Source organism: Lutra lutra, chromosome 9 (genome assembly GCF_902655055.1).
Source record: "Lutra lutra chromosome 9, mLutLut1.2, whole genome shotgun sequence".
Lineage (NCBI taxonomy): Eukaryota > Metazoa > Chordata > Mammalia > Carnivora > Mustelidae > Lutra > Lutra lutra.
Window position 1 is genome coordinate 101009360 of NC_062286.1, and position 243793 is coordinate 101253152.

General features: G+C 47.8%; 4 protein-coding genes and 1 pseudogene across 5 annotated transcripts; 3 read left to right on the forward strand and 2 right to left on the reverse strand.

The window, feature by feature from the left end:
* Window positions 1-80745: 80745 nt before the first annotated feature.
* On the reverse strand, window positions 80746-114711 carry BANF2 (BANF family member 2). The gene is made up of 3 exons (XM_047746492.1): window positions 114602-114711; window positions 88479-88607; window positions 80746-81109 (listed from the first exon to the last, which is right to left on the reverse strand). The coding sequence occupies exons 2-3, from the start codon at window positions 88602-88604 to the stop codon at window positions 80963-80965; spliced, it is 273 nt and encodes a 90-aa protein (XP_047602448.1). The 5' UTR covers window positions 88605-88607; window positions 114602-114711; the 3' UTR covers window positions 80746-80962.
* A 15156-nt stretch (window positions 114712-129867) lies between these two features.
* Window positions 129868-194755, forward strand: RRBP1 (ribosome binding protein 1). The gene is made up of 24 exons (XM_047744087.1): window positions 129868-129996; window positions 154592-156434; window positions 169362-169510; window positions 170767-170889; window positions 174047-174199; window positions 175024-175142; window positions 177463-177616; window positions 179414-179552; window positions 181372-181550; window positions 181695-181720; window positions 184400-184490; window positions 185245-185337; window positions 187344-187436; window positions 187515-187598; window positions 187746-187835; window positions 188497-188589; window positions 189005-189076; window positions 189629-189724; window positions 190245-190328; window positions 191918-192013; window positions 192762-192845; window positions 193034-193132; window positions 193548-193691; window positions 194180-194755. Exons 2-24 carry the CDS (start codon window positions 154613-154615, stop codon window positions 194216-194218), a joined length of 4122 nt encoding a protein of 1373 aa, XP_047600043.1. The 5' UTR covers window positions 129868-129996; window positions 154592-154612; the 3' UTR covers window positions 194219-194755.
* On the forward strand, window positions 130523-130978 carry LOC125109866 (collagen alpha-1(I) chain-like). Its single transcript, XM_047746966.1, has one exon. The coding sequence runs from the start codon at window positions 130523-130525 to the stop codon at window positions 130976-130978; it is 456 nt and encodes a 151-aa protein (XP_047602922.1).
* Window positions 194756-200015: 5260 nt separating the features above from the next.
* DSTN (destrin, actin depolymerizing factor) lies at window positions 200016-242143 on the reverse strand. 2 transcript variants are annotated; one of them, XM_047744089.1, is made up of 5 exons: window positions 241763-242143; window positions 230523-230614; window positions 207564-207871; window positions 203581-203657; window positions 200016-201267 (listed from the first exon to the last, which is right to left on the reverse strand). In XM_047744089.1, the coding sequence occupies exons 3-5, from the start codon at window positions 207821-207823 to the stop codon at window positions 201158-201160; spliced, it is 447 nt and encodes a 148-aa protein (XP_047600045.1). In that variant the 5' UTR covers window positions 207824-207871; window positions 230523-230614; window positions 241763-242143; the 3' UTR covers window positions 200016-201157. The 2 variants fall into 2 exon arrangements, with proteins under 2 accessions (XP_047600045.1, XP_047600044.1); XM_047744088.1 differs by lacking the exon at window positions 230523-230614 and having other exon boundaries at window positions 241763-242142.
* Window positions 228273-228429, forward strand: LOC125108371 (putative 60S ribosomal protein L39-like 5; annotated as a pseudogene).
* Window positions 242144-243793: the final 1650 nt, after the last annotated feature.

Genomic DNA, 243793 nt, shown 5'->3' on the forward strand with positions numbered 1-243793 from the left:
GGGTTGAGGCGGTATAAGCTTTTAGGAAGGTTTCTTCAGGACATTGCAAGGAAATTAAACCTCAGAAAATATGCTTGACATTTTTTTTTCTTTCTTTCTAAAAAGAAAGTCTGCCGGTCCGGCTTCGTTATGGTCACGGGAGCACGAACAACGGAGTTAGAGCCAAAAACCTCATTTCTCAAGCCGCCACCAGCTGCAACCCCAGCCAACAAGTGATTTATCTCCAGCTGCACTGGTGACCTTCTCAGGGTTTCCATCCTCAGCTGAACTTGTTCAGGGAGGCCCCAGACTTGTAGGCTCAAAGGGATCTGAGAAATCATCTAGACCGGGGCTTCTCAGAGGATACCATGCATGCGCATCCCCTGGGGCGATCTTACCAGTTCAGTGCTCAGGCCAGAGCCCAGGTTCCTTAATTCCGGATCTGGATCTCCGGAGGTGGGACCCAAGTGTCCCTATTTAATACAAAACTCTCGATGAATCCAGTTGGATTCACAGTGAAGCAGAGTAGTGCTTCTTTCCTGACAGGAGCTGATGGGTAAACACCTCAGCTCCTTTCCCCTTGATCGGACTAACTCTGAGGCCTGTGACCCTCTCCTGTGGGTCATCTCCATCCCTCCTTGCCCAGGTGCCCACGGCAGTAACTGGCGTGATAAAACACCCTTGATTCGTTACCTTCCCCTCCTGGGAAGTACCAGGAGGCTTTTGGTTGCAAGCAACAGAAATCACATTTGGGCTCTGGCTTCCTTTCCCTTCAGCGTGCTCCTCTGCCTTCTTCTGTAGATCAGCTTTATTCTCAGCAGCTTCCTTCATGTTCCAGGCCTGCACATTGTCTAGATTGTATCTGCGTTCCAGAATTTCCAGCTGCAAGGTAACTGGATCACCTCTGCAGCACTCTGGGCAACTTTGCACAGGAATTCCTTTGGCTAGGGGATGGGCGGCCTGAATTCCTGGTACCAGTCGCTAGGCAAGGGGATAAGGATTTACCCAAACTGGCTGATACTGGTCAGGTCCCACTCTGGTTCTAGGGCAGGGTCAGGCACACAATATCTGGGCAGTTGTCCTGTGGTGGGGGAGGCAGGATGTTTGGGACCAACCACAAGTCTAAAGGAAGGGTGAGAAGCAAAGAAAGGGGTGGGGTGGGAGAGCAGAGAAGCTGTAGGAGGGGCCCCAGCATCCTAAGTTAATTCTCTGACGAGATGATCTCTTCTTACAGAGAACCTCTGAGGCCCCCAACCTGTTGTATCAACCCCTGGCTAGGGTATTCTTTTTGCACTGCAAGAGGAGTGTCCATTGACCTTGGCTGTGTCTAATGAATGGGTGGGGGGTGGTGTTGTCCAGAATTAGATCCTGGGACAAGGATCTAATTTATTGGTTTATTTATTGGTTTATTTATTGGTTATCTATTTATTGGTTTATTTGAGGTGGGGGCAGAGGGAGAAGGAGAGAAGCAGACTCCCCACTGAGTGTAGAGCCCCATGAAACTTGGGACTCGAACCCATGACCTAGTGATCATAACCTGAGCCGATATCAAGAGCCTCCGTGCTTACCCGACCGAGCCACCCAGGCACCGCTGCTCAGTTATCTTGACCCAGGACAAGAGAGCTGGACTCCTATACTCCCACTGCCATAACTCCTTCACCTCAGTCCATGGGTATGGGAGGAGACTATAACATTTTGGGCACTTCTGGCTCACTCTGTCTGGCAAGGAGACTCCAATGGCTGAGGGAAGCCCTTCAAGGAGTGGCCCCAGGTACCCACTCGGGGAAGCAAAAGCACAGCAGAGCTGGGAGGGGTCAGGGGCCGATGTTGCCCATGCCAGCTGCCACGGTCCAGGGTCCACACGTCTGCCCCCACCCATAAACCAGAGGTCTCAACTCCACCCACAGACTCATTCTGCTCAGCCCACACTCTGCTGACTCTCCAGGGTCTTACATCTTCTGAATTAGTAAATCTCAGGCTGTTTTTTATACAGAAATTGAGATCTCTAGGTCAGATGTGTTGTTGGAGGCCCATGTCACCACACGGCCTCCACTGGTGGATGTCATAGAGTCTGCCCAACCTGAGCGATTTTACCCAATGGCCTTGATGCCATAGTCCCCCACCATTCTCTATTGTCTCTCCAACATTGGCGATGTTATATTTCTTATTGGAGAGCTAAGAGGAAAGAGAAATATTTTTGTACCCACAACTCTGAAGTGGAGGAAAATACGTGGGGATGACTCATGTGGACACAAGATGTGTCTGTGTCTGAAGAAGGCAGCCCGGGATGCCATGGGAAGTCTCTTTCATGGCGCCCGCTGGGCATTGGAGTTTGCCCTCACGCTCTGAGCTTCATGCCCCCTCCAGACTCTTGCTCTTCCACCAAGATCCAGTGGCTCTGCTTCCCCTCCCCCATCCCGTTTTGTTAAAAGCAGCTGTTTTTCCCCTTCCAGGTCTCCAAGTGCTGATTTCATTTCTTTCCCGACAAAAGTTTGAAGCCAGGAGGGAAATGGTTTGGCAGGAAATCAACGAGCAAGGGGAGGAAACAGGCAGCATGGAGGCTGCAGATGCTGTGTCGCGGTCTGAGGTGGGGTGTTGGAACCGAGACTGGACCCAGGCTCTGAGGACCCCAAGAGGCGGGAAGCCCTTTGGAGGCCTGGTGGGATGGCAGCCCTGGGGGTGTTTCCTCAGGGTCCTCAGAGTTTTCTCTCAACAACTGTGGCTGGGCTGGATTCCAGAGAGTTCTTCCTCCCGTTCTGTCTGGTATAGGTAGATAGAGGTGGGGACCAGCCCGGGAGAAATGGAGGGGAGTCGACAGAAGCCTCAGCTCCTGTCCACCCAGCTTTATGGGGGAGACTTTTGGGTGTCTATGTTGCATGGCCCTGGGGGGCGGGGAAGGACATCTGACAGATGACGAGATGTGTAGCCCATGACCAATGATGAAAGCTGGTCAGCAGGCAAACCCGGCTCAGGGCCCATGGGTCCAGGTCAGGAGGAGCCCTGTCCCACATCCCGGGTTCTCACATGGGCCCCTGCCACCACCCCAGCCACCACAGCCCCCCTGGCTCTTCTCATTGAGATCACCCTCCCCTCCCAACCCTGCTACGTCAGCATCTTTGAGTTCTGGAAAAATTCCTTTCTCCTTAACTATGCCAAGAAGACTGAAAATTTCCAAGAGGAACACTTCACTGAGGCCCAGAGAGGAAAACACAGGGGCAGAGGAACGGTGAGTTTCCAGAGTGCAGACAATCTGACCACACGTCTGGTGGAAGATCACTTGGTGGGCACGGTGGACAAGGTGTCTGTGCCCCAGAATTCCTTGATTCATCGGGACCTGGCAGGGAGGCTTGCTTTCAGCCTGGCGGGGACGTCCGTCGTCCCAGTGAACTGGGATCTTTTGAATGATCTATCTATCCTCCATGGATATGAATTATGAAACTTCTTTCTTTAGCGTCTATTTAGCAGGGAGGCCGAGGTGGGGCAGCGGGGTGGGCTGCTGGCACTGCCTGAGCCTCAGCTCTGTTTTCTCGAATAGTTCAGTTCAGGATCCAAACTTGCAAATTCCGCTCAGGGAAGCAGAAACTCTGCGGTTCATGAGGCTTCTCTCCTGGGATCGTAGCTTGGTGAAGCCCGTCACTGCTCAGTGCCCCCTTCCTGGTGCGACAGCCCGCTGTCCCCCAGGCTCTGTCCCTCTGGGGATGTGGTTTGTTCCATCTGTCCATGCTTCTGGGTTGCCTCCCTAGTCCATGACCCTGATCCACTCTGACCAGAGCCCCAGGGGCTACCCCTTGTGGGATTCCCACTGGATGCTCATCTATCCTGAGGATTTGAGAGGGCCCGTCTCATTCCGTCATCAGATCACACTTTGCAGTGGGTTCTCACACTACCCATTTTAGGGAGGAAGAAAATGAGACTTGGAGAGATTAGCCCACTTGTGGATAGCAGGATTTGAACCCAGCTCTCACTCCAGAGCCTGAGCTCTTAGTTACTTAGGACGCTGTGATCAGAGAGTTGGAAGCCTCAGGGCTCCAAAATGCTCCGGCGGCACAGAGGGAGGTCTAGGTGGTCCTGAGTGAGTGGGGTCAAGATCAAGAGTGTTGTCTTTGGCATCCCCAGTTCTCCACAGCACATTGCACATTTGGGGATTCCCTGCTGCATGCCCGGCCCCGCCTACCAGGATCCCATGCCTCGGGGTTCTCATTGTACCATTCAAACTCTCCAGAGACCCACGCCAACCGGGCCCCCTCACTGCTGGGTGACAATGGATGATAATGAATTTTATCTACCACTATCTCCAGCTTTGATAGTATGGGCAACACAGTGGCCAGTCTGGGCTCTGGGTTTACTGGTGACATGGTGCACTGCCTGCATTCGCGGCAAGGGACATCGCTGGGGTCCCTCTGCCCCACGCCCTCCTGCACCACAGTGCTGTGAATTCCCAGAACAACACTCACTCTCTAAAGGCCACCTGGATAATTGGTTTCTTTTTCTAAATCTGAGCTTATTCAAAGAAAAATGACTTTGGCTTGGCACAGGAAAAAGGTCAGGACGTTATGCTGTTGGAAATGTTTATGAACTTAAAAAGAACAGAGAATCCTTTTGGTAGGTGCCGTCCTCAGCCCCTTCACTGTGAGGAGTTTCACCCATTTTGTGGCATCAGAACACTTTTGTGGCAAGTGTTTTAAAGAAGGGGGCTGGAAGCGTGAGTGTTTTCACTGGTGCTACCACCTAGAGGAATGGCGAGAGGTCAGTTGGTCACCACCGCAAAGGGGAGGGACGGGTTTTGATCGAAATGTGAAAGCTACAAAGACCATTCGGTGTTGTTATTGTTTTTAAAGATTTCATTTACTCATTTGAGAGAGAGTGTGAGTGAGAGAGCACAAGCAGGGTAAGCAGCAGAGGGAGAGGGTGGAAACAGACTCCCTGCTGAGCAGAGAGCCGATTCCCAAGACTCTGGGATCTCTGGGATCGTAATTTGAGCTGAAGGCAGATGCTTAACCCACTGAGCCACTCAGACACTCCTGATGTTGTTTTTTAAAATAAGCGATCATTTGAACATCTATCTATCTATCTATCTATCTATCTATCTATCTATCTATCTATCTATCATCTATCTATTTTAGAGAAGAGGGAGAGGGAGAGAGAGAATCTCATGCATGCTCCACACCCAGTGAGGAGTCCGACACGGGGCTCGATCTCATGACCCTGAGATCATGACCTGAGCTGGAACCAAGAGCCAACTGAGCCACCAGGGTGCCCCAAACATATTTTTAATTTTATGTTAACCTTAATTTTCCTGACTTTTCTTTTTTCTTTTTCTTAAAAGATTTTATTAATTATTTGACAGAGAGAGATACAGCGAGAGAGGGAACACAAGCAGGGGGAGTGGGAAAGGGAGAAGCAGGCTTCCCGTTGAGTAGGGAGCCAGATGCAGGGTTCAATCCCAGAACCTTGGGATCATGACCTGAGCTGAAGACAGACATTGAAGGACTGAGCCACCCAGGTGCCCCTAATTTTCCTGACTTTTCATTAGAAAAATTTTAAACCCTAGAACCCTGCAAGAATAATAGCTATGAGATTCACTGACCGGTTAACATTTTGTCACATTTGCTTCCTCTCTCTCTTTCTAGAAACAGGTGCATTGGTCCAAAACAAGTATCAATATTTCTTTCTTTCCTCCCTTACTTCTTTTTTTTTCCTGAAATATTTGAGAATATGTTATAGGTATCCCGATATTTTACCCAGATATTTCTGCATATGTCCGCTAAGACGGTGAACATTCTCCTTCATACAAACAAAACCATTCCCACACCCAGTGAATTTAACATAGATGCCAATCCTGTCTCTCTCTCTGGTCTGTCTTCAAATGTTTCCAGCTATCCTGATTATGTCCTTTCTTGCTTTGATCGTGAACCCGACCGAGGCCCATCCCCTTGCGTTGGGTCTCCCCAGTCTCCTCTGATCTGGAAACTTCTTCCAGCCTGCGTGTCTTTCATGACACTGATACCTATTCATTCCTTTGGCAGAATGTCCCCCCCCCCTCCGCCCGGTGTGGATTTGACTGATGGCTCCTCATGAAGAGATTCCAGTTTGGAACAGGGGGAGAGGGGTGGGATTAATTTTTATTCTCTTTTTGAAGAGCTGATACACTGATGTGAATACAACCCAGAAGGTATGAAATTGTACATACAGCAAAGTGTCACTCTTTCCCCGGTCACCAGACAGCCAGTTCCCTTTCTCGGAGGCAAACCATGTTCTTGCTGTGTCTCTATCAGAGCTAACACAAGGGAGATGGCTCGTGATGGCTCCCACACCTTGGACTGGGTGTTTCAATGGGCATGTGTCTGTCTGTCTGATTGTGTTACTCACTTGCCTAGAAACCTTGGAAGGTTCCTAGAAGGCCGACAGGACCTTATATGGCCACAGGATCAGGTTTATGGACAGTGCCCCTCTCAGCTCACTCCACTCTCGTCTGGAGGGGCCTCCCTTCCACTCCTCCTGTCTGCCACGTGCTAGTCCCCCTCTCTAGAACATGCCTGCCCCTTTTCACCCAAGCAGTTTCCCATCACCCTGCTTGTCTTGTCCACCAGCCCCTTCCTCCAAAAAGCCATCCCTAAATCCCGGGCTGTATGACAGTCTGACATCTCCTGGTAAGGCCTTCTCGGGACACCCTGTTCCCTCTCCTTGCTCTAGAAGGGAGGAACCCATTCTAATTTGGGCACCAGGCTAAGTGCCTCACACACTAAATATTTGTGGAGTGTGGATGTGACCGTCAATCTTTCATATCTTGCAGGATGCATCAGAGCCCGGCTTGGGGCAGGAGTGGAGGGCTTCCAGGGCTGGTCCAACCCAGGGCCAAGCTAAAGAAGTCACATATCCAAGGGGTGCCCCGTGGTCAGTGATGAGGTCAGCAGGTAATGGGCTCCCGCTCCACCAGTCCTGAGGCTAGGAGTTGCTGGGAGAAGCAAGCAAATTCCCAGGGGCCCAACTTGGATCCAGAATCAATTACCAGAAGGCCCGGGCCTTGGGCAAGGCTGGGTGTTCTAGAGGATTATTGAATGCATCTGTGAAGGCTCAGGGACCGTGCAGGACTCTACTTCCACCCTGGCGGGAGCCATCACAAACAAGATATGCTGGCCTCACAGAAGGCCAAGGAGCCTTAGAAGTTAATAAAAGCCTCCTCCAAAGTCTGGAGCAGAAGACTCACCGTGTGACTTTTGACCCCCAAATTCTCTAGATTCTCTTGGGCTAGGAAAGAGGAAAGGAGGAGCTGAAAAATCTCTGGGAAGAGGTTTCACACTTGGCCCGAGGCCAGGGAAACAGTAAAGCTCACAAGCAAGACATCGCTCTCCTTCCCCGCTTGGCCTTTGAAGAGAGAAGCAGGATGCAGCTAAGACCAAACTTTAATGCCCCATTCGACTCCTCGGGGAAATACATTCATAGAAGAAAGAGAAATCGCAGCCAGATAATAGTGCACCTACGGGGATTGTTTTGTTTTGTGTTTTAGTCTTTTCTGTGACTTGCGAATTTTTTCTGCAAGGAATTCCAATGATTATGTCCTTTTACAAAAATAAAGAGGAAAGCCTTTCAAAGATTCTGTACACATTCCTTGAGAGCGCTGGTTCTAAACCTCGGCTGTTCATTGGACTCACGGAGGACTCTTCAGAAATGTTGAACTCTGGGCCCCACTCCAAAGTGATTCAGAGCTCATTGGCTGGGGTGTGGCCTACCCAGGTGATTATAATGTACAGCCCGATGGAAGCCCCTGACCTCAAAGGACTATGCACTAGAAAGGTCCAATGAAAGATGCACCGTCACTGACCATCCATATCTGGAGAGGCCAGGCTCAGGCGTTTGAGCTGCATTTCCTATAACTTCAGGGGACACGTTTTACACAGCCTAAGTGTGAATGGGGCCTCCCCGAATTTATACAAGGCAGGAGCCTTGTAAATATGGGCGTATAATTATATGTTCATAGACACATCATTTAAACACTGATTGCATTTGTTGACTACAACCCTGCAGGGGGAGCAAAGTGACTTGGGCTAAGTTGCACAGAGCATTTTAACTGACTTAGTGTGTGCCTTCTGGGAGTGTGAAATCTGAAGGCCAACATAGCAATAAGAGTCAAGAGCCATGGTGACCAACCACATCAGTCTGGCTCCATGGGTTGTCCCACACACAAGACTGAGAGGGCATGCCCAAGAGAGCTGGGACGTGTGCAGAAGCACAGAAGCAGGGAGGAAGTCATCAGCAGACGGTCAAGGTGTAGTTGGTGCCCTGTTAGGGAATGAGTGCAGCGGTCCTATGGGGGTCCTCAGCCTTTGCCATGAAGCTTTTTTGTTTCTGCCTGTTGGGGTGACCACGATTCTTTGACAGGGTATAATTCCGTGCCCTTGAGACTGGGCTGGACTTGGAGTTGTTTAGAGAATTGCAAGGCAGGGAGTAAGGCTATGTAAGTCTTGAGGCTGCAAAGATGTGCAGTTTCTGCCTTTGCCTCTTGAGTCGCTGCTTCTTGGAGCCTAACCGACCTTGCATTGGGGAAGCTCAAGTAGCCAAGTGGAGAGGTCCACACAGAGAGTGACGGAGCTGCTGGCAGTCAGTCCCGCCGAGCCACATAAGGGAGGCAATCAGTCTCTTCCAGCCATTCCCAAGTCCCAGCTGACACCACGCCATGTAGAAAATCCACCTGGTTGACCCACAGAATTATGAGAAATACATCTTTGTTGTTTTGAGTCACCAAGGTTTGGGGATTTTTGTGATACAGAAATAGGTGGGCTGAGACAGGGCCTTTTCTGCTTTGCAGGTGGTAGCGGGCCAGGCTACTGCAAGTCATGTGGGCTGATGGGCTTCTGGGGCCTCAGAGGCATAGAGAGAAAGGCAGATTCCAATAAAACAAGGTGGTTGTTTCTTTAAATATTTATATTCATCAGGGCGCCTGGGTGGCTCAGTTGGTTAAGCGACTGCCTTCAGCTCAGGTCATGATCCTGGAGTCACGGGATTGAGTCCCGCATCAGGCTCCCAGCTCCACGGGGAGTCTGCTTCTCCCTCTGACCTTCTCCTCGCTCATGCTCTCTCTCATGTCTCTCTCTCTCTCAAATAAATAAATAAAATATTTTTTAAAATATTTATATTCATCAACTTAATAGTACATGGCAATAACCTGCTGGCAATAACTCAGATATGTCAGAAAAGCCTTCAGTGAAAGCAATTGCATCTTACCCATCTTACTTACCCCTACTTACCTCTAGTCCCAATAGCTCCCCAAGGGCGACATCTTCTAGCAGATCCCATTGATGGTTTTTCTCCAGACTCCGAATCACAAACTTACACCTCCACTCCTCAGTGGCCGTCTTTAGACACCAGCTGTTCACTCTATGATGGCTAAGGTAAGGGGTTCACTTCACTCCTCCCTGCATTTCAACTCTGTTACTATTTCTGGTTCCTCCCCCAAACAACTCCTACTCCTACAGCAGTTGCTGATTCCCAGCTTTGGGAATCTCTCTATTCCCAACTTTGTAAGACAAGTAGATGGGCACCCTTTCTATTCTGTATGCTTTCTCCTCCCTCCAATAGCCCATGGCTCTACTGTGACCACTTCACAACACTGCATAGTTTAAGCTGGGTTGCAGTCCCTCCCTGGGGGAACATCCGTGAAGTCCTCAAAATGAGGTGCAAAATATGTTCCATTTCCTGGGGAAGTTCAGAACTTTCGTCAGATTCTGGAAGGGGTAGAGTGTTGGACCCCACACTGGGTGTCTTCCATCTGTTGCCCAGACCCACCTCACCATTGTTGCTCCTTGTGCCCTAGGGGGCTGACCCACGCATCATGTGCATCTCCAGCATTTACCCAGGTGGCTGTGGGCTGGGCTCAGCTGGTAGGGAGCACTCACAGGAGTCAGGAAAAAGGAGGAGCCTGAAGAAATGTGTTATGGCTCCCTTCTAACAGGGCCATCTTGGACTATTTGTGTCTCATTGAAAGACCAGCTCCATTCAGAGTGGCTTCTTCCAACCACCCTTCTCTTTGATTCCAGGAACTACCTGCCTCTTGGGACTTATGGTACAGGGATGATAACAACTTAGTTGCTCCTAGCCTCAGGTCTCTAGGTTGTCCCTTGTGGTCCCACCACACCCGCCCCCTACACCTTTGTAACTAGTCCCTTTCATCACCCACCTGCATGATCTTTTTTTTTTTTTTAAGATTTTTATTTATTTGAGAGAGAGAGAAAGAGAGTGAGCACAAGCAGAGGGAGGGGGAGAAGCAGGATCCCCACTGAGCAGGGAGCCCAATGCGGGGCTCCATCCCAGGACCCTGGGATCATGACCTGAGCTGAAGGCAACACTTAATTGACTGAGCTGCTCAGGTATCCCCACCTGAATGATCTTAATCTGACCATGGTATTTGTTTCCAATTGAGCCTCTATTATTGATCAGGTTTCTCAGACACAGACTGGGAGACGGGGTTTGTGCGAAGAGGTTTTGGAGGAGAGCTTTGGACATAGGGAGAAGTTGAACTTTGATGTTGTAAGGGGTCGGTGGGGGTGGTTTGAGCTGCCCAGGGCAGAGGCCTGAAGTGGGACTCCTGAATCCAGTCAAGGGGCCAGGCCTGGAATCACATCCCCAGATGACCAGGAGCTTGATGTAGGATGGGGTGTAAACTTGTGGTGAGGGCAATTCCCAGGAAGGACCCAGAGGCATCAGGTCCCACCCCCCTCTAGGACCATGACACCCCCGGTCTTCAAGGGGTCGGGTAGCATGTGTATGGAGCCCTCAGCACACCTGGCCCCAGTCCCACCTTCTGGACTGGGTCCTTTGTTCCCTGCATCCCAGCTCCTAAAAGTCTGGTAGGTAGTGGGGGCACAGTAAGTGCTGAATGAATGACTTGAGTAGCAAGCCTCTTTGAGAGACTAAAATTTGTAACCTCAGTGCTTTTTGTCCTACTGTATTTTTCTCAAAACTTTTTGTTTTGAAATACTTTCATAGAAAACTTAAAAAACAGGAGCAAACTCATCCAGGTTTCCCAGTTGCTAACATTTCACCCTCTGCTCTTTCTCTCCATATGTGTAACATATACCACATGCACACATACATATACACTCGTTCTATCGTTAACTTTTTTTTTTTTTTTAAGAATTTATTTATTTGTTTGACAGAAAAAGAGCAGGAGAGCACAGGCAGGGGGAGCAGAAGAGGGAGAGGGAGAGGGAGGAGTGGGTTCCCCGCTGAGCAGGGAGCCCTATGTGGGGCTCGATCCCAGGGCCCTGACCTGGGATTATGACCTGAGCCAGAGGTAGTTGCTCAGCTGACTGAGCCCCAGGTGCTCCTGTTATTAAGTTCTGAAACATTTGCAGGAGTTGGAGACCTCCTGCTGCTGTGCTCCTGACTCCTTAAGTGTGACTGTCCCCCACACGAGGCCATTTTCTACTCCCTCCATACACTTGATCAAATTCAAGAGATACGACATTGACTCAAAGCTATTATTGAATGCAGGATCTGTGCACACAAGCTGCAGTTGTCCCTCTAATGTCCTTTTAGAGACCCCCGTCAGCACCCCCACCCTGTGACGGGTCCCAGATCGCACACTGCATTCGCTTGTCACATGTCCCTTACCTTCCTGTCTTTGTCCACTATGATGTTGACGTTTTTGAGGACCACAGACTGGTTGTTTGAGGAATTGTTCTCCAGGTTGGGTCTGCCCATTTCCTCCTGACGAGATTCAGGCTGTGCCTTTTCTCAAGACTAGGATCCTGCCTGTCACTCTTCCTTTCCAGACCTAGCAGGCTCAAAGTTCACAGCTTCTGTCAGCCCTCAGGGTGGAGCCGCTCTACCCGGATTCCACCCTTATGTTAAGGTCCAAAAGGTAAGTGACCTACCCAGGTCTCACCCATAATGAGTGACAGAGTCGAGACAATGTCCAGGTAGCCTCAGCTGCCCCTAAGTGTCGTATTGTCCATAGTTCCCGGTAAAGTAAGTGACATGGACAAACCCATTTTTTCCCCCACCTTTTCCCATGGGCTTGTCAGGGCCTCCGGAACCTGAACCTTTGTTGTGTTAATTGAAGTCACGGGTGGGGCGGTGACCGGAAGATGCTACAGACCAGGGACTCTAAATTGATTTTCAAAAGGAGGCACTTGGAGCACCTCTGAGAAGGAAAACCTCTTGGAGAGGGTGTGTAGGACGGGAGTGCGGAGAAGGAAGAGAGCTTGACGGCGAGTGGAGGAAGGCGGGGCAAGTGCCGGGGTGTGGGACTTTGAGGGAGGGTAAAGGGGTTTTCAGAAACTTCATGATGGGTTTGGAATATGGCGCCCCCCCCACTCCTTCCTCTTCTCTGGTGTTTGCCTCTTCAAAAGACCTCAGGGGGGAAAATAAATCAAGGCTTTTCAAGAGGGCTGTGTTTTCTTTGAATTCCCTTCCGTGTTCAGAGGGGCCTCCAGGTGACCCAGTTATATTCTGGTTACATACGAATGGAGGTGATTTCATCTGGGTCAACGGGAAGGGCTGCTTTTGTGCCATCCACCCAGGCGTCCGGAGAGGGCTCCCGAAGGGCTCTGTCACACCCGGGCTCATCGCGGAGGCTGAGTAGGAGAACGCAGAAGGCACTTCTCTTTATTTCCTTCTGATTATTTCACGAGTGCAAGTTCGGTGTCTCCACATCAGCTGGACATTCCAAGGCAAAAGTGGTGGCTCGACGGCATACTGCCCGTGAAGTCCCTCGTCTCTCTTGGCCTCTGCTTTCCCACCTGTAAAATGGGGCTATACACGGTGACTCACAGCAAAGATGTGTGTGATGATTAAACAGGAGAAAGCATCTAAAAGTACTCGATGGGCGACAGAGGGTGACGTGTCTGTCTGGGGCCCATATTCCTTTAGCGGCTCTGTGTCCTGCCCTCTTCCAAGAGGCCATGGGGGTTGACTGAGCACTGCAGGGTGAAGGCATGAACTGCTGATCTGATGGCTCCAGGCATCTCAGGGTCAGAACACACTCTTGGCATTCCCTGTCCTGGTTTCTCTGTGTCCCTGTGGAGACAGGTGACCAAGAGACTGGAGGCCTCAGAGGGCCTGTGAAGGACGCTGGGCCCTGAGCATTCTTATTGGGTGCTGTTAACTGGGAGCACCTGCTCAGGAGGTGAGCCCTGCTCAGGATCTTGTCTGGTGTGCGCCCCTCCCCATAAGGTGAGGAATCTGGGGGCTGTGTGATGGGTCCGCTCAGAGCTGGTGAGAACTTTCTGTACCAAACCCCATGGAACTGGGGCCCTGGATTTCCTGCCCAAATGGCAGGAGGCCTCCTTCCAGGACTCACCCAGGGTTCTCTCCTGTGTTGTCCCTGAAAGGCAACCTGCCACCAGAGCCTGCAGGCTCTTGGGGGGACCCCAGGGGCAGCTTTTTGTGGAAGTGTGGGTGGGACTTAGACTCCGGGCAGGTGACAGTGCGCATGTGCAAGAGCCCTTCTGGGTCCCAGAGGAAGTCGCTGCAGCCCCAGGCAGCGGGCCGTGTCTGGGCCTGGGTCCATTCTCCCTAACCTGCCACCTTCGGGCATGGAACCCTGCGGAGCTCTAGAATTCTGAATTCAAAGCCGGTCTTCCAGGTCTTAAGAAAGCAGAGCGTCAAGGTAGGAGCATGGAGCCCATTTTACTGAACAGCTCCTTTGCTGGATTTATGGCATTTAAATATTCCGAGACATGGGACGTGGGCCTTCTTCTGGCCCCAGGACTCAGGCCTGCAGGTGTGAGCGGCAGGCCTGCCTGCAGAGCTGACGGTGCCCAAGCCCGGGCAGGAACCAGGACTGCCATGTGGCCTCCCTCTGAGGGATCGGCCACAGGAGAGCGGAGGTGGTGGGGAGGGGCACGCTCAGAGGAGAGGCAGAATGCTGGTGCTTCTAAGAGTACAGCTAATAGCATCAGGCCATCTTAAACTCATTCCCAGTTTGTTAATCTGCACTGGGCCAGTTGCCAGGATGCTGGATTTAGGGAATTCGATTCCTCCAGGAGCAGGTGGCAGGACCTTTTGGGAGGGAAAGGAAGTGCCTTCGGAGTACCATCCTGACCTTTCACCAGAAGCTAAGGCTGAGCCCCATCTGTGTGTCAGTCCCCTCCTGGCCTGTCCCACCCAAGGACCAAAGCCCTCACTGCCAGTGGAAGCTTCCCCTCCACACTTTGGAGTGTGGGGGGGTGTCTCATTGCCCAGGGGCCCAGATAGCACTGGCTGTGGCCCAGGCCAGCGGGGCGGGTGTTGCTGGGCTCGGGTCAGAGAAGCACTTGTCCCTTGGCCAAAGGAAAAAATTCAAAAGATACTTGGTTATGGATTGAAAGAAAGAAGCCAAGCGAGACAGAAACCCTGGAGGTGGGATATTTGTTTCAAAAGCCATTTTTCAGGGAGGGGTGTGAATTTGGAGCTCCCGCGTTTTTCAGGTCTCTGGGGAGACACGTGGCGGTGAGTCTTGTGTTCCTCACAGACCGTTGCCTCTCTCTGGCCAGAGATGATGTCCACCCCCCCACCAAAGATGGATTTGAGATCTTTTTTTTTCCCCCCCTTCTCTTCATAGGAAATTCTGAGCACATGAGGTAAACTGTGTCTGGGAGAGAAGGAATTCGTGGAGTGGAGTTGCTAGAACATCTTCTCTTCCAGGGAGGTTTGTGGAGGAGCCTGTGGCTCGCACACGTGTCTGCTGACTCAGCCTCCTCCCAGGAGAAGAGAGAGCGGACATTCTCAAGAGGTTTTGAGTTCATTCTTCCTGATTAGCTGGTCACCGTGACTCAATCTGACATGGGGGCTGGGACCTCTCCTAATCTCGGGGGGAATGATAGCGAGGCTGAATAAGCACAGGAAACACCAATTCCACACCAGCTGAGCTGTAGAGACCCTAATCCACGTGCCCAGAGGGCAGAGCCTAGACTGGATGGTGGGGGAGACTGGCTGTTGGCAACATCAAAGAGCAGCTGGAAAGAATCTCCTTTCTGTTTCTCAACCTTGGAGACAAGCTTCTGTTTGACTCGAACCAGCAAAGGCAGGGTCAGGCATCTGGGGAAAAGCCACGCAGGGGCAACCCCAGTTCCCTGCATGGAAGATAGCCCTTGGCTTTCATTTGGGTTGGATGGGCCAACTGAGCTAAACCTTCACCCCATGGTGACTGTGCAGGAATTCTGTGCAGTCTGTCGCTCCTTTTCCTAGGGGAGCTCCAGAGCCCACCCAGGGCGTGTGGCCCCAGCAACTGCAGCCTGGGCCTCCTGGGGGTCTGGGAGGCCATGTGGCAGCTGCTCAGAGGTAGGAATCGTGCTCCCGGCTGGTTTTCCACCAGCCACAGGAAAGTCGAGTCGAGTGACTTGGAGGAGGCTGGGGTGAGGGCTTGTCATAGAGGGACAACTGCATCACTATTGTTGGGACTGGCTTGGGTTCAACAAGACCTATGAGATGTGGGTCAAAGATTTTCCTAGAGTATGGTCACCTTCAAATCGCCTGCTCCTCCTCCTTCCTGTTTCCAGCTGACATTTCTGGAGGGTGTGTTTGTTACCCAGGGCTTCTGTAGCAAGTGCAGCAAACTGGGTGGCTTACGACAAGGGAAACTCATTTTCTCACAGTTCTGGAGACCAGAAGTTCAAAATCTAGGAGGGCCCTCTTTGAAGGCTCCAGGGGAGAACCCCTCCAGGCCTTTTCCAGCTTCTGGTGGCTCTAGGCATTCCTTGGTCTTGGGCTGCGTCCATCTGTTCTCTGCCTCTGTGTTCCTCTGGCCTCATCTCATTTCTCTGTCTCTCCTCTGTGAGGCTCTCGCAAGGACACTGGTTGCTGGATTTAGGGCCCACCTGGAAAATCTAGGATGATCTCATCCTGATATCCTTAACGTAATTACAGCTGCGAAGACCTTTTCCAAATAACGTCACCTTCACAGATTCCAGAGATTAGGATGTGATCATCTTTCTGGAGATCACCATCGGCCCATGACAGAGAGTTTCTACAAACCAAGTCCTTTTACCCATTTTTTTTTTTTAAGTAAACTCCGCACCCAGTGTGGGCTTGCACTCACAACCCCGTGATCAAGACTTGTATACTGCGCCACCTGAGCCAGCCAGGCACCCCTTACCCATTTTTAAGCAGCTTCAAGCACACTCACATTGTTGTGCAATCATCAGAGATGAAACAGAAGTCTCATTTCCAGGCCCCTGGGCCTCAAGGCATCGTTCATGGGTGCAGCTTCTTACAGGAGATGCGTTTGCCACGCACACCGCCATTTATCATTTGTGCTTCTTTATGGAGCTATGAGGAACAGGGTCCTAGGAGGGGAGGCAGACAGGACCAAGACCAGGGATGACCCCATGGCGACTGTCCAGGATCAGTGGGACCTGGAGACTCAAATGACCAGCCACTGCAGAGTCTACCTTCCTTGTGGTCACGCCCATCCACTTTCTGCACGTCCATGTTGGCTTTTTCCCTCTAGACCAATGATTGTCCAAGGGTGGTCCCTGGACTAGGAGCATCACCTGGGAACTTGTTAGAAATGCAAATTCCGAGTCTCCATGCCACATTGCCCGAGTCACGAACTAGAGGTGGTCTCAGCTTCTGTGGTTTCGTAAGCCCTCCAGGTGATTCTGAGTCCATGCTAATGCATGAGAAGCAGCCTTCTGGATTTTCAGAGACAATCCTGATTTGAAAGAACTTCGCACCTCCTCTACAAAGCGACAACTTTTATTACTAGAAGCTTCATGAATAAAGAAAACCAGGGAGCTGACAGATTCAGCAAGATCCCATGAGTCAAAGATTTCGAATGGGTTGCCAAGAGGGCACCTGGTATTCTTGGATTTGTTTGGGTTGGATATATTTTTAACCATCTCGTTAGTTGCCAGCATTAAAGAAATGGAATATTTCACATAGAAATTCACATTTCAATATTTCATTTTTAAAATTTTAAAAAAAGTTCCATTTATTTATTTGATAGAGATTGAGAGAGCACAAGCAAGGACAGTGGCAGGTAGAGGGAGAGGGAGAAGCAGATTCCCTGCCGAGCAGGGAAGCTGATGTGGGGCTTGATCCCAGGACTCTGGGATCGTGACCTGAGCTGAAGGCAGACGCTCAACTGGCTGAGCCATCCAGGCGCCCCGTCATTTCAATATTTCTTGAAAAAATTGGCGTGTCTCTGCATTCCTGCTACACCGTGTTCCTGTGTCAGTGGATTGGGGCCAAACTTGGGCCACCTGTTTCATTGAGACGTGGGCTCTCTAGTTAAGCACAGTCCCTGCTCCTCCTCAAGGTCAGGAGGTGAGCCCCACCTGAGAAGCCCCCTCACTTCTGTCACTGCACTGGTTGCTGTGGGGATTTTGACTTTTTGGAACCTATATGTGAACAGAGGCCTCAAACTAGAGCCCACTCTGGTGGTTAATTTTATGTATCAACTTGGTGAGACGATGGAACCCCAAATATTTGGTCAAACACTAGTCTAGATGTCATTGTTATTTTTATGACGACATTAACATTTAAATTGGTAGAGTTTGGGTGCCTGGGTGGCTCAGTCGGTTAAGCGTCTGCCTTTGGCTCAGGCCATGATCCCAGGGTCCTGGGATCAAGGCCCAAATCGGGCTCCCTGCTCAGCAGGGAGTCTGCTTTTTCCTCTGTCCCTCCCTCTGCTCATTCGCTCTCTCTCTCTCAAATAAAAAATATATAAATAAATCTTTAAAAAAACAAATCCGTAGACTTTGGGTAAGGCAAACTGCCTTCTACAGTGTGGGTAGGCCTCGTCCAATCAGTTGAAGGCCTTAAGAGAAAAATACTGTCTCCCCTGAGAAAGAGGGAATTCAGCACTTCAGTCTACCTTTGGATTCCAGCTACAGCATCCACCCTTCTGGGTCTCCAGCCTGCTGGCCTATCCTGCAGATTTGGATCTTGCTAGCCTCATAATCATGTGAGCCCATTCCTTAAAATAATTCTCTCATACCCATCCTGTGAGTATTGTTATATGTTGATGACCCCAGGACCTTTCAGGAACAAAGAGGCATAGAAATTCTATTTGCTGGAAGCTCCTGGGGATACATTCTCACTCAAACCCTGCCTCAAAGATGGAGGCTACAAAACAAATCAGCAGTGTTATAATATTAAAAATAATTAGTGAGGGGCACCTGGGTGGCTCAGTGGGTTAAGCCGCTGCCTTCGGCTCAGGTCATGATCCCAGGTCCTGGGTTCGAGCCCCACATCGGGCTTTCTGCTCAGCAGGGAGCCTGCTTCCTCCTCTCTCTCTGCCTGCCTCTCTGCTTACTTGTGATTTCTCTCTGTCAAATAAATAAATAAAATCTTAAAAAAAAAATAAAAAATAATTAGTGAATAATAAAAATTAATGATGTATCAACAATAACAATATTTTTTTAATAGTAACAACATATGTTTTTATTATATGCCAGACACCATGCTAAAGGCCTTCTTGTAATCAAATTGCATTTAACTTTTGGCATAGCTTCATGGGACAGGTACCATAATCATCACACCATTTTACCATTGGGACAGTCACAGTAAGGAAGTAACTTGCCACAGGTTACTTAGCCCATGAGTGGCAAGAACAAGATTTGAACTTGGAGTAAGATTTCAAAGCTTATGGGCATATCCACTAACCATACTGCCATGCTGCAATATGGATTTCACCCTGAGTTTCCCAAATGAGATTACAATAGAATAACTTGGAGTAAAGAAATCTGACATGTTGAATTGTGATTCCTTGGATCACAGATTGCCATGTCCAGCTGCACAGACTGTGCACTGTACAACTCAATGCTTGTTGTGTCCTGTACTCACTGCTCCCAGAACAAATATTGCTGCAAGCAACAAAGAAGGAGACACCTGCTGTTTCCCACCTCTCCTAGAGGTAGAAAGAGGTGGTATCATATTCATATAATGGAACACTCTATAGCAATGAAATAGAACAAGTAATACATGCAATAATACAGATGAATCCCAAAAACTTCAGATAGAGAAGGGGAATAAAACCAAACACCAAGAGTATATATTCTAGAATTCCATTTATAGTGGAGAAACCTGGAAGACACCTAGTGAGCCAAGTGATCAAGGTTAACATCACCAGTAATAAGACATACTGACATCATAAACCCTTTGATATGCAGAGGACACAACATAATTTTAATGGGATTCTTGCCAAAAATGCTAACCTCACTCCGATAGGAGAAAACGTGGAACAAACCCAGATTGAGGGACTTTATACAAAATCACTGACCAGGACTCTTCAAACCTGTCCAGGTCATAAGACAAGGAAAGACTAAGGAACTATCGCAGAACAGAGGAGACCGAGAAGAAATACCGCTAAATACAGTGTGGGACATGGATAAAATTCTGCAACAGAAAAAGGACAGTATGGCCAAAACTGATGAAACAGTTAACGAATGTTAGCTTAAATTCACCGATGCTACTTTTCTGTTCTTGAAAATTGTGCTGTGATTATATAAGACATTAACATGAGGGGAGGCGGGATGACAAATATAAGGGGACCCTCTGTATTACTTTTGCAACTTTTCTAAGACTAAAATTAGTTTAAAATTACATGTGAAAAACCAAGATGGCACAGTCAGCTAGGCAGTGAGCTGCCGGGGCCATTGACCTGGCTGTCTCTGTCAGGCTGCTCTGTAATGGGTGGTGTAGGCCGTCTGGAAACATCTACTAGGAATCTGTTAGGTTCTGCTGCAAGAGGAAACCCTTGGTTTGCTGATTCAAGGATGGATCGGATGGAAATGCCAATGAGGGCGTTTTTAGGTACTTACTTTTCCATTAGAGGATGGGTGCTCATCCACAGCCATGGATGTGCTGGTGGCCTTTCTTTGAGTCACCAGCCTGGTGTTCTGTGGGGTGCAGAAAATGGGGAGATGGGGGCTCTGACTGAGCCCGGGGAGGATGTCAGCCTGCTGGGCAGGGGGAGAAGGCAGCAAGGGGCATCTCTCTGTGGCAAGGAGGTCTGCTGACCCCTCCTGCCTGAGGATGAGAGGCAGGACTTGGCCTTTTGTGCCCCCCCCCCCCCCCGCCGTGACACAACTGCTCCCAGGCCCACGTAGTCTTCATTTGGCCCCCAACCCCTTGTGGTTTCCAGTTAACTCTGGGTGTTCACTGAGGTCTTGAGTGACTGTTGAGATCAAGACTCCTGTGGGCTGGGTCTCTGCCGGGGATCTGGGCAACGTGGGTGAGGACGTTGAGAATGATTTTCCACAGTGTTTAAATGATGTGCCCCTTTCTCACTCACTCAATCCCCAGATTTTTACTGGATGAAGCGTGGGCAGGTTCCATGGCACAGTTTTCAGTCTGAGTGTCCAGAATTATATATTTGAATCTCAGGGATCTCTTCACTGAGGATCTTCTTCACTGAGAAACTGCTCAAAATCTTCAGGGATTTTGAAAGATGTCCCTTCTCCATCTCAATCACACATTTCTCACTTGATTCTAGGACTTTCTTGTGCTGCATTTGAATCACGTGGGAATTTATTTAGTCTTTAATTTAGGTTGGCTTCCCTTAGGAGCAAACCCTGAAACAAGCATTTTGAGGGTACATAGTTTATTTGGGGGTGATCCTAGGAAATACTGGTGGGGATATGGGGAAGGACACAGGGTGGGGAGGGAGGAACCAAGGGGTGGGGTTCATGGGGCATGCTGGGGCCTCTGGGACAGAGCCTTGGAGTGTCTCCCTAAGGGACAAGGAGTGGGAGTCTCTGTACCATGGTACACTGTTGAACCCTGCTGGTGCACTTCTGGATGGTTCTGCCTGCATGTGGGTGAAGGGGGGTTCCGATAGCCACTGGGGCTGGCTGGAGGACCGAGCTGTGGCAAGGCCTGAGGATGCCAGCAACACATGCACATCCCCGAGGGAGGAACAAAACCTAACTGAGGTCAGGATGGGTTGTTTAAACTGTTTCATGAGGGAGGAAGCCAGGGCCACGTAGAAGTCAAGATTCCCGAAGATCACCTAGAGAAGCTTGGCGAAGCAAGGTGGGATCCATCCTGCCAAGACAGGTCATCCTGCCAGCCAGGTGAGCCGTGGCCTGTCCTGGGGGCTGCTGAGAACCTGAGGCCAGAGCTGACAGAATGTGGAGACCCAGGGAGGATCTGCGGAGTCCTGAGTCTGTCTTGAACCCCCCAAAGCTGTCCTGGGGCTCCAGAGGTCCTCACTGCTGAAGGCTCTCCTTTCTCTTTCCATCCTGTGAATAGCACCAAGCTGTTTTGAAGCCAGACTTCCCTAAAGTAGTTCTGTTTTAAAAAACAAAAAGTACCACTTCTTTATTGGCTATTTTTCTTTAAGAGCAGATAACCAGTGAGCAGAAGCCTCTTTCACCTCAGGGTCTGATGCCTGCAGAGCCCAGCAGACCTCACCCACCCAGGGGTCTGCTTTCTCATAGGCACATCCCCCAAGTACGCCCAATAGCAGATCTAGATAGTATTTTTGTAGATTTTTGTTTTTAAGGAGGAAAGATGTTATTACAGAAATGAGATGATGCTTTTGTAAGTGGCCACCAGAATTCGTCAATGTCCAGAGCTGTCCTCTGGAGTCCCACGGAGCCTCTAGAACAGTGCCATCTGATAGAACCTTTGGGGATGATGGCAAGGTCCCGAGCCTGCCCTGTCCACATGTGGCGACCAAGCACTTAAGATGCGATTAGCACCACTGATGAACTGAATTTTATTTTATTTATTTTTTATTTATTTTTATTTTATTTTTATTTTTTTTAAGATTTTATTTATTTATTTGACAGAGAGAAATCACAAGTAGGCAGAGAGGCAGGCAGAGAGAGAGGAGGAGGAAGCAGGCTCCCTGCTGAGCAGAAAGCCCGATGCGGGGCTTGAACCCAGGACCTGGGATCATGACCTGAGCCGAAGGCAGCGGCTTAACCCACTGAGCCACCCAGGCGCCCCTGAACTGAATTTTAAATTTCACTTAAATCTGATTAATTTAAATAGTTCCATGTAGCCACATGTGGCTACCAGATTGGATGGTGAAGATCTAGAAGCAAAGGAAGTCCTGAACCTGGGCAGTGTTTGGGGCCGCCTGTGGGCTGGGGCTGAGGCTGGATGATGGGTAGGCGCAAAGGTAGAACACATCTGATGGCTTCTTCCCAACTCATGTCTTCTTGAGGAGTGGAAAAGGCTATCGCTATGTCGCATTCATGCCCAGCCCTTTGCCGGTGATCGTGACTGTGACCAGGGTGGTCAGAACAGGCAGGAGGAGCTAACATCGCAGAGCCTGCCTATGTCAGAAACTTTCATTGTGGTCTCATTCTTCACGAGGTCCTGCGCATGGCAGGGTAGTGGTAATGGGGGGCAGGGGTTGCACTTATCCCCATCATCCTGGTGGGGGAGGGGGCCGTGGATAGGAAATGAAGCTCAATAAAATGTGTGCCTGAGCTCACAGCAAAAAAGTAGCCAAGTCAGGATTTGAACCCAGGTCCACCGGAAGCCCATGATCCCCGGGCACTTGGAATGGTATCTTGTTTTTGTTTTTGTTTTCTTCCCTAGAAAGAGGTGGTGTTGCCTTGAACTTTGTTCCGCATTCTTCCTGGGAGTTCCTGAGTGACCAGGACACTCGCTGAGGGGAGTCCAGTGAAGGTCGCAAAGCTGAGACTGTCTATGCAGGAGTGTTCTGCTCCCTTGGGGCTGGTGGTGGTGGACTTGTGGCTCATGGCAGCATTTCCAGCCTTGACCCGCCCTGTCCCACCGTCCTCCCCCTCCCCTCCCCCCGCCTGCCATGAGCCTCATGTTAAAAATAACAAAGAATGACCAGAACCAAGGGACAGCACATGCTTTTCATTTTCTTTTTTCTTTTCCCTGATTCTCTAGAAGTGGATTAAAGATTAAAAAAAAAAAAAAAAAAAACTTCCTGACTGAAGGGTTATGAGACACTGGGAAGGGTTGTCCTACGGAGAAACTACTCTTTTGAGAATCTCTTTATTTTTATTTTATTTTATTTTATTTTTAAATTTACTTTTGAGAATCTCTTTAAAGCTGCTTCTTGTTTTAAAAAAATTTTTTAGAAAGGACCCTCCATTATAAAATTCACACATGTTCCTTAGAGAAAACTAGGAGAACAAATAAAAAGAAAAAAAAAATGCATCATCACTGTACTTAAAGGGGGTCTTCACTAAACATTTAGTTATATTTGAGTTCTTTTTTCTATGCATCTTTGGTTTTGTTTGCTGTAGTTATGACTGTAGGGGGATCGTGGGTTATGGTTGTAGCATTTGGCTCCTCCCAGGGTCAGGGGAATAATTCAGATTACTGCTTTTCAAAACTTCTGGGATGAGGGGCCTGTTTTTAAGCTTTCCTCCCCATCACTGACCGCACCTGGTCCTTCCATGCACGGCTAGGATGTAGCGTGGTTTCCATGTCCAGGCAATGCCCCGTCGTCCCACCTGGGCTGTGCCAACTCAGCTTCCCATTGTGCTTGGATGTTCCAGCACTGACCGAGTCCCCTGAGAGTTTCTAAGCACTTACTCCGCACTTCTACACTTATTTCTTCATAGTAGCTCTGGTCTAGAGCAGGAGTCTGCAAACTATGGCCTTTGGGCCAAGCCCTGCCCCCCACTTGATTTGAGCTAAACATGGTTTTTCTGTCTTAAATGGCTGGGGAAGGGGAAGCGAGACATCAAACGGAGAATAATATTTTGTGACATGTAAAAATTCTATGAAATGCATATTTCAGAGTCCTTAAATGAAGTTTTCCTGAAACATCCCTGTTTTCATTCATTAATGCATCACTTATGGCTGCCTTTTTTTTTTTTAAGGTTTCTTTATTTATTAGAGAGAGCGAGAGAGAGCACTTGTGCATGTGTATGGGGAGGGGCAAGGGAAGAGAGAGAGAATCTCCAGCAGATTCCCAGCTGAGCACAGAGTGGGGCTTGATTTCATGACCTGAGCTGAAATCAAGAGTCAGACACCCAACAGCCTGAACCACCCAGACGCCCCATCTGTGCCTGCTTTTGTGATAAAGTGCCCATGAAGTAAGTCGTTACAAAGGAGATTGGTTGCCCCATGAAGTTTACTAATAGTAATAGTTAGGGTCTGGCACTTTAGTGAAAAAACATCTGATGACTTTTCTAAGTTTGCTGCCTCTTAGGATCCCTAAGGAACTTAAATTAAAAAAAAAAAAAAAAATATATATATATATATATATATATATATAGCTTGCCAGGCCTTCCTCCAGCCCTATGGAATCGTCTGCCGAATGGGACCTGGGACTCTAATTTTTTGAATCTGCACCCCCACCAGATGCCCCCAGATGGTTCTGAGGATCAATGGTTCTGGAAGCACCCGCCAGGAGATAGGCTTCTCTGAGCCCATGGGCTGAGTCCCCAGGACACGTCTTGCGTCTCTGCTCAGAGCCTTCTCTGGGACAAAAACCTCTTGTGTCTGGAGCTGCTGGAGGTGTGGGCCTCGCAGCCACATTCCTGGCTGGCCCGGCCTTTCCCAGGCACACAGCCAGGATCGTCCCTCCTGCCACTGTTCAGCCTTCCCCTGCCTCCTCCTCCTGCTGCCCACAGGCTTTCCTGATGTCACCCCAGTCTGGGCCCCCCAGGCTTCCCCAGGGTGTCTAGAATTCTTGTCCTGCCTCGGGGCCGCCTAGGGGAGTGACGTGGCCTTGTGTCCCAAGCATTGGGTAGCCAAGCTCACCTCAGCTGGGCCCCATGCCTCTCCCGCCCTCTGGTTTATGTTTTTGGCACCAGAACTGGAGTCCCAGGCCAAGTGCACACATGGCCTGAGCTAGTTCTACAGGGGAGTAGAGAGCTGGAAGGGAGACTGACCACGAAGCAGGCCTCTCCCTTGCCTGGTCTCTTCTCTCTGCCTGAACTTCCTCATGACACCTATCTTTGTACTCTGGACCCCTTTCCCAGCCTGTTTGCCTCACCTCTGCCTTCTCTCTATTTTCCTCCTGACCCCACCTCCTCTCTCTTTCCTTCCTTCTTTCCCCCCACACCCTACCTCTGTTTTGTCTCATTCCCTGACATTCTTTCCCCCATGCCTTGAATTTTCTAGTCAGACCACTGCTTCTGGCAGAGTTGGGCCACCCCCCACAGAGAGCCGGCCCCTTCGCCAGCATGAGATGCATTGGACCAGCTCCTCTGCGAGCAGTGGCTCAGGCCTGTGGGCTGGACATGTATATAGAGTTTACTCTGGGAAAATGTATTCAGGCCCTGTCCTCAGGGAGCTCACAGTTTGTGGGAGAGTTGGTCAAGACACAGGCAATTTTTGACAGTGTCTGAAAGGACAACCTGGGGGTCAGGACAAGGGCACTGTGTAGGGCAGTTCCCAGTAAGACACTGAGCCTGATTGTGGGAGGTTGGGGATAGTGTTTGAGGGGATGTCCCCAGCTCCACACAGCAGGAGCTGGAGCTGAGTTGGATTCAAGGTGGAGAGGTGTCCCCAGGAAAAGGAATGACATACACATACAAAATATCTGGCGCTTGGGGTTTGGATGTGAGGCATGAAGAAGAGGCGAGAGTGAAGGTTGATGTTCAAGTTTCTAGCAAGGCCATTTAAATGACTGAATGTGTGGTGTATCAGTCAGTTTGTGATGATGCTACATAAAAAACAATCCCACAATCAACTCTTTATTTCATACTGATGAGGCAGGAGGTCTGTTGTAGCTGGCTGATTTTGAGTGGGCTTGGCTGGGCTTGGCTGGGCCAGCTTCTGGTTGGGTTCACAATGCTCCATTTGACTTCATTCCAGAGCCTAAGCCAAGGACAAGTTCTTGTATGGAAAATCTCAAGAATGCAGATCATGCCAACATCTTTAAATTCTTCATTAGTATCACACCAAGTGCAGAAGTAAACTGAAGGTCACCAGGGGCGACAGGAGGTAAAGCCCCTGGGGACTGAGGGCTGGGGCTGATCTTCCCTGGAAAATGTAGTTGAGTCTCTGCTCTCCCTAGATGAATAAAGGTCACTCTTGTGATGTATTTCTCAAGTCCTTAAAAGGATGTTAGGGAATAGACGTGTGGTAACCAGAAATGGATATGACTGGTGTCTACAAAAGTCTTTATCCACACAACAGCTATCTATTACACATCTGATTTATGGAAGATTCACCATTCCCTCCTATGGGGTACACATGCCTGCTAGACTCACAGCCTTAGTTTAAAGCCAATGTCCCCCTAGCATGGAAAATAGGCTTTTGGTGTCCTGATGGGTAGTTGTACCATCAAACTGTAACTTCAGTTAGAATTTCAGGATAGTCAGTTATGTGAACTTAATGAATTTAAAATTGCTGTTGACTATTGGCTATAACAGAGACCTGAAAAATAGTGACTTAAATACCTAGGCATTTATTCTTTGCCTTATTAAGAAGTTTAGAAGTAGGCAATCCAGGGCAGAACCCACACTTGTTACATCTTTCTGCTCCATTGCTTGCAGTAAGTAGTTTCTACCCTTAGAATGTCCTCATGATGCAATATGGCTACTAGAGCTCCAGCCATTGTATGAACTGCAGTCTGGAAGAAGGAGGAAAGGCAAAAGGTGCCTTTGAGACAGGTGCCTTTGAAGCAGGTTTCCTGGAAGCACCACCAACATTGAGGCTTACATCCCACTTAGTCACATGTCCACACCTCACTACAAGAGGGACTGGGAAATGTAGGTTTAGCTGAATATAACCCTCTCTGGATAAAGTCAGGGTTGTGTTATCAAGTCAGAGAGTGAGAGTATATATTAAGTAGCATATAGCATTTTCTCATATACTCTTTAATCTTCTTTTTCCCCCAAGTGGAGAAGCAGTGGAGTATAGCAGAAAAAAAAAAGCCCTGGTTTGGACTTGACTGGAATTGATCCCAATTTCAGTTCTTACCGACTGTGGCATCTGGGCCAATGCACATAACCTGTCTGAGCTTTCTGGTCCCTCTTCTCCAAAATGAACTGTTGACCATATTTGCCTCCCAGCATCCAGGTGGGACCAGGAAGTCAATGAATTACAACACACTATACAAAAATTAATAATATAGAAACATTGAAAATAGAGCAAACACCTCTTTCCACTGTAAGGGAACACCTGATAGTAGCTTCTCCCTAGACAGAGGGCATTCCCCTTTGCTCCCATTGCTGCCCTGCCTGCCAGGCTGTCATGCTTCTAACAGGCATAGCAGGGGGTGGGGGTGAGGCAGGACTCAGAGCGGATGGAGCTGGGCCCTGTGGATGCACCTGGTGTCCCCATGCCCTGGGAACAGTAGGTACTTGATCCAGTGCTTCTTGGCTGTTCCCCTGGGCTATCGACTTGACCCCACCTTCACTGGATCTCTCAATGTGGCTTGGGCTTCTCTTGGCATGGCAGCTGGGCTCCTAGTGGGAACATCCCAAGAACAAATGGGTGTGACTATATTTAAAAGGTCTGGAGGTATTCTAATGCACAGCAAGGTTGAAAACCATTGGCTTAATCCAATGCTGGAAAAAAAAAAAAAGAAAAAAGAAAAGAAAAAGAAAAAAAAAGCAAACCACAAAAGACCCAGGGAGGGAAAGAGCCCAAAGCTTGGTCCATGAGGCCTGGGAGGGTCCTCAGCAGACTTTAGGAGGCTCCGCTTCACCCCCCCCCCCCCCCCCCGCCCCAATTTGGTTTCCATAGGACCTTCTGCATGTAGCTGCCCTTATGGTGGGGAAATATAAGAAGAACATGGAAGCCAAGGTGGGAAGCCAAGTGGGGATAGGACCAGTAGAGTTTATAAAACTAGCCAGGAGCCTCATTGATCCCCAGACTTCTGATCTGAAATTGGTAGGTTAGCTAGTTTTTTGTTTTTTGTTTCTTTTCCATTGTCTTCGCCAGGAATTAACTTGTGGCAGAACACGGTGCAAGCTCTAATGAAAATGTCAGAAATCCCATTTTGAGAGCATTTTGGGTCAACCTACTAATAGTTAACATACCTTTCCCCCAATTGACAGTACTTTAAAAGACGGTTCCCAGCACCTTCATTTCAGGACGGAGAGGCAGGGAGCGCGCTCATGAATATTCATGGCTCTGCTTATGGCCTCGCGCGTTCGAAAATACTCTATTCCTAAGGCTAACGAGCTCTTAAATTTCTCTTGTGCTAGAGAAAGAGGTTTTATTTTTCTGGATAATTTATTTTGATGCCCGTCCATTTTCTGAAAGGGATCTTTCCTTTAAGACCCTGGGCACATTTCAAGAGCTGAGAGGAGTTTTACATACCCCCCCACCACACACACACAGAGAAGCCCACGAGCCTAGAGATAACATTGAAGAAGGCGGTGCACAGAGGCTGGGAGGCAGTAGGGATGAGAAGTTCGCTGTGAGCCCAGTTCCCAGGGAGATCAATGTCTAACGTCAATGTCCACATAATGAACACCCTCGTGAAGTGCATAAAACCACTCAACAGAAGACGTGGAATCGTGAATGTGGACAATACATAATTGGAATCGGAGACTTCTGTGCCTTACACAAGGGACCTTGTGTAAGACATTTTGTCCAATGACCTGTGAGACACTGGAGTCCCCATTCTATTGTTGCTGAAGCAGCACAGAAGAGGTTGGTTGTGTTCTCTCTCTCCCTCTCTCTCTGCTCAGTTGTCCAGTTCTGGCTGTTAGACAGGCTCTCCTTACGTCTATTCACACATTCTCTCTGCACCTTCCACTTGCTCTGCGAATCGCCCATTTGCTCTTGTTCAGTTCCTGTTCTCCGCACTCTGTTCCTTGTCAAAGGGGCTGGAACCCCGCGAGTGGCATTTCTCAGACACTCTTGCCTGCACACAAGCCCTGTTCACAGGGCAGAAATCCCAGGCATTTCCGATCCCAGACGCACCCTCCCAGTTTATAATCTCAGTTTAGAAACCTTCTCAACAGTCTCTCCCAGGATCCCACATCCATCTCAGGGAGGACTCTGATTGGACTTGCCTGAGCCAATCACAGGGTCCCAGATGATGGCATATTCTGATTGGCTAGCCTGGGTCACAAGCCCACTGTGGCGGTGTGAGGTTGGGGTTGGGGTTGGGTGTTATGGTTGTCAGCCTCACCAGGACCATGTCCTGAATGGGAGCTCCCAGAGAAACCAGCCGAAGGGAAGTAGGAAAGCATGCTGAACAGACAGATGCCAAGGCCGCTCCTGGCCACTTCAGTTTCTTACTCCTCACTGATAGCTCCATTGACGCCCAGAGGTCGTAACCCTCTCATACACTTCCCTGGTGTTGGGAGGTGGGAAACACACATATTCTCCTGCCAGCTCGGGCATCATTGTGTCTCAGTTTGGGCTGCCCCTGAGACCAGGACTTGGGTATGTGTTGTTTATTTGAGAGATGACCCTAGATGCACTGGAAAGGAGGGAGTAAGAAAGACAAGGAAAAGAAGATAACCAATAATGGGTGTGTTAATGAGAGGAGGAAATGGGATTTGGGTGCCCTCAGGGACCTTTTGAGAGATTGTATAGTTTTATCACTGCAAACAATCCTCAGAATTGTGCATAGGGGGATAAGAATGAAGGAATTCTTCACACCACTTGGCATCGTGGCTTGATCACTGCTCCTGGGACCAATCTCTCTCTCGTTTTTCTGGCCAGACTTGCTGTGTGTATGTGTGTGCAGACAGGAGGGAGCGAATAAAGGACACTCTCAGGCAGAGGGACACAGATGCTCAAGGGAGGAAGCCCTTGGCCTGGCCCAGAACTGTCCACTGAGGCTATGAGTGTCTTTCAGAGTGGGTTCTGATGCAATCTGTTACTTTGACCGTTGCAATGGCCCCATGAGGGTAGGATTACTCCATTTGCTAGCCAAGGACATTGAGGTTCAAACAATTTCAAAGCTCGGATACTGGAGATGCTCTAATAGCAGGCAATCTGATTTTTAAAATAGAATGACCTAGTTTACAGAGTTCAGGGTTTTAAAAGTTTCTTCCACAAGATTGACCTGCATCCTGTTTTGAATGTTTGTTATTACAGCTGCTTATTAATTGGCATTAATAAAGACCCTGGCAGTTATTATCTGAGAGTGATAAGCATTTCAAAATTTAGGAAATAGACACACGGGTGAGAAATAGTGGGGCTTCATGCTTCAGAATGTTGATGTGGGCTTGAGATTGGCTTTAGCCCTCCAGGGTTCATGAGATAGTGGGCCATGGTGCTTGTGAAGCATTTCCTGCTACAAAAGGAAACCGTGGCTTATCTCTGGGGCCACTTCATGCCCCACCGTGAACAAGGTTCTGGCAGGCGGCACTCCCTGTGAGTCAGCCTCATTTTTCAGACATCATAAATGTAATATGTTTTTATGGTGGTTTTGAAAGCCCCCCTTAAACATCAATTCTCACAAATCAAGGACCAGATGGGTCCTGGACTCCATCACTTTGCTCTTGAGATCCTAGACCTGGAAACTTGGCACAAAGGGAGCACAGGGATCTCTTTGGCTTAGATGTGGTAATAAGACAATAGGATAAATGTAACTTTCCATTTTGGCTTGGTAACATGAAGAAGCCAGTTGACGAGCTCCCTGACCATAGCTGTGTGGCATTGGGCGAGTCATGTAACCTCTCTGGAATCGAGCTAGTCCTATAGAAAATGAAGGAGTTTGGTTAATCAAGTAGCTAGTATGAAGCCCTGGTGCTGTACCACCCTTTCCCTGTCCATGGCATGGGGTGCTAGTCCGTTATGGCACTGACTAGGTGTTGGCCTCAGAATCCTTCTGAACACAGTAAGCCAGGGACCAACTTCTGAGTGATCAGGTGGGTTGAAACCCATGTGCCATTCCCGGACAGGACGCTCTCTAAAGTCCCTCCTCACTCTAGGTCATTGGATTCTGCGGACATATCAGCAACCTATGCCTGTAGACCCAAGGCAGCTCTCCTAGAACACACTCCACCTCTCTGTGGATTGTCCATGGCTGCTTTTCTGCTACAGCAGCAAAACTGGGTACTTGTGATGGAGACCATGTGACCTGCGAAGTCTAACCTGTTCGCTCTCAGCTCCTCCACAGAAAAAGTCCCCCATCCTCTGATTTGAACCTCTCTCCTTCCTTCCCATCTTGTCTTCTGTGGGTGAGGCTCCTCTTTATCCCCGAGGGTCCTGTATGGCTGAGCGATAATCCAAATGCCCGAGGCCTTTGGCATCCCTAAGTCCAGAGAGAAGGGGACAAGCAGGTGGAAAGGGAGAGGGAATGGAATCTTACAGTGCGGTGGCTGGAGACGGAGTTAGCAAGAGAAAAGATAAAGGTGGATCCAGACAAGAGGAGCAGAGCCTACTCTGTGCTGTGCCTGAAGGGCCGCTCTGCTCAGCCTGCCCGGCATCCAGATTGGAGGCCGAGCCAGCGGCTATAGCTCTGTCCGCCAAGAACCCTGGCATGGCCCACTGCCCACTGGCTTCCATGAGCAGTTTGGCATGCAAAGTGCAGGCTTGGGCCCTTGTATTGTTTCCTGAAGGGAAACAACCACCTTTTTCTGGTCTGTGGACAACCACCCCTGCCCGCCTGCATGTTGGGAGGAGTGTTAAACTCAGGAGCTGGGAGCTGGGAGATGCTTCTACAGCTGGGTAGGGTGGGCTGCCGTGTCTGTGTTCAGTCCATAGGCTCAAAATCCATCACCCAAGATCCTACACCATTCTTGGTGGGTAGGGCAAACTCTATATATTCTCTTCTCTTCTTTCCCTCCCTGGTTGGTTGGAATCCCCTTTCCAACTTCCACACGCTTTGCTGCTAGTAGTTCCCATCTGGGGCCTTTGCGCTGGGCTTTTGCTCACACCAAGAGCCTGAAGTGCTTGGATGTCTAAGTCTTCCTTCGGGGGAGCCTGTAGCCAGTGACTGTTGGCAGAGAAGAGACCCCAGCCCCTTTGCTTCCAGGTGTAATTCCTGCCCCAGCTCCTTGTGGGGTCAGCCCGAGGCTGGGACACTGCAAAGCTTACGCACCTTCAGGTAAGGCGGACAGCAGGCCCTGACTGATCGGGCTAAGGAAGGCAGACAAACCACTTTTAGATTCCGACAGTTAATTATTCACATAGACAGTGAAAGGAAGCATAAGCCAAAGGCTCCAGCTTCCCAGATCCTTGCCTCACGCACCAAAGAAGGATGATACCAACATGAAGGGGACCAGATGACTACAAGGCAACATGGGATTACACCATTGCTGAGGAGCCAATTCTAGGAAGCAGCTTTCGGGGGGCAGGGCAGGAAACCCCATCCCTTGCCAGAAACCTGGAGGCAAGGAGAAGCTGCCTGCGAATAAACTCTAGGGGGATAGAGGGGACAGCCTCCCACCCTCTCCTGCTCCAGGACGATCAAGGTGTTCCTCCAGTGCTCAGTGTGTTCCTCCAGTGCTCAGTGTGTCCCTCCAGTGCTCCAGCAACTTCCTGTTGCTGTTGTGATCCACCACAAACCTGGGGGCTTAAGCAATACCAATCTCTGGTATAGCTCTGGAGGCCAGAAGTCTGAAATGGGTTTCTCCTCAGTGGCTAGAGCTGATGTGTAGCCGGGCCACACTCCTGCCACAGGCTGTAGGGGAGAATCACTCTCCTTCCCTTTTCCAGCTGCTAGAGGCCTGCTTCCCTTGGCTCATGGCCCGGGACAGCCATCACCCCAGCCCAGCCTCTGCTTTCATGCTCACGTCTTTCTTCCTCTGACCACAACCCTTGTGATTATGCTGGGCCAATGCAGGTAATCCAGGATAACCTCCCCATCTCTAGATCCTTGACTTAATCCCATCTTCGAAGTCCTCCTCGCCGCAGAAGTGGGACTAGTCACAGGTTCCATGGATAAGGAGGCGGCCATCTTTCCGGGCTGTTACTCTCACTGCTATATTCAGCTTAGCTATGCTTCAAGCCTCCGCACCCCTGGTCTGGATCCATGCCAGATGCCCAGGGAGTCGTGGTGGGCTAGCCTTGCCTGGCTCCCTCCCTTTCTCCATCCGACCCTGCTCATGCCTTGCTAGTTCTCCCTGGGAACACACCGTTAATAAATTGCTTATTCCAGATCTTTGGCACAGGGGAAGCAGCCTTAAGACGGTGACCCCGTCACTCCCTGTGTGCAGAGGAGCACTTGGTAGGGTAGTGGGACTTGCTTCCTTTATTCCTGTGCAAGATTATAGACCAGGGACCCAGCTTCTCAGTTAATTAAGGAAAAGCTGGCTGGAATTTCTGAGGGATTATATAAGCCTGACTGACCTCCCAAGGGAGGGAAGGTTGGACGGGAGTGTCCTAGACCCTGTGGTTCAGGAAGGTTCAGCAAGGCCTTGGGGGAGCCCTGGAGCCAAGGTTGCTCATGAGAAAGCCCTGTGTCCCCAGGAATGGGCCGCACTACTGCATGTGCTATGCCCTGTCATGGGCTGGGGACAGCTGGTGGGAAGCATGGCCTCCCATGCGACAAGTGACCACAGCTTCACAACCCAGCAGCTGGGACCCTCTGTCAATTTTCCGTGTGTTTGCCACCCTCCACACTTAGCATCTCCTGGCCTCCATAGAAGGGCCTGGCCAACTAGATATAGAATTTGAACTTCATTCCAGGCACAGTGGGGAAACGTTTGCAATGATTTCAGCCAGGAGAGTGACACAGACTAGCTGACATTTTTGAATGGTCACTCTGGCTGCCAAGTAGAGAAGGGCTGGTTGGGGGGCGGGAGGGGCGGGGGAGGGGGGGTGCAGGGCAGCCAGCAGGGAGGCTGTCCTCTTGTCCAGGGAAAGATGGCGTGTTTCATCTACTCACTCCAGTCCTCAGGGGCACTCGAAACAAGGCAAAGTGGACCTCAGCTCCATTTCCTGCCTCATCTCAGCAAAGAGAATACCTCCTCACCTTCAGGCTGCTCAAGTCGCATGGGGTCTGCGCTTTCTGCCCCACTCACCCCCTTCCAACTCTGCCTTCTGCCTGTCGCCAGACTCTGTGTTTCACCTCAGGCATGGTCTTCCCCTGCTTCTCCCAGCTCCATCCTTATCTCTGTCCCCTGCACTCCTCGGGCCAGATCTCTGCCCCTAGGAAAACCTGTACCCCATCTCCTGGGAGTCTCCAGCACCCCAGTAAGAAGTGCGGATTCTAGAGCCCTGCCATGGACTTGCTCAGTGGGAAACTCGGCCCAGAAATCTGTGTTCTAACAAGTCTTCTAGGTTAGGTGGTGCTGCTCCCTTGGGAGCACTGGTGCACACATGTAGGAATCACCTTGGGAATTATTAAAACCATCCCCATCCCTGACCAATCAGGATCTCTCAGGGCAGGGGTGGGGAGGGGAACCTGACTTCAGCACCTTTTTAAGCTGCTCTGGTGATTCTGATGTGCAGCCAAGAGTTGAGAACGGCCATGTGCATGTGTGCGTGTGTGCGTGTGTGTGTGTGTGTGTGTGTGTGTGTACGTGTTCACACGTGTGTGGTGCACGTGCAGTTCACTCAGCACACATTCATTGGGCCCCAGCAACACACCCTGCACGCTATTATGTGATCCCTGAGACTCAAGGGCTGGCATCTTACAGGGTTATGGCATGGAAACAAGGAGATGCAGTTTTGTGTGCCCATTCCCATGGGTGCGGAGGGGAGAAAGGATTAGGGAGGGTGGAAAAAAAACAAGACTTGGGGTAAAAAACAAGACCCAGGACCAGTTTTTTAAAGAAAGCATTAGGTGTTGGGGGAAATGGCTGCTTTTGTGAAGTCAGTACCCTCCCATCTTGACCCCCTCTGCCAGTCTGACCCTCTGGCAAGGGGCACAGTAAAAATCAGGACTACCCCAAACCATGAAGCTGGGTATGGCTCTCTGATTCCTTTCTTAGAAATTATTTTATTTATTTATTTGAGAGAGGGAAATAGAGCAGGAGTGGGGGTGGGTCGCAGAGAGAGAAACAGGCTCCCTGCTTAGCAGAGAGTCTGATGTGTTCGATCCTGGGACTCTGGGATCATGACCTGAGCCGAAGGCAGATGCTTAGCCGACAGAGCCCCCCAGGTGCACCATGGCTCTCTGATTCCTAACCCACAGTCACACTGTGCCTGGCAGCTTGCAGGAAGGGGCTGTGGTCAGGAAAATGGCAGCCTTCAAAGAGTGGTGTGGTAGGAGCTGGGAGCCAGGAGGTGGGTCGGGATTCTGCTGGTATGCTTGGGAGTGGTCAGGGGAACCCCTGGGCAGACAGGGAGCGCAGCGGCCATGGGAAGCTAGCAGAGCCTGCAGATGATTTGAAGCTGGGGTGACTCATATTTCCAGGCTGTCGAGACTCTTCTGGTTCTTGGAGGTGGAGTTCAGGGTAGTCTCTTGTCCAAGCCCGCCTACTAGGGAAGTTCATCTGTACCTCTAAGTTACAAATGAGAGTAAGTCATATTCTGGGGCAAATAGGCAGGTTCCTTGGCACTTGTCCTTTCCCCAGTTCCTCCTGCAGGGACACTGTCTATCTGGGTGAGGTCTGCCCAAGGAGGGCACTGAGTGGAGAAAGACATGGCTGCTGGAGAGCCATAGTTCTATGGGGAGGCTCAGCTGCCCGTGTTCTTGGAAAATGAAGTAGCTCAAAGCAGAATTCTTGTTTGGGTTTCAGCTACATTAGTACAAACACAGGAGATTTGCTTTCTCTCTTGCTGCTACGTTCAGAGCAGGGGTAACATCCACTCCTCTTTGTCTCCAGGTTGGATATCGGGTCAGCGGGAGCCATGACCTGGTTTGGGCCATGTGGTCCTGGGCCTGGGTTTGCAGTGACTGAAGAGAGGGGAGCTGATGGGGAGAGGAAGGCCCTTGCTAAGAATGCTGAGGAGTGTCTTGGCTGGGTTCCCCCGGAGCAGAGCTGAACAAGGACTTGGTGCGGTGGCTTCTTTGGTGGTGATGCTATCAGGCAGGGGTGCAACGAGCTGAATTGAGCAGCTCTGTACAGTGGGCACTCGGGATCAGTGCACTGAGGAACCCTTCAGTATTCACTTCAACGTAAACTCCTGGAAGAGCGTTACCTCCCAGAGTTGTGGCCATGTTTGAACTTAGCTGCCTCTCACGGCTTCAAGAAAGAGCCTTGAGATGGCAACGTGGGGAGACACTCCAGCACAACTAAGAAGGGATGCTGTCAACATGCATGGACAGTCCACTCTAGCCACTCCGGAATCAAAGTGGCTGAGGAGAGGTGGCCCAGGCATTGCAGGCATTGCCCACAATGGTTAGGAGCGCTAGTTCTCAGATATGCCCCACATCGAATCACAGTGCTGCCATTTGTTATCTGTGTGGCTTTGGGCAACCTCAGTTTCCCCAACTGCAAAATGGAGTTGATAACACTGCTTCTTTCATGAGGTTAATATGAGGAGTCAAATAGAGCACCTAGGCAGCTATGTATTGACCTGGAAAAGAAAGAAGTTGGATCCCTACCTCACACCATGCCCACAAAACTTACTCAAAGTGAACCAACCATAAGACAGAAGAAGAGACAGGGGTAGATCTTCATGACCTCAAATCCGGCAGCAGATTCTTAGGTATGACACCAAAAGCATGTGCAACAAAAGAGAAACTAGATAAATCGAGCTTTATCAAAATTAAAAACTTTTGTGCATCAAAGGTCATTATCAAGAAAGTGAAAAGACAGCCTACAGAATGGGAGAAAGTATTTGCAAATCATACATCTGGTAAGGATTTAGTATCTCAAATATATAAAAAACACCTTTACAACTCAACAACAAAAAGACAGACAGCTCCATTAAAGAAAGAACTTGAACAAAGCACACAAATGGACATCTCTCCAAAGACATCCAGATGGCCAAGAAGCACATAAAAAGATGCTCAGCATCAGTAGTCATCAGGGAAATGCAAATCAAATCACAATGAGATACCACTTCACACCCCCTAGAATGGCTATCATAAAAAACAAGACAAAACAAAATAACAAGTGTTGACAAGAATGTCAAGAAATTGGACCCGTTGGATATTGCTGGTGGGAATGCAAACTGGTCCAACCTCAGTGGGGAAAAATTGCCAAGACAATCCAGTGATTCCTCTCCTAGGTGTATATCCAAAAGAATTTTGAAAACTGGCTCTCCGACACATATAGGTATACACACGTTCACAGCAACATTCTTTTCAATAGCCAGTGGAAACAGCCCAAATGCCCATCAGTGGATAAAGAGATAAATAGATTGTGGTCTATCCATACAATGGAATATTATTCAGCCACAGAAAGAACGAATCGGTAGATACATGCTGCAGCCTGGAGGAACCTCAGAAACATTATGTTAAGTGAAAGAAGCCATTCAACAAAGGTCACATATTGTCTCATTCCATTTATACCAAATATCCATACAGACAGAATGCAGAAGGGTGGTTGCGAGGGACTGGGGAAGGTGGGGGTGGGGAATGACTGCTTAGTTGGTATGGGGTTCCTTCCTGGGGTGATGAAAATATTTCAGAATCAGACATAGGTGCTGGTTGCACAACACTGTCAGTGTACTAAATGCTGCTGAATTGTTCACTTTTTTTTTTTTTTTAAGTAGGCTCCATGCCGCTTGTGGAGCCCCATGTGGGGCTTGAACTCACCACCCTGAAATCAAGACCTGAGCTGAGAGCAAGAGTTGGGTACTTAACTAAGTGAGCCACCCAGGTGCCCCCTGAATTGTTCACTTTTTTTTTTAAGATTTTATTTATTTATTTGACAGACAGAGATCACAAGTAGGCAGAGAGGCAGGCAGAGAGAGAGAGGTGGAGGCAGGCTCCCTGCGGAGCAGAGAGCCCGATGTGGGGCTCGATCCCAGGACACTGGGATCATGACCTGAGCTGAAGGCAGAGGCCCAACCCACTGAGCCACCCAGGTGCCCCTGTTCACTTTTTTTTTTAAATTTTTCACTTTAAAGTGGTTGATTTTATGTTATGTGAATTTCATCTCAGTTAAAAAGAAAAAAACGTTTTAAAAAGAGAGAACACAGGTAGATGCTGGTACCATAGTGTTGTGCTCGCTAAGGTCTTGGTGTGACAGCTGGTAGCTGTCAATATTCCTGTCCCTGTAACTGGAATCCGTGTGATCCTAACACTGTTCTTGTCTCCTTGGACCCATCCCATGCACTCCACCAGGCCAGTTCTTCCCCAGCCCCAGGAAGGAAACTCTGTCTCTTCTCATTTGTTCAGTAATAAAATGTCCTCAGATAGTTTAATTCCTGATATTCCCAGTTCAGTGTAATCACCCAAACTCTGGATATGACAGTCCTGCCCAGATCAGGCTTTCTCCCTGGGCCGTGGACAAGTGGGTGGGATAAGCTGTCTTGCTCTTTCTCTGACTTAGGCTCCTACCACTCCTTGACATTCACCAGTGACTCTTCTTGGGGTAAAGTTGAGAGGGAATGGTGAGGTTCAGGAAAGGGCCAAGTCCTAACAACTTGAAATGGTTTTGGTGCCACCCTCTCTCAACCTTGTCTTGTACCCGACAAGCCCACAGGTGCCCTTGCTCTGCCATCGCCATCCATGGGGGCCTGGCTGGCTCCAGCACAGCCTATCGCACCCATACCTCCCTCCTCAGGTTGATGACCACAGCCTCTGGCCTTCAGATACCTAGACTCCTAAACTGAGGTGTTTCATTGATTTCCTTTGCTCCAGGTTGAGCAGGTCGAGGGGAGGCGACAGCATTCCCACCCCGTTCCTAGGAGGGTGGGCCTCACACCCACTGACCACTTTCCTCAAAGAAATCTGGTGGCTTTGGGTTCAGCCCTTGGTAACCTTTTGGTGGTCAAGAGTGTCACATGTCTGGTTTCTGAGCATCTCCTTTGGAAATCTGGCCTGCGTTCCCTTCAGCACGCTGAGGTTGTCCCTTCATTTGCACATTCTTGGCCTTTGGGCCTCAGTAAAAATTAAGATGGGAAGAGTCTCTTTTAAAAAATCCTGTTACATTTTTGGGGCACCTGGGTGGCTCAGTGGGTTAAGCCTCTGCCTTCAGCTCAGGTCATGATCTCAGGGTCCTGGGATCAAGCCCCAAATTGGGCTCTCTGCTCGGCAGGGAGCCTGCTTCCCCCTCTCTCTCTGCCTACATGCTTGTGATCTCTTTCTCTCTCTCTGTCAAATAAATTTAATCTTTTTAAAAAAATTACATGAAGAAAATTTAAAATCTAATATTCCTGTAACTATGAAAGAAACATCCATAATTTCAAATTCTCCCTCAAAGGAAACTCTGGATTAAGGCAATTATTCTGAATAAATAAATAAGTAACACCAATGTTTCATGACTATTACAGAGAATAAAACTTTAACACAAACTTTAAAAAATAAATAAATAAATAAATAATCCTGTTACATTTTTATGTCATTGTATGCATTCATTTCTGGAACTGTTGTGACAAATTACCATAAACTATTGACTTAAAACAATGGAAATATTTTGCCTCACAAATCTTCCAGCTGGAGGTCCTAAATCAAGATGTTGCCTTGTTGTGCTGTGCTCCCTCCAGAGACTCTGTGGGAGAATCCATCCTTGCTCTTCTCTAGGCATTCCTTGGCTGGTGGCTGCATAACTCCATCTTTGCCTCTTCCTTGAATAACCCCCTTCTTCCTCCCACCTGTTCTCCTCTCCTGTCACCTCATCTCCCTCTGCCTCTCTCTTAAAAGGTCACCTGCATGCAGTTAGGGCCTATTCATTTAATCCAGGATGATCTCATCTTAAAGGCCCTTATGTTAATTTCCTTGGTGAAGATCCTTATTCCAAATAAGGTCACATGCATATGTTCTTGAGTCGGACATGTTGAATGGAGCCACCATTCAACATAGAATTTCTTTAAAAAAAAAAAAGATTTTGTTTATTAATTTGACAGAGTGATACAGCACAAATAGGCAGAGTGGCAGGCAGAAGGAGAGGGAGAAGCAGGCTCTCCACTGAGCAGGGAGCCTGATGGGGGGCTCGATCCCAGGACCCCAGGATCATAAACTGAGCTGAAGGCAGCCACTTAACTGACTGAGCCATCCAGGAGCCCCTCAACATAGAATTTCTTACCCATTTATTTCATTTTAGCTTCATTCTCTGCTCCTATATCCCTTCCCTACCACAGTCGACAGAAGTTTTTAAATGACCACAAATTCTTTGAAACTTCTCCCATAAAGAAGCAAAGTCTACATCCCTCTCCTTGAATTTGAGTGGGCTTGTGACTGCTTCCACCAGTGTGGTGGGATTGATGCCTTGTGACTTCCATGCAGCGTTCTCCTTGCTCGCTGGTACTCTGAGCTTCTGTGTAAGAACTCCCAACTACCCTTAGACTGCCATGCTAATGTTAGAGGCACTCTGGTTGACAGTCCCAGCTGAGCCTCTGCCAAAATGCCAGACATGTCAACAAGATGCCTTGAGCCCTGTGGACCAGCTCAGCTTCCCACAGATACCTCCTAGTGACCCCAAACCAATGCCATGTGGAGCTCAAGTATCTCCTGGAAAATCTATCCAAGGTCCTGACCTATGGAATCCATGCAATAGTATAGAATGTTTAAGTCATTAAGTTTTGGGATAATCTGTCACAGAGCCATAGTAACTGGAATAGCACCATTCTGTCTATGCCTTTGCTTAAAAATATGTTTCATTATTTTGTATGCATGGCTTTAAGCTTATATAAATGCTATCATGTTATAGATCTCATTCTGCTCCCCCCCCCATTCAGTACTGTTATAAAGCTCCCTCACTACCGTGATACCAATATGTGCTATCTATTTTGTTGCTTCAAACTGTGGCTGGATCTCCCAGCTGCACATGGTGTGCATAATTTCTCCACTCCAAGTGGAGGACATTTACCTTGCTTTTGGCTCCTGTCATCACCACCACCAACGTGACATACACCCCTACCATCTTGTGAGAGCAAATTTGGGGGTTTACTCAGGGTCAGAATATTTGGGTCACAGGATGAGTGACTTCTTTTCAGAGTAAGAAGTGTGTTGATGATGCCAGTTCACACTTATGTGTACCGGTAGAGTGGAAGGTCCTTCTATTCCAAATCATTATCTTGTTGTTATTTTAATTTTCAATTTGTGTGATTACTAGCAGCTTTTAGTATTTCTTTAAATCGTTGTTAGCTTTTAGGTTTCCTTTTATGTTGATTGCCTGTTCATGCCCTTTGCCCATTTTTGGACTGTGTTTACTTTTTTTTCTCATTGATTTGCCAAAGGTATGCAAATATTTTACATACTAATTTGTCAGTTTTAGACATTGCAAATATATTCCCTCATTTTGGTGTCTGCCTGTGAACTTTGGGGAATAGAGATACTTAGTTTTGATAAAACCAATTTACCAATATTTTACCTTATTGTTTGTGCACTTAAAGGTGTATTTAATTTTCTATCCTTGGGCCATAAAGTTGTTCCCCTAACATGTTTTCTCTTGGCAGTTAGCATCCTATTTTAGGTCTTTAACCCAGCTAGAGTTCACCTTTATATGAAGTGATAGGTGGGGATCCAATTTAATTTTTCTTCATCTGTTTCCCCAGCACCATTTACTAAACAGCCTGTTGTTTTCTAGTTGATTGTGGTGACATGGGCCTTTCTCAGCAGGGTACTCTGTTCTCAGCCTTGCCTGCACCACATAGATTGTAAACTCCTTAAAGACAGAGGTGTCCTCTGCTTCTCTTCTTCTTCCTCGTCCGTTTTCTCCTTCTTGCAGCCCAGTGCCTGGCATGGTCCTATGCATGGAATGGCTGCTCATCTGGTTAATTGGAGTCTCCAAGCTTCATTTCATTATAACAAACCCTATATTGCCAGGAAGGCACATAGAATTGTAAGTCCAATGAGCCCTGTGAAAAAGGGAGGGGACATGGTGGATGGAGAGGTTCTGAGTTAGGTGACTTTCAGGGTAGCATCCCAGAGAGGCAGCATCCCACCTACCAGGTTGGCAACTCCCACCATTCTGGGGCCTTGTTTTCTCCAGAGAGTAAAGAACATAGAAACTAACAAGTAACTTTCACATTAGATCTTAGGGATTGGGAGATTCCATAATGTCACCATTATTATGGAATCACAACATAATTCCATAACATCACCATTAGTGGGGGGAAGGGGAGAGGAGCTATGCTTTTTTGAGCTCCTACTATGTGCCCAACACTGTGTGTTAGGCAACAGGCCATCAGAAGTCCTGTCCCTGACTTTAAGAAGTTTCTTGGAGGAGGATGAAATCCAAACAGAAAAGAAAAGTGTGCTTAGTGCATCGATGGAGATGACCCAGAGGCATTGGATGAGGAGGGGACTGACAAGAGGACAAGTATTAGCAAAGGAGTGCAGTTGGTTAAGGTGCCTGTGAGGGGTGAAACAGAATGAAGAGGATTCTGGAAACAGATGGAAAGGGTGTGGTAACAGGGCAGGAGGAGAATCACAGGAGTGAGCTGTCGTGGAGGCCAAGTCTAGAAGACATACTGGTGTCCTCCACGTCATCCCTCAGTCCACAGTCCCTGTGCATGCAGATGGTTTCCCCACCTTGAGCATCCACCATGGCTTTCTGCTGTCTTGCCTTAGGGAGTTAATGCCCTTGGTGAGTGACCGTCAACCAGTGGGTGCCAACAGTCCAGCTAAATGCTCTTGCTCTTCATCCTTGGCAGAAACAATTCTAAGGTGCATCCTCTGTAGTTCCTCAGAGGACCCAAGAGTGATGGTGCCCAGTGGCCCACAACAGGAGTCTGAAAACATGCTCTTTCCTTGTCCCATTTTCCCTGTGTCTCAATTCTGCTTCCTGGGACTACCTCCTAAATAGACTCTTTGTACCCAAGTTCTTGTCTTAGATTCCACTTTGAGTGAACCTAAACAGTTTTTAAAAAGAGAGTGAAGGATTGTTCCAAACGGGATGACGTGTAGTGATATTAGTTAGGAAGATTGGCTATTGGATTAGCAAGGAACAGCACTGACGTCCTTGGTGCTAATTTAGTGTCATGATGGGGACGTGGTACTGGGGAACTGGGCATGCAGGGACAGCAAGGACTGCTCTGAGTTTAGAAGAGAGGGAAGAGATGGTCCCTTCAATATTCAGCTGTCCCTTTCCCCTACTCCCACCCAATTCCCATCACATTCTGCCTTCTCCCCTCCACAGAGTTCCCTAGCCTCCTTTGAGGGATGGTGTTGCTTTGTAAACATTTTTTCTGGAACTTTCCATGATGTATGCTCTAGCACCCCAGGGTCTGTTATCTATGGAAACAGGGTCTCTGTCCCCGTCTCAGTGGTATGGAACCATGTCCATGTACCAGTCCTGTGTTTGGAGCTATTGTTGTCTGTTTTTTTGAGGCTGCCTCAGACATCCACCCAGCCACCCCCAGCAATGAGGTAAGTGGCAGCTGATGGCAGAAAAATAGGCACAGACAAAACATAACCATCTGTCCAAGGTCAGCCAGGAAGCCTGCGGCAGCCTCGAGTCTGGAACACAGAAAACAGATCTCCCAGACCTAGCCCCAGTGTGATGAACTAAGCCCACATGCTTCCAAGGGAGGAGGAGGAGGTGGAGGAAAAGGAAGTTCTCATTCCTTTCTGTCTTCAGGGAAATAACCCGTGGATGCTGGCAGCATGGGAAGGGCCACTGCAAGGAGTCCCATGTCACGAGAGGGTGGGGAATGTCTGCTTGGCCAGGTCTGGGCCCCAGTGTCAACAGCAGACCCTGGCCAGCTTCTTTGCTGAGTCCCAGGGCACAAATGCACTTTTGAGTGGGCTACAAGGGCTGACTTACTCCTCCCCATTGCCCAAGTTCAAATCCAAGTCAGAGAAGGCTTTGGGTTTAGAAGAACAACAGGGCAGCACCTAGCCAGGGAGGAGTGCACACACACGCGTGCCTCTGTGTGTGTGTGTGTGTGTGTGTGTGTATGACATGTAAAAAATCCACAGGATTACCAACATGCATCTTCCTAAATAAAGGAAAATAAAAGTTTAGCTGTTTTCAAGTATGCGAGAAAACAGGAAGCACGGATACATTTGGGTATAGAATGTGAAAGTGTGAATTTTAAAATGACAATAGGAGACTTCAGTGAGATGTTTGAGAAACACTTGCTTAGTTCAGGAGTGTGCTGGTAAGTGTTTAACAACCAGCTCTAGAACAGCAAGAGCGAACAGTCCCGTTTACAGCATTTGCCAGCTTCCGTGGTGTGGATACTCCCTCAATGGCCAATTTCAGCCTACTAGTATGACACCACTGAACGTGGAGCTAGCAAGAGATGCCCACAATCTACTCCCACACGCTGGTGTGAGCTGGCTGCAGCCTACCGCCTATTCTAGTACAACCTCCTCATTTCATAGCAAACAAAACAGAGGCCCAGAGAGAGAAAATGACCCCCTCAAGGTCATGTGGGGGAATTAGTGACAAAGCTGGACTCCTAACCAATGCCCTTCCCTTTATTCCATACTATCATTTACTATTAGTTTTAGTTGCTTGTCTCTAGAATAAGGGAGGTTTCCACTAACCTGGGTCTCCCTTTTCTATTTTGAGAATTATTTGTGTGTGTCTATGTCTTTTTAAGCTATTTTATTTGGCCATTACCTCTGTCAGGAATATACTTTCTCACTTGCTCAAAGATGGCATCTTTTTTATCCTTCAGGTTTCAAATGTCACCTGCTTAGGGAGGGCTTCCTTGACCTCCACGTTACATCTAGTCCCTTCCCTAGCACAGAGCCTTGCTCATTTTCTTCACGTCGGTTAGTGTCTAAAATCATCTTCTTATTGTTGCTATCTCCTTCCTAAAGAGCAGTTTGTATATGAGCAGGAACTGCATCTTCTTCACTGTTCTGTCAGCTCCAGGAATGGGCCTGGAATCTATTCTTTTATTTGCCAAATATTTATTGAGCACCTACTATGGACAGGGCACCACTTTGGCACCTGGCTTTCAGAGAAGGGCGGGTCCTGCTGCTCTAGAAAGCAGTGTGTTCAGAGTTTCTTTCTGTGGCTGTGTCTGGAGGCTTGGACCCACAATGCCTTATTTAGGAACAAAGCAGAACAGAGAGGCAGCAGATCTGGGATGGAGGGAGCGAGTGCTGACTGTGGAGATGCCTTGGGCTGGTTACCCGGTGTTCCAATTATCTATTTCTGCATAGCAAATCACCTCCCAAACCAAGTAGCTAGAAACACAGCATATTACTATTTTGCTTATTTTTTTTTTCTACATGATCTCTTGCTGTTCTGGAAAATGCAATCTGCCACAATTAGCCTGTTGAGTTCCACCTTCTCTCTAGAATTATTGGGAGGATAATACATAGATACAACTTTGAATTTTAAGAAGTGAACTGAAACGACCCACGGATTACCTAACATGCAGAAGGCCCTCAGTGGGGGGTCATCCCCTTTCTTATCCTTCAGATTCCTTTAGCTTCATTTTTTCACTTGTTCATGAGGACGTTAGAATGAAAGATTTCTCGGGCAGGGATCTCCAAGGTTTTTGTTTGCTTGTTTGTTTGTTTTTAAGTCAGGTTTATTGAGATATTGTTTACGTATGGTAGAATTCACCGTCTTTAGCGCACAGGTCTATGACTTCTGACAAATGCGTATAGTGTGCGACACCACCGCTATCAGGATGTGGACCGTTCCCATGAACCCAAAACCCCTGTGACCGTCTACAGTCAGCCCTGCCTTCCCCAGCTCCTAACAATCCCTGATCTGTTTTCTGTCCCCACTCTATCTTTTCTAGGATGTCATATAGGTGGAATGATACCACAGGCGACCTTTTGAATGTGCGGCTCCTTTCAGCCGGTGTAATGCACTTGAGAGACTTCTATGCCGGTCGAGGTATCAGTAGTTCATGCCTTTGTGATGCCAAGCTGTATGGACTGACTGTACCACACTTCGTCTTTTCTGTTTGAAGCCTGTGTTTGAGATCAAGGATTCTTGAAGTCTGGTGTGGGAGCTCCAAGTACAGAAGAGGTGAGAACTGAGATCTTAGGGTGCAGTCCAGGTGGTAGGGGTGGGGTGGGCATCCCTGGCCCTGTGTCATAGCACCAGAAGCCTCTACAAGGCATCCGGGGGGTTCCTGGGAACACAGTTTGAAGACCGTTGGTTGAGACGCTTATAAATGAACCTGTTTTCTGGCCTCTCTCAAGTTTAGAAGATGGAGTTGGGTTTTATTTTCCTGGAAGCTGTTTTCCATTGTTCCAAGGAGGTGGACCTCAGCAAGACAGGGAATATGGGGTGGCAGTGGTGGTGGCGGGGGGCGGGGACATGGGGTTACAAGTCAGCTCTGTCTTGACCTTAGCAAAATCTTGGGCAGAATCCGGCCCCCTTCTGGTGGGTCTCTATCTTCTCATCTGAAAAATGGGAACTGAATTAAAATGGAGGCATGAGGGGCATCCTGGTAGGGAATGGAGAGAGGGTAAGGTTCTGGCTCTTGACCCCAGGGTTGCGGACCTTGCTCCATTCTCTTTCCTCTGTCCCAGCCAAGAGGAGGGCTCCCCTCCAGAGCCACCATCCTGTCGAGCAATACTGGTCTAAACAGAAGACAGAGGTGAGCAGCAAACAGCATGGAGGGGATGGGCCGCAGGACGGGAGGAGAGTCTGTGTCTGCCTTCTCTGCCGAGAAATGGAACCGCGTCTTGGCCCTGCCCCTTCTGGCCAGGACAACTGGAGCCTAGGAATCAAGATTCTTTCAGTGTGGCCAACACGACACCACTCTGATGTTGCCTGTGGGGACGCCGGGCTTTCTGGCTTTCTCTTATTTGCCTTGGCCAGAGAAGTGCGGTTAATACACTATGTGGGCATCTCATAAGAGTGATGGTGTTCTTACTGGAATAAATAATTAATGGTGACACCGTATAATTTTAACATCTAGGAGTATCACTCTCTGCAAAGCTCAGGGATGGTCAGAGTCACACCCTGTTCTCAGAGAAGGCTATTTAACTTGATCTCAGACTCTTCTAGGGATGTGTTCCCAAATACTCCCCATGCTATGCTTGACACACCTGGGTCTAGACTGCCTTAAACAAATGATCTTCACCTCTTTTCACCCGCTTGCTGACAGGGGCACAGTTGTCATTATACCTACATGTCAGTAAGATGTAAGTGGTGCATTCTGGGCAAGCGAAACGTTCCCTCTCTCTCTGACTTCCGTCCCTGGCCAGGCCCTCCTGTAGAGTCAAAGCAGCCTGTTGGGGGGTGGTCTTCTGCTTGTCCACCCTGGACTCCCAGAATCCGTGGGACCAGCTGCTCTGGACTGTGCTTGGTGGGGGAAAATCTCTGACCTCCTGCTGTACCAGGCTTCCCACGGTGGCTGAGTTGTCCACTCGTGCAGAGCAACCCCAGATGAGTCTTCTAAGGGCTCTTCTGGAGGGGCCTTGGGGATGAGGCTCACAAAGAGGTGAGAAGAAAACATTCACCTTCTTTCCCCCCAGAGAGAGAAAGAGAGTGTGCATGGGGCAGGGGGGTGGGGGTGGAGGGAGAGAATCTTAAGCAAGCTCCATGCCCAGTGCAGAATCTGACATGGGGCTCAATCTCATGACTCTGAGATCATGACCTGAGCTGAAATCAAGAACCGGAGGCTTAACTGACTGAGCCACCCAGTCACCCCAAGAAGAGACCATTCAAAACAAGTGCCAAGAACCCACCTGGAAGGAGCCTCGTTTCCGCCTCGATTACGGCTAGTGCCTTCACACAATTGTTTTATACCAGGTATTCCCTATGCCTGGTGCATGCTTCCTGCAGATAGCAGCCATTTCTTCCCTCTCAGCTCCTTCATGTTGTTGCTGAAGTCTTGCCTTCTTTGTGAGGCTGACCCTGATCCTCTAATACCATGCAAACACCCTCATCTCCTATTGTACCCCCACCCCTTTACCCTGTCCTACTTACTCCCTCATAGCATTTAACTCAGACATAATAAATAGTTTCCATATTCATTATGTTTGTTATTTAATGCCTGTCTCTCCCTGCTACAACGTAAGCACAAGGAGGCAGGGATCTTGCTTTATTCCTTAATCTGTCTCCACTGAGTGCCTAGAACAGTGTCTGGCAAATTGTAGGTGCTCAGTTGTGCTTAGGATGGACAAATGTGTTCTCTGGTTCTCTCTGGAGAGAGAGTGAGATCTGCAGACAGGTGTCTGTTACTTAGGAGCTCTGGCAACTTTGCTCACATTGTCTGGCTCCTTCCGGCCTCAGTTTTCTCATCTGGAAAATGGAAACAATAACAGTCTGCTTTACAAGATTCTGGTTGACACCTGTAAAGAAATAGAAAGAGATGCATTTGTTTCCTATGGGTGCTGGTAACAAAGTAGCAGACACTGGGTGGCTCAAAACAATAGAAAAGTATTGTCTCACAGTTCTGGAGGCCAGAAGTCCAAGATCAAGGTGTGGACAGGGCTGTGCTCCCTCTGATACCTGTAAGGGGGAATCCTTGCCTCTTCCAGCTACCAGTGTTTGCCAGCGATCCTTGGTGTTCCTTGGCTTGTAGACACATCACTACATCTCTTCCCTTCTTGTAAGGGAATCATCACCAATCATGAACAATCATCACCAGTCATATCGGATTACTACTCCAGTTGGACCTTAATTGATTACATCCGCACCCCTATTTCCAAATAAGATAACGTTCTATGGTTAGGACCCCAACATGTTTTGTGGGGAGGGGGGACACAAACCTATAAGAAAGTGAGATTAATTTTTTTTAAAGGAAAGTGAGATTAATTTTAATAATATATTTTATTTGACCCAATATATAAAAACATTATCATTTGAACATGTAATCAATATAAAATGTTACTAATGAAACATTTTATGGTTTTTTCCTTGAAATCAGCCTTTTTCTTGAGATTGGTGCCTGCTCGATGCTGATGGCACGTGTCAGTTAGACTAACTGTGTTTTTGGTGCTCGGTTGGCAGGTTTGGGTAGAGACTACCATATTGGATAGTGCAGGTATAGACAGAGTCAGTACGGCCGCGCATATAGGGATAAGCCTAAGTGTAGTTAGCATCAGCCCAAGGAGTTAACTCAAAAGACAGGTTTCATATCTTAGGCTCTAGGTGCCCTTGTCCTGCTCTTGACAAAGATTCTCTGCCCACTGCTACCCAACACCCAAGCATTTCTTTTTGTGTCCTAAGCAGTGTAAATGTCCTTTCATTACATGAGACCTGTAGTTAGTGTTTTGGAAACATATTTGGAAACCCAGCTGAAGGAGGGGCCATCTTAGGACTCAACATGGAACACTGAACAGGGTTGTATGGACCACACCCAGGCCTCCTCAGGCCTAGTTAAGGTTGAGTCCAATTTTCTATGGGTGCAAGGAGGACATGCTGTGCTCACAGCAACATCAATGCATTCCAGATGCCCAGCTTCCCTTCCCAGTGCCCACTGCTCCATGCATTGTGTCCATATCTTGTCCTTGTCAGCCAGATGTGCCAGTCCCATTCTCCTCTGAAGCCAGACCAGGGAGCCATCTTTAACTCAGGATCCCGGATGTGCAATCTTAAGACCACCAAGGGACCTTAGTTGCACCCTCAAAAGGGAACTGTGGGCCCCACGTGGTCAGAGACATGGACCCCCCAGCAGGGGACCTGGGAATGTGCATTCAGAGTCCCCTTTATCCCTTAGGCATCTCTGCCAAGTCAAACAGAGCTCCTGGCACCATCCAGACTTGAGTGCATGCTTTATGCTTGTCGTTGTGGAGCTCCTGGGCCTTCCAGGGCTGGAACAGGATGTGGCGAACAAGCTTCTGCTGCGTTTCATAAGTTTGAGCAGCAAGCTTCCCTCCCCCTACCACTGCCACCCTCTTCACAAGCCAGAATGGGGTGGGGGGGATTCCAGTCCCCCTCCAGACATCTGGCACAGTTCTGTTGAGGGCTTTTCATTTCCAATCTTAATTTCTGCTTTTGTCACTCTTTACTGTGTCCCCGTGGCCTCATATTTCCCTTTACCCCTGGAATCCTGGCTGCTTCTTTCAATTTGGCAGTCACAGCCCTTCTGTTTGCGAATCCTTGCCGGCTCTGTCCTTTCTGACACCCTCCCGCTGTGTGCTCTGTGGACGTCTGGGCACAGGTCCAGGGCCTGGCGTTGGAGGCCCAAATTCAGCTTTATGCAGCATTGGATGCTGCATGTCTCAGAGAAGTCACGTTATTGGAAGCCAAGACAAGGATTTAAAGGTAAGTCATTTATTTGGGACAGGCCCCATGAGACCCTAGGGAGGCCTGGGGGACTGGACAGGGAAGGGAAGGAGTCACAACAGGTATGTCACAGAGCAGGTTACGACTGTAGGCAACCAGAGCTCAATGGTGTAGGGAAACTGGAGGGCGGGCAGGGTAGTGCCCGCTCATCAGGATGACCCACCCCTGGAGAGAGGGAAGGGTGGTATTTATACACCAATTCCCATCAGCCATTGCCTGAGGCTTGCTGGGGGTAGGATTAAATCCCCTGACTCTTCCAGCCTGCCCTGCTCACAGGCAGGCTTCCATGAAAGCTTTTGGGTAAAGAGAGGCAGGCACTGGCAGATGGAATTGGTAAAGCCCTACAGTCATGGGCCAGGCATCCAAGTTTCCTACAACTCCCTTCCAGATAGGTCAGTCCCTCCCTCCATCCATCCATCACATGTTGCTGGGCATCTATTTGTGTCAGATCAAGTGCTGGTGGTTGGGAATAAATGCTGAGCAAGTGAATGGAGGAAGGAACGAGTCGTGGGGATCAGTATAGGGTGGAAGGGGTGTCGGGGACCAGTGGGATGGTGCTGGCCTTCCAGCTGCACTTTGGCCAGCATGGCTGCTGGGCTGAGATGTGAGTTTGAAGACAGACTGGAGGCCCATCTGGGCAGCTACAGCACCAATTGCCCCTACAGCCCAGCTCCAGGCCCATGTGATATCTTGACCAACACATAGGACTTGGCCACCTTGGGGAACTCATGTGTCTTGAGGACATTCACCTCTTTGGGAGGTTCATCCAACTTGAAAGTCTCAACCACCTTGGGAGTGTTTCCCACCCCCCTCAATACAGTTTCTTGAAGTCAGGGTATTCCAAGATAATTGGCTTGGCTATGTGTTTTCAGAAGAACATCTAAGAACCCAGACAGGGGGAGGAGAGACAGAAGAGAGGGGCAGAGCAGAAACAAGGGTCACCAGAAAGGAAGGCACCAAGGAGATGGGGAAGTGACTGCCCTGGCCTCCTCCCCAGCTTCCTTAGCCCTCACCTCCTCCCTCCCAGTCTTATTTGGTTGCAAGACATCAGCAGGGGAGGGGGGCTAAAGGTCCCAGACCAGTACCTCCTATCCCAGCATGTCATGAGGAAGGGGCAGTCTCTGAAACTCATCCAGTAAGTAATCTTTTGCCCAATCCAAGAGAAGAACCTCAGGAGCACAGCCATTTCCCCCAATGTGATGCACCCCAAAGAGTGAGCAGAGTCAGCATTTGGTACAGTGGTGAGGGTGAGGGACATGCTAAAGGCCAGGGCTCACCACCTAAAGGGGCTTATGGGAGCTTCCAGCACAGCAAAGAAGGAAATAAAAATCTTCCCAAAGATCCCCCCAATGACTCATTCCAGGTGTTTGCTCCCCTCCCTGGGACAAGGAGTCGAAGGGATGAGGATACAAAGGGAGGGAGACTTCCAGCCCACTGTGCAAGTATGCTTGGCCCTGGCCCCAGCCCCCAAGGTCCTTCCAGGATCCCCAGAGCCAATCCCTATACCCTCAGCCCTTCCTCAACCCTATCCCTCCACCCCCTGATTCAGTGATGGGAAACTAATATTTATCGAGTGCCCGGTACTCACTAGTTATTTCCCATGCGCAATGGCATATAATCCCAGCATTCCTTCAAGATAGGGCCCTACCCTACTGGGGCTCCATCTGACAGGAGACAGAGACCCCTGAACAGGTGGTTGTACACTGCTGCAATGAACAGCAGACAGAACAAATGCTGTGACCCCAGGAGGGGTCAGGATGGCTCCTCAGAGGACAAGAGGGACACCCGGGTACTTGCTGAGGCTGGTAGAGCACTGGGAATGTGAGGGAGAGCTCATGTGACCCAGCTAGGGACCTGACGTGGCTTCTGTTGGGGAGAGGGAGGTGGGATAGGAGGAGGGGCTACAGTCGAACCTGGAAGGGCCAGGAAGCCCTATTAAGGAGTTGGGGTTTTATCCTAAGGACAAAGGCAAGTCATTGAGGAGAGTCAACCATAGGAGTGGCCTGCCCAGGTTCATGTTTTACAGAGACATCCCACCATCCCTATACCCCATTTCCCTCACCCCTCCAGAGCCCATTTCAGGTCTAGGTAGGTCAGGTGTGATCTCTGATGGCTGTCAGCAGTTGGGGGTGGGGGGGTGCCAAGGGGACAATGGAGGGATCTCCTAGGGGCCGGAGGTGGTTGTGGCCAGGCTGGGCTGGTGCAAAGGGTGGAGAGAAAAGGATCCTCACCTCTTTAAGGGTTTTAGGGAGTCCCTAATAGGACAAGAAAAGCAGGCAGCTATGGGCTACCTTTTTCCCCCTTTCCAGCCTTTATTTTCTTGTTTTTACTCTTTATTTTGTGGTTAGTCTTTTTTTGTTGGCACATAATGTGTAGACAGGAAGTACAGGAATGGAAGTGGGCTGCTTGCTGATTGTTGTCTGTGTACACAGTTGTATGGCCCAGATCAAAGTACGGGGCACCCCCAGCTCCCAGAGCTTCCCTCCCGCTCCTTTAAGTCAGCCATTCCCCCAAATCAGGGGCCACTTTGACCTCTGTCACCACTGGGTTGTTTTGCCTGCTCTTGACCTTCACATAAACGGAGTCACGTGCTCAGCATTACGAGTCTCCATCTCATCCACGCGGCCCTGCGTTGCAGTGGTTTAGTCTTTTTCTTACCGAGTTGTGTTCTGTTGTGTGAACATATGCACGTTATTTATACATCCTCCTGCTGGTGGGAGTTTGGTTCTAGTTTGGGGCTCTTGTGAACAGCGTTGCTATGAATACGCCTGCACACGCCTTCAGGTGCTCGTACGCCATGGGAGCACTCATTTCTTCGGGGCCTTTCCCCAGCTGTAGAGTTTCCAGGCAACATTTTTAGGAAGTCCCCTTGTACCTGCCCACCCCCATCCCCCACCCCCAGCTCCCGCCATCCTTCAGCAAAGGGAAAGATTTTAAGCGCAGTGGGAGGAGGGCCTTCCTTGCCCTGAATGGATTCCCACAGATGGGTGGCTACCCTGACCCCAGGGCCCTTGTCTGTCCTGTGAGCTCAGTTGTTTCCCCCCACTGAACAAAGTGAGGCAGCTTTTCTTATTTCCATGAATCTCCAAGAGCAATCCCTGTACATCCCTTTACTCCCAGTGGATTATTCTGCAGGATGAGTGACCTGAAGACCCCACACTGGGAAAGTCTGTGGAAAGGGATATTCAGGATGAAGTATTCTTGGAATATATATTTTTGTTTTGGTCCCCAGAGATTGTTTTCTCAAATCCAGGCCTAAGGCAGAGGTCAGTCCTGGCGGGGCATCTGTCTCTCTTGGGATGGCCCCAGGAGAACACCAACCACAGCCCTCCATCCTCTCTGGCTATTGGTTCCACCCAACTCTGAGTATAGGGGTTGACTTGTCCATTTCCATTCCAGTCATATGCATATAAACCAGGGGAAGATGGAACCAGGCTTCTGGGGAGTTCCCTGGGGGCTCCAGGGCACATAGACCCTCACACAAATGAGGGAGGGCTTCGTTCCTTCTGAAGCCTCTCAAGTCTTTTTTTTTTTTTTTTTTTTTTTATTCATTTGACAGAGAGAGACACAGAGAGAGAGGGAACACAAGCAGGGGGAGTGGGAGAGGGACAAGCAGGCTCCCCACTAAGCAGGGAACCCGATGCTGCTCTTCCCCCTCCTTAGCTACACTGTCTCTGTCATTCACTGAACTTGTGCATCATCTATCCCCCCTCCTCCTCGTACCCTGTGAGGGCATGGATTTTTATCTATCTTGTTCTGCTGTAACCCCAGAGCCTAGGACATTGGCTGACACACTGTAGGTGCTTAGCGAATAGGTCCCGAATGAATGAAGGTGTCTGCTGCGTTCTTATTAGAATTCTTTCTTGTCACTTTTGTTCTGCCTGGAGGAGGCAGTTAGCAGTCTTCTTTCAAGACGCAGGGGGGCCACACATAGGACCACACTGGCTTTATTCAAGAGGGACCGACTGGTTATTTGCTTTGGGCCAGACACCCGGCAGAAAGCCGACGTAAGATTCTGAAAACCATCATGCTCACCATGTTTAGTGGATTCAGACTAGGGAACAGGGCTCTTTTCTCTTGGTTTTTACTGATGGTGCATTAAGTGTGTGTGTGTGTACACAGACACACACCCATATGTATGTATCATGCAAAGTGAAGTTTCTATTCTACCTCCATCCCCTCTGTCCCACTTCTGAGAGGCAGACCCTGCTGACTGGTTCCTGTTTATCCTACCAGAGACATTACATGCATTTACAAGCATTTTTTCCACAAGTGGTAGTACACAACGCACACTCTTGTTTCACTTAACAATATGTCTTGGAGGTACTTCCCCTCAGAGCATTAAGCTCCCTCTGAAAAGGCCACGGAGTATTCCATTAGGTGGAGAGAACATAATGGAATTAACCCTCTTGCACCCACAGACGCAAAAGTCAGTTCCGGTCTTTGCCTATCACAGGCAATGGCATCTGTGTATGACTTGTGCCAAGAGATAGAGGGAAGGAAGGCAGGAAAGAAGAAAGGAATAGAGGGAGGGAGGAAGGGAGGCACCAGAAAGAGAGGGAGGGAGGGAAGAAAAGAAGGAAGGAAAAGTAATACACTTATATGGCTATAGAGTGTTATTGACAAACATTTACTGGTGCGTATTTTAAGCTTCGGACATACTGTTAAACCCCACGACTCTCTCGCCCTTGGAGCCAGTCTGACAATGAATCTCAACGCCCTGTCATTTTTACTTTCCCATTAGAAATCCCCTGGCTTCTCAGAGGGTGGGTGGGGAAAAGGGAGAGCAGGGAAGAGGGCTGTGCTGCACTTTGAACTTCACATCGCTGGCTGGGTTTTACTTGGAGGCATTCAACCATGGAGCTCAGGGCTCCAGCGACTCACAAAGATGCATTTGGGTGGCGGGAGGGTTGTGAGTTTGTCGTGATATATTTAGAATGAGCCCTTTAGTGGTGCCCTGGGCCAGAGAGTAAACAGCTGCTTGCACGGGCATTTAAAGCGAGCAGAGAAAGAGGTTGTAATTGCAAAGCTCGGGGGAAGGCTGTACTTGAGAGCTTTTCTGAAATGACATGCTATTTGACCCAATATTTTTCCGAATGCAGAGGCCACTTTGATCTCTGAGGCAAGCCGTCCTTGCACAATGACTGGTTTGTGGGGTTGCTCAGGGCTCCAAGGAACAGGCCCAACAGGGCTAGAGTCTGATAAACTGGGAGGACTGGGCTGGAAGTTAGTGGAATGTGTCTTGGATTGAATTCTCCCACACTGGACAAGGACTCAGTGCAAGCAGATGATTTGCAAGACGATTCCTGGAAGCAGGAAGAGGGGAGTGGGGAAGGGAGAGAGAGGCAAGGGAAGGAAGCCCAGTCAGAGTGTACTGGGGTGGGTACAACTGGGGCTCCAGCAGCCTGAGGACTGGGAAGCAGGCACAGAACATGCTGCAGAGTTGCCCACCTGAGGGTGAGAAAGCTGGGGTATTTATTCCACTAACACCTGTCCATCACTGGCTCCCTGGGAGAGATGGGGGTTCCAGTCCCCAGCCTGCCACGCATGAGGCTATGTTGAAAAGCTGTTGGGTTGGCCTCCAAGAGATTTTTATGGAAAGCCTCCCAATTGATAAGTATTGGCAAAGGATCCCCCACACCTTTTAAATAAATGTTACAAGAGCCAGACAAAACGAGCTGAACTCCTGGATGCGGTTTGTGGACCTCCCGAATGTCACAGCTGTTGGGAGGAGGGCAGGACTCCACTGCCCTCCCTCCAAGTGACTGCCTCCTTGGTATCCAGGCTGGGAGAGAGACCTCCAGAGACACTAGAGTCAGAAGAACCAGAGACTTCTGAGCAGCTGGAGGTTTTCCCACGGCTTCTAACTTCGCAGTATTCATCGGCCCCTTTCCACCCCCATCTGAAAAAATTCTAATGAACCAATCTGAACTGGAATAAGATCTATATACTTGAGACTTACGGGTCTGGGACAAAGTTGGAGCATTCTTTGGATCGAACTCAAATATCCTTTTATGAGAGCCTCTGAAGGAGGGTAGTGACAAGAGTGACCTTGTAAGCAGTTGAGACATTAGTTGTTTTAGGTTGTAATTGAGGTACCATCAACAGCTCAGCATCCCCCAAAACTTCACTCTCACCTCCCCATGGGGGAAATAATTCACAAGATGCCAGCATCATAGCGCCCTTCTTCAGCCTACGGCCCAGTGAAAAATGCCACCAAGTCAGAGCAGGCTGACAGTTTAGACCATCCTCAGTTACTTACACCTCTGTTTAAATGAGCTTTCCAGATTAAAATGGTATTGCTTTTTATTAACATCTTTACAGATGAATTTTATGATGTGTGGGATTTGTTTCCAAGTGATAGAGGAAAGGAGGTAGAGAATGGGTCAGGTATAGATGCAACGAGACTGGTCATGAGCTGATCATAATTGAAGTCGGGTCACAAGGGTCATATCCTAGTTTGGCATATGTTTACCATTTCCAATATGAGATTTGGGGGGAAAACTTTAAAAGTTATTATATTGTCAGAGAGTGGAGTAAATGTGAACACGACAGAATAAGCTGAAGGTAGACAACACCCCACAGCAGGTCTTATGAATGAAGTCAACCAACACTTCTTCCACTCGCCCCACCCCCACCCCCACCCTGCACATTTCACCCTGGAGCCTAAAGTAACTTTAACTTTGATTTTGGAACTAGCTCTAACTTCTAGACGAGAATTTAGTTTCCCGTATTGGATTCTAACCAAATAGTCTTGAGTGACCATTGGTGAAACCTCGCCTCAAAGAAAATTCTGACATGGCTCTAGAATCCCCCGGGAAACACAACGTCCTCTAAGCTGGTGGGTTGCCGCAGCCGGCTCATGTTAGCACTCGGGAGCTGACTGTGTGCATCCCTTCCCAGTTCTATTTTCAGAGACTTCCGTTTGGAAGGTTGAGACTGACTGTCGCGGGAGAATTTATGCTATGGTGGTTGGCAGATTGGGACCTTTCTATTTGGAGAGCTGGGCTGTTAGATGTGTACCAACACACCAGTCTGTTGCATCCCCTTCCCTATCAACTTTCCCTTTGCCTAAGCTGAGAAGAGTTGACATCAGTCTATCTCCGGAAAGTCTCCACGGACATCTAAGATGGTAGCTCTCTGGGGAGCAAACTGCTTTCATTTAACAAACTGTTGTGTTCAAATGAGCCCAGCAGGATCAGAGACGTGGGGCAGGTTCTGAGAAAGTGATATATTTGAAAAGGATGGTGCTTAGTTTCATCTGGAGCTCTGTGTCATGAAGGACTCTTAGGCTGGTCTGGGCTCAAGAGAGACGGTAACAGTCATCTCTTAACATTTGCCACCCTTGACCTACCGCTATGTGCCAGGTCCTCAGCTAGATTTTTGCTCTCAAGTAGCTTAAAATCTTGTGACCAGTAAATATTTGCTCCTGTGTGCATTTGTTTGTTCTTCCATCCATCCACCCATCCATCCATCCATCCATCTTCCATCCATCCATCCACTCTTCCCAGGCTACCTAGAATGAGTGTATCAGCAGCTTTCCTGAATATAGGCATTTGAAGCAATGAGGTACAGCTTTAAAATCTTTTTGGGGTTGTTCATTATCTACTTCTTCTTTTTCTGTAAATAGCATCCACTTTTCATTGGGGGGACCCTCTCCTTCCCTCTGAGTACACCCTCTGACTCCAGGGTGGCCAATCAGCACATTGGTGCTCTTGGTTACAGTGATTGGTTCAAGTCGAACACCTGACCCAGGTTAGTCTAAAGGAAACCAACCCTGAAAACTACATTGGTAAAGAGGCCCTCTTTTTTGGCTGAGATTAATAAACAGGACATATGCTTCTTCTATTGGTGGCCATGTTTTTCTAGCAAATGGAGAGAGCTAGCTTGAAAGTGTAGACAACAGAGAGAAAAGCAAAGATGAAAAATGAGGAGAGTAGGAGCCTTACGATATTTTTGAGCACCTGGAGCCTGCTATTCCTGAAGCCAGTATCTCTAGACTTCTCAGGTGCATATATCAATGAATTTGTTGTGCTGCTGTTAAAACTAGTTGGAAATGGATTTCTGGATCTATCTCAAAGAGTCCTAGTGATACCCTTCACTGACATTCCCAGAGGATCCGAAACCATGTAAAGAGTCATTACCCCTACCTACTGAGTAATAAAGGTGATTCATTTCCAATTAGCAGGCTGTCCAGATAGTAGAACAATTTTCACTAGTCCCTATAGGAAACCCATGCACTGTGGCATTTCCTGGCTCTGATTTTTGTAGGTGAAGGAGGCCTGCCATGCCCATACTCAATGCTGGCCAAGTATGGGTGCAACACTAACAACCACCACTGGCTGCCCAAAGGGGCCAAGTGAGCTAGCTTCCCAGTCTGTACCATGTGTCCCTGGGTTAGAGTGTGGACAGGGCTTGAGAAAGCTCTGGGTGTTTGCTATTGGGGTTCCACCCCAGAGAGAAACCAAGGAAGAACCAAGGAGATGGGGTTTTGGGGAATTAATAAATAAATAAATGTGCAAAAACAACATGATTTCAAGTGACTTCCAGGCTGAGAGGGAAGGCAAGTTGTCCCCAGCAGTTCTATTTATTTTCTCTGATGGTTCCCATACCAGCTTCATTAGCCTTTGGGGCCACAGGATGCATAGTTCAAAGAGTTTTGGAGAGGGAGCAGGGCCCCGAGCCGAGAGAGACTCGGCTGGGCTGAGTTGGAATCTCTGGGTTCAAGGACTGACACTGTGCTCTGCTGTGTGGCCTTGGGCAGCGAGCTCACAGTGTCCTTCTCATTGAAATGGGATGACGTCTTCTTCATTCCCCTGGCTACCAGTCACACCTGTAGCTCATCCTTGCTTCTCTGGATCATTCCATCACCTTCTAACTGGTCTCCTCCCCTTCTCTCTGACACCTTCGAGCTCCTCACCTCACTGCAGCTGACCTGCTTTGTCATACATGTACTGCAGATTGTGCAGGCTCCCATTTGAGGCCCTCCATCCAACTCTCAAACCACTTTGAAGAACTCTTTGATAGGACCTACTAAGGGCAACATAGATCTATCCTTGTGACTCAGCAGTTCCACTCCTGAGCACACACCCAACTACACACCCAACAGAGATGGGCACCCAGGACCACTGCTAGACTTAGCTAAGAGTATTCATGCTGCTTCCTTCCTAATAGCCCTCAAATGGAACAGCCCAACTGTCCATCCACAAGAGAATGGATAAACATATTACGATAAATTTACACAGTAGAATACTACATGGCAACAAACAAGTAAGACCTGCCACTACATGTGGCCCAATAGGAGCATCTCACAGATAGAATATTGAGTGAAGGAAGTCAGACAGAAATGAGTACATAGCTATATGGTTTCATGTGTTGAAGATCAGAATCAGGCAAAGCAGTCTTTGGTGATTAAGTCAGAACAGTGGTTATCTTTGAGGGGGGCTATTGAGTGGGAGGGGCCACAGCAGAGCTCTCTAGGACCCTGGAAATACCCTATGTCTTGCACTGGTAGTGTTTTCATGAATGTATGCATTTGTAAAATTTATCGACTTGTACACTTAAGATGGTGCATTTTAGTTAGTATGTGTCAATTATACTTCAATAGGGAAGAAATTAAAAAATCCCTCTTGTGGGTCCTCTGGGCCTGAGCATAAAACCTTCATTTCTCTGCATGGTCTGCCCTGCTCACTTCCCTCTGCTCCAGGCACGTTGGTCTGCTTTCTTTAAACTCCATCCTGCCTTTCTCCACAGTGCTCTTCCCTAGGTCTTTGTACAGCTAGCACTCAGGGTGCTTTCTCTCCTCTCCCCTCCCCAGTAGCTCCTACCCCAATTAATACGATCAGTTTTGCCATTCAAACTAGGTGAACGGAAGCCCTGCCTGCCCTCAGCCTTCCCTATTCATGCCCTTCCCCACAGGGCAGATGGAGGTGGGGGGGAGAGCGGGGAGGGGGAGAGGGGGCGCAAAGGGATGGCACTCACCCAGAGCCCAGGGCCGTATACAACTCTGAACAGATAGCCCTTCTCCCTGCTGACACAGCTACACAGGGCTCTTTTCTCTGGGTGTCTTTTCCTGCACCTGCAGAGAGGAGGGGGTGGAGGGCCATGTGGCCCTGGGTTGTCCACATGTGGGAAGGCCCCTTCAAAAGCAGCATAGAGGGACACCTGGGTGGCTCAGTCGGTTAAGAGTTTGACTTTTGAGTTCAGCTCAGGTCATGATTGCAGGATTATGGGATTGGGGCCCAGGTCAGGCCCTGTGTCGAGTTCTGTGCTCAACGGGGAGTCTGCTTGAGATTCTCTCTCTCCCTCTGCCCCTCTCCCTGCTCAGGCTTTCTCTCTCTCTCTCTCTCTCTCTCTCTCTCAAATAAATAAATAAATAAATAAATCTTTAAAAAAAAGAAGAAGAAGCAGGATGGAGCATAGAGCAGGAAGAGAAGGAAGTGAACTTTAGGCCAATGACCTCCACTTGAACTCTTATCTGGAGCCCAAGAATATTAGGGGTGGGTCTCTTTTCTATTGTCATAACTAGTAATCATCCTGTTTACTTTGTATTTGCTTTTTATCCATCAGGGCCGTGTGGACAGGAGTGGGTTGCCAGCATCTAGTGCAGTGCCTGACACATAGTAGGTCCTCAATAAACACTTGCTGACTATGTCAGTGAAAGCTGCCCCACCAACCTACCGACTTCTCTCAAGGCTGTAAGGAACACAGTGTAGTCACAGGGGGCTGAGCTGAACTAGTCTGAAGGGGGCCATGGGCCTTAGAGCATGGTGGCTCTGGCAGGCTGCTGAGAGCTGGTGAGAGCCTGCTTTAAGAGGGCTCACATCCGGGGGGGGGGGGTGCCTCGGTGGCTCAGTGGGTTAAAGCCTCTGCCTTTGGCTCAGGGCATGATCTCAGGGTCCTGGGATCGAGCCCCGCATCGGGCTTTCTGCTCAGCAGGGACCCTGCTTCCCCCTCTCTCTCTCTGCCTGCCTTTCTGCCTACTTGTGATCTCTCTGTCAAATAAATAAACAAAATCTTTAAAAAAAAAAAAAAAAAAAGAGGGCTCACCCATCCAGCACTGACTGGGCTGCACTGAGCTTCGACGGAGTGTGTGCCTTGGTTAGACTGGAAGCTGGGGAGTTGAGTTCTGGGGGCAGGAGTAGTGTCCCAGCCCATGTGGCCAGCCCCACTTAGTTATCCTGGGGTGAGACAGATTTGGGAGGTAGGCCAGCTTTGAGGGCTGTCCCCTCACAGGGGAGGCCTTCAGGAGGCCTGCAAGCCATCTTCCCTCCCCTCCTCTCACACCTCCTCACCTGTCCTCAAGTCCAACGGGCCAGGTGAGCCTGCCTTTGGCTTTTGAGTTATTTAAAAATGATAGATACGTAGAACCATGCATGTGGTGTAAGTGTGTAGCTGGCCCCATTTTCACAAACCGAACACCTGTAGGTCAAGACCAATTACAATCGCAGCCCAGAACCCCTGAGTGCCCTTCCAGCCTGTACCTTGCAAGGCAGCAGAGATTCGTGTTGCCTTTTTGTGCTTACGTACTCGGAATCATCCCACATGTGCTTTCTGTTTAACTTCTTTTGCTCAACATGGCGTTTATGTATATAGTATATAGTATAGATAATTATTTAATGTGTATATATATATACATATAAAATATGTATATAGTTGTAGATCATTTATTTTCACTGCTATAGAATATTCCATTGAATGGCATTTATTGATTTGCCACCTGTTTATCTATGATTATTATTGATTATTATTATTTATTCAATCTACTTGTCCATTTTACTGTTGATGGACATTTGGGTAGTTTCTAACTTGATTATGCCTCATGTCGCTGTGAACCTTCTTTTTTTTTTTTCTGTGAACCTTCTTGAATGCGGCTCTTGCTTTTCTTTTTAGCATCTGGGAGGGAACCTCTGGGCAGTGGGATGAATGTGTGTAGTAGGTCAGCTTCCATTAATTCACAGAAACTGGTTTGTTTTCTTGCAGGAGGGGTAACATGGTTTTTAAGGCTTTGGTCCTTCTCTTGTAGGATGCAAGGTGTCTGATTTGTTTGGGGAACAGTCTCCTTTTAATTTTTTTTAAAGATCTTATTTATTTATTTTACACAGAGAGAGAGAGCGTGCACAAGCAGGGAGAGAGGCAGGCAGAGGGAGAGGGAAAAGCAGGCTCCTGGCCTAACAGAGAGGCCTGATGTGGGGCTCGATCCCAGGATCGTGGGATCATGACCTGACCTGAAGGCAGATGCTTAACCCACTGAGCCACCCAGCTACTCCAGTCTCATTTTCATTTTAAAGGAAGCTGTCACCTCCCCCCACACCATGACCTTCAAAGAAACTGCCAGTGCCTGGATCCTACAGGAAGGCATTCCTTCTTCTTCCCAGCACAGCCCAGACAACACCGGCTCCAAGGCTGGAGGGGTTGGAAGTCACAGTGATAGGGGAAGAGATAGTCAAGGAGGAAGAGGGAAGGAGAGGAGGAGGGAGGAAGGGAAAGGGAGCTAGAGAGAGAGAGAATGAGAGGAAAGAATCAGCCGAAAAGCACAAAGAACAAAACCTGGGGGCTCTGAAGTGAAACCAAATAGCTCTGGAAGTCTATAGCTTTAAACTGGTGACAGTTGTGTCTTTCGTCCAAACTGTTACGAGATGTGGTTTCAGTTTGAAAGCTTACAGGACTCAAAATGGCTCCAGAGAAATGAGGTAAGCAGGGTCCCAGGGCCGTGTCCAGAGGCAGAAGGAGATTTGGTGGAGGAGGGAGGCCTTATGGTGACTAATCAGGACCATGCCACCACCTGCAGGGGCCCTAGAGTAGCAGAAGCCTTCCAGTGCTGCAGGGCCGGTGTGGGGGAGAGTGTGGAGTACTTCTCCAGGACACAGCACCAGGGCCCTCCCCCTCCTCTCTCTGTGCCAGTCTCACCCTGGTCTGGGCACATTCCCAGGCATCAGGCTCTTCAGAGAGGGAAGGATCACAACAGGTAGGTGAGTGAGGCCCTTGCCTTGGGTTCAACATTTAAGGGAGTACCAAGAAACTCGGTAATCAGGATAAAAGTATTTTAACACGCTATTTTTAAAAACTCAGAAGTAACTCTCCAAATCCTTGATGATCAAAATGTCAAAATTTCAAAGGAAGGCAGGACCTAATCCTTCACTTGCCTGACCCTGTCTCACTCACCTGTCCCTAGTCTCTCCCTTGGTTCCAATAAAACTTCATTTACAAAACCGGGCAGCTGGCCCATAGACCACAGCTTGCCAATTTTCTTTGAAAAAACTATTGGGTGAAGCTGACCATCTTCTTTCATGAATCCATTAGCCGGCTGCATCTCTAGGAGTGGCAAGAGACAAAGGCTCCAGGTGTTGTGGGCATTGAGATTAGCAGATAGGAGACACTCATCTGTGGGTGGCCGCTTGCATAGGTAGCGGAGGGGTGGCAAGATAATCAACAGCCCGCCAAAACATACTCATCCCTCATGTGATTGTGCTCACGGATACCAGTTTTGGTTTTTTTTTTTCCTTCTCTCTCTCTCTCTCTCTTTTTTCTTTTTAAAACAAATTGAAGTTCTGTGACAACCCTGCATTGAGCAAGCCTTGCGGTGTTATTTTTCCAACAGCATTTGCTCACCTTGTGTCTCTGTGTCACATTTTGGTAATTCTCTCAATATTTTAAGCTTTGTCATTTTCGTTATATTTGTCATGGTGATTTGTCATCAGTGATTACAACTCACTGAAAGTTCAGATGATGGCTAGCATTATTACTAATAAAGTATTTTTTAAATTAAGGTATGTGCATTGTGTGTTTTTTTCAGACGTAATGCTATTACACACTTAGTAGACTACAGTATGGTACAAACAGAACTTTTATATATACTGGGAAACCCCAAAATTCATTTGACTCACTTCATTGTCACATTCATTTATTGTGGTGATCTGGAACCAAACCAGCACTATCTCTGAAGTAATGTATCTCTGTACCTTCTTCCTTACCTAGTATAAAGTTGCGGTTGAGCAGCAGTTATCCAGCCAGGAACTGCATTTCCCATCACCCCATTTATTCTGGAAGGGTCATGTGACTGGTTACCTCCAATGAGAATGTGAATAGATGCGAGGTATTTAAGAAGTGGGTGTGTCTTCCCCCTTCTGTCATTTCCCATCTTCCTGGCAGAATACAGAGGACTCTGAGGCAGGGAAGGGTGGATCCACAAGATGGAAGGAGGGTTTAGATCCCTAAATTAACATGTAGAAGGTAACCGCCACTTCAAATACACATATTGCCCTTTTAAATGAGCCCCCAAAAAACTTGTATAACCCACCATGATGCAGGTTTTTGTTATAGCAGCCAGCATTATCCTAACTCATAGAGGAAGTCATCGAAAGTTAGAGTAATCCCAGAAGGGAGGTCCCACAGGAGGCTGACCTAAATAGGCTCCCAAGCTTGGGTGGCATTTGGGTAGGAGTCCAGCAGATGTTCCAGGTTGGGAGGTGAGAAAAACAAAGGAAAGTATGAACTTTGTGTGCCTTCCAGTGGTCTCATTTGAACCCCCAAAGCTGGCAGTAAACTTGGAAAGGGCATCTAATGGTTAGGTCTACAAGACCTTTCCACCTTGAAGAAATATCTCTCTTCTATTGCCAGTCACAGTGGCCCACCCTTTGGCCCCCACTGAGTCCACCATAATCTTCTCCCAGGACTTTTAAAACTACAGTTAAAGTTAGACCCTCTGTTTCTGGGTGCCATGGGTGTGAGGCTCCAGGGCTGGTGCCAACCATGTTCCCTGCATTGTGGATGTTGAAGTCTGTGCTCAGAGGGACTAAAGCTGCTAGGCAGAATGAGAGAGAGAGAGAGAGAAGAGACAGAGACAGAGAGACAGAGATGAGAGCCAGAGGGAGAGTAGTGATGGGAAGGCTTGCTCCTGCCCTTACCACACTAACTGGCTGTACCTCAGAAGTGATTTCTTCCAACAAACTCCTGTTCTGGGTCAGGCAATCTCTAACTGGATTTCTGTCTTGTGCACACCAGGAATTCCAATGAGACCAAATCCGCTAAGCCTAAATATTTATGGAGCATCTACTAGGTACAACACAGTGTGATCAGCTTTTTGTGGTTTTGAGAGAGGCTGTGGGAGGGGATGCCTCAGGAAGATATAGAAGGGATGGTACTCTGAGAAATGGGTCAGGACCTCTGCTCTGGTTAGAAAATGGAAAGAGGTGGAGAGAGAAGAAATCCTATCCATAGCTCTCTGTTTAAGGACACCACAAAGTTGGCTCTCACCCTCCCCTCTCCCCAATCTCCTCTCTGATCTGATGGGCGATTACACCCATGATCATCTCCTGGACCCTAGAGCAACAATGCCCTGACTATGACAGCCTCAGCTGGTGGAAGATGGGGCAGCTGCAAATGTGGAGCCTTGCAGGGAACACAGATATTAGGATGACATGTGTTGCTTTGCTTTCCAAAAGACAAAGCTCAGAAATGAACAGACATTTAACCAAAGAGGATATACAGATGGCAAATAAACACATGAAAAGATGCTCAATAACTTTTGCCATTAGGGAATGCAAATAAATTACAATGAGATATCATTATATACCTATCAGAATGACTAAAATAAAAAAAGGTAACAATGCCAAATGCTGATAAGGATGCAGAAAAACCGGATCTCTCATTCATGTCTAGTGGGATGTATTATGGTACAGTCATGTCGGACAAAAGTTTAGCAATTTCTTTTAAAAGCTAAACATGCAATTACCATCCATCCCAGCAATGCATTCTTAGGCATTTATCCCACAGAAATGAATACTTTTGTCCACAGAAAAGCCTATAGATAAATGTTCATAGCAGCTTTATTTGTCATAGCCAAAAATTGGAATCAGCCTACGTGTGCTTCAACAAAGTGAATGGTCAAGAGCAAAACAAAACAAACAAAGAATAAACTAGGATACATCCATGCCATGTAATAAAGGAATGAACTATTGATACATGCAATTTGGATGACTCTCTGGGATATTATGTTAGGCAAAAATAAAACAAAACAAAAACAAACACAAAGATCCCCAAAAGGTAACATACTGTATGATTCCATTTATATAATATTTTTGAAATGATGAAATTTTAGAAATGAATGACAGATTAGTGGTGATCAGGAGCTAAGGAAGGGGTGTAGATGGGAGGGCAATGGGTATGGCTATACAAGGACCCTTATAATGATGGAAATGTTATGTATCTTGACTATCTCAATGTCAATATCTTGGCTGTGCTGTTGTACCATAGTTTTGCAAAATGCTGCCACTAGGGGAAACTGAGTAAAGCATCCAAAGGATATCTCTGTTATTTCTTACAATTGGATATGCATATATAATTATCTCAAAATATGAAGTTGCTTAAATGAGAGTGAACAAAAGCAGGCAGAAACAGGAGGGGCCACTATACTTGGAAATAAAGGAATGGCATAGGCAGAGTTTCCCATTTTCTATTTCTATGGTTTTGAGGACAGTTCTCAGCCTGAACTAAGTGAGATAACTAAAACTCCACTAGAAAGTCTGCAGTTTTTCTGGCTGAAAGAACCAGAGACAGAGTGTGAGCAACTACAGCCGTTAAAAGGAGGAGGAGAACCCAGAGAGGTGAAGATCAGTCTCCTACTCTGCGTATTAGTGCTGTCCAAATCTCTGGCTGACCCCTGAACCATGCATGTGTGGGAAAGACTTCCAACAGTCCAGTTGGCTAGGAGAACTGAACTGAGACTTGAGCTAGTTCCCAAAAGGCAGAGTCTGCAATTTGAATCTAGCCAAGTTTATTGCTTTATTTTTTTAAAAAGATTTTATTTATTTATTCGACAGAGAGAGATCACAAGTAGACGGAGAGGCAGAGAGAGAGAGAGAGAGGGAAGCAGGCTCCCTGCTGAGCAGAGAGCCCGATGCGGGACTCGATCCCAGGACCCTGAGATCATGACCTGAGCCGAAGGCAGCGGCTTAAACCACTGAGCCACCCAGGTGCCTCAGTTTATTGCTTTATAAAACAAACAATTTAAGCATCAATATTTTTTAGAGGAGTATAACAGAATCCAGAGTCTCCAAAAAATCACATCCGTAACACCTAGAACACTATCCAAGATGGGCATAGGGAAACCTAGGAACTGTTCTTGATTCTTCCCTGTCTCTTGCTTTCTACAACCAACCCCTTTGTGAGACCTGTCTGATCTACTTCAAAAACACAGCTTCATTTCATCTGCTTCTCACCATCTCCAATATGACCTCCTTGTCCCAGCCACCATCATCTCTGACCTGGATTAATAACCAGGGTTCCTTACTGGTATTCCTGCGTCCTCCCTTGTTCCTCTGCAATTCATTCCTTGCACAACAGATAGAGTCACCTTTCTAATGTACAGATAATATCACTTGCTATTGTTCTTAGGATATCCTCCAGCCTCCTCATCATGGCCCACAAAGTCTGGCCAGATTGACCCAACCTGTCTTCTCAGCCTCATCTCCACCACTCATGCCCTTCGTTAACCACACTCCACTCTCACTGGCTTCTGTCTGCTCTTTAAGTATCCTTAGCACCTTTGTACTTGCTGTTCCCCTGATCCTCCTGTTATCATTCAAATTTCAGTTCAAATATTACCTCCTCTGATAGATCTTCCCTGGACCTATCACCCCTCCACTAGAGCCTGACAGTCATGGCTACATTCCCTGGTTTTATTTTTATGAATCTTGGAGTTACCAACTCTGTGTTTGTTTACATTATCTGTCTTCCCCAGATGGAGTGTTAGCCCCACATGGGACTTTGCCTATCTTGCTTATTGCTTTTGCATATCTGCAGTGCCTGGAATAGCACATAATACACAATAGGTTCTTATCCCAGATAATTCTGATCTATTATGCACAATAGTTTTCCCAAACCCAGAGACATAAAACAACACCATTTAATTATGCCCACAGATTCAGACAAGACCCAGCAGGAATAGCTTGTTTCTGTGTCATAATGTCTGGAGGCTCAGCTGGGAAAATTGGAGTGGTTAGGGGTATCTCAAAGGACTGGGATAGGGCTAGAGAATCCACTTCCAAGAGGTTTTCCTCACTCACATATCTGGTGTCTGGGCTAGAATAGTTGGGAGGTGGGGCTCAGCTGAGAACGTTTGGTGGAGCTTAGCCAGGTGATCTCAGGGTCATCAGGTTCTTTATATGGTGGTTTAGCCTTTCAGTCAACTGGGCTAGAGCTTTGTAGCCTCAGAAATCACAAAGCAGAGCTTCCACCATATTCTGTTGATCAAAGCAGTTAATGGGACTCTATATCCCATTTTTGATGGGAAGAATGTAAAATAATTTGTAGTCATTAAAAAAACTAAATGAATGAATGAATGAACAAATGAATGAATCTATATTAGGGTATGCCTAGGTGATTGGTCTCATATATCAACCATTGAAGTCAAAGCCAATACTGAGCAATTTCTCCAAAGGATGGCACTTATATAAATACATTTTTCCTCCATGCCAATTGAGTTAGAAGATCCTTCCCGTTGCCTGCTCTGCTTCTTGCTCCCCTGGCCTGCGTGAACAAATCAGTGAGTGAGGACGTGAGTTACTGCATTGAATTTTCTAACCCCTTGACTTCCTTCTCAAGCCACTGATGGCAATGCTGGAACAGACATGAGCAATACTCATGTCCTAGCTCTCCCAGACTTCATGTGGTGTGAAAAGTTGAAAGGGATGGATCCTTTCCACTCCCACTCTCCACAATGAGGGTTTAAAAACCATCTTAAGGGGGCACCTGGGTGGCTCAGTGGGTTAAGCCTCTGCCTTCAGCTCAGGTTGTGATCCCAGAGTCCTGGGATCAAGCCCTGCATCAGGCTTTCTGCTCAGCAGGGAGCCTGTTTCCCTTCCTCTTTCTCTGCTGCCTCTCTACTTACTTGTGATCTCTATCTGTCAAATAAATAAATAAAATCTTTAAAAAAAAAAAACCATCCTAAGAACTTGAGCCTGAAAAAAAAAAAAAGAACTTGAGCCTGGAATTGGATCAAGAGATGGATCAAGAGATGAAGAGAACACAAGCATTGTAAGCAGTTGCAAGCACTCTTCAAGAAGATGTAAAGGAATGGAGAGGCTTCTTCCCAAAAGCTAGTCAAATGATGGAGGTTGATACACAAATACACATGTACTTAAAAAAAAAAAAAAATCAGGGGCGCCTGGGTGGCTCAGTGGGTTAGGGCCTCTGCCTTCGGCTCAGGTCATGATTCCAGGGTCCTGGAATCGAGCCCCGCATCGGGCTCTCTGCTCAGTGGGGAGCCTGCTTCCCTCTCTCTCTCTGCCTACTTGTGATCTCTGTCTGTCAAATAAATATATAAAATCTTTAAAAAATATATCAAACATGGCATTGAACTGAAAGCTGAAAGACCTCCAGCATCAAAGCCTCCTGAGGGATCCTGGGTGAGGCAGTCTTCTGGTCCCTATGCTTCTTAATCATTTCCTTCCCCCTCACCTCCTCTTCCCTCCCTAGTGCAACCCAGTCTGCCTGTATCCCCACTGAAGGGACCCCACTAAGGTTACCAGTGACACCTTTGTTGCCAAACCACAAGAGCACTTTTTGGCTATTTTCTTGCTCAGCCTCTGAAAAAATGGTGTTGCCTTTTGGAAGCTCTCTTCTCTCTCGATTGGCCATGGAACCACTCTCTTGCAGTGTCCCTGCCACACGCTCCTTCTTGGTGTATGAGCATGTCCATCTGTACCCTCTTGCCCTGAAACCTTGCAGTCACCCCCAGTTCTGTCCTACTTCCTCTCCTCTTCCCACCAACCTCTCTTCCACCTGTACCTTCAGTCTATGTTCTGGTGACCCCCAAAGCTCATCTCTTGCACTCTTCCTCTTCTTCCTGACTTCAGAACTACAGGGCCATCTGCTTATAGGACATTGACCCTCAGATGCTGCATGGACATCTCCAGCACAATGTATGCAAAAGGGAACTTATCAGCGTCTCCTACAACCCTTTTTCTTGCTTTGCTTCACCTTCACCACTTCCCCAAGTCCTAGGAAGGAGGGCAGTGACTTACAGAATATCTCCTAAATCTCTCTCCTTGATTTCATGCCCTAACACTGTCCTGGCTGAGACCTTGCTCTTTCTCATCCAGACTCCTGCAGTTACCTCTGACCCTGCCTTCCCTCCCTCTACCCTCTCCAGGCTGTAATCATAGTGACATGACCTTTCCTGCTTAAACCTTCCAGTGTCTCACATCATAGTCAGGACAAAATTAAAAGATCGGGAATAACACATGAGGTTTTGGCTGATTTTTTCTCACCCCAGGTAGCTGCAATAAGGCTCCAGTTGAGTCCAGGCTTTACTTACTAACTCAAAGTGTGACTTTGGGCAAATAACCTTTCTGTGTCTTATTCTTTCCATATACAAAGCAAACAATGATTCTTATTTCTGTTATGACAGTGCAGTGAAAAATGCCTGGCATATGGTGAATTGTCATTGACATTCTCATCTTTATGGAGAAGTCCCCATCCCTACATGTATCCTGCACTCAAGATACAGCATCCCCGCAAACTCCAAGGTTCTCTTGTTATTCCCCAAGCAAGGGTCAGACTGTTACCTTTTCCTCTGCTTGACATTTCTATCTTCTTCTTTCCCCACTTTTCCCCCTCGCTTCTCCTTCTCTAGACCCCACTCAGGAATCACACCTTTCAGAAAGCTTCCTCTTCTTCTTCCACCCTCTGACCACAACTGGGCTGGGGTCCCTGGGCTCCCAGGGCACATCTTTGTTTAGTTTACCAGAGATAGCAAATTCCTGACTATAAGGCAGATTACAGTTATCAACATGTTTTTCCCTGTAAATATTTTTCAAACTTTTTGAATTTGTTACAACATTGAAAATTTGGGAATCTCACAAGAAAATCTGGGTGTCTGGCAAGTCTTGAAAAACTGAAGGAGATCACAACATGGTCACCACGAGCAGGGAGCTGAGTGCCAGCTGCTCCCTTTCCAGTTTGCCACACTCCCCACTGCTCCCTACTGTATGACACCCAGCTGCTTCACTTATTGTCTTAGCTCCATATACACCACTAGCCAGTGATTCCACTCTTTTGGCATCTACCAAAAGACATGTACAAGACTATTCTCAGGAGCATCATTTGCAATAGTCCATAAAGAGACTAGTCTATTCACACAATGAAATAGTATACAGCCATTGTTGTCTGCAACATTATACATGAATATCATACACAAAACTCACATAACATGGATAGCGGTGGACACAGAAGTGTACATGTTGCAGGTGCCCATCATGTCAAGTTCAAGAACAGTCAAAACAATCTCTGCTGCTGGGTGTCAGTACAACAGACATAGGGACGGTAAACCTGTCTGAAAGGGGCATGAGTGGCCTTGAGCTATTGATAATATTCTGGTCTTCATCTGGGTGGTGGTCCCCTGGTAATATTCAATTTCCGAAAATTCTCCATGTGGTTAATCTATGATTTGTACACCTCTCAGTGTGTCTGTTACACTTGAACAAATTTTTTTTAAAAGATCGTGTTCCATAACTTGATTACCCATCATATTCATAAGACTTTGCTCTAAATAACTTCATTCTTGCCAAAATTCAAATGGATTTTTAGAAGACAGAGATTTACCATGTTGGGAATATTTAAGAAAACATTTTGGACACTAGTGGCCATTCTAATGGAGGAATTCCAGAATGCTCTGAGCCAGTAATGGGTAGCCCCCACTCCTACCCAGTGGCTCAGGTAGGGCAAATTAGGAGGAAAAGCTCTTTGGTCCTTGAGGTGGGCCTTCTTGCTGGTGGTGACAACTTAGGAATGGCTCTGGGATCGTGACTGGTTCTGAATTAGCTTCCTCGAGGCAGACCTATTTCTAAGGCTATATTAATTATGGGACATTGTTTGTGCATTGACTTACAGACCCTTTAAAAACACTGCTTATGGGGTTGGGAATTTTTATTTTCTGCCTGTAGTAGAAACCCCAGGAGCCTGGCCGGAAATGTCCCACAATGAGAGGCTCCTGAGGGACTCCCTGCTGCTTTGCCAGACAGGGCCAGAGAAGGGATTTCCCGGCTTCCTGTGGGTTTCCTCTCCTGACTCCTGCCTGTATGGCAGTCTGGGCTATGCAGGAAACCACCCACTCTGTGGGGGCGTGTAGGCCACTGTCCTCCTTTGAGCGTGGGGAGCCTGCTCCTTGGGAGGTGCTGGTGAGATCCCAGTGCCTGGGTCTGTCTGGGAAGCAGCTCAGGGACCAGAGGCTGGCTGGGCCACTGGTGGGCTCTTTGCTATGTGGGCTCTGGGAAGGTTTGTTCTCCTTTCAGAAACACATCTTTGTACTCCCTAGTCACCAGTAGGGTTCTGTGTCAGGGTTCACCTCTTCCAGGTTTCACTGTAGGGGCAGAACAAATAGTCCTGGGAGCAGACACCTGTCCAATTTGCTCCAGAGGTGAGTCAAGAAGGAACTACCAATAAGGACTTGTTCGAAGACCAGAGCTGCCACTGCTGTCCAGGGAGAAATGTGGAGCGAGCCATCGGTTTTATAAGAAAGATTCTCAGTGCTAGCCATCAGCACAATTCAACACAGACTTAGTGAGCTCCCACCCAGGCCCAGCACTGGGCCACGTTCTAATGAGGACGTAGGTGAGTGAGCTATGGGAAGACTGAGGAAACATGTTCCAGGCACAGGGACCAGCCGTTGCAAGACCACTGAACCCCCTGCTAGGGAGTGGGTCCAGGTGTTTAAGGGACAGCAAAGAGGCCAGCAGCTAGAGCGGAGAGAGCCAGTGGGCAGAGAAGAGGCAGCTGGAGAAGGAATGGGCCCTGACTGTGCAGGGCCTCCTGGGCTACGTTAAGGAATTGGTTTACTCTGAGTGATATGTGGTCCAGCTAACTCAAAGCCATGTTTAGCAGACTGACTCAGCTTTCTAGAAAAGCATTAGAATTAAGAATCAAAAGCCTTAGGGGCACTTGGGTGGCTCAGTCAGTTAAGCCACTGACTCTTGAGTTTGGCACCAGGCTCTACCCTCAGTGGTGAGTCTGCTTGGGATTCTCTCTCTCTCTCTCTTCCTCTGCCCCTCCCCCTGCTCTCTCTCTTTCTCAAATAAATAAATAAATCTTTTAAAAAAAGAATAAAAAGCTTTTTAAATGTCCCTGTTTATTCACCCATTTAGACCCATTTTTAGCCATCTTCCTTAAGGGAAGAATGAGAAATGTTATATTTATGGCTTCATCCATCCATCCATCCATCCAACCATCCATTCATTCATTCAATAAAAAATGTATAGTTACTCATAAAAGCTTTGTTTTTATTTGGCTCTAAAAAGCCAATAAACAGCTAAAAGCCTGAAACTGGGGGCACAATTCAACCCAGTGTTGTACGTACATATGATGAATTGCTACAGAAATGGTAAAAACTATTTTCCAAAGATTGACTGAGGAGGGAAAACAAAACATATAAATAAAGGGAACAGGATAACTGATGTTTGATGGGATCTCAATTTGTTTTTTTTTTTTTATTTTTTAAAGATTTTATTTATTTATTGGACAGATGGAGAGAGAGAGATCACAAGCAGAGGGAGCAGAAGAGGGAGAAGCAGGCTCCCTGTTGAGCAGAGAGCCCAATGCAGGTCTCAATCCTCGGACTCTGAGATCGTGACCTGAGCGGAAGGCAGACCCTTAACCAACTGAGCCACCCAGGTGCCCTCAATTTGTTTTTTTTTAAAAATGCACACAGAAAACATGGACACATGGACACACTACAACACAGATGAGACTTGAACACTTTATACTCAAGTCAAAGGAGCCAGTCTCCAAAGACCCCATATTGTATGATTCCGTTTACATGAAGTGTCCGCAATATGTAGGTCTACAGAGATAGAAAATAGATGAGTGGCTGGGGGGTGACTGCTCATTACTAATGGGGTTTCTTTTGGGGCTGATAAAAATATTCTGAAATTAAATTGTGGTGATGGCTTGCATAATTCTGTGAATATACAAAAAACTCCTGAATTGTACATTCTAAAGGGGTGAATTTTACGCCATATGAAATATATTTCAATAAAGCTGTTCTTTTTTTTTTTTTAATATTTTTTATTTATTTATTTGACAGAGAGACATCACAAGCAGGCAGAGAGGGAGGAGGAAGCAGGTTCTCTGCTGAGCAGAAAGCCCGATGCGGGGCTCGATCCCAGGACCCTGAGATCATGACCTGAGCCGAAGGCAGCGGCCTAACCCGCTGAGCCACCCAGGCGCCCCAATAAAGCTGTTCTTAACGAACATATACCCATGCCACTGAAGAAAGACTGGAAAGGAATACAATAAAATATTGGATGGTACGGTTTTTATGGCGGGTGGGGGAGCGGGTTATCGATTTTCTCCTCTATTTCAGTAATGGTGGCAAGTTTGCAAAATGACAAAGAAAAGGGACAAGTATGGCACAGAACAGAGCCGTCTCGGGGACCTTCTGGGAATCTCTTCCACCTTCCTCACCCACCATGGCAGTGATTTGTGACGTATGCTCCAATTTTCCAGCAGACAGCGCCACCTAGTCCCATTGGGGCTGTGGGACCACGTGACTCGTTCTGGCCAATGATTTTTTTGTGAAAGCGACATGTCACTTCTGAGCTGGAGCATGTAATTGCCCACATGAGCAAGCCATTCCCCAAGGCTCTTTCTGTGGAGGTAAACTTCGAACTTTCAGGAGGGGGGCTGCTCCGTCAGCCTGGGTCCTAGAGTCACAGCAACACAGAGCAGTCCTAGCAGACCCGAGATGAACATGTGAGGTGAGTGGGACAGAAAGCTGTGTGGGCTTTTTTTTTTTTTTTCAGTCACAGCCCAGCCCAACTGGTACGGACTCCTGTGTGTAAACCATGAGATCTAAAGAGGCACCACTGCCATTAACCATCTGTAGCTGTTGTCCGGAACAAAACAGGGCAATAAGAACCCAACATGCTGCTGTCAGGCATCCTACCTCCTTTTATGTTTAAAATGTCTTTATGTTTATTTTATTTTATTATTTCTTTTCAGAAATATTTTATATTTTTTTAAATTTCTTTTCAGTGTAACAGTATTGTTTTTGCACCACACCCAGTGCTCCATGCAATACGTGCCCTCCCTAATACCCACCACCTTGTTCCCCCAACCTCCCACCCCACGCCCCTTCAAGACCCTGAGGTTGTTTTTCAGAGTCCATAGTCTCTCATGGTTCACCTCCCCTTCCAATTTCCCTCAACTCCCTTCTCCTCTTTATTTTTCAGCTCTCTTCGAAGCCAAGCTGGGAGATAGGGGAATCAGATCTTCTCCTCATGGCACAGACAAGTCAGGTGCTTTGTCCGTGGTTCCCACACCCACTCAGTGGCACTATCCAGTAGCCCCTAGTACTGGTCCAGAAAGATCCAGTCACAGGGCCCAGTTAAGTAATACAACAGCAGAGTTTGTTCAATGATAAACCAGAGGCTTGGCTATAAAGGGAGACCTGGAGTGAAGCGACTTGCAGAATTCGACTTCTTTGGTCCTCAGTTTTCTCATCTGTGAGACACTCCCCCTGGGAGGATTTGGGGTGCTAGCCTGGTGCCGTGTGTGCTCAACCATTCCTATTTCTGCATTTCTGTATTTAGAGCACCAAACATTGAAAAGTTATGTATCTATATATATAAACCCACATACATGCACATATACTCATATACATACATGTATGTAGACACACAGAAGTGACACATATACATACAAACACACATATATATGTAAATAGACACACACACATCCGTATACATACATATTTCCAAAAATACTTGCTAAAGGCTTATCCCCATGACTCAGTATTTTCAGAAATTTCCAGGAATAAATCACCCTGCCCCCCACCATTGATAACTCTTGCCTTGCCCTCTGAGATTGTCCCAGTTTTATCCTTCTTCCACTCTGAGCCACGCTCTTTACAAAATACTTAGTTCAAAGCTTTGCTGCCATTGTTTCCCACGCCACACCATCACCATTGCTTGGCTTTTGCATATGAGCCATGGGATCCCTCCCATTATCACCATTTACTGGGATATCACTCAGGGTGCCCTCTGCAAAATAAGCAGGAGCTTCCCATCTTACACCTGGAGATGCTCCATGCCCTGAGGGTCACACGGGCATTCTAGCTATTCGCTCTAGCAGCATCACAAACTACCACCAAAACACAGCGGCTTAGAACAATAGGATTTATTTCTATGGGTTTCTGAGCTCGTTGGGTGGTTTTCTAGCTCTGGACCAGGCATGGGCTGATCTCAGCTGGACTCACTCACGGATCTGAGGTCAGCTGATGAGTTGACTGGTCCAGGGTGGCCTCACTCTAATGGCTGACTGTTGGCTCCATAAATACTAACTGAAATCATTTATTAATTCACAGATACCCCCAAACTACAGATATTGGGCTAAGAGTCGATACTCACCCCCCCTCCTTGCATATGGTTGGCTCCTGATTAAGATGCTACTCAAATCTGTGACAATTTTGTAAATATTCTCAGGCACCAATCCTTTCCCAAGTCATTGAAACAACTGTCCTGTCAAGCAGAAGATAAACCTTTGACATGGCTGAGGACACATGTCCCTCTTAAGTGTCCTTGAAAATGCCTTTGGGGATCAGTGGCTGATGGGACCCTATAAGATCCCGGTCAAAATCTAATTTTTATTGGTTGTCCTTTCTTACCCACTCATCTCCCTAACGAGTGTATAATGTACAGTGCCCTGTACTCGTATGGTGGAACAGAATGGGATAAGCTGATAGCTGGGCTCACTTCCAGCTCAGAGCTATGAATTCTTTCCCAAGTATCATGGGATGACCAAGCACTCAGGGGGTCAGGCTCAAAGAAGAGCCCAAGAACAGAGACAGAGATTCTACTCTGAACCATGTATCTAACACATACTATTTCAAGTAGTCCAATCTTCAAGGCAGAGTAATCACCTTCCTGCCCACGTTTTATGGGTAAAGAAACCAAGGCTCAGTGTTAAGTAGCTTACTCAGGATAGGTGCTGGTTGGCAGAGCTGGTATTCACAACTGTGCCTGGCTGCCTTCAGAGGCAATATTCTTTCACCCACCCTGGACTGCTGTTCCACTGAAAGGTTTGGTTGGGTTTTAATGCAGCACCGTTTGCCAGGGTGAGGACATGTGTTAGGCTAGAAGGAATGTATCAGTTAGACATTGTTGCATAGCAAAATGTCCCAAACATTAGTGGCTTTGCATAGCAATCCTTTATTCATGCTCACACATCTGTGAGTTGGCTGAGGGTTGGCTGATTTAGGGTGGGCTCTGCCGGGCAACTTTCCATCAAGCTACAGGTCTGGCTGGCCTCGGGTCCTTGCTGCCAATTGGGCTCACATCAGTTTCACTGGGGTTCATTCTAGGACCCTGAAGGGGCAGCAGTTATCCAAGGAGCTAGCGCTTCTCCCAACGTTGACAGAGATATGAGAGAGCAAGTGGAAATGTACAATGAAGCTCAGAACTGGCATGCTGCCATTTCAAATTTATACTATTGGCCAAAGCAATTCATGGTCAAGTCTAAGTCAAGGTACTGGGAGTTAGTCTGCCTCTAGTGGGAGGGACTGCAAAATCACATGACAAAGGTGGGAAATACAGGAGGGTGAAGAATTGGGGCCAATAATTTTATTTATGAGAAAAACTAAAATCAGCACAGGAGAATGAATGGATGATGGGGAGCATTCCTAATGTCTGTAGAGAAAATTATGAGGAACAGGGTTCATCCTCAGTGTCCCTCCAGTTACACTACACAAAGAACATGTACCCTGGTTTTCAATTATCTGTGCTAAGGTCCCCCTGTAGAGGCTCCTTAACGTTGGAAGCCCATCTCCTCCAAGTTTCTCATTTCTCTAATCTCCCTACATGATCCTAGACATCAACGCAATTAAAGGAACAAATTTCAGCAATATGGGAGGTGTGTGAAAATGGAGGGAAGAATAAGGCTACTTCCCATTTTCCTTTCCCTAGAGCCAAAAGCTCTTGTCTTAGAAAATGAGTAACTTTGGGGTACCTGGGTGGCTCAGTCAGTTAAGCGTCCAACCCTGGGTTTCGGCTTGGGTGCTCAGAGTCTAGTCTGCCTCAGATTCTCTCTTCCTCTCCCACTGCCCACCCCCCCCACATTTGCACGTTCATGCATGAGTGCTCTCTCTCTCTCTCTCTCAAATAAATAAATAAATAAATAAATAAATAAAATCTTAAGAAAAGAAAATGAGTGACCTCTAAATCTCACGACTATCTCAGTAGGGAGTTAATGCAAGGATGGGCTGTACAGGAGGGAGCAAGAGAAGGGCTCTGGATGGTCAGAACCTGAGGCCTTAGGAGATGGAGCTTTTTAAGTCTTTGGGCCAGCCAGTTGGCTCTCCTTGGGGACAACTAGAGAAGCAGAGCTAGAAAGAGTTAAACAGACCCCAATGGAAATATCCCAGTCATATTATGAACTTAGGAAATCTAACACCTGTGAAACATACAGGGAAAAAGCATTGAATCAAACTGATGACTGTGGTCTTGATTAGTGCTATCACCAAATATTTCTGCTGCTTCTGAGCTCAGAAGAGTCCTTGACCCTTCGCAGTTAGGTTTGACCATGTGATTTGCTTTGTTGTTTTGTTCATGATAAAATGTGAACAAATGCTGCATGGTTCACAGTGAAATGTGAGCATACGTGGAATATATCACTCTGGGTAGAGGCTTTGAAATATAGTGTGTAATCCACCATGGCACCTTGCCACCACTGTGGTACTCATGGAAGCATTTTTTTAAAGTTTTATTTATTGAAGTAATCTCTATGGGGCTCAAACTCATGATCCCAAGATCAAGAGTCCCACACTCTTCTGACTGATCTAGCCAGGTACCTCAAGCATGTATTGAAAGAGAATTTCCATCTACCTTACCATCAGAGTGATTACAATGGACAGAACTCTCCTGATGGCATATACTAGATATGAAGGCTAAAAGAGAAATCAACATTTGCTGGCTAAATCACTGAGCCTTGGAGGATTGTTTGTTAAAGCAGCATAATCTGACCTATTCTGACTAATATAATCATCCAACTCAACCAACAGAGAAGTGTATCAAAACAAAGAATTCAGGAATGACAAAGCCAGGTATAAAATAATATACCAACAAGGGTTGATGATAAGCTCATAAACATACAACTAAGACTGAACAACTGCAGGGATTAAGTTTATGGGAAGCATATAAATGCTACAAACCTTGACAAACTAAAAATAATATTAAAGCCAATTTTTAAAAATGAGAAGTAAGAGTTCTAATTTCTTTTTACTCTTATTTCTCTTTTTAAAAATGGAAATTTATACCATCTAATACTGAAAAACAGAGTTTAAAATATACCTAATGACACTAACCCCTCTCTTACTGTTTCCCCATATTATTTTTTACACTTGGAAGACATTGATTTAGAAAGTACTATATCTAGTAATGAAGAAAAAAATTCAATGAAGTTCAATTAATTCTCTCAGTTCCACTTTTCTTTCTTCTGTCGAAATAAAATTAAATTTTAGCACTTTTGCCTTAAGTTGGGTTATTCTAGAACCAGACTGAGACTAAAATTGAATATTTCCTAGAGGAGTGTGCCCAGGAAACCCTGGTAGCAGAGTGGGAGGGGAAGAAAGCACATGCCTAGGGGTGTGAAAAGGGCAAGGGACCACTGTGGGCAGCTGGGCTTAACACCACTGGGAAGCTGGGAGATACCACCTCAGAGCTGTCCCACCCGAAGCATAAGGAAGCTGAGGCATTTAGCCATCAACTTCCACCCATGACTGGGTGTTAACTCCCACGTACTTCCTCCTTGCCCTGTGCCTGGGTGGATCCCCACCCCTACAACCAGAGGTCCTTGTTGGCAGAGGCTACTCAGTTGCTTGCTGAGGGAAGTTACTGGGCACTGTTAGAACAGTGAATGCCAAAGGATATGGGGTCATGCACCCACAACATCTGCCAACATTTTCTTGAATTTATAAAGCCTGTATAATGGATTCATCTCAACTGAATTATGCTAAGTGAAAGAAGCCACTCTTAAAAGGCAACACATTGTGTGATTACATTTATTTGGCTTTTTGGAAATGTCAAAACCATTTTGACAAAAAATGGACAAAAACCAGATCATTGGTTGGGAAGGGTTGGCGAGGGGCACAGGGATGACTACAGGGGGGCATTAGGGAACTCTTTGGGGCAAAGGAAGTCTTCTCCATCTTGATTCTGGAGGTGGTCATGGGACAATGCATTTGTCAAAAGTCATAGAACTACACACCTAAAAAGGGCAAGTTTTGGTGACTATAACTTATACCTCAGAAACCTAACTACAATGCTTTGAAAAATATGTCTGCTGTATTAGTTGCTGTTTCAATAAAGTTTAATTTTCTTGAGGACTTAATGACTTGCTTCTAAAAATAGAAGAAGGCAGAAGTGATATAAGGTGAGTCAGAGACTGGGTCGTAAAAGGCACTGTGGCTTCTTGCTTGCTTTCTTACTCCTTCTTGGGTGAGCCACTCTGGGGGAAGCTAGATGCCACACCGTGAGTAGCCCTATGGAGAGCCCCACGTAAGGAGCAGCGGAGGACTCCAGTCAACAGCCATGTGAGTGCAACAACTTGAAGTGGATCCTTCAGCCCTAGTCAAACCTTCAGATGACTGCTGCCCAGCTGCCCAGCAATCTCGTGGGAGGCCTGGAGACAGAGCCACCCAGCTAAGCCACTCTCAGGTTCCTGGCCCTAAGAAGCTTTGTGAGGTAAAATTGTTTGGTTTAAGCCTCCATGCTTTGGGTCCACGTGCTATGCAGCAACACATAGAACCAATACCCCGGCTTAAAACTTAATCCCCACTTTAAAATAGAAGTTTGTTTTATATACATTTATGCCTGAGATGGTTGGCATGCTATTCATGGGAGGTGAGTGACAGTTGTTTCCGGGTTGGAAATTTGGGGGCCCGTTGTCTTTTGCCTGTCCTCTTTTATATTTGTGAACTACTTTGTATAATGAACGTGTAGCCTTCCAGTTAAACACAAAAATAATGACCCCAAGCCTGGGTGCCAGTACAGAGTGTGCCATTTACCCAAGCGTCAGAGCAAGGAGGTGTGTGTCTAGAGGAAGCAGGAGCACCACTCCTTCAGACAGTGAGAACTCTCCTGGGCCTCACACTCGGTCGCGCCGCAGCAACAGATAAGCCACTTCTGGAACTCTGCTTCGTTCTTATGCATCAGAAGGAACTGTCCCAAGAGGATGTAGGCCTGCGGAGCCGGGGAGAGGCAGGGAGAAAAATGGGAAAGGTTATAATAAACCTGCTCAGAGGTGCTCTTCTCCCACACCAGGACTCTTGCGAGCATGGAAGGAAGGGGCACAGATCAGGTTTGAGGGCCAAGGACAGCACCTGGGCAATGGGGATTCTGGGACTGGACCTTGGTGAGATGGGAAGCCAAGTGAAATGCAGATCTCCCGGGTTGGGGTTGGGAGGTGGTGTGTCCAGCCTGGGGTAAACCAGAACCTATCTTTCTCAACTTTAATGAGCGCATAAATCATCTGGGACCTTGTTAAAAGGGAGGTTCTGACTCACAAAGTCTGGAGGGGCCTGGAATTCTGCTTTTCGAACATGTCCCTGGCTGGTGCTGGTCCAGGGACAACATTTTGAGTAGCAACAGCCTAGCATACTCCCTTCTGACCTCTGATGTAGCATTTCTTTCTCTCTCTAAATCAATCTCTCTCTATTTAAGATTTTAAGTAATCTCTCCATCCAATGTGGAGCTCAGACTTAACAATCCCAAGATCAAGGGTTGTGTGCTACACAAACTGAGCCAGCCAGATGCCCTCAGTATCTCTTTTTGACACACACACATATGCACACACATGCACGCAAACAAGAAGAGGACTCAGAGATGCTCCCCGCCCCATCGCTTTCTCGGATTGATCTTGCAGAGTTTCTAACTCTCATCACTGTTGACATTGTGGATAATTTTGTGCTGTTGGGGTGGGGGTGGGGACTGTCCTGTGCATCGCAGCGAGGTTTCAGTTTCTGCATCGCTTTAAAGCCACACAAAGTGCCCTGCCCCACCTTGCAAACCGAATGACGTGGATTCAATGTGAGAAACTAAGGAGAGTGTCCTGGAATGCTCAGCCCGTGGGACGGGAATGGAACATAACATGTGATAAACCTCGCCCATCCTTCCCTTCTGAAGAGTCTGAGTGTGTGAAAAAAACGTAAGTAATATTAAGTATACCAGGACTGATAGCTCTTCAGGATTCTCTCGCTTTCTAACTACTACTCTTTAGCTTTTCACTGGTCTCTTGATAATCTTATCACATGATTACTGACAAGGAGCAAGGGCTACATGGGGAAAGGGACACCCAAGACCGCGTGGCCACAGACTGACGCAGCTGCTCACTAAACGGCGAAGCCTGGAGATTTAAGGTCACATAAACGCCCGTCTCTTGTGGCTGGTTTGGGGGCTCTCCAGCCTGGAGGGAATGAGAACCAGTGTCCTCGCCTGCCGTCCTGGGCCTTCTCCAGGAAAACCTGCTGCTGTCTGTTTACTTTCAGTTACATAAAACAAAGTAAACTTAATCTTAACCAAAGGGAACATATTTTTCTTTTAAAAAAAGAAATTAAAAGCTGAATTGCAGTAAAATGTACCCAAGCTGTTGGAGCTTGGTGTTTCTTATTTTTAGTCATGGTCCAGTTGTTGAAAAGATTTAAAATAAAACATCCAGGTTGTCACGGTCGTTTTCAAGTGCTCTTTGAATCGTCTTTCTAGAAAAAGCCGTATTGTTGCTTAGAACAATCTCATTTTACATTATCAGTATCCTTGTGTTTTCAGTGGTGATTTTATGGAGATGTTTTTTAACTCAACATTGGAAAAAAAAATGAACATTTATTGAATGTTAATTGAACCAGGTGCCCCAGTAGGTGTGGGGGTGGGGGTTGCAGACGTGAATAACAGGATCAAGGAACAAGGGGCTCTGTACAGGGAGAAAAAACATCAGTGATGATGATAAGTAATAGTAATAATAATAATCATGATGATAGTAAGTGGCCCTTGAATGCCTTTGATGGGCTCCAGACCCCTGGCATGTTTTAACCCTGTCTCATTCTCCAGATGGGGGTCACTGAGAATCCGAGAGGTTGATATCTGTCTTCCTGAGCCCCATGCTTGCCCATCCTGACCATCTGCATCCAGCCTTGGAGGCCCTGCTGCTGGCATCAGCTGGTTGGGTGATCAGAGCCTCCCCACCCCCATCAGCCTCAGCAGCCAGGAAGCCAGGGAACACATGACATATAGGACCAGAGGCAAATTTTCCAGGAACGCTACAGGAAGAAGGCCCTCTGGAACTAAGTTGCCACCTGACTGTCCCTTGTCCACTCACGCTGCCACCCCCAGTGGTGGGGATGAAAAGTTAGCCTGCTTCAACCCTGTTCCCAAGGGAGGCCATCATCATGGTCCCCATGCCCAAAGCCTGTTGTTTCTCCTCTGGCTCCAGCAAGCCCCTAACCAAGGAGGAGAAAATCTCCCACCTCTCCCTTCTTGGACCAAAGCTCACAAAAATCTGGCTGCGGGGAGGGTGATGCAGAGACGTGGAAATGTTGAGTAGACATGGCTACCCCCACCACCCTGGACAGAGGTCCCCTTGGCCTAATGCTCTGCTGAGGCCATCTTGAACCCCTCAGTAGAGGGGACCAAGGGGCCTTGAATCTTCCTGTAGGGCTAGGTGGCTGGGCCTGGTCCATGCCAGTGAAAATTTTCTGTCTTCGCCGTGACACCTGGGCTTTTCTTTTCTTTTCTTTTGGTCACTGATTTTTTATTGGAATAAAGCTGACATGACACTCATTTGTTTCCAGTGTACAACACAGGGATTTGACACCCTGCAGGTTTCGCAAGGGGTTGTACCTTCCTTCTATCACATGACCTTTGCAAACACATCCATGGTCTTGACCATTGTTGACTCTCTGGCTTCTCCGACACGTCTGCCTGCAGCTGCCAGCTCTCCTGGGCCTAGAGTCAGTGCACTTAGGTGTCCACAAGAATTTGTTGTGGGATCGATGACTCTCTTTTCTTCTAACCGGATGCTGGCTCTTCAGCCTTCACCACTGCTGGTAGCCAGGGATAATCTTGAAAATCCAGTACTTCTCAATCATTTCTGGTTTAAAACTCCTTGTCTCTAGGACAAATATTTGATCTGATGCAGGGCTTGCCTCTTCTTCTTTCTTCTCCATGTCTCCCTGGGCTTTACCTATGCTAAAAAATTATTTTCTAACTAAAATTCAGCTTTAATGATGGAGGACCCTGGATTTCATCTGGCAATCCTAGGTGGGGTAACCCAAAAGTTGTATGACTGTCTCCCTGCAGGGTCCAGACATCAGGCTGTGGCGGGGGGTCTCTGCATGACTACCCCCCTACCCCCAGACATTGTCTGCCCAGATGCAAATATCACCGCTCTCACCGGGAGCGACTTTGAGCAAGTCACGTGGCCACTCTGTGCCTGTTTCCCCATTAGTAAAACAGTATATATACCTTACAGGATTTTCTGAGGACAGAGCCTGACGTACAGCAAACATCATGCACAAATTCTGCTGTTAGGAGAGCCTTAGGGAGCAGGTGGGCCCCCAGAACACATACCCCTCCCCGATCTTCCAACTATTTTTCAGGAGGAAGATTCGGACTTAAGGATAGAACTTTCTAATGTCTTCAAAGAACATTGAACCAAACCAGATTCTCCGGATTGGATGACTTCAGGCTTCTCCTCCCGGTTATGCACCCTCCCCATAGGGCACTGTTCAAAGTCCCTGAATTTACTGAGTGCCTGGAAATTCACTCGTCCCTGGGCAGGGTTTTCACAGGGAAAAGAGGAGCACAAAGATCATAGAACCATCCTGGGCTTCATGGGAGACATGGGAGAGCCCCAAAGGCAAGCGGTGTCTTTCTAGCATAATGAGTGTGGGTTCTCAGGCCGTGTGTGGAAAGAATAATCAACAGGACAGATGTCCCAGCAAGGGGTCCTATTGAATACTCAGTGTTCAGTAGCACAAGCTTGTTAGGTTGGGGTGGGCATGCGGAAGGAAGGCTTTCTTCCTGGAGAAGGTTCATTGCGAATGGAGTCCTGGAGGGGGTGAATGTCCATTTCAAGAGAGGCCTGCAGGCGGGTGGTCCCATCTGTGTTTGTGATTCATGGACTGTTTGGCTTGGGTGTGGAGTGGCTTGCGGGGGCGGAATATAAGACAGAGCTAGAGCCAGGCCATGGAAAGCCTCTTGAACGCCTTGTGCACCAACGTATTTTCCCTTCCAGGTCATTCTGTTGTCTCTTGAGGCCCTTCTGCTCTTAAGTCTAGACCAACACTCTCCAGTAGAAATTGAATATGAGCCAGCCACATATATAATTTTTAATTTTCCAGGAGCCACAGGAAAAGGGGGGGGGCAATGAAGCCGGTGAAATTCGATAATATGCTTTATTTTCTCCCACATTTTAAAAATAACATTTCAACATGTAATCAACAACAACAAAAATTACAACTTTGCCTTGGTAGGGGGTATTTTAAAATCTTAAATCTTTGAAATCACAGTGTGTACTTTATATGTATAATACATCTCTATTCAGACAGGTGCTCCACAGGTACCAATGGCCACTGGCCACCGTAGCAGACAGCAGAGATCTAGATTCTCAGAGATCTAGATCTGCCAAAGCTGACTGCCTGGGAGCAGGGCAGGCACTAAATCCCTCAAAGAGAATGCCGCCACATTTTTGACTGTCAAGGTCCGGAAGAGACTTGGGTGAATCCACAGAAGAAACAATAGTTTTCAAAGTTGTAACAAAGCTGGGGGAGGGGACAACTGGACCTCAGCAGAGGCCCACAAAGACGGAGGATAGATAGCAGGAGACCCAGAAAGCTGTCCCTCCCTAAGGTCTCCTGCGCGCAGAGTATAAAAATCTAGGAGCTCAGGGGATTCTAGGCCAGTGAAACAGCTTACTAAAATGTTACTAAAATGGGGGATATGTGTCATCACACATTTGTCCAAACCCACAGAAACTCTGTGAGTGAACCCTAATATAAGCTATGGACCCTGGCTGATTACGATGTGCCAATGTAAGTTCTTTGATGGTGATAGATGTACTAGTCTGGTGGGGGTGCGGCTCATGAAAAAGGATGTTCATGTCGATGGGAGACAAGGGGGTACATGAGAAATCTCTGCATCTTCAGCTTCATTTTGCTGTGAAGCTAAAACTGCTCTAAAATAAAAGTCTAAAAAAATATAAAAGTACCTGCATTTTTATATGCTAAATCTGAGACCCTTTCCCTGTAGGATCTGCCTGTCCTGGAAGCTCTTCCTGCTGGCCCTATGCACTGACCAGTCCTCACCCCAAGCACTTGTTCACCTTTGTAGAAGCCACATCGGGTCTCCTGGATCCTTTCACAGGTTCAACCAGGCTGAACCACTGAATCCCAGGGTAAGCCCCCTCCCTGCCGTGGTAACCACCAGGACCCAGGTCTTCCTGTGTGGTTTGTGAACACACAATCCACCGCCATTCTTGTCCTCACATGGGGCTTTGATCAAGATACTAACTCTGAGGAGTTGTCTTCTCCTTTGTGAAGTGGAGATAAGGAACCCCTCATCTCATTCGCAGGTGTGTCAGGGGCTCAAAGCAAAGGAGAAAGGTGAAATCCCCTACGTGAGTGCTTGAAATTAGCGACCCTAGGAATGAGTAAGGTCTGAAGGTGGTGTGCTGGTCACCTTGCTCACCAGCAGGTCATGAATGTGAGAGGGGCCTGGCCACGCACAGGCAAACAGTTTCCTCTTCTCTACAGCTCCGACTCTGTGTAGTAAATTCTGGGATGCCTGAAATTTACCCATTATTCATTCATTCCTTTATCCAAAACTCTAGGGATAGAAAACAACTCTAGAAAACAACTCTAGGGATAGAAAACAAATCAGTGGTTGTCAGGGGTTGAGGGTGGAGACTATGAAGGGCACAGAGGGCACAGAGGAACATTCTGAAGTATTGGGATTGCTCTGTGTCTCGATTGTGGTAGTGGGTTCATGACCGCATCCATTTGTCAAACCTTGCAGAACTGTGTACTAAAAAAGGTGAAATTCATGAAATTCACTGCATGTGAATAAAAATGTTTCTAAGAAGCTGAGTCTGGCTGAACAACAGCAAAAAAAAACCAAAAAAACAAAACAAAAACCAACATTAAATCAAAGCAGGAGAAGCCAGAACAATGGGGTACCTCTGAGAGTGGGGGATGGCATTGGTGGGGGAGAGACACAAGGGGATCATCGGGCATTCTGGAGGTATCCAATCACTGAATCTGGGGGTGCCTCCATGAGTTCATATACATATATATATAATATATATATAAATATATACATACTTATACATATACAAATATATACATATACATTAAAAAATACGTGTGTGTGTGTGTAAAATAGACTGAGCCGGACCCTTCATATCAATGTTGGTGCATTACACCACAATAGAAAAGAAAAAGAGACACTCATGTCCTTCAAAAAAGGAATTGTTAATTTAAAATGCCTTCCCTAACCAGCCTTGCTTCCTTCACTACCTGCTTGGGAAGGGTCCCAACTCCTTTATATGAGAGGAAAGAATCCAAGCTACCTCAGCCACGGAGCTCCAGCTTTCTGGCAAAACCACCCAGTAGATATTAAATGGGCCGGTGGATTGGGGTGATATTCAGAATGTTTCGAAACTGGTATTAAGCAGTGGTTCAACCAGACAACTAGAGGCCCCCTGGAAACAGCTGGGCACGGGGCAGGTGCACACCTTCCTGATCATCAGCCGTGCAGGCAGCAGTTCCCAGCCTCGTCGGGCATTTCTGCCCCATCTCCCCGCACCGCAGTATAGACTGACATTAGAAACCGGAGGGAACTTAAAAAAAAAAAAAAGGAACGAAACCGGAGAGGAGCAGTAGGAGGGCTGGGCGAGATCTCTCGACCAAGAGTGAATTCCCATCGCCTGTGTGTGTGCTCACTCGCCTTGGGTTCTCTTCGGGAACTCTTGGGTTCTTCATTCTCTCCTAAAGTTCCAAGCATCTTTAAGAGCACCATTAAAAAAAAACAAATAATTACATAGAAAAGAATGTTCGGATTCCACTGGATACCCCTGAGGCCATTCTTGGGCTGTGAGTGACGTCTTAGAACAATTGACATCCTCTTACTCTGGTGTAGACCCCAGTCTGCGGTTACTCCACCTGCCCTTGCCAAGCTGATGCCCTGGTGGGGCAGGTGAGACCCCATGAGCCTCTTCCTGGAGGTAGGAAGTGTATGCAAATCATCCATCCGGACAGCTCAGCCCCAGACTCGGGCGGCTGGCTCGCTTCTGTTGACCTCTGGGTGTTTGAACACCAAAGGAATCAAGCCCAGCCCAGCTGCTCTGAGCCAAAGCCATTCAATTTGCTCATCATCTACTGGCCCTCAGGGCTGCCCAAGCATGAGGGGTCGGTAGTGTTGAAGCAAGTGGCACTCTGCCAAGTGGCGGCTTTGCTCTGTGACGGCCCCTTGTAGGGACACATAGCTGTGGCCGCCATCTGGCAGGGCTAGGGGAAGGGAGGTCGGAGAGCAAAGTTGGGGCTATAAGAAAAAAATGAATTACCTTGTTGAAACCTTTGGTGACCAAATTGATTGCAAGCTCACGGCTGATCCCATCCACCCAGGCAACATCCTTTTCTCCAATGGGTTCAGAGAGGAAGGCTCTCAGCCTGGGAGACATGTGATCCATCTTCTGTAACAACAGTGGGAGAACAGGGTTAAGAGGTGGCTGGCTGCTCACAGTGAGAGGGGACGCTGGGGGATTGCCCTGCGGAGGGATGGGGGCAACAGATGGAAGGCTTCCTTCCACCACCCAATATGTATTGGGGACTTAGGAATGTCAGCAGCAGTGCCTTGCCCTAAAGTCCTCAACACATCCATTCCTGCCTGGATGGGCTGAGAAATGTACAATGATGGCCCCGGATGAGTCCAATTAATTCCACCAAAGAGGTGCATTTAATGCTAAGAACTGAGATGGGTGTATCTCTGCTGCTCTTCCCATCCTCCATGCTTAAAGAAACATTGCTTCTTGAGAGCAGAATTGTGGTTGGAGAAATGACGATATGTTGGTCAAAAGGTACAAAGGTTTAGTTACACAGAATGAATACATTCCACGTATTCATGGAATGAATACATTCCACGTATTCATTCATTCCATGAGCATCTAATATACAGCTCCATAATAATAGTTAATAATGTATCACATACTTCAAAATTTCTAAGAGGGCAGATTTTAAATTACATCTCCCCAGATTCACATACGAAAAAGAATACCTATGTAGAACTGATGGATAAGTTGTTGAGCTTGATCATGGTGATCTTTTCGGTGTATGTCTGTATGTCAATCAAATTGTACACCTTAATATAAACAATTTCTCTAAGTCTAAGATATCTCAATAAAGTTGTCTTAAAGAAAAAAAAACAGAAATAATTGCTCCTCTTCGCTAATTAACCCACCTCTCTTTACTATTTTTCATACTTTTTAAAAAGATTTTATTTATTTATTCATGAGAGATAGAGAGAGAGGCAGAGGGAGAAGCAGGCTCCCCACTGTGCAGGGATCCTGACGTGGAACTCGATCCCAAGACTCTAGGATCATGACCTGAGTGAAGACAGAGGCTTAATCATCTGAGCGACCCAGGCACCCTCTTTTTCATATTTTTATTTTAGCGTTTATCACACTCTGTAATGGTTGTTTAGTGACACATAACAGAAAATGCTTCAACTGGATCAAACATCAAAGAAGACCTTATATATCTCCAAAGCCCAAGGGTAAGGATGGGTATGGTACAATCTGGGCCACAACTCCACTATCTCTGATTCTTTCAACTTTTCCTCCTTGTGTTGGCTTCGGTCACAATTGGTTCCCCTCATGGTAGCAAAATGGTTGCTTTGAGACTTATATTCCCCAACACCCTACCCTAGAAGAAGAAGGAAAGAGAGAGAAAGTTGTCTCCAAGGCACTCCAAGCAGAGCCCCATCCAGTCCTGAAGGTCTGCATAGGGTCACCAGTGTGAGTTTAGTGTTGGCAGTACACTCTGGTCCTGGATCTGGGAGGGGAGTTAGCTTTCTTTAAACCATACAAGCTGTGAGATCAAGCGTAGTTACCGAACAAAATCGGGATTATTATCTGGAGGAGGGGAGATGAGTGTTAAACAGTGACCATAACATCCTCCTATCGTCTACCCTTTTGGTAATCCAACATCTGTACACCCTCCTTCTGCTACATAATCATCAGAAATACCCACACTCGGCTAATGTAGACTCACCTCCTCCCCCAGTGGGTGAAGCCCTATGACTCATCCCTTACTGGGATTTCATATTTTCTGGAAGATGCATCATACTCTCCATCATGTCTGGAAATAGCAACTCATAGGATGGTAAACTATGAACTAAATTCTGAATTTCACCACTATCAATATAGTAATAGGGTGGGGGGGGGGGACCCCGTCCATCTGCAATAAGAATTTCCAGAAGGGGAATTCTCCATTTGGAGAAGAGGTCCATGGGAAACCCATTTGGGTGTCATTGGCCAATGGTACATGCAATGCAGTCTTGAGAAAATATTGGGGATTCCTTACCATGGTAGTAAAGCAAGTCCCTCGGTCAGCCAAGATTTTGGTCCCCAGTTCTGTGTTTGTGTGTAGCTGCCCTGTCCATTGCCTAGCCAACATCTTAGTGGGCATGTGCCTTTCAAGGAGAGTCATTGCTTTAACGACACATTTTCTGGTGGATACAAGTTCAAGGGTTGCCCTGTGGGATGGGTAATTTCAGACATTGCTTGGTTCCTTTCTTTGGCAAGTCAGCATTCTTAAGAATCTACTGGATCTTCCATTCAAGTCTGTGAGCTGGTAGTTCAAGCTGGATTTGGTCTCCGGTCAGAATCCTTAAGCAACAGGGCTCTGTGCCTTGCCCACTGCCCTGCTCCACAGATTAGTGGCATCTTCTTTCACCTCTGATGTGAAGGTACCCCACATTGTCTTCCTGCCCCCCCAGCCGTATCCACAGTGAGTGAGCTGTCCCCTTCACCAGGCGTGAGGTACCTAAGACAAGATGCTCCGTAGAGACCTGCGACCTGGGGACACTGTTTTTCCAGGGCCCTGATCTTTTGCTGAGCCACCTGAATCACTGCCTGTGTTCTAACTTTAGCCAGTGACAGCAGCTTTTTTGACCCAGCGGGGCTTGCTCATCAAAGTCTAGTCACTTCGGACCGCAGGCCACAGGCAGAAAGGCCCTCTCTCAGCAAGCTGTGTTTTTATTCCTCCCTGCTTTCAAATGGGCTACACGCCTCCTAAATTTGAGTCTCCCAGGGCCTTTTTTTTTTTTTAAATATTTTATTTATTTATTTATTTATTTTATTTGAGAGAGAGCATAAGTGGGGTGTGGAGGGGCAGAGGGAGAGGGAGAAGAAAGCAGAAAGCTCCCTGCTGAGCAGGGAGCCTCACGCGGAACTCGATCCCAGGATTCTGGGATCATGACCTGAGCTGAAGGATGACGCTTAGCCCACTGAGCCACCCAGATGCCCTGAGTCTCCTAGGACCTTAACCAAGACTGCTGGAGGCACCCAACATCCTGAGTATTTCCCACCAAATCTCTCCAAATGTCCTATCTCTCTATGCATAGGGTCTGTATCCCAGGGTAAAATGGGAGAGAAGCAGCTACTTTGCTAGCCCGGGATCAGCATCTTCCTAGTAAGGACATTTTGCTGCTCTCCATGTGAATACCTCTCCTCAGCCGAACCATATTTGAGGTTTGCTAATTGTAGCATCCCCTTCTTGGTAGCAAACTCTGGGTCAGGTGGGACAGTTTGTAATTCAAGGAAGAGAAAAGTCCAGTTCAAACTGGCTTACGCAATAAAGAGGTCTTACTAACATCCACCACCAAGAAGTCCAGAGGTGGCTCACATGCTTGATCAAGGCTCCAGCTTGAGTTCCCTGCAACTCTCTTGGCTCATTCTTCCTTTCTATACAGGCTCAATCCTCAGCTTGACTCCTTCGTGGTAATAACCGGGCTGTAGCTGGACCCAGCATCACTTTTGCAAGGCACGACCCCCCTCCCTCAAAGGAAAACTATTTTTCCCTAGAAGCTGTCAATGAATGCCATCTCCAGCACAGATCTTCATATGCCAAGCCCCAATATGTGTTCTAGCTCTGGATCAGAAGGTGAGTCAGTGACCTACAGAACATGTCGGCTGCAGGGGTGGCAATGCAGCACAAAGTTGGGGTAGTTGTCCTAGTATGGGGGTAGTTACCCCAAACCACGATACAGGACAAGGCCAGGAGAGCAACCCAACGTCCTCCACATATGCCCCAGTAGGTCATGAGGACCACAGCCTCATCGTAACAACACCTTTTACTCCCCAGCCCTGCCCCAGCCTGGCACAGAGCAAGCACTCCCAAGACTTATGTGACTGATCCATCCATTACTTTCAAAGGCCTCCAGTGCTGGTCCCCTCACTGCTCCCACACTCCCAAATCTCCACACCTAAAGTCTGGCTCCCCTCATAAGCCTTCCTGCCCCCGGGGACATTATGTGACACTTAGAGACACAAACTCTCCAAGAAGTGATCAATCTGAAGGTACTGATGGTAGGAGCCAGGGGACATCTGAGGAAAGAGACCTTGATGTGTCAGCCGGTTTGAGGAAAGGGAGCGTAAGGCATGATCGGTTGTCCAGGGACCCCAGTACAGCAGGTCTCAAATACACAGATGTGTGAGCTGTGAAGATACTGTTATGGGAGAGGGGCATCCATCTCTCCAGCAGCTAAATATGAAGATCTCTCTTAATCTGTGAAAATATGCTAATGGGTGAGCTCTGTAGCCCCCATCACCTCCTGGGACGAGGAGTCAGGATTGGGGGTCCAGTTCAGGGCTAGGCTAGAGGAGATCAGCGCTTCTGAGCAGGAGGAAGAGCCCCAGAGAGTCCTGGGTTCACCGGCTTTGCCAGGGGAAAATTCCATTTGCTATCCGCATTGGCCATCTGTTAAGTTAAACATTTCTGCCCATTAAAAGAATAAATGGAAACTCCAACATTGCTATCAATGCTGCAGCAGCATCAAAGACAGGTAACGATTAGCAACACCTTGTGTGTATTTGCTTTTCTCGCACACCTGATCTCGCTCTGATCCTTGGAACACTCTGGAGCATAGATAGCAGCAATTTTTACCCTCCTGAGGATACCCTGAATAGAGGCCTTCACATTCATTAGGATGCCTTTTTCTGTGGCAGTGGTTCTCAGCTGGGGGCAAATTGTACCTCCCCCCTCCAAACTCCAAACATTTGGCAATCTGTCTGGAGACACTTAAGGTTGTCAAAACTGAGGGAGGGGGGAGTGCTATTGGCATTGAAGGGATAGAGGTCAGGACTGTTGCCTAACATCCTATAATGCACACAACAGCCCTCCTACAACAAAGAATTACCCTGCCCCAAATGTCGATATGTTCAAGGTTGAGAAACCCCTCAGCTAAAAAGAAAAGAAAACCTGACTCAGATGGTTTAAAAAAAAAAATACTTTTCTAATCTCACATAATCAGAAATCCACTGGTGAGGTAGACCCCAGGGTCTTGTCAGTCAGCGTCTGTGTGTGTCTGTCAGCATGTCAAGGACCAGGCTTGCTGCATCCAAGGTCCCAAGATGTAAACAGAATTTGCTCGGGTCCCATCCAGACCTGAAAACTTCCAAAGGGAGGACAGGCTATTTCTTCTCGGGTGTCCCTAGAACCTCTCCAGTAGAACTTGCCTTTGTTGCATTGGCCAAAACCAGCCCACACGCCCACGCAGAAACCAGTCACTGGCCAGGGGACTGGTCTGTGTGGGGATGCGCATGAGGTCAGCCCACTGGACATATGGCCGCTCAGAGAACGCCGGGTTCTGGAGGAAGTCAGGAGACGAGGTGGATGCTGGGTAGCTAATGACCAAGTCCGCCATGTCTTTCATCCTGGTCAAATGTTCATTCCATCACAAGCACTTTTCAAAGTTTAATGTGCACACGGACCACCTGGGTGGGGGGAGGGTCTTGTTTAAAAATGTGGGTTCTGATGTAGATGAACTGGATGGGCCCAAGCTGCTGCATTCCTAACCAGCTCCTAAGAAGATGCCCCCGCTGGGGCCCAGAGATCACACTTGGAGTAGCAAGGCATTACATGATGCCACTTTTTCTTTTTATAGTTTATAAAATTAAAATGGAGGCAAAATATACACATCCTAAAATTTACTGTCTTAACCATTCTTAAGTGTCCAATTAGGTAGTGTTAAGTATATTCACATTGTTGTGCAACTAACCTGCAGAACTCTTTTCATCTTGCAAAACTGAAACTCTGAAGTCATTAAATAGCAACTCTCCACTCTCCTCTCCCGCTAGCCCCTGGCAACCACTGCTCTATTTTCTGTCTCTATGAATTTGACTACTGCAGATTCCTCATTTAAGTAGAATTGTAAGTGTTTGTCTTTTTGTGACTGGCTTCCTTCACTTGGCCTAATGTCTTCAACCTTCAACCATGTTGTATCATGGGTCAGAATCCTCTTCCTTTTTAAGAATGAATAATATTCCACTGCATGTATATGTCACATCTCCTTCATTCATTCATCCATTAGTGGACACTTGGCTTGCTTCTACTTTTTGGTTATTGTGAGTAAGGCTATTATAAACATGGGTGTGCAAATATCTCAAGATCCTGCTTTCAATTCTTTTGGATTGAGTGGAATCCCTGGATTATATGGTAATCCCATGTTTAATCTTTGGAGGAACCACCGTACAGTTTCCACAGTGACCTTCACTGTATATTCTTAAACTTTACCACACTGGGAGACACAAATAACCAAAACTTGGGTCCCTCCTCTAGCATTTGACTTAATTAGCACGGGGTGTGGCCCAGACATCAGAATTTTCAAAAACTCCCCAGGTAATTCCAATATGCTGCCAAATTGGAGACTGACTGTTTCCTTGTTATTTGCTTCTCATAAAATTATGAGCAGGTTTTCTAGGATGATGGGATTCTGACTAAGTGGGACATTATAGTGGGTTGTCTAATGTCCATGTTGCCAGATGGCTTATGCTCACCAACTAGCAGGCAGTGTCTGTCCCCCCCTTCCCCAGGCACATCATAGCCTCATTAGCCATCAATAGGAAGACTTAACTATGACCCCCTGATGGCTTTGAAGTCAGACAACTTCAGAGTGGACAGGCCTCCATAATGGCTTACTCCTTTTTTTTTTTAAATTTTAAAAAAAGGGATCTTTACTTCAAAGAAAATTTTACCTAGAATCCCTTTATATAAAATAGATCAAAGCAGAATGACTCTGTTGACTTGCCAATGAGGGGAGGGCACCAGAGCCTTTCCCTGGGGTATATACAGAGCCATCCCCATGGTCCCCTTGTGACTCCGCTTCAAACCCCTGTCTGATCCAGCCTATACCTTTCATTTCACCCATAAGAAAACCAAGGCCCCAGAATTTGTGACCTGCTCAAGATTCTGCACCTAGCAAAACAGGGTTGACTCTGTTTCCCAGGGGAGCACTCTTTCTAAGACATAGGACATTTCCAGGGTGGGCTATGTTATGGTCAGATCAAGCACTCAGCCATCACATGGTGAAATTATCACAAATGCCTTGAGATAGTCCTGCCCCATAAAAGAGTCTTGTGTTCCAGGGTGTTCTCTTAATTACATTGTTTTGAACCACAAAGTACTGTTTGGGGAGGATGCATTGGCCGGAAATGTCTTCATCCGAGTCTGATTTTAGAGGCTAAGAGAAGTCACTCACCTGTTTAAATAAGGAATAGAGGGTCAATGGAATTTCATCATGATTCCCAAAGGAATGACCTTCCAGTTGCAAATGTTTGACATCCTTTAAAGATCATTTAAAAATCTATAGAATAAGTCTCTGTGAAGAGGCAATCCCAAACACACCCTATCAGATAAATGCAGTGGGGTGGGGGCCACTGTTCTAATGCCTTGTGAATGGATATTTGAGGCTCAGGATCAGATTTCCAGTGGGGGCACTGTACGCGAATTCCAAAAGTGACATCTCTCAACAACCGTTAGCTGAAAGTAAAGTCATTATTCTTGGAGTCCAAGTAAGATGACTCAAGGGCTGACCCCAATTATGGAGACACTGATGTGGATCATACATGAACCTAGCTAGACTATTATCGTTTCCTTGAAATCTACATAGAAAAGTGTAATATTTCTAAATATGTTACTTTGCCTAAGACGTGATTTTAAATGTGTATCATGAAATTATGAAATGAAGTTATAAGCAAACTATTTTATCTCCAGCCCTGAGTTTATACATTCACATGGTAAAAAAAAAAGCATTTTTGGAGGGGTCTTCTAATTGAGCAAATGAGAGTTTTCTCTTATTTTCTTGTTTGCTTTATATTTGGACATATGTGGTACTGCCAACCCCAAGGAACTGAGATGTTGATGCTGCTTCAGCTTCATGTTTTGCTCTCCCCTTTTATTAAAAGGGCACAGAACAGAAACCTGCATGTGTGGTTACATTGTTGAGAGGACTACTACCCACATTTTGTTCTAGAAAATGACCCCCATGGCAATTCTTTTTTTAATGTGAAGAAAAAAGTATACCTTTCAAAATTGGTGTATTTCTATCTTTATGAGAAAAAGAATTTGTAAACATATTTCTCTTTTTACTCGATCTACTGGAAAGCTTTGAGCTAAACCTATCGTCCACATTTAGAAATTAGCATAGAAAAACCTCTCTCCCTTCCTATTTATCATATTTGCTTCTTCTGCTCGATGCCCTCATTTTCTTTCTACTTTTACTTTAAAACTTGAATTTATGTGCTCAGAGTACTCACACACTATTTAAATTATGCTGCTTTATTATGTGCTCAAAGCCTCAAAGATATGGAGAATGAAAATAGTTCCTAAATTAAGCAGATTTATGGAAAAATTCAGGGTCCATCCCAACGGTCTCAGAACCTACAGCCCTGTAGCAACAAGTAAAGGCAAGAGAATAAGGGTGAGCATAATCTCAGGATTATCCTTAGAGAGACCCTTGCTTCCAATGTGCAGATGGCAGGACAACGGAGTTGGACCAGGAGGGGAGGAGGACAGTATGCATTTTCTTACCCCTCGGGATCCAAGGGAATGTTGTCTGTCAAATACCACTCCTGGCTCTGTACACCCCTGCCCCACTCCTCAGAACTATCTCTTCTCCCTTCAAATGAACTCTCCCTCTCAGTTACTCCTAGATAAAGAATAAAAAGAAAGGTAATGATGTTCCTATGACACTGAAGTCCAACTCTGAGGAGCTCTCTCCCCTGTAAACTATTAAAGGTCTGAGGAGACACTGTAAGGTTGCCTCCCTTTTTGGACAGAAGTTCATGGCCTCAAGGTATCGGGCTCCGCTTTGTACAGAACTCAGGAATTACTTTCCAGGGCCTATCATGCTCACCACAGTATCCTGTGGCTGGCCTGTGCCCACACTCCACCTTCTCAGGCCACATCCTGGCACACCTATGAATGGCTTTCTCTGTGAGGATTGCTCAGCTGGCGTGCTCTACACCTGCTGGTGGCCATCTTTGCCAGCACATACCGAGAGTCTGCCTGAGAAGGAAGCAACATAGAGAAGAGCAGATCTGAGGGCAATGCAGATGGGCAGAAGAAATGCCCAAGCTAGGGAGTCAGAGATAAGTGGACGCAAATATCTGTCCTTCACTTACTAGCTGGGAGACTTGAGAGGATTTCTGAAGCAAACACTCAGTTTCCTCGTCCATATGGTGGACATAATGAATGTCACCCATCCACAGGGTTATTGTACAGATCAGATGAGTTAACTGAATGTCAAATGCGCAGTGCCCTGTCTGGAAGAGAGTAAGCACCATTGCAAGTGAGCCAGTTCATTGGGGGTTGTATTGCATCATGATTTCCCAAGCCTACTGTTATCCAAATCTCTATGGTTATATGGTCATGTTGATTCCTGTTGCTTCTAAGCACTATCTTCTTCTTCTCCTTCTCCTTTTTCCCATTCCTCTTCCCCTTCCCCTTCCTCTTCTTCTTCTTCCTCTTCTTTCTTCTTCTGCTTCTTCTTTTTCTTCTTATTCTTCTATTTCAAATTTTTATTTTATTTTATTTCAAGTTTTTTTTTCAAGTTTTTAATTTAAATTCCAGTTAGTTAACATAGAGTGTAATACTAGTTTCAGGTGTAGGATTTAGTGATCTATCATTTACATACAACACTGAGTGCTCATAATAACAAGTGCCCTCCTTAATGCCCATCATCTGTCTAGCTTATCCCCCTGCCCACCTCCTTGCCAGCAACCCTCGGTTTGTTCTCTGTAGGTATGAGTCTGTTTTACAGTTTGCCTCTCTTTCTCCCCTCTTTGTTCATCTGTTTTATTTCTTAAATTCCATATTTGAGTGAAGCCATATGATGTTTGTCTTTCTCTGACTAACTTATTTAGCATTATACTCTCTAGATCTTCACTTAGCATTGCTTGGTTTGTTACTTGGTTTCTTTCTTTCTTTAGTTCATTTGTTTTGTTCCTTACATTCCACATGATCATATGGTATTTGTTTTTCTCTGACTGACTTATTTTGGTTAGCATTATTCTCTCTATCTCCATCCACATTGCTGCAAATGGCAAGATTTTATTCTTTTTTATGGCTGAGTAATATTCCACGTGTGTGTGTGTGTGTGTGTGTGTGTGTGTGTGTGTGTGTACACACACACACACATACACACCACACTTTCTTTATCCATTCATCAGTCAATTGGCATTTGGGCTCTTTCCATAGTTTGGCTTTCAGTGTCCAGAAGACAGTGAGACATCAGGGTCCATGTATCCCTCTGAATCACTATTTTTGTATCCTTTGGGTAAATACCTAGAACTGCAATTGCCGGGTCTTAGGATAGCTCTATTTTTAACTTTTTGAGGAACCTCCAAATTGTTCTCCAGAGTGGCTTCACCAGTTTGCATTCCCACCAAGAGTGTAAGTGTTCCCCTTTCTCCACATTCTTGCCAGTATCTGTTGTTTTCTGTGTTGTTAATTTTAGCCATTCTTACAGGTGTGAGGTGGTATCTCATGTGGTTTTGATTTGTATTTCCCTAATGATGAGTGAGCTCTGTCTTCTAAAACATGAGCCTGTCTGTGCTTCGCATACCACAGAAAGACCCTTTGGCATCCACTCTCGTAAGAGTCGCCTATTGTATACCCCTGCTCAGCACTGGCTCTCTACTTCTGGGACCAGCACCTCTTCTTCCCTTTAAGGACTCACTCTTCCCCAAACCTTAATCTCTATCTTCCTACCTCCCCTCCCCACCCCACCCTGCTCCAGGCCTGGCCAATGAAACTAGCATATCATTTTGGCCATAGGGATTGGTTCAGATATGGGTGTGGTGTGTTCCCTAGCCCAGGCCAAGTTCAGCTGGCAGGATGTGAGTGCAGAACTGTTGGTCACCATCTCTGTCATCACCTGTCCCTGAGAACCTGCCTGGGAAGGAAGCAATAGGTAGGAAAGCAGATCTGTGAGAAGGAAAGAGACATTCCCAGGACTCACTTGCAGGCCTCGATCTAGCCGTGCCTGAAGGTCCTTACCCCTGAACTTTTCAATTGTATCAGGCAATATTTCCCACTTTTGTTTAATTCAGCTTGGGATTGTGCAATCTGTAACAAAGACTCCTAACTAATCCCCCTCCATATTTGTTCACTCATTCACTCACTCATTCATCAAATGTTTGTGGTATGCCTTCTATGCACCAAGCACAATGCAAAGCACAAAAGCATCTTCATTCCACCCAGAAGCCTGTGGCAGGATTAATCCCATGGGCAGGTGTCAGGGATGGAAAAAACCATTTTTCAATGACCACTAATGTTGATGATTCACAAATAAAAGGAATATTTCCCTTCCTTGCCCTGAACTCCAATTCTACAATAACAAACAAGATTCCTCTCCTCCTTGGTGGCTGTCTTACACATGATCCTTTAATTGGAAATCTTTCTCCTGATGCATGTGATGAATACCCAAATAAATACAATGATTTCTCAGAACCTTACTGAACATTGTCTCTTACAAGCCCTTGAGTGAAGTCAGTGAACCTAGAAGACAAAGTCTTCTGTAGGTTCCTGTCAGAGAAAATCTCAGTGATGCGGGGGACATTCCCATAGGCAAGAGGTCACATCTTTGGGGAACCATAAAGGAGAGGAAGGATTGTCTTCATGGATTCCAGACTCCAAAGGTCAGGGTGGGTCTACTAGAGCCCTCCGGGGTGTGCCAGATTGGGGGTAGGGGACCTGAGTCTGCTCTGCCTATGACCAGCAGCAGTATGATGTTGGGCAAGTCACTTCCATTCCATGGGTATAAAATCAGAATGTTGAATTAGCTGGACCTTGTTGTTCTAGTTCCTCCCAACATCATGTGTCTTTGTTAATTTACAACCTTTAGATGATACGAAATTCATACAGGGTCAGAGTCCCTATCCTGCCCTTTTCAGATCCCCAAATCTCTGAAAACCAGAAGATTTTTTTTTAACTTATTTGGCAGCAAAACCTGGCCTAGACCAATACAAAGCTATTTATAGTCTTTATTATCCCACTTAGTGTGAATATTTATACATTTCACCACAGGAATATTAATGAGCTTGTTTACAGTGTACCAAGCCAGACTCCACCAGGAATGTTCTATAATATGCACAATAGGCACCATATTGCTTTTCTGAAATTCAAAAAAAAAAAATCAGAATTTTCCAAAAGTTCTAGCCCCAGCACGTTCTAAGTACTGCGCCTGCAGCCAACACATCCCACAACAACATCCTGTAGAAGACACTTATCTCCCCAGCTTGCTCACACTCTACCTTTCTTGTCCACATCACTAAGCCTCTGTCGCTGTCCCTAACCCTCTCTCCCTGAATAGAATTGTCCCCTTTCTCCCATCTGTGCTGGATATCCTCCGTCTTCATAGTGGTTCTAACTGGGACTCTTGAGGTGTGCATCTTTTCTTCATGAAAACATTCCCTTTCCTCTGGGACCCCATTCTCTGCAAAGGACCAGGCCCTGAGCTAATGAAATAAATAATCTAAGGAATGGATGAGGGTTTTAGTTCCCCTCCCTGGACAAGACATCTGCATTTCTAACAGATTTTTTTTCACTCATTTTTATTTTTCATTGTGATAAAATACTCATCACTCTCAATTAACCATCTCAATTACTTCTAAAGTGTATATTTCATAATGTTAGGTATATTCGTGCGGTTGTGCAAACAATCTTCAGAACTTTTCCATACCTATTAAACACTAACCTCCCATTCCCCAATCCCAGCCCCTGGCAACCACCATTCTACTTTCTGTCTCTATGCATTTGATGACTCTAGGTAGCTCGAATTAGTGGACTCAGACAGCATTTGTCTGTTTGTGACTGGCTTAGCTCACTTAACATAGTGTCCTCAAGGTTCATCCACTTTGTATCATGTGTCGGAATTTTCCTTTTATGGCTGAAAAATATTCTACTGTGGGTATATACCAAATTTTATCATCATTCATTCATTGATGGACATTTGGGTTGCTTCCGCCTTTTGGCTATAGTGGGTAATTCTTCTATGAATATGGGTACACTATCATGTATATTTTTTAAACTTCTCGATTCACATTCCCTCATGGGTAGAGCTGTTTGATTCTGCCTGTCTTTGCTGTTATAGCCCTATCGAGAGGGGGAAAGTAATATCGTCTTGGGAAAGAGGAGGATTTTCCTCAGAGAAAGGAAAAATAAAGGGAGAGTCTATTTCATCTGCCCCACAGATTCTAGAAGAGGAAGGAGGAAGCAACTTGCTCCATTATCCACAAAAGAGAAGAAAATGTCTGTGAAGTAGGTCACAGAGACAGAGCACTTGATCTTCCCCCTCTGGGACAAAAAAATCCCCAAATGAGCAGACATGCTAGATTCCAGAGGGTAATGTCCAGAATACTGGCTGGCTTAGGAAAATGCTGCCTGAGACCCACTAGCTAGAAGGAAGAGCCTGAGCATGGGCCAGAAGACGCTGGGAGGGCTGATGGGTGAGCTGAAGCCCACAAGTCAGAATGAAGAGACCCCATGAGTGGGGACCTTCCAACCAGGGCAAAGGCCCAAGCCACAGACTCCAGAAGAGGCTGCCAAGATGTCCCTAAAAGTAAGGCTAATCACCTGTGTGGACCAGAGCAGCTTCATGCCACAGGATCCAGCTATTGTCCTGCAGATTCCATGCCCTCAATGTCAGAAGGACTCACTGCCAGAAGGACCCACCTACACCTCTCCCCTCCCCACCTCTACTGCCACAAAGATCCTTGGGAAAGCAGTAAGGGGCAGAAAGGTCCCTAAGGAGACACACTTTACAACAGAGACTCTTTAAAATTTGCAACTGAGAAAACAGATGAGTAGATCCCTACACCCCCAGCTGCTTGTGCGGCTGCTGATGGTGACGGGGGAGGCTCCCCCCAGAACGGTATCTCAGTAGTGGAAGCAATGGAAGCCTGCCTGAGGGAGGCCAGAGACCTCCAGCCTCAAAGTAGGAAACCCTGAAGCCCCACCCCTTTGTCTCAAGGTGGGACCAACTCCCTGACACCAGTCGTGTTCCAGAATGTTCATGGGGTCAGGCAGAAGCTGGTTCCAGCCGGCACCACAGCCTTACTCAGTCCCTGCTCTCCTGTTTCCCTGTCGCTAGGGTTTGCTCCCCCAGAATAGGGTGGCCAGATTTAGGAGATAAAAATACAAAATACTTGGGGTGCCTGGGGGGGCTCAGTCATTAAATGTCTGCCTTTGGTTCTTTCTGGTCATTGATTCCAGAGTCCTGGGATCAAGACCCACATCAGGCTCCCTGCTCAGTGGGAAGCCCGCTTCTTCCTCTCCCACTCCCCCTGCTTGTGTTCCCTCTCCGGGTGTCTCTCTCTGTCAAATAAATAAATAAAATCCTTAAAAAAAAATACAAAGTACAAATTTCCCAGTTAAGTTTGAATTTCAGATAATCGATATATTATTAGCCTAAGTATGATCCAAATATTTCATCAGACATACCAAAGAAGTTATTCATTGATTACCTGAAATTCAGATTGAACTGGGCATCCTGCATTTTTTTCTGGCAGCTGTCTCCTCCACCTCTGACTCAGCAGAAGCCCCTGCATCGGTCCCACACTCCCAAACCCTGGGCTCCCAGGTGAGCCACTCGAGTCAGAAATTCTTCCTGTTGGGGTTTCCCTCCTGGATCTTATTCCACTTCTGCCTCCCTCTCTGGATCTGATGAAAGCCACAAACTCGCAAGGCTCGTAGCTCCAGGGGACACAGCATGAGAATCCATGGCTAGGGAGAGAGCTGCTGTAGGACAACATGCCACTCAGAAGTCCCCTCTGAGGCAAACACAAGTTCAGATGTCAGGGTGCCCCTGCTCGTCTAGAAACGACATCTGATGCCAGCAGAGCTCACGCCGGGGTTGCAGGCAACTGGGAGAAATGGAACCAAAGGGGGCTCACGTTTGTTGAGCACCTATGACGTTGCTGGTCTCGGTCTGTCTGTGGTCCCACGTAATCCTCCATATTCCTTTGGCAGCACCCAAAATTGTTCCTATTTTGAGATATGGGGAAACTGAGGCCCCGAGGGGGCAACGAGGATCACATATCTAGTAAAAGGCAATGTTAGGGCATAAGCTCAGGCCCAGGTGGCTCCAAAGCCCAGGCTCTTCCCTCTCCAGGATGGAAATCAGAAGAGCAACCACAGCAAGGTTAGCAGGTGCTGTCCCTGCCTGCCCACATCCTCTGGGGCTCACGGTTCCCTCAGCCAGCACCTGTGGCTCTCCTGGCAGCCAATGGGGGGCAGAGGGTGGATAGAGGCATAGTGCTGGCGTGGCTCCGGTAGGACAGTTCCCAGATGTCCCTAGAGGGCTCGAGTCCCAGTGGCCCGTGGGGACAACCTGCTAGTGAACAGTTAGTGGCCACTGTCCCGTCCTATTCTGCCTCCTTGCCCTCCTACCTGTAAGACCCAGACCCCTCGCAAATTAATCACTTGCATGGAAATTCGATTCTCGGTGTTGGTGACCAGGAAAGCCAGTTTAGAGCAGTTAGTGCCTCGCCAGGCTCCCCAAGACGCCACATGAAGTTCTTTCCCACACATGACTTCATTTAACCTGCCCGCATGCGAGGAGGTGGGTTCTGTGATGATCCCCATTTTACAGATTCACTGACTCAAGGTCTTGCTGGACATCCAAACCCAGCGAGCCTCAGACTGATATCTGCGTTCCCAAATTCTGAGTCATCAGGAGAGGCTTTGGTTGCATTTCTGGGTAGTCATTTTCTCTCCTTCCAGCTCTTGACTGAATTCCTTTACTTGGGTGCAAATGCAAACTGGGGCAGCTGTCCGTTGGCCAGCAAGGGGACATCTTGTGGTCTAGGTGGAATTGTGCAAATGGGCGGTGTTGTAAGCACAGCATTGATTCCATCCTGAGATATGCGAAGTCACCACACTATGTGACTTCTGCTTGTTCTTTGGCAGAGTGCTAAGTCCCCGATTCAACTTTCCCTTATTACTTTTGCACACATTTTAGGTACCTGCCCTTGTCTGCTGGTCCTCAGCAGAGCCATTCTAGTACCTTCTAAGGACCCCTCCTATTCTGCCTATCTTTTCTTGTGAGGGTGTGTGTCTAAGTTCTGTATGTTTTAGTTCAGAAATTGGCCCTAAAGACTTACTCGATTTTCCCAAGTGCAAAGACCTACTTAAGACTCTTTCCCAAAAAAATCACTAGCCTTCTTGGCTCTGGCTTCATGGGGGCGGGGAGGGAGGGTCTCAACCAGAGAGTTGTGTTCTTCTCTATTTGGTTTGTTTCCATTCAAAGCCAGGTTCTCATGGCCATGAAGAAAGGATTTCCCAAAGATTGCCATTGATTTCACTTATTACATTATTTATGTGAGCAGATAATGAACTATTTGTATTGTAAACAGGACTTTTGCAGAGATTACACAAAGGCATTTCAGTCATTTCTAGAGACCTCTTGGTGTTTTGTAGCCATCAAAAGATAAGCCTGCCCATTTGTAAACACACTCCTGGACATGGAGCATAACCACCTTCCTTAGGGGGAAGAGACTGAGTTCCCTGGTCTGGGTAGGGCAGTGCTCCTCTCTGACAAAGGCTCAGCCTGAACCCTGGATTGTCAAGGAAGAGTTTAGGCAAAAAGGGACCTCACTCTCAATGACCCCTTTGAAATCAGACACCCTTTTGAACATTTCTTGAAAGTTAAAAGATGAGGGGTGACAAACATAAATCAAAAGGATCCAGGCTACTGAAAAAAATAAATCAGTGAGGAAAAATAGTGCGAGGGCAAAGATAAACAGGGACTGACATTTGGCATTGCACAGGGAGGACACAAAAGGTGTGGATTGTGGCTGAGTGTGGTACCACACCCCACCAAAAGGAGGTAGTTGTCTCTCAGGAACGTGGGTCCCAGGTGGCCAGATCTGGTGGCCAGATGGTGGCTATTTCAAAAGAATCTAAAAATTTAGATTATTATGTGCAACCTCCCATTGTTTAAATATTGGACGATAATTCAAATATCTGTAATACAATGTGAACCCAACCAAACAAGCCATACCACCAGTTGGCCTCTCCTGCTGTAGACTTTCCTTCCAGAAAAATGTCCAGCTCACACACATCAATACAATTCGACATCAAATTTCAGAAGTCTGTGGGCGGTGGTCCCAGGTAAGGAACCTCTGACTTCAAGTTTCAACTCATATAAAACCCTCAACTTGGGTGAGTGGTTCTCATCTTTGAACCTGGATGTGGTTTCCTGGGGACATGTTCTGACCTTCCGCAATGAAGGTCATGTACAAACAGACAATCAGCATTCCCACCTCTACTTCCCATCTTCCCACTTGGTGGCCAGACACTCACTACTCCCAGCATCTTCCCCAAAGTCCACACTGGGATTTTCATCTCAAAGGCATCTGCTGATGTTCAATCATCAGGAAAATGCAAATCAAAACCACAATAAGATATCACCTCATACCTGTTAGAAAAGCTAGTATCAAAAAGACTGGAAATAACACATGTTGGCCAGGATGTGGAAAAAGGGAACACTTGTGCCCTGTTGGTGGGAATGCAAACTGGTGTGGCCACTTTGGAAAACAGTATTGAGGTGCCTCAAAAAAATTAAAAATAGAACTACCAGATGACCCAGCAATTCCATTACTGGGTATTTATCTAAAGAAAATGAATCCACTAATTTGGAAAGATATCTGCACCCCCATGTTCACTGCAACATTATTTACAAGAGCCAAGACACAGAAACAACCTAAATGTCTACTGATGGATGAAAGGATAAAGAAAATGTGGTATACACATAAAATGGAATATTATTCAGCCATAGGAAGGAAATCTTAAAAAAAAAAAAAGAAGGAAGGAAATCATGCCATTTACAACAACATGAATGAAACTTGAGGGCATTATGCTAAATGAAATAAGTCAGAGAAAGACAAACACCATATGATTTCACTTACAGGTGGAATCTAAATACAAACAAATAAAAAACAAACTGAGCTCATAGATACAGAGAACAGATTGGTGGCTGCCAGAGGTGGGGGATGGGAATGAGTGAAATGGGAGAAGAGAGTCAAAAGGCACAAACTTCCAATTATAAAATAAGGAAGGGATGCCTGGGTGGGTGGCTCAGTGGTTAAGCAACTTCCTTTGACTCAGATCATGATCCCAGGGTCCTGGGATGGAGCCCTGCATTGGGCTCCCTGTTCAGCGGGGAGCCTGCTTCTCCCTCTCCCTCTGCCTTTCCCCCTGTTTGTGTATGCTCTCTCTCTCTGTCAAATAAATAAATAAAAATCTTTTAACAAAAATAAAATAAGGAAGTCATGGGGATATAAATTACAGCCTAGTGACCATAATAAAACTGTATTGTATATTTGACAGTTGCTTAGAGTAGATCTTAAAAGTTCTTATCAAAAGAAAAAAATTATAACTATGTATGGTATTGGATACTAACTAGACTTATTGTGGTGATTGCTTTGCAATATATACAAATACTAAAATCATTATGTTGCCCATCTGAAATGAATATAATGCATTGTATATGTCAATTACAGCTCAATTTAAAGGTTAAAAAAAAAAAAGCATCCATTGGTGGAGACATGGTTTCCAGTCCATGTAGACCTGGCTGAAAATGCTAGGGTATGGTACCTAATCTCTTCCCTTCTGGGCCTTGACTGCTGATGGCAGGTGCCCACCTGAGTCATGCTTGGTGCTGGTTCTACTCTCGTGGGTCAGATCCACATACCCCACCCTGCTCACAACATTGGCTTCTCCACCTGGTCTTTGGATAGGGTCACCTGGAAGTGACCAAAAAGACACAGATGCCACCGCCCTCTCAAACAGAGGAAGACCTGAAAAAGCCCTTTGCATGCCCTGGGCTCTGTTCTGCTTCTCTGAGTGACAGTGCAGGGGCAGAGAAGAGCCAAGCCAGGGCATTAAGGTTTGACCTGTGTTTGATCTTGGCTTTGCCCCCGACTAGCTGGCAGCCTGGATCTGAGCCCACCTCCCCATTACTACCATCACATAAGAAGTCCTTACTATGGATAGATAAGTCACATTGAATCCTCGAAACACACACACACACACACACACACACACACACACACACACACACACATTCCTCATAACAAAACTATGAAGCAGGAACTCATTTTAGCCCCATTTAACAGGTAAGAAAACTGAGGCTTAGTGAGGTTAATAACACATCCACGACTGTCTACTTGGCAAGGAGAGGAGCTTGAATCCTTCAATTGAGTTAACACTTGTGAGTTCTGCCAACTGACCAATGGCCACTTTCTATTGTTTATCAATGTGGGCCATTGAGTGGCTTAGAAAGCACCACACATGAAGTGCTCACACCAGACAGGTCCTCAGAGGTGCTGTGGTGACAGCCACCACCTCACGCCATGGCCCTGACACACAATCTCTGTCTGGATTTCCAGTGCACAGTTGGCCCCAGGATCCTGATTTCCCCGGTCCCTCCTGTCTGGCACTCCCGGTGCCCTGACTGTGGCTGTTCGTCTACATCTGGCCAACCTTCAGCCTTCAATTCTTCAGCCTCAGAATGCCTCCATCTTGCTGGGCAAGTGGCTGTGTTTTTCTAAGTCCAGACCCACAGGGCTTCCTGCCAGGTCAGTGGTTCCCATCAGGCTGGCAGCAGCAAGGGACAGGTCCCAGGCAGGGGTCAGCACTTAGGGAGGCTGGAGCCCCTCACAGGGGCCATGCCACGGGAAGCCTAAGAGCCACTGCAAAGGATGTCTGGGAGAGAGGAGAACAAACATCCTTCAGGGAGAAGGAAAACAACCAGCTTTGGGGGCATAGGCCTCCCTGAGCTACAAGGCAGATTTTCCAACGCCTCATCAGATTTGTCAACGTCACAGTAGGAGAGAAGCTTCAGACTAATGAGTTATATTAACTTGCTCAAATTATGTTCCCTTTCTCAGTCTCAGTGTATTCATCTATAAAATGGATGAGGTGGCATTAGGTTGATAATTTTTCAAAGTGTGCTCAAAAGAACAATAGCCTTCATCTTTTCCCTTCACTCTTTAAGGATTCAGTGTACTCTAACTTATTCAAGGCCCTGACAAGTCTATATAGCAAGGCAACCGCCATCTTGGCCTAACCCACAGTTTTCTAAACTTCCTAGACCACACAGCCTTTTAAGTAACATCAATTAACATCCCTTGGGCCAGAGTCCTGTGGAACCTGCCTTGGTCAGTTTTCAAGGCTTTTTTGGTACTAAAGGTTTCAGCCCCTCTGAGTCTGTGCTGGAAGCCAACAGGCCTGGTTGGCTGTGGGCTCCCTGGTATTGATAAGGCCCCTGGCCTCTGCTTCCCCAGCCATCACAGAACATCTGTTCTCACGGAAAACTGTGGTGAATTCTTGCCTTCTCAAGAGCTCTCTCTCCTTTATGATTTTTGCACCTTTCCTGACCCCATTCCACTAGGCTTGGGAGGAGCTGGCTTTAATATTGGGCTCCAGGAGCATACCTATGACCTGTTGAGGTAACACATCCTCCTGGTCACCATGATTGGTTCATTGTGGACAAGGGACTCCGGTGTGATCAAGAAGAGAGAACTCTGGCATTTTTGCTTGAAAGATTAGGAAAGAAATGGTGCCTTCTTCCTGGTGTGGTTGCAAAGCAGGGGTCATCTCTTCCTTCACTTTGAGAGAGCCTTATAGAGAGATCTCCAAGGGGAGGCAGAGCTGATGATGGTGAAAATTTAAGGACAAAAATCACTGAGAGGCTGGATCCAGCCATTCCTGAAGCCATAGCATGCCCAACAATCCTTTTCCATTAAACTAATTTGAGTTTGATTCTACCTGTAACTGAAAGAACCCCACCCCACCAATTTTACAAGAGATGTGCTGGGAATCCAATATTAGAGAAAAGGAGGAAGGAGCTTGGAAAAGCAATGCGTGGGAAGCATGTGGGAGATGGAATGGGATGGTTCTTGTGGCCATGCGTGGGCAAAGCCTGGGGACCAGGGGAGAAAGAACTGATCACATGGACCCTGCTGATAATGGACAACTCTCAACCCAGTGGAATGACGCACCAGTGGTTGTGTTAAGGGCCAAACCTAAACATAGGCCAGCCCTGACAGGATTGCACTCTAATACAGCCTTGCCTGTGGTTCTGATGGTCATCGACCCAAGGAGTGGCATCTCGGAGCTTGTTAGGAATGCAGAATCTCAGACTTAGGGGTCTTGGTAAGACCCCCAGACTTACCAAATCAGGATCTCCATTTTAACAAGGCCCAAGTAGTGCCTGTGCACCATTCAGTTTCAGAACCCCACCACTAGTGGGTTATTGGTAGTGACTGTAGCAGTGATTAAAGATGGCTGCCACCAGATCCTTCCTTTCCAGATGCCCCGCCCACTGGGGAGAGGATGTACAGTTTCCTGGACGCTTTCATCTGGGTTTGCGCGGGACTTGCCTGGACCAACAGAATGTGGTGAGGTGGTGGGGCCAGGACTGTGCTTAGCCCTCAAGAAGACTGGCAGCTCTGCTTCGTCCCTCAAAAGCCAGCTGTCATCAAGTCTGATTAACCAACCCGAGATGTCATATGGAGGCCATGTGAGTTCCAGAAGGATGAGAGAGTGACACTCGCCCGTGCCACGTGGAGCTGAGCCTTACCCAAATTTCTGACGGAGGGCACTGGGAGAAATAATTGATCATCGCTGTATTAAACCCCTACATTTTGGGTTCCACAGCAAGTCTACTGAGGCAATGACTGTCTTTCCTCCTGCAAGGTGTTCACTCGCTCTAGACACTATGCTGAGCACTTTCCACCTGCCAGGTGCTCTTCCAGACTCTGTTCCAGGTCTGGGGTGGAGTGATCACGGGAGATAGTACCCCTGCTCTTGCAGGGCTGAAGTTCCTGTAAGGAAGATGGCAGTAGCCAGGAAACTACCCAAACACAATGCCATGCTGGAATGTGTGTGCCCCCACCCCCACCCCTAGCATTCGTCTGTTGAGCTCCTAACCCTTAGAGTGATGTCGTAGGAGTCAGGGCCTTTGGGAAGTGATTAGGTCATTAGGTGATTAGGGTGGAACGCTGATGAATGGGATTAGCTGCCCTTATAAAAGGAACCCTAAAAAGCTCTCTTTTCACCACGTGAGGCAACCACAAGGAAAGGTCTGTCCACCACTCGGGAGCAGATCCTGGTCAGAACCTGCCCATGCTGTCCCCGATCTCAGACTTCTCCCCTCCAGAACAGTGAGACGCGTTCAGTGGTTTACTAGTCCGTGATGCTCTGTTATAGCAATCTGAGCTAAGACACATGATAATTAGGGAGAAATCAGCAGCAGTTGGGAGTGGTGCCGGGTACTACGATATCAGACAAGGTCGGGAAAGGTGCTCTGAGGAGACACTCCAGATCTGAGGCGGTGATGGTAGACAGAGGCACACCATACAATGACCCGAGGGCAGGGCGATGCTGCCAAAGCCCCCAGGGAACAGCTTGGCTTGTTGGAGGCATAGGCTGAAGGTCTGGTGAATGCAGTGGGAGGGGGGCCCCACGAGGGGGGGGTGAGGGGGAAATGAGGTCAAGAGATGAAGTCACAAAAGTTGGCACGTCTGTAATCGCCCTGTCCGGTCCAGTGACCACTAGCCACATAAAGGCTATTAAAGTCAAACTTCTGTTAAAATTAAAATTGACATGCGGTTCCTCAGTCCCACTAGCCATTTCCAGCACTCCATAGCCACATGTGGCTCCTGGCGACCATATGGGAGCGCAGAGATGAGAATATCTCCCTCAGTGGGGAAAGTGCAGTCAGCCCGCGCTGGCTATAGAACAAACCACGGGCAAACCAGGGTTCAAGGTCAGACCATGTGCTCTTGAGCTTGGCGCTTCATTAAATCCCTTGAGGTTCTGCTTTTCCCCGGGATTAAATGAGGTTCTTGTAGCCCAACAGTGCGTCTGAATGATCCACAGCAAGATGCCAAGGCCACGAATGGTGGAACTGAGGTCTTACCAGGAGAGCATGTTCAAGGCTTCATCCATGGTAACTGGCAGCAAAAAGGCCTGTTTAACTGACTTCTTTGCAACCTCATTTAAGCTGCCAGTTTGGGGGCTCCCTGATGTGGAAAAAAGAACAGAGCGTGGCTACTATTTCAGGGCAATGCGCAGAAGGGAAATTGCTACAATTAGCCAAAGCTGATTTTGATTAGCATATTTTCTTCCTTGGCGCATAACATCTGCTGGTGTGGAAACAGTCACTCCGTTTTGTCCCGTCAGGGCGAGAGGCACGGGCGTGAATGAAGCGGGCCCACGGGGAGCCCAACAGCAGCCAGGACCAAGCCCAAGAGGAGGCAAAATAGCCCCTGAGCAGCTGGGCAAGTCACCAGCAGTTTGTCCTTAGGAAGGATAAATAGGAAGGTGCTTCCCTGCACAGGCTGGGCAGCTGCAGGTGTAGGTGCCTGTTCTCCTTGGAATTGGCGAGACCTGCACTGTCATTATGTTCGTGGTGCCTCTCTAAGTCCCCTACCCCTTGGGGCAGTTACACAACCATCCTTGTCTGAGAAATGTGGATGATGACACCCACTTGATGGGTGAGGGGCCGATTACGTGAAATCATCTCAGTGAACACACCTGGCATACAGTAGGTGCTCAGTAAGTGTTGGCTGAATCATAATCTTCATAGGAAAGAGATGGCTAAGGGACGTTTGATCAGCGTTCCGGCTAGTTCCAGTCCTGGCACTGTCACACCTTCATTCATTCATTCAACACATAGTCATGCTGGGAATTGGCTCCGTGGCCTTGGATCACCCCCACCCAGAACCAGCCCGGCCACCTGCTTCCTATATGCAGCCCAGCAGGTTGGGGGAGCCGGTCCCTACGGTTCCTTCCAAGCTTTCCCCGCCAACAGTTAGCAGCCCCCCTGGAAGGCCTGACCCATTTGGGTTCAAACATGGAAGGTGAGCATGGTTTTGAGACCCAGATCCTGCAATCTGGGATTTGGAACATCTTTTTTTTTTTTTTTTTAAAGATTTTATTTATTTATTTGACAGAGAGAAATCACAAGTAAGCAGAGAGGCAGGCAGAGAGAGAGGAGGAAGCAAGCTCCCTGCTGAGCAGAAAGCCCGATGTGGGGCTCGAACCCAGGACCTGGGATCATGACCTGAGCCGAAGGCAGCGGCTTAACCCACTGAGCCACCCAGGCGCCCCCCCCCCCCTTTTTTTTTTAAAGGGAACATCTTTTAAAGAGCTTTTGGTTCAGTTCCCGACTGATCACAAGGATCCTGTCCCAGCCCTGCTGACGGAAGGCACCCAGTTTGCCCGGATGCTTCCAAAGGCACTCTCACGGCCTCCCAAAGGAGCCCATTCTATTTTCAGAGTGCTCTAATCTGTGGGTATGCTCGTCTGTATACGGAGTGTATAGAGATTCTAGGTTAATGTCCCTCTTAAAATGCAGCACCCAGAACACACATTGTTCTCAGTTTCCATATCTATAAAATGAGCGTGAAAATACCTACTTCAGGGCACCTGGGTGGCTCAATTGGTTAAGCGTCTGCCTTTGGCTCAGGTCATGACCCCAGGACCTTGGGATCGAGTCCCACATTGGGCTCCCTGCCCAGAATGGAGCCTGCTTCTCCCGCTCCTCCCTGCTAGTGCTCTCTCTCACTATCTCTGTCTGTCTCTCTAAAATAAATAATAAAATCCTTAAAAAAAAAAAAAAAAAGAGAAGAAGAAGAAGAAGAAGAAAGAAAGGAAAAGAAAACACCTACTTCGCCTTCCTGGCGTCAGGAATTAAGAATTAATTAAGAATTAATTAACGAATTAATTGATACCTAGTAGATGCTTAGTGTTTGTTCCTTCCCTTTCCAAATGAGGGCTGTTGCTGGTAGAGGACCATGGACCCCCCTGGCTCCAGCCTCTAGACTGTTCTTTTCTTTCAGTGGGGCCTGGGATGGAGCTACAATGTTCCCAGCAGGCTTGGTGGATCACTATGACTGGGACCCTCACATGTGAGAAAGAGGCTGGCAGTCAGCGGTCGCATGAGAAGACAGAGAAGGGATGCTAAACCCTGGGGGCAGATTTCCCTGACTGCCTCCCTCTCTGCTTTACACACTCAGGGAAAGCCAGGCTCCTGCTCTACATCATCGGTCCCCAACAAACCACCCCAGTGTGTGAGCTGTTCTGCGCCTGTGCGCACTGGCAGGATGCAAATGGATGGCGAATGGCCCATCTGGAGTTGGGGAGCCAATGGACAGGCAGGCCAGTGAGGGGAGGCTGACTCTGCCTCCTGGTGCCCCCTGGGCCTGTCCCTGCTGGCTGCTGAAGATCCTCGGGCCTGAGACCACCCTCAAGCCACTGCTCTCAGCTGGGAAAAAGCCAGCCTCCTGCCCCCCCACCCCCGCACACGCCACACCTTCTTCCCTGTTGCCTACTCTTCCAGTATTCTCACTCATCTACTCACTTCCCATAGTGGTTTCAAATCTCTCTCTGTGTGTGTCCCAAGAGGGAAAGAAGAAACTCGATACACCCAAGGAGAGGGGCGCCTGGGTGGCTCAGTGGGTTAAGCCTCTGCCTTCGGCTCAGGTCATGATCTCAGGGTCCTGGGATGGAGTCCCGCATCAGGCTCTCTGCTCAGCAGGGAGCCTGCTTCCCTTCCTCTCTCTCTGCCTGCCTCTCTACCTACTTGTGATCTCTGTCAAATAAATAAATAAAATCTTAAAAAAAAAATAAATAAAACAGCCAAGGAGAGAAGGCAAAGTGTACAGAGAAGAAGCCCATCATGTGCATTGGGGAGGCAGAGGGGAGGGGGTCTCAGCATCCCTCGAGTTGCCGGAGAGGCTACCCCTGCTCGCGCTGCTATGAGGCTATCACTGAGCCCATTCTCTAGTGGCCACGCCACCTAAGAGCCTGGCCTCCCTGCCCCAGAGCCTCTATCAAGCACCCAGATGACCTTTGCCCAGGGAGCCAGGGCAGGTGGCAGACTGGGCCCAGGACGTGATTAGAGTATCAGTTCCTACAGATGGCAACCTGCACAAGGTCAGGAGAGGGGTGTCTGTGTCGGGTGAGCCCGCTTCCCCGGGAAGGGCTCAGGCTTGTCCTGGAGCATCGCTGGACGCCAGATTGGGTCTTCTGCTCTGGGTGTGGGACCCTGAGGCACTAGGCTAGCTAGCTCCCGCTGTGTTTCTGTCCCTGGCTCTCAGAGTGTCTGAATACTCACCAAGTAGGCCGGGCAGATCAACGCCGCAGGTCAACTTGTCTCAGTTGCCGTGGCCCTGGAAGTGCAGGCCAGTCCTAGGAGGGTAAGCTTATCTCCTGGGCTAGGGGTCAAGTCTGTCCTGAGATCCTGAATGGGGACACATTGTGATGTCACACCACTGGGATCCCCCGCAAGGCCCACTATCACTCCTGGTATCAGGGTGCAGGGAGTCCTTCCTGAAGAAATAGCACCTCTGGGAGTTGTTCTGGCTTACACTTCTGGAAAAGCAGCTGTCGTACTAGAAGCTATCAGCCTGAGTGGGGCACCGGGACCCCAGTACCGGGAATCCCCTCTCCGGCCTGCTTTGGGTCAATGCAAGTGAACCAAGTGCTTCTTTCGATTTTTCCCACACAAATTGACTTCAAGGAGGATACCTCCAACACTTAACTCTTCCTTTGCCCATTTTCTATGATGGATTTAAAAATCGAAGGCAGACCCACGACTTTTCCCCTACTGCCCACCTGCTGTGTTCAGAGGCAAACAGAAGAATTTAAATATTAGCTCAGAAAACAAACAGAAAAATGTAAATCTCCCCCACCCTCTCTCCCTGGCCAAACCGGAGGCAGATGCCTCTCAGGGTGCCTTCTATAGTTTCATATGCCTGTGCTGCTTTCCTCTGCAGGTGATTGGTAATTAGGTACAATTTCTATTTAATAAGACCCCCGCAAAGAAAAGGAAAACCGACAAAAGGAGCCGGAGTCTGAAAGGTTTCTAGAAGTTCCATCCCCTTGCTTCTCTGGTGCTTGAGGTTGGGAGTAGGAAGCAGTCTAACCAAAGAGCAAAGGGCCTTGCCTTGGACACTATCCTAAATTTCAGAGCCTGAAACAGTGGTTTTTAAGCTTTAGGGTACATTTGAATCACGTGGAGGGCTTGTTAAGATACAGATTTACTCCCCAGAATTCCTGACTTTGGTAAGTCTGGGGGTAAGCCTCAAGAATCAGCATTTCTAAGAAATTTCCAGGTACTGCTGCTACAGCTGGTTCAGGGATTACACTTTTATAAAAAGTATTGCTCAAAAATGTAATGGTGCTCACTGGTCTTCTGGGTTTGATCCTAAAATAACGCGGCCAGCTGATGGCAGTATTCAGGGGTTGCTGGAGAACAAAAAGAAGCTATAGCTTTGGGGCCAAAGCCAGCTGAGCCCTCTGGGTTCCACCAACCTGCTTTATTGAGGATTTGTTCATTGCCAGTGCTGAGCCATGTTGGGGAGACACAGCTCATGTCTGCTCTCCCCGCAGCTTCTTGGCTTTCCCACTTCTGTGTGCAAAGGTGGCCTGACTTCCAGCTGCCAGCACCTATGTCTCTTGGTTTGAGGGCTTTTCCCCAGCTGTTGGAGCCCACTCTGCCTGCAGGCCGTGCAGCTGGGAGCCCAGGAATGAAAGTCTCCCCCAGGAACCTCCTCAACCATGACCGTTAGTGGTTGGTGGATAGATACCCCAGCTCCCTCCCACTCGGGTGGAGCAGCTTGGAGGCGTGCTCTGTGCTGTGCGATCTTCCAGAGGCCTCTACGGGACCGAGCCTCAGTTGCTCACAGGGGCAACGGGCTCGATAACACGCTCTATCTTGCTGCCCTCCCTCTCCTGGCCCACTTCCCCAGCCCTCTGCTAGAGTTTCCTCGGATTGCCTCTAAATAAACGACTTGTCCTTGAATCCTCCTTTCAAGGTCTGCTTCTAGGGGAATCCAGGCTGAGACATTATGAATAAGGAATGGTTTTTGTCCTTGGTTAGTTCACATTTAGAGGGGGGAAAGATGCATACTGAGGCACTAGTACAATCAGGAATTTCTGGAAATTGCTGGTGAGTGTCAGGTCTCCAGGCAGATGGAGGCATTCCGCTGGTTGCCCTTTGGAGGGTCATCAAGGGCACATTGAGGAAATGTAAGAACTCAGGTGACACTCTCAGAGGGAGGCCGGGGGAAGAAGGGCCCTGGCAACCTGGCCCAAAGGCCTTTTCTTCCATATAAGCATGCCTGAATGGGGTACCCACAGGGGACTGATTTGCTGTGCAAATTCTTCTTGGTTTTCTCTCCCTGGACAATTCCTCCTGAATCAGGAATAGGGAGGTGGACCTGGAACCATATAAAATATGGCCCTTGCTAAGTTTGGGGGGTTGTTGGACACTTGTAAAGGGGTTGATAAGGGTCTCTGCTAACCAGATAGGACTACTATGCTTCTCTAGGTGCCCACACCCATGCCATGTCTGTGTCTAGCTTCATACCTGCACTATGGCAGGGTCGATCCAACCCTTCTCTTATCTTTGCAGTGGTTGTGGTCCCCCAACTCCTTCCACGTACCCCTTCCCGTCATCAGCATCAGTCCTCCCAGAGATTCCCCCACCTACAAACATACAATCCAAATGAAAACACCCCACATGGCATCAAAACACTCTTCAAATCAAGTTCTGGCCCCTTCAGTTGGACACTTTGTGTATAGAAATTGTGGAAATGCCAGTGAATGGCCCCAGTCGCTACTTGGCTGGGGACCTTCACAGATTATTCTCAGGGGACCAGCACCCCAGAGTTCTTCTTGCCCCACATTTCAACTTGGCTGGAGGGGGACAAAGCCTGTTGTTCTGGGTCATTATGTCGATGATAGACAGCATCAACCTTTTCGGCATTACCCAGGACTCAAAAAACCATGGCTATTAGCCCCACCTCTGGACCAAAGGATCACATGCATGAAGGGGCCCAATGCTGAGACCTCAGCTAAGAGAGGAGAACGGGGCCTCAGTTGTGCCTTCAAAGGCAGCAGCCTCAATATCCGCCTCACAGTTTACACTCCCAAAGCCAAAAAAATGCCTTTGGCCCCATCATCTTATTTTTGTGATTAACTTAAAGGAAATCATCAAAAATATGGGGGAAACATAGATCTTCATGTGTTCATTTCAGTGTTACTTCGAAATGTGGGAAACTGGAAATCCTTTAAACGTCTACTAAAGGAATGATTGAATAAATTGTAGAGATTCCCCGTGTTGGAGGATTAGGAGCCATTGATATAATGGTCATGAAAACTACAGGGAAACAGAGAAGAATGGCGATATTAAGGGTACATTTAAAAAGCAGAGGCTACAAAGAATTACAACTATGGAAACGCTTGCCTGTGAAAAAAATGCTCCCCATCATTAGTGATGAAGGAAATGCAATTTAAAATTCCCACACACTTATGAGAATGGCTACAGTTAAAGAGAACAGCAGTAGGAAATATTGGTGAGAACATGGAAAATACTGAACTCCCCTATGTCGTAAAATGGTTCAACCACTTTGGAAAAGTGCTTGGTAGTTTGACCCAGCAAATCTGCTCCCAGGTGTTTATCCAGAGAAATGAAAACACGTCCACAGATGTACAGGAATGTTCACAGCTGCTTTATACATGATGTCCCCAAATGAGAAACAATCCAAATGTTCATTAACAGGTGAAAAAATAAACAAATTCTTATACATTCTTATAAGGGAATATTAGCGTCAAAGAGGAACAAACTCCTGGTACCTACATATACATGATAAACCTCAGAGACATGCTGAACAACAGAGGCCAGAGACAGAGATCTTCCTTCCATCTGGAGTAGGCAAAACTAGTCTAAGTCTGCAGAAAAAAGTTCAGTGATTGCCTGGAGGAGAGTGTAAGGTAGGGTGGGGGAGTGACTAATGGGGTAAGGGAAGTTGTGGTGTAAAGGAATGTCCTAGATCTTTAACATAGTGGCGATTACTCAGGTGCTTGTGTTTGCCAAAACATGTCAACCTGCACAGTTAAAATGTGTGAATTTTAAGGCATGTAAATTACACTTCAATAAAGGTAAGAATATGTGTGTGTGTGTTTGTGGTAGGTGTATATACATGTATGACATATCCATACATTCACATACATGTGATAAACACACACACACACACACCCCTATACATTGCCTGCCTAGGAGGAAAAACCAAAAGGCAATACGCTAAAATGTGAAAAGAAGTTGTGTTTCATTAATGAGATTATAGATGATTTCTTTTTCTCTTAGAGTTGCCAAAATTTTACCTGTATGGTTCTCTTTTACATGATAGGATAATAAGCATTCTTTTTTTTTTTTTTCTAGTTGCAAATTGCTGGAGGCAAGCGCTTATGGTGGTCTATAACATACTAGGTTTCTATTGCATGTGTCTGTGATGACTCCTATGGATTTCTCTTTCTGTATGTCCACCAATCTAAATCTTCAAGCCAATTTTGAATCTTGCATCCCCTACTAAATTATTCATAATATCCTTGCCAGAAACAAAAACTGTCTTATACCATCCACCATTTCTTCACATACTGTTTCTTTTTAACTACATCCTGTGTTCACCAAAGGCTAAAATAAGATTTTTATTCTTTGTATTCCCAACAGTCCCTAGCACAGAAAAAGCACAGAAAATAGACCTGAGCTAGCTCAGGGTCGCTATGTACAGTGGCACAGGCTGTGTACTGTTCGAACTCCAAGCAATGATATGAATGGCTCCCCCTGCTGCACGGATAGTGCCCTCTGGAGTTGTGCAAACAGAGTTCTTGGTCAGAGTCCCTGTCTGCCTAGTCCCTAGTTTTGTGACCCTGAGGAAGTTAATAGGAATGTTGGGATGACTGAATTGAGATAGTGTGTGTTCAAAACCCTGTGCAAATTATAACACACTCTACAGTTTACATGTGATGATTCTCCTAATAAATCCAGTCCCTGCCTTTACACCTTGCTCATTACCATGACTTCCTCATCAGCATTTCCTCAATTCCCTGAAATTGTCAAACACATTCCTGCCTCAGGGCCTTTGCACATGCTATTCTCGACCTAGAAGACGCCTGGATCTACATCTTCTGGCAACCGGTTCTTTTGGGTGATTCAGCTTTTGGCTGCAATGTCACTTGAGGCTTTCTTTAAGCATCCTAAAATAGCCTCCCCCCACTGTCATTTTCTATCTTGCCACCCTGTGTTCTTAATATCTGAAATTATTTTATTTGGTTGTCTAATTCTGATAGCCCACCTCCCATCCCAAACCTTCATGCATGGAGGATCTACATCCCTTTTGTTCATGGCGTATCTCCAGCCCCTGGATTATAGTAGGTGCTCAAGAGTCATTTACTGAACAAACGAACAAATACTTATTGGTAAGTAGGCAACATGCTGTACTTATTCAGTTCAGTCTGCCAACTGTTTTCCAAAAACAAGAGACTGTGAGGCAAACACAGCTTGTTCCCACCTCTGCTGAGAAAGGGAACCAACCCCAGGGGCTGGAGGAATCTGCCTAAGATGTGCCCGGCGGCCACAGGTCTGAACATTTGCCACCGACCTGTGCTGGAGAAGGCTCCAAGTCAGCCACCGTGTCGTGAGGACACGGGGAATAAGGAGGGCATTGTGCTGCTCACGGAGATGGATGGTTCTGAGAACAGCTCGGGAAAGTACCTCCCTCTGACCGGACACACCTCTCCCTGCCAGGTACTTTGTTCCTTTCTCCTCTCCCTTTTTCTTTCCCTGACTGTGAGCAAGGAAATCAGGCCAATCAACCTTCCCTTTGTTCCTCGTAGCTCTCAATGTGAGGTTTCTGTAAAGTGCTAGTGCTGGTGTAAGCTCTGCCAGCGTCACAGTGGAATTTTCTGATCCATGCCAAAGATGGAGCTCATTAGTTTTCCTGCCTGAAAGAAAGAAAACACTTCTTTAGGAATTGGTGTGTTTAGTGTTCTGCTGAAGAAGGGTGAGGCCTGCCTGCAAAGAAGTTTAATGTAGGTTTGTAGGTGGGTCATTTAGGGGAAAACCAGCCCACTGCACAGCACTGGCCTGCAGTGGGCTGCAAAGACCCCTGGGGGTTGCCCACACCGATGGCCCCCTGCTGCCCATAGGTTGAGAGCAGGCTAGGGCCCTGGGAGACCTAAACAGAGGCAGGAATGCACCCCCACTTCCCCTTAAAGTGTCCACCCCATACATTTCCAGAAAGTTCTTCTGCCCTCTCTTTTCCTTCCTTTTCTGAAATGTGCCTGATTTCTGAAGGGGTCACTCCTGAGGTCCTGTTTTTCAAACTGGAAAATAAGTGGGTTATCCCCAGTGCCACCAGATAAATAGCCAGAATCTTTTTACACAGTGGTAGATCATTTAAAAGCTTATATGAAAACAAACAATATATACTTACAAGTAGAAAATAGCATAGAAGGAAAAAGGTAAAAAAATGTTACCTATGAGGCTGGGACTTCAGATAATTTTTTAAATATTTTTCATGATACTTTTTCCTATATTATCTGCATCATGTAAGGTAGTCACACACACACACACACACACACACATATAGTGCTGATAAAAATAACAATACAATGATTCCCATTTTTAGAAAGTCTGTTCCTATGGATATATTTTGGAGAAGAATGCAATAATTATATGGATATTCATTTAAACCTGAAAGCCTTCCTGATATAGATGGTTTAGAGGCCAGAACCCCCCATCCACAATATCTGCCTTCACTCTTCCTTGTCTTTAGAGGCAGTTTGATGCAAATGTCTGAGGGACATTGCATGGTAAGTCAGTAATACTTTAGTGTGAATTAGTCTGAGTTCATTGCACTCTCTCTTTCTTTCTCTCTCTCACTCTCTCTCACAGACACACACAGACACACAGACACACACAGACACACACACACACAGACACACACAGACAGCAGACCACAGATAGCCCCTAAACTCTACAAGAATCCATGAACTCACAATAAGATAACACTAGAAGAAGAAACCAAAGTTGTCTGATTTAAACCGGCTTACAAGTCTCTGAGCAAGCCTGGATTTTTCGGACCACAGTGACCATAGCAGTCTGAAGAAATGTGTCAACGGAGCTACAGGCAATGTTCTCGTCCCACCAAATCTAGTTTTTCTGCAGTGCACATTCAGATCAGAGGCCCGGCGGTCGTGCTGGGCTGAGCCAGTTGGCTTGATCCATGAGCTGGGTAGGGGGCCTGCCAAAACCAAACCAGAGAGCTGAACCCAACCGTCCTAGCGGGGTCCTTCTGAATTTTAGTATACTTTTTTTTTTTTCTTCTGGTTAAAGACCTTCAAAACTCTCACTAATGATTCAAAAAAAAAAAAAAAAAAGCTGATTAACAGAGTTTGAGAAGAGCCACAGGATGATTAAGTGGTTGGAAAAAGACGTGGAAGAAAGGTTGAAGGAGCTGCACTTTTTAAGTCTGGAGGGAAGAACCCAGAGGAGGGTCTAGAATAATAATTTTTAAGTGCCAGACACTTACTAATCAACCGACATACGAACTCTTAGCAGACATGGCGCATTGAGCCGAGGGCCCTTCGCTCTGCCCTAGAGCCAGGGAGAGTAAGGCTTTAAGAAACGAGTACTCGAGGACACGGTGAGGTAGGAGTGATTTAAGATAGAAGAAAGGACTTCCAAAATCACAGGGAATTCAGAAGGAAAACGTATGACTCAGGCCTTTCATAAGTTTTTATCTTTGTTGAAGAGTCGTCATTCCTGTGCACAGATCTTGACTGTGAACTCTGGGGCCTTTCGTGCCAGAGTGACCTCTACGTGGAGCTGGTAATGGGGGAAAAATGCATTCGGAGGCTTTGTGGAGGAAGCACCTCCGTGGGCTCCACAGGGACAGAGAGAAAGCAAGTCCCATCCAGCTTTGCGCCTTCCACTGGGCAAACTTAGCGCCCGATTCTGGGATGAACGACCAAGGGCAGCTCTTGGAAGGTGCATCGGAAGGGAATGATTAAAGCTGGGGAGAGCCTGCTCTGGGCAGAGGCACAGGGTGGGCACAGACAGAGAAAGGCAGAGCTTGGCGAAGGGAGAGGGACGCCAGGCGATGGAATTCCACAAAAGTCAGGCAGAGAAATGGAGATTTGATGTGTCGGGAACGGTTTAAGGCTCGTGAGGGGGAGGCAAGACAGGCCGGGAGTCGTCACTGGCGAAGGTTAAGTTTGCTAAAAGTAAGCAGGATGGATTGGAAAGAAAAAGAGCAAAAAGGGAGACAGGTCTTTCACAGTTCCTGTATACCATTTCACTCTATTTACTTTGGAGCACTTACCACAAGCTGAATGTTAGTCTAATGAATTATTGATTGCTTGCCCCCATCTCTACCAGACTGTAAGCTCACTGAGCATAGGGTCCTATGGGCTACTTCTCTGCTGAATTCTCAGCACCTAGCATAGACTCTAGTGTGCGGCAATGCTCCATAAATATTTATCGAATGAAAGAAGTAAATCAGGAATGGGGGACGAAGTTCTGGAGTCCTGAGTTCATCATCTCTGGTAATTACAGAGAAGAGTCAAGATGTCTAACGAGCTAGGCTGGTGAGGGATGCTTTCCACTCAGGGCTGGAAAAACGAAGCCCCATTGTGCTTCTGACTCTGAGGCTCTCAGACCTTATCCCAAGAGGTCCTTCAAGAGCTGCTAAGCTGACCTCAGAACCTCAATACGTTATTCATGACTGGTACTTCCCTTCTGAGATTGACGAGTGTGATTCCAGAGCCCAGAGGGGTGTGTTAAGGAAAGATGCCCTTTCTGGAGTCTCCAAGGTTTATTTAACTTTGTCATAGTGTGAAGTCGCCTGCCTCATCTGCTACTAAGGGTACAATAATAATACTTCCCTCTTCTGGTTCTGGTAAGGATCATCTACAAGGCACTTTAGAAATAGTAAAAGCACTGGATATATAACATCCATCTATTTTTTAAAAATTTTTTATTTTTTATTTTCATCTATTTTTTTTTCCAATTGCTTTCTTTGGGGACTCAGAACCAGCCACTGGCTTAGTCCTCATTCTTGCAAGACTCCTAACTCCAAGCTCACTTCCAATGTCACCCACACAAAACCAAACATTCTTACCCCAGTTACCTGTTACCACTACCAGCAACCATAAAAACTGGTACTTTTGGGGGCACCTGGGTGGCTCAGATGGTTAAGCCTCTGCCTTCAGCTCAGGTCATGATCCCAGGGTCCTGGGATTGAGCCCTGCATCGGGATCCCGGCTCAGTTGGGAGCCTGCTTCTCCCTCTCCCTCTGCTGTTCCCCCCGCTTATGCTCTTTCACTCTCTCTGTCATATAAATAAATAAATAAAATCTTTTAAAAAATTGGTAATTTAGGTTCATGCTTACTGTCCAATTTCTTTGCATAAATTTGATTTTCCTTTTGACACTGGTTATAGTCTGTCTATAGCAATTTTTCTTCAAGTGTATAATAAAATTACTTTGATTTTAAGTGACACTACTGCAAAACTTAAACCGTCTGGGATGTATCATAGGGCTTCTGCTCTAGATTTTGCAAAAGTTTAAATGTGCTGCCTGTGGAGGAGAAGAAGCTGCATTCTCTTTTAAAACTTCTAGATCTTGTAAGCCGGTTCCGGGTCCAAGTCCCTACTCAGCTGTGTTGGGTATACTTGGGCCCAAGCTTAAGCTTGCTGAATAAACCCTCATGTGCTTACAAAAAAAAAAGAAAACAAAAAAAAACTTCTAGATCTTAAATTTGTGTTTGAAGGAGCTCAAAGGGCCCTACGTTCATTCATTCGTTTGTTTGTTCATTCATTCCTTCTTCATTCATTCATTCTTCATTCATTCATTCAAGAAGTGTTCATGAGTTTCAGACCAAGGCTGTTGGTGGTCTGTTAACATCCAGTCCTCCATTCCTGTGCAGGTCCACAGCGATCTTCTTCCTCAGGGCTCTGTGACTGGACTTTGTGGGCTGGAAATACCGGAAGCAGCCTCCCACCAGTGATGGTGGGGTGTTAGTGAATAAGTATCCAAGCTTCCTGGCTTTTCAGTTCGGGTGATGCTGAGACATACTCTACACCATCACCCAGAGTTCTTTGATGGAATGGGGCTTCAGCTGCCTACAGAGGACACTTGCTGAAGACACACTGCTTGTCAGCTGTCTTCTCTCCTGGTCTCACTTCTTTTCTCCCTTCCTCGTGATTCTGGGGATCGCCTTCCGAAGAAAAACTGCCTTTACTCAAATTTTTTTTTTTTTCCTCAATGTCTTCTTTTGGGGAGACCCGACCTAAGCCGAGTGCACACCTGAATCAAGGCAGTGGGCTAGGTGTTCAGGGAACATGAGGCATCAGACTGAGCTCCCGACCCCAATGAGTCAGAAATCCAGACAAGTAATGTCAACAGTCCAGAAATGTCAACAGGAACATGTACAATTTCCCATCCTGTTGGGTCTCTCGCTCTCTCTCTCTCGCTCTCTCTCTCATGTACACACACATACACACACCCTCCACTCTGGTCCAGAAGACTATTATATTCAGTGGTGTGGAGCCAGCTGGCTTGTGATAGCTGATTGTTACATTTTTAAGAATTTTTCAAGCAGTTCATTAAACGTAGCCATTATTAAAGATGTAATGATATAAACTTACAATGAAATAGATTGTACGAGGGGCTCCTGGGTGGCTCAATCAGTTGAGCATTTGCCTTTGGCTCAAGTCATGATCCTGGGGTGGGGGGGGCAGTCCCTGGTCACCAAGGAGTCTGCTTCTCCCTCTCTCTCTGCCCCTCCCCCTACTTGTATGTGTGCTCTGTCTCCCTCTCTCAAATAAATAAACTCTTTTTAAATTTTTAAAAAAGAAACAGATTGTGTGATGAACAAAAGTAATAAACACTCAACATCATCTCTTTCCAATTATTTCACTACATTTTATTATTACATACACACTGGAGATTATTTATGAGCTTATCTCTGTGGTATATAATAGCATATTACTGCAAATTTCTTCCCACCTTTATGTTCAATGACTCAGCAGCTTAAAATCAGCTATGATAGGAGTATTGACACCATGGAAATTGGCAACTGCTGCAAATTAAGAACACTTCCTCCGCCTCTGCTTCCAGAACCAAATGTTAAATATTTACCTGCATAACAGTCTTATCTAGCCTGCAATCTTGCAAAAGACTCCCAGCTGGTCTGGGGATCCACCATTCTGTTATCTTAACTAATGCTAATTTTTTAAAAATGTAAATCAAATTGTAAGACTTTCCTGCTTAAAGCTCCTCAACCCCATTGGCTTCCCAATACCTCCTAGGGAATGTGGGTGGCATGTAGGTACCTTCATGCCTTGCTCACCTCTTGCCTTTCTTTCAGTCCCTGAACCACCTCTTAAGCTCCTCCCCACCACAGGATTTTTTTTTTTTTTTTGGCTGATTCTTCTTACTTCTTTCCAAAACAAGATCAGCTTTTTCTCATGTTCAAGTGTCAACTCAACCATCACCTCCTCAAAGAGGTTTTCTCTGATCACGTTCTTTACAACCACAGCCCTCCTCATTCCCAGATCCCTGCCTGTCTCCATCGCTAGAGGCTGTTCTCTTCCTTGTAGCCCTTCGTACCATTTTGATTCATCTTGTTTATTTATTGGTTGACTTCTCTACTTTCTGTCTCTCACTAGAACGTGAGCTCCATTAAAGGAAACCCTTTGCCCTGTTCCTGGCTGTCTCACCATCACCTGGAACAGGGTCTGACACATAGGAGGTCCTGAGCTGAGGTCAACCCCAGGCCACCCAAAGACCCATGCGTGGGCCAGCCAAGATCAGCTGAGCCTCAAGCCTTGTTTTAAGCCACTGAGTTTTGGAGTGGCTTGTTATGCAACAATAGCTGATTGATACAGATTCTTTGTGGGTTTTCCTTTCTCTGTCCAGGACTCCAGTACTGGCTTTCTCTTGTCCTCATCCACATGCAGCTTCCAGCTTTATATGCTGGGTGCAATCATCTCTGTCCTTAAGGTTCAAACCTCCATTCATGTGCTTAGTTTTCCAGTCTGTGTTACCCGCACTGGCCTCAGCACCTGAGCGTCACAGAAACAGTATCTCCAACCTGACTTCCCTCAGGCTCCTCAAATTCCACATGTCAATAAACATGCAACATCCTCCCCAATTCCTGTCCCCTACGTGTTCATTCTCCTGTGGGTCCTGCCCCAGTGGTGTCACTCAGGCCAGGAACAGGGGCTCATAGGAGGCAGATCCCTGTCCTTTACAACCCATGGTCACCAACCCTCACCTACTTCACCTCGTACTCGCCCCTCATGAAGTATCATTGCACCTCTCTCTCCTGCCACAGCCCCATTCCCAAGCTGGTTATGATGGTTTTCCTAACCTAGTGGGTTGCCAACCAAGCTGAGCATCACTATTACCGGAAAGAGAGTGCTGAGGGAGTGATGTCAGCTGATCACAAACCTCTCCCTGAAGTCACCATCCCCTGCCCCAACCCAGCATGCCTTTTGGTATCTAGCGCCAAGCGCAGCCGTTCTGTGCAAGGACCCTGAAGCCCAGTGCTCCTCCTCTGACTAGCCCGAGACAACAACCTCCTTGTGCCTCAGTGTCCTCATCCCTAAAATGGAGATGATAACTGTGCCCCTACTGAGTTGTTCTGAGTGTTAAATAGTTTTACCTACACGTAGAGCATCTCGAACAGTGCCTGGAGCGTGACAGGATGTAAAAATGTTATATATTGTCACGATGGCTTTGTTTCCACATGACATTCTATTCTGTGTGTCATTTATCACCCTTTTATAGTTGTTGATAAAGCAAAAGCTCTTTTTACACTGTAAGATATTCTCATCTTTGCAGCCTACTCTTTTAAAATACTATCTGTGGTTTAGTAATAGAATGCAAAACACGGTCATGAGTGAATGGACCATACTAAGTGATTCTTCTTGTATATTCAGGGTTTCTTATTAAGAACATTCTATTTGTGGGGCGCCTGGGTGGCTCAGTCAGTTAAGCGTCTGCCTTCGGCTCAGGTCATGATCCCAGGGTCCTGGAATCAAGCCCTGTATCGGGCTCCCTGCTCAGCGGAAGCCTGCTTCTCCCTCTCCCACTTCCCCTGCTTGTGTTTCCTCTCTCGCTGTGTCTCTCTCTGTCAAATAAATAAATAAAATAAAATAAAAAAAAGAACATTCTGTTTGTTCACAACTAAAACCCACTACGCCACGTCATCTACCCCACAGGACCCCTGTCCTCCTAAACCTGGGGTGGTTCCTGTTTTTCCCAGACACACCCTAGGAGAGTGCAAGGCCAAAACTCGCTGACGAGGCTGAGCATGACCAAGGATGGGGGTCCGTGGGCACAGCAGTGGCTGTGAGAGTCAGGCCAGGCCAGGTGGCAGGGCGGGGAACTGCTTGGCCCTAAAAGAGCCTGGTAGAGGGAGGACAAGGAGCAGGGAGGGAGGAAAGAGGCAAAGGTTTAGGCCAGGCCACGTCTCCATACTGAAACATACATTGTGTTGAGGCCAAACCAAATGTTAGATTATGGGAGGGAATAGAGAGCCCCTTTTTTGTAAGTACCCCTCACGCCTAGGAACTTTGCTATCCTGTAATTTATTTAACATATTTACAGACCAGGTCTTTACTGAGCCTCTACTCTGTGTAGGTGCCATGACAGGCTCTGGGTCACAGTTGCATAGAAGATACGACTGTGAGCCCTCCAGACCCTCCAGGCATGTTTTCTAGGAATACCTAAACAGTGAATAAGATGAGGGTCTCTGCCCACAGCAAGGTCCTCGAGGGCAGTTGAGTCTTTACTGGGTCTGCCTATCACTCTAGGTTGCTTGCTCAGCCTGCTGGTGAATACCAGGCACTCAACAAACACCAGTGAATGAATGAATGAATGAATGATGAACGAATGAATTCCCTCTCTAAAACCCAGATAGTCCTAGAGGGGTACACCCATGTTGAGAGAAGTTAACTAGTTTACTCGTGGTCAATTAGAACTAGTTGATACGCCAGCCAGAGGCTGAGATTCTGGATTTTTATTTCAAGTGGAGAATCACCACTGGAAAAAGACTGCGTGTTGAAAGTTAATCCAGGTTAATTCCCATTGATTAATCATTAATGTGTTAAGGAACTGCTGAGATTAAAAATAGGAATGAGCGGTTTAACTTCAGCTCAGCCCCTCTACTCCCTCACCACAGCCTGTATTTTCCACATCTTTCTAACAACCACTAGTACAGTACCAGTGATGGGGGTGGGGGTAATGATAATGTGAAATTGTCCAACAACTACATATTGGGAACAGGACTCTGTAGCCAGGGGGCCCAGGACGGTGTGAAGCAGATCAGGCTGTAGCAGCCCTGTTGGCTTTTTGGAAACCTTACTTTAAAGAAGCTGGCTTTGGCTCAAGTCCAAAGAGTTGGGCTTAAGAGACCCTGATATAATGGTTAAAAAACAGGCCAGAAATTATCTTAAGTGAAAGACTTATTTGATTATGAAGAGACAGTATTGGCTTATATTGAGGGGAGGAGACCATATAACGAAAAAGTACTATTTGCTCAGTTTTCTGGGAAACGGGTGAGTTTGCTTGGGTCAGAGCCTGTCACCCTCTTCCTTACAAGGAGTAAAACGCCATAGGGTGGATCATATGTATTGCTCTGCCCGCTGTGCTCTCTCTGTACGAGTAACTCAAATAGACTGTACTCTGTTGTACCACCCCTAAAAATGGGTACAATCACATTCACCATTGACTCCTTGAGCACCTTCTGGCCTTTCAATCCTAATTCCTCCATTTGCTCAAGAAAATCCTTTCTGGTACTGAATGCCATCTGTTCGAAGATTAGAGTTCGTTCTCTCGGGGCTGAACCCCAGCTGAACTTGTCCTCACACCCTGGGCCTGGAGGCGCCACTGCTTGGGGGAAGTCAGTGGGTTTAAAAAAGGCATTCCTCCTTCCTGGCAGTTGGCGGGTTGCGCAACCGCGCTCAGGGTGACACCCACCGCCACCTCGGCCTGCCGAGATTCACCAGCGCAGCCTCGGCGTCGCCGGGATTCGAACCTTCCTCGGCCTGCCTGGGCAGAGCCCGCCCCAAGGCAGCCACAGCGAGAGGCGCCACGGGCCTGGAGTGGGCGGGGCCGAACGGCGCCCCCCTCCCCCTTTGGCAGGGCGTTTCGGTCCCGCCCCGCCCCCGCGCAGGGCCGAGCGCCGCACCGCGCGACCCCGCCCCTCCCCGGCCCCGCCCCCCGCGGCTCCCCGCAGCTCCTCCCCTCTCCCATTGGCCGAGGCGGAGACCCTCCTTTCTGCCCAATGGCCGCCGCCGCGGCTGGGCCGCCTGCTCTCTGACTGGCCAGCGACCCGCGGAGTGGCGGGGCGCAGGCCAATGGGGAGAAGCGGCTCGATGAATGGCTGGCCCGGGTGGGGAAGGCAGGAGGCGGCGATCCCGGCGGAGGGGGCCGTTCGCCAGCTCCGAGGCAGAAAGTGCCACGACTCCACACGCGCGCACGCAGCCAGCGACCGGCCGGAGCGGACGGCGGACGGGGCGGACGGCGTCGGGGTCGCGGTGCCTGCAGCTGCTCGGGGGCGGCTTCTCGGCGGAGGCTCGGCCGGCTCCTCTCTCCCTGTTCCGCGGCGGCGGCGGCTGCTGCCTTTTCGCTCTTCCTCCCGCGTCTCCGGCTGCAGGTAAGAAACTTGGCCGGGCCCTGCAGCGGCGGCGGCGGCGCGCGGGCCGTGCCGTCGGGGCGCCGGGGCCGGAGCCGGCCGCGCCGCGAGTGACACGTCTCATTGGCGGCCCCTCCCCCGGCGGCGCCGCCTGCCGCCTGCAGTCGCTGCGGCCGCGGACCCTCGGGGTCGGGTCCGGCCCCGGGGGGCGTGTGCCGGGCGAACCCCGTGCAGGGGCGGCGGCCGAGCGCGCCCCGCGGTGTGGACCTCACAGCCCTCGCCGTCGGGTTGGGGGGGGGGGCTGCGGCGGCCCCGTGGCGCGACGTGGCGACGCCTCCCTGCCTGCGGGCCGTCGGGGCGGCCCGCACGCTCCGAAGTTGGGCTAAGAAAGTTGGCGGCGGGGCGGGGCGGCGCACAGCTGGCGGAGGAAGGGGTTAAGTTTCGGGAAGCGGCCGGATGACGTTGCCGGGCTGGAGTCCGGGCTGGAGGGGTGGGGGGGCGGGCGGAAGGCGGCGGGGGCCGGCCGGGGGGAGGAGGGCGGGATTGAATGGGGGGCCCGCGGGCCGAGCACGCCCGCCTGCGGGCTGCGGCCTGGAGGCGCTTCCGGGGGGGGGTGCGGAGGGCTCCCCGACAGGGCGGGCCTGGGACTCGGGGCTACGGGGGACGCCGTGCAAGGACCGGGGCCGTCCGGGGTCCGGACGTCCCGGGCGGCCGCGGTGGCAACTTCCCGGAGTGCGGGCTGCGGCTCCCTGCTCCCCCTGGCGGCGGGGCCAGGGGCACCGTTTCCCCGGCTGGGCCGCGCGGAGCCCGGCGCGAGGTGCCCAGCGGGGTGACGGGGCCACCTGGGCCCTGCCGGGTCCGCCCCGCCCGCGCCACGATGAATGGGCCAGCGTGCCAGGCCCAGGCGGAAGCGGGCACCTCCGGCCCGGCCGGCCAAGCGCGCTGGCACCCGGTCTGGCGCCCGCCCCGGCCCGCCAGGCTCCCCAGACCGTACCCTGGGTGAGGGAGGACGGACTGGGGTGCGCGCTTCCAAGAGGGTGTCCGCGAAGCGTCAGGGACCCACCCCCCAGATTACAGATAATAAATGGTAGCTCATTGTGGTGTAACGGTTAAGGGAGTGGGCTTCTGAAATCCTGACAGCGTTCAGGGTGACCCTGGCCAAGCTGTCTTGCTCCAGGTGTCTGCTTTCCCCGTCTGAAAAAAAGGAGATGCCAGTCGTTTCTTCTTAAGAGAAAAGCTGTGAAGACCCAGAACGCGTAGGAAGTAGTCAACAAGTCTTGCCTGTTACTGCTGGGCTGAGTTTTTAGGGGCTTGCAGGTCACTAGAGGGAGGTGGAGCCTGGTTCTGCCTCCAGCCCACCTGTCTCAGCACCCAGGGCTCACAGAAGTCCCAAGGTCTGGATTCCACTCCCAGCTCTCATTTACAGACCCTCTACGCAAGTCCCTTAACCTCTCTGAAACTGGGTTTCCTCATCTGTAACCTGGAGATACATCACCCACTCACAGTAGGATCAGGGCAGCCTCCCCAGCAAGTGCTGGGAAAAACTAGGACCTTGTGCAAACAGAAGGTAGTTGGGCAATAACTCCCGGAGGTTGGAGGTCAGCAGACTGGGAAGCACCAAGGAAATGAAACTTTGAAGGGTGTTTGGGAGCCTCCCATCTCACAGTTTGCTTACAGCGCTGGAACCTGCGGGGTGGGGGCATCTGGATGGTATTTTTTGGAGTTTGGGGAAGTGGGACCACTAGGGCCTCAACATGCTATGCTAGACATCTCTTTAGAATTCTGGCTGCTGGGTGTTTCTGGAGACTGAGATGTTCTTTCCAGCACTCAGGAGGGACAGCTTCACGTTTTACATCCGCCGGACACCGCTGGGGAGCTTTCTCCAATTGACTCTGCCTCCCTCTTTACGCTTTCCTTCTGTGTGTGTTCTTCCTAACTTCCTCTTAATCTTGACACCAGAGGAGTCTTGGTGATCCTGCAAGCATGCTGCTTTCGGTAGTGATGTTTCAATTACTTTATGAACTTTCTAAAGGTCAGCCCCACTATGGGCTGCCAACCTGTTTCCTTTCCAGAAAGAAGTTTCCAGTTCTGAGGTCCTGGAGATGCCACTTCCCTCTCTATTTATGCAAAGGAGGAAAAGTGGAGAGACACCTGCCACTAGGCTGTTTTCCCTTTACCTGGAGCAATGCACACATGGCTTGCAAGGTGCCTGGGATAGGAACAAGAATGGTGTCTTGAGGTTTGGAGAGAGAGGAGAGAGCGCCATTGGCACCATATGCTGTCATAGGACTACTTTCTTTCATAGGTAGGAATCAGCCTCTGAACGTCTCTAAAGAGAGAAGTTAGTGTGGTACCTTGGTGCATGACTATTTGCTGGTGATGGGAGAGTTTTAGATAAATCCTGAATCCTGAATCCTGACTCCTGAATGAGTCACATCTGAGCAATGAAGCTCTTTGCTGAAATGGTCCCTAAGTCAGCAGGCTGCATTAATTATATAGTACCAAATTCTAAGTGGTTGGATGGAAATGATTTAATCGGAATTTTTGTTTATTATGTAATAGGGACACCTTTTAAAATTATCAGGACCCCAGACTCTTATTTGTTCTTTTACCTCTGGGAACTCTTACATTATAATGCATGACACTTAGGGGCTCTAAAGGTCTTTGGAGACTGTGGATTTTTGTTCACTAAAATCTTGTTTCAGGAGGGAAAAAATAATGGTCAGCCAGAGTTAGGAAGGCAGAGACTGTGCTATCCAGCTGTATATCCGGGGCCTACAGTAGTAGTTAAGGCCTGGCCTGTAACACGATAAATGTTAACCAAGTGAGGTAGACCACTGTACCTGCTAATAATCTTGTTAATTAGCCTACTACTTCATTGGACACCTCAAGCTGAGCTCAGCTTGGTTTTTTAAGGTTGACTGTTGAGAATCAAAGTTATCAACACCTATCTAGGCCTTGCAGCCGCCCCATTCTATAGAATAGGTATGGTTGTTCCCATTCTGTGGATGAGAACATGGAAGCGCAGCAGATCAGGTGGTGGTCAGGCCAGTTCCTATTGCTCAGCTGCTGGACAGTGTGGGCGTGGCCTTCTAAATGTTCACCCACAGGACCCGATAATCCCACATTTGCTGGGATAGTAACTGCTTACGGGAGGATGTGGAGCTACAAGAGCAGAATTAAGAGCTTCAGAGGAAGAAAGTACACACCCGACTGAGATGTATTCAGTGCAAGAAGGTATTTTCATTTCTTTATCAAATGTCTTCTGTGTGCTAGGTCTTTAGACACTATAAATATAAAGGAATGAGACCTGTTTTTCATGTGAGGAGACAGTCTAGAACTCTGTTGTCCAGTACAGTAGCCACATAGAGCTGTTTAAGTTTAAAACAAGTACAATCAAGTAGAATTTAAAAAGTGTTTCTTAGTCACACTAGCCGTATTTCACATGCTCAGTAGCCGATCATTATCACCGAGAGTCTGGACAGTGCTGATCTAGAGATAGCTGGAATTTCTTCTTTTCTTCTTTTTTTTTTTAAGAGTTCGAGGTAGTTGGAATTCTTTGAATGTTCAAGTCTCCTTTCTTGGTCATTTAAAAATATGTCGAACCATGTAAGATGCCCATTCTGTATGTCAGGAATGGTGGACTAGTGGTAGTTCATGGGTTTCACCTTAATAAGATAGCACCCTGAGAAGGCATTGATTTCTGCCTCATTGTGTACATTGCACATTGCGTACCAAGAAAATAAGCGGGTGGGGGAACAGCACAGATAGTGGCCCTACCCCAGGGGGGACATTCCTAACCTGTTATCAACAGCATCAGAATGGTCAGTCAGACCAACCCAAATCCGTATGGGCTGACAGCATATGGCTTGTAGGGAAAGTTAATATTTAATTCTGAGGGAGAGCCTGGGCACGAGGACCATTCTGCATTATAGAAAATTAACTTGGGGACTTCCTAGGAGGCTGTTTCCTAGGCAGACAAATTCTGATAAGTCTCCTGAAACCTGCATCCCAGCTCCCACATCTAAAAACCAGACCCATCTGGGGTGCCTGGGTGGCTCAGTTGATTAAGCATCTAACTTTGGCTCAGGTTAGGATCTCGAGGTCCTGGGATCGAGCCTCTTGTTGGGCCCCCTGCTCAGGGGGGTAGTCTGCTTCTCCCTCTCCCTCTGCTCCTCCTCCTGCTCATGCATGTGCACTCTCTCCCTCTCTCAAAAAATCTTTTAAAAAAACAAAATAAAAACCAGACACATCTTATGTGTTTCCCTTAAGTGCCATGAATGACGTGTATATCCCACTGTCTAGCAATGGGAAGCAACTTTGATTTAAGAAAGTTTTGTAATTTCTAAATTCGATTAGTTTGGCAAGATCGGAATAGCTGCTGGTCCTTAAACCTCACCTGTAGCAGTGTCTTGGTGTTTTCATGCTTGGCTGACGTAAGTTGATTCCTGGGTCATTTGCAGGGCTCTTTTCTACTCCATACAACTTTGAAGGGATCAGTGGGTAGTATTTGGGATGACTTCTTGAATTCCTGGCTGTACTAGTGGGCTTATCTTTGTCCTCCATGTAGAATAAGGTAAAACCAAAGTTAACAAAGAACCCAGAATGACGGGCAGCTGCTTATTCTCTTTTTGGTCGGAGAGGAGTTTCACTAAGATTGTTTGGAAGTTATCAGCTATTTATGGTGATAATGAATGTCATCTGCTGACTCAAAAGTTGGAATAAAAGACCATCTTAAACCGAAACCTGTAATTCCAGGCCCTGACAAGGTGTGAGTGGACCGGGTGTGTTTTAGGCTGTCTTGAGACTGGTTCCAGGATGGGGCCCTGTATAGACTGAACTTAGCCGGCACATGAGATCTGTTCGGCTGCCCTCATGTTATTAAACAACAAAGCCACCTTTTAAAGGAGAATTTTTTTCATTAAAAGTCTAGTTTTGGGGGCGCCTGGGTGGCTCAGTGGGTTAAGCCGCTGCCTTCGGCTCGGGTCGTGATCTCGGAGTCCTGGGATCGAGCCCCGCATTGGGCTCTCTGCTCAGCAGGGAGCCTGCTTCCTCCTCTCTCTCTGCCTGCCTCTCTGCCTGCTTGTGATCTCTCTGTCAAATAAATAAATAAAATCTTTAAAAAAAAAAAAAAAGTCTAGTTTTGGGGGTTCTTTTGGGGAGAATGGAAATATGTTTGCTCAGCAGGTCTGCTTTCTTGCATGACAGCCCTGGACTTGGTCATCCTCTCCGGGCAGGGCCTGTGGCTCTCATTCACCAGCATCCTATCCTGGTTTACGATACGTGCTTGGTATTGGCAGTCCTCAAGGGAGCTGTGTCTACTTCAGCATCTGAGAGCAGAGAAGAGTTGGAGGCCGTCCAGGTGTGACCTGAGTGGTCACCATTGTCTCCTGCTGAGCTGCAGGAGGGGCGGAGAGAGAAGAGGTAGCTGGGGTTCTAGTCTCAGAAATAAGTGGTGCGAGCTTAGACCTGACTTTTATCCTTCCTGGGCTTCAGTTTCCTCTTCATGTAAAATGAAACTAGGCCAGATGGCCCCATCTTTCAGGTCACAAACTTCGGTTTATCCTCAATTCCTTGCTTTCTCATTCTTGTATCCTGTCCAACAGCAAAGCTCCCCTTCAAAACAAAGCAAGAACGCAGCCATTCTCACCACCTCCACTGGTACCACCCTGGTCCAAACTGCTCTCCTCTCTTTCATGGGTTGCTTCATTGGCTCTGAGGAGGTGTCCCCGCTTTTGCCCTCACCCTCTGCCTTCGAGTCTGTTTCCAGAGCAGGTCAATATCACTTCTCTATTTAAGAGCCTCCTTGGCCAGAGTCTTTATAGGGGCCCCCAAGGTCATCTGGGCTTCACTCCGTCATATCCTCTGCTCCAGTCCCACTGGCCTCCTCTGTTTCTCAGGCATGCTTTTGCCTCGGGGCCTTTGCATGTGCTGTTGCTGTCCATGGGATGCTGTTTCTTAGATGGCCACATGGCTGCCCCCCACCCCCGTGCCAGTTCTTCTTCAGGTCAGTGAATTCTTCTCTCCCTAACTACCCTACTTAAAGTGACAGCCCCTAGCGATCCCCCACCCTTATCCCTGCTCCCTGTCCCACTCCTCTGTATCGCTTTCTCTTTGTGATCGCCAGCCAGGCATGTCACATACGTGACTGACTTTGTGCACTCTGCCGACGCAGGGATGCATCTGTTCTCTTTCCCTGAGGTACCCCTAGTGCCTGGCCCACAGTAGATGCCTGTCCTCGCCGAGCTCATGGGGAGAGGGTTTTCTCATGTTCGTGTTCTAGGAGTATATTATTGTTTAGCCTGAAGTAGTCAGGATTCCTAGAGCATCACATATAAACACAAAAAACATATTACGAAGCCAAGTGATTTTTGGATTCCGTCCAGCCTGGCTCCAGTGGAGAGGTTGCAAGCAACGTTCACAGAGGAACGCTGTCAAATGGGGATATTTCCTGCTCTGCCCCCAGAGCCCAGGGCTTCGAAGTGACCCTTAGTGGGAGGCCTGCGCATTGGCTTTCTCCCAGCTGCTATAAGCCTCCAGGACAGTTACATTAATCTCCGTGCGCCTTGTCTCTCCATAGCCCACTGTCCCTGTCATGGTGCCTCGCCGGGACTGGGCCCTTCCCAGCTGCTCACGCTTCTAGGAGGAGGACACGCAGCGAGCACCCTCGATTCGCTTCTGTGCCTGAGGAGCCTTAGGTGGGGCTTGGGGAAGAACTGAGCGTATCAGCGACAACACGCTCGCCAGGAAAGAAAATGTTATTTTTGCTTTGAACAATGTGCTGGCTCGCTCTGAGAAGAGGAGGATTTTGTGTTTAGTGAGCAAGAAGTGTTCCTTAGTGGTAGGAGGAAAATTCTTTTCTTGTAGTTGGCATTTTATTCTCTCTTTTAGTCAGACTTCGAGGAGCACAGACATTGAGGAGCTGAGCCTCCTGCTTCCCGCACAGAGTTCGATGTCCTCAGAGGTTTTGGAACGCGGAGGCCAGGGCAGGCCAGAGGAGGTGGTTGGGGGCACGTGCTCTGGTTGGTAAGCGTCCATTCCTGGCCTGCCGCCTTCCTTTTGTTTCCCCTCCCCTCTTCCTGCTTTTGCTTTTGGGCAAGAAAATGAAAAGTTGATCCCAGATTCCTCGCCCTTTGAGATGGGAGTGTCTGGCCTACTCATTTTCCCTGGAAGGGTGAAGACGCTTGCTCTGCCCGAAGCCCAGGTGGTATGTTTCTCTGGAACCTGCCATTCAGTGGTTAAAATGTACCACTTGACTACATCCAAACCGTTTTCTTGTCAGTTAAAACTCCTGCTGAGTAGGAATTAGATGGAGCCTTATTTTTATTGAATACACTTTCATTTCGTTCTGTCTTCTCAGGATTTGTTGTAAGTAGGAAGAGAAATAGTAATTTTCAGAGCTTAGTAGCAATCACAGTGATTGAGGAAGAGGAGTCAGTGCTAAAAAATAAATGAATTATTGATCCCCTTAAGGAAGTCTTAAACAGTGGCATGTCAGGGGACAATGAAAAGGTCAACTTCAGCCATGACTCTGAAGCCCAGCTGCTATTTCCTGTGTTAATCTGCTTCCCTCCTAAAGTTGGGAGCTTATGAAGTTGGAGACTTTTTCTGAACAGTTGGATTTTTTAAAAGTTCCTGCGCAGGGGACGCCTGGGTGGCTCTGTTGGTTAAGCAGCTGCCTTCGGCTCAGGTCATGATCCCAGCGTCCTGGGATTGAGTCCCACATCGGGCTCCTTGCTCAGTGGGGAGCCTGCTTCTCCCTCTGCCTCTGCCTACCACTCTGTCTGCCTGTGCTCGCTCTCTCTCTCTCTCTAACAAATAAATAAATAAAATCTTAAAAAAAAAAAAAAGTTGCTGCGCAGGACAGTGCGGTGGGTGTGGCCATGGGTCGTGAGGTTGGGGCAGGAGGTGACTGCCTTCCCCACCCCTGGCCCCAGTCACCCAGCTCTTCAGGGGCGGGAGCAATGCCACATTGCCTGGGAGAGGGCTGCGACGTGGCAGCAGTGACAGGACCATATGCTCCGGGGACCAAAGACGCTCTGCCTTGAAGTTCCGTGTGATACGGTTTCCCACCAGAGTGGGCATATATATTTTTAAGCTCTTTACTAAAGTAAAGTAAACTACACTAACTAAAGTAAACTACTCTAGTTAGTTTACTTTAGTTAACTAACTAAACTACACACACAGAAAAGTGCCATCACAAGTCTGCAGCCTAGTTGTAAACTGCCACAAACCAATCACCCTGTTGAACCAGCAGATCAAGAAATATCCCCCAACAGTTTCCTCTTCTGCCCTCTCCAGCCGCTGCCCAGCCCCAAGGGTATCAGCTCTGCTGGTTCCTGGCACACGGATTCGCTCCATTGTGTTTGAACTCGAGGTATAGATGGAATCACGCAGCCCGTGCCCTCTTGGGCCTTTCCTTGGATGTGGTGGGTGGGAGTGCTCTGCGATGTCGGCCTCCTGGTGGTTCACTGTCATTGTCATGTGGATGCTCTGGCTTGTGAGTCTTGCGCCTGTGCCTGTTCTACTCTGTGTGGGTACTTGGAGAGTTAACTGGGGGCTCCATATATAATATGGCAGAAATTGCATGATATTGTGAAATATAAAGTCCTGCCCCTCGTTGCAGTGACCATTGATCCACATGGCTGTCAGGTCTGTCCCTAGGAGCAGGACTGCAAGCCTCCAGGAGGTGTATGCTGGGCTTTAGAAGAGAGGCCAGACTTTTTCCCAAGGCGCGGGGACTCATGTATCCTCCCATCGGCAGGACCGGAGGGCTCGGAATATATTATACAATGGCCGACTTTAAAAAGGAACGAGAATGAAGTTTGAATTACTGTCGCTATTAATAAGAAATAACTCCTACTGCACTTCCCTCTTTGTCACTGAGATGGGAACATTTGGCCATGGAATTTGTTAATCCGAGGTGGAATTTTGCAAAAGGCTCGTGGAAGAGGGTCAGGTTTTGTTGCTGATGAGCAAATGCTACCTCTTCACCACAAATCTGAGTGGAAATGCAGCTCCTCTTTGTGCAATGAAGGGAGAGCTTCGATCTGGGGACTGAGTTATCTGAGCCCCAACCCCAGGTTAACGTAATGTGTGTTGGAGTATTAAGGCGATTATTTCTTCTTCTTCTTCCTCTTCTTCTTCTTTTTAAGATTTTATTTATTTATTTGGCAGAGAGAGACAGTGAGAGAGGGAACACAAGCAGGAGGAGTGGGAGAGGGAGAAGCAGGGAGCCAGATGCGGGGCTCGATCCCAGGACCCTGGTATCAGGACCTGAGAGCTGAAGGCATGGGCTTAATGACTGAGCTGCCCAGGTGCCTCTAAGGGGATTTTTTAAAAACAAAGGAGCCAGCAGTTGAATACCAGGTGTCATTCAGCCCCAACCCCCACCTTTCTAACCTGGAGATCCTCCCACCTCCTGGAATCCGTGTACAGACCCCACCCAGGTTGGTGGGGGTGAACTGCAGACTCCCCTCTTCCTGGGATGGATGTCTATCCAGGTCTGGATTTGGAAGCTTCCCTAGCAGCCCTGCCAGCCCTGCTGTCACACAGCGGGGATGATCACCTTTTTCTTTTGAGAGCTTGGTTGGCTGGGATTTCATTTGGCTAGGAATGCCGAACATCAGTGTCTCTTGGCACAACGGTGCCAAATGTCAGTAGCCCCAAGAAGTGAGGGGCCACTGTGTTCTGGTGATTGGGTGGTCTGGACCAGTCTTCTGAATGGGGCTGGGGGCAGTGCAGGCCCAGTGCTACATAACAGATAAAAAGCACCTTCTGAAAAGCATGGAATGGCTTGGAAGATATTTTCTTTTTTTGTTGTAGTGTAATTGAGATACAGTATTCTATTTCACATGTACAGCAGTGATTTGCATACACTGAGAAGTGATCACAGGATAAGTTCAGGTGCTGTCTGTCACTGTGCAAAGTTGGTAAAATATTATTGTCTGTATTCCCCATGCTCTATATCACATCCCCAGGACTTCATTTGTCTTGTAACTGGAAGTTTGTCCCACTTGATTCTCTTCAACCATTTCACCTCCTCCCTCCCCTCTGGTAACCACCACTCTGTTCCCTGTAACTGAATCTGGGTTTAGTTTGGTTTGGATTGTTAGTTTTTGTGATTTAGATAATGACTTGCAAGTGAAATCATGTGGTATTTGTTTTTCTCCATCTGGTTTATCTCATTCAATGTAACACCCTCAAGGTGTGACTGTGTTTTCACAACGGGCAAGATTTCATTCTTTTTGCCTGAGTAATATTCCAATGTGAGTGAGTGAGTGTGTGTATGTGTGTGTGTGTGTGTGTGTGTGTGTGTGTAAAGCATACCACCTCTTTTTTGTCCATTCATCTAACTGGACACTTGGGTTATTTACTCTTGGAAGATAATGAGGAAACCAACACCTCAGTGAAAGGAGTGACGTTGGACAGTAAGCCCAACCCCAAGGGCATTTGGCAAACGAGGGAAATTCTGAATTTTGAGGGCATCTCTGGGCACAGGGGGCAGTATGATGGAAGAGCCTGCCTACTGAGAGTTCGAACCACAGAGAGCTGCTATGCATCCGGGGTGAAGGCAACCCAGAAATAAGCCCATTACCCTCCTGAGAGCTGGTCCTCACAAGTTGTACCTCTTGCACATCCCATGACCTAAGTGGAAGGAAATTCTCTAGCCGATTTTTAAATTCTTTATTTTAGAGTCAACCTGCACAGATAGTGCTCCTGGGCCATCCTGCAAGTGAGCAGATGAACAGATCTTTGAAGGACTGCTCCTTTATTCCAGGCGTAGTGAAGCCCCATGTGTAATTTTCACAGGAAAGTGAGCAGTCCCTAGTTAGGAATAAGTAAACCCAAGGAATACAGAGCACTGTGAATGGGGACCAGCAGAAACAGATCTGTGAAAATATGAGACCGTGGAGGAGTTGACTGAGATTGTAAACAATGCCTCTTACTATACTTCAAGTAATAGACTAGATCGAAAATACATACACGTCAAGGAAACTATAAAACGACCTAGCAGAATTTAAAAAGGAAGCAGGGACAACCGCTAGACATGAGCAGCTCGATAATTGTAATTAAAAACTCAGCAGATTGAAGAGAAAAAGTGAACTGAAAGAGCAGAATAAAATGTACAGATTTCATCTTCGAAACCCAAATAGATGAATAATTTCTAAGACCAATTAAGAATCATGGAGGGTAGACTGGGAAGAGTGTCTAATTGGGATTCGGGGAGAGGAGAGAGATCGTGGGCCAGAGCCAGTATTGGCGAGATGATGCCTGAGGGTTTTATGGAATAGATGAGGCACCCATCCAAAAAAGGAGAAAACACCCATATGTAGGCAGTGTAGTGATAGAGGAACCAAAAGCGGGGAGAAGTCCAAAATCAAAAAACCCAGATTACTTTTAAGGCAAAAACCAGGACAGGTCATTAGTGACAGATCCTTCCTTGCTAAAGGAAATTCCGCAGGATGCTCTTGGAGGTCAAGTAATGGCAAATGGGAGGAGTAAGCTGTATAAGCAAGGAGTAAAGAGGGTGGTAAGTATTTGGACCCCTCTAAACACATGTAAAAGAATAATAGTATCATTTGGTGTGGGGGTGGTGGCTGGAAAAGGGAGAGTATTAAATACATGAAAACAGTGTACCATTGAAGGCAGAAGGGATAATGGAGTTAGGGGAAAAGGGTAGACTCAACTGAACTTGGGGAACCCTGCATGTTCTTTTTAACAGTAATTACTAAAGAACAGAAACTGTCTTTTGTACAAGCAGAAGGGGGGCAAAATGGAATGCTTTTTTAAAAAAAGAGATAAGAAAGGACAGATGGGAAAACAGCACAAAATAGATTATAGATTTAAGCTCAAATATATCAGCATTCATATTTAGTATAACTTGATTAAAAACTGCAGTTAAAACATAAAGATAACATTCTGGGTTTTAAAAATCCACTCTTGTGCTGTATACAGGAGACAGGTTAAAAATGAAAGATAGAAGATATATTGTAGAAAGTCTATTGAAAGAAAACTGGTATGGGGGCACCTGGATGGCTCAATCAGTGGAGCATAGGACTCTTGATCTCCGGTTCGTGAGTTTAAGCACTGCGCTGGGCATAAGGATTACTTAATGCAAAAAAAAACAAAAAACAAAAAACAAAAAAAGATGGGGTGCCTGGGTGGCTCATTTATTAAGCCTCTGTCTGCCTTGGGCTCAGGTCATGACCCCAGAGTCCTGGAATAGAGCCCCACATCAGACTCTCTGCTCAGCAGGGAGCCTGCTTCACCCTACCCTCTCCCCGTTTGTGTTCCCTCTCTCCCTGTCTCTCTCGCTCTCTCTCTATGTCAAATAAATAAATAAATAAAATCTTAAAAAGGGAGAAAGAGGAAGAGAAGAAAGAGAAGAAAAAAAGAAAACTGGTGTTATATTATTATTATTATATAAAAGAGGCTTTGACACATACACAGAAAGTATTCTAGAGAGAGCACACTTAATAGTGATCAGAGTTTAATTCGGCTTAAAGATAATGCCAGTTTTAACTCTTAAGTGCATCTTAGTAAATCACAAAATGCATAAAACAAAAATTGACAGAACCACAAGCAGTGGTCAAATCTGTAATCATGGTAAAGATTTTTAGCACATCCAGTCAATAATTGACAGCTAACCAGACAAAAATCAATGATTAGAACTTTGAACAAAAGACTGTATATAGTCCAGGACTATATATAAATAAAACATTGCAGCCAACTAACACACATTTGGCTTCAAAAATTTCAATGATTGGGGCGCCTGGGTGGCTCAGTGGGTTAAAGCCTCTGCTTTTGGCTCGGGTCATGATCCCAGGGTCCTGGGATCAAGCCCCGCATCGGGCTCTCTGCTCAGCAGGGAGCCTGCTTTCCTTCCTCTCTCTCTGCCTACCTCTCTGCCTACTTGTGATCTCTGTCTGTCAAATAAATTTAAAAAAAAATTTTTTTTTTTTTAAATTTCAGTGATTGGTCATATCTGGGGTCTTAAAGTAAGTCTCACCCAATATCAAAGGATTGAGATTATATAGAGCAGGTAATCTGACCACAGTTTAGTAAACTGGAAATACGAATAAAAGGAAATAGAAAATCTCCACTTTTAGAAATTTTGTAAAAGTATGCTTTTAACTAGGTCAGTAAAAGGGGAAATGGAGTGGTAATGAAAATTCTACACTAGTGGGATGTAGCTGAAGTATTATTTACAAGAAAATGTGTATCTTTAAATACATCAGAAAAGAAAAGATGAAAAGTAGTGGGCTATAAGTAAGTATCCTTCTCCAGAAGTTACAAAAGACAAAATAAACTGAAACCAGTCTGAAGAAAGTATGGATGAGAAGGGGTGAATGAAACCGAAACCAAGTAAGTAGATGGATGAAGCCAACAAAGCCAAGATTTCATTCTTAGAAAAGATGAGTAATCTTGACAGAGATCAAGCAAAAGTGATCAAGAAAAAGGCAAAATCTTCTCAAGAATGGAAAATGGGACTTTACTACAGGTGTAGTAGACATTAAAAAGGTAAGTGGTTAGAACGAACAACTTGAGTTAAATAAAAATAAATGAAATAAAATCCAGTGTTGTAGATGTTTATTAAAAATATCTGAAGGATCCCGAGGAGGGGGCTCCACACACATCATATATAGAAGATCTTTTTTTTTTTTTTTAAGATTTTATTTATTTATTTGACAGAGAGAGATCACAAGTAGACAGAGAGGCAGGCAGAGAGAGAGAGAGAGAGAGAGAGAGAGAGGGAAGCAGGCTCCCCGCCGAGCAGAGAGCCCCATGCGGGACTCGATCCCAGGACCCTGAGATCATGACCTGAGCCAAAGGCAGCGGCTTAACCCACTGAGCCACCCAGGCGCCCTTTTTTTTTTTTTTTTTTTTTAAAACATCTCCACATGGGAAGAGTTCTGCAAGTTCTGACAACATAAATAAACTTCTAGGAAAATATACCATGCTGAACCAAGAAGAGAACCAAGAACCTGAAATAAACAAAAGATATCTACAAAAAGCAAACATCACACTAACCAGCAGGACATCAAAATCTTTCCCTTTGAGATAAGGAAAAACCAGGATGGCTGCTGTCATTCCTTCTCTTTAGCACTGTGTTGGAGGGAAAATTCAAGAAAAAGTGAAGCTCAAGATAGGAAGATTGGGGAGAAAGGAACAAAACCATGATCCATAGGCAGGATGCTTATGTATGTAGAAAATATTTTTAAAAATCTAAGGAGGTGTCCTAGAATTAAGTGAGGTTGTTGGAGGGGCAAAGTCACCCTACAGAAATCTGTTATGTTTCTGGATACCAAAACCGAACAGAATGAAACATACACCACATTTGCAATGGTGGGAAAACTACGAAGAATCAAGAAATAAGTCTTTCCAAAAGCATGTAAATCCCCACAGTGTGCCTTATTTTCCTCTGCCAGGATACCCATGGTTTTCTGTTTGGATGTGATCCTTACAGCCATTTAATGTGCAACTCCTATCCTAATGGAATTTTCTGTAGAACCTTCTTTCATCGTGCACTTGGGAGTGTTGATGTGCTGAGGTTTGCTTGGATACAGTGCCGAAGAGACTGGTCCCTGCTTTCTGGGAGCCTGGTGTCTGGCCCATTAAGAATTCTGTCATGGGCCAGCACATCTTAATTGTCATCATTTTGAGAAGTCAGGGTTCTGGATTCCTACCTTAGAGGCCTGTTGTCTTCATTGATGAGGGAAAGCCTGTAAGCTCAAGGAAGATTTAGGCCTTTTGAAGTACTTACTTTTCAAAAGATTGTTATTTTGGAGAAACACAAAAACTTGTCAATTCTTTCTTTTTTTCCTTAGGCATAGAAATTGAATCTGAAATAGCCGATGAATAAGCAAAGGCTTATAATAGAATACATTTCTATTTTTAGTGTTTCATCTCTCCTTAAAATGAGTACAGCGTTGTTTTGTTAAAGTTGTTTCCATTCTCTTAAAACATGAAATAAATTATTTCAGAATATGTTGTTTAGTGACCGAATTTTCTCTTAGTTTCTTTGGGTTTAAAAAAAAAAAAAAATCAGAGATTACACTTATTATTTGGATGAGGTGATCTGAAAACCCTCTTCTCCAGACACTTAGAAATGTTAAAGTTAATAAACATTCTCTAAAAAAGCATAGCTAAGCTTATAAGCTAGTACTAAGAGAGATTGCCAGGGGCTATAAATGGAGGGCGAGGGGAATGAGGGAGGGCTAGAAGTAAGCTGACCCTGGGTGTGGGTGGCGTCTTGTCAGCTGGAGTCACCTAGGTCTTGGGCTGTCATGACCCCATGGGAACAGGGGGCTCGTTTGGGGGGGGATGGGACCTGAGCCTCCCCTCACCCTCTATGTGAAACCCGCTCCCTTGAAGGGCGGCACTCTCAAGGGAAGGGCAACCTAGTGGCCAGGGGAGATGACCCAGGAGCTTATGTGTTTTGTCCCGGGGCCAAGTCAGTCTCCATGAGAACCTGCTTATGGGAAGCCCATGCCTTGTGTAAAAATCAGTCCATGGCTTTTCTCTTTCTGAGGGCCTGGTTGAAGCAAAGATTAAACTGCTCTAAAGACAAGCCCACAACTCAGCCCAGACAGGATTTCCTCTGATAAAGTCCCACCAAAGATGTGACACAAAATCACTATTTAAGGCATTAAAGTGGGTGATGAAAAACATTAATGGAAAAAATATTATGGGAAAAATAATACCAGGGAAAAAACCAGGCCAACTTGAAAACAAATTGTTTCTTCGAAGGACTGGTTATAGAGTTGGTTAGATTCAGCTGAAGAGACCGTTGGAGAAGTGGATCATACATCTGAGGAGTTTTCCCAAGTGGCAACACGGAGAGCTTGAAGTCTAATTAGGAATCCTGCCACAGAGAAGGAGCAAGAACATTTTCAAAGAACAAAGTGGCCTGGGGTTTTCCAGAATTTATGAATAATGTGAGCCCTCAAGCTCAGGATGCGCAGTGAGTCTGAATAAGATAAAGATACACGCCTAAAAATATTTTGTTGAATCTTTAGAACCCCAAAAGTGAATCTTAAAAGTTCTGAGAGATTTTTTTTTTAAGAGGTGTCATAAAGGAACAACAAATGAATAGTGTGTTTCCCAATAATAACTCCTCCTCCCCCACCAGAAAGAGCCAGAAGACAGGAAGACAGATAAATAATGTTTTCAAAGTGGTGAGAGAAAAGGACTGTCAGCATGGAATTTTGTATTCAGCTAATCCATTCATGAAGAGTGCGGGTGGAATAAGGACATTATTGCAGATCTGCGAGGACTTGAGAAAGTTGATCCAGAGCTGCTCGTTGCTGAAAGGGCTGGTCAAGGATGTACTTTGGAAAGAAGGGGGTAAGCTCCAAGAAGCAGTGGTCCGCGAATAAATTGGTCAACATTTAGGGAATGCACACGTAAACTGTCTGAGGAAAAGCAAGGAGTAGGTCTGGGGTATGATGGAGAAGGGGGAAATGCATCAGGTTGGAAAAGGGGCTCATGTCAGTTGGAAGGGCACCAGACGTCAGACCTTCTCCAGTTCTGCTGCTGTTGAGGACGTGGCTGTAGACACATGAAATGAGGTCCAAGATGTATGTTAGGAATATGGAAGGGACAAAGCATTTTGATTAGGGATGCCTGGGTGGCTCAGTGGGTTAAGTGTCTGCCTTCATCTCAGGTCATGATCTTGGGGTCCTGGGATCGAGCCTTGAATCAGGCTCCCTGCTCAGCGGGGAGCCTTCTCCCTCTACCCCTTCCCCCCACTCATGTATGTGTGCATGCATGTGCTCTCTCAAAATCTTTTTTTTTTTTTAATTGTATTTGACACAGAGAGAGATCACAAGTAGGCAGAGCAGCAGGCAGAGAGAAGGGGGGAAGCAGGTTCCCTGCTGAGCAGAGAGCCCAATGCGGGGCTCGATCCCAGGACCCTGAGCCCATGAGCCAAGCTGAAGGCAGAGGCTTAACCCACTGAGCCACCCAGGCACCCCTCTCTCTCTCTCAAAATCTTTAAAAAACTTTTTAGTTACAAGTTTAGTAGTCACTAAAAAAATAGTAAGAGCAGCATGTATTAACTTCCAAACACCATAGAGGAAAAGGAGATAAAACCTTAATAGTCCAATAGATGCAGAAATAAAGGGGGTTAGGGCAGAATAAGCAAGGAAGAAGGATTATAAATAGGAATGACAAAATAAAGGTTTAAATGAGTCCAATTATATAGGAAATCACAATAGGCGATGAATTAAACCTACCAGTTAAAAAGACAAATTGCTACATTGGTCTTAAAATAAAATCCAGCTTTATGCTATTTTTAAGAGTTCTACTTAAAACATACGAACACAGAAAGGTGGAAAGTAAAGAATAGAAAATGATTCTAGGCCAATATTAACCTCCCAAAAGTTGGTATAATTTTTTAAATAATCAGACAAACTAGACTTTCCTGGGGGAAAAAGAAGTTCATTTTTAGGGATAAAGAAGGTCACAATATAATAGGGGGAAATAGCAGAGGCTGTATCAGGAAGATGTAACAATGCTGACCTAAAGTTCAGCTAAGGAGATGGCCTTCAAATAAAGCCCACATTGACAGATTTCCAGGAGAAACCGCTGAGTCCATGATCATGGTACGAAATGTTAAGAGTTCTCAATAGCTCTTAGATTGAGCTGGCAAAACAGGGTTCTATAAAACATTATTAAGCTCAAACTAAGGATACGCATAGAACCCTACACTCCAGAGTACATGCGTATTTATAAAAATTGACCACAGTCTAGCAAAATATACCAATACCATAGTCTAAATCAGTATGTTTAGCCTCAAAATCAATTTAATTGATTACAAAAAACCTTTTCAAATGTTTTAATGGTGTAGAGAATACTGGTGCATCTGTGTACTAGTATTATTTCATGAAAGCTCATTATTTATATGTTGTATGTCATAATACACATACACATATACAAATGCTAATGTGTATGTTTCTGCATCCTGGGTCATGGAAAAAATTGTTATTATGTCTGGATCCTGGTTAAAAGTCTGAAAACTTTGTCCCATATCACACAGAACAGAGTCTGTGATGATAGCACAGTTGAATGAGGAACTGTCAGTGATAATTCAAAACTCCCCAGTGTTAGGGGAGTTAAGGACACGGCCACCTCACGAGTCTGTGAAAATAGTGTGTGTGTGTTACAGCTTGTAAGATGAAGCCACAGCAGTACTTAGAGGGAAATTTATTGCCTTAAGTATTTGCTGCAAGAAAAAAGAAAGGCCTGGAAATTAATAAATGTCTATGTCAGGAAGTTAGAAAGAACAGAATAAACCAGTAGAAATAAGAAGAAGAAATAATGAAAATTAGTCGGGGATGCTGGATCACAAACCCAAAAGCTGGTTCTAGAATCATCATTGAAATTGAATCAACAATTTATAACAGCCAAGACTCGGAAACAACCTAAGTCCATATACAGATGAGTAGATGAAGAAGTTGTGCCACACACACACTTGCACACATACTCGTGTGTGCCTGTTCACCATGGAATATTATTCAGCCGTAAAAAGGGAAACCTTGCCATTTGTGACAACATGGAGGACCTTGCAGTCCTTATGCGAAGGGAAACAAGGCAGAGGAAGACAAATTCATATGATCTCACTTACATGTGAAATCTTAAAAAAAAAAAAAAAAAAACAAAACCAGTTTCCTAGAAAAAGAGATGACATGTGGTTACCGTGGGCAGGGGGAGGGGGAATTGCAGCAAGAGGGTCAGAAGGTACAGACACCCACTTACGACATAAGTCCATGCCAGGGACGTACCAGACAGCATGATGACTAAGCTAACATCGCTGTGTGTGGCGTGTCTGAACATCGTTAAGAGAGTAGAAGCTCTCCTCACAAGGAGAAAAGAACGTTTTTCCTTTTTTTTTCTGTCTTGTTTTTTTCTCTATATGAGATGATGCGTATTAACTGAACTTAGTGTGGGAATCATTTCTTCTCCCTATATATGTCAAGGCATTGTGCTATACACCTTAAACTTAAACTGTCCTGTGTCTTATCTCCATAAAACTGAGTGGAAAAATGAAATTAAATTAGCACTTAAAATTCAGCTTCCTCCCTCTTCCCCCCACCACAAGAACAGAGCTGGGAATACAGATCTTGACAGTTTTACAAGCAGATTCCACCAAACCTACAAAGAACAGGGGGAAGAGGACCATCCTTAGCTCATTTTATGAGCTGCAGGTGACCTCGCTACCAAGATCACATAAGAACTGGGTCATAAGAATGACACCTGATTTCTCTCACTTATGAGCTCACATGCAAATCTCACATTAAAAAAAAAAAAGTGGGGCGCCTGGGTGGCTCAGTGGGTTAAGCCACCTCCTTCGGCTCAGGTCATGATCTCAGAGTCCTGGGATCGAGCCCCACACCGGGCTCTCTGCTCAGCAGGGAGCCTGCTTCCTCCTCTCTCTGCCTGCCTCTCTGCCTGCTTGTGATCTCTCTGTCAAATAAATAAATAAAATCTTAAAAAAAAAAAAAAAGTGAACAAATCTAGTGATACATTAAAAAAGAAAAGGCCCAACATCAAGAAGCGTTTATACCATACGAACCATCTGTGAGTTAACATTAGAACATATATTATTGTGATTCAACCCATTTCAGATTAGAGAAAATGTCAAGTGGTAAAGAAAAAGCATTTGCTAACATTCAGTGCCCAATTGTTAAAGAAGAAGAAAAGAAAAGGGAACTAGGAATTCAAGATAGCTTAACCTGATGAAATGTTTCTACCAAAAAACCTATGGTCAGCACGGCCTCTGATAGAAGTGGAGACCCAGAGGTGAGCCCAGTCAGCCCCCCTCCAACCCCAATCAACACCACTTCAGAGTCCTGTGACACGAGAGCTGGGGTGGTAGAAAATGGATGGTCACAGTATTTTTTTTTTTTTAAAGATTTTATTTATTTGTCAGAGAGGAGAGCGAGCGAGCACAGGCAGACAGAATGGCAGGCAGAGGCAGAGGGAGAAGCAGGCTCCCCGCCAAGCAAGGAGCCCGATGTGGGACTCGATCCCAGGACGCTGGGATCATGACCTGAGCCGAAGGCAGCTGCTTAACCAACTGAGCCACCCAGGCGTCCCTGGTCACAGTATTTTTCACAATATTTGAAAACCGTCGGAGATGGAGGGGGTGGAGCCTGCATGGCTCAGTCGGTTAAGCATCTGACTCTTGATTCTGGCTCAAGTCATGATCTCAGGGTCGTGGGATGGAGCCCCGCGTCTGACTCTGGGTGTGGGTGCTTAAGATTCTCTACCCGCTCCCCCGTCCCTTCCCCTCTTCTTATTCTCTCCTCTGCAAAAAAAAAAACCTTTGGAGATGGTAGTCCTGATGGGGCTGTATCTGCTAGGGTCTCTGATTTATTGTCACTTTGTTTTAGTTTTGTATCTTCCTAGCTGGTCACCTTGTGCCTAGAAAGTGCATCTGGAGACTTGCTCTCTTGGACACCCGCCCAGCGCACCCCTGCCTCACGAGTCTCCCTTCCCCTGGCCCACAGCAGAGGAGCTGCCCAGTGATGAGACCCGGCCCTGGGGGTGCTTTAAAGGGTCTCTTCACAAAACCTACTCAAATCCCAATTGCCAAATTGGCCTGAAGTGGCCAATTTTGACCAGCTAGGTGGGCCACATGAGTTAGCAGATGTGTGTCATGTCTAAAGAACTGAGGGCTCCCACTCACGTTTGCTCCCTAAATCCTTACTCCCTAGGAATGGAAGAAAACCCATTCTCTCAGGACCCTCAAGGTGGTCAGTGAGTTTCCGCCAGCCGAGCCTGGGAGTGCTCCCCAAGCCTTTGGGTGGCCTCTTGCTTCCTTCCCTCCTGGAACCTTGACGTTTCTGCTCTGCACTCTTAAGTGTACTAGCAATAGTAAGTACGAGCACCTAGTTCATAGACCTCTCCCAAAGCCATTGAACGTAGGTTCTCTGTGGTCAGCCCATACAAGATGTGGGGATGGTCACATATCTGGCCCCGTTCTTTGCCAGTTGGGCCTGGCCCTGTGGGAAACCCAGAGAGACATTCCTGCTGGGGGTCCTTTTGTGACAGCATGAATTTCAGAAGCAAAGCCCCCAGAATGCTGGTGTCAGGAGCACACTTGGGAGGCAACCCTGGTGTTTTTGCCCCTGTGAGTCTGGGATCTCTCCGTGATGTTCCTGCCCCACCCAAGCCAACTACAGAGCAACAAGATGGCTGCCTCTCCCTTGGCACCTCTTGCTGTATGTGGGGATATGGCCTTCACTGTAAATGTTTCGGGGTACTACTTATCAAGACTAGGGCTTTTCATTTTTCCTGTGAAAGATTTCTTTTGACAAAATTCTAACTCAGGAATTAGTGGTGGGGAATAGGGTTTCTTTTTCGAGCAGCCCATCCTGCCAAACTTGGAAGACATATCGGGCTGCCATCAAACATACATTTGTGTGTGCAGCAGAGGAAGAAATATTCTCCCCAGCTTAGCTTTTGTGGAGTCTGTGCTCCCAACAGAGGATATATTTTTGTATCCCATATTGGCCTAACTTGAGTAAGATTCAAGGCGATTTTTTTCAGCCCTGGCTCTTCTGCCTCCACCACAAGGCTGCCCCGATCCTACAGTGCTCAGCAGGAAACAGACCCTGCTTTGTAAGAGCCTGGTGACTGCGTCAGCACCATGACCCTCCTGCAGCTCCCTGGGAGCCGGCTCTTGGAGGGTACAGTTGCTGAGAAGCTGCTTGGGGCTCATGGCGTGACTCAGACCCCTGGCATCGCACTGCCTCAGAAAAAGGGGAGTGTGTCAGAGGACTTTTGTCATCAGAATAGACTCATACAGTTATTATAATGTGGTGTTTGTACCTGAATGTGTCTGTGTTGGCAAAGTTTGGAGAGGTCCTCGTGAGGACCCAGAGTTCTAGTGGACGGATGTCCATCAAGACTGTAGAACGTTCAACACCTTCTTGTCCCTGCCCTTCCATCCACTGGATTCCCTCCAGGGCCAAGTAGGGTACGGTTTCTTTTCCCATACCTCATTTGTGAGTATGTTCCTAGAAAGGCTAATTTGGGACACCCTCTCCTAAGGGCACCTGGCTGTGGCTCCCACTGTCAGAACCCACAGCCAGAGGTCAGAATCCACTTGCCCAGGATTTGAAGGCTCCATGAATCCACGTCACACTTCACTTGTGAAGGTTATGGCTGTGATAAAGAGGTTCCCCGGTCCTGCAGACCCAGGGTGATAGTCAGGGGGAAGCAAATGTTTTAGCCACAGCTGGTGGGGGTTATGGCGTAGGGGGGGCGTGGGCCATGGAGTTTTTGTCACGAGTCCCTTTAACCCTGTTCTAGCAAGGGACTTATTTAGAAAGTGAAATTGTGGGGCGCCTGGGTGGCTCAGTGGGTTGAACCCTCTGCCTTCGGCTCAGGTCATGATCTCGGGGTCCTGGGATCGAGCCCCACGTCAGGCTCTCTGCTCAGCAGGGAGCCTGCTTCCCTCTCTCTCTCTGCCTGCCTCTCTGTCTGCCTGTGATCTCTGTCTAATAAATAAATAAAATCTTTAAAAAAAAAAAAAGAAAGTGAAATTGTGTGTGTGTTCTGTGATGAAAACGATTCTTCTTTGAACTTAATGCTGAGACATGTAAAACAATCTCTTCTCAGTCCCTTCTTTAAAATGCCCTACTGTCAGAATTTGGATTTTGTGATTTTTTTTTTTTTTTTTTTTTTTTGAGAAATTCCCACTCTCTTGCCATCCCCAATGGAGGAGGAATCTCAACTGACAAGCCGGGACCTGGCCTGCCCCAAGGTCTAGAGATTTGGGGGGGCAGGGGTCATGCCAGGAAGGGAGCCTGTTGACCTCTCTTCTTCTGCGCCCTCCTCCCTCTTTCCACCTTCGCTTGTCTGCCTTCTTACACTTGTCTTTCGTTCACTAATTCCATCACTGCTCCTCTTTACAGGGGCCTAGGATCTGTTCAGGGGACTGGGACTGTGATAGTAGCATCAAAATTAGTTGATAAAAGATGGATGGATCCAAATAAGTAAGCCTCTTGGCTACTATCACAGTCCCAGTCCCCTGAACAGATCCTAGGCCCCTGTAAAGAGGAGCAGTGAAGAGAGGTTCACTGAAGTCGGACCCAGCCTGGGCTGGCAGCCAGGAAGCTGTGGACTGGTCCACAGGCAGTGAAAAGAGGTGGCTTGTGCTCTTGGTTTGGAAAATGTCATCAGGCAAAGGGCTCCCTCCCTGGGGTGAGGATTGGGTCTGATGACAGTGGTTTCCCTCCCTCTTTGCAGCCTGCAGACATGAAATTCCACACCTGGGGTCTGTTATTTGGTGTACTTTCCCTGACTTCCTGTTTCCTAATGTGCAGATTGCAAATTTTGCCACTCCTTCTCTGTGTGTGTGTGTGTGTGTGTGTGTGTGTGTGTGAGAGAGAGAGAGAGAGAGAGAGTGAGAGAGAGAGACAGAGAGAGAGAGAAGTGGGGGAAGGGAGAGGGAGTGGGAATCTTAAGCAGGCTCCATGCCCAGCACTGAGCCTGCCTGACTCGGGGCTTGATCTCACAGCCCTGAGATCATGACCTGATCTGAAATAAAGAGTCTGACCCTCAACCTACTGAGCCACACAGGCACCCCACAAGTTTTGCAGCTCTTTAGGAACTATCTTGAGGGCCATTTTTTTCTCAACAAATTTTTTATCACTTTCCAGGATTCTGAAGGATTGTCTCTGACCCTTGGTCATTGCATTTATCACAACATTGGGGAAGGGAGACAACAGAGTTGAGATGGTGTGCCCGAGTGCATGCAGTTGAAAGCCTGTAGGGGGACTTGGTTTGGTTTACATGGTATTTTTATTTTTAATCTGTTGATTTCACTTTAGAAAAAAAAAAAAAAAAAGATTTCTAGCCTAATTTGAAAAAGTAAGCGATCTCTCAACATGGCGCTCATATTTCTACAACAATCAGCTATGGCTGGGTGATGCTTTCCCCGTCATTTGCTGGGACATTCTTGCCACAGTCCTCACCACTCCCCATTGCTCACCCCCATCCATGCATGTGTTTATGTGCATCTTTGACCCCTGCAATAGAGAATCTATCGAATTGTGATTGGGACTTCTGAGTCTCCAGGGTATTACATGTCCAGACCTGTACGCTGCTGTTGCTCTGTTGCTTCCTATCCTAGCTTTAATGGGGGCTGCTCATATCTTGCATAAAAACTTAGTCTGAGGGTGCCTGGGTGGCACAGTCAGTTAAACATTTGAATCTTGGTTTTGGCTCGGGTTGTGATTCAGGGTCATGAGATCGAGCCCCCGTGGGGCTTCAGGATCTTGAGATTGAGCCTCACGTTGGGCTCTGCGTGGAGTCTGCTTAAGTTTCTTTGTACCCCTCCCCACCCCATGAGTGCATGCTCGCTGCTTGCTCTCTCTCAAATAAATAAATCTTTTAAAAAAAAAAAAAAAAAAGGTGCCTTAATTCTAAAGAGGGGCAGGAAGGAATGTATGACATCAGAGATTGCAGGAATTTGTTTCTTCTTTGAACTTACCAGTCTGAAGAATTAATGAAAGCTTAAGTTTGGGGGTAGGGATGAGGATGGAAACTGATAAATGCTGCAGTTCCTACAAAAAGTAATGTACATGTATGTATTTGGCAGGTGAAAGGAAAGCAAGCCAGGATGGATATTTACGACACTCAGACCTTGGGGGTTGTGGTCTTCGGAGGATTCATGGTTGTTTCCGCCATTGGCATCTTCCTCGTGTCAACCTTCTCCATGAAGGAGACGTCCTATGAAGAAGCTCTGGCCAACCAGCGCAAGGAGATGGCGAAAACTCACCACCAGAAAGTGGAGAAGAAAAAGAAGGAGAAAACAGTGGAGAAGAAAGGAAAGACCAAGAAAAAGGAAGATAAACCTAATGGGAAGATACCTGACCATGATCCAGTCCCCAACATGACCATCCTTCTCAAAGACCCAATGCGGGCACCTGCAGTGGCCGTGGCTCCAACCCCAGTCCAGTCCCCCGTGGTCATTGCCCCCATAGCCACGGTACCAGCCATGCCCCAAGGGAAGCTCGCCTCCTCCCCTAAGGACAAAAAGAAAAAGGAGAAAAAAGTGGCAAAGGTGGAACCAGCAGTCAGTTCTGTAGTGAATTCCATCCAAGTTCTTGCCTCCAAGGCTGCCATCTTAGAAACTGCTCCCAAGGAGGTGCCTATGGTGGTTGTGCCCCCAGTGGGTGCCAAGGCCAGTATCCCCGCCACTGGCACTGCCCAGGGCAAAAAGGGAGAGGGAGCCCAGAACCAGAGCAAAAAGGCAGAAGGAACCCCCAACCAGGGCAAAAAGGCAGAGGGGGCTCCCAACCAAGGCAAAAAGGCAGAGGGAGCCCAGAATCAGGGCAAAAAGGCAGAGGGAGCCCAGAATCAGGGCAAAAAGGCAGAGGGAGCCCAGAATCAGGGCAAAAAGGTAGAAGTGGCCCCAAACCAGGGCAAAAAAGCAGAGGGGGCCCAGAATCAAGGCAAAAAGGCAGAAGGAACTCCAAACCAGGGCAAAAAGGCAGAAGCGGCCCCCAACCAAGGCAAAAAGACAGACGGGGCCCCCAACCAGGGCAAAAAGGCAGAGGGATCTCCCAACCAGGGCAAAAAAGTTGAGGGGGCCCAGAATCAGGGCAAAAAGTCAGAGGGGGCCTCCAACCAGGGCAAAAAGGCAGAGGGGAGCCCCAATCAGGGCAAAAAGGTGGAAGTGGTTCCGAACCAGAGCAAAAAGGTAGAGGGAACCCCCAACCAGGGCAAAAAGGCAGAGGGGTCCCAGAACCAGGGCAAAAAGGCTGAGGGGACCCAGAACCAGGGCAAAAAGGCTGAGGGGACCCAGAACCAGGGCAAAAAGGCTGAGGGGACCCAGAACCAGGGCAAAAAGGCAGAGGTGGCCCAGAACCAGGGCAAAAAGGCCGAGGGGACCCCTAACCAGGGCAAAAAGGAGGGAACCCCAAACCAGGGCAAAAAAGCAGAGGGGACCCCCAACCAGGGTAAAAAGGCAGAGGGGGCCCCCAACCAGGGCAAAAAGGAAGGAACCCCAAACCAGGGCAAAAAGACAGAGGGGACCCCCAACCAGGGCAAAAAGACAGAGGGGGCCCAGAATCAAGGCAAAAAGGCTGAGGGGGGCCAGAATCAGGGCAAAAAAGCCGAGGGGACCCAGAATCAGGGCAAAAAGGCAGATTCCGTTGCTAATCAAGGCACAAAGGCAGAGGGTGTTGTGAGCCAGGGAAAAAAAGCAGAGGGGGCCCCCAATCAAGGCAAAAAGGCAGAGGGAACCTCGAACCAGGGCAAAAAGTCAGAAGGGTCCCCCAACCAGGGCAAAAAGGTGGATGCATCTGTCAATCAGGGTAAAAAGGCAGAGTCAGCTCCTATCCAAGGCAAAAATGCAGATATGGTCCAGAGCCAAGATGCACCAAAGCAAGAGGCTCCTGCGAAGAAGAAGTCTGGTTCAAAGAAGAAAGGTGAGCCTGGTAAGTAGTTCTGATATCTCTGTAAACTTGGTGGGGGAAGCTATCCTTCAGTGGCCTATGGATCAGTTAGCTCCCCTGGGGGAGCCTTATGTATCAGTTAGCTGTTGCCACAACAGAGCTGCATAACAAACATTCCAGAACTTGGTAGCTTACACCAGCCGTCATTTATTTGTGTTCATGCGTCTGTTTGAACTGGCTGAAGGTTGACTGATCTGGGTTGTCTCTGCTAAGTGGCTCATGTTTTGGCTCCTTGCTGCAGGTCTAACCTCAGTCTGTTGCACATGGGTTCCTTCTGGGCTCTAGCCTGAGCCCTCAGGGATTCTGGAGGGCGGAAGCCCTTCTCATGGTGATGGCCGAGCTGTGAAAGGACACATTTCAAACCAGCATCCTGTTGGCCCGAGCAAGTCATGTGACCAAGCCAGCAGCAACGGGCAGGAAGCCCACTTTCTCCAGTGGGCCGGACTGCCACATGGTGTTGGAAAAGGTGTGAGTAGGTGTGAGGAAAGGAAAAGAATTGGGAATAGTAATTCCATCCGCCATGCAGTCTGGAACACTTCTGTGTCTGGGCAGATCTTAGAGGCCTGTGTTCTACCAGCCTGTTCTGTCGCTAACCTCACCTGGTACTCATGTCCGTGTGTTTGTTAAATGAATAATGGTAGGGTGTTGTTTTTTTTTTTTTTAAAGATTTTATTTATTCATTTGACAGAGAGAAATCACAAGTAGGCAGAGAGGCAGGCAGAGAGAGAGGAGGAAGCAGGCTCCCTGCTGAGCAGAAAGCCCGATGTGGGGCTCGAACCCAGGACCTGGGATCATGACCTGAGCCGAAGGCAGCGGCTTAACCCACTGAGCCACCCAGGCGCCCCTGGTAGGGTGTTTTAAAGGAGGGGTGGCATCCAACCCCACACGCCCGCAGTTTTTCCTCTTCCCTATCCCAGTTACTTAGTGGGTCATTTTATGTACTTGTCAGATAATACAGAACAGGAATTTTCTGTTATGTTTTGAGTGCATATTACTAGAGAAATTGGGCCAGTGAGTTCCGGTTTCATGTTCATCATTCATTTGATACGGTAGTCTTGCGTTTTCTATTCTTTCTTTCTCCCCCCCACTCTTTTTTTTAAAAGGTCTTTGACTAGGGGTGCCTGGCTGGCTCAGCTGGTAGAGCATGCGACTCTTGATCTCAGGGTCATGAGTTTGAGCCCCATGTTGGGCATGGAGCCCACTTAAAAAAAAAAAAAAAAAGACTAGTCATTTGTTTTGGAAAATTAATTGCATTTGTCTTAATGAGGCATCTTGGGGGATCTGAAATGTGTGGGCCTATGCTAGGTAGCACAAGACCCTGTGTTTTTAGCTGGGTTTCCCTTTCTTACCCCTTTGTGAAGCTCCATTCACTTTTTCTAGGTTTCCTCCTCCCCCAGCTTTGCGGGGGTATTTGCTCAGGCAGTGCCCTGTTCCTTGTGAGGGGACCCTGTGCTGTGTGAGCTGCTCCAGGCTCCTGCTGAAGGTCAAGGATCAGCCCACCTGGCCGCACAGGTCGGGTCAGCCTTCCAAAGCCCTTTGAAAATCCAGATGGTTAGCATCAGTTTGCCTCCGCACGCTGGAGGAAAGGCACTCTGCCTTGTCTTTAAAGTGGTGTTCCACTTGACCCAGGAACAGGGTACTTGAGGCATGAAGACAGGGATGGAACCAAGAACTGGCCTGTTTTCTGTAAGGCATCAGGTGTGCTCAGAATAGAGCTTGCTGTGTCCTCTAGCCATTGTTACTGTGTTCGGCTTTAGACATAAAGTAAGGCATGGAATAGGTGCTTTATGTTAGGAAGGAGGGCAAATGGTACTAATTTCCAGGTAATAGAGAGCCTTGTTTGGAGGAAGACCTAACTTTCTGACCTGTGTGAGCCCACATGGCAGCTTGCTGGCATACAAGGCAATTCGAACAGAGAAAAGAAATACCATGGCTGGGATAAGAAAGATGAAATACTATGGAATGTGGCCAGTGCACCTGAGCCTGGCATTTGATGGACTTTTGATTGATTTGAATGCCTAGATAGCCCCATGTGAGCAGCCCTCGACTAGCTCTCTGGTGCCCACAGTTCAAACTTCATGGCCCTGGAGCCCTCCCTGGCCTGAGCCAAGGTCTCCTCTATTCAGAGAAGGAACTCCTTTCTTTCCCTAAGCTTCTGCTCCTCCTCAGCAGGCAGCATCCCTCCAGTAGCCTAGGCTCCTCACACCTCCAGGCCCCCGAGTTTCTGGATGCCAGGGCCAGTCCTGAGTGCACAGGACCCTGGAGAAACTGGGAGTGGACAGGCCATGGACAGGTGGCCAGAGCTGACTGCCGCCTCCTGAGCCAATGGAGGACCATGGGATGTGTAGTATGACTGCATGAAAAGAACGTGGCCTGCTTTCCACTAGGCAACACGGTCATGGCTGCAAGATCAGAGCCACAAATGCTAAATATGAGTCCCATTAATTCTGGAACATGAAACTCCATGTATGAGAGGTCATTGCAGCAGAAGGCTGAACCCCACTCTGTAAGCAACTGGGAAAATCCATGCTGTCCATGGACTTGTTCTTCAGACCCTCAGTCTCCACAGCTTCTGGCTAATTAGAAACACAGAAAGAAACCGGATTTGCCAGAGAGGCAGGAATATCACTGCAAATGCCTTAAGGCTCCCAGAGTGGAGAAGGGTCTGGATGGCTCATCACTGACCTCTGACTTCAGAGTGCTTCCTCAGAGCAAGTCCTGAACTGCATGTTTGTATTTGGGAACACCAGATCCCCAAACTAAGGACAAAAGCACACACCTCACTCATTCTATCCTTGGGCCCACGATCGTTTACAGATAAGAGGAGTGAAGCTGCTGGAAGCCAGCAGAGACATACCACCTTGCCCTTCATGCCACCCTGGCAGGGACTCAAGGGGTCCTTACTGCTCCCCTCCCCTGTACCCCCATCTAGCAAGCTCTGGTCCTGAGACCAACAGCATTAGCGTCTCCTGGGAGCTGGTTAGAAATGCAGAGTCTCAGGCTCCACCCAGAACTACCGAGTCAGACTCCCTCTGGACAAGTTCTGCAGGTGATTGATCCGCACGGTAAAGCTGAGGAAGCACTGCACTGGGGGAAGTTTCCAGAATTTCTGAGCACACAGACTGTCTCAGGAATACTTGGTATTGGCGCAGAGAGTGGTCTGCATCTGCTCTGGGAGGTGGGGGTGGGGGTGGGACTCGAAGATGGCTCTCCACCCCAACCACAGGAACACAAGGCTGAGATCCCATCCCACAGTGCACACTTGGGAAAATGAAAAACGAAGTATTAGACAGTTTCTTCCCCATGTCCCTAGACTCTCATGCTCCCTCTGAAGAATGAAGAAATTCACCTCTCAGATATCCTATCTCCACTGTACATGATACTTTGCGTGGCTGGCATTTCCTTCTGTGTCTCTCTGACCATCCACGCCACTGCTTTTGCGGCCAAGTGCCCCACCTTGGCCTTTGCAGTCTTCTCACTGCAACATCGGAGAGATGTCCCATCTCCCATCATCCAGGCCGATCCATGTTAGTTTTGGCTGTCTCGATGTTTTCCAGGGTTTGCTTTCTTTTTAAATTAAGTTTAATTCATTGAGCCCTTACATTTTTAGAGGGGTCCAGTCTAAGCAGACTCTTGCAAATCTTAAACATGCTGCCCGAGACCAGAACATTTCTTCCCCCCTGTTGACATGATGCTCCCTCCCCTCACTGGTCCGTAGTCACCTGTCACCCGTGGCTGCCTTCTCTGGACTGTGCAGGGAAGGGATGTGCAGGGAAGGGCATGGCCACCTGCACAGTCAGTTCTTTTGGACACTGCTGTTCTCAACCAGAGCAACTAGGAGAGGAGAGGCCTGTGAAAGTGAGCACGTCTCTGCAGCTCTGTGTTGGCACCACACAGCTCATCTCGTGCTTTGTTCTGTCTGCCTGTATCCCGAGTGGCGTGGGGTAAGTGCCCCATTGTCCTCCCTATCCCTGCGCGATATGACAAGTGAGGTCATGGAAGCTGCGGCCAGCCCATGACACGTGGCAAATCAGCAAAACCTGCAAAACCTGCCCCGGAACTGGGGGCACCACAGACGAGGGTGTGTCCTCAGTTGTCACCAGGTGGGCCCGTAGGGTCCTCGCCGACAGGCACCCCAGAGAGGAGGCAGGTGTGGAGGCGGACCCGGGACGTGCTTCTACAGGCCCAGCTTGGAACTCTTCCAGCACTTCCGATGTGTTTTTCCTACAAGAACAAATCAGGGCCATGTGGCAGCTTTTTACTGCTTGTCGTGGCCAGATTTGACAGTGAACACCTGCCTTCTAATCCATGCTTTAAAAATCTATTATTGTATAAATACGTCCTTCCAGCAAACAAAATACAAGCAATACAGAAGCGTGGAAGATGAAAAACTGAGTCTTTCTACTCCATGCCTCTCCCCACCCGTTCCCGGGGGAGCCTGGAAGACGTTCTCCTCAGTACCGCGGCTTACCCAGATGGGGCCTGCGGGGCACACAGCTTGGGGGGCTTGCCTTGCTTACCAGGGTACTGGCGACATCGTTTCCTACTGTTCCTATGGGGCTGCTGCCTCCAGCTCCATCCTGCTCCAAAGCAGGAATGTCTCATTTGTTTATTTAAATGATATTTACTAGTGTGTGGTTTTTTTGGAAGGTGGATTTCTTTCTTTTTTTTTTTTTTTTAAACAATTTCAGAGAGAGTGAGTAGGGAGAGGGGCAGAGGGAGAGGATCTCCAGCAGACTGCACTCAGCAGTCCAAGAGGCAGGGCTCGATCTCATGACCCTGAGATTGTGACCTGAGCTGAAACCAAGAGTTGGGTGCTCACCTGACCAAGCCACCCAGCCACCCCAAGAGTCTGCAGGTTTTTTGCCACTAACATGAATGCCGCGGTGACGTATGTGTGTTAAGAGTGTGAGCAGCTCTTCAGATACATCATGGCCAAGTGGAAAGGCAGGTGCATTTTTAATTTAGGAGGACAGTGCTACATCACTCCCCAAAGACATTTCACGATTTCCTGTTCTCGCAGAGTGGTGAGAGGCCCACACGCGTGTTTCCCAGAGCCTTGCACCTGACTTGACCTCTCCCGTGGTGCTGTAGGAATAGCGATCACTTCAGGGGAGCATGAGAAACCCAGGGGTGCAATGAGGAGAAGGCACAGATTCCTTTCTTATCGTTGGCAGAAGAGGGAGCTCAGGGAACCGCAGAGAAGTGGGTATTCCCCGCAACTAAAGCTCCCGAGTGTGTGCAGCCAGCTTGTAGGCCTCGGCTGGCTCGTTCTCCTGTTCGGTGTTTATTAGGAAAAGCTGCGGACCTCTTACAGGATGTGCATTGTGTACCTGGTAGTGGTTTCTTAAAAATCTCTTTTCGCCCTCGGGCTCTGTCTTTACAGTACTTCTGCCAGCCCGCCTGCCCTGGGCTGCACGGGGGCTAACGGGCGGGTGAGCGGACGCTTTTTAGGTGAGCCCTTTCATCCCAGCACCTGGAAGGGAGTCCAGGTTCGCACAGTGCAGGCCTGGCCCCCAGATAAAGCAAAGACAGTCTTGGGGAATGTGGGGTGCCCATCTGCACGCACTCCATACTGTCCGGCTTCTGCTGGAGTTTGGCGTGCACACTGCTGCTGCTGAGTGGGGCCCTTCCCTCCGGCACTGGCTTCACCGGGGACCTCCTTCCCTTCCGCGGCCTGTGCTCCCTGGGGTCAGAAGCTCATCGAGTCAGAGCCCAGGGGATCCCTGCCCACCTGCAGAAGGTAGAACACGCTTTCAGACACCCCACAATGACCCTGTTACACATACACACACACAAGTTCATGTGGGTGACAGGAACGTGGGTAAATTTTAGTTACCTTTCCTTTGCTTTCTGCATTTTCCATTTTTTTCGTGACCTGCATTATTTTTTAGATGGAAAAGAAAAAAAACAAACTCCATTATTTGTCTGTGAGGCAAATAAACAGGCACTCACTGTACGAAGTGGAACTCCTCACCTTTCAGTCACCGTGAGGCAGCCCAGCCCTGACCATAGGTCCCTTGAGCATCTTCCAAGCATCAGAAAGGAATGCTGCTCCTTCAGGGGTCGTCCAGGTCAAGGGAGGAAAGTGGCCAGTTCTCCTCAGGCACATCCCAGCCCCTGGGTGCCCAGTGCGTGCCCATGTCATGAACTTAGCTGAGATGGAAAGTTAGTGGCTCCCACATCTGTGAAGCTGGCAGGATCTTGGGGGAGGTGGGGGAGGCTCAGCTCCATATGGTGCAATCCCTCCCCCACCCCCACCCCTGGCCTCTCCTTCTCCCAGAGCAGGCAAAAATGCACAAATAGGAGCATGTTCTTTAATCTAACGAAGCAGGGGTCACCAGAGGTCAGGGCAGATAGGGAAGAATTTTCAGACCTACTAGGGAAATTTTGCTGAAGGGATCTGTAGCTTGGCAGAGGCCCTAATCTTAAACCTGTGACTTGATAGGTGTGACACCCCTTCCTTCCCACAATCCCATCCCCCCCAGCACCTCCCACAATGACCTTCTTGCACTGTGTGTTTGCTGGGTCACCTCCAGGAACGTGACACTATTGTTCTCAACCAGATACTTGGTTAGGCATGTGGTTTATGAAGCTCCTTTCCATGCATTTATCCCCTTATAGGTCTGTCATGTGGATTTGTAGGTTTATGTGCTTTTCCCAAAGCCGAAACCGAAGTTCAGCTCTCTTTTGAGACTTCCCAGAAGTCACAAGGACAGCAGATGGTGGCAGGGACAGCCTCAAGCCTTCGTGCCTCCATTGGAGGCCCCTCTCAGGCCAGGCCCAGCCCACCTCGGCGGCCTCTCTTCAGCCTCTTAGGGCTAGGGTATAGACAGGTGTGTATTGAGATTAGGTCTGATACTCTTTTCTTACGAACTTAGTTTTTCAGGGTTTGAAGCTCTGAAATCTCTGTAGGGCTTTTCAGCCTTTGTTTACTTTCCGTGTAAGTTCTTCAAACCCAACTTTTCTTTTTTGAAAGAACAAAAGCATCGCTTCGGGAAGGAGCTGAATCAGTATGGCACTGCCACGTCTTAGAGAAGATGCTGGATGACATTCTTCCAGAACTCTCCATTCAGTCATCTTAAAACATGGCAGTGCTGGAGCTCCTGAGGCCGCCCTGAGGCAGCTGCGGTCAGGAAGCCCACAGGTGCACAAATCTTGTCTTTTCTGCTAAAAATCTCGATCATCATTTAAGTAAGGCGTGTTCTCCTTGGACCACCTACATGCCTGAGGAAGCCTGCGGAAGGATCTTGCCCAGAAGTCCTACAGGGCTTGTCTTTCTTTAAGAAATACTGTGATGTTTCTCTTTTCTCTCTCTTTTTTTTTCCTCTGGATATAAATTGGATTTTGTTGAAATTTGGGGGGGAAAAAGTATAATGAGTAAAAGTCATTTAATCTATGGGGTTTTTAAATTCCATGAGGCGTTATTCAACGCACAGCCTCTGGGATTTGCTAAGATTACTTTTTTCTCTAAAGGGAAAGGCCGGATTCAAAGGCCCCCAGATCGGGCTGCTCTTAACATTTTTGGTACTTTGCTCCATGCAGTTAAAATGCCAGATATTAGTGTCTGTGACAGACAAGTGTCTAGCATGGCTGCTCCTCCGGGGATTGGATTAGGAAGGCAGGGCGGCCGCTGGGCAGTGGCGGACTTTGCAGCCTGTGCTGGGCTTAGGGTGCGTGTGTGCTGCCCAGGAGCTGCTGCCCCCTGCCTCCAATGCAGTCATTGGATCTTCCATGCAGGGCCTTGTAAGGGCTGCTTTCCCGCAAACTCATGAGGACCCTTTGCAGCCTCCGCCCCACAGTTTGAGGCTAATGGGGAGACTGCCGACATGCTGGCCAATCCCACATCTCTAGAGAAGGTGTGCTTGCCGGCTTCTCTGTGGTGTTGGGGGGTTGCCCTTTGTATGTGGTCCAGCAGGAGTCAGGGGCTTGTCTCCGTCTCTAAGTCAGATGGTTGCTTGTGCAGTGGTGGGCTTCAAGGAGGCGCAGGGGAGCCCTTCCTGGGGCCTTCAACCCGAGTTTGGTTCAGGATTGAGGATGTCAGGGCCTGGAGGTCCTGAGGTTGGGGTCTGGTTTCCTGCGGTGGAGCCCTGCAGGGCCACTGGCCTACACTTTTGGGGTGGCCCTTGTGCAGCATCTGGACGCAGCAGCCATTTGGCCTGCATCCGTGTGTCTGAGATAGGACTGGCCTGCAGAACTGGCCTGGATGTTTCCTGAGCAAACGAGTGTTTCTGCTACTGGAGTTCTCCCTCAGCCCCCCACACCTCACCCCCGTGGCAGGTTCCACTGGCAGAGTCCCTGGATTGACACCTGGGCCTCTGTCCCCTTAGCTTCTTCAGTGCCCTTGAGCCCAGCCCTCCCCGCCCCCGCCCCCCTGGCTCTTCCCTCCTCTGCCCCTGCCTCCAGCCTTGAACCCCCCATGTGTCCAGACACAGACCTTTCTCCCTACTGGCCGTGCTCCTTGCCTGTGAGATAGCATCCAGATCCTTGGGACCTAGGAAGACATGGACCCACGCTAGTCTCCCTTCCCTCTGCTCTGAAGAGCAAGGCCCTTCCAAGCCTCGTTGCTTGTCCTTGCTGCCCCCACCTTGAGCCAGCCCTCGCCTTCTTCTTGGCTGAAGCATCTCCTGCTTTGAAATCTCTCCTGGCACCACCGCTGCAGTTGCTTCCTTGGCAGCGCGCCCTCCCCACGTTCCTCTTATGTGGATCTGCTTCGAGGTGCCCACGCGTCCCAGGTCTCCTCTGCCTCTTAGCTGGTGCTTCCACCTCCAACTTACCTTCCAGGCCGAGCAGTTCGCTGGCTGTCAGGTACACAGCGTGAGCACACTGTGGATGGAGACCGCTGGGACCGGCCCACCCTGGGCAGCCTGCACCCACCGCTGGCATTGGACTGGCGCTCTGGGATGAGCTGTTGCATGGCCTGGGCCATCATCCCCTCACTGAGGAGCAGCTGTTAGCACCGCCCTGCCGGGGGAATTAGCTGGACGTGCACTGGGCAGGAGCTGGAACATTCTAGTAACTAGACACCAAGAGGGGCTGCTGCCGACGCGGTGCTGGGCAATGGAGCCCCGTAGGGTCCTGAGCACCGGTACCTGGCCACTGGGGATCCCAGTAGTTACATGAAGAGAAAACTGTCAACAGAGGACCCCATAGTTGACAGCACAAAGAGACTCCTAAGGGCCTGTTTGCAAGACCAGTTTAATTTTTGGTGACTAAAGCTCCCAGCAGGGTCACAGAAGGGCGCCTTATTTTGGAATTTGAGGTGTTATGCACATTATCTAGTGCCTCATGCTCCTTGGCTGGGGGCCTGGCGGGGCAGAGGGCTCCTTGCTTTACATAAACATGAGAGGGTGCGGATGGAGCCGTGCCCCCCCCCATGCTCCCTGCCCACACAAGGTGGGAGCCACAGGGTCTGTGGGCTGTGCCGCTCTTTCTGCGGGCTTGGCTCCTGGGCACCACCTTTGCGTGACTTCTCTATTCCTTTGGTGGGAGTCGGAGGAAGGGCCGAGTCACTTTAGCCTCCCTGAGCCTCTCCCTTTATGCGTTGCCTCTTTTGGGGACCGGGTGGGGTGGGGCCTGGGACGCTTCTGTGACTGGGGCTTGAAGGTGGCCCCACTGGTTGATTCTGCGGTGCTTTTTATGTTGGGTGTTGTTGCTTTTTATGTTGGGTGTTGTTCCAAACATGTTGGGATTTAATCTTTGCAACGAGGCTGTGAGAAAGGAAAGATTATTACCCCAATTTTGCAGATGAGGGAACTGAGGCCATGGGAGGAGAAGCAGCTTGCCCAAGGACGCCCAGACAGGCAGGGGCTGAGCTGAAATTTGAGCCCAGGCCACCTGGCTCGGGGCCCTTGTTCTGACCATGCTGTCCTATAGCCTGAGGGCAGAGGTGACCTGCAGGCTAGACCTGGCCCACGGCTGTGTTCAACGCCACAGTGGTTTGATTTATTTATTTTTCATTGAGGCAGCTGTCAGCAGTAAAGGTCTGGAGATGACACATAAAAAATCTCATTTCTGGCTTTCCCTGGCAAGTCCACATCTCTGAGAGTTCTGGCCCAGACTGCATGGGAGCCATCCCCTAGAGGACAAGGAACGCATCTGTGGTCACCTCGCTCAGGAGGCTACTGCCCACTCCCATCCCAAGTCAGACCAGTGCCATTCTTGTAGGGCCTGGCCCCTGGGGCTGTTCACTGGGTCTCCTGCTGGACGGGTCTGGATTACTTCAGAGCCACTGATGAGACACTGATCCTGTCTCTCCACTCCTTGCTTTCCTGCCGTGTCCTTCCTCAAGGCCGCCCTGGCATTTCAGACTCACGGATGTGGGCAAAGCACAGGGCCGTAGGAGCAGGCCCTCAAGAAGCTGACCCCACTAGGATTCACTGTCTCATGGTCTTTAGCACGTCGGCGGCCTAACGGACGAGACGTTGGTCTTTGACAAGTTTATTTTAGTGCCTTAAGATCTCACGGTCCTGAGGATTGTTACTGTTTTCACGTATTTTGGAGATACGCAGCGCACCGGCGTGGGTTAGCTCGTTAGCACCGTATTTGTTGAGGGGAGTCTGCTTGCCCATTTCCCAGACACGGGCATCAAAATGAGCTTAGTGCCACTGGTTTGGTGAGAGGATCTTGAAATGCAGAAGTGAATGCAACTCACATGGGGTCCCCAAGTTCTGGTTTCTACTTCCAAGTGCTTTTTTCTTTCATTTTTACTTCACCAGCTTTGGGGAGAGTAAAGACGGCACCTTTCTCATCTAAAAAACTGAATGGAAAATTGTAAAGCCATTGCTCCCTGAATATTTAAAGAGGGGCGTCCATATGAACACAGGGGCTACCATGGAAGTTTCTGTGAAGAGATTGGGCAAGGGGCAGGAGAGAGTTCAGTGTTGCTGAACGTAGCTTTGGATTGTTCACTTGTTCAAGTGAACCCATGGCTTGGTTCACTGATATATCTAATAAAATTTAGTAGAATCGGATTAGAAAGTTTGCATAAAAGTGAATGGCGCTTACAGAATACCCTTGGAAACGTTCTGGGGTCCGTCTCCCTGGCCCTCCAGGAGGGTGCGCAGTCTGTTGAGACTGCCGAGTCTGTGAGGAAGCAGATCCATGGCAAAAATTAATCTATTAAAAATCTATTAGATTTTATTTAACCCAGTTTGCCCCAAGTAGTATCATTTCAACATGCAGTCGATACGGAAAATCATTACAGATGTTTTACATTCTTTTTTTCCCCCTATACCAAGTCTTCAAAATCTGGGGTGCACTTGTACCTTGTAGCACACCTGGGTTCATGACAGCCGCATTTCAAGGGCCCAGGAGCCCTGCGTGGCTGGTGGCTGGCAGCTGGCATGGTGGGACAGTGCAGGAAGGGGGGACACTGTGCAGGGCTCGGCCTCAGAGGGGCTGTCCTGCCTTGTCTGACCCCAGCTGTGTCTTTGAAGAGTAGACGTCCCTCTTCTGGAAAACCTTAGCAGTAAGCATCTGTCTACAGTCTGAGGGGGAAACACAGGGGGGACCTAAACCAAAATGCTAACGGTGGGGTTTCTTCTAGTAGCAAACTCTAGAGAGGGGCTTTGCTTCGATTTTGGCTCTGCTGTAATCAGAATGCTTTTTCTAGTGTGTATAAGTTTACCACTGAGATTATCTCATACACATATCTCAGTGAAAAGAAGAAAGGCTGAAGGGAGCGCGCACCCCACCCCCACTTCATTTTCGTGACACCGTTGAGCTCTTACGTCTTTCAGCGTGGTTATTTTTACTCTCTCCAGCTTCATGGGGGTAAGAAATGCTACAACGAAGGTGCTCATAGCAACCAGCTCGCCCACGCCCCACATTACCCCCATTAAGGTATCATGCTAATTGCTTTGACTTGCGATGAAAATATTGTGACTAGTCAGTGAAAATATTGTGACAGGCTGGAGAATTTAGGGTTGCCATGGAAACCTTCCCCATTCATTGTTCTCAGTGAGGTGGGCTTAGGCGAAGGTGCCTCGGCAGGCCAGCCTCTCTCCCTTATGTCACTCCTCTGCGGCACCCCAGTCAGTGGGCTGTGGGGCAGATCCGGGCATTTTGGAGGGGGGTTGCTGCCAGGTGGGGCACCTCAGGTTTCCCTGTCCTGTCTTCAAGGCTGCATGAGAGCCTGCAGTGTGTGTGTGTGTGTCAGGGGACATCAGGAGCACTGCAGAAGTGACAGGTGGCTGTTGGCACCTGACTCTGCCCTGCTGGAGCTCACTTACAGACTGACAATTGGGCAGGCCCATTGTAAAAAGAACCAACCTCCCCTCTCCTAAAACCGGTCTTGGGCTTCATGAAGCCAGAAATAGTGTTTGAACCCGGATGTGTGCGAAGAGCTTCCTTTTCCCCGGGACCACAGAGATGCAACCTGAGAGGCATGAACCTTTGCTTTCCATTCTCCTCTCCTGACCACTGGGTTGTGGCTGTGAGGTCTCTGTGTATGAGGGGCCGTGGGGCCATAGGACTCGGTCATGGCTAGGGGCTAAACCTTGCTGGGCTGTGCAGGGCAAGAACTGGACCAAGCAATTGGCTGGAAAAAGAAGGAAGGAAAAAAGCACTTTTGGGGAAAGTATGCCTTGCTTAATTCTGCTCAGTTTGATGATAAAATGTGGGGCGGCATCTCCCCCAATCCAGGATAACATCCTTTCTTTCCTCAGGGACCTCTCCCCCTCTGCTCTCTTTGGGCACTTGGGAGGTTGGTGGAGGACCTGTAGTGTGGTCTGCTTCTCAGTTCTCCGAAAAAGCGTGGGGTACCCAGGGAGGCTCTGCCCTTAGCCTGCACAGCCCCAGCAGCCAGGAGGCCTTGGCTCGGCCTGGCTCCCTGCTGCTCTGAGGCAGAACCAGCTTGGTTGCTGGGGTCTGAGGGTAAGTCCCTGCTCCTTCTCTCTCACTGCACAGGGCCCCCGGATTCCGACAGCCCTCTCTGCCTCCCCTACAAGACGCTGGTGTCCACGGTTGGAAGCATGGTGTTCAACGAGGGGGAGGCCCAGCGGCTCATTGAGATCCTGTCCGAGAAGGCTGGTGTCATTCAGGACACCTGGCATAAGGTGGACCTACCCTCCTACTCTTCCCTTAGGGGCCGGCAAGTTGCAGTTCTCACCTGGGACCCCAGCCTCGCCTGAATGATCCCGGGTGGGCTGGCCATGAGCAGCTTGCTAAAGCTGCACAGAGGTCCTGAAACAGCCTCCGCTTGCCTATCTCGGCAGAAGCCTACCACCCCTTCACAGGCTGCATGAATCACCCCATGTACGCTTTGGCTTCTGCCTCAGCCCAGCCACCAGCCTAGCCACAGAAACAAGAAAGCCATTACGGGCCAGGGCCCGGCTCTGGTTCCAGATGCCTGAGGGTGAACAAGGGAGCGGGGGCCTAGTTGGTTTGTGGCCGGGGCTCTGGGGCAGGACAGAAGGTATAGGGACCGACTGCATGGTGGGGGGCCCTGAGACTATCTCAGAAGCCCCTTTCTTTGCTGTCCTTCCTGCCACGGGGGCCTGCTCAGAGGCCAGCACCTGCCCCATGGTGTTGGTGGTGAGTGAGCTGCCCCCAGGAGATGCTGTGTGGCGTGCATTTATTCCTTACCCAGAGTCAGAATTGTAGGTGATTTTGCTAGAGAATTTTATGGCACCTTTGTGGTTAATGATGTCGGGGGTGATGTATCCTGAGAGCCAGGAATGTGACCCCTGCCCTGAGCCCAGCGGGGCTTACTTCCTTCCTGGCCCTCGCTGAGGTGGGCACATTGTGTGTCACAGGGGAGCTGCTCACTCAGTGAGCTTGGGGAGGGAAGGGTGTCTCCTGGCGTGTGAGCGACTGGACGAGGTCAGGAGGACCACTCCTCCAAGAAGACAGGCCCAGACCCACCTCAGGCCACTATCCCCATAGTAGGAGACCTCCCCTCCCAAGGTCTCCAGGCTTCAGCTAGCAGCCTGCAGGCTTCACACAGCAGCTAAGGGGTGGGCACCAAGCTGGGAACAATGGCTCATTGTCCTTCCATGGGGTAGGAAGAGGCCCTGGCCACCATTGGTCCGAGTTTGTGGGAAACCCCATGCTCCTAAAAACTAGCCCTGAGAACCAAAGCTTTTGGTCTAAACAGCTCCTCTGTACATTGGACCTAGAGGCCTGGCAGCCTGGGGAAGCCGAGGCCTGGGAGCCGTTCCCCAGAAGCGTGTGCAACCAGGTTAGAACCAGCTCATCTAGAAGCCCCATCCCGCTTGATCAGGCCCCTGCTGTCTCGTCGTGGGTCCCAGTCTGACTGCTGGGGCGGGGGGACATGGCCCCTTGGTTAATGCCACTCTGTGGGCACTTCTAGGCCACTCAGAAGGGCGACCCCGTGGCGATTCTGAAGCGCCAGCTGGAGGAGAAGGAGAAGCTGCTGGCTGCAGAGCACGAAGACGCAGCTGTCGCCAAGAGCAAGCTGAGGGAGCTCAACAAGGTACTGCCGCTTGCATGCCTGTCCTGAGTGCCCCCGAGCTCTGGGCCATGGGAGCGTGGGGCGGCATTCCCACCTTGGCTCCCTGCTTGGGCCTGCCAGCTCACTACTGCCTCCTGCAGTGGTGCGTCTGGGAGCCTGTCGCCCTGGAGCAGGTTCCACGGTGGTGGCCCACTCCCGTGACCATGGGACTAAACACAGGTGGACCTGAAGTCTGGGGTTAGGGCCCTCAGGTCATGATGGGCCATCTCTTTAGGGTATGCACCCTGAAAGGAGGTTGGGCCCAGCGGACACAAAGTGGTTTTGTTGAGAATGGGAGCAAACTCTTGGGAGGGGAATGAAGGAGCTGCTTTTCTCCCTTCTCTGCTTTCTGTGGAGTGGACCTGCAGGGAATCGGCCAACTCCTTAGTGGCAGCTGACGGCTTGCCCAGGTACCACTTGTACTTCCGGAATGATTGTCATGGGTCCGTGCTGCCCCCGAGGGCTGGGGGCATCATTCACGATGTGTTGGGACACAGGGCACAAGGGGCCGCCCCCCCCCCCCCCCCGTGGCTGTCAGAACGCACTGGGCTTCATCCCTTGCCTTTCTCCTGAAGAGAGCCCTACACACATGGCTGGTTACCCCCAGTTCAAAGCTGTCTTTTTCAGTAAAATTCTGTGGCTTGCTCTCATCCTCTCGCTGCTCACCTGCTTCTCCTATCCAGGCAACAGGCCCAGGAAGATGGCCTAGGACAGTGATGTCTGCGGCCCTTCCTCAGAGCCCCTCCATCTGCTTGTTCAAGACTAGTTGGAAACAAGGCAGCCTGAGTTTCTGACCCCAGTTGGAGAGATGTGGCCCCGAGCCAGACAGTGAAGTTTGTGTGTAGGGATGGCAAGAGCAGAAGATGAGCCTTCTGGATGGTTCGTCTTGGTTAATGCTCTGCCAGCTGGACAGCACACCACTGGTTAAGTCTGTGGTTTTGGGGAGCCTCCCTTCTGTGTCCTGTTTATGGACAAACAGCCATCCCTGTGAAATCTGTTGACCCCCCCCCCCAAATAAAGTTCAAGTGAGAGGAAGCGGGAGCTAGTGTTCCCACAGCTGCTTGGCTGTGTCGGTGTCTGGCCAGCTCCTTGTGTCTGCCCCCTTGAATTTAGGGTGAGCTGGAGGTGAGGTGAGTGAGTGGGTGCAGCCTCAGACAGTCACAATGCCCTGTTTCTTCTCCATTCCTGGGGTCTCTAGCCACTGTGGGCAGCAGACGCAAGGGGGACATATACCCCACAGGAGCCCCTTAGGTGCTTCCTTCATGCTGGACACTTCCTGCTCTCTCTCAGTGGTGGCCACTTGGCAAGAATTCCACACCCACAACGGCAGCCCACCTGTAGACACCCCACGTCCGGGTGTGTTCCAGCTCTCGCCCGATAGAGTAGCTCCCAGTCTGCAAGCCACAGGGCTCTTTGAGACACGTGGGGACAGCCGCTGGTTGCTCGTTACCCATCTCGCTCCCAGGCGTCCCTCCAGGCCCGCCTTCCTTTACCATACCCTCCTCCCTGCAGCCCGAGGAGGCCCTCTTGGGCTTCCAAGTGCTAACGTGGTCCTGTGAGGGCCCTCTGCAAGCTCTGCCAGCGGCTCCTCATCCTCACACCGGAGCCTGCACCCCTGAGCTCCTGCTCTGTCTGCTCCCCCAACATGTGGCTCCTGCTCTATCTGCTCCCCCAACATGAGGCCCCAACATGTGGGCCTCTCCTCCTGCTCTTCTCTTGGCCTCAAATGCCTTGCACTGCGTGACTGGCTGGAAATTTCCCCCTTATTTATCCATGAAGATTCCTTTAGCCTCCATCCCTCGAGAAGCATTCCAGAACCCCATTTTCTTCTCCCAGCGCCACGGAGGCCATCACTGCAGTCATGTGTCATTGTATGTCCCCTGTGATCCTAGCCACCTCGCTTGGCTCAGCCTAACAGGCTGCTTGTTAGTGAGTGGCCACTGAGGCCCCGGGCCAGCACACGGCTAGAGGAAGCCTTCCCAGCCTTGGGTAACGTATCTCCCCCAGGGCTCTGTGAGATCAGCTGTAAAATGGGGATCGTGACCCCCATCTTACTGAGAGAATGGAGTGAGACACTTGTGTGTGTCAGGGTGGATGCGCAGTGGTCTCCGGTTCCTGTAGTAGTCAGTGACGTGTCCCTTGGTGTGGACCTCACACTCCTGTGGGCTCTCCCCCTGGGCAGGGCCAGGAAGATGACTGTGAATGATGAGGCCATGGGGTCCGAGATGGCCTCAGGGAAGGCTGGGCAACACATGGCAGCTCTGGTGCCCGGCAGCCACCCCATCAGCCTAGCTCCTCCTCCAGCCTCTGATTTGCTCCCGTCCCAGCCCCGGGGGTCTTGGGTCGTTGTCAGCCTGGGTGGGGGCCCACCGGACAGAGAGCACCCCGAGCCCCAGGGGCCTCTTTGCATCAGCCTTCTCACAGTTGACACTTCCTATGGTTTCTGGCCATGGCCGTTCTTTCAGGAATGACATAGGCTCCAGCCAGCCCCTCTCCCTTGACCAGCCCTTTCCACCCTGTGCTCTGCCGCCTCCTGAGGCTTCGAGTCCCAGGCCCAGCATCCTGTGCTCATTATGGGCCTCTGACGCTGAGCAGAGCAGATGCTCCCTAGGCTAGCGGGAGGACGGAGCAGCTGAGCCAGAGACCCAGGCCCCTGCAGGAGTGGGCAGACCCCCTAGTTATGGTGGGATGGGCATTGTCCCTTTCCCCACCCCAGCCATCAAGGCCCACTGCCTCTTCGGTCCTGCTACAAGCACTCGAGTAGGGCATTCTGGGGCCCGGATGTCTGGGTCCCAGCCTAGCCAGCATGCCATCCCCTCAGCAGGGCCTAGCCAGTAGTCCAGGAGACCCCAAGACCATGTGGCATGTTTACACAGCTTCCAGTGTCCCCTGCTTTTCACGTGGCCAAGGCCTGACATCAAGACCCCTACTGGTCAGGCAGTAGGATTTTCCGCAGACCCCTCGTTGTCTCCTGCTGGCTCTCTGCAGTGGCCGACTTAGTGTGTCTGGGAACTCGCGGAGAGGTTAGGTGATGAGGTGGTATCTGGGCTGTGAGGACATTGGCCGCCCCCCACCGACAAGCTCCCGAGCTCCCGTCCTCACTTGTCTAACCGCCTCTCTGCCCTCTGCGCTCTCTTAGGAGCTGGCCGCAGAGAAGGCTAAGGCCGCGACCGGGGAGGCCAAGGTGAAGAAGCAGCTCGTGGCCCGGGAGCAGGAGATCACGGCTGTGCAGGCGCGCATGCAGGCCAGCTACCGCGAGCACGTGAAGGAGGTGCAGCAGCTGCAGGGCAAGGTGGGCAGGGCTGCGGGACCTGGGCAGTGGGCTGGGGCGGGCGGACCCCGGCGGGCGCTAGAGGACACCTGGTCTTCAGCCTCTGGTCTGGTTTTGGAGGGAGGGGCCATTTCATCTGGCCAGCTCTGGTCCGCCTGCTGTGCGTGTGTTTCATGTCAACAGTCAGGAAGATAGAAAACAGGCTGGAAAGAGCACTGTTTTTTAAAACTGCCTGGTCCTAAGTGGCCCGTGCCACGTCCCATCTCCGGGTGCCGGACGGTCAAGCTCTTGGTCTCCATGAGGCTCCACAGGCGTGCTGGCTCTGCTTTCTTCACTCGAGGTTGGGAGGACCCCCTGAGGCAAGAGGCATGAGCTGCCCGAGGCCAGTGGGGGCCACCTGCCCAGCCTGGGCCGTGGAGCCCCAGCCCGGAGCCTCATGCCCCGACTGGTGCTCCATTTGTGGTGGGCCGCTGTGTGGCTCGGGCTGCACCCCAGGAAGTCAGCGGGCAGGAAACGAGGCTCCCTCAGGGCCACTGTCGGCTGTGGCTTGAGGCTCTGTGCTTGGAGTCAGGGCACTTCGCCTGGCTTTGTCAGAGGTGGTGTGCTCAGGGCAGGCCTGTGGCCTAGGCCGAGTGCTCACTGCCTGGAGGCTGTGAACGGGGAGAGGAGAGCGGGGGTGCTTGCTGCGGGTACCCCTGCGTCTGATGCCGGAACTGTGCAGTTTGGAGGGTTCCTCCCCTCGTGGAGAAGGTGACACCCTCCTTGCCTTTGTGGGCTGGGTTGGGTCCTCACCGGCCGGGCTTCAGAAGCCAGCTCTCTCCAACGCCTCTTCATTGGCTTTTCAGATCCGGACTCTGCAGGAGCAGCTGGAGAATGGCCCCAACACGCAGCTGGCGCGTCTGCAGCAGGAGAACTCCATCCTGAGGGATGCCTTGAACCAGGCCACAAGCCAGGTGGAGAGCAAGTAAGCCAAGCACCTGCTTCAGACAGCACGAGGACCCGTTTCTGGGGCTCCAGAGCTGGGGAGGGTCCCTCACACCTCCCTCGAGGCTGTGTGGGTGCGCTCCAGCTTCTTACTGGATGTGGGGCTGGCATGGTGGCCTGCATTGGTCCCCCACGTGAGCACTGGGGCTGGTGGTGCACTTGCACAGCCACCCTGGTGAGGGCTCCGGCCTGACTCTCCCTCCCTGTCTGGTTCTGAGCAACTGAGCCTTCCGGTGCATGGCTGGCATCCTCACACGTAGTCAAGGCCCCAGGAGAGCTGGTGAGCCCCAGCCTGCCTGTGCCGGGCGTCCACACAATCAGGGGCCTCTCGGGTCCTGGCTGGTGCTGGCCTCTGACCTTTCTGGGAAGTGGATCCTCTTCCAGGTCCTTCTTTACAACATCCTGTTAGGAGGCTTTTGAAAATGTCTGATGTTGGTCCAGAATATCAGGGGCTTGCAGATTGTCCAGGATCAGAGACTGATGTTGATGTGGGCCTGAGCCCCTGGATTCTCCAACAGGGAGGGGGTCTCCTGAGCTGGAAGGGACATTCGCCTCAGGTGCACGGGTGGTAAGGAGTAAATACCCCTCACAGCACATGGCCCGACTGGCTTAGCGGGTCTCTCGCTCTCAGCCTCGCCTGTCAGGAGCTCAAGTGCCAGGGCGTCCGGTGAGTGGGCCGACCCCAGAGGGCCCCAGTGGCCTCACTTGAGTGAAGGGCCGCGTGGCTCGGACTTGCTGATGGGGGCATTACGGTCTCCACGTGCTGGCCCAGCAGAAGCCCCGCTGCATTTTCCTTTGATTCACACTTTTTTGCCTTCTCTTGACCTGAAGTCTCCCAGAGGGACTTTCCGGGGTTCTCTGTTGTCTCTAGAGCATCCCCATTTGCCGAAAGGAATACTGACAAAGTGTTCTTTGTCCTTTAGTTGCAAGTCAGGTGGGACACCCGTCAGCCCAGGAACTAGACTGGGGAGGGGAGTCTGTGTCCATGTGTCTGGTTTTGCCAGGGCAGGGGCATTGGTCAGAGTGTAATCTAAAGGCCTCCTTCCCCAGGCCAGTCCCTTCTGTCTGGACATCCCCTCTGGGTGTGCATGCTCACATCTTTGTCTCCGGCCTGACCTCTCAGCAGGCTGGGGGTCGGTGGGGGGCTGGGTGTGGTTTCCTTAGCAGCTACAAGCAGAAGGTGAACATGGGGAGGAAGGAACGCTCCATGGGAAAGTGAGGAGCCTATAGACCTGTCACCCTGAGGTGGCAACCAGTGACGCCCTTCATGGAAGCTCTGCCCTGTGTGCAGTCGGTGACCCAGGGCCCTGCCTGGAGCTCCAGAGCAGTCCCAAGGGGCTGCCCACCGAGCCTCCCACCTCCAGCCCCAGGAGCTGGAGTCCAGCCTTTCCTGCAAGCCCTCCTGTCGAGAATCTTGGCCTTCTAGAGCATGAGCCGATGGCCCCGCAGAGGGCTTTGGGATGACCACCCTGGTGCAGGTGGGAAAAGCCAGGTGCACAGAGCTGGGAACCCCATACCTCTTGACCAGCAGAGTGTAGCTGCCCTTGGCCGGGCTTCTTGCCTCCCCCTGATCTTTTGCTACCTTGCTGGGTGGTGGGCAGTCTTGTCTGTCCCCTTTGTCTGGCCTGGTACTGGCCCTTGGCTGGATAGTCGGCTCTGCCTTAAAGACGTGTCTTGTGTCCTAATGAAGGACGCCGACGTGCTGATCGCCTCCTCACACTGGGGGAGGTGGGTCTGGAGCCTCCTTTCTTTTCCTTTAAATCAAGTCTCCTTCCTTCGCTTCTGAACTTGTCACCAGTCCCGAGATCCAGCTTTTGCCCCATGTTGCAGGGTCTGTTTGGTGAAGTGCCTCAGTGCCCCACTTCTGGTGGCCTCCGGCCTAGCTGTGGTCTAGTTGGCTGGCTGGCTGTTCCCCTCCCTGGCCTGCAGGGGTACTGCAACCAGTTGGCTGGCATCTGGAGCCTGTCTGGTCCTGGGTCAGCAGTGAGGTAGAGGGCATCTTGCCTCTTCTCTCCAAATTTTCCAGCTGTTTCTGGGTAGGGTTCCCAAAAGATATTGTAGCACACATTCAGCTCTTTGCTCTGTATGGTCCCTATACTGTGCTAGTCAGAGGTCTTCACATCAGAGCTCAACATGACTGATGTAGCACAGGAGGCCTTGGTAGTGGCTTCAGGACTTGGGCAAAGAGCAGGTGCCCTGGAAGGAAGGCTCGCCCGCCAGCGCCCCCGTCACTCAGGGCCAGCAAGAGCAGACCCGGGGCTGCTCTGTCCGTCAGCTGAGGGCTGGGGACTGTCTTGCAGGCAGAACGCTGAGCTGGCCAAGCTCCGGCAGGAGCTCAGCAAGGTCAGCAAGGAGCTGGTGGAGAAGTCGGAGGCTGCACGGCAGGAGGAGCAGCAGCGGAAGGCTCTGGAGACCAAGACAGCCGCCTTTGAGAAGCAGATCCTACAGCTGCAAGTGAGTGTGGGGAGCAGCCTCCTTGGTGCCCTGTGCACCCCACCCACCAAGCCTCTGCAGAGCGGGGACAGACCCGAGCTCACACAGTCACCTTGGATCATCTCCTTGGCAGCCAGAATTTTGACAGTTGGTGGCCCATGCGGGGCTCAGGCTGGACCCCTCAGCTTGGGCCTCATTCATAATGGCGATAGTGAGGTTGCATGGAATAGGGGCTTGCGGTGTGGTAAGCATTGTCTTCAGTGCTTTGCAAGCATAACTTTGGCGAATTCTCATTCTAATCCCATGAGGTATTACCTGTAATGACCTGTAAGGAAATCTGAGGCACAGGGTAGTTAAGTAACTGGTCCCAAGTTCATGCAGAGGTGGGATTTGAACCCGTGGGTCCAGCCCCAGTGCTCTTGGCTACCACCTGTGGTACTGCAGTCTCTGGCTTCAAGGCTGGGCAGGTACTCTTCCCTCTCAGCCTCTGGCAGTGGCCTAGAATTTTTTCTTCCCAGGAGCTTGTTTTCTCAGAGGGAGGAAGGTTGTCTCTGTCCCCAGAGTGCACTGGGCAATACCCGGTGTGGCCTCAGCCCAGGGCTTTGGTGCTTGTTGGCCTGATGATTTCTGGATCCCCCAGCTGGCCAGTTTGGGGGCAGGATGCCTGGGTGTGGGAAGCCTTGATGTCATGCCTGCTATGCATTTAACTTTTAGGGATGAGGAGGAAATCCTGGTGGCCTGAAGAACTCTGGGCCCTTCTTCAGCTCAGTCCCCGAAGTTAGGCTACAGTATGTGGGGCAGGGAGATGTCTTGTGGAAGGTGCTAACACCACAGACATGCAGACTGACGCTGGGGTCGGTACAAGGGACTGAAAAGGAACACGGTGTGGATGGTTTGGGTGGAATCGAGAGGGATAATTGGCTGTGCACTGATTTTCATGTAAGGAGGTTGGCCCCTACCAGGGAGATCAGAACCCTCGGGGGTGCACCTGGCCATGATTATGTTTTAAAAGTTTCTGGATGGTTCTGCTTCTGGGGCTGGAACCTGCACTCTGGCCCCCAGCTTGCCACCATTATGTGTGCCATTTCTAAAGGGTCAAGGCCTCGGCCTCTGTGGCTCTTCCCAATAAGCCCCAAACTCTGGCGCCTCCTGTCCTCCCGGGCCTTGGGCTCCCATCCCCAGCCTGGGATCACAGAGACTCTGTCTCCTCCCTGTCACCGGAGATTCAGGGAGCCAACTACCAGTGGTGAGGGAGGGCGGGGGTGCATGGTGTGGCTGCCTCCTCTGCGGTCCTGAGCTCGACCATGAGGCCCTCGGTGTCTGCTGGGGGTTTCAGAGGCTCAGTGTCCCCATCTGTAACACAGGCGTGACGGTAGTACCTGCGTCCTGGGCCAGCTGGGGGTTAGCTGTGCTGACACACACTCAGTGCCTAGAATAGAGCTTCCCCAGAGAGAGCTCGACAGGGGTGAACCTTGGAAGGGCCCACATGAGAAATCTTCAGGTTAGACTGGAGGTTTAGGTTGTAGGAAGCATCTCTGTGCATCACAGTGAGGTCGAAATGTTAGCATGTTAGCAACCACGCTTCTTCACCTGGGACCCCTCCCCGAGCACTTACTCTGGGGGGGGCCAGTGTGGGGGGCCCCCTGGAGTTCTTAGTGGGTGAACCGACTTCCGAAATCCAGGACCGTCTTAACAGCGGTTGCTGGGGCAGGTTGGCGGGATGTGAAGAGCTCTCTGTGGTCCTTGGCCTCAGAGCCCGCTGGGGTGCAGCGTCCTTCCAGCCTCCTCATAGCCCTCTCCCCTGTGCCCGGTCCCCAGGCAGCTCACAAGGAGAGTGAGGAGGCCCTGCAGAAGCGCCTAGATGAGGTCAGCCGGGAACTGTGCCGCTCCCAGAGCAGCCATGCCAGCCTGCGGGCCAACGCCGAGAAGGCCCAGGAGCAGCAGCAGCAGATGGCCGGTAAGGGCAGCACCCGGACTCCGAGGCCCTCACATGCCTGGGTTTGTGCCGCATGTGCATCCGTACACCACCTGGTCCCACTGCCACCAGGCCAGAACCCCGGAAACGGGCCAGCCCTGTGGGCAGGTGAGGTGGCATGGGGTCCCTGACTCTGTCCCCCAGGGAGTCGTGAGGTGGCGATAGCACCAGCCAGGTGAGAGCTGGGCTGGGGAGTTGGGGTGTGCAAGGTTCCTCCAGCTGGAGCCTCCCCTGCACAGGGCCCCGACCTGGAGCCGTGGTTCTGGGTGAGCTACAGCACCCCAGAGGCCTTCGCTGACCTTCTCAGCTGCCTCCTTTTGGACCTTTCTGGCTTTCCTGGCTCATTCAGCCCAAGAGGCCGGGTTTGGAAGGTGGACCTGTGGTCTCCCTAGGCCTAGAGGTCACCTTCGCCATCCAAAGAATGTGGCATAGTGCGGGGGGAGAGGGCTCCTGGAGAAATAGAGTGGGACAGGGCCAGGGATGGCTCCATAGTCACTGGCTTGGTGTGGTCCGAGCACTGCCGTGAGCACCCAGTGCTTGTCTAGGAGAGAAGCCGTGGCAGCAGGGTCCTGGGTCCTGTTCCAGCAGGAGAGACAGATGACATGGCAGAGAGACACAGGCAGATGGCCGTGCATTGATCAGTCACGTAGCCCTGTGCTCTGCAGGCTTTGGATAGCCAGCATGGCCTACAGCAGGGTGCTGTGTCTTTGAAGAGCCAGACTTGGGGTCTGTCACAGTTGCTCAGCTTGGCTGCCCTAATGCCAAAGCAGCCCTAGGCAAGGTGTAGACAGAGCTGGCTGCCTTCCAATAAAGATTTATTTACAAAAATAGAGAGGGGTGCCAGGGGTGGCCCGTGGGCCTAGTTTGCTGACCTCTGCTCTAATGGGTGTGGCTTTAGATTGGATGGTGGGGAAATCCTTTCCAAGGCAGAGGGAATATTCAAGCCCAGTCTTGGTGATGGGAAGGGAGGGGCTGGTCTCATCGAGACCAGGAGGAGGTGGAAATGGCCAGCGTAGGACCCCTGAGAATGGGAATGAACTTGAACTTGGCCTTTAAGAAACAGGTGCATAAAGTCAGCAAGCGTGACTGGAACAATGTGGGGCCAGAGGGCAGGGCCCAGGTCACCCCCCACCGTGAGGTTTGGGTGCTTGTGTAGTGTGGTTGGTACACTCAGGGCCTCTGGGACGGGGATGGCAGGAACCTGTTGAACTTTTGGATGATTTGGTGCTGGGTGGAGAATGGACCAGAGCAGGAATGGCCCAGGGGACCAGGGCTGGAGCTTTTGTAGCTGTTCTGTTCAAAGGCATCAGGGTGGGCCCAGGTGGCCCCAGGGGTACTGGTGAGCCAGGGAGGGATTTGGGAGGTGGTGGATGTGGAACCCACACGCCTTGCTGGCCTGTGAGAAGTAGAGGCAGGGGAAACAGAGCGGCCAGACTAGCAGGAAACGGGTCGTTGGTGGGAGTGCTGGGTTCCAGCTGCCTAAGCAGAACTCGCTGGTACAAGCCTGTCTCCCAGAGAAAAGACGTTTAGCAGCTGCAGCTGGAATCGATTTTAGAATCCATTTTAGATTTCTAGCATTTTCCCAGGAGTGATCCCAGGGCATAATGTGTCCTGGAGAGCAAAGCCAGAGTGACTTTGTCCCTCAGCTAGTAAGATGCCTCAGTGGTCACAGCTCCATCTTAGCAGCGTAGGCACACGGAGGAGGCAGGGGAGGGAGCCCTGGGTGCTGTGTGCCGGGGAGCGGGGGAGAAATGATGTCCCTCCCAGCGCTTCCTACCCCTACCCACCCTCTGTCCCTCAGAGCTGCACAGCAAACTGCAGGCCTCTGAGGCGGAGGTGAAGAGCAAGCGTGAGGAGCTGAGCGGTCTCCACGGGCAGCTCAAAGAGGCCAGAGCCGAGAACTCACAGCTCACGGAGAGAATCCGGTCCATTGAGGCCCTGCTGGAGGCAGGCCAGGCCCGGGACACACAGGATACCCAGGTCAGCCTGCGGCAGGGGAGGGAGAAGGCCACAATCCATCCTGCCAAGTAGAAAGGGCTGAGAATGGTCGGGGTCCTGTCCTGACTGGTTGCCACATGGGGCCAGTCTCATGGTGACCACGGCGCTTTCTGTCTCTCATTCCAGGCCAGCCAGGTGGAGCAGCAGGCCCGGTAAGTGGAAACAGGGGGGCCACAGCCTCAGCATGGCGAGGCCAGGGCATTTGGCCGGGGACACAGTCGCCTGGGGAAGAGCCACTGCAGAGGCCCTGGCCTTTCCCCGCTCCCTCCAGTGGCTCTGAGGATGGGACAGACCTGGGCAGGACAGAAAGTCATCCTTGCAAAGTGCTCCTTGCCCCCTCTTAAGGAGTGAGACTCCCGTCTGTGTGGAGAGCAGCAGGTGCCTCAGACAGAGGGGTGGGCAGGTGTTTCCTAGGCCTTCTGCCTCCTCCCATCTATCCATCCATCCATGTCTCAGATGAAGGACTGGCTGGTCGGGGGGTTTCCAAGGCAAGGGTTGCACACCCAGATGGAGAAGCTGTGTGTGGTGGGGGGTGTGTCACTCAGCTTTCTGCCCAGATTTGCAATGGCAGTGCAGTTGGGAGCGAAGTCACGGGATTGGCCACGAGGTAACTTCACTGCCGGCAGACTTGTTTTTCTTCAGTGGGTGGCCCAGCACCAGGCTGTGCTCAGTGGATGGTTTATTTGCTGTTGCTAAGGCTGGAGCTGACACTTGCGGGGAATGGCTTGACTTAGGGGGCTTGGAGTCCCTGGGCCATGATCTCTGGGACACACGTCCCCGAGCAGAGGGCCACAGGCTTGGAAGCTGGGTCTGTGGCCAGGTCTCCACAGGGGAGCCACATGGCAGTGAGGCATGACGGGTGGCCTTCGTCCCCATACAGATGGCCAGATGTGTCCCAGACCATCAGCTGACAAAGTTCCCTTGTTCTGGCCAGTTCCCTGGGCAGCAGCCAGTGAGTCACCTCGCCTGTGCCTCCTCAGGCCATGGCCCGTTGTTGGTTCTTAGCCTCGGGCTCCATGTTCGGGGGCTGGGGAAGGAAGCCAGAGAGCCCACAGTACCTTGTGGAAGACCCAGAACCAAGCTCTCCATGTCCCTTTCCCAGTGTGCTGCTTCGCAGAAAGCTCTGGTGGACTTGGTTTCTCGTGGTGTTTGTTGGAGTAGAGAGGTTGTGTTTGATTAGGGTGGGTTGTGTTTTTTGTTTTTGTTTTGTTTTTTGCTTTTGTATTTTAAGATCAAATCCTTGGGCCACACAGGGAGTGTATAACAAATGTGTAGGACGCTTAAGTCACATTGTAAATATGGTTAATCCTAATTTTTGCACTAGGCAGATGTGTTTGGGAGAAACTGGTTTTTAAAATATTCTTCTGAATTCATCAGAAAATTGCCTCTAGGTCAGGCCATCCTGTTCTTGGTGGAGATAAGCAATCCCAACCAGATGTTCTAGAACTCGGGCTGTGACCACTGTTGGCATGTCCTTGCCACCTGCCTGCTGCCTCTTCCTCCTCAGGGACCTGGTTTGCTACAGGCTCTTACATGTTGCAGGGGGCTTGAGGGAAAAGCTGTGAGGGGTCCCAGTGTAGTTTTCAGGGTAGGAGAAAGTAAAAGAGAGACCCAAGGAGTCACCTGACTTGAAGGCCTTTCTGGATGCTGGTTTTAGAGTAACTAGGTGAGGCAGTGCGGGGGTGGGAGGCCATTCCCAGGTAGGCTGCGTGGGCCAACCAGCAGACTTCAGCCCTTAGCCACTTAGATTATTTGGTTTGGCCCTGAGATGCGTTAGAATGGTGGTTTTCAAAGTGCTTTTGACCATGGCCCATGAGCAGATATAGATCAGTATGTCCTCATCTGGCTGGCAGTGGCTCCCTGAAGCTGGTGGCAGCCCCCTCTGGTGGGCACGTCCTCGGGGTGTGGGTGGAGAGTGGGGGGAGGTGGTTAGTCACTTCTAGACCTCACATTTCCTGTGTTCGTGGGACCTTCCCTATCCTAAAGCTTAATGCCGAAGCTGACACAGTAAAGTGTCAGCCTTGGAAGCCTGTTCCTCGGAATGGCTAGTCCCGCTCTAACAGTGTCCACCTCTCACTCTCTGGACGGTGAGGGTAGTCATAGCCCACCAGGCCCCTGAGTGTGAAGAGAAGTGTGAGAAGATGGGACTGACATCTCACCGATGCCATGGCGTCTGGGGCTCATCTGGGGCTGATTCCCCAGAGCCTGGGCAGGGACCTGAGGGAGGAGTCTTTGGGGCTCAGCAGAGTTAGGTTTTGGATGAAGGGGGTTCTGCTGGCCCCAGTGGAGAGCAGTGGCATCTGGAGTCTTCCTGGGGGTGCAGGCTCAGTAGTCCTGTGAGAGGGCCTAGCCGGTGTCTCTGGAGGGCCTGGTGTGGCCGCAGGGAAGGGCCAGCTGACATGTTCTGTGGGGACAGAGCAGGACCAGATCGAAGAGGAGCCACGTACCTGGTGTCAGAGCGCAGTTCACTAGAAGAGAAAGCGTCCCTGAAACTCAGCTGTCTGGGTACACCCCTGCCCTGACCACTGTGGCTGCTCTGACCTCTGCTGTCCCAGTGGTCAGTGTCACCAGATAGAAGTCTGGTGGCCTCATGAGTCTGTGCCCAGGCTCCTGGGTTGTTGGGATGAGTGAGGATGATGGGGCAGGGATGGTTCCTTGGGCCTTCCTAAAAGCTTGTGCTCTGTGAGGTGGTTAGGGGCAGTGGGAGGGGACGGACCCCAGCTGAGGGGCTCTGTGTGGATGTCCGAGCAGCAGAAGCAGCACCCAGAGACAGAGCCTGGGGACACTGTGGGCACTCGGAGCCCAGCGGGGACATCCCTCTCTCCTTTCAGCCTCAAGGAGCTGGAGTCCCAGGTGTGGTGCCTGGAGAAGGAGGCCACCGAGCTCAAGGAGGCAGTTGAACAACAGAAAGTGAAGAACAACGTGAGTGCTGAGGGGCGTGTTTATGAGGCTTGGGTTTGCGGGAAACCAACCCCCAACCCCTTGGGAAGAAGGGACCCAGCTGCCTCTTCATGTCCTGTCATGCTACTCCTGGCTGGAAGCCCACTGATTTTTGGGGTCTTGGGCAAGGCCTCCTGTCCCCTTGGGTCCCCCTCACATTCCCAGGGCTGACACCCATTGGGTGGGCTTGGGCCCTGTACCCAAGCGTGGAGCCCCCTCCCCCACTCCCAGCCCTTGATGGGATTAGAATGTCCCATGGTCACCTTGGAGTGGGGAGGCTGGCGTCAGGAGAAGGGGGTGTGGGGGGACCTTAGCTGCAACCTCCCTGCCGGGCTATCCCACCTGCCCTTCCCTGGGGAGCCCCTGCACGGACCTCCCTGGGACTGGCATGGCCAGAGCCAGCAGCGGGGTCAGTGGCGGCAGGAGCCTCTTCTCTGAGGAGCCAGGCTGACCCTCTCTCCTCTTTCTTCCACAGTAGAGCTTCCCTGAAAGGACGCCCACCTTCTCACACCCTTGTACCACAGCCACTCCATAGCAGGCTACCCCAGGGAGGCCAGCAGACATGGGCCAAGAGGAGGGACGTTTTGTCCCTTCGCAGTCTCCCTGTGGGGTCCCAAGTAGGGTCTGGGACGGTTCTCCTGCCCTGCTGAGCCTGGCTGAAGCAGCTTGCGGGGGCGGGGGGATGTGTGGTGGCTGCCCCCACCTGGCCACTGATCTTTCCTACATCTCCCCCCAGGACCTCCGAGAGAAGAACTGGAAGGCCATGGAGGCTCTGGCCTCAGCCGAGAGAGCCTGCGAGGAGAAGCTACGCTCTTTGATCCAGGCCAAGGTCAGAGTCCCACGTGCTTGGCCTGACCTGCTCCTTTGGCAGACCACACGAAACACGCAAACTGTGCGCAGAGCAGCCTTGGCCTTGGAGCCTCTGAAATCCACACCCAGGGCCCCAAGGGCAGCAGACGGTGTGCCCCGGGGCCCCTGTGCCTTCCTCCTTGCCCTCCTTCTCTCCCCTTCCTTTGCTTCTTCCTTCCTCCTCAAGATGAAGGGGGAAATGTAGCCTTGCTGCTTTTTCTTAACTGGGCCCTTTGCCAGCAGGGCACAGAGACAGGCTGTGGGGGCTATGAGCCCACCTGGCTGGACTGCCTTTGAGGAAGAAGGTTGAGCTGTCCTTGTGGACTTTCTTCATCTTGTTCCCCTCCACCTCTCCCCACCCCCTCCACACACACACACCCCCACTTTCTCAGGGCCTCTGAAATCCTGGCCCAGTAGGTTCTGTGATTGACCTTTACATGGAGGGAAGGCATCTTTAGCAGCAAGCACTTGTCCCTAGAGCCCGGTGGGTCCTGAGTTCTGCACCAGCCAGGTGGAGGGAATGTGGGTATTTCTGTATGCAGGGCCCCCATGTTGCCTCTGGAGGGGGAATGTGGCCTGCGGTAGCTGTGGCCAATGAGGGCCTCGCCCACCCCCTCTTTGTCCTTGAAGAGAAGCCCCAGGCAGCCAGCCCTCCCTCTCCCCTCCCAGCCTCACTCATGCAGAAGGAATGTCTGTCCTGTTATCATGGGCTTTACAGGGACTTTCGTGAGCTTCCCAGGAAGCCTGAGGGCTGAATCAGATGAGGCCCTAAGTCCAGGCAGAAGGTGGAGGGCTGGCCTCAGGTCCCACTGTGGCAGCTGCGCAGAGACTCCGCAGAGATGACCCAGCAGCCTGTTGGCCTTGCTGTGACAAAGGCAGAAGCTGTGACGGGAAACGTCGCCTGACTCGCTCCCAGCCACACAGCCCGATAGATAAGAGCTGGCCTCCAGGTCCTCTGGCCTTTGCCTTGGACTCATGTGACCCTGGGGGGTCTGACAGGGGTTGCAAGGTCAGGGATCCACAGCAGGCCACCAGCATTGTCTGCATCATTGCCGGCTGACCCAAGACAGGTCCAGTCTTGAGACTCGAGTCTGGATCATGTGGGCACTGTGGTCTGGCCGGGCGTCTTGTCACACACATTCCAGAATATCACTGGAAGGCCCTAACCCAGTGGCAGTTCTGGTGCCCCGTCAGGTCTCCAGCCATACCACAATCATGGCGGGCTGGCCCCAGGCTCAAGCTGCCGGAGACGGGTTGTTGGATAAGACTTTGTTTTAGCCAGAAACCTCCCTGGGGTCTGAGGAAGGGGTGTTCTGTGTCCCCAGGGACGCATGTGTTCTGCTGGGCTTCACTTTATAGCTCTTCCCATCCTCCTTCCATCCCTAGCTTGCATTTTGTGCAGGAGCCTTAAGGAGGACAGGTGGGGTCTGGCCTGGCATAGCCCAGACGGGGTGAGTCAGACTTCAGAGGAGACATGACCCCCACTGATGGCTTGTCCCTTCTGGGTGGGTCCCTCCCTTCGCAGAGTGGGGGTGCTGATCCTTGGCCCTCTGCTGCTGCTGGGTGGGGTCCCTCCCAGATGGCAGTCGCCCCTAAGTGGTAGCTGTGGGGAGATGCCCCTCTCTTCTGCCTCCTCCCCGGCCCCTACAGCAGCTTGGTCATCCACATAGGTGTCTGCATACTCACACGCACACGCAAACGCTCATGTGGTGACCTCTGTGATTGAGAGCCAATCGTGGGTGGGCTCCTGTTGGGAGGTGTCCCAGGAAGCCTGCGCCTGAATGGAGATGGCTTAAAAGTGACCCAGCACAGGCCGCAGTGGCCAGAACCTGGCGCCAAGGTTGAGCCCCCACCCACCATCCCCTTCAGCCCAGTGGAGCCTCCCACCTTCTCCGAGGAGCTGAGGCAGGACTCCCGTGTCGCCACAGACACTCCCCAGGGTTGCCCCAGAGCGCAGGGCTGAACGCCGCCCCCCCTCTCCTCCAGGAGGAATCAGAGAAGCAGCTTGGCCTGACTGAGGCACAGACCAAGGAGGCCCTCTCCGCGCTGCTGCCCGCACTCTCCAGTTCTGCGCCCCAGGTAGGAGGCGGGGTGGCTCCCGGGGGACCCCGCGCCCAGAGGGAATGTCTGGGCCCCACCTCGCACGTGTCGTTGCAGAGTTACACTGAGTGGCTGCAAGAGCTCCGAGAGAAGGGCCCTGAGCTGCTGAAGCAGCTGCCAGCGAGCACAGAGCCCTCCTCGGTAAGCTCAGCTGCTGACATGCCCTCGCCAGGGCCAGCGCTCTCCCTTTGGCTGCCCCCCGGGAGGGAAGGGTGCCCGGAGTTGCGTCCTTGGGCAGCGGGGCAAAACCTTTGTGTTTGGCTGAACAGAGCCCTGTTCTGCCCCCAGGAGCTGGCCTCCAAGCTGAGGGAGGCTGAGGAGGCCCAGAGCAACCTGCAGGCCGAGTGTGACCAGTACCGCACCATCCTGGCAGAGACGGTAGGGCTTGCAGCTGGCTGGCCCTCGGGGCACTGCCAGGAAGGAGCTTCCAGAGCCTACAGGCGGGAGGCGGCCCAGTGGCCCTGGGGAAAAGAGCCTTGGGTTTAATGCCAGCTCTGCACGACCTCGGGTCATCATGGCCCCTCCCTGGGCTCCCATTTCTCTCGCTTAGTGGTAAAGGGAATGAGTGACGTGCTCAAGCCTTCACTGCTTCTGAGCTGAGGGGGCTTGGTGGTAGCTTTGGGGCTGGCTCTCTAGGGGTTGGGGGGTTGGAGACAGACATGACAGGGAGTGGACTGGGAAAGAAAAAGGTGACCATTTGGCTAGTGGCCAGCTTGAAGCCACTGTGTCTGTGACTTCAGGACCCGTGCTAGGTCCAGCTCTCAGGCCCAACCCCATGCCATGCTCCTTGCCCTGGGCCACCGAGGTCAGCACCGGTGGCAAACCCAACAGAGAGGAGAGTCCTAATGGCCTCCCTTGTGGGCCCCACAGTCTTCATTCACACACTGGCCAGAGACCCCACTGCAGGACTGATCCCCTTCCTTCCCCCCGTGACACCATGACAGAATCAGAGCAGCCAGGGGACAGGAGGCTGCAGCTGTGTTCCTGGGGGGCAGGGTCTCCAGGGAGGGGGACCTGCCTCAGTGTCCCGTCCCCCCAGGAGGGCATGCTCAAAGACCTGCAGAAGAGTGTGGAGGAGGAGGAGCAGGTGTGGAAGGCCAAAGTGAGCGCCACGGAGGAGGAACTCCAGAAGGTATAGGGAGGGCCCTGAGACCCTCTCCTGGGGTCAGTGACACAGGTGTCGCTCGGGGTGGGGGGAGACTGTCCCCCTCCCTAGGAATGCAAGCATAACTTACCAGAGACTGACAGCTAGCTAGGTCAGAATTTATCAAAACCAGGGGGAGAGCTGATAGGGTGGAGGGGTAGTCCCGTGGGTCTCTTGGGAGATAGGAGGCGGGTTCACTGGGTTTTGGTGATACCACATCAAGTGCAACTATGGAGTGACAGCTGCCTTCTCAGTCTCAAGAGTCCCCTCCCCCAAAGAAGAGGCCGCTGGTCATACTTGAGGGCGGGCACCACTGGGCTTCCTGGGAGAGGGCCCATCCTGCTTGGGTCCTGGGACTGTCCCCTTCCAAGGGCTTGCGTTTGACGGGGCCTTCTCCCTGCAGTCACGGGTCACAGTGAAACATCTCGAAGACATTGTAGAGAAGCTAAGAGGAGAACTCGAAAGTTCAGAGCAGGTGGGTGTGGGGCTTTGCCCAGTGGGCTGCTCTATTACAGAGGCCCCCGTAGTGGTTTTTGCTTCGTGTCTTGAGAGAGGCGAAGGGGTCTCATCAGTCCTGCTTTTCCTTCCTGAGAGCCGCTCACAGGCTCAGCGGCCCTGGGCCCTGGGCCCCGGTGCGCGGCGGCTTCTGCACTGGCCGCGTCGCAGGAAGGGTGTGAGGTGGCCCCGGTGCCCTCTGCGGATACCCCATCAGCCCTAGCAGCCTGCATTGTGCCCCTGGCATCCACCTGGCAAGCAAATCTGGAAGCGCTCCTCTCCTGCCCTGCTGAGGCCAAGAGCACTCCAGGCCCAGGAGAGCTGGACCTGGGGAAGGTGTTCCGTTGCCAAGGACTTGTCTCTGCCCGTTGTTGGTTGGCCCGCTGCCCACAGGCCATGGACAGCCTCCCAGCCCTCACCCCAAGGCAGCCAGACTTGTCGCCCTGGCACCCTGTTCCCTGTGGGCCCACTTGAGGTGTCTGACACGTGTGTGTGTGTGTGTGTGTGTGTGTGTGTGCGTGCGCGCGCCCAGGTGAGGGAGCACACATCCCATCTGGAGGCAGAGCTGGAGAAGCACATGGTGGCCGCCAGCGCCGAGTGCCAGAGCTACGCCAAGGAGGTGGCGGGGGTGAGTCTGCGGCCATAACTTGGTTCTCCTCCTCCCTTGACTCTCACCCCAGCATGGAGTCTGGGTTCTCCAGCTTCAGGCCTGGCCTCGGGCCCACAGATTCAAGGAGACTTGCTGGGTGGTGGGGCAGACCTTAGCACGTCCAATGGACAGGGCGGCCTTCTGAGAGTTCCCTCTCTGGCCTGGGGACACCATTGCCGGGGAAGACGGGCTCACTTCTGATACGTTTTGGCTGCTCTGAAGCAGAAACGCACACGCCTGACCCCTCCCCCGATGCTGGTTTGATCTCGGACTTGGGGCCTGTTTTACAAGCCAGGCTCACTCACAGTGGATTATGTCTTCCCAAAGTCTTCAAGGACAGTAGTTCTGGGAGGCCTCGGAGCCCCCGCCAGGCCTGCTGTGCCCTGTGATGTTCTCGGGGTTACAGGGAAGGGTCATGTTTGCTTGTCTGTCTCAGGCTAACGCACCGGAACTGGTTTTCTCTTTTTCTTTGTCGCCTGGGTCTGTTTCCTCTCCCAAGTTGAGGCAACTTTTATTAGAATCTCAATCTCAGCTGGACGCAGCCAAGAGTGAAGCCCAGAAACAGAGCAATGAGCTCGCCCTGGTGAGTGTGCATGTGTGTGTGTGTGTGTGTGTGTGTGTGTGTGTGGTGAACTGGCCAATCATGCTTCGCCCCATCAAAGGTAACGCAGCGTGGTGGGGGACGGTGTGCATAGACCCGGCATTAGAGGCAGGCTTTCATGGGCCCTGCCGGAGGGGCTTCAAGCTGGGGGGCAGCTGCCAGGACCAGTGCTCTCTCTCCACTTCCTGTTGCTCCAGGGAAAGGCACTGGGAGCTCAGGGCTGGGGTTAAGGGCAGTCCAGCTCCCTGTGAGCCCTGTGGCTCAGACCAGCTCTGTCAAGCCTGTGGGTGTGTACAGAGGCCTGCCGTACCCCAGGGTAGGGGCTGAATGGGGGTGCCACCTTGGCAGAGGTGTAGGGCTCCTTGCCGTGCAGGTGGCCTTAGGTTCTCCTAGTTGTCCGCTTTGGTGGCTGACCTGCTCCCTGCCCCCTGGCGAGGTCAGCTGGGCCTCCTCTGTGCCAGGACCAGCTCCGGGGCTGCAGTCACAGCCCAGGCTACTGGATCTGCAGCGTTTCTTAAAATCTTGCATTAGTCATTACCACTTAGGAATTGGCAGATTTTGAAGACAAATACGCATCTGGTTTTTGGAGAGGAGCCAGCAGATCTGGCCCAGGGTGTGGGTGCTCCCCTGACAGCCGCCACCGAGCCACAGGCATCCCCTGCACTGGGGCACACGCTCCGCGCTCCCCCACCCCCAGTGCACCCCTGCTTATTCAGGCCTTGCCCAGGGATTGGCACACTGGAGTGCGAGTGCCATCTGGGCCGAGTCACCTGAGCCCAAGGACCACTCGCCAAAGACATGGCCTCTTCCAGGTCTGGGTGACAGGGCCTGGGGATGCTGCCCAGGTGGAAGTCACATGCAGAGAAAACCCCAGAATTGCTCACCATCACAGGCCTGCGCATTTTGGTGTCACCTTTGGTGAGCTGCTGTCGGGAGGGAAGCCGAAGGACAGGCCTAGGGATGCCCTTTGGCGCACTGCCTCTTGGAGACCATCTGGGCCCCCTGGGGAGCTCGTACCAGGGCCCACCCGATTCCCTGACTAGAACCTTTACCAGAGCTTCGTGGGTGATGCTGCTCCTGCTTCAGGTCTGAGGCCCCAGGGCATGGGGAACCCCAGATGTGTCCCCTGCCCCCACCAGTGGAGCTCTGACGTAAGGGGACCTTGTTAGGCAGGTGTCCATTCCTAATCTTGTCCAGACCCTAAAGGGGGCTCTGAACAGTAGACTGCATTGGAAAAGGGTCCGGTTCGTAGGCAGTGCTGTTTGTGCCCAGCCCATCCGCTGCCTCTCACTTCCTTTTCAGTTCCTTAGCTGTGTGCCCCCTGTCCGTCAGTGGTCCCCTCACTCACGGCAAGGGCTCCATGGCTAGCCTTGGAGCAGAACACAGGAATGGCCCCTGGGCCTCAGTTTGGCTCTGGTCAGGGGTCACGGTTGCCAGACCAGGTACCCCATGGGGCTTTGGCCATCGGGAGCATCCGCTGTCCTCCTGAGGGGGTCTGTGAGCTCGCGTGTGCACAGTGGCCCTGTGTCTGGCTGCGATCGGCACAAACCCACACTTCTTCCCTGTTTCAGGTCAGGCAACAGTTGAGTGAGATGAAGAGCCACGTAGAGGATGGTGACGTAGCCGGGTCCCCAGCTGCCCCCCCCGCAGAGCAGGACCCCATCGAGGTTAGGGCGGTGAGCCGGTCCCCAGATGTCTGTCACTAACAGCCTGCCTCGGACCCCTCCCGCCCACTGGGAGAGCAAGGACCGCAGGCCTCTGTTCCGGATGAACACTGGCCACTGGCAGCCTCTGCCACCGGCTCTGCCCAGCCAGGGGCCAGCCAGGTGCTGAGGTGGCCCCCGAGCGGAGGCAAGGACAGGGAGGCAGCTAGGTAGAGAGGGATCAGGTGTGGGATCCTAACCATGTGTGCGGGAGGGCTGGCAGGGGGAGCCAGGACGGCTGTGCCTGCAGATAGGGAGTTTGGTCTCCCTGTTGCCCTTGCTGGGACGTCCCCAGCAGGGCACTTACTCTCCAGACTTCTGACCCAAGTAACTGTGGTTGAGAGCCCTCGCCAGGGGCCTGTGCCCAGGGGAGCAGGGTGGGGATGGAGTCATGGCGCTGGGACTGGCACCGTGGCTCTAGGGCATCCCTGTCCTGGGGTCAGCAGAGGTCCTAGTAGCATCTCTTCAGTACCCCAGCTCTGTCCCTGGGGCTGAGGCACCATCTCCCCAAAGGGGGAGCTTTGGGAACAGTTGTCAGCTGGCCGGTGGGTGGCCAGAGCTTCCCACCTCCGCCCCCAACCAAACAGCCAGAGGCAGGGAGAGGCTAAGGCAGCACTCGTTGGCACTAGAAGGTGGAACCTGGCCAGGAGCCATGGTCCCTGAGGGGGTCTTTCCCGGCTTCCCACACTCCTTGTGTACTGTTTCCACACAGCTCAAGACGCAGCTGGAGCAGACAGAAGCCACCCTGGAGGGTGAGCAGGCACTGCGGCAGAAGCTCTCAGCCGAGCTTGAGGAGGTCAGGCCCTACCCCTACAGTTCCCAGTGTGCCAGGGCCTGTGGGGATATGGGGCAGGGGTCTGCGGGGCAGGGTCCAGCCTTGGGCCCTGCCCCGCACCCCTGTCCCTCCCTGCTGGGCATCTGGTGACAGCCCTGCGCACTGTGTTGGGCCTCCTGCCCACACCGTGCTGCCCTCTCTCCACCTAGGCTCAGAGCTCGGCGTGTCGGCTACAGGCAGAGCTGGACAAGCTCCGCAGCACAGGGTTCCTCGAGTCTTCAGAAGCAGAGGAGGTCACGCAGCTGAAGGTAGAAGTTGCGGGGGAGCAGCAGGTCGGGAAAGGAGGGTGACTGTCTGGGGTGGGAGGGGGAGAGGAGCCCTCTTGAGGCCCCTTGAGCAGGGTCCAGCCTTATTTGGTGGTAATGGAGGGTGGCAGGATCCCTAAGCCCCCAAGGTCACACTGGGCAGCCACTCATCAGTGTGGCTGTGTACATGAAGTAAAACCAGAAGTTTGCTTCCTGTCCCTCTAGCCTCAGTGCACCTCAGGACCTCCCCGGTGTCACAGGAAGCTCGTGGTGATGCTGGTAGCAAGGCAGCAACTGCAGCCTCACACCTCTCTCTGGAGGCCTCCCAGTTCATGGGCAGCAGGGCTCACGGGCAGAGCCGGGGTCTGTTCTGCTGTGCCACAGAATGGCTCATCCCCTTGCATCCTCTGACCTCCAGGAGAGACTAGAAAAAGAGAAGAAATTAACCAGTGACTTGGGACGCGCTGCCACCAAATTACAGGAGCTTTTGAAGACAACCCAGGAGCAGCTGACGAAGGAGAGAGAGACGGTGCAGAAGTTGCAGGAGCAGCTGGACAAAACAGTAAGTGTCCTGGCCATGGCTCCCGCATCCCCTGGCAGTGTGGGAGGCCCCAGCACTCCTGGGGTGCAGGGCAGATAGGAGAACCAGGCCTGGGGGCAGGATGTAGTGGGGACAGACTCCCGGAAACGGGTGGTGGGACCTGCAGCCACCCTTCTGCAGATTCCCTTGGGGCCGGGGGAGTGGGGGGGGGGGGGGGGGAGTGCTTCTCTGACCCCTACTGCCAGCTGGGTCCTCCCTTGGCCCAGCCTGGGTACCAGGGTCCTCACCCAAACTCAGGGACCTCCCTCTCCTCCTATCGGCTCCCACCAGCTTCTGGAATCCATGCTGGCTCTCCAGACTTGCTGGGCTGGGTGTTCTCGGAAGGGGTGGGAGTGGTGTGGGGGGTGTTAATCCTGGGGGCACTGGAGGTCTCTAGGAGTGAGGGGGGAGCAGTTGCCTTGGCTCCTTGGCCCCAGCCTCACCCTCACTCTGCCCACTTTTGTTCACAGGAGGATGGTAGCAGCTCAAAGGAGGGCACATCTGTCTGAGTCTCTTCAGGAAAAGAAGTTACTGTTCAACTTACCAAAATGCCTTACACATTCCTTTCGAATAAATAAACCACCCAACACAGCGTTATCCAGGCCCAACCTCCAGTAGCTCTGAGAGAAGCCATTAGAGACGAGAGTCTCTTAGAATCACAGAACTAGATCTGCCAGACCCCCCGTTTGTCAAAGAACCTTTGTCACATTTGATAAACACTATTCCCCAGGACCAGCCCTGGACCACCACCGAGCAGACGCCAAAGCCCTTCTCAGCTCTGTGACAGGCCCCAGGGTATGTGCTGGGGAGGCCGGGACTTCTGGGTATCTGTATGTCAATCAGTGCAATTGTTTTCTTTCCCTGGGTTGGGGGGGTCAGGAGGCGGGCGGCCCCAGGGGAGTCTCAAAGGCTGTAGAGTAGACTGGAGGGTCACAGCCCAGCCCAGTGAGGCAGCAGCCCCTCACCCCCAGGAGAAGCTGCCATCAAGAACGGATGTGTGACCTTCCGGATGTTAATGCCATTAAAACCAACATTGTCGCCCGGCACTTTTGGTCTCGTCTGGTTTGCTGGGGCTCCCCGACCTTGCCACTGGGCCCAGGACGAGAAACAAGGAGGTGATGGCTCCCTCAGGGACAGAAAAAGGGTGCTGCTTGGTTTCCCCAAAAGCAGGAGATTAGCAGCCGTCTTGGGGCTCGCTGTCTCCCGGTCATGCCACCCAGGCCCCAGTGCCCACCAGGCATGCAGAGGGAACAGGCCCGTGACACCTGGGGGCCAGATGTGCTGACCACTGCCTCTACCTGTGAGGATCTGAGGTTACCTGAGCAGGCCATGGGTGACCTGGGCGGTTGTGTGAGGTGAGCTCTGTCCTTCTGGACAGAGCTTGGGACACTCATCCATGCCTCAGGAGGGTGGCCCAGAGCTGGAGTGGCCAGCTCAAACCGGTCATGGTCCTCAGATCCCCCGTACCTGTGGGGGCCCGTGAGAGTGTGGTCCTTGGGCCAAGAGGAGTATGGGGGCTTTGTAACATGAGCAACACCTGGTTTGAGGAGTCAAAGTCACAGGATGGGTGGGACCAAGCCAGGAGCCAGGGGGTGAATGTGAGCAGACCTAGGGTTTGGTGGCAGCCATCAACTAGTCCTCCCATCAAGGGGCTGCCTCAAGCAAGCGCTGGCCAGGCTCCTCGCCCTCCTGAGCCTCGGTCCTGGGAGCGGGGTGAGACTGGCTGGGGCGGGTGGGCACTCACAGCAGGGTGGGCCCCATGGGGAGGGTGCAGAGCCCAGAGAAAAGGCAAGCCAAAAACTCGTCTGCTGCCTCCTTTGGAACTTCTGCATGCACGTCATAGGTGTCTGGCTGGTGGGTTTACCCCTCTGTGGTGGCTGACAGGGGACCCTTGAGACCCAGGAAGCATATTCTAAAGCCTTCAGCCCCACACACCACGCACCCCCCGAGAGGCCCAATAGCGCTGACCTGAATCTGCGTGACCAAGACCCAGTCTCGGCTTCTTGGGGGTGGGGGGTGCCTCACCTGTGACCTGTGGTCCACCTAACCATGCTGTCTCTGCACCTGTGTGTTGCAACGGTACTGGGATGGGAGTGCTGGGACTTTGGGGAAGGCTACCCAGAGAAGTGAGCTTAAGCTGGAGTTCACCAGAGCAGGTGCTGTCAGGAGAGGGGAGGAGGGCTCAAGGCTGAGGGGACAGCAGGTACAGGGATCGGTGGCAGCCAAGGCATCAGGGCAGGTAAGGCAATACAAGCCATGAGATTTTTAGGTAAGAGGAGACCATCGTACCTGTTCTAGAACTATGGAGGCGGCTGAAGTGGAAAGGGGAATCTCGGAAGGGGTGGGAGTGGTGTGGGGGGACTTGGGGTGCAGATGCCGTATTTTCTGGCAGTAGACTGAACAGGAGAAGTGGCCAATGATACCTGATGCCAACCACATCCCCAGCCTTGTGCCTGGTTCTCAAGTGAAACCTTCCAGTCCCCACAGGAGGTACAGAAGTGAGCAGCTCATCTAGTAAAAGGCAAGGCAGGTTTCAAACATCTGTCAGTACATCACTCAGCTGGGATGCGGGGGTCAGCTGGAGGGGAAGAGTCAAGTTTTGGAATCCATGGACCCCATGAATAGTGGCTGAGTTCCCCCCCAAAACTGGTGGCCCCTCACTGCACCTTCCATGTGCCTTTTGTATTAGGAGCAGGGGACTCTGTGCCAAAGGACCTAAAGGGCAGGGGTGGGGGAGGGTGGTCACAACTCCTCCCACCAACAGTGAGTGGTCTTAACTAAAGCCAGTGGTTTGGGGCCCTGGTCAGTCTCCTGGTGGGAAACTGAGGCCAGACCTGGCCCTACACCAGACACATCACCATGGCCCTGTGAGCAAACGCTTCTAGTATGCTCCCCTCCCCCCGCCACACTGACTGCAGAATTGAGAACCCTTATGCTGGGCACATGCCCTCTGAAACCCCAGGAAGGGCGGCCCTTGAGGCATGGAAGGCATGGGAGAGACTGGGCAGTACTGAGTGGCTGCCTCTGGGTACTGCTCGGTGACCACTGCTCCCTGGGTTCTGGTTACAGCCCTGCTCCCTCAGACCACCCGACAGAGACCCTCCTGTATCTATATGCCTTGAGGAGGTAAAACAAAGGCCACCATGATACAGGGTGGTGGCCCCAGGAGGCTGACCTGGGGACTCTCAAACCATTGTGGAGACCTCCTGCAGCTCAAGCTCTCAGGGCCCATCCTCCATCCTCTGCCCCACCCACCCCAGCAGGTGCCATGTAGCCTCAAGGCCCAGCAGAGGGGACCCAAGTTCGATAAGCAGCCTGCCAGAACTTGCCTCGGCCTGGCCTTGTTGCCAGGGCTATCTTGGGTAAGGTTCCAGCGTCATGCTGGGGAAGGAAAAGAGCCATTCAGGAAGATACTGGAGACAGCTGCCCTCAGTAGATGCTAGAACGGGGTCGATAGGCCCCCCTGGCCTTCCTCTACAGCACACAGAGGCCCGGGGAGCGTGGCTTATTCGCCTGGCCATTCCTACCTAGCTCCCTGTCCTGCAGATGCAGGGCCCCTGCAGCCCTAGGTAACTGGATTCTATAGCCCCAAGCTCTGAAGACCAGTGCGGAAGCGGGAACTGCCCAGGCTAGGCAAGAGCACTTGTCAAAGAACGGATGCTGGCTGACCTGCTAGGCTGACAGGAAGCACTGCTCTCCGCTAGGCCTGGCTTCCTGAAGGAAGTGGCCTGGGAGGCCCGGGCTCAGTGCTACTGCTGCATCTGAGACACTCCGCCCCCACCCCACCCCCCCTACAGTGCAGCTGGGAGAATTCTGAGAACATCTAGTCTCTATCCTGCCCTTCAGAGGCTCCTGGACTCGACCTGAATCCAGCTCCAGGGTCATGCAGCCCATGAACAGCCTCTCAGCTCTGGTAGCCCCCATCATGTCAGCAGCAGCTCTGGACTTCCTCTGGTCATCTCTGCATGACATTCAATAAAATGTACAAACACCAGGGGGCGCCTGGGTGGCTCAGTGGTTAAAGCCTCTGCCTGCGGCTCAGGTCATGATCTCAGGGTCCTGGGATCGAGTCCCGCATCGGGCTCTCTGCTCGGCAGGGAGCCTGCCTCCTCCTCCTGTCTCTCTCTCTGCCTGCCTCTCTGCCTACTTGTGATCTGTCTGTCAAATAAATTAAAAAAAAAAAAAAATGTACAAACACCAGGCTTCCTGGCCTACAGGCAGCCACAACACAAGATTTTAGAAACCACTAGACACCCTCCATAAATGCCTTCTCTCTGAGCTTCCTTCAGATTTGCGTCTAACAATTCAAAGCCCGAAAGAACTGTTACCTTTCCTGCCCCAGTGCCAGCCTCATCCCTGGCACCAAAGAAGATCTAACCTTAGAATTCCAGATGTCAGAAATTAAGAACTCTCCTGGGGTACACTGGGAATAGTTTAGGGCCAGAACAAAAGAGATCCAAGTTTTTGTAGTCCCAGTTCTGCCACTTAGGAGTTGTGGGACTTTAGGCCAGTGACTGGACTTCTCTGGGCAGCCCACTGGGGACACTGGCTACGGGCTGGTAGGTCTCCCGGGCAGAGCCCAAGGACAGACCTGGCGGGCCAAACAGCTCAGGTTATACAAACTTTGCTTCCACCAAATCCCTGGCTCCTGGAACTTCACCCTCTCACACAATGCAATTATGGGTGACCCTCAAACACCACAGAGGTTAGGGGCATGGATGCCACCCCCCACCCCTGGCACAGTGAAGTCTGTATTATTATTATTTCTTTAATCTGTATTACTTTGGACTCTCCCATAAGCTACAAATAGCCTACTCGTGACCTGAGACTCCCGATAACGAACAGTAGATTAATGCATTCTGTATTTATGTGTGTCCTAACACTGTATTCTTGAAGAAAATGTTAAGAAAATCATGAGGAACATACATTTACAGTCCTGCCTATAAAAAATCCACATATAAATGGACCCCCACAGTCCAAACCTGTGTTGCTCCAGGGGTCAACTAGAATTACCCTTCTTACAGCTGCAGCCCAGTTTGAACTTGGTCCAGTGTCTGTCAGTCTGTATTTCAGAAATGCCCAAATCATGGGAACGTGATGTGTCCCTGCGCATACCCAGTGTGAGAGCCCGAAGAGCAACCAACCAGCCAAGAAAGAGAAGCTGCACTTCCTATGTGTGATCAGCCAGCCCTCTGGACTGTTCTGCAAAAAACGAAACCACTCGACTGAGCCTAATTCTATTATCTGAGTTGCTGTGCTCACTGTTTTCTCAGGGATTAATATTCCCTGAAATAATGAACTTCATAGTCAAGCTCTGAATTTCTGTTCGCAGTGGCTTTGTCTGCTTCTTTCCCAGGGCAAAAGAGTATGAGCAGATGACCCTCCAGTTAGTCTTCCACACACACACTCCCGTGCCGTGTCTGCACTTGCAGGAATGCGAACGTGCTTGCCAAAAGCAGGTGTACCTGCAGTTTGATCCCTCACCAGAGTCCGCTGACATCTCAGACTCACATCTGGCCTCAGAATGACCTGGAGTCCTTGTTAGCCGGATTCTGGGGCCCCCACCTCAGGAATGCAGTAAGACTCTCAAAAGCTCCCCTAGGTGGAGATACAAGTTAACTGTTAGCAACTTCCAGACTTCTGGCCTGTGGGAGAGGCTTAAATTCTCTCCAGTCCTTATACCCTGTGTGAAGCCCTCCCCATAGCATGCGTCCCTCTCGTACCGCCCACCCCTATCTCCCCAGCACCGCCGCTCCCCACCCCCAAGCAAATGCATACACACTAGCAGATAGCGCTGGTTCTCCAAGAAGTGCCATGTCATGACTTCCTCCTCAACTCCCTCATCAGACACCCGGCTCTACCTACAAGGCTCATTCTGGAGTCAAACATCCGCGGACCGCCACACTTCTCGGGAGGCCCGTTCAGAGACTGTCGCCGGCGGCACTGCTGTGCAGTACAGGGAATCAGAAACTCAGGATGAAAGAATGACACGCAGCTCACCAGTAAGCCAGTAGCCAGCGCAGTCTTCAAGACAATTTTGAAAGCAGCATTTTGATTAAAGCATAACTTTCTTGCCTCCCAAATAAAGCAGAAAGGAGATAAAAGCCTGGTATTTGGGATACACATTTGGAGTAAGAAAAAGATACCCAGCTTTTTTATACCAACTTCCTCATTCAATAAGAGGGGGAAGGAACTGTGGTCTTAACTCTAATTGTCTGAAATATCCAAACCTCCACATGCCTTATCCCATTCATAGAAAGCAAAATCCTTCATCCCCAATTCCCACATGAATAATAACACAAGAGGTAAGTTAAAAATGCTTCCTTTATTACATAAAGCCAATACTGCTACTTCTAAGTTCAACTGTGTGCATCTCTATATTTTTCAAAGTGTTATGCCTGTGATGTTAAAGACAATCACTTCCAAGCGTCATGAGGTGGTGGCTTCCCATGGGTGTCATCCATTATCCCTGCTCCCCATTCCACATACAATCAACAAGCTGCTCTAGGAAATTAGGAAGTTCTCCCAGGCCCCAGCGTACACGTACACTTGTGTTCTTCCACACCTTACTGTACCAGAAGCAACAAAATTCTGAAGGAGACACAGTTGAAGTTATGACAGGTGTCCCAGCTTGTCAATTATACCATTTTATCATCTTCATTAACAAAGTGCTGTAATTACAATGGAGCCCTAATCTGCATTATAATTAGCTGTTGCAAGGTACTATACATTCTCCCTAGGACACTACCGTGATTTTATTTCTAAGATGCAAGGTCACTCTCTGAACAGTCTCCCAACTAGCCCGCAGAGAGCTCACTGCGGGTGCAGGGAGCTTCTCCCCTTATTCCAACTGCATGCTCAAAATAGTGCTTTGCTAGATCAGCGCTGGTTAGAAGTGTGCACGATTCTGAGGCAGTCTCCATCATACATGTGCTAGAATTAAAAGACTGCCTGACTTAGTCTTACTGTAGTTAGTGTATTAGTGCTGTTACATGTGCTAAGGAGATCTATTTTCCATTATGCAGTTTAGCTCAAGAGAAAATGAAGAATTTGGGCCAAAATTATAACCAGATTATAACCAGTTCTCTAAGCAAAAGAAACTAAGTTACCTGCTGAGGTTACAAAGATGCAATAATTCTCTTCATATGGCCCTTGTACTGTTTGGTAACTGCATTATTAAAAATCATGAGTTTAACAAAAACCTTTACAAGCCAACTCATCAAAACAGGCCTTTGGCCAATAAGAATTTAATTTCACACCAATAAAATTTTAGATTTTAGATGTATTTAGGGCCATCTGCACGTTTACAGAATATTTAGTTCACTTTAACAGATGACAAGACAGCTCCCCCTCTGTGAGACCCTGGTCTAAACATATTTGCTTTACTTATATAGCAAGAGGGTAACATTAAACATGGAAGCTTTCGATCTGTGGCACTGAATGGTGGTCTACACAGGGCATCCTTCAAAAGCTACAATTAAGGATCCACCTAGCTTTTCAGCAATACAAGCCCGATTGAGGTCTTCTGGTCCGTTTGCTTGACATTCGTGTTTTATGCCTAGAGAGGAAAAACAATTCTCTTTAAGGATTATAGCAGTAACATAACCTATTTCTTTCTCTAAGACAGGAAACTGTTTTAACAGACCAGTTCTAATATGGACAGAACACTGCGGCACATACAAACAGTGGAATACTACACAGTAAGGACAATAATCTGTAACTATGTGCATGAAAATGAACGACTAAAGAAGGGAACACTGACTAAAAGAAGCCAAACTTCATCCAAGCATACGGTCTGGATGATTCTATTTGTATAATGGAAATCAGCCAAAGCTACTTCTACTGCTAGAAGCCACACTGCTGGTTCCCGTACGACAGGACTAAGAGAAAGTGACACAAGAGAAGGGGCACAAGGGAGACTTCTGGGACGCCGGTTGTTAAATCAAGAAATAACCATTTCCGTTGGTGAATAGTGAGTTCTACAAAAATTTAGATGTCCACGTTCTATAGATATGTTATGCTTCAATTAAAAGTTAAAAAGCAGATGTAGTAATTTTCTTATTTTTTTAAATAAGTAAAAATACAAAGTTGATGCGTCAGTTGCACAGTTGATTTTACTTGACTATACTGAAGAATAACCGTATATACAACTGGCATCTCCTTTGCTCTGGAGAAGTTAGCTTTCCAGTGGTATTATACTACACATTTAAGAAATCTGTCACAATGAAAACTATGTAAAATGTGTACTGATGGCTTTCGCAGAAAAATTACACCACCTCACGGCAGAATGAGCTCACTTAGGGAATTACATACAGTAGCTTCTCCGTGAACAGCTGCTATCTTTCAAACAGATGCACTGTTTCTGATCCTCCATAATTTTAAGTCCATTTCTTGAGCTGCAGAAAGTACAGCAGGTCAGCTTTTGGACCACTTAGGGGTGACTGGAGAAAGCCAGTGATAGTTTCACAAGGGAAAAAAAGCAACAAGGTGACCATCTTTACATCAGCAGGCCAAATCTATATAGCAATTCCATCCTTCACTGAAAGGCAACACAACATAAGGATGGTGGCGGAATCCATCGTCAGTTAACCAACTGGTGAACACACCTCTGGTGGGTGGCCCAGACACATGGAGAATCTCACAAGGCCTGACCGATGCAGCAGCAGGTTTCAAGAAAAGAAGTGAGAATTTAGTTTTCCTAGGTAAAACAAGCCAGAGCAAACCTGTTCTGCCACAAGAATATAAAAACCAGCCACAGTAAAACAAAACCAAAACCACACTGGGCCAAGTCCTGAGACCCTGGCTTGCCCGCCCTCTGGTGCCGGCCATGGCAGGGAAGGCAGTGGGCCAACCTGTTACGTGGAGGTGACCCGCTCTGCAGCGGACAATCAAGGCCCCAGGAGGTTAAGCGCTTGGGGCCAGGGTCACACAGCAGTTAGGTTGTAAGGTTAGCCCTCAGTGCAGCCCTCTGGGCATTTGCCCCATGCTCTTCCCATTGTACCAACACTTCCCTCCTGGCTGGAGGCAGTAAGTACGGCCAGGCCATCACAGCAGGATCCCAATCACCCTGTGGCAAGTCAAAGATAAGTGGCTGTTCAAGGATAAGGGCACTTTCCTTTGGACACAGGTGAGTCAGTTACCTAAAGTCATACCATTCCAAAATAAAGCTAAAGAGTATCCTTCCCCATTTATGAATGTCTCCTTACTTCAAGTTTGTTATGTCAACACATTCACAGGCCATCATAAATTCATTATGTAACACAGCCAAAGTAAACCACTGAATCTCCATATGCTACGTGAGAAACTCGGTAGCCTCCCAAACTAATCTGAAGCCAGCCCAAACAAACAATATGCACACAATGTCCAGAGAATAAAGGGTTTTTGATTTTTTGTCATCCACACCACCACCCCAACCAAGAATAAGGGTTTTTTTATTGTTGTTGTTGTTTTTTTTAAAGATTTCATTTATTTATTTGACAGACAGAGATTACAAGTAGGCAGAGAGGCAGGCAGAGAGAGAGAGGAGGAAGCAGGCTCCCCGCTGAGCAGACAGCCCCATGCAGGGCTCGATCCCAGGACCTTGGGACCATGACCTGAGCCGAAGGCAGAGGCTGTAACCCACTGAGCCACCCAGATGCCCAAGAATAAGGTTTTTAAGACAGGTCGTTCAGATCCAGATTGCCCAGCATAAGACAGAAGACATGCTAAAAGTGAGGTTCAACCTTCCAGGTTTTTCCTCAAAAGAGGCAACACTTGCCTTCTTTGTCACCAAGGGTCTCCAAAGAAGTAAGGTGCTTCTTAGAAAAGATGCAGCCCGCATTCCAGCGGTCCACCATACCTCTAAATGTTTGGAAGTAAATCTAATCCATACCTTGAAATTTCTTTTTGATGGCATCCTTGGAGCTTGCATAGATCATTTTACTTTTCAGAGGAGCTAATTCTGGTGCCCTGCATAGAGAGATACCAAAAATGAAAACAATGTTTAGAGAAAGTACAATTACACTGTGTTAAACATTTCCATCAGTGATGGGGAACAGTCCTCAGAATCTCCTGAGAGTTTTGCTAACTACACAATGTGTCTATTTCCGCCCCTCCTTGCACACTATCAAGGAGAGGCACACACGGAATGGCTCAGGTTGACTAAAGTGGAATAAAATCAGAGAACCACCAATTGAAGATCAGATTAATGGGGTCATTAAAAAAAAAAAAACAAAACAAAACACTGGATAATTGACTGTATTACCCAAGTTGTTTTAAATTTTCCCCCATTTTTATCAATAAAGGCTCAAGTTCAGGCTAGTAACAACCATCTTGCTTTTCAACTCTTTCTGGTTACAAAAAAAGCTTCAGAAAATATAGAGAATAATCTGTAAATCAAGTATCTGCCACCCTGAATTAAGAAATACTAGAGGGGGGCCTGGGTGGCTCAATGGGTTAAAGCCTCTGCCTTCGGCTCAGGTCATGATCCCAGGGTCCTGGGATCGAGCCCCACATCCAGCTCTCTGCTCAGCGGGAAGCCTGCTTCCTGCTCTCTCTGCCTACTTGTGATCTCTCTCTCTGTGTCAAATAAATAAATAAAATCTTTAGAGATTTTATTTATTTATTTGTTAGGGAGAGAGAGAGAGAGAGCACGAGCACAGGCAGACAGAGAAACAGGCTCCCCGCCGAGCAAGGAGCCCGATGTGGGACTCGATCCCAGGACGCTGGGATCATGACCTGAGCCGAAGGCAGCTGCTCGACCAACTTAGCCACCCAGGCATCCCAATAAATAAAATCTTAAAAAAAAAAAAAAAAATACTAGAGATTTTAGCATTTTTGCTTCAGACTATTTGTAATATATTCCTTTTTAGAAAACGAAATAAAAGACTCCTTCTTAATCCTTCCCAGTCCCTTCATTTATGTCTATTCCGATAGACAAATAGCAAATTCTGACCACATGAGAGTACTTGCTTTCCATCTTAGACTAACAAAATGAAACATGACAAAAGGATTTTTTTTTTTAAGCTTAGCAATTCAGCAACTGTGCCTTAACTGTTAGTATTACTATTATCTTGTATTTTTAACAAAGCTTTTAGTGTCTCCCTCCTCCTGAATGAATCCTGGAAGCACAGCATATGCTTCATAACTTTCTTCACCAGCAATACTGAAAAATAAGAGACATACTAACAATGCACAGAAAAGCCTCATCCTATTCAAACTGCTTATCCATGAATTATTTCCCACTATGCCACCAAACTCCAGGCACACTTCTACATGAAGTGTAGTTAAATACTTTTAAACACCTAATGCTTGCATTTAACTGCCATACTTCCAGACCATTCTACAGTCGTTAGCGCTGAGGGCTAGCGTGGACCTCACGCTAGTCTACTCCTGCCACAGAGGGCAGTTTCTATTCTAAGAAACCAGGAACAGCAGTCTGTGTGTCTCAGATGCTTATTCCTCCCAACGAGGAATTTACAACGAGGGAGGCAGAACCATAACCACCACCTTAGGTCTGGGAATCGCTTGAGATGCAAAGTTAAGTGGGTACTTTCTTTATGCAAAATAGGTCAGGGACAGGAAAAAGCATTAGCTGTTCTGATTTTACTCTAACCAGATTTTTTTTTTTAAAGATTTTATTTATTTATTTGACAGAGAGAGATCACAAGCAGGCAGAGAGGCAGGCAGAGAGAGAGGAGGAAGCAGGCTCCCTGCTGAGCAGAGAGCCCGATGCGGGACTCGATCCCAGCACCCTGAGATCATGACCTGAGCCGAAGGCAGCGGCTCAACCCACTGAGCCACCCAGGCGCCCATCTAACCAGATTTTTAAAATGCCTTAAGTAAGAGCCATTCCTGGGCCCTACACAAAGTCTGTTATGGGAAACTCCTAGAAGGCTGTACATTTTCTTAAAACAACAGTGCAAAACAAAACACTGCATTAACAATAAATTCCTTTTTCTTCTTTCTACCTTTATTTGCCAAATGTTCTTTAATAATGATGTATTATTTTCACAGTAGAGAAAAAACAGGGGAAAAGTAATGCAAATGAAGTAAATAGAGTCCAATTCAGAAGCCTAAACCTTCAGCTGCATTATCTACAACTCGGCTATAAATCTCAGAAGGACAGAGGCTTCACCTGTGTTATAGCTGTTTTCCCAGGCTCTAACACAACACTTGGAATGTGGTAGAAATAAAAGTTCAAATCAGGAAGGGCTCCGTCTGAAGTCTCAACAGCTACTATCCTTATGTAGATAAGTTTGTGGCTCTCAGACTTGCAGAACAATAGGCTGCCCCCAACAAGCACCTGATCCCACGTTTATATTCCACACTTAATCAAGCTCAATAAAGGCTTGCTGAAATGTTACTGAGGTGTGATCTAGAGTTACATTCCTTTAAACCAGAATTCTTCTGACTTCCTAGCTCCATATCCCAAGCTGTTGGTGACCTACAGCAAAGAGCTAAGCCCCTCCTAGCCATGTCCTGGCTCGGCAGAAGTATCAAGAGGACCTTCACTCCCCCCAAATCAAAGGCTGTTACCACTCCCCCTTCCACTGGAAGCTAAAGAATTATTCTACGTAAGAATTCCATACCAGGGGCACCTGGGTGGCTCAGTGCGTCAAAGCCTCTGCCTTTATTCAGCTCAGGTCATGATCCCAGGGTGCTGGGATCGAGCCCCACATCATGCGGGCTCTCTGCTCAGCAGGGAGCCTGCTGCCTCCTCTCTGCCTGCCTCTCTGCCTACTTGTGATCTCTGTCTGTCAAATAAATAAGTAAAATCTTTAAAAAAAAAAAAAAAAAAAAAAGAAAGAAAGAAAGAAAAAGAATTCCATACCAAAGAAAGCAATATAATACAACTAAGTAAGAGACACGTGTGACTTTCAACTGAAGCTTAATCTCAAACTTACCTGAAAAGACCAGGATAACTAAATTAAGCAGCCTTTTAAGAAAAAAGGCCACATAAATCACCCTATAACACTTTCTCACTATTTAGAACAACGCTGTCCAGAAGGGCTTTCTGTAGTGATGGAAATGTTCTGTCTGTGCTACCCAGTAAGGTAGCCACTAGTCACAGGTGGCTACTGAGTGTTTGAAATGTAGCAAATGACTAAGAAAATGAATTTTTAAATTTACTTAATTTTAATTATTTTAAATTTAAATAGCCACCATGGCTAGTGGCTACCCCCTACTGACCTAGTTAGAGTTGCAACAATAGTACCAACTTCCAAAACAGCAAACCACAGGGGCGTCTGGGTGGCTCAGTGGATCAGCCCTTCAACTCCTGGTTTTGGCTCAGGGCATGATCTCAGGGTTAGATCAAGCCCTAGCGAGTCTCAGCTGGAGTCTGCTTGAGATTCTCTCCTCCCTCTGACCCACCTTCTTCTCACTCACTCTCCCCAGCCTTTTAAATTAATTCATTCTTTAAAAAAAAAGGGGGGGGGTAGCAAACCACGGAGGAACAAGTAAAGGATGGGTGTATTAAAAAGTGAAAGGCTTGTTCCTGGCAAGACATGTTGGAGAAGGATTTTGGTGGGGTAAACTTTCTTTTCAGGATTCTAGGAAGAATTTTTAGAGAAATGTTAGCTTATAACTGAGTTCAGAGAATGCATAGAATCTAGCTCCTGCCCCTATCCCCACCAAAAGAATCAACTACTAAAAGTCATATTCTTCAAGTACACAAAGAATAGTTAAAATTTACTTTTGGTCCTACAAACATTAATGTAACTAAGACATTATGAAACCTTAATAAAAATTAAATGACAAATACTACAGATTGACTGACTGAAAATCCTTTTGGCCCGAAGAACTGGTTTCTTCAAGTGGTAACAGTAAAATTAACTCTGAGTTATACAGAGGCTCAATATTTCTGATGCTTACCACAGGAAAAACATCAATTCCTCTTTTCTAGATTCCTTGGTTTCAAAGCTTGCATCATACAAAGCATAGCGACAATCTTTTTCAGGAAGCATTCCCACAAAATGCTTGAAAGGATCGGTTATGGTTACACCAACATCTCCAACCAAGATCTCTTTCCCTTCTTCTACAATGATGCACTTTTTGTCTGCACTGAGACAAAAAATGACAGCCTTCTTTCTTTTCTTGATTTCTTCTGGTGTGGAGCACTTCCGAACTTTCATGTCATAAAAAATGCGACATACTTCATCTGCAACTTGCACTCCGGAGGCCTATAACAAGGTAAAAAAGTCAGAAGGAGGCTTTTAACTTTCATTGTGCCAAATATAAAAACACCATGTAACTTTTCCTTATAGACTGGCATACACTTCAAATTTTTAAGGTATACTCACCATCCAAAAGAAAAACAAAATCTAAGCTGCAATTGTTAGTTTCAGTCATTAAACATTAAAAAGATTATATATCTAAAGTATTAATCACTACTGCATAGGTATAAAGGAAGACTGAGCTACAGCAGCCCCTCCTACCCTAAAATTTGGAAAAAGGTGCTTCCTAAGATATGCTAAGATTCAACTGCTTTTAAGGGGTTGCTTAGAGCCCTAACTGGGAGCAGTCATCTCCCCAACTGGGGTATTAATAATACCCAAAATTCTTTTCATAATGCATAGCAGATGGACAGAGTGGCTGCACTGAGAAAATTCCATTCTGCCAGCATATCTTTCTCTAATAGAAGAATTAAAAGGTCTTTGTCTATATACATTTCAAAATTATGTGATTAATATTTAGTAACACATTAATCATATGCCTTTAAAATTTCACTTACAGGGGCGCCTGAGTGGCTCAGTGGGTTAAAGCCTCTGCCTTCGGCTCAGGTCATGATCCCAGGGTCCTGGGATCGAGCCCCACATCTGGGCTCTCTGCTCAGCAGGGAGCCTGCTTCCTCCTCTCTCTCTCTGCCTGCCTCTCTGCCTACTTGTAATCTCTCTCTGTCAAATAAATAAATAAATAAAAATCTTTAAAAAAAAAACTTTCACTTACAAAATCTCCAAGTTTAAATTAAAATCACTAGATTTTAATTGTTTCAACCACAAAAAAGACATGATAATTATGTGACATGATGGAGGTATTAGTGTAATCATCAGACTGTGGTATATAAATGTATCACATCAACACCTTGTACATCTTCAGCTAACACAATGTTATTTGTCTATTATATCTCAATTTTTAAAAAAGGATAAGAAAACATTTATTGCTGTAGAAACAAAATAATTTAGGATCATACTGACCAGAAAAATAAACCTCTTACCATGTTACACTTGCTATTCTGAAACGTGACCCTGACAGCAAAAGGTCTCAACCTGAGTTTTTAATCTTTCATCTTCTTTGAGGTGTGTTCTATTTGCATTAACTCTACTAAAGCCATAATTTTTGATGCCTCATTAACTACTTTGGTTTGCATGTTAGCTTTTCTAAAGCAAGAACTATAAACTTCATAAATTTAAATACTAAACAATGCAAAAAATATTAATGACACCCAAAATTAATGCCAAGTAATTTGATTAATAAAACTACATATAAGATGAAAGGAGAGAGGCACCTGGGTGGCTTAGACGTGTCCAACTCTTGGTTTCCACTCAGGTCATGATCTCAGGGTTGTGGGATAGAGCCCTGTGTCATGCTCCACACTCAGCGGGGAGTCTCCTTGAGATTCTCTCTCTCCCCTTCTCCTCACACCCTGCCCTTTCTAAAATACTCTTTCTTTAAAAAAGAGGAAAGGACAGCCCACATATGAGAAGAAAATATCTGCAAATCGTATTTCCAATAAGAACTTGTATCCAGGGCGCCTGGGTGGCTCAGTGGGTTAAGCCGCTGCCTTCGGCTCAGGTCATGATCTCAGGGTCCTGGGATCGAGTCCCGCATCGGGCTCTTTGCTCAGCAGGGAGCCTGCTTCCCTCCTTCTCTCTCTCTGCCAGCCTCTCCATCTACTTGTGATCTCTGTTAGATAAATAAATAAAATCTTAAAAAAAAAAAAAAAAAAAAGAACTTGTATCCAGAATAAAAATCCCTTATAACTCAAAAATAAAAAAAGATGACCCAAATTTAAAATGGGTAAGGGGTCTGAATAAACATTTCCCCAAAAAAGTATAAAAATGGTCGGTAAGCACTTGGGAAAAGTGCTCAACATCATCAGTCATTAGGGAAATAACATGTCAAAACCATAAGGATCTACTACTTTACACCACTAGGAGGACTGTAACAACAAAGACAGCAGTAACCTATGTTAGTGAGACTGTTGAGACATGGAACTCTTCCACAGTGCTGACAGAACTGTCAAACAGTGTGGCTGCTTCAGGAAAGTATTTGGCAGTTTTTCAAAAAGCTAAACACAGAATTAATACCTATTAATGCCATTCCTCGGTATATACAGAGAAATGAAAACATGTCCGTATAAAAACTTGTACACAGGGCACCTGGATGGCTCAGTGGGTTAAAGCCTCTGCCTTCAGCTCAGGTCGTGATCCCAGGGTCCTGGGATCAAGCCCCGCATCGGGCTCTCTGCTTACCTTCCTCTCTCTGCCTGCCTCTCTGCCTACTTGTGGTCTCTGTCAAATAAATAAATAAAATCTTTAAAAAAAAAAAACTTGTACACAAATGTTCAGAGCAGCATGATTGATAGTAGCTAAAAAGCAGAAGAAAGAATGTTTATCAACTGAATGAATGGATAAACAAAATGTGATGCCACCCATACACTGGAATATTATTCAACCACTGAAAAGGTAGTGTTAAAGGCTATAACGTAAACCGTGAAAATCATTATGCAAAGTGAAAGAAGCCAGATATAAAAGGCCACATATTACATGATTCTATTTCTATGAACTGTTCAAAACAGGCAAACCCATGTTCAGAAAGGAAGGAAGCAGATCACTGGTTTTTAGGAACTTGAAAAAGGAATGGGGAGTGACCACTAATGGGCATGGGGTTTTCTTTATGGTGTGATGAATGCTCTGGGATTTGACAGTGGTGATGAATCCACAACTCTGAATACATTGAAAACCACTGAATCATACTTTATGATATGTGAATTACAGCTTAGTAAAGCTGTTACTTAAAAATACACATAAGGGGGCACCTGGGTGGCTCAGTCGTTAGGCGTCTGCCTTCGGCTCAGGTCATGATCCCGGGGTTCTGGGATCGAGCCCCGCATCGGGCTCCCGGCTTGGTGGGAAGCCTGCTTCTCCCTCTCTCACTCCCCCTGCTTGTGTTCCCTCTCTCGCTGTGTCTCTCTGTCAAATAAATAAATATTAAAAAAAAAAAAATACACATAAGAACTCTGGCGGTTAAAATATACTAAGATCCTAGCATTTACTTAATATTGGGGTAAGCTCTAATATACTTCAATTCCATCAAATCTAGTCCGCACCTAATCATAATCTATTTCAATCCTATCTAATCTAATCCACACTTTGTTTATAAACAACATTCATGTGGTAGTAGACACAGAAAATCAAGAGTAGAAAACTACCACAAAACCCATCCTATCTTATCACTTTCCTAATTTCTGTAAATCACAACTGACCAACCCATATTTAAAAGCATGAAGGAAACAATGGAAGCCTTATTAAGCCAACCAATCATCTGAATGTATCTGTCAATATTTAAGTGAATTAACTCAAACAGCACTTTAAATTCTGATTAGAAATAAAACATATTAACCATGTACCAGTGTGGAAACAGAAAGTAAATAGCTATTCTGCAATTATTATGCAACTAATGTCAGCCAAATCTAGCTATAACCTACAGGAATCTTAAAAGCCTCAGTAAGGAGAAATCTGAGCTTTTCTCTACCGGAAAGGATGTTTGTAAAGGTTTCTGATGAGAGGAGTACTATAGACACTTATGCTTGAGGAAATTAACCCTGAAGACTGTAAAGGAAAAATTGGCAAACACACTGAAAACAGGAAGACCACCTCTGAGGCAATTATAAATATCCAGACGATGTAAACTTTAAAGACAGCTAGGTGGAGGGGCGCCTGGGTGGCTCAGTGGTTAAAGCCTCTGCCTTCAGCTCAGGTCATGATCTCAGGGTCCTGGGATCGAGTCCCGCATCAGGCTCTCTGCTCAGCAGGGAGCCTGCCTCCTCCTCCTGTCTCTCTCTGCCTGCCTCTCTGCCTACTTGTGATCTATCAAATAAATTAAAAAAAAAAAAAATCTTTAAAAAAAAAAAAAAAAAAGACAGCTAGGTGGAGATAACCAGTTAGCAATTGGAAATGTGAGCTCAGGTCTTACTGATACTTTGGACTATAATCAATATCCTAGAGATACCAATACAAAGTAGCAAAAGAGTAAAAAGTCAAGGGGACTATGAAGAAATGATCAGAAAACTAAAACGTAAGAAGGGACAAAACAGCATCCTAGAATCCAGGGAGGCATCCTGGGGGGACGGGGGGGGGGGGGTCATCAACACCAATGCCTGCAAAGTCTGAGAATGACTGCAACAGACCACCAGGTCTGGCAACTGAGTCTCTATGCATTTCAGGAGATTGGAGGAATCAGTCAGAAGTCCAGGGTAATATGCTGAGGATTTACAGGGGTAAACCGAGGAGGTGAAGAAAGAAAGCACAACAGTTAATGGCAAAGGGAAAAGGAAACAGACTGTATGCTAACTTTATAGAAATTATCTTACAACTGGGGAAATCTGACCATACTAAAAGTTTAAGAGTTTGAAGGAACAAGAGGAAAACCAAACCACTAAAGGAAAAAGGGGAAAAAAAAAAAAAAACTAATATTGAGTACTTAATGTTGTCAGATATTTCTAAATCACAAAAATTCTGAGATGGCTACTGTTATTATCGGCATCTTACAAATGGGGAAACTGAGGAACAGAAAGATTAAGTAACTTGGCCAGAGTCACATGGAAACCTATAGCAGAAGTGAGATCTGAACTCGGGCAATTTGGCTCCAGAGGATACTCTTAACCACTTACAATTAAGGGACAGAACTCTAAAGAGAGTGATGAGACCCAGGGTACACATGAGGGAATCAGTCTTAGAAAAGAATATACAGGGGCACCTGGGTGGCTCAGTGTGTTAAAGCCTCTGCCTTCCGCTCAGGTCATGATCTCAGGGTCCTGGAATCAAGCCCCGCATAGGGCTCTCTGCTCAGCAGGGAGCCTGCTTCCTCCTCTCTCTCTGCCTGCCTCTCTGCCTACTTGCGCTGTCAAATAAATAAAATCTTAAAAAAAAAAAAAAAAAAAAGAAAAGAACATACAAATAGCCCTTGATTTTCAGAAGTTCAAGTTACACCAGTTTGCTTTTACGAAAGATGTGCGTTTGTACCTGTTTTCACAGACCAAAGGAAATCTAAAGACTTTCACATTTACAAAAAAAGGCAAAAAGCAACAATAGCATTGAGTGTTTGTATGGAAGTAGTGCACACATGGAGCAGTGAGTGACCCTGCCAAACTCCTTCCCCAGATTGACACTCAGCATCTCCACATGGAGCCGCCACAGCTTTAAACTGTATCTGTCAGCATCTCTGTCAGCATCTGCGCTACATCTCGATTTATTTTGTTCATCTGCAACCAAGATGTGCCCTAAAAGTGCCAAAAGAGTCTAAGAAAGGTTATGTTTGGCCCTGGGAATGATGAAAAATTTTTCCATATAAATTAATGGAATTGCTACACCATTCAGGCTTATGAAAGGTTTCACAGGCTCACTCTACTTTTGGATGGTGGGGGAAACCTACACCCTTCTCTCCTCTAAAATAGTAAAAGGGACGGTAATAGCTTTGAGAAGGAAAATACACATTTCTAAAAACTGTACTTGAAAACCTCTATATTCTCTGTGAAGTATAAACCAGGAGAAGTAGAGCAGGAATTTGAGGGCAAATCAGGTGAAGATTCAGAATAGCGGGGGCGCCTGGGTGGCTCAGTGGGTTAAGGCCTCTGCCTTAGGCTTGGGTCATGATCCCAGGATACTGGGATCAAGCCCCACATCCGGTTCTCTGTTCAGCAGGGAGCCTGCTTCCTCCTCTCTCTGCCTGCCTCTCTGCCTACTTTCTCTGTCAAATAAATAAAATCTTTAAAAAAAAATAAAAATGAATTAAAAAAAAATATTCAGAGTAGCTGTTATGGGGAGTTACCAAGGGAATCACCTAAGGACAAGCAAAGGGGCTCTGAGGACATCTAAAGGTTCAGCTGAGGTCAGAAGAGTGGCGGGAGAGCAATCTGGCAGTACACAGATGTTGATGGCAGTTAGGTGGAAATGGAAAAGGAGGACCCTGCATTCTCCCCAGGAGGCTTTATCCATGCTTAAGTTTTTGTGTGTCTAATCCAAATGACTTGCACATTGTTCAGATTTCTGCTTTTCTGAGCCCGAAGCCTTTATATCCAATTTCCTATCTAACATCTCCAGATGGATGTGTCAAAGAGATCTGATGCTCAGCATGTCCAAAGTCCCCTTCTAATCAGTCTTCCTCAGTACATAGCACCATCCCGGTTACACAGACTCCAAACCTAAGAGATAATATCCTCAATAGTTCCTTCTCCCTCATCTCACTTGGCTCTTTGACTTTTCTTACCTTTTTCCAAGACATTCAGCGCTCTCCATCTCTGTCACCACTCTCCAGCCTAAGCCACCGTTTTCTATTATCCGAACTGCTACACTAAACCCCCAACCCCCTGCAGAGGAGAGAGATCAAGATATGTGTACACCACACTGCCTCCTCTTCATGGCCACACAGGAAGACTACATTCCCCAGCCTTCCTTGCAAATTCAGCTGGGGCCAGGAAGTTCTGCTCAGCACAGTGATACCAAGGACTTCCAGCCCTGACTCTTTAAAAGTGATCTTCAACCTCTGTCTTCCCCTGACAAGAGGACCTTTGTGGACACAATTTAAGACAGAAGAGAGCTGCTGACTCCCCTGAACTCTGCATGATAGACAGAAGTCTTTTCTGTGTTAAGCCACTGAGATTTGGGGCTTAATATGTTACCATGGTTATTCAAATATGACAGACTGCCCATGCCCACTGCTGATCCCCTCCACATTCCAATTCATCTTCAACACTGCAGCCAGAGATCTGAAACACAAATCCAATATCCAGGCTCAAAATACCTCGATGGCTTTCCATTGATCTGAGGGTAAAAGCACTAATTCTTTAACATAGTCTAGTCCTACCCACCCCTCCAGCTTTATCTTATACTACACAACTCTGTATCTCACCACCCTGGCCATGCTGCCTCCCATCTTTACTCATACTGTACACCCCACCTGGACGGCACTTCCCTACCCTTCTTTGCCTACTTCACTCTTCAGATCTCAGCTTAATTCTCACTTTGCAAAAAAGCTGTCTAGGTCAAGCCCACTCTAACATGATTCCATGACACATGAATCTCTACTGCATAGCACTTACCAGTTTTCAATGTTTTGGTTTTTTTATTATGTTTACTTTAATCCCGGAATAGTTAAGGTACAGTGTTATGTTAGCTTCAGGTATACAATGAGTGATTCAACAATTTTACACATTATCAGCACTCATCATGATAAATATACTCTTTTTAATTCCCATCACCTACCGCACCCATCCCCCCACCCAACTCCCCTCTGGGACTGACTTATTTCACTTAGCATTATACTCTCTAGCTCCCTCTACATTGTTCCAATTGGCAACATTTCATTCCTTTTTATGGCTGAATAATATTCCATTGCGTGTGTGTGTGTGTGTGTGTGTGTGTGTGTATCACATTTTTATCCATTTGTCTATCGATGGACACTTAGGCTGCGTCCATAATTTGGCCATTGTTAATAATGCTGCAATGAACATGGAGTGCATGTATTCCTTTAAATTAGTGCTTTTGTATTTTTTGGGTAAATACCCTCAGTTTTTTCTAAGATTATTTACTTAATGACTGCCTCCCCAAATAGGCTGTAAATTCCTTAGGACTATGTCTGCTTTGTTCACTATAACATTCCTCAGAGGAATCAAAGATTTCCCAAGACACCCTAGGAAGCTTAAGATAAAGACAGCAATATCCGGTAAAACTTTCATTATTCCTTGATAAACTCTAATGGAAGGGAGTTTAAAGAAGGCAGAGATTAAATGGGGGGTTGGGGAGGGATGCAGGCACTCAGGGAGGACTGACATGTAAGCTGATTTAAAGCACTCCAAAATAAGGGGACTGGAAGAGGGACAAAGCTAGTTCCTGATGAAGCAAACCTGGCACACACACTCTGAGAGGAGGATAAAGGGAGGAGGAAACGGAGATGTGGACTGGCTTCAGGTGGAAGAAGCCACGAATGCTAGGCTGAGTATGGGGACCCTGGATATTTTTAAAAAGAAAAGATGACCAGCTAAAAGGCTAATTCAGTAAGCAAAGCAAGACGTGATCAAGGCCTTCATCAGGGTAGCGGGAGCAGTTATAAGGAGGGCCGGATGCTGATACTGCAAAGGTACAAACAACGGTACTGAACAACAGCTGGCTGGGAAGGTAGAAAGGAAGGAATCAGAATAAAGTGTATAGTTCGGTGCTTAGGACCTCTCAAATGCTTACTTTCTCACATCTTTCCATAGGGGAGCTTTAGAGGCTTTGATGTTAAAAAAAAGTATGGTCGATCCTCTACCTCTAGTAGTGTTATAATACTAAATTCTGCCCATGAAAATAATGAAAAACCCACCAGGTAAAGTGTATACTTTTAATACTATTGTACACTATTCAACTGTAATAAATAAATATGCTTAAATTTGTTATACCTTGATTTACCTAGTATATCCTTGTAATAGCACTGATATGGAAGATTAAGCAACTAGCCCCTAGATTCCTGATAATGATTTTTATAAAGTTAAAACTAAAACCGGGGCGCCTGGGTGGCTCAGTGGGTTAAGCCGCTGCCTTCGGCTCGGGTCATGATCTCAGGGTCCTGGGATCGAGCCCCACATCGGGCTCTCTGCTCAGCAGGGAGCCTGCTTCCTCCTCTCTCTCTGCCTGCCTCTCTGCCTGCTTGTGATCTCTCTGTCAAATAAATAAATAAAATCTTAAAAAAAAAAAAAAAAACTAAAACCATCAGAGCAGATGGGGAAAGCAAGGAATACCAGTCTTACACCCTGGCCCAACACTGTCCCAGGGCGCCTCCCTTCCTAACCCCTAATATAGCCCAGCACAGCTCTTCTCAACAAGCTGAGAGCTCTTTTACCCTTGGTTCAGGAGACTGGGGAGGTGGAAGACTGGGGTAAAGATTAGCAGGAGGGAAAAATATGAAATAATCCTTACTAACATCTTGGAGGCCCAAAGGAGACAACTTGAAATTAAAGCCCTAGAATTATGAGAGCACCAGTTCCAAGCTTTCCCACTGACTAGCTGTGTTACCCTAGGCATGTCATTTAACATCCTATGAAGTATACGAGTAACTTCCAATTAATTTGAGGAGGGTGCACTAGGTCAGTTATCAAACCTTAGAGTACACAGAAATCTCCTAGGAATCTTATTAAAATGCAGATTTTACAGATTCTGATTTAAAATATGGGGTGGAGCCTGAAGTTTTGCATTTCCAATAGTAAGCTCCAGGTGAAGATCACTAAAATGTAGTTCTGGGGATGCCTGGGTGGCTCAGTTGGTTAAGCGGCTGCCTTTGGGTCAAGTCATGATCGCAGGGTCCTGGGATTGAGCCCCACATCTGGCTCCCTGCTCAGCGGGAGCCTGCTTCTCCCTCTCCCTGCTGCTCCCCCTGCTTGTGTTCTGACAAATAAAATCTTTAAAATGTAGTTCAAGAAATATAATAAAATTTTACCTCATTGTTATTTTAGCTTTTTGCCTACCGGCTTAATTTTTATAATGAAACAGTAGTGGTAACAGCACTTTATAAAAACAGGCCCAAAACATTTTTGTGCCATGGACCCCTGGTGAGGCCTATGGATCCTTTCTCAAAAGCATGCTTCAAGCAAAATGTGTACCATTATAAAAGAAGCCAATTATAGTGAATACAGTTCATTCAGGATGATGGTTAAGCACTCCTGTGAAAGTATTAATTTCAGGGGCACCTGGGTGGCTCTATCAGTTAGCCGGCTGCCTTTGGCTCAGGTCCTGGGATGGAGCCCGCATGGGGCTCCCTGCTCCAGCGCGTAGCCTGCTGCTCCCCCTGCTTCTGCTCTCTCTCTCTTCCCTCTCTCCCTCCCTCTCTGTCAAATAAATAAATAAAATGTTTTTTTACAAAAAGTATTCATTTCAGTGGGTTTCTTAGCATTAAGAGACATTATAGCAAATCTTAAAACACAAACGACTGTAATACTGATCTACAGAATCATCTGTGCTTTACACGGTACTTTTACCTAATAGAAAAAGTCTTCTCCCATCAATCTCACTTTTCAGTATTTCTCTAAAATGTTAGATTACTGAGATTATTAACTGCTTAGCTGTGAAGGAATCAAAGTTTATTTTAAAAAGGAAAATCAAATTCAGTTTTGATACTTTTTTAAGTTATTAAGTTTAAATGCAAGTCTTAATAATAAAGACCATTAGGGGCACCTGGGTGGCTCAGTGGGTTAAAGCCTCTGCCTTCGGCTCAGGATATGATCCCAGGGTCCTGGGATCGAGCCCCGCATCGGGCTCTCTGCTCAGCAGGGAGCCTGCTTCTCCCCTCTCTCTCTCTGCCTGCCTCTCTGCCTACTTGTGATCTCTGTCAAATAAATAAATAAAATCTTTTAAAAATAAATAAATAAATAAAGACCATTAAAGGATACTCGGAACTTCACACCAAAATTTGCTACACAGCTGGGGAGGAAAATCTGGAGAAAACAGACTGCCACTACAAGAGCACTGTGAATACCTTACAAAGACACCCAGTCCAAAGCTTCAGTTTCTGTGTGTTCTGTACCAGTGGCCCTGGAAAGTAACAGTCACTCTTTTTTTTTTTTTTAAAGATTTTATTTATTTGTCAGAGAGAGAGGGAGAGAGAGCGAGTGCAGGCAGACAGAATGGCAGGCAGAGGCAGAGGGAGAAGCAGGCTCCCTGCTGAGCAAGGAGCCCGATGATGCGGGACTCGATCCCAGGACGCTGGGATCATGACCTGAGCCAAAGGCAGCTGCTTAACCAACTGAGCCACCCAGGCGTCCCAGTAACAGTCACTCTTAAACTCCACCCCCTTGTCAAAACAGTTGCTGTTATATAATTACTTCACTCTATTTTATCTCACCAACTACCAGTTTTTAACTCGTTCATGAAGTATAACAGATCTTAAACCTGAGTGTCCTCTGGCAGAGCTTTTGTAAACACTGACTGAGAGATGAAATGAGTACATCTGAGGCCCCACCTTAACACTCAAGATTCACTCCGTGTGAGCTTCTCTAAATAAAGATATTCCTCACAAACAGAAGGGGAAGTAAACGCTACAGAGAGTATGTAACACTGGGCATTTTAATAATTGCAAACGACAGAACGCACTTAAAACATCAATTCTCTCAACAATTCTAGCATAAGGGCTGTAATTTTTGGAAGGAGCATCAAGTTTTTCAGATTCAAATTTTTGTAAACAACTAAACCGGCCCCAAAACTAATGACTTAAAGCAGTCCATCCTAAACCAGAATACCATAAATGGTCTATTTCTACTATGAACTGAAGCAGCACAGTTGACTTTGCCAACTACACCTTACATAAACCTCACTGGAGGAAACAGGAATGAAAGTTAACTTCCTACTTCAGGAAAGTATTTTTTTGTAACTTATTTATTTTTCTAAGCTAAGAGAGTCTGAAATATCTGAAAGTAGTTTACTGCACAGTAGAAAAATACAACTTAAAATTTATAAACACCTGGCAGAAATCAGGCATTAGTTCCTTTCTCAACCTACTGAACTCTTAAATACCCAAGACAAGCATAATCAAAGGAGTTGGGGAGTTTAAAAATGGGTTCATGATTCTCCTTTATTTACACCATGCCTTGAACAATAGCCAAAAGAAACCAAAATGACAGACTATTTATAAAAACATCTGGGCTTCTCGCTACTACAACTGATGCTTCTGAGCAAGAACACTGAGACAACAAATAAAAAGAGTGACAAGCTGTTCGGGCGCCAAAAAAAAACAAAACAAAACAAAAAACAAACAAACAAAAAAAAGAGTGACAAGCGCTTCAAGGCACATTTCTACACAGAAATGACCAGGTCCTCACAGATCCTTTGTTATGATGGGGCAGCTGAATACATCCACCCATCTTCCTACCAAAACTCCACTGAAGCACAAAAAGGGGATTAAAAAAAAAAACAAAAAACAAAAAAACCATAAACCCACAAGGACAAAAAAACACAGAAGAAAGAAAGAAGTTCAAACTAGGAAGAATGAGTGCAATTAGTCTGAGACACACATAGGCCCCTAGATCCCTTCTTGAGTTCCACCGTGCTACCAATCTGTGGAATTCTGGAATTTATTCTCTGAAGAGTTCAGGTAAACAACAGGATTTTCTAGCTTAGTCATAATACTGAAAACAGGAAAAAAGGGGACCCTACATAAATGAATGCTAAGACACTCTCTCCACCACCGCCTTGAAGGTTGAATGATTTGCGAAATCCTTAGTCCCTCTGTTTGAGAGACCCATGCTAACAGAAATTTCTGTGATGATCCAAATGTTCTGTATCTACACTTTCCGGTATGGTAGCCACTACCACACATGGCTGTTGAGCCCATGAAATGAGGCTAATGTAACTGAGGAACTATTTTTATCCTTATTTTAAGTAATTTAACATAAAAATATCATAAAATTAACTCTTAATAGTATATTTTAGGTAAACAAATTTATAAGACATATTACATAGTTTTCTGCCTTGGAAAAACAGTATATTATTTAGCTTTATGGATGACTCATGCCATCAGGAACCTTAGTTGTTATTCTGTATAGTGACAGGGCAAGGAAGCAATCCTGAAGGGAAATATACGTAAGACACTGTGTTTGTTTGCTGGAATATTCTGAGTATTGACCTGGAAAAATCAAAACAACCAAAATGAAGAACAGTCATAGAACTTCAGACAAGAAGTCCTGACTTAAGCAAATATTTTAATTCATACAGATGGCATACCAAAAAATTTTTACTTTTTTTAAGATTTTACTTATTTGGGGGGAGCACCTGGGTGGCTCAGTCAATTAACAGACTGCCTTCGGCTCAGATCAGGATCCCAGGGTTCTGGGATCGAGCCTCACATTGGGCTCTCTGCTCAGCAGGAGCCTGCTTCTCTCTCCCTGCTGCTCCCGCCGCTTGTACTCTCTCCCTATCTCTGTCAAGTAAATAAATAAAATCTTAAAAAAAAAAAAGAGTCATACACTCAGATAACTGAGCCACTCAGCTGCCCCCCAAAAGTTCTTTTCCTTCTTGAGGAAAAAAATGCTAGGTACTGGGGAAGATATGAAATAATGAGTTTACAGTACAAAGTTTATATAATAACAATCAGGATAACTTCATTTTATATAATATTACATATGATCATTCCAGATGAATTTTACAATTAAATGGGAATACATGTTTTAAGTACGCTGGTAAAGTCAGATATGTATTTTTTTTTTCAATTTGTTGTGTTTCTCATAAACAGAATTTGGAACATTTAATCTTAGAAGACTTTTTTTTTTTTAAAGATTTTATTTATTATTTATTTGACAGAGAGAAATCACAAGTAGACAGAGAGGCAGGCAGGCAGAGAGAGAGAGAGAGAGAGAGAGAGAGAAGCAGGCTCCCTGTCGAGCAGAGAGCCCGATGTGGGACTCGATCCCAGGACCCTGAGATCATGACCTGAGCCGAAGGCAGCGGCTTAACCCACTGAGCCACCCAGGCACCCCTAATCTTAGAAGACTTTTTAACCAGAGGAGAAAGCACAATGAATCTATCTTACTCAAATCTTATACCATGAACAAATTAGCTAACTTCTTTAATCCTCAGTCTCATCATCTGTAAAATGTGAATTATGATCATCCTAACTCAAGAAGACTGATAACACAAATAAATCACCTAAATACAGTGCCTGTCAATGGTATCATTCAGTGATTCATATTATTATGAAACAGAAAACCTGGTTAGAGGTTTTTCTGCTCCCTCTAATTACTAATGTGGCTGATTGTTAATGAAGCCTTTGAGTGATAGAAGGCTATGAATAAAAGAAATCCAGACAGCTTAAAACTTATATTTGAAATAGTAATTTCTATCTGTTCCCTGACAGCCAGAAATACGAATTAAAAAACCAAAATGACATTTGATGTATCTCTCTTTTGTTCCGTAACCACAGAATGGCTGCACAGAAAATACATGCAAGAGCAAATGACTTAACACTCTTCTGTTAAGAAGTCAAAGTCAGTTACATGACCACTTACCATTTTTCTAGGCACAACTATCACTTACACCTGTAAGTCAAAATCTACAGTGATGACAACTGGGGCCTGTGGGGTGAGCTAACAGGCTTTGTTCTAAAGTTTTTCCCTTCCCTGTATCCATCAGTCAAGCAAGCTCACAGCAAATCCTCAGTCCCTTCGAAATATAAATTCGAAATGTCTGGTGCTGCTGAATACAGTTTTATAGGTTGTGCCTTGCTTAAGACTGCAAGATAGAGCTAAATTCAAGTTCATATTCCACTATCCAAGGGATGCGCCTGCAGGGCTTCGACTGTCCAAGGGAGTACCAGCTCCTGTCTCCTGAGGCTACATCACCAGAGGAAGCATCATTCTGTAATTCACACAAAGTCACTACATAAGCTATCAGAGATCCAGAAAATGTTTCACGTTAACTCTCTGCCTTAATACATTCATTCCTGAAAACAATTTCCAATTATAGAAGTCCTTCACTCACCTCATAGCAAAGCACAATGTCCTTGAGATAGCCTAGGCAGACCAAATAGCATTCTATTAGCTACATATTAATTTTAGAGTTCCACTAAAACAATTTTATGGTTACACTTTATTGGGAAAAAAAAAATCATTTGATAACCTAAAGTCTATGAAACATGACCCACACCCCACCAGAAGAAAAAAAAAAAAAAACCTTACAGAAAGTCATCTCAGCAGTGAAAGTGGATTAGATACAATAATGCCCAGCTGCTAAAAACAATCCATCTCATTCAGATTGTATGCAATCTTATAGGCAATCCAAATCAGATTTGTTAAGAGATCCCCAACCCCCACTCACCGCCCCCACCAACTGGGAAGCAGGGAGTCAGAAAGGGAGTGTAGGAATAGTGGGAACAACAAGTTTTGTAGATTTGTAGAGAAAATAATATTCCCCGACTTCTCCGCTCCACAAGAAAAAACTAGACAGAAGAATGGGAGAGGGGAAGCCAACGACAGTAAGCACACTGGCAAACAGTCCTACGCTTTTATTATTTTCTTTTAAGCTTCAAATTTTCTTCAGGATAAAACCCATTCCATGTCAAGCCCTTTATGGACTATTTCAGCAGCCTCTTTTCCACTTGTCCTACAACGTTCCCCTTAATACCAGCCATGTACAACTCTTTGTGATTCTCTGAAAACACCATGTTCTTTTGAGATGTTTTACTGTCCTCTTCACCTGCTTAAGTCCTTCAGGACCTCAGTTTAGGCATCATCTCCTCTGGGAAGGCAGCTCTTACCTGCTCCCTCAATTACCACCTCTAATCTAAGTTATGTGATCCTTCTATGTACTTACACAGAAAATAATTGTTTCTACCACAGTATTCTCTACTAATGTGATTAACTATTGTTTGTGTGCCTCTCTCACTAGACTGTGCTCCTTAAATGCAAGAACTCAGTATCTTTTTTTAACTCTATTTCAACCTCAGAACTATCATCTGCTTTATCAATTTTAAAAAACAATTATCCCATAAAAATTTTTATGAAATGTACTATTGCCTTTGAGATATTTTTTCTCATCCTTATAGTATAATTCTTCACTTTACACTAAGGAAAATGAAGGAAAATCCTTCATTTCAAAACTTTAGTATTTTCAAGAAAAAAATAAAGCAAAAAAAATCTTCTAAGTAATTTTTATCACTCTCTGTTGGGAGTACTTTGGTCCTGATAAGATTTGCTATTACTACTGTTTTCTTCCTGAAGACATAGAACTTTCATCCTCTGAAATACTGTTTGCATGAATGTATAACGTTTCTACTTCTTTAGACTCCTCATAACTGACTGACAAGAAAAAACTAGTAAAGACGGAAAATTTTATACTATCTGATTTCTAAGTGACAACTCACTGCCCATCATATCAGAGAAACATGAATGTTCTTGTGATAGGTAACACTGAAAGAACTGTTTGAGCTATAAATTAGCATATAACATTAATTTAAGTGTATAGCATAACAATTCGATACTTACGTATATTGTGAAATGATCACCACAATAACTCTAGGTAACATCCATCACCAGTTAGTTTTTTTCTTATGAGAACTTTTTATTTTTTAGTTTGTTTTTTATTTTAAGAGATTTACTCTCTTAGCAACTTTCAAATATATGACAGCATTATTAATCATATCTACCAGGATATACATTACACCCCATGACTTCTTAATTTTATAACTGAAAGTTTGTTATCTTCAGACCACATTCAACCATTCTGACCATCTCTGGCAACAACAAATCTGTTCTTTGTACTACTCCATGAGGATCTTCATGAGGTAGTCCGTCCGGTCCCAACTAGCCAGGTCCAGATGCAGGATGGTGTGGGGCAGGGCACAGTCTTCATAGATGGGCACAGGGTGGGTGACCCCATCCCCAGAATCCATGACAATACCACTGCTGTGGCCAGAAGCATACAGAGAGAGCACAGCCTGTTCTCTTTATCTATGAGTTAAGGGCAGGGGGTGCTTTGTTTTAGGTTCTACATATAAGTGAGACCATCCAATATTTGTCTTTGTCTTATTTTGCATAGCATAATGCCTTCAAGGTCCATCCATATTGTTAGAGATGAGAAAATCTTTTTATGGCACACACACATGCCACATTTTCTTATCCATCATCCATCCATGGACATTTGGGTTGTTTCCATGCCCTGGCCACTGGAAATAATGCTACAGTGAACATGACGCACATTTATCTTTTTGGGTGTTTTTGTTTCCTCTGGATAAATACCCAGAAGTGGAGTTACTGATCATATGGTAGTTTTATTTTTAATTTTTTGAGCAACCTCCATATTGTTTTCAATAATAGCTGCACCAATTTATATCCCCACCAACAGTGCACAAGGGTTCCTTTTCCTCCACATCCTCACCAACACTTCTTAGTTTCTTGTCTTTTTGATAACAGCCATTCAGTGCATATTTAGTCAATTCATTTACAACAATGAAGCCAAGAATATACAATGGGGAAAGGACAGTCTCCTCAATAAATGGTGTTTTAAAACTGAACAGCCACATACAAAAGAATGAAATTGGACCACTGTCTTATAGCATACGCAGAAATTAACTCAAAATGGATTAAAAACTTGAATATAAGACCTGGACCCATAGCTTCTTGACACAGGTCTTGGTGATGGCTTTGTTTTTTGTTTTTGTTTTTTTTAATTTAACACCAAAAGGAAAGGCAATAAAAGCAAAAATAAAGCAGGACCACATCAAACTAAAAATGCTTCTACACAGCAAAGGAGACTATCAACAAAATGAAAAAGTAAACTACCAAACAGGGGAAAATATTGGTAAATCATATATCTGATAAGGGGCTAAATATTCAAAACATAAAAAGAATTTATACAACTCAATAGCAAAAAAAGCAAACAATCCAATTTAAAATGGGCAGAGGATCTAAAAAGACATTTTTCTGAAGACATACAGATGGCCAACAGATATATGAAAGCATTCAACATTAATCATCACAGAAACACAAATCAAGACCACAATGAGGTATCTCACCTTAACTCATTATCTTTACCAATTCCCTCTAACACATGTACAATCTCCCATCTACCCAGAATTGTAAAGCTGTTTAATAAATTTACTTAATCGGGGCGCCTGGGTGGCTCAGTGGGTTAAAGCCTCTGCCTTCGGCTCAGGTCATGATCCCAGGGTCCTGGGATCAAGCCCCACATCAGGCTTGCTGCTCCGTAGAGAGCCTGCTTCCTCCTCTCTCTCTGCCTGCCTCCCTGCCTACTTGTGATCTCTGTCAAATAAATGAATAAAATCTTTAAAAATTAAATAAATAAATAAATAAATAAATAAATAAAATTTACTTAGTCTATACAAGATCTCTACTTAGTATCATTTCAAAAGTCAAATAACAATGTCTGGGTGGCTCAGTTGGTTAACTATCTCCCTTAGGCTCAGGTCATGATCCCAGGGTCCTGGGATAGAGCCCTACATCAGGTTCCTTACTCAGTAGGGAAGCCTGCTTCTCCCTCTCCCTCTGCCTGCTGCTCCCCCTGCTTGTGGCGTGCATGTGCTCTGTCAAATAAATAAATAACCTTTTAAAAAAAAAAGTAACAAATATATTATTTTTTTTAAAACAGTGCCTGATATATAAATATCATTTAATTCCAGAATAAATGCTGGAGACCTTAATGCATACAACAATCAATATGCAAAGAATTTAACGCTTAAGAAATCAATATCGCATAAAACATATGGACACATTTCCAAAGTTGTGCAATCCACACCTTGTGAAGTAGCTGTTTGATTCCACAACTGAAAATATAACAGCACTATTTTTTTAAGTAGGCTCCACTCCCAGCACAGAGCCCAACACCAGGTCTGAACTCCCAACCCTGAGAGATCAAGACCCAAGCTGAGATCAAGAGTCTGAGAACAGACTGAAGCACCCAGGTACCCCAGTGCACTATGTAATAGTAAGATGTATCGATACCAAGGTGAAGAGAGAGACTGTTTCAAGCATTTATTGATACAGGAAAAGAAAAAGATCTCTACAGAATTCTGTCTCAGCCTTCACAGGAAAGGCTCAAATGGGGAATGGAATACTGATCACAGTAAAAAGGAACAAAATGCTGATGCACAAATGCTCTAAGTGAAAAGAAACTGGACTGGAAGTATCTCATTAGGTAATTCCATTTATATGATATTCTTCAAAGGTGAAATTATAGGGACAAAAAACAGATCAGTGGTTGTTAGGGATAGGAAGGATTAACAAGAGCTTTTTAGAGTGAAGGAACTATTCTGTATTCTGATTGTCATGGTAGTTACACAACTGCATACATCTGCAAAAACTGCAGAACTCACACTAAACATGGTAAATCTTACTTCATGTAAATTACCGTGAATGGAAAAAGCTATACATTACTTCTAGTCTTTACTTCAACAACAATAAAAAAAAAATTCTACTTCCCTTTGAAAAGATCATTTTGAACACATAATTAGATAAACACAAAAGGTTTCTCTTTGGTTTGACAATCCGGCTTCTCTCTGGATAATTAGCTAATATGTCAACGAACGTAAGAGAGGAAAGAGAGTTGATGTAGTTGGTTAACCTACTTTTGTTCCATGGTCACACTCAACTTCCTAGTCCTATCAACTCCTCCCTAAATGTGTATTTCAGATCTACTCCTTCTCATCTGCTCTTCACATCTCCTATCACTCCAAAGATTAAAAATAATCACCAATTCCAAAGCACTTCAAGATAAAGTCCAGATTCATTAACAGAGCACAGAAGGCCCTTTATCATCTGAACCAGCCTACTTTTCCAGATTCCGTCTTCTACCATTGGCAACTGTTTTACTAACTCATACCTTTCAAAAAGCAATGTGATCATTTACAGTAAGAGCCTTAAAATAATCCAAACCCTTTCATACTTTAACCCAGTAAGCCCACTTCAAGGAATTTATTCTGGGGGAATAATCTGCATAATATAAAAAACCAGACAGTTTAAATAAACGAAAACAGGAAAATTGCAAAGATAAGTACAGTACATCCACAAGATGGTTTCTGATGCAGCTATCAAAACCATACTTATGGAAAGTTTCTAAAGACATGGAGGAAACATTACTTGAAGGGAAAAAAGAAAGCAAATAATAAAGTTTTAATACATATTTCTCCACTATGTAAAACAGTATAGGAAAAGGAAAGGAATTTTATCTTTAACAGTGGGAATCTACGTGATTTTTATCTTCTCTCTAGTCTCCTTTATTTTCCAAGTTTTCTATGAGCATATTTTTTTTAAAAGATTTTATTTATTGGGACGCCTGGGTGGCTCAGCTGGTTAAGCAGCTGCCTTCGGCTCAGGTCATGATCCCAGCGTCCTGGGATCGAGTCCCACATTGGGCTCCTTGCTCGTCAGGGAGCCTGCTTCTCCCTCTGCCTCTGCCTGCCATTCTGTCTGCCTGTGCTCGCTCTCTCTCCCTCTCTCTCCCTGACAAATAAATAAAATCTTTAAAAAAAAAAAAAAGATTTTATTTATTTATTTGACAGACACAGATCACAAGTAGGCAGAGAGGCAGGCAGAGAGAGAGGAAGGGAAGCGGGCTCCCCGCTGAGCTGAGAGCCCCACTGGGATCATGACCTGAGCCAAACGCAGAAACTTTAACCCACTGAGCCACCCAGGCGCCCCTCTATGAGCATATTTTTTAAATTAGAAATATATACACACACACACAAACTTTTTGATTCAGTGACTGCATAACCAGAACCGCATTTTGAAGAATACTGCAAATGCAGGCAAAGATTTATGCACAAAAAGGACAGCGCATTCGCTCTCCTTTTTTTCACCATACTGGTATGTGTGGTTGACCGTTTCATGCAATGTTTTCTCACAAGACTTTCAAGATCAAGCAATTCCCGGCCAAGAAAACAAAAGCAGAATCGTCCCATTCCCCAGTGGATTCAGATAAAAACTGGCAATAAAGTCAGGTACAATTCCAAGAGGAGGCACCGGAGAAGAACCAAGCAGGGTCTATAAGAGACTGCGCAGAAGGCACACATATTTATGCGGTATGAAAGGCATGTGCTCAGATCCTATCATTCTGTAAACATCACTACTATCTGAAGAGTAGACTTTTTTTTTTAAGATTTTATTTATTTGAGACAGAATGTGAGGGAGAGAGAGAGAGCATGAGGGGACTCGATCCCAGGACCCTTGGACCCTGACCGGAGTCAAAAGCAGATGCTTAACCCACTGAGCCACCCAGGTGCCCAACAACGGCATGTATTATCAGGGAAATGATTTTTCTCCTTTACTATGCTTCCACCCCAGTAAATTGGTTCAGTAATACATGTGTGAGACCTTTTGCTTTTTGGGGGGGAGGGCATTAGTTACAGTCATGGATTTAAATTTAAAAGGGGGATGAATTTAATACCATTACTGTACATGCATGATACCATTAAAAATTTTGAAGTTTTTATAGATATATTTACTATGCCATAAAATTTTACCCATTTAAAAGTATAAGTTCAGTGGATTTTAGTATATTCACAAAGTTATACATCCATCATAATCTAATCTTAGAACATTCTGAATACCCCAAAAAGAAACTCTGTACTGAGTGTCACTCCTCTTTTTTGCTTTCACCCACCTCACTAATTTACTTCCTGTCTCTTGAGATCTACCTATTCCAGATATTGTATATAAATGGGATTCTATAATATGTAGTAATTTTTTTGACTGGTTTCTTTTACTCAACATATTTTCAAGATTCATCCGTGCTGTAGCTAAAATCAGTACTTCATTTCTTTTTATTGTCAAATAATATTCTATTATATGGATATTCTGTATTTTTTCTATCCAATCATCAGCTGATGGAAATCTGGGTTGTTTCCACTTTGGGGCTACTATGCGGATGCTATTATGTATATTCATGTATAGAGTTTTATGTAGATATGTCCTTTTACTTGGTATGTAACTAGGAGTCAAAGTGCTGGGTCAATGGCAATTCCCAAGTTTAACTTTTTTTTTTTTTTTTTTAATTTGACAGACAGATCACAAGTAGGCAGAGAGGCAGGCAGAGAGAGACAGGAGGAGGAGGCAGGCTCCCTGCTGAGCAGAGAGCCCGATGCGGGACTCGATCCCAGGACCCCGAGATCATGACCTGAGCCGAAGGCAGAGGCTTTAACCACTGAGCAACCCAGCCACCCCCCCCCAAGTTTAACTTCTTAAGAACTGCCAAAATAATTTCCACAAATGGCTATACCCTTTTACTTTCCCACCAGCAACACATACGGATTCCTACTTTTCCACAGCCTTGCCAACATTTATTACTGTTGTCTTTTTTATTATAGCCACCCCAGTGGATATACATACAGTAGTACCTCATTATGATTTTGATTTGCATTTCCCTAATGGCTAAAGATTTTGAACATGCTTTCATGTGCTTATTGACTATTTGTATATCTTCCTATGGAAATGTCTATTCAAAGCCTTTGTCTGTGACTGGATTGCCTTTTTACTGAGTTGAGACAGTCCTTGATATATTCTGGATACAAATTCCTTGTCAGACATAATTTGCAAATATTTTCTCCCATTCCACTGGTTGTCTTCTCATTGTCTTGATGGTGTTCTTTGAATCAAAAAGTCTGTAATTCTAATAAGAGTCCAACTGATATTTTTCTTTTGTCACTCATGCTTTTGCCTACGAATGCCAAGAAAACTGTCCAAAGTCCTCCTCCAAAACACCTGCCTAACCTAAACTCACCAAGATTTATGCCTATGTTTTCTTTTAGGAGTTATACAGCTTTAGCTCTTACACTGAGGTCTAGGAGCCATTCCGAATTAAATTCTGTATATAGTGTGAAGCAGAGACCCAAATCCATTCTTTTACATGTGGATATCCAGTTGTACTAGCATCACTGTTAAATACACAATTTTGCCACTGAATTAGCTTGGCACCCCTGTCACATTGGGATATGAGAAGTAAAGGATATAAAACAGTTACAGATGAACTCAACTACGTGAGAAAAATCTATATTGGTAGTCTCTGGATATTCGCTGTCTCGCTTACTTCCATTACAGTACTTATTACAATCTGCAATTATCTTATTCATTTGTTTACTTCTTACCTGTCTCCCCCATTAGAATGTATACTTCATAGGAACGGGGACTTTGTCTTGTATACTGTTGAATCTCCAAAGCCTACCATAGTACCTTGTTCCTAAAAGGCACCAAACAATTATTTACTAAAAGAATGAGCATATATTTAACATGATCTGGAAAAGAAAGCACTGAATGTTAGTACTTTCATTGGAACTGCCATTATAACTAAATTTTTCTTAGTGTTTTACAATCTATATACATTATTACTATCATCAGATAAGAAATTAAGGTATTTTTAAAATGTATAATACATCTAGATGATTTGTTATTCCTCAAAGTTCTAAGAACCTCAATTTTTGCCAGCTATTTTATTTTCACTCCTTTTATAGTCCCCAGCACAATGACACCACCAGCTACCTAACAGCTCAGGTCTAAATCTCAAGAGTAAGTTATCCTTGATGCCTTTCTCTTATGCCACACACCCAAATTATCAGTAAGTCCCATCAGCTCTACCTCCAAAATATATATTCAATCTAATCACTTCTCATTATCCCACTACTAACAATCCTAATCCAAGCTACCACCATCAACTGGATGAATAACAGCAATGGTCTCAATCAGTTCTTGTCCCCACTTGCACATCTCCACAGGAATAAATCGTATCTCATTCCACTATTAACACCTTCATACCCTCCCACCACCACACACCCATTAGCTTCTTAGAACAATCAAAATAAAATTCAAATTCCTCACCTTGGCCTATAGGTTCTTCCTGTTCCAGCTCTTGCCTGTGACCCATTTCCTACTTTTCTATCCCCCTTTTACTGAATTCCAGGTACACAAACCTTTTTTTGTCCCTGGCATATCAAGCTCATTCTCTTCTCAAGGTTTTTTTACTTACAGAGTTCCCTTCTGCATGAAATGCTCCACACGTGGCTATTTCTTGTCATGCAAGTCTTAGCTCAAATGTCACCTCCTAAGAGACCCTTCCTAACAATCTGGCTAAAAAGAGCCAACTCTTCTAGTACTCCCTATTGATTACATTATTTTCTTCATACCTCTTAACAATTCTGACATGATCTTGCCATTTTCTTTGTTTTTTTTTTCCCTCTCTCTCCCCCCCACATCAGGATTAACTTCCACAAGGAAAGGACTTTTTTAGTACTAAATCTCTAGGACCTAGATAAGTTCTTGGCATATAATAATTTCCTCAATTATTTATGGAATAAATGGTTGCTATTCTAAACCTGGCAGGCAATGAAAAACTACTTGATTCTACATTAATTTCTTCAGGAACAATACTAAGAGCGGAAGACAAGATACTTTACAAGATACATTAAGAATTAAATCACCTGAGATATCACCACCTCACACCAGTCAGAATGGCTGCATCCCACCCCCCCACCCCCCAAAAAAGCAAGGAATAACAAATGTTGACAAGGATGTTGAGAAAAAGGAACCCTTGTGTACTATTGGTGGGAATGCAAACTGGTGTAGCCACTATGGAAAACAGTATAGAGGTCCCTCAAGAAAGTAAAAATACAATCCAGTAACTCCACTTCTGGGCATTTACCAGAAGAAAACAAAAGTACTAATTCAAAAGAAACATGCACCTCTATGTTTAGTGCAACATTATTTACAATAGCCAAGATATGCAAAACAATCTAAGTAGCCACTAATAGATAAATGGATAAAAAAGATGTGGTATATATACACACACACACACAATGAAATATTACTCCACCATACAAAAGAATGAAATCGTGTCATTCCTGACAAGGTTAGTCCTATAGGGTACTATACTAAGTGAAGTTAAGTCAGACAGGAAAAAACAAATACCATATGATTTCACTTATATGTGGAATCCAAAAAAACAGAAAATTAAAAAAAAAAACACAGAAACTGACTCATAAATACAGAAAACAAACTGGTGACTGCCAGACAGGAGGGGGACAGAGATGGGTACAAAGGTGAAGGTGATTAAGAGGCACTAACTTCCGGTTATAAAGTAAGGCAGTTTGTAAGGTATAGCATAGGGAATACAGTCAATAACTTTACATAATGACAGATGGTAGCCACTCAGAGTGAACATTTCGTAACATATATAATTGTCAAATCATTACATTATACACCTGAAACTAATGTAATACTGCATGTCAACTATACTTCAATTTTTAAAAAGTCACCTGAAAAATAAAATTTAAAAGCTGATCATAAAAAAATGATCATATATAATCCAAATAAAATTATTTTAAAGAAATAAAAGAACAACTGGAAATGTGTTCTAATACACTCCTTCCACTCTTTTATCTACAATTGCTGAAGCATGTGTCAGAATACAAAGAAAAAAGACTGTTTAACTCAGATCTAAAGTTGTTTAATGTCATTTCATACAACACTGATAAGCACTTTACTATATACCAGGCATTGTCTTTAAACTACTTATACGCATCATCCAAACTGTCATGATGGTAGGTACACCCATTTGGAGGAATGATGAAATTGAGGCATAGAATAATCAGTAACTTACCTAAGGCCATGTAGTTAGTAGATAGAGCCAAGACTCAAAAACCCTAGGCAGCCCCATTCTGAGCCCATGCTCTTAACCACTTCTCAGTATATTAACAGAAATGGCAACAATACATACCTACCTCATTTGGTTGCTATAAGGATTGACTAAGAGAAAGGTGAACACAATGTCAGACAGATAATACTTGTAAGTTCTCTAAGGCATGACTTCTTGTTCTTTCATTTGTTAGGCTTTCAAGTGCTTTTCTATGGTAGAGGATACCTCAGTGAACATCAAATACCATTCAGTTTCATTTTTTAGCTGGGGAGGAGAAGAGGGAGAGAATCTAAAGCAGGGTCCAAGTCCAGCATGGGGCCCAACTCCGGGCTTGATCTGATGACCCCTGACATCATGACCTAAGCCGAAATCAAGAGTGGGACGCTTTACCAACTGAGCCACCCAGGGACCTCCATTCAATTTCATTTTTAAGAGAAGAAAGGGAACTGGTATTTATTGAGGGGTTTCTTGTATACCAGGATTATTTTAAAGGTACTCCTCTAATACTACTTGCCTTATCTCAAAGAATTTTCATTGTTAAGACTCAAATCAAATTATAATGCAGTATACAAAGGGGAGGTACTATTCAATTAGTTAACCACTTAAAACTCAATTTCCATTATATTAAAAAAAATATGTGGAAAAAGAAAGTATAAAAATTAAGGAAATCCAAATCCATGGGAACCTGTCATAATTACAAATGCCCTCTCAATCATTCATTCATGATCTTCTGGGAACACCAGTTGTGGGTCTACCATGAGAGGCATTTTGCTATTGAGATACACAAACCCTATTTTAAGGAGATCAACAATCTAGTTCTACAAAATATCTCAATAAGTGCTATAAAAGGAATTCACATGCTATCTCAGTACTTCTTAAGTATGTGCAGAAATGCAGAGGATTAACACAGTGCAGGCACCCATATTAACTTCCCTTTACAAATTAAATAGACTAATCCACAAAGTCTGAGGCTGGCCACTAACCACATGTGGTTTAGTAAGTCGATTAAATGTGGCCAGTGTGATTAAGGAACTGCACGTTTAATTATATTTTAATTAACTTAAATTTTAAATTGATTATCAATTCCATTACTGGAAAACTTGTAAGCATCCTTTGAGCAACTCAGGTTATGTGAATCTTTTTCAACTCTAAAATGTATATCTAAATACGTATCAAATATTTCCAATGAAAATTGAGCATCTGAATTGATATGTGTTATAACTGTAAAATACATACTGGATTTCAAATAATGTATATATATTGTGAAAATAATGTGAAGTATCTAATTTTTATACTGATTAAATGTGGATATAATATACTGGGCTGTATAAATTTCACCTTGTTTTTGTACTTTTTTAGTGGATCTAATAGAAGATTTAAAAGTACACATGTAACTTGCATTCTATTACTATTCGACAGTACTGGCCTAAAGATTGCTTACAACACCCTTTTTTTTTTTTTTTTTAAGATTTTATTTATTCATTTGAAAGAGACAGAGAGAGAGAGAACACAAGCACCAGGAGTGAGAGAAGCTGGCTTCCCACTGAGCAGGGAGCCCGATGTGGGGCCTGATCCCAGGTGGGATCATGACCTGAGCCGAAGGCAGCTGCCCAACCAACTGAGCTAGTCACCCGGGCGCCCCTACCTGAGAATTCCTCAGAGCTCCAGAGCTTCAAAAATTCACATAACAGATGATTTCCTAGCAAACTGAAGGAGTCTTACCTGTATTTGCCTGAGCTTTAGTTTTAGCTCTATCATTACATGAAAATTCCACCACCATCAAAAATGTATCACACAAACTGTGGACTCTGATAAACAAACGCAGGGTTTTGAGGGGAGAGGGGTGGGGGATTGGGAGGGCCTGGTGGTGGGTATTAAGGAGGGCACTTACAGCATGGAGCACTAGGTGTGGTGCATAAACAATGAATCTTGGAACACCGAAAAAATAAAGTAAAATTTTAAAAAATGTTTCACATGAAACCATTTTAAAATACAGGTTGATGATTTTTTTTTCTGGAAACAAGCTAATACAGGAATGGGGTAGGAAATTCATCTTTCTTTTCTGTGATAAGACAAACAGGAGTAAAAACCTATAAAGTGATACAAAAATGCTGAAAACAGTAGAGTCTTTTGTTGTAATCCGAAAGAATACAATGACAAATTAGTTATAATGTAGGCTTCCTCCTATAGCAGGCAATGAAGTTTGTCTTTGAAGGGCTCATCCTATACCCTGCTGCAACAGAACCAGAGTTCTTTGACACTCCTCTCTCATGTTTTTTTTTTTTTTTAAAGGCCAAGGGGCGCCTGGGTGGCTCAATGGAGCCTCTGCCTTCCGCTCAGGTCATGGTCCCAGCGTCCTGGGATCCAGCCCCGCATTGGGCTCTGCTCGGTGGGAGGCCTGCTTCCTCCTCTCTCTCTCTCTCTCTCTCTGCCTCTCTGCCTACTTGTGATCTCTGTCAAATAAATAAATAAATAATCTTTAAAAAAAGGAAAAAAAAAGAGAGGCCAAAATCTCAGCTCTTCGTCTTTTTCACACCTTCAACTACACATTAAAACCTGAATTTGGGGGCATGTGGGTGGCTCAGTGGGTTAAAGCCTCTGCCTTCAGCTCAGGTCATGATCCCAGGGTCCTGGGATCAAGCCCCACATCCGGCTCTCTGCTCAGCAGAAAGCCTGCTTTCTCCTCTCTCTCTGCCTGCCTTTCTGCCTACTTGTGATCTCAGTCAAATAAATAAATAAAATCTTAAAAAAAAAAAAAAACACCTAAATTTTAATCGCATTTTTAAATTATTTGTTTTTTAAAGTTCTACACAAAAAAACTGATTCTTCGATTTTATCTTTTTTTTTAAAGATTTTATTAATTTGTCAGAGAGAGAGAGAGAGAGCACACAAGCAGGCAGAGTGGCAGGCAGAGGCAGAGAGAGAAGCAGGCTCCCCAACAAGCAAGAAGCCCGATGAGAGACTCCATCCGAGTACCTAGGATCATGGAAGGCAGCGGCTTAACCCACTGAGCCACTCAGGTGTTGCTGATTCTTCAATTTTAATGTACAAAGCAAATCACCGAATTGGGTAAACAACACATAAGCATTACAATGTCAAGCTACTAGGAAACTTTTAAAGAGTTAAGAATCACTCCAGATTAAAAACTACTCAACTCTGTGGGGGATCCTTACACAGAAGACTCCAAAATGAATTAAGTAACTAGTTTGTCAAAGTATTACTAAAATGAACCAATCTGATGTTTATTTTGCTATAATTCTCCCAACTTAAAATATCAAGAAAAATGAACAGCAGCACAATTCCAAGTGAAAAATCACTTCCAACGTCAAGGTAAAGAGGCAGGGAAAGACGAAAGCCTGTGATTAAAATATTTCTCGTGTTAGGTATAAATCTTTGTGTGTGTCTTTCAGGGACAATGTAGAGACAAAATGCTATAAGAGAAGGAATCTCAAAATACTTAAATAACAATCCTCTATTTTCTTTATTAGGATCTGTGGTTTTGGTATGCAAATTGCAAACAATACAATAAAGAGATTAGGCCTAATTATTGAGAGACCAGAGCTTTGCTCTGAAGATAGTATGTGTTAAATCCAGTTTTTCCACTTTCAAGACTTTTTTTCTAATTTCAAATACTGTGTTCATCTCAAAGATCTTAGATATTACTGAAATATATAGTTACATTAACATAAAAATGAAAATGTCTGGAGTCTTCCTAGATAGTAAGTTAAACACCAGCTTAATTCAAACCAATTCTATTGGTGAATAGTCATAATTATTTGTTTTGTTTGTTTTTTTAAGATTTTATTTATTTGACAGATCACAAGTAAGCAGAGAGGCAGGTGGGGGCGGGGAGCAGGCTCCCCACCAAGCAGAGAGTCCAAAGCAGGGCTCCATCCCAGGCCCCTGGATCACGACCCGAGCCGAAGGCAGAGGCTTTAACCCACTGAGCCACCCAGGCGCCCCTTGTTTTGCTTTTTTAATAGACTTTCTTTTTTTAGGGACATTTTAAGCTCACACCAAAACTGAGCAGAAAGCAGAGATTTCCCATCTATCCCCAGGGCTCGTTTGTTTTTAATATTTGGCTGGATTAATTACCCAAGAAAATGAAGAAGAAAGCAGAGGATGTTAATCTCCATGGCCCCTAGCAAAGGTAGAACTCTATCCTGGATCACTGCATTCTACCACCACCAGGATCAGACCATGGCAAGTGGCTAAAATTAAAATTAAGGGTATTTAACCTCTGTTACTTAGCAGCTTGAGAGGTATGCAAAGAAATGTAGATTCCAGAGAAGGATATCAGCCCTCTATGCACTTGTGACACGGACAATCACGTTTTTACAGATTTTCTTTTTTTTTTTTTTTAGATATTATTTATTTATTTGACAGAGAAAGATCACAAGTAGAGATGCAGGCAGAGAGAGAGGGGGAAGCAGACTCCCCACCGAGCAGAGAAAACCCGATGCAGAGCTCCATCCCAGGACCCTGAGACCATGACCTGAGCCGAAGGCAGAGGCCCTAACCCACTGAACCACCCAGGCGCCCCTATAGATTTTCTTTTAATGATGGATTTACTTTAGGACTCCACAAATAAGCCTAGATGAAGATGTGATGAGTATTTACATAATTTCAGGTTCACCAGATGAACAACCATGTAAAAACACTGGCTGCAATAAACATAAAAAGATACTTTACTACTAGTCAGAGAAATGCAAATTAAAAGAATAAGAAGCCGGGGCGCCTGGGTGGCTCAGGTCATGATCCCAGGGTCCTGGGATCGAGCCTCACACGGGCTCTCTGCTTAGCAGGGAGCCTGCCTCCTCCTCCTCTCTCTGCCTGCCTCTCTGCCTACTTGTGATCTGTCTGTCAAATAAATAAAAATCTTTAAAAAAAAAAAAAAAAGAATAAGAAGCCATTTCACACCCATCAGATTGGCAAAGGTTTCAAGACTCATAATACCAAGTGGTAAAAAGAGATGGAAAAACAGGCTGATAAATGTAGCTGATGGGATGCAAACTAGAATCACCTGCAGGAGAGTAAAAAAATACATACTTGCACCCTCCAATCCAGGCTTCCACTTCTAGGTCTACAGCAAGAACACATTCGCTAGAGCTACAGATGTAATAACATCACATAATACATCTATTGCAAAACTGAGTAGACCAAAAAAAAAAAAAAAAAAAGATTAAAGCACGGAAAACTGGGGAAATGTTCAACAGGGAAATAGATAAAATTGCAGAGTCATACAAACTACTCAGCAGTTAATATAAAGAGCCACAGAAACGGCTAAAACCAAAATTGATCCCCCTCCCCCAAAAAACTCACCAAGGTTAATTTTTTTTAAGTTTCAAAAGGTTACATAAAGCACAGCATTTATATGAAATTTAAAAACACATCAAAAGAATATATATTACTACAGATGCATACATACATAGCTAAAAGTATGGAAATATCAATGAGAATGAAATATATTAACTTCAGTTGACTATGTTAATCACCTGAGCTTTGTGTTCCTAGGAAGCAGTAATGGTTAAGAAATCCACCCCCATCATTTTGAGTTTTGGGAAACTGGTAACAAAAAGATCCTGCCCTTGTTTATTGTGATAAGACCTGTCCCTGCAGTTCCTCAAGACTCCTGGTTTTACCTGCCCCAGGTCCTTTTCCTTTTTTCTGAGACGTTTCTTATTAATTAATGTTCTCCCAATTGCAATAGCCTGAAAAAAATCATCTCCTTAATTGGCCAGTACATTATGTCTTTGACACAGGAGTGGTTATCTCTGGGGAAAGAAGAGAATGGGATGAGGAAGAAGATGCAGATTTAGCTGTAATGGTAACATAGAAACCTGAAATACGGCAAAAAGTTATTTTCTTTTTTCATACAAAGGGACCTGTTATTCTGTGTACCTTTCTGCTTAAAATGTTTCAAAATTAACTTGTAAATTATTAAAACAATGTGCAGTCAAAAAAGGTCACAAGTCAAACAATTCTTTGCAGTCTGTTTTTTCACGTTAAATAAGCACATGAACGAACACATGCCCAACCTATTCCATTAGGCTGCTGTAAGTAAACGTGTTTTTCCTTTTTTTTTTTTTTTTTTTCACTTAAGATAAACGTGTTTTTCCTAATGACCAAGTGATAGAATTTGTAATTCATTCTGGGCCAATTAGCTGTGTTTGTTACAGCAGAGTTCTGACTAGGGCAAGGCTGAATTATCTCCTAGACTTTTATTATTTCAGGGGCAAAACTACACTCCTACTCCCATAGAGCCAAATAATATGCTGTAAATGTCATACACCGTTGGTTACAAGAAGCACTAGGCAAGTCTAGGTGTAGAATCTCGATCCATACCCAACGAAAGAACTACTGAGCAGATAACCCTAGGAACTTAATGGTAGACTAAATAATCTTTCTATATACACACAATCAAAAGTTTTGTTTGGAGTGGGTAGATGTGCAGGACAGCCTTTTTTTTTTTTTTTTTCCCACTGTAAAGTGAGAGTTTGAAAACATGAAATCTCATCTTAAAGTGCCCAAAGGTGATCTTTCAAAGTGTTGGTTTCAAATTGCTTTTATTCCCAAGAGCTTCCAGAAGGCTTGGTGAGTACCAGGAAGTGATTTTGTTAATGCAGAACCAACCCATCAGTAGCTAAAAATCTTTTTTTTTTTTTTTTTTCTGAGAAAGAAAGAATGCAAGTTGGGGGGCGGGGGAGAGTGGCAGAGAGAGGGAGGGAGAGGTGGGGGGGGGAGAATCTTAAGCAAGCTCTCCCCCAGATCTCACAGCCCTGAGATCACCACTTGAGCCAAAATCAAGATTTTGGATACTTAACCAACAGAGCCACCCCTAAAATTTAACCTTAGCAAACAAAAACTTTAGAAACTTGGGTGGTAAAGTGCTAAAATCTGGTATAATAAAAGAACTTTCAATCTTCATAATACTAACAGCTAACACTGAAAGGAGATGGTCTGTGCGGACAAGGCTAAATCAAGAGTTATCTTTCCAAATGATCAGTCTATATTCTGAACTCTTTGCAAGCATTCAAACAAGAGCTTCTAAGGTCTTCCTGACCTCCCTAAGGCCAACAGGTCAAAATACATCTGGAATCCACTTATCTTGGCTAATTTTTAGTTCTCCTCCCCCAAGAACCAGTAAATAAAACAGACCCTTCCTTCATTTTATTTGAATGCATAGAAATAATGTAAGTTAAGCTTGAACTAAAATTTAAGGATTTTTAACCATAATTAAAATGCTTGGTCCTGTTTTCAAATAAAAGATAAAGTGTGTATTATAGAAACTCAAAATTTAAAAATGTCAAATCAAAAGAACCTAAAGCAGGCTCCAGCCCACTTCAAAGCATTCATCAGAGTAGATGGTCTTAATTTTATGAGAACTCAAACACTTAGATATGTCTTTTAATGTAAAGTAGTATATACATGTATAATCTTACAGAGATTTAAAGAAGTCTTAAGATGCTGCTCCTCCTTGTAGTTTACAGAATTAAACCAAAGAACGGAAAACTGAACACTATCAAATTCCTACTGCATCTCTTTAGTCATCAAGAAACTACTAACCGGTTAATCTCTTTTTTTTCCCTTGCACTACCTTAAGAAAACCAAAATTGTCATTCAGAGAAAACATTTTGTATGCCAGTAAACTGGTATCAACTGCTTCCAGGTAGACAGATACAATAACAATGTAATATTTCTAGCAAAGTCTGGTAAGCCTTTGCCTGCTGCAAATCATTGACCAAAAATGGTAACAGCGAGTGCAGGCTAAAGAAAATGACAAAATGTTCTACTTGATCGTCCAGTTAAGAATACTATTTTAAGGCAAATTAGAGACAGTTTAGAGGGAAAACTATGTAAATTAAGCCAAGTGCCCATCACCTAGAATATAGTAAACATATTTACTTTTAATGACTAGGATAATTCAATGGGCTTTTAAGAAGTTTTTCATTCGCTTTTATTAGCATCCCAGCATCATACCCACTCCTCGAACGCTAAGTTCTGGCAGAGCCAAACTGTTCACAGGTAAAGAAAATTTCTAACCATACATGGAGAGATCGGGTAGGGAAGGGTTAAAAGAGCCACTGCCAAGCTTGACAGGCACAAGAGTGCTGCTGGAAGCTGACTGCCAGATACGACAAACAAAGCGGCTGCGAGGCCACCCTGTTCCTAATCAGACCAGGGTCAGGCTCGTGGTGATCATTCCTCCCTCTAGGGTTATTCAATAAAGGCCTTATTTTCCTTAATGAGATGGACCGACCTCACGGGCCGAAACTCGCACGAGTCACTGACCGCCTCGACGCCCGGCTTTGGGGAAAGCTGCGCCAACAAGGCCCGCGCGGGATTCCGACCCCGGGATGGCGGACTCCGGGTCAACTGCACCGAGGGTGTGGCGGTGCTCGGCCCCAGCAGGTCGTCCCCAGGCCTGGGCCGGTGGAACCGCAGGAACCATGGTCCCGCCCGGGGCCTCGCAGAAGCTGCGAGCGACGCAGCGTCCAGGAGCCGCCCAAGGAGCCGGGGTCCCAGCGGGTCCGCGAGCAGTGGAAGCCCAGAGACCTTTCCTTGCCTGGGGGCTGCAGCTGGGCCTTCGTTCCCCCATCCCCCGGGCGGGGGCGCGCCTGCCGCCCCTCAGCCCCAACCCCCAGAGCCCCCCGGCGCCCGGGCCGCGCCAGCCCACGCCTCGGGCTCCCTCCCACTCACCATCTTCGCCGCGGCGGTCGCAGTGACGCGGGAGGGGGAGCTTTGCCGGCGCCGACTCTGCAGAGCGTCCTTCTCTCAGCAGAGGGACCGAGAGACCCAGCGAGCGGGCGACGCAAGGCTCGAGCCTACCAGGGGGCGGGTGCACGGGCGCGCGCCTCGGACCCAAACGCAACTACGCACGTCACGCGCTGCCTGCCGTTGCTACGCAACCGGCCGGCCAGGCAGCGCCCTGCCCAGAGTGCAAACGGAGGGTTCTGCCTCACGTTCAGAAGACAGAGGAACTGGGCCCTCCTTTCACCAGCTCGGGCCTGGGAGGGTGGGTCCTCCCTTATCTACTAAGGGCGAGGAGACAAAGCTCGGGCTGGCACCTGATCCGGCAAAGGATCAGGCGGGTCTGGGGACCCTAATTCCCGACCGGAGGGCGGGGTCACGTGGCGCCCCGCCCACAGCGCTGCGGCAGCCCTAACATGGAAGTAGCCACCTGGCCAGGTGTGCGCCGCGCTGGGGGCGGGGCCTGGGAGGAGGCAGGAGGGCGAGGACGCGGGGTGGGGTGGGGACGACGCGGGAGGGGGGCAGGACGCGGCGTGGAGGAGGACGCGGCGGGGGTGGAGGGGAGAGGAGGGAAGGAAGTGGGGAACCAGGGTGGGCGGCTTCCCGGGAGCAGGAGACCGGGGGGGCCGACGGGGGAGAGCCCAGGCTCGGGCCGCGGCCGGGAGAACACATCCCGAATTTTTTACCTACTTTGGTGCGATTCCCGCCATCCTCCCCTGATTGGCCCAGCCGGCCACGTCGGGCCCTCGCGTGAGGGAAAAATCTGCACATTTTTCCTTCTAACCGAGGCGCCCGTGGCTATTCGGAGTGCTCTGTGAGTCACTGCTAATTTCAGGTCTGGAAAAAACAAGGAGTGATTTATTTATCTTTGGGAACGGCCCGGGGAAGGAGGCCCGGCGGTCCACAGGGGTGTGGCTGGGAAACGGTAGAGTTTTCCTGGGACGGTGGCGCCAGCCCCGCCGGTCCGTTTTGGGGGCTTTTAATTTGGGGTTGGGTTTTTTAAATGGGCGGATACATCAGAAACACAGTTTTGAGAGGGCTAAAAGGAATCCTAGTGTTTTTCCTGAAGGCGTTTTTGTGGGCAGTAAAGGGTACAGAAAGAATTTACAACTGGGATAATTACTTAGTTTTTACTTAATTTAGGCTACCGAGAACATCACGGCCTCTTACCAAAATTATTTTAATTCTCCAACTGTAAGTCTTTGGGATAAGGCGGTTTTTTGTTTTTGTGTGTGGCTTTTGTTCTGCCCACTAAACGTAGAAACATTTCTCATTACTCTTGTCCTCTTTTTTGTTTTGTTTTGGGGTTTTTTTTTTTTTTTTTTTTGGCTATTCTGTTCTAGAAAGGAAGTAAGTTGTGGCAATTCTAAGCCTTTACCACCTGCTACAAGGCTTTTGCAGGCTAGAGCAGTGCTTAAGCTCTCAAGCTTGAAAGAGAACTTGGTAAAGTCAGATTTGTGTGTCCTGGCCCCCAGAGTTTCTGACTGTATATCTGAATTAAGACGCGAGATTTTGCATTATAACAATTTCCAGGTGATGCTAACGCAGCTGGTTGGGCACCCATCACTCTTTGAGTAGGAAGAACTCGTCTGTATCCAACTGCAGATGGAATCCTTTATTTCTCTTCTTGGGACTCGGTGGCCCCTCCACTTCTAAAGTCCTCAAAGACTTCCTTTTTAGTTCAAAGTCAATCCAGCTCATTACAGAAATCAAACCTGCCTGCTGCTTAACCTCTCTTCTGCATTTCATCCTCCACCCTGCCACCAGTGTTATACCCAAACAGAAGAATCTAACCTGGTCACTTTCCTCTCTAAAATTTTCTAAGGCTTCCTAAACAGGTCCTTCTGGTCCTTCTGCCTCTGGCCACTCAGCCTACCTTTTCAGCTTGGTCTCCCATATCTTCCAAAGGGCCTAATTTCCTTGCAGACTAAACTTCTCATTCCAGAACCCTTCTTACTCTTTCTAGGTGCCATAATTATG

Coding starts and splice junctions, on each gene's coding strand:
- BANF2 (XM_047746492.1), bottom strand. CDS start 88,604: ATGGATCACATGTCTCCCAGGCTGAGAGCCTTCCTCTCTGAACCCATT. Junction 81,110..88,478: donor TCACCAAAGGTTTCAACAAG/GTAATTCATTTT, acceptor CCGGCTCCGCAG/GCCTACATCCTCTTGGGACA.
- DSTN (XM_047744088.1), bottom strand. Junction 203,658..207,563: donor GAATTGATGTTTTTCCTGTG/GTAAGCATCAGA, acceptor CTCTCTATGCAG/GGCACCAGAATTAGCTCCTC. Junction 201,268..203,580: donor CATCAAAAAGAAATTTCAAG/GTATGGATTAGA, acceptor TTTCCTCTCTAG/GCATAAAACACGAATGTCAA.
- LOC125109866 (XM_047746966.1), top strand. CDS start 130,523: ATGGGGGGCCCGCGGGCCGAGCACGCCCGCCTGCGGGCTGCGGCCTGG.
- RRBP1 (XM_047744087.1), top strand. CDS start 154,613: ATGGATATTTACGACACTCAGACCTTGGGGGTTGTGGTCTTCGGAGGA. Junction 187,437..187,514: donor TCTCCAGTTCTGCGCCCCAG/GTAGGAGGCGGG, acceptor GTGTCGTTGCAG/AGTTACACTGAGTGGCTGCA. Junction 190,329..191,917: donor AGAGCAATGAGCTCGCCCTG/GTGAGTGTGCAT, acceptor TCCCTGTTTCAG/GTCAGGCAACAGTTGAGTGA.